The following is a 288358-nucleotide window of genomic DNA, read 5'->3' as shown; positions in this document are numbered from 1 at the left end:
CATCTCGTAAGTACTGACAACAAGGGGCAGTGGATATACACAAAGAGTTATTCAACATCCTCTTTTTGTGTTTCCTTCTTCCTGGCCTTTATCCAGGGCTTTTTTTCTCATAGAACGCTCAGAACGGAGTTCCGGCACCTTTTTTGAATGGAACCTTGTAGGGTAGGCAAGGTGGGTTGTATGACATGTGTGAGTTCCAGCACCTTTTTCTTTTACAAAAAAAGCACTGCCTTTATCCATGAGACTGTTGTTTCAGGTCACTTCCCTCTGCTTAATGTCTGTGAAGATTCTCGGTCACCCAGGTCATGATTGTCCTCAAGGTGCTTTTTTTCAAAAGGCAACTACACTTTCTTTGTTTTTTTCCTTGAAGACATTTCACTTCTCATCCAAGAAGCTTCTTCAGTTCTGACTGATCAGGAATTGAAGGATTTATATTCCTTGAGGTCATCTGGTGATTATATTTATATTCCTTGCGGACTTATATATTTATATTCCTTGCTGTCATCGGTCATTAGCTCTCTGAGAGTCTTTCAGTGACTTGACAGTTTATCTGTGCCCTCAGGGTCATCTGAATCAGAGTGCAAATGGGTGTGGAACCTCCTTGGAACTGGAGATAGGTGGTGTTGTATTTCTCGCCCTCTGTTGAGAAAGGACTTTTCAATTTCAACTCTGATGGCCTCTTTTGCCCCTTCTTTCAAACCAGTGGGGTCCTCTCTGTCCAGAATGTGGACTTTGCAGTCTTCAACAGAATTACATTTGTCTCTCAAATGTAGATGGACTGATGAATCTTGTCCCGATGGGTTTGTTCTCCTATGCTGTGCCATGTGTTTGTGAAGTGTTGTTATGTTTCTCCAAACAAAAAAGAAATCCTTGTGATCAGGCACATGCACATAACCTTTTGCTCTCCGATTGCCACCTGGTAAGATGTAATTTGCCAGGTTTTTCCAATCTGCCTATGCCAGTAGCCCTTGATTTACAATTTATTTAGTGGCAAGTTATTTAGTGACAGTTCTAAGTTATACAGCACTGAAAAAAGTTACTTACAACAAATTCTTGCCTTTACACTGACACAATATTCCCCTGGTCATGTGATCAAAACTTGGAAGCAACTGGCCTATATTTACAGCTTACAGGATCATGTGATTGTTATTTGCAGCCTTTCCCAACTGACTCCTGTCAAGCAAGTCAATGGGGGAAGCCAGATTCACTTAACAACCATGTGATTCACTTAACAACTACAGTGATTCACTTAATGACCATGGCAAAAAAAGGTTGTCAGTGTACAGTAAGGGTCCTTCGTAGTCCAAAGATGCAATTGATGATAATCTGTGGTCCTCTCTTAGAGACTCAAGATAACTTTATTACTTCATATCAGAGATGTTTTCAGAGTTTTGTTTTACACTGATTTCGCTCCAGTGACTGAAATATAGGTAGTCCTTGACTTAGAACCATTCATTTAACAAGCATTTGAAGTTACAATGGCACTGAAAAATAAGTGACTTACAAATAATAATAATAATAATAATAATAATAATAATAATAATAATAATAATAATAATAATAATAATAATAATAATAATAATAATAATAATAATAATAATAATAATAATAAGTCCCGAAGGACTCAGGGCGGTGAACAGGGCAATACATGTTAAAAAACAAGAATACAGAAATTAAAAGAGATTAAACAAGATGCCCAAAAACTATAACAATAAGTTAAAATACATTAAACAGCAATAAAAACCCAAACCCATCACCCATCAGGCCAGGCCGGCTTGTTCGAACAAGTAGGTCTTTAGATCGTGCCGGAAGGATGTTGTAGCATCCCTACAGTCATGTGATTAAAATTCAGGACAACTGGAATGTATTTACAATGGTTGCAAAGTTCTGGAGTCATGTAATCTCCATTTGTGACTTTCCCATGCAAAGTCAACGGGGCAAGCCAGATTCGCTTAACAACTGTGTGATTCGCTTAATAACTGCAGTGATTAACAACCACAGGAAAAAATGTCATAAAATTGGCCACGTCACTATTAACAACTGCCTTGCTTAACAACAGAAATTCTGGTCCCAACTGTGATTGTAAATCCAGGACTGCCTGTATGTTTGTTCTGCAAATCTCAGTTCATGGTTGATTTCAAAAAAAATTCTTAAAAACCTCAGCCAATATCAAAATTTAGTTGAGGATGAAAATTTGTCTTTGTTATCTTTTTTCTTTTTCTTTTAGCAAACAGCAAATCACTTTCCTAAGAGTAAATTTGGAATCAAGAATCTCAGGCATGACTAAAATGGATGTTGACAAGATTGTATTTGAATGAAAAACACCTGCAGCTGCCTGTATGTTTTTCAACATTCTCTCCAGTTGCCAATTGCTCACCTTCACAATGAGGATAGGGAGCAATTTGTTCTGTCCAATTTGCATCTCTCCAATTTGCATCTCCAGGTTCATTATGCATGAACCAGAATTCAACTCATACGGAACAGTGTTCACTATTGAGAAGATTATGATGAATCTGTTATTTTAAAAATGCATTGTTTTCTCATTTATTCCTGGAAACATTTCTACACTGTCTCTCTGATAAACTCACGTGTCTCTTATAAACTCACATTTCAAAGCAGTTTACAAGAACAAAATATAGATATATATATATACACAATCAATTAACAATAAATGTGCTGACAGAGGAGGCATGTTGCGGATTCCATCAGCCCAGTTATTCTGGCTGGCAGGGTCCAGGAAGAGGGTCTTGTCTGCTGTTGCAGAGAACATCTTACGACCCACCCACCCCCCGATGTGAGGTTGTCCCCCAATCCTCTCATCCTTTCGTAAGGGCCTAAAAGACCTGGCTCTGGTTGACCTGGAGCCCCAATGGGGGGAAAACCCAGTAGATTGAGTAATAACAGATCCCACCTACTCACCGTTCCACCCCTGCCCTCCCCACATGTCCTTAATTTTAATTTTTGGTTTAAATTTATCCACGTTTTAATAAAGATGTATTTTTATGTCTGTAAGCCACCAGAGTTACTTTATGATAAGATGGGCACCAAATAACAAATAGATTCTTTTCTTAAAAAAAGGAATAGAAGAATAAAATGGAACAAAACAAAGCCATTCACAAAGACAGATTTGGGTGAAGTGACAGTAACAAAATTCAAGAGGTCTCCCAAAAAACCAGGTGCCAGTACAGTAACTTACCTCCCTTTTTTCTGCCCATATGAATCATGTGAGGTTGAATGCATTATAAGAGACAACTAGCCCAAAGTCACCCAGAAAAATTCCTTAGTCACTTCTGCACAAGTGATGTGTAATATCTTCTAGAGTCATCCAACTATTACTGTACCAAAATAGTAGCAAGGCAGACAGGTTGTATATCACTTCAATGATGGCCTGATTATGCCATGAAGACACTACTTATTACTAATGTAGAATCATAGACTTGGAGGGGACATTGGAAGTCTTCTAGTATCCTAGACAGGAGTCTTTATTCCATCAAACCTGGATAAAAGATTGTCCATTTTTTCTTGCAAACCACCAGCAACGAAGCAGCCACAACTCCAAGAGGCAGGCTGTTCCATTGACTAATTAATCTACAGGATCCAATCTGGGTTGCTCACTGGGACCAGAGGTGTTGTCTTCCAAGCTTTCAGACTCATGCTGGGGCCCACTCTGCTGCAGCAGAGTGTGTGCTGTTTTGTGTGTGGTATTTATATGGTGCCTGTTGAATGTGGATTTTTAGATGCTACAAGTCGTTGGCTGTCATTTTCTTATGCTGCCCATCCCTTATATGCTGGTGGTAAATCAACACTCCTGTTGACTGATGAGGGGCCTGTTTTCCAGGTTTCCATCAGTTCCCTGGCTATTTTTGTGCCTGCTCATCCAACAATCTTAGTACCTGCAAAGTTGAATGTGTGTCCTTGTTCATTGTAATGTGAGGCTACCAATGAGTTTGAGTCTCCTCATCTGACCACTCACTTGTGTTCTTGCAATCTGGTGGTTAGCTTCCTCCCTGTCTGTCCTATAGTGTCACAGGGACAATCCATGCAAGGTATTCTGTAGATTACATAATTATTTTCACTTTCAGGAAGTTTCTCCTTATTTCCAGGCTGGATCTTTTTCTGACTAGCTTTCACCCATTCCTTCTTGTCCTGCTTTCAGGTATTTTGGAGAATAAATCAACGCCTTTGCACTTTAAATATTGGAAGAGAGGTAGCATCTCATCCGTAACCCTTCTCTTCGTTAGGCTTAGCCATTATACAGTTTAGCCTCCAGAACCCTTATCATCTTTATTGTTCTTCTGCACTCTTTCTAGAGCCTCAGCATCTTTTTTTCTATCGTGGTAACAAAACTGGATGTAGTATTCCAGGTGTGGCCTTACCAGTGCAGTATAGTGCAGTACTATCACTTCTTGTGATTTTGATTCTCTTCCTTTGTTGATGCATCTCAGGACTGCATGGGCTTTTTTGGCAGCAAATTGTTGGCTCATATCTAAGTGGTGATCCACTAGGATACTTAGATCCCTCTCACAAGTACTAATGTTGAATCAGGTACTGCCTATACTGTATCTGTACGTTTGTTTTTTTTTCCTTCCTAAGTGCGGGTCTTTCCTTTTCTCACCATGGAGAAAAGGACTCAGTGCAGAGGGCTCAGAAATATTAGAAATCAAGGCTACTTCCTGGTCCTACTCCAATATTTTATTATGGCATGCTAGTTGTCCTCAATTAATTGACGACCGGACCTATTTTAATCAAGCTTACAGAGTGACAGCCTAGAATACTGGGCTTATGGAAGAATCAATAATGAACTGAAGATTCCCTCCATCTTCTCTTTTACTCAATTCATATTTTCTTATGTCTGAAATCTTGCAAAAATAAATGTCCCACAAAAAGGATTTTGATGCGGTGAAAGTGAATGGTTGTCTAATGGACTCCAGAATTCTGTCCTTTTATGGCATCCGGCTCTATTCCAGATATTTTACTGAATATCCACCTGAGAGGAGCAGTTTATTATTTCTCTTTTTGTATAGGCTATAATCCCACAACTTGCTTAAGATGGTTACCAAATTAACAAATTTTCTGGGTGCCCACAATGCATTTAGTTATAAGATAGTCGTCATGTGTGCTGGGTTTGCTCAATAAACTAAGCCAGGAAAACAGCTAATCACTAGCCAGACATACAGTAACCTGTAGAAATGCAGTTGCCACAACTTTAACTAGTTAAGCATGCCGTATGAACATACAGAACATGTGATAATCTAAAAAGGGTAAACATGAATTTGTGTATATAAACACCATTCTTCATTTGTAGTCTTCAGGAAACTAAAGACCTATCAGGAAACTACAGACCTATTAGCCTGACCTCAATGCCTGGGAAGATTCTGGAAAAGATAATCAAACAACAAATCAGTGAACACCTTGATGCAAACAAAGTTATCTCTAAAAGCCAACATGGGTTTGTCAAAAACAGATCATGCCGGACAAACCTTATTGCATTCTTTGACCAAGTGACAAAACTAGTGGACCAGAGGAATGCTGTAGTTATAATTTACTTGGACTTCAGTAAGGCATTTGATAAAGTAGATCACAACCTACTACTTGGTAAGATAGAAAAATGTGGGTTAGCATCACCACCAGATGGATTCGTAGCTGGCTGAAAGGCCGTACTCAACATGTGGCCCTCAATGGAACTGCATCTACATGGAAGGAAGTGTGTAGTGGGGTGCCCCAGGGCTCTGTTCTGGGCCCAGTGCTCTTCAATATCTTCATCAATGATTTGGATGAGGGGATAGATGGGGAACTCATCACATTTGCAGACGACACCAAGCTGGCAGGAATATTTATTTATTTATTGAACTTATATACCGCCCTTCTCCCATAGGACTCAGGGCAGTTCAGAAGGCAATTAAAAATAACACTACAATACAAAAAAGTTAATAACAATTAAAATAATTAAATTATACTTGAGTAAAATATAAAACCCCTGTAACTCTAATTAAAACCCAATTACAATAAGTTAAAAATTAAAATTCTCAGTCCTGGCCGGAAAGATCAAAGAGCCAGGTCTTCAGGTCCCGGCAGAACGAACGAAAATCAGGGGCAGTCCTGAGCTCTACGGGTAACTGGTTCCAAAGGGCAGGCGCACCCACAGAGAAGGCCTTCCCCCTGGGTGTTGCCCACCGGCAATCTTTTGCCAGCGGCACCCTGAGAAGGCCCTTCCTGTGGGAGCGCACAGGACGAAGGGAGCTTGATGCCAGCAGCAGGTGTTCCCTCAGATATCCCGGACCCAAGCCATTTAGGGCTTTATAGGTTATCACCAACACCTTGAAGCTCACCCGGAGGGCAACTGGAAGCCAATACTCCAGAAGATAAGCTTAAGATACAGGAGGATCTGGACAGACTCGAACACTGGGCGCTATCTAACAAAATGAAATTCAATTGTGAAAAAAGTAAGGTTCTACATTTAGGCAGGAAAAATCAAATGCACAGGTATAGCATAGGTGGTACCTTGCTCAATAGTAGTAACTGTGAGAGAGATCTCAGAGTCCTAGTGGACAATCACTTAAATAAGAGCCAGCAGTGTGCTACAGCTGCCAAAAAAGCCAACACAGTGCTAGGCTGCATTAACAGAGGGAAAGAATCAAGATCACGTGAAGTACTAATACCACTTTACAATGCCTTGATAAGGCCACACCTGGAATACTGCATCCAGTTTTGGTCACCACGATGTAAAAAAGATGTCGAGATTCTTGAAAGAGTACAGAGAAGAGCAACAAAGATGATTGGGGGACTGGAGGCTAAAACATATAGGGAACGGTTGCTGGAATTGGGTATGTGTAGTTTAATGAAGAGAAGGGTGAGGGGTGACATGATAGCAGTGTTCCAATATCTCAGGGGCTGCCACAAAGAAAAGTGAGCCAAGCTATTCTCCAAAGCACCTGAAAGCAGGACAAGAAGCAACGGATGGAAACTAGTCAAGGAGAGAAGCAACCTAGAACTAAGGAGAAACTTCCTGACAGTTAGAACAATTAACCAGTGGAATAACCTGCCTCCAGAAGTGGTGAATGCTCCAACACTGGAAGTTTTTAAGAAGAGACTGGCCAGCCATTGGTCTGAAATGGTATAGGGTTTCCTGCCTGAGCAGAGGGTTGGACTAGATGACCTCCAAAGTCCCTTCCAACTTATTATTATTAGTAGTAGTAGTAGTAGTAGTAGAGGCTTGGAGAAACTAAAGCAAAAAACAAACTATTGTCAACTCATCCACTCATCTACGTATTAGATTACTGTTACTTATCATTTTAGAGTTTAGAGCACCATGACATTTACATGAAAATGTAAACACTTGTAGTATTAAAGGTCAGGCTAATTTCTGCCTGATGCATGACACATCTAAAGCCTTCAGGACAGCTTAGCTTAGACGAAATGTGCAAACTATTTTGGAAACAGCAGATGGCAGTATGTGATCAGACCTGAGACTCCAGAGTTCCACGGTGCAATTTCCTTTCTGAGCAATAATTTATTACACTATTATTTTCACATACTTTCAAAATCAATGCAGTGGATAGTTTTTTCCCCCTAAATATATTTCCTACCAATGGTGGGGGGGGCAGAGGAGGAGAAGAAAAGGGATCATGCTTTTCCAAAACTCTGTAGCATCTGCCCAACAGGAACACACACAAAGCGAAGACCAAATTGAACCAATGCAATGATCACACCACTTTATCTGTTCACCATAATAATTACATGCAATATTTAATCAATCAATGAATGAACGAATAGTACCTGAAAGCTACCTCCTCCTCTACCCACCCAATAAGTTAGTTGCAGCTTCTGATTTGTAGGAAATGTTGCCATCAAAGAACCTAAACGCAAGCTGGGGCCCTTTTCCTGGGACAACATTCCTCTAAAAATGTCCTTTGTCTCACCTCTGCTGCAATTCTGAGATTTATTAAGGCTTGACTTTTCCAGAGGGTCTTTAGCAAATGACGGGTTCTGAGCTATTTGGAGTTGATTGTGAGTTTATTGAGAGATATTGTTGTTTTCTTAATTTGATTATTTGAACCTGACATATTTTAACGCTGTTTTACTTGAATGAGAGATGGAGAGGGTGGGAGATTCATTCATTCTGGCCAAAAGACTTTTTTCACATTATAATTGCAACCCATCAGGAAGGCAGATCCAACCTATGGGAATGAAATATGTTTCCCAGATGAACTTCTATATGCATACAAATTCCATTTGAAATGTGAAGCTAATGGTCCAGTCTAGTACTTGCCTTGTGTTTGTGAAACCATTTTTTAGAACTTCGTTTGTTAGTTTCAAAGTGGCAATTATATCATACCATATATTACAAGATTGGAGACCACTGATTTATGTTCCATTCTTCTGGTGTGGAAAGATGTAGCCTTCTGTAAATCATGCACACAAAGTGATGTTGATCTCAATATAATCTTGCTGAGTTCAACTTCAGTCAGTGATGCCCTCTAATAAAGATTGATATAAATGCATACATTACATACATACATACATACATACATACATACATACATACATACATATTATACAGCATACAAACTATGGTAATCACCTGCCCAAATCAGTGGGTTTAGCAGTCATGTCTTACTATGTAGAAACAATCATCTAATACTTTTAAAATCATACAAGTACAGACTTTCAACTGATAACAATTGTTTTGACCAGAACTTATAAGAGCCGTAGTGGTGCAGTGGTTAGAATCCAGTATTGCAGGCTAACTCTGCTCACTGCCAGGAGTTCAATTCCTCCAATCCTGACCAGCTTAAGGTTGACTCTGCCTTCTGTCCTTCCAAGGTCAGTAAAATGAGAGTCCAGATTGTTCGGGGCAATATGCTGACTCTGTAAACCGCTTAGAGAGGGCTGTAAAGCACTGTGAAGTGGTAAATAAGTCTAAGTGCTATTGCTATTCCTCCTCCTCCTCCTCCTTCTTCTGTACAAAATGAAATTGATTAAAGTAAAAGTTCCAAAGCTCTCTTCAAACTTAAAGAGTCATTTCTAATTGCAACTCCCCAACATCAGTGCCTCTGATTTCTTAATTTTAATTAATCCATACCTTAAAGCAGACCAACTTATGTGGAAGCATAACATTAAAGGTGTTGCTTTAATCATGGACAACAGATGCCAAAATCACGGAGAGTCTATATAGCACTAATTTTCAAAGCATGCATAACTGTACGTCCAGTGAATAAACTTGATGGCAGTTGACAGGGTGGGAAATTTGTAAGTCAGTCTGATGATATTAAGAAGAGGGGGGAAAACAATCGAGACATTTTTTCAATTCTAACCATTTAAAACAATCTTATGACAAATTCATATTAGTTATTGAATGCTTGGGTTCTGAGTATCATTGTATGACTACATGGTTAGAATTTTGTTCCATTACTAAATAGAACAGAAAATTGTCCCGACTTTATTTTAGGTTGGTTCTTTTTTTTGGCCCAACTTTATTTTTTCAATAAATAATTTAAGATAGCAAACATATATAATACTTTTTCCTGTTTTAATTGAAAGGGCAGAAAAGTAGATGTTCCTGTGTCTTCCAGAAAGCTGCAAAACATTTCAGCAGGTGATGCTCTTTTTATCACTGGAAGTTCAAAGGGAAACACACTATGCTTTCTCATTTCTAGAGCTCCAGAGAGTAGAGTTGAGATCAAGGGGTGATTTTCAGCAAGATTTCGTAACTCAAATCTCATTTATCCGCATTGGAATTATTCCAGCAAATTCATGCAGCACATGCATACCTTTTGAGAAGGAATCATCACTCAATTGTTTTCATGGCACACATCTATTCAATGAACACTATTTTAAGCATTCTGGCAAAAATAATAGAATAACAAATTGGAAAGGACCTTGAAGGTCATCTAGTCCAATCGCCTAAACAAGCAGGAAACCCTACATCCTTTCAGACATATAATTCCCCAATTTCTTCATAAAAACCTCCAGTGGTGGAGCACCACAACTTCTGGAGGCAAACTGTTCCACTGGTTAATTGTTCTAACTGTCAGGAAATTTCTAAGACAGAGCCTTGAGGTACTGAAAAGCATAGTTCCCTCCATGTAGATGTAATCCATTAAGGATTACACATTGACTGTTGTTGGTCAGCCAGTTATAAATCCATCTGGTGGTGATAATAAACAAAATAAAACATCCTGTTTTATTCACTGTTCAATATTGGATCCTGCCTTTGCAAGGGATTATACATCCCTTCATAAAGAATGGGCTGGATGCACAGACATACCTTCATGAGGCTTTCAGATCAGAGGAATAACATTTGCATCAACTGAAATTCAACAACAATAGCTCTCTACACAATCAGAACCTAAATAAACCAGAATACTGAATCACACTGGGTCCATCACTGCATTTGTAACTCTTCTGTGGCTGAGGAATTCTGGGAATTGAAGTCCACCTATCTTAAATTTGCTGAGGTTGAGAAACACTAGTCTAGACCATACCAATCCAACTGTTTTAATGGTGGTCTGGGGGACTGGGCACAAATGGTTTTCCAAACTTCTCTCCAAAATGTTGGGGGGGGAATGGGTGCAGAAGTCAACTGTATTTCTCCAGGTGAGAATTTTTTGAACATTTTTTAAAATACAGAATACAGAAGCTCACTGTGGAGTAAACAAAGGCATGAGAAGATGAGAAACTGCAGAGCATTGGATTGGTAATTGATCAGGAAGAGATAGGACACACACATACAGAGAGAGAAAGAGAGAGAGCGAGCTTGACCAATGTCTAACAAAATAAGCACTAGACAAACCTGATCCATGAGAATTTCACTGTAATGATATTCTTTTTGGGGGGGAAATTGAAAACCATGCTGTCTTCATGAAATTAAATGAGAACTGGTAGAAGAATATAGAAGCATACTTGTGTTTGGCACTAAAAACCTTTTAGCTACTATTAACTCTCCAGCAGAACAAAGTCCACTGACTTGATGGCAGAAGCTTGTGAAAAGACCTCTTGGAGTACTTTTGAAGTGACATGAGATAAAATTATTTTACCTAAATGTGTGTAAATGAACAAATATACAGCTCTCTTTCTTGAATTATTAGAGTTGCATTATTGGAAGAACAAATATTGCAAGAACTTGAGCATATTGGGAGCAGGTGTATTTCAGTAAGTCTCTTCTCCCCCTAGGTTTGTCTGAGTGAATGAACCTTTATTGTCAAAGTACAACCATGTATACATTGAGATTGGCTGAGCCTCCCTTTGTGCCCCCCCACCACAACTCACAGTGACAACAAACCCACCATCTTGTTACACCATGTGAGCTAATTGCACACCACACCAGCCTCACAAATCAATCATACATAAAGTTATTTCCTGTTCAAGAGCCTGACAGCCCATGGATAGAAGCTGTTCTTCAGCCTGTTGGTATGGCTGGCTATACTCCTGTATCTTCTACCCGATGGTAGGAGAGTAAAGAGGTGCCGACCAGAGTGTGAGTCATCCCTGAGAATTTTTCTCACTCTTCCAAGGCAGCGAGCCTTGACAATGTCATTCACTGGTGTCAGGGAACAGCCCACAATGTCTTGTGCTGTGCTCACCACCCTCTGTAATACTTTCTGTAATAGTCCCTGGAACCAGGTGCCCCTTACAAGGCTTCAGGGACTTCCTTGACCATAACTCTCACCATTGGTTCTTCAGCAGAAGAGCTCCATGTCTCAGAAAGGTCCTGGATAATACAACCGCTCTCCATACTAATGGTTGGATTCAACCACACTAAAATGGGATTGGACCGTTTCTAGTTCAGCGCATTGCCTGCACCACTAATAGTTACCAAGACATCATATTTGTTGGTTGGTCTTACATGCCATGTGCATCCTGCAATTGTACAGTTATTTCCTTAGCCCAATGCTTATCTAAAACAAGAGCAAAGAAGTGACAAATTTGTTCCAAATGCAAGGATTCACACCAGCGTATCCCAAACCTGGCAACTGTAAGATGTATGAACTTCAGCTCCCAGAAATCCCCAGCCAGATATTAGCTGGGGGATTCTGGGAGAGAATAGAATAGAATAGAATAGAATAGAATAGAATAGAATAGAATAGAATAGAATAGAATAGAATAGAATAGAATAGAATAGAATAGAATAGAATAGAATAGAATAGAATAGAATAGAATAGAATAGAATAGAAGCTGGAAGGGACCTTGCAGGTCTTCTAGTCCAGCCCCCTGCTCAACGAGCAGGACAACCTATACCATCTCAGACAAGTGACCGCTTAGACGTTGTGTGAACCCACTCGCGCTTGACATTCGAGCTCCGCCTCGGTCTAATTCAAAACAAAGCCATTTCCCAAACTGGGCTTCTCAATCTCTTGCACGGCTTTCTGTCCGAAGAGACTCGCTCGCATTTCACTCACCGCTCTCCGGGTCTTGCAAAGAAGCCGGGCGTATTAAAGCTCCTCCTGCTCCCTCGGAGTTGGGCTCGCGTTTTCTCACGTGATCAGCCCAGCGTCTCCATTGGAACGGCGCTCTCCAAGTTGAGAGCCGGAGAAGCGGGCTGGGAAGCGGGCGCCCAGCGAAGCTCTCTGGAAGCCCACGGAAAAAGCAAGATTATTTTGGAGGGGGGAAGGCGAGCCGGGAGGAAGGGCAGCCGCTTGAGCGTAGCAGCCCAGATGTCCTGGGTCGCAAGAAGGGAAGCAGGTAAGTTGGATGTCCCGTTGCGCTTCTCAGCTTTGGACGGGAAAGTGCGCCCTTTAGCAGTTGGAGTAAAAATGAGTCACCCGTCTCTTTTTTTCCCCTCTTTACCTTCCTTCCTTCCTCCCCTCCTCCCTCTCTTTATTCTTTCTTCTTATCCTCTACGGCGCTTCGGGTATTTACTTTTTCATGTCTTGGGTTGTCTATATTCATATTAAACTGATAGTGGCAAGCTTATTCAGTAGTAAATCGTAGGATGCTCACTGACGTTCCCTTCTGGAAAGAGGAAAAATGCACCATCGGTTGCAATCACATATAACTGTGGCATTCTATAGTAGTCTCCAGCGTGACTTTTTTGAGAGTCCTTAAACATCAGTTTAAAGCAACTTCTGGCACGTATTTTTTTAACTGGAATTGATGCATCCCTGTTTCTCAGACCGAAATCCCCTTTGCACGCTTGCAAAGCGGTAAGGTCAAGAGATTGTGCTTCCAAGGTGTGTTGGACTTTGCTGTCTCTGGATCAATCTGGGCTTACGCAGCCAGAGGTGTTAGATGATTTTGCTACTACCTGACATAAAACTGGTCAGGACTCTCTGCAAACCAGTTATTAGTCCTTATTTTTACCAAAAAATATATACACAACTTTTCTTTGACTGATGATTATAATTAATGAGTATGATTAAAAGATGCATGAATGGAAATAGACATTATTGACATTATCTTCATTAAGCATTTAATAGTTTTTTTTCTAATTGGGAAAAAATTGCCTAATACAGGCAAGACACTTGAAAGCTTGGTAAAAGAATGGTTTGCAATTACAACGTGCACAAAAGGAGATGGAGAATTGAACTACTAATTAAAAATAAATGAGCCAATTTTATCGGCACTTTAATGTGAATGCAAACTCTTCCTAGAGCAATAAAGATTATTGACATGTTCCTGCTCGCATTACCGATAAGTGAATCCCTTTATGTTTCATAGGACTTACTCTCCATAAGTGAGCATAGGACTGCAGTCTAGTTAAGTTCCATGGAAAGAAAAATGTCCTTATTACAGAAGAAATGTTAATATGCTCCAAATTAGGTCAACGGTCAATGCCACTGTTTAACTATGTTCCAGTAATTTTAAAGGAAATAATAGATATATTGGGAATTGAGTAATTATTGAATGCCATCCTATGTGATTTACTTCAATAGTACTGTATGTCAAGGGTAACATGATCCAATTTGTAGATCTCCTGCCTTAAAATAATTAGCCTGATTCTTCTGTATTTCTCTCCTCCTCCCCTCGTCATTATGCCTGATAAAGAGTTCTTAAGAATTCAAAAATAATCACACACCATTTGGATTGATCTCAACTATGATTTTTGGATTCCAGACCCCTCCACTCCCTCCCCCAATCAAGGATAAGATAGCTTTTTATAATTTTAGAAAGTATCTATTATTCAGAATAATAATCAAGGTAATAATTGTCCATTTTGGTTAGGCAAGGAATAACCAATTGAAGGTATTATAAATGTTTGCAGGAAGACCGGTAATGATTGAATGGCTGGTCATTTTCCAGGGAAATCTGAGTAAAACCCTGACTGCAAATATAAAAAATATACCTTCCAGAGGTATAAAAAGTGATGTTACTTAAAAACAAGCATTTAGTGATCTCAGCATCTGTCAACAAAAGCTCCAGTGAAAGCATATCAATGCTACATGATTACAATTGATGATGAAGTGAATAGTGATTCATTGGCCTTTTTTTCTCCATCTTATGCATTCCATTCATATTTTATGTATTAGATTTAAGACATTCTTGGAGTCGGGAAAGAAAAAGGAGTTTTTCAAACCATGGCAGATGTGAACCAGATGGGTATTTCAACCATATCTCTTAAGTGAGACATCACTCCATTCATTTAGGAAGACTCCGGGAAAGAGGATCAAGCCACTCGCACAGATTCTGCTTTAATATATTCACTAATAAATGAAGGCTGAATTACACTTGTCTACAGTCCCAGAGTCTATAATGTCACTCTTTTTTCTAGACATGAATAGTGAGACTATCTGTTAATCTAACCTCCTTAGTCATATGCTGCTGTTAGGAACTTGAAGTTCCTACCAGAATATCAAGATGACATATACAGTATACTTCCTGTTTTTCAACACAACTGTTGCTTGGGATGGGTTGGCTGAGAATTAATCACTGGTCCACAGTCACCTACAGAGCTTCCAAAGTTGGATGTCTATGGAAATTCTCAATCATCCAGGTCATGGTTGTCCCAAAGATATGTTTTCCAAAAGGCAACTGGACTTCCTTGTTTTGTTGTGTTGTGTTTTGTTTTTCTTTGAAAACATTTTCCTTCTCACCCAAGAAGCTGAAAAAAACTGAAGAAACTTCTTGGATAAGAAGTGACTTTAAAAAAAAAGAAAGAGAGAAAAGAAAAGAAAGAAAGAAAGAAAGAAAGAAAGAAAGAAAGAAAGAAAGAAAGAAAGAAAGAAAGAAAGAAAGAAAGAAAGAAAGAAAAAGAAAGAAAATCTATTGCCTTTTGGAAAAAGCACCTTTGGTATTCCAGAATTGGAGGTGAACTTGAATCCAAGACTCCCCTGAGTTGAATGTCTACATAAGGTCCAACTACATGTATGATTTAGAACAGCCTTGCCTGGAACCCTCCAGATGGTTTCACCCAGTGCAGAATGTTTTTATAGATGACCTTTTCAACAGCAATGGAAATTGGGAAATGATGAGGAAAAGTGCTGAGAATGAGAAAAATCTGGGGTTTACAACCACAGATGACCTTTTCAGCATCACTGAAAATAAAAAAGAGGTACAAAAAAAATTGATAAATCTGTGGTTTAAACTGCAGATTTTTTTCCAGTGCTGTTGGAAAAGGTTCACATAAATACTTTTATATCTGGTTGTTCACAGTTCCATGACTGGTTTCAAACATCTACATCCTATGCCAAGCACACCAACATTCTGCATCCACAAAATTCATGCTGAAAAATCTGAATATTTGTGTTAGAAATTTAGTATGCTTTTCCATTTGTGTATACACACAAACACACACAGAGAGAGATTTAATATTATCACAAGCTGCTTGTATGAGGGGAACAAAGACATGGAGGTTGTAAAGATCTAGAGTTTAGTTTATTTGGTACCTCCCAGATATGTTGGGTCTTCAACACCAAATAGGCAAAGATTGGTGACAATACCCTTGTTTTTTTATTTATATGTATTTTAATTTTCATAAGCATTCTAAAGCCTCTGGGAGGAGGCTTCGTGGTATCCGAAGCAGAACATCCAGATTCCATCACACTTTTGTTCCATATAGTATTAACCTTGTGAACTCTCAAGCTTTACCTTTCCATTATGTATTCAAGATGGACAGTGATTGATATTTGTATGTGTTTATATGTTGTATCTGGGACATGGTGGCTCAGTGGGTTAGGACGCTGAGCTTGTCGATCAGAAGGTCAGCAGTTTGGTGGGTCGAATCCCGAGTGCCACGTAGCAGAGTGAGCGCCTGTTACTCGTCCCAGCTTCTGCCAACCTAGCAGTTCGAAAGCACGTAAAAATGCAAGTAGAAAAGTAGGGACCACTACGGTGGGAAGGTAACAGCGTTCTGTGCACCTTTGGCGTCTAGTCATGCCGGCCACATGACCACGGAGACGTCCTCGGACAAGCGCTGGCTCTTCGGCTTTGAAACGGAGATAAGCACCGGCCCCTAGAGTCGGAAATGACTAGCACGCATGTGCGGCAGAACCTTTACCTTTATATGCTGTATATAGCATGTTTATATGTGTGTTATGTATGTGTACACCTTTGGAAGTAGGTAACAGAATTTCATTTTTAATGTGTGCCAGTGTGCCCACAGTAAAAAATGATAATAAAGGTTATCTAAAAACAGAACAAAACTTGAAGTTTTCATAGTTTGGCATTAGTGCCAGATTCCATAATTATGTAGTGTAACAATGAATGAAAATGATGCTTGTAGTCCTGATCCTTAGGATATTCAGAGAAAAAATAATAATTTTGTTCCTTTAACTCCGGAATCAGTTTTCATCATTAACTAACACTTTTCTCCAGGAGACCAAAAGCTGCTGTTGGAGCTGAAGGATGAAGTCACCTCCTTGCTGCTTGTCCCTTTCTTCTGGGGCCTCTGGAGAGGAATTAGGTGAGAGCACATCCTTTGATTCTTTGGAATCCAGTGTCTTCTATAGTGAGGAAGGGCCAGGACCTTTGCTACAGCACATAGCTCCGTCCTTGGAATGGATGATCGTCAACGTTGGAGGTGCCCGCTTTGTGCTCTCCCAGAAGAAGCTTTGTTGCTATCCAGACACTCGGCTGGGCAAGCTAGCAGTAATGGTTTCAGCTGCCCAGGATGTTGCCTCCAGCCTCTTGGACCTCTGTGATGATGCCAACTTGGTGGAGAATGAATATTTTTTTGATCGGAACTCTCAAGCATTCAGTTATGTCCATAACTATTACCAAACTGGCAGGCTACATGTAATGGATCAGCTGTGTGCGCTTTCCTTTCTGCAGGAGATCCAATATTGGGGGCTGGATGAGCTCATGATTGATTCCTGCTGCAGGGACAGGTGAGCAATTTGGGGGCAGAAATCCATCAGAGTGGCTTAGTTAATTTGGTTATAGGAAGATGTAAAGGCAAAGTTAACACAAATTAGAGAAACATATATGAGTAGCCCAGAAATGACTCGCTGTGATTTGAAAATAGTGAGAAAGTTCTTCTGCCCACAATTCCTCTCTTGACTATCATGTTGTCTTGTCTTTAAAAATAGATTAAGAAATATACAAATAAATATTTTTAAAAACCCTGTTGATATTTCAGACTAGGAGATTAATCAAGGGTGGGTAATCTTCACCTTATTTCAGAAGTCCTTTGTGAGCAAGCAATGGAAATATTTGGCAAGAGCAATCTATCCCTTTACCTCAATTTACTACTAACATGTAATATGGCTCCCATCAGTTTTCTCTTAGAACTGGATCTTGATGAAAAAAATGATGTTCATCACTAAGTTAAATTGTGCTGATATTGAACTTGGATCTGGTAGACTAGATCCATCCTTGAGTTACCACTTCCAAAAATATTAAAGTTAATTCTTATTCCACCTGTGAATTTCATTCTCCACCTGTTTCAATTGTTTACTTGAATTAACTACTATTTGTTTAAGCAGAAACTTCACATGGCTCACTGTAATAATATATGAGTAAAATAAAAGCAAATCTATAAATACAGTAAACAACTGTTGGGAAAATTCCAACTTGAAACCAAATCAGTGTTGATATTTCCCCCCCCCCCCCCAAAAAAAAAAGCAATACATAAAGAAACCTAAGTAAAGTCACAAAAATATTATTAAAATTCAGGGAATGTCCTCTGAAATGCAAAAATGCATGAGCTGCGCGTAGGTGTTCTAAAGCAAATCAGGATGTTTGGCAGGGATATTGTCTTGATGAATGATCATCCTTTATTCCAACTCAAGTCACACAACAGTATGGTGTTAGTTTATGGCAACTCAATTTTTATTTCTCATTGAATTTATTCCACATTAATCCTTATCAGAATTAGCCTGTACTAGAGCAGCTTGTAGTAGTAAAATTAGATCTGAAATTGCATATATAATATGGGTGAAAAGGATTCTACCACATTTTCTTCCTCAATTGTTTGTTGCTTCTTCCTCACATCATTTTCAATGGTATTGTGGAGCAACCCGTCTGATTAACCATAGGGTGTCTGTATTTATTTTGATAAGTGAGTTTATGTTGAATTACTTAAAGAATTAAATTGAATTCTTCCCTTATCAAGACTTGATTACATTTTTTGATGATTCAAACGCAGCCTGCCTGCACAGGGATAGCTTGGATAATCATTCACTTTTGCACTTCAGCTTCAAAATATATATTCTTAACCTCCCACTTGCTATTCAAGTTGGGTATGCTGTCGCTTGGGAATTTTCTTTCTATTCTTTCTCCAAAACACATATTAGAAGTTACTGGTTCTCTTCAAGACCTCTGAACATTCTGTGCCTCTTTTTCAGATTGGCTTGGCTTATAATGAGAAAGGATCCTTTGAGAAAATTAATCCAATATTCATTTCCAAAAGTAATCTTTGCCCACCATTAGCAGACTCTAGTAATACTGTCTACCAGGGAAGTTCAGAAATAGCTATCTCAAAAGGTTTTCCACTTATTTTATATATTGACTTCCAGTAGTGTAATATTAATAGCTGACTGCTCTATGCAGGTACTTCAGAAGGAAAGAACTGAGTGAAACTTTGGACATCAAGAAAGATGCTGAAGAATTGGATGCCCAAGTTGAGGAAGAGGATTTCTCTGGAACTCTGTGTTCCACCACCAGACAAAAGCTATGGGAAGTCTTAGAAAAACCGGCTTCTTCTGTAGCTGCCAGGACTTTTGGCACAATCTCTATGGTTTTTGTCATCATTTCAATTGCCAACATGGCTCTGATTTCAGTGGAATTGACCTGGATGCCAGCCCAGCTACTTGACATCCTGGAGCATGTGTGTATTGCTTGGTTCACAGGAGAACTTTTGTTACGCTTTCTCTGTGCGCGGAATCGGTGGCGATTTTTAAAGAATGTAGCAAATATCATAGACCTTCTGGCCATTTTGCCCTTCTACATCACACTGTTGGTAGAGAGTTTACGGGGCGGACACAGCTCCCAGGAGCTGGAAAACATGGGACGTATTGTGCAAGTGCTGAGGCTGCTGAGAGGTCTGCGGATGTTGAAGTTGGGCAGGCATTCAACAGGTAAATCCATGTGGTGTTGGGAGCCTCTCATTCTTCTTGGGAGACTTCAGGGAACAGCAGGGGTTGGGGGGAAGGGAATGAATTAAGAAACTGAATTACCAAATAGGTAAGATTCCCCAAAGCTGCTTGTACTTGCAGTATTCCAATTCACCAACCCCAAAGGTGCTTTTACAAAAGGCAATTGTTTTTTTTCCCCCTTAAAACATTTTGCTCCTCATCTAAGAAGCTTCTTCCATTCTTAAGCACCTGTGCAACAACCACGACTTGGAGGACTGAGAATCTCCATAGATAATTCACTTGTACCACTTGTCGCCCTCCCCCCACAAACACACTTTTATCAGAAGTGCTCTGAGGCTAAACTTTTTAAACTAGTTTGGGGGTGGGAGTGGTTTGCGGGGGGTAGGTGGGGGGCAGGCCAAGTTGAGTTGGAGGTTCCTTCAAAGGAACTCACCTATTTTTAGTGGAAATAGGTTCCAAAATCAAGCCTTCAGATTATGGTGGGTACAAATTTCAGATGGCACACCTATTTCTTTGAATAGAGAAAGAATAAGTGAGGGGTCCTTGGTATTCTCTGTTTTCTTGCAGATGTTTCAGTACCCAAGCTAGGTAACATCAGCAACATTAGCACCAGCACTGATGATGTTACTTAGTTTTGGTAATACAACATCTGCAAGAAAACAACGAAGCTCCCAGAGCACCAAGCAGGCCTCATTTCTACCCTGAGCTACAAATATTTCCCTTTATTGGTACAAGGAAGTTGTCGGTAAAGATGGAGAATCACAAGCATTCTCCTGCTCAACCCCAAAAAGGCTTGAACAGTGATAGAATTTGGAAGACTTTCCGGCAAGAACCTGAGCTTTTTGCAGTCATTTAATTTGGGGGACATTTGTCAAAGCCTCAGTGCTTTGCCATCATTCCAATCAGCTCCATTTTTCCCCTTCCTCAGAATTATCTTAAGGAAGGTAAGTAGCACCAGAAGCTGAATCTCGTCCATCCAAAGTCTTGGATTACCAATAGTGAAAGGGAATTAACATACAAAATATGACATAGGCCCTTCAGAATGAAAAACAAAAGTCTTTCTAACTGGCCACCTGTTACTTCTGACTGGCTTTTCTATATGCAAAACCTGTTCCTGCTCTCTGATCCCTTCCCAAATACTTTTCACAATAGTGTCATTTTGCTTGTTTCTTTGCTTCTAAGTAAGAGAATGAATGGTAATGAGTCTGAGGTAAACGTTTTGCCAAAAAAAGAAACCTGAGCACCTTTACTACAGGAGTATTAATTAGTCAAGCTGCCTGCAGCAATTTACCAAATTAAGGAAGAAAATTAGAGGTCACTTGGAATTAAAAATTCCAAAACAAGTGCAGAGATTTGTGCTAAGGAAATGGGGATTTAAAGGGTTACAATCAGAAAATTGTGACATCATTGGCAAATACAATTAAAGTACACCCAAAAAGTAGATGCTATTAATCATGAGATGGGAACAGAAGGTGGGGGTTGTTGTTCCTAGGGAACTATGAACCAATCAGTTGGTATCTTATCTCGTTGCTAGCACAGTTGACTCTCACAACAAAAACAGACAATTTAATTTAACACCATCATTTAACTTACAATATATATTCTCTTCAGCCCATTTTCCTCTGTTAACTAGAAAATGAAATCCAAAAGCCTTATCATATGTTCTTTATCAGAAAAAAAATCCACAAAGGGTTACTATCTTAATTTTAATTGAATACGGCAACCCTGTATTTCTTCCATGTGCTTTTAATGATCCTGATCTTTAGCCTCTTCAAGTAAAGTTACAGATTTTGAATTCTTGTAATCTTTTTTTGTTCTTTCTCAAGAAATCTTTCGGAACTTTAACAGACTCTTTTGTGTATCTAGCAAGAAAATTTCTTTTTTTTTTGTTTGATCACTTCTCAAAAAATTCTTCAAGACTTTGACAGGTCTCTTTTATATATCCAGTAAAAAGAAAGTTATTCACATCTCTTTTGTGATTTAGTAATTGCATATCTTGTTTAGGCAATGAAACTTTTGCTTCCTTACCATTCCACCTATCTATACTAGTAAAAAATGTCAAAGACCAGTTTGTCATAAATATCCATCACAAGACTCACTGATAGGATAGTTTACTCTAATTTTTTTCCAATTGTAAAATTTTACTATTCTCTAGCTCCCTCTTGTGTCCACTATTGAAGTCCCATTATATCTTGTTTTTACTTCAGAAAACCCAAACAATTGTAACTTCCCATGAGAAGGATTCAGTTAATTTAAGATTATAGTCCAAGTCCATCTAGATCCTTAATCCATTATTATCTTTTGAAATCAATATTCTAAACATCATTTTGCTGTTTAATAAAAAAATTCTATTTATCCCCAATCTTTGAAATCATATTAAAGATTCTTTCTCTAAGGAGAAGGCAGCTCACCCAGTAATTGCTGTAATACTTAATGTTCCAAAGGGTCTTAATATTTCCAAAACAATTTAAAAAGAAAGAAAGAAAGAAATTCAAAATGATTAAAAGGTGGGACCCGATCAACAATTATGTCCTTTAAATAGGCTATGTTCACAACTGTGAGCAAAGATGGTTCCTACCTCAACTTCTAACTGTTGAACTCATAAGCTGGCTGCAAAACATTGATTCCTGTGGTAAACTCACAAGGAGCCACATGGGCTATCTCGAAAATCTCTGCTTGATCCAGGGGGAATTTCAGCAGCCAGGAGCTTGCATCTCACACCAGTTCCACTGCATAATACTATCCTGCTGCCATGGTTCTCAACAGGAAGTCCCCCCTCCCAAAGGAGTTATTCTCTCTTGGTTGTCAAATAACCATGAGTGATGAAAATTAATTCTATGAGAACACAGCTATCAATAGATGGGGAGGTTAGAAAGATTCCTATCTCTTCTCCTTTCCAGCATATGAGCAGACTCGTGCTGGGAAGATTTAAATAGCAAAAACAAAAATGGGAAGATTATTGGTGAAGCAGGAACTCTTATCAACTTCTGGATAATTCCAAACCAATAAGCAACTGTAAATATGAGCTAGCAGTATGATGCCATTATCAAAGGGCACATGAAAATGAAGATTATGCAAAAGTACTTGTATAGGAAGAAATTGTTTCCCCTTGAGCACTCTTTAACACCTACATATAATAAAAGCTGAATCTGTTTTTCTGCTTCAACTGTTAAAGCAGAATGTGGGAACTGACTCTAGTAATGTCAAGGAAATGGTCTCTTGGCCTTACGCAAGCCATTTGATAACCTGAGACATCTTGGGTGTTGTGGGCTTAATTTGTTATTAAACACTGGGTGAGAACAATAATGTGGATACCAGTAATATAATTGTTTTGTGTTAGGAATTTGAGGGTGACATGTATTTTTATTGTTTGAATTAAAAGAATGGTAGATTTCTTTGTCATTAACCATTGACTTTTGCCATTTTTTCTTATTTCAGTCACATAGTTTTTAAAAAAAGTGTGATGCATATTTAAGATTAGAAGTGAATGCATAAGATTTTAAAAGTTATAAAAAACTTACCATTAGTTTTTGATGTGCTTTTCCTGAGAAGATGTTAAATCTTTCATCTAAGAGCCAGGGACAAAGCACTTTTTTGACATTATCAGGCTCATGAATCTTTATGCTTCACTTAATAAGCCACCAATGACTGTAAGATAATAATTTCAATGAAGCCTTCTTATGGAGCTTCAACTCTAGACCTAGCTTAGTTATGGAGTCACATATTCAGAAGGGTTCCAGATATATCAAGTGCTTCCTTATGAAATGTGATCTGTGGACTTCCACTCCAGAATTTGCTTTGAATTCTGGGAGTTGAAATCCCCACTACTAGAGGGCATCCAAGAGCTTAGGACTGACATTGACATCAAGACAAACTTCTTTTAATAGGGTGATAAGATGGATACTTACATCAGGCATGTTAAACTGCCGGCCCACAGGCTGGATGCATCACACCAAAACCGTGTCCACCCCATTGCCAGCAATGGGGAAAAAGTCCCAACACAGTGTCACATGTTGTCACGAGTTTGACATGCCTGCTTTACATGATACTTCTCCAAGTTGACATCTGTGTCAAGTCTACAATTCAGAGAATTTCTAGCCAAGTTGGATAAGGATAATGTAAAAACCCAATATATCTGGAAGGATCCAAATCACAGTGGCAGTCTTCCATTTACTGCTTAATGGAAAAGATAATTTGATTGAATGAATGCCACTTCTTCCCACTCTGGTTCACTGATCAAGAAGAAAAGCAGTAAGAGGGTATCTTGCTAATTGAAATATTGTTTTATGTTTTAGGTCTGCGTTCCCTTGGGATGACCATTACACAGTGCTACGAAGAGGTTGGCATGCTTCTCCTTTTCCTCTCTGTGGGCATCTCCATCTTTTCCACCATAGAGTACTTCGTTGAGCAAAGTATCCATGACACAAGCTTCACAAGTGTGCCTTGTGCTTGGTGGTGGGCTACCACTTCCATGACAACAGTTGGCTATGGAGACATTAGACCAGATACAACCATTGGCAAGGTGGTGGCCTTTATGTGCATATTATCTGGAATATTGGTCCTAGCTTTACCAATTGCCATCATCAATGATCGCTTTTCTGCCTGCTATTTTACCCTGAAGATAAAAGAAGCTGCCTTTCGCCAGCGGGAAGCTCTAAAGAAGCTCACAAAGAATATGTCGAGTGACTCTAACATCAACATTAATTTGCGAGACGTGTATGCTCGAAGTGTAATGGATGTGTTGAAGTTTAAAAGCCGAGAAAGAACAAGTACCAGGAGCAGTGCTGGTGATGAGTTTTGGTTTTGAATACACATGCTTACCCACAAACACACACAAGAGTATGAGAGATGCCTAAGGTGGCAATAGCTTTAATAACAGCAACGAATGCAAAATTAATGGTTCTTTATTTTCCCCTGTGCAAATCTGCTTATCTGCTGAGCATACGAACAACTAATATAGTCCAAAGGTGTATTAAAAATCAAAACAAAACAAAAGGTAATAATCTCAGGGTACACAAATGCAAATTCTGTTTAACATTTTTCATCTTTCATTAGAAAACAATGGAAAAATGTATCCCAGTGGATTAATATTCAGTTCTTTGGCTGCAATCCTTTGTGCTCATTCCATTATGAAAAGAATAAAAGATTAGCAACGTGTATATTGCTGTATTGGTATGAATGTAAAATAAAAGAAAGGGCCTACTAAAAGAGTAGAAGTCAACCACTGACAAGCAGCATATTCTAGAAGTATTAGCAAAGAGACAGCAAAATGATACTTATGGGGATGTCAACGTTGGCAGCTTTCTACTAAGCCTGTGTATGGCAATGATTTGCTTCAACAAAATACCTTGAACAGCAGAGGTGAGGCTATTTGTGATGACATAATTCTCCATGGTACAATACACTTTGGGTTCCTGCACAAGTAGTAACCTCTCCTGGCTACTGAGCACAACCACAATTGAGCCCCAAATTTCTGCTGCTAAGCGAGGCAGAGAAGCGAATTTTGCCCTATTGTACAACCTTTCTCCCCACAGTTGTTAAGTGAATCACGGCAGTGGTTAAGTGAATCTGGCTTCTCCATAGACCTTGCTTGTCAGGAGGTCGCAAAATGTGATCACATGACCCTAGGACACTGCAACTGTCATAAATATGAGTCAGTTGCCTAGTGTCTGAATTTTGACACTAGGGGATGCTGCCATGGGTTTCAGTACCATTGTAACTTTGAACAGTCACTAAATGAGCTGTTGTAAGTCAAGGAGCACCACACATAATTGATACAGTGGATTCTACTAGCTGCAAGCTCTTGGTGTGTGAACAGGAGGATGTTGCTTTTTCTGCGTGGTTTCTGTCTCATCAAGACTCTTCCTGCCGAGTGTCCTACTGTATGACTGATGAGTGCTTTCAGCACCATTTCTGTGTTACATGAACGCTGGCTGGCACCGAGTCAATGGTATCATCTGTTGGCATTTCCATTCCAAACGCTCTGGCACAGACTGTTGCTTGGTTTCAACTCTGCATATCAGGATGGTGTCAGCACAGTTGCCTCCCTAAATTCATGCTGCCTTCTGGAGCTCCTGATGGTGAGGACACAAATAGGATTGCACCGCACACCTGAGGTAAAAGTAAAAAAGAATAATGAGCAAAATCTTTCCGTTTAAGAAGAAATGTATGGCTATCTGGGATATCTTTAATTCAGACAGCTAGGAGTTGAAACAAAACACTGCAGTATCACCTCACCCTTTAACACAGCAGTGAGCAATTGTGGGTCTGGAGTCTTTATGTCCTTTCACTTCTTTTTTAGGAGTCTGTCAGGGACAGTCTGATCATGATTATGGAAAGCTGACAGACAGCAGGTTTTACTGCCATTTTTCTGTCACATGATGACAGATTAATAATTCTCTGATTAGTAATCAGCAAGTAATAATTGAACAAATTGCAGAATTTGTAATTGTAGGAAGGAAAGAATTCATCCACGTCATGACTGACATGGAATACACTAGGGCAAATTTTAAATACACAGATCAGGGGTGTCAAACTGTCGGCCCGCAGGCCGGATGCGTCACGCCAAAACCACACCCACCCCATTGCCAGCAATGGGAAAAAAGTGTTATGTCGTGCCACGTCACGTGATGTTGTGACTTTGACACCTGTGACATAGATGCAAAGAATCGTTCCCTTTTCCTGATAAGGTTGTGACTGGCTCAGTCATCATCACAAGTGTAATTTCCTTGATTTTGGCTCAGCATCCTCTATACATTTATTTACTTATTCAATTTCCATAGCTGCCCATCTCAAACAAATGACTCCGGCTGAAGAACAATCATAAAACAATTATAAAAACAGTTACAATACAGTACAGAATGGTTCCTCAGGTAACCCAGTCCCAAGGCCTTAAAGGGGACAAGCAGCGCCTTGAACTCATACACATACAGGCAACCAATGCTGCTCATGCCGTGTGGCCTCATTTTGCATCAGTTGAAGCTTCCAAATGCTTTTCAAGAACAGCCCCATGCAGAGCACATTGCAGTAATCCAAACAAGAAGTCATGAGGGCATGAATGACTGTGAGCAGGGCCTTCTGGTCCAGGAACTGGCATATAATCCATAGATGTGCAAAGGCTCTCTCCTAGCCATAATGACACCTGCTCTTCTAGCAGGAGTCATGAGTGTAGGAGAACCTCCATATTGTACACCATGCCCATCTGGGGCAGAGCCACCCCACCAAGGATCAAAGGTGGAAGAGCCGTGTCACTTGAGAGTCCAAATATCCCAGCTAATCAGTCTTGCTTGGGTTGAGTCTAAGTTCATTGTGCCCCATCTAGGCTCCTAAGCCTCCAATCACTGGGATGGAACATCCATGGCATCACTCAGGGAGCCCATGAGAGAAGTCTGACTCCTGATTTCTCCTCATTCATGGCTGTTCCACATTTTAATCAACCTTCTTCATCAGCATCCTTTAGTCATATTGGGATTACAAGACCCAGAATTCCCAGCCCATCAGCCTTTTGGGAAAGAATGCAGGTTTCATCTAATTGTATTTTTGTTTGGTTTGGTGCTGTTTGATATTAAAATAATACCAGAAAAAAGGGACCCTGACAAAGAAATGCAAGGAAATGAAATGAAAGTTCAAAACTCACAGAGTTTTTTTATAACAAAAGTCCTCTTGACTTTAATTAGATTGTCCTTTTTTAGGCACAGTCTGTCTTTTTAAAAATATCAGTATATCTAGCATCCTATTCTTTTTTTTTTTACTCATTTTTAAGAACTTCACGTTCAGTTGCACGATACATAACATCAGCAGGATCAAAGCAACTGTCACAGAATAAGCCATCTTTCCTTCCACATGTAAAAAGAGTAATCAAATCATAGAACATTGTTTGAAGGAACTTGTTAGACCATTAAATCCAAACACTTGTTTGAGGCAGGATTAAAAGTTAAAACATTTCAGGTAGATGGCTATCCAATCTTAGCTCAGACACATCTAGGCAAAGAGAAGACCTCTACAGCTCTGTGTAACTGATTGAAATGTGCTGTATTTAGTTTTACAATATTTTTTTTCTTTTTAATTGGATTCTGCCTTCTTAAGAAGAAACTTCCTAACAGTGAAAACAATTAACCAGTGGAACACTTGCCTTCAGAAGTTATGGGTGCTTCATCACTGGAGGTTTTTAAGAAGAGACTAGACAGCCATTTATCTCAAATGGTTACAGAGTCTCCTGCTTGAGGTGGGGGTTGGGCTAGAAGACCTCCAAGGTGCCTTCCAGTTCTATTCTGATTGATTGAAATCCATTCTTCTGTACTCTGCATTCCAGGACAATGGGAAATAAATCTTGTTCACCTTCTGTATGATATTCCTTCAGCTGCCTGAAGGCAACTGTTACTCTCCACAACCCAAACCTTATTGTACCTTCTTAAGACTAAAACCTTGCAGTTCCCCAAATCTTACCATGAAACCTGTCAGAAGACTTTGGCCTTAATGACTGTTTTGGGATGATCTGTCAATTGTTTACAATGGGCTTTTATTATCTCACTTTTAAAAAATTCCCAAGCTTCTTAAGTTATTTTCTCATCCATGGAATCCTTCCTAAGCTCTCTCTAAGTTTATTGAAATTAGCTGTCTTAAAATTCAAGACTCTAGTTTGATGTGTTCTATTGCTTGTGCTTCCATAATGTTGAATTCCAATATTGCATGATCACTTCCCCCCAAGGTTCCTGTGGCTTCAACACCTTCTATCATTTCATCTCTGTTAGTGAGGATTAGATCCAATATGGCTAATCCCCTAGTTCCCTTCTCTACTTTTTGGGAGACAAAGTTGTCTGCTAGGTTTGTCAGGAATCTGTTTGATCTTCCAGGTAGTGCAGAGTTTGTCTCCCAGTTGATATCAGGGTAATTAAAGTCCCCCATTACTATTGTGATGTGCTTCCTACATACCATAGTTAGCTGACTAGCATTTATATGGCCAGCTATCTCACAAAATAATACTGTGGGCAGTAATCCCAATAATTATCCTCTTCAGAAGCCAGAACTGAAAGGGGGAAGTGGGGGCTAAGAAATTCTATAATCCCTAAAAAAATTATTGAAGAACTATACAAGGAAGTGATAAAGGCACTGTCATCAGTTGTTCCTGTGGCTTGGTATATAATTTGTCCTTTCAATTTAGCATCACAAGAATCTTATATTTATTCTGTAAATGGAATTTGAAATAGTGCTATTATTATCATCTAAAATGGTTCTTAACAAAGATGTCTGGATTTAACTGGATCATTTTTCACTAGTTATTTCAAGAGAAAGATCAAAAGGAAAAAAAGTTAATTAATTTGCTTAAAAATACACTTCACTTTTCATTATCTTGCAATTATGAAGCAAACAACTGTTTCCTGGGTCATTTTAACAAGCAAAACCCAGAAGCTATGGAAAATATGAACTCATCCAAAATCTGTAATGCAGCTTATATAAATTGTCAACAGCAGTTAAATGTAAACACAGTACCCAAGAAGATTTCCAATTACTTTGGAATAATTGTCACAACAAGAGAGTTCCAAAGGAAAGACAGAGCATTATATAACAAAAACCATACGGAATACATATAGCACCAAAACAGAAATGGCAAATGAAATAATTGAACAGAAGACAAGAATAGTGAAGATAATGTAATGGTGCAAAGAAACAAGCATTTTGATTTCTTCAGGAGCAAGAGGAGAATCAGAATCACCTGCCTATTGTTGGCCTATCCTTGGGAATGATTACTCTTATTTTCACTAGAAAGTAGGTCTCAGTCAGTATAAAGATCATTAAACCAAGTGGTGTGTGGTGGCCTAGTGGTGAAGATGCTCGCCTCCTGCTTGGAAGGTTGACAGTTCTAGGTAGCGGCAGATGTTTCTTTCCTAGGGTACAAAGAAAAAATATCTGCTGTGAACTCCATGTAGGCATCAGGAAGGGCATCCAGCCAGGAAATACTCAGCTCCATCCAGTTGGTCTGACTCTATCCCAAATTAAGGGATTACAGACTCGTCAAAAGGTAGTTTTAAAGGTCATTAAGCTGAAAACATCATGTAAAATAGGATATGAGAGTTTTGTATCCTCCTGTAAATAAGCAGGTTATCATTTTGGAGATAGAAGATTACTACTCCATTGTTCCCTTCAAGGCAGAAGACTTGGACACTTAGTGCAGGTAATCCTCTACTTACAACCATTTGTTTAATAATGGTTTGAAGTTACAACAGCACTGAAAAAATTGATTTAAGATCTGTCCTTTAAGTCACAACTGTCACACCACCCCTGCAGTGAAGTGATTGCAATTTGGGTGCTTGGCAACTGGCTTGTATTTATGAGTGTTGCGGTATCCTGCAGCCATGTGATTACAATTTCCAACATACTTTCAAGTAAATGGGGGAAGCAGGATTCACTTAACAATCATGACAATTCATTTAACAACTGAAGCAAAAATGGTCATAAAATCGGGCCTAACCACATGATGACTCACTTGATGACTACATTGCTTAGCAACTAATATGCCAGCCTCAATAGTGGTTGTAAGTTGAGATCTTTTGTTTCAGTTCTCCACCATTCCCAAAATTTCTTCTCCTCTTTTATCCCCAGACTTTATATTAGCACCTTATATTCCTACTGAAATATCAGAGGCACCTAAAACTTCCAGGTATATGGAACTTTTATCCATATAATATCCACATAAGGATCTATTATCTGCCTGCCTCTCTCTCTCTCTCTCTCTCTCTCTCTCTCTCTCTCTCTCTCTCTCTCTCTCTCTCTCTCTCTCTCTCTCTCTCTCTCTCTCTCTCTCTCTCTCTCTCTCTCTCTCTCCTTTCTGGGTTTACTGCTGTGAGCCTTATTCAATATTCTTAATGTTACAATCTTTCAAACGTGGTCATGTACTAGATGTTTTTATTGCAAGCACTGACAATCTACGTTTGCCTAGTTCTGTATACAATCCTTGATTGCCTAGAGCTGTTCATAAAATGACAGGCAGGTTTTGTTTTGAACTGTTTCATTAAAATGTTTCAAGTTGGAAGAAGACAAAAGAATCAAAACATTTTGTGTGTTCTGACAATAGAACACAATGAGAACTAAGAAGAACTTCTTTGATTCTCTGTTGTGCACTAAAGTTCTGTAAGAGTAAATGGGTGGCAAGCCTTGTTACTACTCTGCCAGCTTGAAATACAAACAGATGATTTCTAAACATTTTGGAAAGCATTAGAATAAATGGAAACACAGTTCTGATCTCTCCCACTGAAAAATCTGTTATTTTTCAATAGAATATATTATCAGATCAACCATCATTCTTCTCATTTCAATGAGAAAGTCCTTTCAATTATTTAAATAAACCCTCTGGCATTGAGCCAATAGAATACAGAAGAAAAGAGGTGATATCTTTAACATTTCTTTCAAATAACACATCTTTCAGCCTGAAAACAAAAAAAAAATCAGACACCCAGATACAGATTATACTTCCATTCCTGAGGTTTTCTTAATGTTACCAATTTTGACTTTTAAAAAAGTCATACTTTTTCTCTTGGCACTGCAATTGCAATTACTTAGCAAAATCAAAATCAAGTAATAATTTAGCATGTCTTTTTTTAGTCTGCCTATCTGCTAGGTGCAAGACAACAAAGTGAAACATTACTTTTTGCTGATATTTTTCTTTGCATGTAGGGGTGAACGGTAAAAGTATAATGAAATGAAATGATTTGCTGGTGTTCTTAATTGCATGAACTAATAATCAAACGTAAGAACATATACAAAGTGAATGCAGAATCAAAACTTAACAAATCAGTCAAACCAACAGTCTTTGCTTTTTAAAAAGGTTTTAAAATGCTTCCTGAAAATTCAGCCTCAACAAGATATGAAATCATAGCTCCGTACACAAATTAAACTACTTCATGGCATTAAATTTGTATGAGAACATGAGATGTCCTGCTCATAATTTCCTCTTAAATTATAAGAGTGCAGACTGAACATGTAGCAGTGCATGATGGATTATGGCATTTGCATCACTCTATCGATGCTTATGTGCTCAGTTCTCATCTTAAATCATGCCATATGGATCATACATCTAGGACCAGAAGCTCAGCTGGACTCCGGTAATGTAACTCAAGACAACTCTTCCTTTGACCTGAATTATCCTGGTCTGTAATAATAATACTTTTATCATCTGAAAGCTCCAGTTTGCCATTATGTTTGCATTTTTTTTCATAATGCAGGAGACTTAGGTTTCAGAATGAGTAATGCTCTTCAAGTTCTGTGTTAGTAAGGACTAAGGAATTACTTGACTCTGACTTTCTTAAGGTTTCAGTCAATATGTATAGGTGTGGTAATAATAGTTCTGATACTGAAAGGTAATCTGTTCTGTAATTTTCTGTACTGAGTATCCCAAACTTACCTTGTTGACACTGTGTGAACCTCAGTCCTTAACTGTTTCTCAAGTTCCTCAGCCTGGTAAGGACAGTATGGAGCAATCATTTCTGAATGGAATTGCTAATTCCTAATTTGGAGATGAGTAATCCCAATTCGGTCTATTGGTGAAGGTGCTGGCCTAGAAACCAAGACACTGTGAGTTCTAGTTTCACCTTAGCCATGAAAACCAGCTGGCTGACTTTGGGCCAGTCACTCTCTCTAACCCCAACACGTTTCACAGGGTTGTTGTTGTGGGAAAAAGAAGAGGTGGAAGGAATATTATGTATGGTCATCTCTTTGAGTTATATACAAAGGCAGTATAAAAATCTAAATAAACAAAAAAACAAACCTCATTATGAAGGACCTTGCTAAAATAGGCCCAGCCATAATAAAGCAAGTTGTACTATCTAATCTGTCAGAAAGTAGGATGTCTCCCAAATATTGTGATCCAATGCAACAGTCTCTGAAGCAGAGAGGATGAGCAGAGTGGTAAGTAGGCATGGTTGGGTCAACTGCATATAAGGAGTGATGACAGTGGTGGGATTCAAATATGTGAACAACCGGTTCTCTGTGTGGATGCCACTTCTGGAAACCTCTTCTGGGCCTGGGCAACAAAAAATTAGCTACCAGTTCTGCCAAAGTGGTGCAAACCAGCTGAATCCAACCACTGGGAGTGTGTCTACCCAGCTTGTGGTCCCATTTATTTACAGTAATGTGTGAAGAAAACTATTATACTATAGATAATGGAACACATAAACAATTATCCTTATCAAAGTTCAGAGAGGTGGAAGCAATAGACAAAGGTAAGGGTGGGTGACTGTTTATCTCAAAAACACAGCTCTGGATTAAAATAACGGAGAAAGTGTTTAGCACACACAACACCCCTTTTCTCTTGGGTCTTTTAAAAAGTGAAATCGCTTTCATTTATGCTCTATGTTCGGGTTGTAAGAAAATTTCAACAAAAGCCACAGAGAAAAGGCATGTTAGTTAAAAAAAAATAACATAAACATTCAGATGAAGTCACTGTTCCTGTCATGGAAAGAAAAAGTAAGTGTTAACATCATTAATCAGAGGTTGAAGGAAAACATTAGATATATGCTTGTGTTTAGTGAATTTGTTTTTAAAATAAAGAATACAACAGTTGAGATCATTCAAATTAAATCCTTCATTGTGTCCTGTGCCTTTCCTTATTAGAAATTGAGCCTCTACCATTTATTACAGTTCGTTGCACAGTCAGCCAGATGTTTAACTTGGAACTGGCATTTTTATCCACCTATCGAGGGACCTGGGATGAACAGATGTTGTTATTTAATAATATTAAAGTCACAAGATATAAGTTGTACCAAGTAAAGCTGTCTTTTGTAATTAACTGATGGTGATTTTTCTCAATGTCAATGGTGTTCAGGGGTTGTTCCAGATATTTTGGGATTATAAAATACATTTACATTTACCACAGCATTCTCTTGGTGAAAGAATAACAGAACAGGGCAACAGCATTTCCAGAGAATGCTGACAAATATGATGCTGTAACTTCCTTGTAAGGACTTAGAAGCTTCCAACCCTGACTTTACAGTTCATTTTCTTGAACAGAAAAGCTGATGAAGACTGAAACAGTTTCTCAACTTTATAAATATGTGCAATAATTTTGAAAAAAAAGAACAAAAATGTGACTTTAGCAGTGACAGAATCATCTTTGCCAACATGGCTGCACTCAAAACGTTGCTCTGAAACTAGCTTCAGCAAAAGGAACATTTAAAAACATGTTTCGTAAGTGAATTTTCCACATATTCCAAGCACTGATGTCATTTTCAATACTTGCGGACTTATAATTTATTGTTGAAGGGAAAGAGAACTTTCTATATTAGCAACAATTAAGAGACATCCCTGGGATACATAGATAAACATCACAGAATATTTCAAAAGTTTATGTGCATGGAAAGATTTGAGATTAGTAAAATGTTGATCATGGATTATTCTCCTAGCAGAAGTGTCTGCATTATGTCTATGGAAATTCTCAGTCATCCAGGTCATGATTGTCCCAAAGGTGCTTTTTCAAAAGGCAAGTAGACTTTCTTTCTTTCTTGAAGATGTTTCACTTCTCATCCAAGAAGCTTCTTCAGTTCTGATTGAAAAATTATTCTTGGATAAGAAATGAAACATCTTCAAAGGAAAAAAGTCCACTTGCCTTTTGAAAAAGCACCTTTGGGATAAAGTCCATCACACACATAAAAAAAACTGTAGGGTAAGGCTTGGAAGACAGCAGACAGCAGTAATCCTGGAGGACATCAAACAAGACTGGATGCTCCCATGTGTATGACTCAGATTCCCAAAATTTGCAGTATTGTTCTACCCACTGTGATCCTCAGGACAATTCCACCTTCTTGATTTCCTATGCTACTCCAACCCTTTTAGACATTTTTGTCTCCATTGCAGTAGACTGGCAACAGGGCAGAGCAGTTGCTCAGTCTGGACTGTAACCACAAGATCTGGTTGATCTTGCCCTCCCACATCATGGCATACTGAATGGACAAGAGTTTCTTTTTCTCCTGCTGATGAATAATTGATTTTGCCACCTGCTTCTCATCCTTCATATCCATGTAGTGGAGGCAAGGTTGCTGGCTGGCTCCTGTGGGAACTGGTCTGCCATGCCCTACATTCTAGCAATTGCTTCAGAGTCACTAGATGCCAAGCTTTTTCTTTTCCCTGATGTTTGTCTCCACTCTGCCCTCCCCCACTTTATTTCCTTTTACATTAACACAATCCAATTTTTTTTGTCTCACCCACCCAAATGGATTTCTATATATTAAATAAATAAATATGGTTGTAGGGAACTAATATGCTCATATGTACAGAATATACCTACTGATATATTCATGAGACATACCCTGAAATCCTTGAAAAAAATCAGCTTAAAACCACAACAGAGAAGTCTTTTTGAAAATGTTATTTTTAAATACAGTTACCCTGATATTTCTTAACACAGCAGCATGTCTTTAAAAGATCCCATTAATCAGGCTAATTAGAAATATATGTTTCTCTTTTGAGTGGACAAATCTATCTCAAAAAAAATCTCTTTAAACAGCCCACTGGTTTTCAGAGAAAACTTTCAAGATAAATCTACTTTCTTTAAATGGCATGATCTCCAAAATCATGATAACCTGTATTACAATACCATCCAATTACCTGTCATTTGGATTAAGCACCCCTCAAAATGTGAGTCTCAGATAAAGATCAATTCTGCATTCACAAAAAGGAAATGTGTGAGAAGACTACAAGCCACTGAAAAATACAAGAAGGGATTTCAAAAGAAAGATAGCTGGAGGAGCATCGCCCAGATTTTGTTTGCTTATTTTTGTCCAAATATTTTTTATTAGTGCAAAACCAGCCTTCCAAAAGGCTATTATGGAAGCTTATTTTACCTTCCAAAAATGGAACAGAATTAAACAAACCAAAAAGAACATCCAGACAGCTAATTTAATATGCCATCCTCCAATCTTTGAGGTGCCTCAAACTATATCAGGCAGTCTATCAGTGCAAAATTGCTCTGCCTTACCAAACATTCCTAAACCTGCCTTGTTTACAAGGCTGGTGAGCAGCACTTTCTTCACAATTTATTGTGGAGGAAGTGAAGGTATGGTTTCCCAAAGATGCTTTTTCACGAGGCAGCTGGACTTTCTTGTTTTCCTTTGAAGACATTTCGCTTCTCATCCAAGAAGCTTCTTCAGATCTGACTGGATGGTGGGGAATGGAAAGATTTATACTCATGCAGACAGCTATTCATTTGCATTCTTTTAGTGAATCGTTAAAGCTACCTGGAAGCTTATCTGTGTCTCCAGGATCACTGTACAACACAGCCATTTCAACAGTTCCAAGAAGGTTCCACACCCATTTGCACTACCCATTAAAGTAGGTAAAGGTAAAGGTTCCCCCACACATGCGTGCTAGTCGTTTCCGACTCTAGGGGCCGCTGCTCATCTCCATTTCAAAGCCGAAGAGCCAGCGCTTGTCCGAGGACATCTCCATGGTCTTGTGGTAGGCATGACTAGATGCCAAAGGCGCATGGAACACTGTTACCTTCCCACCGTAGTGGTCCCTATTTTTCTACTTGCATTTTTATGTGCTTTCAAACTGCTAGGTTGGCAGAAGCTGGGACGAGTAACAGGCGCTCACTCTGTTATGCGGCACTCGGGATTCGACCCGCCAAACTGCCGACCTTCTGATCGACAAGCTCACCCACTGAGCCACAGCATTAAACTAGACATACCCAATTCCAGCAACTGTCCTTTATATGTTTTAGCCTCGAGACCCCTAATTAATTCTGTCTTGAGTTATTATGTAAAAATAATAATATAGGTAGGATATAAACAAATATCAATCAATCAAGACATTCTGAAGAACAGTGTTTGGAGGATTGCACAGCCTTCTGTGCAATTTAACTTCCCAAAAAGTTAAATCTAACCCCCTGCAAACAAACAGATGCATGTTTTGCTTTCGAGATATACAAAATTCTCCTAAGTAACATCTCCTTGCAAAAAAAGATAGAAAAAGTATCATTGCTTTAACACTTTGGGAAATTTCATACTTTTGCATTTATATGTTGAGACACTAAGTCTCAGACAGAATTTCAGCAAACTTCCTGTTTTTTTCTCTCTGCAGAAGCAAATCTGATTACTGTCATTAGCTGAATGCCAGATTTTCATAACCTATCAACATATCAAATTCGCAGACAACACCAAGCTAGGGGGAATAGCCAACACTTCAGAAGGCAGGTTCAAGAAAGAAAGATTTCAGAAATATCTTAACAGATTTGAACACTGGATCCTCTCCAACAAAATGTAATTCAGTGGTGAGAAAAATGAGTTTTTATACTTAGGCAAGAAAAATCAAATGCACAGGTATATTATAGGTGGTATTTGGCTCAACAGAAGTAACCGTGAGAGGGATTTAGGAGTTCTAATGGACAACCTCTTAAGTATGAGCCAGTAGTGTGCTACAGCAGCCAAAAAAAAAAGGCCAATGCAATCCTAGGTACATCGACAGCCATCAAAATGCTGGTGTGATTTTTTTTATCTCAGATCTGATAGCCTGAAAATGTTCCATTTATTGGAACAGACTAGATTTGTCATACCAAATACTTATTGTACATCTGTCTAAGGTTTTGAGCCTTGGTGGAGCAGTGGGCTAATGCCTCCTTTAGTAAGACCAGCTGCCTGCAATTAGTGCAGGTTCGCATCCCACCAGGCTCAAGGTTGACTCAGCCTTCCATCCTTCCGAGGTAGGTAAAATGAGGACCCAGATTGTTGGGGGCAATTAAGCTGACTTTGTAATAATGCCGCCTGGGGGGGGCAAAAGCCCTAACAAGCAGGCATATACATAGAATGAAGGCTACTGCTAAGCTTGTAAGCCGCCCTGAGTCTTCGGAGAAGGGCGGGATATAAATGTAATAAAAATAAATAAATAAAAATAAATATACCCCAGGCTATTTTGGACAATGCCATACACATTAATATAAATTTGTGAGCAATGAAATGACTACTTGCTGTAGCCAAATCACCTATTATATGGGAAAGTCATGATTAGGGTCATTCAAAGTTTTTCCTTGATTAATTAATAGTTATATTAAGATCATTCTCTCCAATGTGGCAAGGTCCTTTTGTTTACTGTTTAAATGAGTTTGTTCTATTTTGCAAAAGTTAACTACCTAAGCAATAATTCACATGGAAAGAAAATGCTTTGGATAAAGAATGAATAATAAAGTATGTAATGAAATTAAGGCATTTGCAGTATTTTTAATTGCTTAAGAGCATTAGAGGTTTCCTTCTCCTTCCTGTTTTCCCCACAACAACCCTATGAACTAGTTGGGTGATGTGTGACTTGGCCAAAGTCACCAGCTGGCTGGGCTAGAACTCACAGACTCTTGGTTTCTAGCCTTAACTTTACAATGCCTTGGTAAGGCCACACCTGGAATACTGCATCCAGTTTTGGTCACCACGATGTAAAAAAGATGTCGAGACTCTAGAAAGAGTACAGAGAAGAGCAACAAAGATGATTGGGGGACTGGAGGCTAAAACATATAGGGAATGGTTGCTGGAATTGGGCATGTGTAGTTTAACGAAGAGAAGGGTGAGGGGTGACATGATAGCAGTGTTCCAATATCTCAGGGGCTGCCCCAAAGAAGAGGGAGTCAAGCTATTCTCCAAAGCACCTGAAAGCAGGACAAGAAGCAACGGATGGAAACTAATCAAGGAGAGAAGCAACCTAGAACTAGAAATTTCCTGATAATTAATCAGTGTAACAACTTGCCTCTGAAAGTTGTGAATGCTCCAACACTGGAAGTTTTTAAGAAGAGACTGGACAGCCATTTGTCTGAAATGGTATAGGGTTTCCTGCCTGAGCAGGGGGTTGGACTAGATGACCTCCAAGGTCCCTTCCAACTTATTATTATTATTATTATTATTATTATTATTATTATTATTATTATTATTATTATTATTATTATTATCCACAGACTAGACATGGGGTAGGCAACCTTGGCTCTTTTATGACTCATGGACTTCAACTCCCAGAATTCCTGAGCCAGCCATGCCTACCCCTGGTGTGCACATGGTCACTAGGACCAGTACTTCACTTAAGGAATCTGCATCCTTTTTTAAAAAAACTGATTTGGGATTGCATTATATAGTAGGCTATCTGTCTTTCTCAAAAACAAAACCCTAATGGAAAGAAATTGCACATAATTTATGAGAGTCCATAAAATGTCTTTCTCCTATTATTTTTCTAATGGCAATATCAGTGTTGTGCATCAGTGTGAAATGTATTTCTGAGAGGCTTGATTATCAGAGCAGCTTGTACCCCAAGCAAACCACTGAGAATAAATGCAATCCAAAATCAATTACTAGCTGAAGACAATAACATTTTAAAGTTTGTTGTTTTCCTTTATGTAATTCACTGGTGCCAGTGTGTTTTCTCTCTCTCTCTCTCTCTCTCTCTCTCTCTCTCTCTCTCTCTCTCTCTCTCTCTCTCTCTCTCTCTCTCTCTCTCTCTCTCTCTCTCTCTCTCTCTCTCTCTCTCTCTCTCCTGATAACAGATGAGAATTCTTGTGGTTGCATTTTGTCTGGTTCAAAAACAAGTTTAAATGAAATGACCCAAAATTCTTTAGTGACCTGTTCAATGAAAATTGGTGACATGTGTTTTAGCCTGTTCCTATTTATTCTTTATCTATTCTTTATTTTATGCATAGTTTGTATGCATCTTAACAAGTTATGGCACTTTTATTGTGGCTTCATTTCAAATTTAACCCCTAAGATACTATGTTTTTCTAAAACTTCAGAGCTGTTTTGCATGTTCAGCCTTTAGGGTAGAATATTCCTTATGGCATTTCCAGAATTTATTATGATATGATTTGTCTGTTCTGGCAATTGATGAAATTGTATAAACATATGCAGGGCTTTTTTTGTCATAGAACGCCCAGAATGGAGTTCCAGCACCTTTTTGGGATGGAACCTTGTAGGGTAGGCAAGGCGGGTTGTATGACATGTGTGAGTTCCGGCACCTTTTTCTTTTACAAAAAAAGCATTGAACATGTGTCAAATATTTTGTATCAGTTGTCTCTCAAATGAAAGCTTGGGGTAAATTTTATAGATTTGTTCCACAGTTTTTCCTATTATTATATTGGAGCTGTTTCTCTGAAGTTGTGTTCATACATGTTTTTATTTGTTCTGGCCCTCTTTTGTATTTAAATAAAAGTCTATATGGGCTAATAGGTGGTTTTGATTCTACACCACTACCCACATTCTATGCAGAATGTACATATTTCCAATTCTGTCTTTTTTTTGTGAATGTGCCATCTTTATTTCTGAGGTCAGATTTTACTCTTCCAGCCATTTTTATGTCAGTCATGGCAAATTACAGCCTTTACTGAGTCATTTTTGCCCCAATAATTCATGGTGTCTGGGTAGATCATATTTGCACTTTTCTTATTATACTGCAATTATCTCCAACATGAAAAACATCTGGGGACCAACTAATGGTGAAATTGTTGGAGTTGTTATTTTTCATGTCAGGTTTTTATACTTTCATCAAGCTTTGTCTTATAATGTATTCTTTAAGATGTTTATTTAGGTGGCCAGAAAGGCCCAACAGAGACTCTACTTCCTCAGGGTCTTGCGAAAGAACAGGGTAAAACAACGGCTAATGACCTTCTTTTACTGGTCTACTATATAGAGCGTCCTCTCACACTGTATTGTGGTTTGGTATGCTGGCCTGATAGCTGCAGATAGGAAAGTATTACATAGGTGGTAAGCACAGCACAAGACACTGTGGGCTGTCCCCTGACACCACTGGATGACATCGCCAGGGCTCGCTGCCTTGGAAGAGTGAGAAAAATTATCAGGGATGACTCACACCCTGGTCGGTATTTCTTTACTCTCCTACCATCAGGTAGGAGATACAGGAGTATAGCCAGCCATACCAACAGGCTGAAGAACAGCTTTTATCCATGGGCTGTCAGGCTCTTGAACAGAATAATTTTATAATTTTATGTATGATTGACTTGCAAGGTCGGTGTGTTGTGGAATTAGCTCACATGGTGCAACAAGTTGGTGGGTTTGTTGTTACTGTGAGTTGTGGTGGTGGGGGCACGAAGGGAGGCTCAGCCAATCTCAGTGTATACATGATTCTACTTTGACAATAAAGGTTCATTCATTATTATCTTTTTTGTGTAGATCAATATCTGTGGAGCCCATTTGCTACTCCTCCCAACTTGGTTTAATTTTCCTTGAATCAGTTACTGAGTGATCCTTTAGCATACCAATTTGAGGCCGAAACTTCCTTCTGAGTTGAGAGATCTTTTGAAAATCTTTTTTTTTCGTTTCCCATGTTTATTGCCATTTTCAGTGACTTTACAGATGTTGTAATACTGCTTGATACCCAAAGTCCTGGTTCAATTCTGAGGTCAAGCTGCATTATTAGCTTTGTAACTCTTATTGTCAAGAGTAAGAAGGCATTCCTATATTTGCTCCAGTTCCACCCTCCATTTGGCAGATCAATGTTTGTGTCTAAAGTAATATTGAACAGATGCTCCATACAGCCACAAAAACTTGTTAAAAAAGCCAAAAAACATTGGCAGACAAACTACTCTGTGTTTATGGACATAATTTTTGGAATTTAGAGAGCATGGTATAGGCCACAACGATGGGCACAACAAGTTAAAGTATACATTTATTAGTCTGACCTCAAAACAAAGCACAAAATTCTGCTCTATCATTTTTTTTAATCTAAGAATAATTCTGTCCTGTATTTTATTGGAAATAATGATTATACTTAAGGCATATAGTTTTGTTTGCAGCATGTTGACCTTGGATGGTTTTGAAAAAGCTCATCAGATTCAAATCTGATTTATATACTTACAGCAATCTACAGTCTAAAGACTAGATTGGAATGCGTTTGTTTTTTTAAAAAAAAATATGGAACATCATATCAAGCTACTTTTTTATTATAATCAAGAAATCACATGGGTATAGATATAGTCAATAAGGAGTTGAGCTCAACTTGAGGGATTCTTGGCTTTATTTTTTTTTTCAGTTTTCCGTTCAATTCCTTATAATGAATAGAATCTTTTTTAAAAAAAAATTGTTTCATAAAGTCTTCGTGCACTGGTGCTTGTGGGTGACTCAGGACATAATTATTACTTATCATCATTCATTTACTTTATCTGAAGATCCTATGAGAGGAAAGTGTGTTCTGTGCAAATATTTTTGTCCTCTCTACATTTCTCTTGGTTATTTTTTTTAAAGCAGGGATGCAAACATATTATTATTATTAAGAAACCATCTGAAGCAATGGCAAAAACAGTTTCATTTAAATTCGTTACTATATCAATTTTGGAGGATTGTATCTATGTAAGATCCATTTTTAAGTTGGTGAAAAGTATTCCTGAGGGTTGATATTAAATTATCCAATTCGCTTTAGCAAGTTGTGTTTAGGAAGCATATTTTACAGAAAGTTGTCTTATAAATGCTTGGGATTTTTGCCTCTTTTTTGAGTGCAAAATACTATTTATTGCAATTTAATTAGCATAGTACTGAAATGAAGCTACCCAAAGTTTCCCCAACTCCTGAGTTTATAGCTGCCCTATCAGTTAGAAAACTAATACCACTTTTCACATGTTGAAAGAAGCTTTTTTTGTTATTTTTAACTTTTGTCGCAAGCCTTAGTTCATTTTGAGCCTTAGCTTTCCTCACTTCATCCTTGCAGGCTCAGGCTATTTGCTGATATTCTGCCTTAGTTATGTGCCACTCTTTCCACTTTTTATACTTGTTCTTTTTGTCTTTCAAGATTTGAACTGGACCTACTCTTAAATAAAGGGTGCTTCCAACACAGCATTACTCTTTTTAAAAATAGGACCCAGGGCCACCCAACAATACAGAATGGTGCCTTGGAAGACATTTAATAACTGAAATGATACAAGAGTTACTGTGATTGTAGTGGTGGAGGTAGTTGTAAAGTTGGAGACTGTGGAAAAATACTTGCTAGTGCAATCCACATGTCACTGAAACATTGTTCCACAGCCTGATGGCCTACAGATATTTTGGCCCATCATTCCCAGTCACTAGTGCCTTTGACTGACTGCGGATTATGGAAGTAAAGTCCAGCCCATGTTAAATAAGGCTGTGCTAATTTCAGAAGAATTCCATGTCTAACTTCCAAATGTATACTTTGGACCGATAAGGATTTGTGTCTTACAAGCACTTCTAACTTCCTTCTTTTGCTTTCAGTCCTCTAGAATGAAAAACAGTACTTCTGAAAGTATTACATTGCTCACTGTCATAATAACTACAGACTATCCAGAACAAAATTCTGTTTAATTATAAAACATAAGTGAGATATGGAATCTTTTGATCTGTGAAGCGGGAAGAGAAGTGAGAACATCTGTTGCTATTTTCCTGCTTCTTCTATGTTTAGTGTTCATCATTTTTGTATCTTGTGGCAATCTACTAAAGTGTAGCTTTTATGTATTTGCAGGAGGCGATGGAAGGTTTGCCTTTATTCATAGTGTTATGTACTGGGCTCTTAAAGTATACCACGTGGGTTGCTGGAGCAGCTAACAGCTCTCCAGCAACCCAGACTACAAGTCTCCTGTGCTGCAATTGGCTATCTCCAGGTGGCAATAGTTGATTCAAACCTACGAGGGAAAGGCAGCGCAAGCCGGAGGGAAAAGGCATTTTCCTCCCCCTCTCTCAAGGTCGGCTAGCAAGCTACGCTAGCGACCTCGTGCTCAGTGGATTCATTCCCTGAACCTGGAAGCAGGATCCGGAAGAATGCAGGAACCAGCAAAAGAATGCCAAAGGTCAAGAAACTGAGAGAATTTGACGTGAAACACCCAAAGGAATGGCCATCATATCTATCACAAGTAGAAAACTACCTCAGAGCCAATCAGATCACAGAAGAAGGACTGAAGGCTGCAACGCTACTCTGCATGTGCGGCCCAGCAACCTTTGATTTGGCCAAGAACCTTTTTGCGCCAACACCAATCGAAGCAGTCTGCTATGCAGACCTCAAAAAGAAGCTAACCGGGCACTTCCAGCCCAAGATGTCTAAAATGGCTTGGCGGTTCAAGTTCGATCAAAGAGTGCAGCAACCGGGTGAATCAGCTTCTGAGTTCATAGCGGGCCTGAGGCAGGCTGCACGCCTTTGCAAATTTTCAAATTTAGAAAAGCGACTATGGACTGGCTTGTCTGTGGCCTACAGGACAGAATGCTTCAGCAGAGACTCTTTGCTAGGCCAAATTTAACGTTTTCTGAAGCACAAGATGTGATGGCCGACGAAGCTGCAAGGGGCACCGTTCAAACAGCAGCCTGCCAAATCGACAAAGTTTGAAGAAACGGTCCATCGTGAGGACGCCAAATGCACCGAAGAATTCTCCGAGGAGGAAGAAACTGAAATCAACTGACTCCAAAAGCAGCCCAACACGCAACACCAAAACAGCCAGCAGCGTGAGGACAATTATAAGGCAGTTCTCTTACCGAGATGTAAGGGGTGCGGCGGCAACCATCTTCGCACCAACTGCAGATTTCGATCAGCCACATGCAGAGCTTGCAGAAGGACAGGCCACATCACAGTAGTTTGCACAGACCGCCAGAGAGACCGGCCACCCAAACACCAGTCGGAAGAACCGACTAGGAGAGGTACTGGGGCCCAGGGTCCAGTTAGTGTGGGTTTTGTCAGAAGCCGTAGAAGCATATGCTGCACCGGGGCTTGATGCCCCCTCAAACCCAAACTTAAGCTCATGATAGAGCTACAAGGAGTTACATGTAAGATGGAATTGGACTCTGGCTCTGCAGTTTCAATTATTTCTCAAAACACTTTTAACTTCATGTGTAGGCGCAGTAACAATTGGGCCAAACTAAGACCCTCAGATATAATCCTAACAGATTTTCAAAATGCTCACATTAAAGTTATGGGAGAAGCCACTTTGCTGGTAAAGTTTAAAGGGTTTTGGGGGCACCTGGATGTAATAGTAGTAGGGGGCCAGAGAATGAGTCTCATTGGACTCGATTGGTATTCAGATTACTGGCATAAACTGGACACAAACTGCAGACCTCGCATCAGTATGCGAGGAATATGCAGATGTTTTTGATTCAACCCTAGGCACATACACAGGCCCGCCTATCTCATTTAAGTTAGATCCCAATGTAGTTCCAATCAGGGTTAAGCCTCATAGGGTCCCCTTTGCCTTTAAACATAAAATTGATTCCGAAATCGATAAGCTCGTAGAACAGGGCGTGTTACAGCCTGTTGATTGTGGGGAGTGGGAAACTCCTATAGTCACCCCACTTAAAGCCAATGGGGAAGTTCACATTTGTGCTGACTATAAATGCACTCTAAATAAAGCCCTCAAGCAACACGCTTACCCAGTCCCAGTGGTCATATTTTAGCCTCCTTGCAAAGGGGTACTATTTTTGCTAAACTTGATTTAGCACAGGCCTATCAGCAATTGCCAGTTGATGAGGCCACAGCCATGGCTCAAATGATTGTGATTCACAGGGGGGGGGACTTTCAAAGTTAAACGCTTACAGTTTGGAGTCAGTGTTGCACCGGGTATTTTTCAGGGAATCATGGAGCATACACTCAAGGGTATTCGGGGTGTCTGCCCTTATTTTGATGATGTTCTTATTGCAGGGGAATCCCCAGAAGTGTTGGCCAGTAGGCTCAGGGCTGTCTTGCAGAGGCTTTGTGAAGCAGGCCTCAAATTAAAAAAGAACAAGTGTAGTATTGGGGTTTCTTCAACAGAATTCCTGGGTTTCCGAATTGATGCTAACGGCATTCACCCCACTGATTCTAAAGTGAAGGCCATTAAAATGGCTCCTAGGCCCAAATCAAAAGGAGAGCTACAAGCATTCTTGGGCCTCCTAAACTTCTATCACACATTTCTACCTCATAAGGCAGCAATAGCAGAGCCCCTCCACAGGCTTCTAGATAAGAAAGCTCCATGGAAATGGACTACTTACATGAAAAAGTTTCCAGGACTTAAAAGCACTATTGTCAGAAAAGTCCACTGTAACTCACTACAAAGAGTCTAAACCTGTATGTCTTGCATGTGATGCATCTCCCTATGGGGTGGGGGCAGTTTTAAGTCACATAGAAAAAAATGGGAAACAGGTTCCTATAGCATTTTACTCAAGGACATTGTCCTCTGCTGAGTGCAACTATGCTCAGATTGACAAAGAGGGCCCTGGCCATCATTGCTGGAATAAAAAAATTCCATGACTATTTATTTGGCAGGTTTTTCACAGTATACACTGACCACAAACCTCTATTGGGACTTTTCACAACAGACAAACAAACCCCCCACATACTATCTCCAAGAATGCTGAGATGGTCTATTTTCCTATCTGCATACAATTTTAAATTAATTCACAAACCGGGCAAGGAAATGGGCCATGCTGATGGCCTCAACAGACTACCACTGCCACAAATGGATCCAGATCCGGCTCCAGCTGCTAGAATATTGTCCATACAGGACATACCTGAATTTCCCCTCCACGCAGGGGACATTGCTGCTGAAACTGCCACAGATAAAATACTTAGAAGAGTGTTGTCATGGGTATACATGGGCTGGTTGGATAAAAGTCCAGCCTCAGAATTTCAGAGCTATTTTGTCAGGAGGCATGAGTTATCTGCCCATAAAGGTGCATTTTATGGGGAAACAGAGTCATAATTCCCACTTCCCTAAGAAACAGGGTTTTACAATCATTACATGAAGGCCATCCAGGCATTGTCAGAATAAAAGCTTTAGCTAGAAGCTACTTCTGGTGGCCTGGCCTTGATAAGGCCATTGAGGCACAAGTCCATGGTTGTTATACATGCCAGAAATCTACACCTGAAATGCCACAGGCTCCAGTTCACAGGTGGGAGGAAACGCACACTCCCTGGTCTAGGGTTCACATAGACTATGCTGGGCCCTTTCAGGGACAGCTCCTCCTTATAGTAGTGGATAGCCACTCCAAATGGCTGGAAGTAATTCCAGTTCCTAACATGACTACTGCTAGGACCATCCAGGTGCTGAGAAAACTTTTTGCCACACATGGGTTGCCAGATGTCTTAGTTTCAGACAATGGGGTCCAATTCACTGCTGCTGAATTTCAGGCCTTCCTTAGAGCTAATCTCATCAGACATGCAAAGTCTGTGCCTTTTCATCCATCATCTAATGGTCAAGCTGAACGCATGGTGAGGACAACAAAGGAAGTACTCAAGCGCATTGTCACAGGTGACTGGCATCACAGATTGGCAGATTTTTTTACTCTGCCAGCATTCTGCGCCCTGCACTACTACAGGCAAAAGTCCTGCAGAACTATGTTGGGGGAGGCGTTTGATTACTAAACTGGACAGGTTGCATCCAGATAGAGTGGCAGCAGAAGCCTCTTGACCAAAACCCCCAAGGGGGCTGCACATGGGCAATTGGGTTTGGTCATGGGAATCTGTGGGTTCCTGGTCAAATTTCCAAGGCATCCAGATCCCTATCTTATGAAGTGGGGTTGGAGGGAGGGTGAGTTGTCAGACGACACATTGATCAGCTCAGGAAACGGTTTCCAGAATGGCCACTAAGTGAGGACTGCATCATAAGTCCCTCCCAAGGTCCTCAAACTTGTGGCCAAGCCAGTCCTCACATGGACTATCAGGACATTTCCTTCTTAACTGAGGCAAAACCAGAGGGAGAACTTGGGAGCCCTGGAGTGCAACATGGGTCCCCTGAAGGAGCAAGCCAACCAAACTTCAGCAACCGCTGTGCCTACTCTGCCAAACAGTCTGACTCTGGGCTGGGCCAACCTGGAGAGGCCAGCCAGAGTGCATTGAATCCCCTTGACTCAGGAGCACAAAGGGACACAAGTCTACCCAGCCCACTGGGTAAGATGGTAGACCACAAAGTGATGGGAACTCCAAGACGTTCCTCTAGGGCACACAAGCCTCCTTCATATCTTGCAGATTACACTGTAAAATAAAGAGCTATATATTGTTGTAATTCCTGTTGCCACTACACTACAGAAACTAGTGCTATGATGTAACTCTCTAAAAGTGCCATTTTTGAAGCCTATTCATTGAGACCTTGTTTAATAACATTGTAACCTACATTGTTTTTTTAACTTTTATTATTATTATCACTTTTATTTTAGTGTGTTTGGATAATGAGTCTTGACAATTGTTGAGACTAATTGGTGTTATTATGGTCTGGTCTAAGAGGGGAGGGGTGTTATTGTATGTACTGGGCTCTTAAAGTATACCACGTGGGTTGCTGGAGCAGCTAACGGCTCTCCTGCAACCCAGACTACAAGTCTCCTGTGCTGGAATTGGCTATCTCCAGGCGTCAATGGTTGATTCAGACCTATTGGCTGCTGCCTAGGGGCTAGACTATATATTGTGGCTAATTGCAGCCTTTTCCCCAGTACAGTTTCTGCACGAAATAATCTATGAGTTACCTTGTACTCAGCTTCGTGTCTTCATTCCTGCGCCAAAGAACCCGCTATTTCTTTATATAGAGCTTACTAGATTTTCAATCAGGATATGAATCATTGACTACTCTACTCTGGGACATTAAAATTTAAATTTTGGATTTCCTTTCCCTCATGCACAGATTATCCATTAGACACAGGTGCTAAATCTTACTCTCTAATGAAAAACATATTAAGTTCATGGGAAGTGATCTTATTTTCCACACATTAATACATATTAAGTTCATGCACAATTTCTAAATCCTACCTTAATTAATTTAATTTTTTTTTAATTTTAATTCCATTTATATCCCGCCCTTCTCCGAAGACTCAGGGCGGCTTACAAGCTTAGCAGTAGCCTTCATTCTATGTATATGCCTGCTTATTAGGGCTTTTGCCCGCCCCCCCAAGCGGCATTATTACAAAGTCAGCTTAATTGCCCCCAACAATCTGGGTCCTTCTTTGTGAATGTATATTTCTTTAACCTGTTCCTACAATCTCTCTTCAGAGGTTCTGCTTATGTGAATTCCCTGTATACTTCATTTTATCCTTGGTTTGTTAAATTCTGAATAAACCATGTGGCTGGGTTCACCAAGCATATTAAAACACAATTATTTAGTCCACCAGAGATAGGTTCACACATTCCACTAAGTCACAGATGACAACTCAAGGACCACACTAGGCTTTGAACAAGAGGTTTAAGGATTAACCCCAAAAATAGAGAGAGAGAGGATCAAAGAAGAGCATTTTGATGAATGACTGGATGTTATGAGCCTCTTGCTTAGCCTTCACAAGTTTTAAGGTCTGCTCCTAAGAACCCCCTGCTACTTACAACAAACTGATATTTTTAAAACTTCTTGGCAGGAGTATGGAGGATGCAAAAGGGATGCAAACTTGAAAGAAAGAAAGAAAAACATGTGAAGAGCTATTATGGAATATGTGGTTGATGTTGGAAGATGAAGAAAAAAGATGCTGCCTAGGAAAGAAGCAGACAAGAGAAGAAGGGGCCCCTGATGGGTTAACGGTCTGAGAAAGAAACTTAGAATTGACCTACTACAATTGAACAGATGGTTAAAAGTGGCAGCAGAAAGCATGTCTGCTGGTCTGACAGCCGCAGATAGGAAGGCATTGCAGAGGGTGGTGAGCACAGCACAAGACACTGTGGGCTGTCCCCTGACACCACTGGATGACATCGCCAGGGCTCGCTGCCTTGAAAGAGTGAGGAAAATTCTCAGGGACGACTCACATCCTGGTCGGTATCTCTTTACTCTCCTACCATCGGGCAGGAGATATAGGAGTATAGCCAGCCACACCAACAGGCTGAAAAACAGCTTTTATCCATGGGCTGTTAGGCTTTTGAACGGGAAATAATTTTTATAAACTTTATGCATAATTGACTTGCGAGGCCGGTGTGTGGTGTAGTTGGTTCACAAGATGGAGGGTTAGTGTCACTGTAAGCTGGGGGGTGGGGGCACAAAGGGAGGCTCAGCCAATCTCAATGTATACATGGTTGTACTTTGACAATAAAGGTTCATTCATTCATTCATTCATTCATGTACATTCAGATTTGCAAAATGCTGTTAATGTAGCCTTACATCAGACATGTCAATCTCGCAACATCATGTGACGTCGCACAATGTATCAGCACTGTTTTGCTATTGCTGGCAATGGAGTGGGTGCGGCTACCATGTGACACGTCTGGCCCAAGGGCTGGCAGTTTGACACCCCTGCCTTACATTAAATTAGGTTTAATTTATCTAGTCATTTTTCCTGCCTGATTTCCCTGGCAACACTGACAGAGAACACATGGAGAAAGTCTCCTTGTTAAGGGATCTCAAAACTCTGCTAGCACCTCTAAGAACTGATAGCCAGAACAGATAGCATTAAGTAGACTAATTAATCTAATTAAATGTGATGATTATAGCTTCATATGACCCTATAAAAGTCAAGGGGTCAGATTGCAGAGGTACCCTTCTTTGAATGGAAAAACACTTTCCATGGGCAGAAGGATCTAGAGAGAATCCTGAATGTCCAAAGAAGTGTTGCAGGAAATAAAAGAAAAACAATACTTTGATTCTTGGTGGGAAAGTTTAGGTTTGGTTTCACTTTTGACCATGCCGATACTATGAAACCAATAAACATGTTCTTTGAGGAATTTTCCTATCTCGGAGTTCTGATTTACTTGGTCTCATTAGTCAGAACCTTGACATTATGGCTCCCCATTGGGGAATAGAATCCCGATCTCCCGCGTGATGGGTGGAGATACTTACCACTATACGAACATGGCCATGCGATACCACTCACGGGATTGATCAGGAATTCTCCATAGGTCATGGTCCAAACCCATGTTTGATGGAGTTCTTGAAAATTGCCAATAGAATTTGACAGTGGCCTGAACGATCGTTGATTCACCATTTCAAAGAAGGGTTGGACTGCGACTTATTCCAGGCATGCACCTACAGGGAAATTCCTGATCAACTCTGGTCTGAGCCTGGTACAAGCCTGATGATAAATAAATGAAAGATTAGTAATTAGGATTTACACTGATGATGCGTTGCATCATATCAGCAAGTTGTCTTATGTAAATGTTCCATGTAGCCTTGAACAAAACAGTAATGTGGTTTAAATACCACATCCATACCAACTTTTTTAAAAAAGTTAATCTACAGGGATTGTAATTTACTAGCTTTCTGTTGGGAAGATAATTTATAATTGAAACCATAGTCACAATCTGATTATGATTGAGAGCTGTATTAGTGATTTAACTATTTACATGCTACAGCATATCATACTGACCAGTGGTGGGATTCAGATATGTGAACAACCAGTTCTCTGTGTGGATGCTGCTTCCGGAAGTCCCTAATGGGCCTGGGCAACAAAAAATTAGCTACCGGTTCTGCCAAACTGGTGCGAACTGGCTGAATCGCACCACTGATACTGACCTATTGGCCCTTGATGCTAATTCTGATAGTCTGTTCTTGTTTCTGTAATATAATAATGTTTTCTTTGTTTCAGAGAATGCAGTAAGTACAGTTAGTATGGGTCTAAGCCCTTAAGTAATGCTATGTCCCAGGGAAGCTTGAAAATATATATTTCAAATACAGCCTCATTAAGTGTGGATAGTTTATGGTCTCAGTCATTGAAAACAGATGCTCAGTTGAAAAGTCAAATCAAGGCAGTGTTGTTTTTTTAACTTCAAAATTGAATTAAATATTACTATTAATTTAATTACAATTGGTCAAATGAGGTTTGCTGACTTTTCCCAAATCCCTATATAATCTTCAGCAGCCTTTACTTCTGAATTACATCAGTGTATCTGGTAATTTTGCTTCCTCTCTCTGACCTTGCTTATAATACTAAACCAGAGTTTTTTGAACTTGGCAACTTAGAGATGTGTGAACTCCCAGAATCCCTATACAACAGGTTTGAATAAAGCCTGGGAAGGCTGACAAATGAGAAAAGCCTGACTCAGTCAACAGGAGTGCTATTTACCACCAGTTTATCAAGTACTTAGGAGGCAAGGGCTTGGCAGCAGAAACAAACAACAGCCAACAACTTAATAGCCAACCATCAACACCCCAGTCAACATCTAAAAAGCCACATGCAACAGGTACCATATAAATGTCTATGGAGATTCTCAGTGATCCAGGTCAAGGTTGTCCCAAAGGTGTTTTTTCAAGAGGCCTAGCCCTAACTCCCAAGTGGCCTCAATGACTCTCTAAAAGAATGCAAAGGAATATAAATATATGTCTGCAAGGAATATAAATCCTTCCATTCCCTGCCATCCAGTCAGAGTTAAAGAAGCTACTTGGATGAGAAGCAAAATGTCTTCAAAGAAAAACAAGGAAGTCCAGTTGCCTCTTGAAAAAAGCACTTTTGGGACACCATATAAATACCACACAGAGAACAGCCCAAAGCATGCACTCTGCTAGACAGAAGTTCCCTGAAGATGGGTTCCAGTATGAATCTGAAAGCTCAGAAGACAAAACCACTGGTCCTGGTGATCAACTGAGATTGGATCCTGCAACTGCACAATACTAAAGCTATATCTATTGCATTCTGCTGTTCCTGTCCATAGCATTCTCCTATGCCACGTTCAGAATTTCTTCTGCTAGGACTTCCTTCTTTTATCTCCCATTTCCACAACTTTTCTACTGGTCCACCCTTTTGAATGGCTCCTCCAGTAGTACTTCAGATGCTTTGCCCTTCTTTAGCCCAACCATTGTCAGAACCTTTACAATTAGTTCCACAACATCCTTTGAAAATAGTTTACAGATTCCATTTCAATATTAGGTGGAATAAAGAGCTCAGCTTAATAACAAAGTACAACAGATTTAAGAGTGGGTGTTTAAATAAATGATGTCCTTGGAACAAACTCCTCTCTCACTCTAACTTATTTCTCCTTCTGCTTCCTCCTTCTCTCCCTCCCCCCCACCCCCTCTCTAAATATGCAAACTATTGTGATACTAATCTTCATTTTTTTCAATTTCATTTTGGAAATCAAACTGTCTTTAGCTTAGCTTAAGCTTCCACCTATCTCTTACAAAACCTGTATCTTCCATTATATTCTAATGCAGAAAGAATTAGTAACTCTGCAAAATCAACTGCTACCAAAGAGAGAGGTAAAAATCATCTGTTTTATTCTTCAGCTTTCATCTATTTATTACAGATGGCAGTATCCATATGAGCTCTTCCCATGCCTGGCAGGATTGCTGAATAGGATTCTTATAGTACCACTTGATTTGGATGAGCTGCTGAAACCTCAACTGTGGAAAACAGAGGAATACAAAGGATAATTAATTTACTTATGCACGGGGAGGTTTAACAGGAATAAAAGCTAAATAAATAGATTTCAAAAGTTCATGTAGTCAGATAATGTTCAGCGTTGCATCCTAAGATGAAATCACATGGGATCTTCCGGAGTGAAATAGCTGAAAATTATAAAATTAGCCACATCTAAATGTTTAATATTTGATGCTATTAGGTGCAAACACAGTCTCAACCTAAAAGGATTTACCAATCCCAGGAGTACACTCTTACAACTATGATTGTTTTTTGGTGAAAAATCACTCTGAAATCCATAACATGCAATTTATTATCATTTTTTTCCTGCAGAAAGCCATTTGTGGAAGTGGGTGATGCTCCCTTTCAGTCCAAAGTTATTTCAATCGAATGTTCATTGCTCATCACGTAGAAAGAAATCAAGCTGCTGTTTTTAGCTTGTTAAGGAGATTTTATATTTCATAAACTACTTTAGGGGAGGGATTGTAAGAGTAAAATCTCTTCAATAAATAATAGCATGCATTGTTCAGACATCTAAATTGCATAAAATTAAAAAGCTAAAAGCAATCTAATGCATCTCTGTTGACCAGCAAGTTCTGATGAAGTTCTACTCTCAGTTAAAATTGTTCAAATATGGCATGAGGACTGTATCATTTCTATTATTCTGTATCCACATGCTATGTAAAGTGTGCATTAAAATTGGTCAGGTTTTTTTTCTTTAAGAAAAAAAATGCCTTAGCTAGTTCCCCCAGGTTTCAGTACAATGGTCCTTTGTGAGGGTGTCTCAGACACTACACAATGTTTCATATCTCCCAAGGGCATATAGATCCATTGTGATATGGGGAGGAGAACTGATTCCATTTCTTATAAACTTCAACTTCCAGAATCCATTGTCATATGGGGGGGAGGAGAATTGGCTCCGTTTCTTGTGGACTTCAACTCCCAGAATTCTATGCTAACTTGAGAATTCTGGGAATTGAAGTCCACAAGTATTATAGTCGCCAAGGTTTGACATCCCTAATCTAAACCATCATGGCAACTTCCATACTGTAATTTCCAAAAGTAACATTCTGACCTTGGCAAATGTGAAATGGAGGCACAGCAGATGGACTTGAATAGTATGATAAAGAGAGGTACCATATCTGCAGAATTTTCAGTCCTCCTGATTTAGAAATATCACTCTGCCAATCAGAGACTTTTCTGGAGTAGATCAGTTCATTCCCTCTTAATTTCATCAGATGGGAGGGCAGAATAGATATATCAACAAGACTTTAGATCCATCTGTAGCTTTGACTTAGGAGATAGGATTACCTCCTTTCATTATTCCATTAGCAGCAGTAAACACATTCACATGCACTAGCTTTCACGTACAGAAATATTTTTATTCTGTTCTATGCAAATTCCACATACTTTTTCCTGGTGTCCATTTTCTTCCTGACTCTAGTGTAGAAAGTCAGTATCCGCCCCCACCCCTGAGAATGAAATATTTTGGGAAATATTAAAAGAGGCAGGATAAAATATTTTCCCTGAAGGAGAAACAGAGAAAAAAATCTTAAGGGAGGCAGAAACCAGCCCGTCTCCCTGCCCCAAGCAGAAAACAGCTTTTAGAAATGCAGACTTCGTAATCCATTCAGGAAGACTGGGTGCAAGAAGGCTAGAGCTGAGGAGATTAGAAAAACAAAGACTCCTAAAATTTACATTCCCCCACCCAAATTCTAAGGGCAGGATCTGACCTTTATGACACAATAGGATTAACCCACCACCATTAGAATACCAAAAGGGCACACTCAAGCTCAGACCAAAGTACATTGTACAGGAACAGGCACCTCAAATATAAAGCCCAAAGAAGGTATAAAAACCCACCCACTCCCAACTCCATTTGGTCAAGTGACCCAGAACCCCATGCTGCTGCTGGTTCTGCTCATCAATAAACTGGAACCTTCTTTCCTAAACAGCCTCCATTTTTATTTCCAGAATCTTAGCTTCTATTTTATTTACACCCAACTTGGAATTGGACCTGATTTTTCTTTCAACGCTAGAATGCTAAGACATTAATAGCGTAGCTGGAGTGGCACCCATAAAAACTTAAAATTTAGTAAGTAAAATTAAGGGATTCAAACTCTCATCTAACTTTTTTTTAAAAAACAATCAGGGCAAATAGCAAAATTATGGGCTCTGCAGACACAAATTTCCCCCCAACATATGAAGATAAGTACAGTGCAGATGCAATGCAAATACTACTTGTATGAATAAAGGAGGAAGGTCAGAATTAATGTATTTTGTCTAATCATGCAGACAATTTCCTCTGTACTGTGTAAGACTAATTATCAAGGGTAATAGGTCTTAACTACTTCATATTTCTTTCCTGGTGTTGTTGCTGGTCTCTGAATCTTTCTTACATTTTCCTGCTAAATGCAGACAAGGAGCAAGAAAATGGAGTAATAGAATGTCCTAAACAATATTATCAACAATACTTCATGATTAATTAACAAGAAACTGAAGCAACATTTGCATAAGAAGCAAATGCCGAAAGAAAGAAATCAGTTTATCTTTGTTCAGATAGAAGCCACACTAGAAAGAGTTTTTATGTTTTTAATCAAAAGATATTCCCATTCCTATTTTGTCTTTTATAGCATAAGTAATGAGGAGCTGAAATTTGGCTGTTGAAACTCTCTACTAATTTCAAAAAGTACCTGCAGTTGGATAGAAAAGCAACTCTAAATTTCCCTCTTCCTTTTCATCCTGTTGTGCATCTACTTATTTTTAAATTATTTTTCCAGTCCTACCTATATCAAAGAAGAGAATCATACTTCCTTCCATCATTTCTTGATCATGGTAGAAGGTTGTTCACACAATAATCACAGATTTTGCAGATTTTGCCCAGTAATTAACAGAAAAGAATCAAATACTATTACCATTCTTGATATGATGAATTGTGCACCTGCAAGAGAGAGTTTGGGAGTTTGGGCAACACAGAGCTTTTCCAGAAAGAGGCCTGGATTACGTGGCTGTGCAGTCCTGAGCTAAAATGGGGAGAGGTGAGAAGTTCAGGGTAACAAACCCTAGAATCTCTCAGGATATATCTAATAAATTAGTTTGGAAAGAGTCTTCAATATCCAATAAAATATTGAATTTCACAGGACTTTGTGTCATCTCTGGATTGGGCCCCACACTTTGTAGTTATCAAGGAAAAGAATAATTTAGGAGGTACAGATTATTTGGGATGGGTGATATGAGCTACAACTTCAAAGATCTGCTCAACTGGAGCCTCCCATTGCCAGCTCTTTTCCATACCAGTTAAAAGTCATATGTGATATTGTTAATCTAAATAGGATCTCTGTTGTCTGTCTTTCTCTGTCCTTCCCCTCCCGTTCACTAATAGGCATGTCTTGTTACAATCCATATGAGGTTATGTGATAAATGTTCCTCCTACTTTTGGGATGCCCCACTTTGAGGCTCCAGATCTACATGACCCCTTCCCCCCCAAAAAAGCTTGGTTGTTGTTCTAGTAATCTTCAACTTCCCTTCACGCCAAAAATGAAACATGCCATATTGGTGACCTATCTATAAAGGTAAAGGTAAAGGTTCCCCCGCACATGCGTGCTAGTCGTTTCCGACTCTAGGGGCCGGTGCTCATCTCCGTTTCAAAGCCGAAGAGCCAGCGCTTGTCCGAGGACATCTCCGTGGTCATGTGGCCAGCATGACTAGACACCAAGGGCACATGGAACACTGTTACCTTCCCACCATAGTGGTCCCTATTTTTCTACTTGCATTTTTTACGTGCTTTCAAACTTCTAGGTTGGCAGAAGCTGGGACAAGTAACATGCGCTCACTCTGTTACGCGGCACTCGTGATTCGACCCGCCAAACTGCCGACCTTCTGATCAACAAGCTCAGCGTCCTAACCCACTGAGCCACCACGTCCCTGACCTATCTATACCTGGTGTTAAATAACTGTGTTTTACACCAATGGTTAAAACTAATGCAATTGCTTTGCGGGGGAAATTGCCCCACTGACTAAGTATACCTAGATAGTTTATTTTAGTAATTAAAATGATAGGGAAGCCACAAGTTCAAACTTGTTCAGCAAAGAAGAGAAGAAGTTTTTTTTTACAGTGGATACAATCGTTCTTCCTTATATTTACATATCACAATACAAACAAGCCCTTGCAAGAAGCACTGGTAGCTGTTATTCCTATTATAAAACTTGATCTATTTAAACTGAGTTCTGAACAACATCATTTTTTTCTTAAAATATAACTTACATATGTTCTTCTTGTTATATATTTGAAATGTCAGTTTATCCATTACTACAATCTCCCCAAAATGTATTTATTTATTGACCCTTTGCCACGTTCATTAGGTGACTGCCATTGTCTGCAATATGAATTTAAGAAAGATAATAATTTCTTTTATTCCATTTGCATCTTAGCATTTTCATATTCCACTTAATGCATTTGCATTTGTTACAGAAAGGGGTAGCCTGGCCATGAATGGTTAAGAACACAAATAATTTATGGGAGCTAAATAAAGAAATATTTCATTTCTATCTTCCTTTTATGGCCAGGAGGGAAGCAACTTCTTCTCTAATCCATTGTCCTTCAGGTGTGTTATGCTCCATATCCCATCATTTGCAGCCAGTAAGGAGAAACTTAGCACCCCTTAGCGTAGCATTGTGCCCTGAAATAAAAGTTATTAGGATTATATTACAAGGTTAATTAGAAATGTTGATGCTATGTTTGGGTCCAAGAAAAAGATAAAATAGCCAAAGAAAAAGAGTTAATTATAGCTACTGCAGAATGGTTAATGAAGAAGGACAGCCAAGATAATGAAGCCATGGGCTTTAATTAGAACAAAATTCCAAATGGAGAGTGGAAAGCAAATGTCACTAAAAAAGAGATGATTAGGGGTGATCAAACCTGATCATAATCAAAATGAGAAACACAATTATGAAGTTTAGGTCTAGTTCACATGTTCACCAATGTTATTCAACGTAACCGGCAATTAGTTTGTGAATAAAAGCTCATTACCTATAGCTCCTCACCTCTAGCCAAACTGGAATATAAGAATGGGGGTTTATGACAATTCGCCATGGCCAAATCGCCACCGCCAATTCGCCACTGCCAACTTCTCATGGCCAACTGGCTGGGGAACAAGAGTTACACTAATATCAAACAAATTGCAGAATGGAATCATTACAGAAAGGACACAGAAAGAGGGACAAAATGAAATGTGAATAACAAAAATAAAAATATTTTTTTATTTTATTAATAATAATTATTAATTATTTTTTAAATAATTACATTGAATTGTAAAATTGTCCCGTGGCAAGTTGTCCCACAGTAAGTTGTTCCATTCCATAAGAATGGTTAAAGAAAGGATTTGCACAACTGAGAAAAGAGATGCTGGCCCAAGCCACACATGGGTACCAATAGTGACCCAGCCAATTATTTGCATTTTTTTATTTTTGCAAATACAAATAGGCCTTTTCAAAGCCACACATTAATGCTTACCCCTCTACAATATTGCATATAACTTTAAAAGCTCTGCCAAACACTGGAAGTTTTTAAGAAGAGACTGGACAGCCATTTGTCCGAAACGGTATAGGATTTCCTGCCTGAGCAGGGGGTCGGACTAGATGACCTCCAAGGTCCCTTCCAACATTATTATTATTATTATTATTATTATTATTATTATTATTATTATTATTATTATTATTATTATTATTATTATTATTATTAATTATAGAATTAGGTGTCTTGCATCCTTCTAAGATACCCATGTCTGAGCAAGCTGGACACCAAAAAATAACTCTGTTTCTGACGTTTTAAATGTGGTTTACAGAATTTACCTTCATCTATTGCTGAAGGATAAAGCCCCTAATATTTTGGCACAAGCTGCAAGATTTTACTCTGAAGCCATTAAAAAGCATAAGTGCCTAATGGCTTAAAAAAAATATCAACAAGCTTAGAAAGGCAAAATTCTATTTTTTATCCACTTTAATAATATAGATTTTGTTATTGTTTTATTTTTTTCTTACTGTGATGTGCATCCTACTACAGATTGTACCATACCAAAAGTACATAGGCTTTACAGAAAATAGGTTTTATAGGTTTAATTAATGAGCTCAACAGGTTTTATAGATTAATTTTAATGCTTAAATTTACCTACTTGTCTAACATATACATTGCATAGCCATATTGGGTTTTCTTCTTTTTCCCTTTTTGCACTAGTCACTGATCAAATAAAATTTGCTCTGTTTTGTTCCGTTAGACCTGTCCCAATGTTGCTTTTTCCAAAAGGCGGTTGGATTTTCTTGGGGTTTTTTCTTTGAAAATGTTTGGTTTCTCATCCAAGACGCTTCCTCAGTTATTGGATGAGAAGCAAAATGTTTTTTTTAAAAAAATAATAATAATCAGAAAATCTAGTTGCATTTTGGAAAAAGCACCATTGGGACAACCATAACCTGGATGACTGATAATCTCCACAGACATTCTGTTCAACTGGCAATCACTCTATGATTACCCAGGTTTCAGTGTGAAAACAAAACAAATTGACACCCTCTTCAGGATGTCAATCACTGAAATTAAATAGCTGTTTTCCTCCAGAAATTATTTTTGATTGGCAGATTCTGGGCTTGGACTTGAAAGGCTTCTTACAGACAAATGTCTTCACCAGGTGCTTACAGCCCTTCCCTTAATGTCTCTCAGGACTTTCTCAGTTTTGCCAGAGATTCCTTGCTTGCTTTCATTAAAATATTATTACACTTGATGTCTTTTAGTAAAAGCTAATGTCCCCTCCTCAGAAGCCCAGTTCAGGTATTCAGATCATCCATTATTATTATGGGAAAGTTAAAGGGACATGATACAAGATTAAGGGAGATTGTCTACAGTGGTTCTAAATCACTATGGAGAGCTTTATATTTTGAAAAAGTAAAGGCAGCTGAAGACAAGTTAAGTCAAGTTCAGCTTCTGGTTATTACACTTACACATCCATGTAGTTTTCTTGACAACATGACCAGCTTCCTTATGATACTTTTCTGACTTCTCAGTCATATTACGGTCTAGGATTTCCAGATGTTCCTCATTCAAGTTTTCAACCCAGCTTTGTTGTTCTTTCTCTTCTTTTTCTTCTTCCTTCTCCTTCTCCTGTCCTCTGAGATTAGCTAGATGCTGCCACCTGATGTTCTAATATCTAGCAGAAAGGGGGTAGTGGATTAAAAGAAATAAATCTGGTGAACACAGCCATGCAACTGAAGACCCACCCATTTAGGTGTGTGCCACATGGCTATGGGTGTCATCTTCACTTTTTGGATCAACTTCCTGCACATAGCAATTGCAGATCCTTCACCAGCCAATTCATAATTGGCAACATACAGTAAGAATAACATGAAGGATAGGGAGTACACACCTTATATTTAAAATAAATATTTTTTTTAAAAAAGTATAAGGGCTGAAATTTTGATCTACCTGCCATTCCCAATTCAAGATAAAACGGAGGTTACCGGTACTTTCATTATTTCTTAGAAGTACTTAGAAGTTCTATTTCTCTTCCTTATTGAAAGCTCAATGAGTAAATTACAGATGGTTGGGTAGGGCCTTTGCACTATTCCATCTAGTATGCCACATAAGGCCTTTCTTGGAACAGAAGGTCTTTCTAATTCATGCCTTAGTTAACTCTCCTGTGGATTATTGCACAGACTCTATCTGGAGCTGCTGTTAAAGACCACCCCAAAGCTACAGAGGACAAAGGCTTGGAAAGTGACAGGTATTTTACAGTTTGTCCATGTACCTCTGCTACTTCAAGGCCTGTGCAGGTTATTACTTTGTTCCTGGGTGCAGCTAATGTGCGAATGGTGTGAACTTTAAAGCCCTTGACTCAGGACCTTGGAATCTGTGGGACCATCACCACCCAACTGTTTCTGCCTGCCAACTTTCTTCAGATCCATTTCATTCATTCAGGAAATCCCATCCTCCAGGGTGAGAGTTGGGTCTTTTCTTTTGAACCATTGATCTGATTATCCCTAACCCCGCTGTGACTTAGAGAAGCAGTTAAAAACTTGACTGTTTCACTGGCCTTGCTGGCTGATAGGGGTGTCAAACTGCCAGTCCGTGGGCTGTATGCATCATAGCAAAACCATGCCCACCCCATTGCCGGTAATGGCAAAAAAGTCATGATATGTCAGAACACATCACGTGACATTGTGAGTTTGACACCCCTGTTCTAAACTGTTTTCTTCTCATTTGGGGCTTGATTGAAATTGAATGTTTATTGCTCTTCAACACTGAACTGATGTGTCTACAATGTTGTGTAGTTACTGATCCCTGTATATTTTAACCTTATTTATTGAAAAGGGTAAGTAAGCTGTTCAGAGTCAGTATTGACTGGTGGAGTATATAAGCCCTGTGAATAAATAAACAAATATAAAATGACCTATTTCCTGGGCTCCATACACATAAGCAATGTTTATTGCTCTTTGACATTGAACTGATGTGTCTACAATGTTGTGTAGTTACTGATCTCTGTATATTTTAACCTTATTTATTGAAAAGGGTAAGTAAGCTGTTCAGAGTCAGTATTGACTGGTTGAGTATATAAGCCCTGTGAATAAATAAACAAATATAAAATAACCTATTTCCTGGGTTCCATACAGAGAAGCAATGAAAATCTGTAGCTACTCTAAATGCAAGTCTGCCAAGTGGGTCTGCTAGTATCCTGGTGGCAAACAGCAACCAATGCCATGAGTTTCATTTTTTTTTGTTCTGAGTATATTAATCACACATATTACATGTTGATCTGAGGCCCCCACTGTACTTTGATATCTAATTAGCAATTAAAAGAAGCATCTCTAAGTCACACAGCTGGACCAGATGATTGGAAAATTGACTTGCAAATCATTCTTTTTTCATTCTCAAGTGTCTTGGTACAACATTAGCCTTAATACTACTCAAATCCCAGGGGCAACCAGAGTTCTAGAAGGACAGTTCAATGACTTAGGTTGACTGCAGATGTTTCAGCTGCCAGATGAAAATCCACCACCTGGCAACATCAAATCAGACTACTCAACTTGCAATTTAATTTTCCCATGTGTTCTATAGTTACCTGGAATTTCTTTGCCAGAAACTACCAGGAATGGCTGAAAAAAACTAGATTATTGAAAGGATAATTTCAATAACCAGCTATATGATTTAACGCATCTTTAAAACATCTTCAGCAGCAGATAATAACTATCTTTAACAGTATCAGAATTACAGTAATTGTAGATTTCTAAAGAAAAAAAGTTGTTTTAACAAATGCATTACAGCCAGGAAGATCTTTATGAAACAAATATTTGGCAGAGATCGACTTCCGGTGGCGGCGCGGCGCCAGAGACAGCCGTTTCGGGCTGCCCGCTGCTCAGCTGAGTTGTTTTCACCTGAAACAGCGCCGATCAGCTGTTCGGGTGGATTTGAAGCCCCCTCCTTGGGAGAAGAGGAGGGGGTGAGGCCCCAGGTAGGGGTTGAGTTCTCCGGGGCCGCCTGAGCTCAAAGCTTGGGCGGCTGAAGGATTGAACTCCCCCGTAGCCTGGGTTGCTCCCAGCTGTTCAGCGTCTCTGCTCCGGGATTTTTGGAGCAGAGCCAGGCGTTTGCGACCACCCCTGCCAGAAGGAAAGACCTTGGAATAAAAGGAGCAGGCAGAGCGGTACAGGAGGTCAAGGTGAAGAGGACTTTTATTTTTACTCTCTAGCTTAATGGACTTTATAAACTTAAAGTGAAAGTGCGCAACAAGTGAAAGTGAAAAGATGGCGGCTAAACCTCCCTCAAAAACTCTTTGGAGTGCGGGAACTTCCCCGGTGCAACAGACATCGTTGCAAGCTTTGCTTCCTCCTGCTGCACTGACATCGAAGGATTTAGAAGATGCTTTGGAAAAACAATCCCAGGTAATATCAGAAATGCTGGGTGACAAGTTGGCAAAGGTGGAGGAGAAATTGGAGAAATTGGAGGAGAGGATAGAAGAGAAGTTTAGTGCGATGAGGGTAGACATTTTGTCTATAGTGCAAAGCGTGGCTGAATGTGTGCAAAGTTTGGACGAAAAAGTGGAGGATCTGAGTCAAAAGAATGCTATATTAGAAGTAAAGGTACTGGAGAATGAAGATTTAAGGGATAGAATGGACGGAGAATTGAGTCTTGTCCAGTATCACCAGATGCAGTATGCTATCAGAATCAGGGGCTTAAAAGAGAATCCTAAAGAAGACCTAAAGCAGCTGATTTCTGAGGCTCTGGAAGAAGTATTGGGTCAGCCAGCATCTGAAATAAAGGGATGCATGGATAAAGTCTTTCGTGTAAACTCATGGATTGCTAGACAGAGAAAGCTACCTAGAGATGTGGTGGTTTATTTTACTAAGAGAGAAACCAGAGATGAAGTTATTCAAGCCGCTTATGATACTAAAGTTGTGATTGCTGACCAAGAAGTTTTGGTTTTAAAAGAAATTCCTCCAAAGATTTTAAGGAGAAGGAAGGATTTTGCATTTCTTGTGCAAGAACTTAAGCAACGTGAAATAAAGTTTAGATGGGAGATTCCTGTCGGATTGGTGGTGATGTATGAAGGTAAAAGATACCATCTGGTTACTGTGACACAGGCACGTGACTTCTACAATAATGTTTTAAAAGCGACCCCACTATCACTTCTGGAAGCTGCAAAGGGATTTGGAGAAGGGAAATCCCAAGAGGCTGAAGGTGGACAGAAAGAGGAGAATGGTGCTGGAGGGGATCAAATTATAGCCTCGTTGGCTGTTGCTGGAGAGCAGAGGGTGACACGTGCCGCTTTAAAACGAGCAAAACAAATAAAAGAGCAAGACCAACAGAAGTTTATGGAACTTTCAAAGCGTACTTACAGTGAAGCAGTGGGAGGAGCGCGGCCCAAAGAAGATAGAGGGGCTATTAAAGATGTGCTCCAACAGCTTCGGGATGCCACGCATGGCGACTAAATTTCTAACCTGGAATGTTAATGGACTAAATTCACCACAGAAGAGAAAGAAAGTTTTTCAATATTTAAAACAATTCAAGATTGATGTTATATGTTTGCAAGAAACGCATATTAGGGCTATGGACCAAAAGTATTTATCGAACTCAAGATTGGGCACGCAATTTGTTGCATCTGCGATGAATAAGAAAAATGGAGTGGTTGTTTATGTTAAAAGCGCTTTATCAGCGGAATTAATTGAAGCAGATAAGCATGGAAGATATGTTATGATAGATTTGCTGCTTGAAGGCAAAAAAACGCTTTTAGTTGGACTGTATGCTCCTAATCAACAGCAAGCTGATTTTTTTAGCTCACTTCATACAAAGCTTACTTAATTGGATTACAAATCGTTTATTTTTATGGGGGATTGGAATGGAGTTTTGGATGTACAGATGGATAAGGCTGGTTCTTTTAAGCGCTCTCCGAGTCATGCCAGATTGCCTAAATCTTTTTTTGAAATGAAGGATGATCTGGAACTGCGAGATATTTGGCGTGACACTCACCTGCATGAAAAGGATTATACTTTTTTTCTGATAGACATCAATCTTTTTCCAGGATTGATTTTATTTTGCTGACTAATGATTTTTTTTCTAGGATTAAGAAGGTAAAGATCTGTGCAAGAGCTATTTCTGACCATAGTCCAGTTTGGTTAGAGATCAATAAGGACAATAGAGATAGGCGCTCGTGGCGCGTAAATGAGAACTTGTTTAGAAATCAGAGAAATGTGGAAGAATGTAAACAGCGGATGAAGGATTTTTTTGAAATTAATATGAATAAGGATACTTCTATGGATATGGTTTGGGATGCTAGCAAGGCCTATATGAGAGGGGTGTTGATATATATGAATAACAAACACAGACGTACTTTGGAAGCCAGAAGGAAAGAATTGGAGAATGAAATTAGGGAAAAAGAAAAGGCCTTGATCTTGAACCCATTGGATGTGAAGGCTAAGGAGGTTATTAAGCTATTAAGAGGACAATTTGACAAATTAATGGCTGACCAAGTGGCAACCAATTTGCGGTTTGCTAGGCATAATACTTTTTGCAATGCTAATAAGCCAGGTAGATGGCTAGCTTATAGACTTAGGAAAAAGCAAAGGGCTTCTAATATAGACAAAATTGAACATAAGGGAAAGGTGGTGTTTCAACAGGATCTTATTAAGGAAGCCTTTCTGGACTTTTATTCTAAGTTATATGCTAAGGAGAAGATTAATGAAAAGGATATTGATGTATATTTGGAGAATGCTAGCATCCCGGTTCTTACGCAGGCACAAAAAGAGGAGATTAACCAATTAATAACAGACGAAGAAATTCTTACAGCAATTAAGGAATTGAAGTTGGATAAAGCACCAGGTACGGATGGTTTGACTGCGGTTTATTACAGAAATTTACAAATGGAGTTGATAAAGCCATTAAAGGAACTGTTTCAGATAATTCAGAGAGGGGGAAAGGTGCCTCCGTCTTGGAGAACTGCTTTTATTTCTTTGATACCGAAGGAAGATCAAGATGCTACTCAAGTAAAAAATTACAGACCGATATCACTTTTAAATACAGATTATAAGATATTTGCTAAGGTGTTGGCTAATAGACTGATGAGGGTTCTGCAACAGGTGATTCATGGGGATCAAACTGGGTTTATCGGTGGTAGGCAAATGAAAAATAATGTGAGGCATATAGTTGATGTGTTAGAGTTTTTGGAAAGGAATAACCAGATCCCTGCGGCGCTAATTTTTTTAGATGCGGAAAAAGCTTTTGATCAATTGAATTGGCAATTTTTGATGAAAGTTTTAGATAAAATGAATTTTGGGGATAAATTTTTGCAACCAATTAGGGCATTATATCAGAAACAAACTGCCTGAATAATAGTTAACAATAGTTTGACTGAAGCTTGTAATATTGAGAAGGGCACAAGACAAGGGTGTCCGTTATCACCTTTATTATTTGTTTTAACATTGGAGATATTATTGATAAAAATTCGGAACTCGGAAAAAATTAAGGGTATTCAAATTAGAGATCAGGATTATAGATTGAGGGCGTTCGCAGACGATCTGGTTGTTACAGTGACCCAGCCAGAGAATTCTGTTGTGGACCTGATGGAGATAATAATGCAATATGGGAAGGTTTCTGGATTTAAAGTTAATGCACAAAAAACTAAAATTCTGGCCAAAAATATGACAGTATCGCAAAAGGCTCTTTTAGAAGGACTAACTGGATTTGAGATTGTTAAAAGGGTCAAATATTTGGGGGTGTTTTTGTCACCCTCTAATACAAAGTTATATAAAAATAACTATGAAAGATTGTGGGGAAAAATCCAAAAAGAAATGGAGAGCTGGGAAAAATTGCAATTGTCTTTGTTGGGGCGAATCGCAGCAGTGAAAATGAATGTCCTGCCTAAATTTTTATTCTTATTTCAAATGATACCGGTTCTTAAGAAAGATTCTAATCTGGAGGAATGGCAGCGAGGTATCAATAAATTTGTTTGGGCAGGGAAAAAGCCACGAGTTAAACTTAAGATTATGCAGGATACTCGTGAAAGAGGTGGTCTTAAAATGCCCAATCTTAAATTATATTATGAAGCTGCTGCGTTAGCAGGAATAAGTGATTGGATTAATTTGACACAAGAGAGATTATTAAATCTTGAGGGCCATGACTTGTTGTTTGGCTGGCATGCATATTTGTTGTATGATAAAAAGGTAGATAATGTGTTTAAAGCGCATATTTTAAGACAAGCATTGTTGAGAGTTTGGAAGAAGTACAGACATAAGTTAGGTTGTAAGATACCATTGTGGGCAATCCCAAAACACGTAATAGAAAATATAAATGTTGGTTTCAAACATGATGTGACTACGTATAAGGAGATTTTAAGTTTGGAAAGAAATGTTTGGTGTCTGAAACCGTACAGTCTCTTGCGAGATGAGAAGATTGTTCAAACTTGGTTCCAATATATTCAGCTACGGGCCAGGTGGAAAGAAGATCAGAAAACTGGTTTTACAATGACTGATGAAAATCTGATAAAGCAAATTAGAAAGCAGGGTCCAGCACATATCAAACGGATATATCTTGCATTGATAGAAATTGACTCAGAAACAGAACTTGTTAAAGATTGTATGATAAAATGGGCCCAAAATATTCAAGAAGTTATTACAATGGACACGTGGGAAAAGATCTGGGTGAGGAACGTAAAATTTACACAAGCTCAAAACTTAAGAGAGAACTTTTATAAAATGTTTTATAGATGGCATCTAGATCCTAAAAAGCTTGCAAGTATGTATCCGAATTATCAGCCCAAGTGCTGGAGGTGTGGCGATGAAGATGCAACATATTTTCACATATGGTGGACTTGTAAAAAGGTTAAGGCCTTTTGGATAAAAATTTGGTGGAACATGCAGAAGATTTTCAAGCAAAGGATAAAGTTTTGCCCGCAATTTTTTTTGTTAGGTATAATTACAGATGCTGCGGTTGTGGACACTAAGTTGATGTTGAATTTAACTACGGCAGCAAGACTCTTAATAGGTCAATATTGGAAGAAGGAGGAACTGCCGACTATAGAAGAATGGACTTTAAAGGTTTCTGACCTGGCAGAGATGGCAAAGATTTCGGCTTATTTGAAAGATCACTCGCAAGAACGTTACATTATGGAGTGGAGAAAATGGATTGAGTATATCCAGAACAAATATGGGACTAAAAAGTTTCATGTAGCATTTGAATAAGTCTTCCTTTCTTTTCTTTTTTCTTTTTTTATAGTTAATAGTAATAGTGTTTGTAGTTATCCTATATGAGCTAGAGAGTGATAGATTTTAGAGTTTATGGTTGTTAGCATTTGGATGTTTATGAGTGTTTTTTTTTTGTTTTTATACCCTGTACTTAGCTCTGGGAAGTCGGGGGGGGGAGGGGGGGAGGGGTAGGGAGGGATGGGTGTGGGAGGGGGAGGGGGGATTGTTAAAGATAAAATGTATGTTAAAACTTTTTAATTAAAAAAAAACAAATATTTGGCAGTGAAATCTGAACAGGAAATTGCCAGCAAGTCTTTTTCTAGTAAGAATCCCTAAATGTTGGTGCTACAGCAAAAAAACAACAACAAAAACCCCCTGAATTATGGGCTCTTAACCATTGAGGGCTTCATTGGAAGATGAAATTTCCATCTAGTTGTCTGCAGAAATATAGTAGAATAGTTGATTTATATATGAGAAGGGGAAAATAAATATTTCTCTGTTTATTTTAGAAAAATATCCTTCCTTTCTTATAGGAGCTTAAGGCAGTACAATTTGTTTTATCTTGAACAGAAATTCTGTGAGGCAGGCTAGGCTGAAACTGAGTGGCCAGCTCAGTCACCTGCAAAGTTCCATGTCTGTAAGCAGAGTTGAGCCTCTCCAAAATAGTTCAAAACACAAACCACTATCCTACAAGCCCATTCAAATTCATTTGCCCACAGAGGTGTAGTAGGGAGTGAGAACATGCATGTGGAGAATTGCAGCATTGTGATGCAAACCCCACCCCTTTACTATGTGCAAAGCAGCGGTGCATGGATTCCCAAAGGGGTGGAGCTTGCCTAGCCTTATAACTTTCTTCTTTCCTACAAATAAGAGCCTTGGTGGAGCAGTGGGCTAATGCCTCCTTAAGTAACACCAGCTGCCTGCAATTAGTGCAGGTTCGCATCCCACCAGGCTCAAGGTTGACTCAGCCTTCCATCCTTCCGAGGTAGGTAAAATGAGGACCCAGATTGTTGGGGTCAATTAAGCTGACTTTGTAATAATGCCGCTTGGGGGTGTGTGAAAGCCCTAATAAGCAGGCATATACATAGAATGAAGGCTACTGCTAAGCTTGTAAGTCACCCTGAGTCTTTGGAGAAGGGCGGGATATAAATGGAATTAAAAAAAATGCAACATGAACCTACAAATACTGGTGCTTGCCCATTATTTAAAGTATAGACAGCACAACTATTTCTAAAGGACTACATAAAAGAGTGGTATGGTTAATGAAATAATTAATCCAATTAATGTACTTGATGGAAGGCTTCAAATTATTCTCAGGCTTCCATCCTTCCGAGGTTGGTAAAATAAGAACCCAGATTGTTGGGGGCAATATGCTGACTCTGTAAACTGCTTAGAGCTGTAAAGCATTGTGAAGCGGTATGTAAGTCTAAGTGCTATTGCTATTAAGGAACAGGTATCAGTCATGACCAGAAGGGTCTTTGTACAACTGCAGGCTGTAAGTCATTATGCCCGTTTCTACTCACAATCACCTACACTCTAGTCACGTTCTATCTTGACCATTGCAATGTGCTGTACATGGATGTACCCTTGAAACGCATCTGGAAGCTCTAGTTAGCTCAAAATCTTGCACAGTTCTGTGCAAGTCAACATTTGCACACATTTCACCCCACTTGTGAGAACTGCACTGGTTGCTGATTTGTTTTCAGGTCCAAATCAAGGTGCTGGTTATTACCTTTAAAGCCCTACATGGCTTTGGGGACAGATTATTTGAATAACTGTCTTTTCCCAAATACACCTACCTAACTCACCAGATCGGGAAAGCAGGATATCTTACAGGTCCCCTTCAAGACCAAGTAAGAGCAAGAAGGGCCTTTTCTAGGGTAGCTTATGGAACTTCATTCCCATAAAGTGCTCTAACCTTGATACTCCTGAAGACATGGATTTGCCAATGGGTCTGGGGATCCCAGCTTGATATGGATCCCATCAAGTGGTTTGTTTGAATGTTGTCACCAGAGGGGTGGGGGGACATATTGGATTTTGTATTTGGAGTTTCATCCTTGTAGGTTTTCTATACTCACCATCGGTGAGTTTGGCAGCCATATAAATTTCTTTAATAAACAAACTTCTCTAAATTAAAATTTGAACTACCCTGCTCTGTTTAGGCACATATAACACATCCTTAATCATCAGGATCATGTTACTAATAGGAGAGGTGGAATGGTTCCTCCTGAATGTGTATTTAAACCCCAGTCAAGAAATCAAGTCTCATTTCAAGATGATTTTGCTGGTGTGTTTATTATTCAGGAACAAGCAGGTGGGCAATGCAATCCCAGGGTTTTAATGTTATTCACGCTCCACCTTATGGCCAATTTAGGAATATTCCTACTAAAAGATTAATATAATGAGATGATGTCATCAGTGGCATGTAAACTTTTTTTTTCTTTTTTCAGTCTTAAATGTTTTATGTTCAATGTGTGTCCCACTACAAGAATTGTGAATTCTATATTTAATCTGTATATTACATATGATCTATTTCATTAGGAATTACATAGAACATTTCAAATTCTGTACAGGTGGTCCTTGACTTATAACAGTTCATTTAGTGACCATTTTAAGTTACAATGGCACTGAAAAAAGTAACTTATGATCATTTTTCACACTTATGACCCTTGCACCATCCTCATGGTTATATGACTTACATTCAGTTGCTTGAGAACTGGCTCATACTTGTGACGGTTGCAGTGTCCCCGGGATCATGTGATCCCCTTGTGCAACCTTCTGACAAGCGAAAGTTAATGGGAAAGCGAGATTCACTTAACAACCATGTTACTAACTTAACAACTGCAAGTGGTTGACTTAATAAATGTGACAAGGAAAGTTGTAAAATTGGGCAAAACCCACTTAAGAAGTTTCTCACAGAGCAACATAAATTTTGGGCTCAATTGTGGTCGTAAGTTGAAGATTACCTGTACAGGATTCCTCCACGTTATTTAAACCTTGCAGACTTAGTATTCAATTAAAAAATGAGTAGGATTTCAGTTATGCTGCTTTGACGGCCATTTGGACATGTTGGACCCCCTTTACCACCAACCTCATGTCCACGCCTGCTTGAATCTTTTCTGTTAAAAGGAATGATACTTTGACAACAATTTAAATGATGTCCAAATTTTAGATCATTTCTATTTGCATGTCCTTTTTTTTTACAGTTGGATACAAGGATCTGTAGCTTCCACAACAGTTTTGAGGGCCATCTGTAAACCCTTATTTTAATTAAAAGCATAAGATTTGGGGTAACAAAGTGAAAATCCCGTAATATTTGGGACAAGAACAGGAAAAACACACAACAATTTGCAACTCCTAAAACCTTACATAATTATCCTGTGGTAAGATCGAAGGCCAGTAAATGTAATAAATTTAATACATAAATAATAAGTTTGTCACTCTCATAAAATTTCACCTTTCCCCCCAGAAATATATTCATGTTTAAGTGTAGGAACTGATCAGACTAGAGCATGTAAATATGTAATTCTAATTTTTATTTAATTATTCTTCTTCATGATGTTCTAATAAACAATTGTCTAAGAAAAGTTAAAAATTCAATCACAATACAAGAAGTTAAAAACACAGTTTAAATTTAACAATAAAATTAATACTAAATTGTTGTAATTCAGCGTGGTGGATCTTCATAGATCACCAAAATGCTGAGAGCTAACCAGAATCATTCAATCTCAACCTGCCTATATATGAGACCCATTCTTTAGGGTAAAATATTCTTCAAGGATTTTTTTTCAATTGGTCTCCATTATGTCCTTGCAGCCACAGTAAATGCAGTCAGATATTGTCAGAACAGGGTCAGCATGCAATTATCTTGCTAGTCTGGATTTCATTTCATTTCTAAGAGGGCATCTCAAGCACCGTCTGCTTCCGTTCATCACCAATTCAGAGCATACTGCTTTACGTCACCCAGAGCAGTGCTGTTGCTAGGAGGAATGCAATGGAAGCTGTACCAAATCTGATTTTCATGCGTTCCAGAGAGCATTTCATAGGAGGCTGGATGTAGCCAATAGGGTAGCATGGTGATGCAGCTGTATGAATGAAAGATGGCTATGCTTAGTGCTCTTTAAATGAGCCAGGTAGTTTCTTATGAATGGCAGATTATTTCTGAAGCCTTGTTCATGTTTATTGGGGTGGGATGATAACAGGTGTAAGTACTTGGCAATAAATAAAAAGGAAAGATTCTCTTAAGCTCAAACATCACTTTAGTGTCCTTTGGCAATAATACAGAATTGGTTTGCCATTGCCTTTTTCTGAAGTTCGTTTTCTATTTCCTAAGCCACTTTGGGTAGTTCTCAACTTACAACTGCTCATTTAGCAACTGCTAAAAGTTATGATGGACCTCCCCAAAGCTACTTAGGACCTTGGATTCCAAGTTCCAATGCTTCCCCCCACCCCCACCCCGGTCACATGATTGCATTTTGGGCATTATGGCTTTCTGCAGTGTCCCATCATAATTTATGATGTTCTTCTGTCGGAACCAGTTTTTACTTTGTTTCCAGCAAAAAAAACCCCACCCATTGTGGAGTATTGACTGACTAAAAAACTGCTGCAAAAAAGATCGTAAAATTGGATGTTCACCTGTTTAATGACTAGCATGACTTATGACCGTGATCCTTGGATCAACTTCAGTTCTAAATCATGGACAATGAGTACTAATCTGGAATTGCTGAATGGTTTTCCATCCCGTTACTAACCAAATCTGACCCTGTTCGGTTTTTCAGATAAGCCAAGGTGAGGCTTACAAGATTCAATTCTTTATTCTCCTAGCAACTTTTGCAGAAATCCCAATGATTCTTGCCTCCCAAAACTTCTTGCGAGTGTGGCATATTATAAGTACTGCATATAAAGAAACAGAAATGTAAGATTACAGATCTGCAGTGAGAATCTTCTACCTGAACCAGCAGGAGTGACCAACCTGGTACTCCATGCACACCTTTCGGAAATGTGAAAATTCAACAGTAGTCTTCCCCAGCAACAATGAGATACCCCTTCAATCATCGTTAAGTTCAACCCTGAAAAGAGACTTGGATAAAAAGTGATCTTCTCACCACTCAGTCTCTTAGGCTTATCTTACAGCCATTTTCATATGAGCTCAAATAGTTTCACAAAAAAGCCTGTTAGCAGCAAGTGCTGTTCACCATGGCAACGGAGCAAAGAGGATGCAAGAATAGAATCAGCATCCTCTTTGGTTTTCTCTCTTTCAGATTTACAAAGTCTTAGTCTGAGATTCCTTTATTCCATGTCTCAATCAAATCATTTACATGGTACTCAGTCAGGAAAATGGATAGATAAGCAAGTCACAATTGGGGCTGCCAGTCCAACAAACGCAACTCTTAGTTAGAGAAAAACCTGACATAAGGATGGAAAAGGAACATTTTGTATGCAGATGGCCTAAACTTTGACCCAGATGTCTTGGAAAGCAGATGATCACAAAAGTTTCCACTGTAAAAATTTTGGGAGATGCTAGAGGTCAGTGTGAACAATATTGATCTGTATGGGCCAATCATGTGAATTTTGAATGGCCATATATATTCAAAAGGTAATCCTTGCTACTGCATTTCCCATCTCATAAAGACTGTTATTTACCTTTTTCAATTGGCTTAGATTTTTTTTTGCCACTGGGATGGGGTGATGATCTGAAAATTATATCCATAAGGATTTGCACCCTGTTTATTTGCACCTTGGATGATACAAGTTTAATATCAGTCTTGTGCAGCATAGTTAAGAAGCTGTGACTCTCCATCTACTGCTGAGCTTCAAATTCCAGCAGCCCAGCATGACAAATTACAATGTCCCAGGAGTTGTAGATCTGTTTTATTTAAAGAGCTCCAGGATGCTCACTATTCTTGTTGAATTTAGTGTTAGACATTCAGTCTACACTGCCTTATATCTTTAGTGTATCGGCATGTTTTCTCCTGTTATTTTTTTTTTCCAACTCTACTATCTAAGTAATCTGCTTTTGGGACAGAGGCAGGTGACTGACAAAAGATTACTATGCCATAGAAGCAATTCATTCCTGTTCAGTTTGTGGATTAAATCAACCCACCTCCTTTTTGTAATATTTTTATCCTGTATTACAATTAGACCTTTCAGATTGTTTGTGCTACTTGAATCAGGGCTAATTACTGTTTTTAGTGTACTGCTTAGTTCTACACCAGTTTTGTGTGACATAAATCACCTTAAACGCATAGTTGAATGTTGACAAGCATTCAGATTAGACAATTTCAACAGAACTGGAGCTGTTGGAAAGAATCCCAGTAACTAACTGATTTATGTTGCTTGGGAAGCTTTCTACTCTGTCCTTGGTACTGAAATGTCAAAAGGTGAATAATTTCCACAAATCCAGGTCAGCACTGGTTGATTTAATAATTCAGTGCAAAACAGACTAAATCTGGATCCAAACTGTGTCTGTTTTCTGTGTGGCACCAATTTATCTTTTTTAAAAAAGAAAATGTACACATTTTGGACTTTGATTTTCTGTGTGGATTAAATGCACCCAACTTTTAAGAACCTCAAAATATCTGGAGATCATCAGGTCTGAGGATGACTGTTTTAACATGAACACAAGCCAGGGGTAGGCAACCTTGGCTCTTTTATGACTTGTGGACTTCAACTCCCAGAATTCCTGAGCCAGCTTGGCTGGTTCAGGAATTCTGGGAGTTGAAGTCCACAAGTCATAAAAGAGCCAAGGTTGCCTACCCCTGCCACAGGCCATCACATAGTTCTTTGTACTAATAATGCCTTTAACAGGCCTCTGTATTTTCCAGAAGAAATTTGAAAAGGCATAATTTCTTATTTTTTTTTAATTAATCATAATTAAAAATGGGCATTTGGCTTGAAGTTGTCAGATAAAATTAGCACTTGGAGAAGCAGCATAAGGATGAAAAGTGTGAACAGACAACAGGCTGCCAAAGAAAAGGGAACAGTTCTGCTTCCCCCCCCCAAAAAAAAAAAGAACAAAGGAGAAAAAAGGAAATATATTCCTATTTCAGAAAATCCAGGGGCAAAATTTTAGAAACCAGACATGTCAAATATTATTTCCATGGGTAATCCTCATTTAGTGACAACAATTGGGACTTGCAGCTTGGCCATTAAACAGAGTAGTCAATAATTGAAACCGTGACTGGGCTTATGATCTTACTTTGGCTTTCCTTTGCTTTACAGACTGAAGGATGTAAATACACGAATTGCTCACAAAATTACTTTTTCATCACTGTCCTAACTACAAATAGTCACTGTCTGAGGCAGCTGCTAAATGAGGACTACTTGTATTTACTATCAACAATTCTTTCTTCCTTAAGTGGAATCCAGTGAGCTGATCAAGGTCAGTATCATCACTGGATTCCATAGCCAAACAGAATCTGACCCTGGATCTCCTTCACCAAAGATCGAGAGGAGGATTGTAGTCCATTTTCTCTCCCTCCCTCTCCTGCCCTCCTTCAGACGTAAGGAATCCAGAGCTAAACATCCACAACAAATGGCTACTTGGGCTGTATGAAGTCTACCATTTCAAAAGGCATTTATGTCTATATTTTGGACAGCTGTCAGACAATCAGTGTGTCTTTCCCGAAGTTCAACAAACATCTAGACTGCAACACTTGAGTTCAATATAATCTGAGTTAAAACTAAAGGATGAAATAGTTTAAATCCAGGAAATCTAAATTTTAAAAAATCACACTATGACTCAGAGAAGCTAACTATCTTCCAAAAGGTAACTCCTGGACTGAGTGTTTTATCTTTTCCAAGTTACTGAACCTATGCCATTCCTCCTCCCTTTTTAAAAAAAATGATCATATTTATTAATTGGAAATATTTGGCAAATTATTCACTGTGGACATAATAATAAAAAGCCATTTGTAAATGCAAAGCAAAAACATCCTTATTATTAATAGCTTAATATTTAATATTAATATTTAATGCAGATACCACTCTAACTGCAGAAAGTGAAGAACTAAAGAGCCTTGTGTTGCGGGTGAAGAAGGAGAGTGCAAAAGTTGGCTTGAGACTTAACATTAAGAAAACCAAGATCATGGCATCCGGACCTCTCAGTTCCTGACAAATAGATGGGGAAGAAAAGGAGGTAGTGACAGATTTTATTTTCCTGGGCTCCAAGATCACTGCAGATGGGGACTGTAGCCAAGAAATTAAAAGACGCTTGCTCCTGGGGAGGAAAGCCATGGTAAATCTAGAGAGCACACTAAAAAGCAGAGACATCACCCTGTCAACAAAAGTGCGTATAGTCAAGGCTATGGTCTTCCCAGTTGCAATGTATGGCAGTGAAAGTTGGACCATAAGAAAGGCTGAGCGCAAAAGAATTGAGGCCTTTGAGCTATGGTGCTGGAGAAGACTCCTGCGAGTCCCTTGGACTGCAAGGCGATCAAACCGGTCAGTCCTAGAGGAGATCAACCCTGACTGCTCTTTAGAAGGCCAGATCCTGAAGCTAAAACTCAAATACTTTGGCCACCTAATGAGAAGGAAGGACTCACAGGAAAAGAGCCTAATGCTGGGAAAGATTGAGAGCAAGAGAAGAAGGGGACGACAGAGAATGAGGTGGCTGGATGGAGTCACTGAAGCAGTAGGCGTGAGCTTAAATGGACTCCAGAAGATGGTAGAGGACAGGAAGGCCTGGAGGAACGTTGTCCATAGGGTCGCGATGGGTCAGACACGACTTCGCAGCTAACAACAAATATTTAATAATAGTAAAAAGGAGAAGGAGGAGGAGGAAACATGTTCACATCAGCTTGCCACTGCCCCACCCCAATGCTCTTTGTGGTGATTTGGGCCACTATCATGCAGTGTGGCACCCTGGATGTCAGATCCAAGGTCCTGTTCTATCTCACTGCCCCAATGAATCGGGGAAAGAAAACAGGGATTGCTCAATCCTCATTGCTTTGCCTAATTGTCCTTCATGGATGTTATTTGGAAGGTCAAGAAGAGCCAGTTTGATCTAGTAGTTATTACATTTTCTACAGTCATCTATCACTACATTAACTATATTGTTAATTGAACATATGTATCCGGACAATAGCCTGTTTGCTAAAGAATGAAAGTGTTATTGGGGGACAACCCCAATGTTGATCCCAACCCTGTCCTAATCCCAACCCCAATCCTGATCCCAACCCCACCCTAAACCCTAATCCCTAACCCGACCCAATTTTAACCTTAACCCTATAAAATTCAATAAAATCCTTTATATTAAAAAAAGGACACCAGGCTAGAAAGCAGGAGACCATGAGTTCAAGTCCTGCCTTAGCCATGGAAGCCAGCTGGGTGACTTTGGGCCAGTTATTTTTTTTTCTTAGCACAAACCGACTCACAGGGTTGTTGTTTTGGAGAAAATAAGACAAGGATGTTGTGCTGGATATGTTCACTGTTTTCAGTTATTTGTAGAAATAATAAAGATGGAAGGTAAATAAAGAAATAAATAAATCTCTAGGTCGGTATGGCTTCCTGAATAGCTGGTACCATATGGGCATCTGGCTATTTCTTCTCCTAGAGTTCATACGTGAACCATACATAAACCTTGCAAAGTTCTCCAAGAACCTCTGAGGACTACAGAAAGAAGTGCTGATACTCTAAATAAATAAATGATACCGAGGAGAAGATCTGGAATGGCAATGTGACACACTCAGTGATGCAAGCTATTTCATTTGTCAGCACAACCTAAATGCGAAAAGATTTTTAAAATTTGACACGCACCTAAATTATTCAAGCTAGGGATATGGGTTTATTTGCTCAGGTGTCTATCTCACACTACAGTTACAAGGCACGGAGTAGGGTGAAGGTTTCCCTATGGAATTAACGATTTTGTTTTAACTGGATTTCTTCCTATATGAACCTGTGCAAAATGCCTCCCAAATATGCTGGCTGGGGAATTCTGGGAGTTGAAGTCCACGCATCTTCAAGTTCCTAAGGTTGGGAAACGCTGCACTAAAGAGAAGCCAATAAAGCCTGCTCAGCTAGGTATTGATTACCTGAAGGACTGTCATTTTTCCAACAGTTTCTACCCTTCCAGTCTGATCCAACAGATGGGACATGCTGCAAATCCAACGGGCAGGAACTAGAAGATGAACTTTTCCTGCTGTAGCCCCTGCTTTGTTAAATATTCTCCCCTTAGAATATAAAATGATCTCAACCCTGTTGGCTTTTCCCAATACTTTAAAAAGTTGGCTATGTAGCCAAGCCTGGGGTTCAGAATGTGTTAAGGGTCCATTATTTGTATTTACCAGCTGATGTTTATACATATTTATTTTGTGGATGTTTCCGTTGCTTTAATGTTTATATTTTAGAATTGCAAGCCACCCAGAGTCACTTGGCTGAGTTAGGAAGCTATAGAAATTGAATAGATAAATGGAAAATAAATAAATTGGGGCACCATAACTCAGCTGTTGCAAAAGCCTGTATTATGCCTGAAGAAAGTAAAGCCATATTTCTGGAACAGCCATTAGAGGGTACTAGAGACAAGTAATCTGCAGAAGTGATGGCCAGTTATACACACTCTTCACCTCTAAATAGTAAACAATCAAGCCAATGTTAATTATCCAATCAGATATTCATCCCAATTAGGGATAGGCAGTGTTCAAAAATGATTGGTGAGAAGTGTTTCCAACCACACATGAATGCAGTTCTTTGCTATTCATTAAAACAGTAGAGGACAGGAAGGCCTGGAGGAACATTGTCCATAGGGTCGCGATGGGTCGGACACGACTTCGCAACTAACAACAACAACAAAACAGTTCAATTCTTTTTAGCTTTTCCATGAGGCTGAAAAATATGATCAAGAATCTCATCAGTTTAGTTGAGTGGATTTTTTTTTCAGGCTTACTTGGAAAAAGAGGCTCTGTTTTAATGGAGGAGAGCTTTTGCTCAAGCAAGATCCAAGCACTTGTTCATCAGGAAAGTTGTTCCTGATGAACAATACTGTGCATTTGCAGTCACAATCTGACAGCAGCCACAAATTAAATACGTAAGTAAGCACCCTTTAATGGTTAAGATTACCATGGATACAGCCATTATCCTGCAAGACTTAGCCCATACCTCCTTCTAGGTATAGCATACATTTTCCCAGTTGGGCTCTCCTCTCTAAGGGTTAATCAAGCCTTACCGTGCTTAGATTCCCAGCCCAGACATGCAGGAGTATATTGGGTGGGGGAGGAAGGGGACTGTCAAAATGTTCCCAAAGGCAGTCAGAAGCCACCCCGCCTCTTTTTAATATGTGTTGTATACAGGTAGTCCTCACCTTGTGAATTTTGCCGCATTTCACGACCTTTTTGCCACAGCTGTTAAGTGAACCACTGCAGTGGTCAAATTAGTAACACAGTTAAGGGAAACTGGTTCCCCCATTGAATTTGCTTCTCAGAAGTGATGATTGCATGATTTCGGGCTGCCCAATCGTCATTAAATATGAACCCGCTGAATTTTGATCACTTGACCACGGGGATACTGCCACGGGCGTTAAGGGTGAAAAAGTGGTCCCTTTTTTCAGTGCCATTGTAACTTTGAACGGTCACTAAAATGAACTGTTTTGTAAGTCGAGGACAACCTGTATTAAATGATTCCTCTCACTCTCCCGGACACCCCTGCCAAGGCTCAATGGTTCTCACTGGCTGAGAAGACACGTAAAGCTAGCTACAAGTGGGGAGCTAAGAATAATTGGATTTTAAAAAATTTGGGGAGGGGGGGAAGGCCGAGGAAAATTAGGGGCAGCCGCTCTGCAAACCGGGCACCCGGGTTGTTTTTTTATCCAGGCATAGCAAAGATGGGGAAGAAATGGAGGTAGTGACAGATTTTATTTTCCTGGGCTCCAAGATTACTGCAGACGGGGACTGTAGCCAAGAAATTAAAAGACGCTTGCTCCTAGGGAGGAAAGCCATGGCAAATCTAGACAGCACACTAAAAAGCAGAGACATCACCCTGCCAACAAAAGTGCGTATAGTCAAGGCTATGGTCTTCCCAGTTGCAATGTATGGCAGTGAAAGCTGGACCATAAGAAAGGCTGAGCGCCAAAGAATTGAGGCCTTTGAACTATGGTGCTGGAGAAGACTCCTGCGAGTCCCTTGGACTGCAAGGCGATCAAACCGGTCAGTCCTAGAGGAGATCAACCCTGACTGCTCTTTAGAAGGCCAGATCCTGAAGCTAAAACTCAAATACTTTGGCCACCTAATGAGAAGGAAGGACTCACTGGAGAAGAGCCTAATGCTGGGAAAGATCGAGGGCAATAGAAGAAGGGGACGACAGAGAATGAGGTGGCTGGATGGAGTCACTGAAGCAGTAGGCGTGAGCTTAGATGGACTCCAGAAGATGGTAGAGGACAGGAAGGCCTGGAGGAACGTTGTCCATAGGGTCGCGATGGGTCGGACACGACTTCGCAGCTAACAACAACAAGCAAAGAAGAGCAGGTCGCGACCGCCTTCCCAGACCGAGGAGCCGTTGCCTTTCACTCACACACTCACACACACACACACACACCAAATCTTCCCCGTTCACTATGCCCGCGCACACCCCTTTTATCTCAGACGGCGCCGCCTCAATAGGCGGCCGGCACGATTCCCGCTTCCCTCCGCCGGCGGCAGCGATCTCAGGAGCCCCGACGAGTCAGCTCAGTCCGCCGCCCGCCAGCGACGGCGGAGCCGGCCTCTCCACGTGTCAGGGCGGGGCGAGCGGACGGCGAAGGCGGGGCTGGCCGGAGCTCAGGCTGCGGTGCGCCAGCACGGACGGCAGGCGGTGGGAGCGGCTGCGGCGTTGGCAGCTCCCCGCTTCTCCCCTCTCTGCCACTTCGCCGTCCTTCGCGCAGGAGCCCAGCTTGCTGTCTCCGCCAGGCGGGCCAGGCGGGATGGGGCCCCTCCGGGAAAGCGGCAAGGTGAGAGGGCGACGGGAGGGGGGGAGCGGAGAAGGGGAACCGGGGGCAATTGCAGGGAGGGAGGAAAACCAAGGTAGGAGCCAGATCTCCTTTCCAACCTGCCCGTCTGTCTGCATGCTCCTCAGCTACCTAAAGACTCGAGCCCAAATGCACACGCGACCCGTGCATGCCTACGTTCTGTGAAGTGGGCAAACGCGTGGATTACCCGCTTCGGTACACAAGACAGAAAAGACCGCTGCTTCATCTTACCCCACCCAAACTCCGGCCACGCAAAATGCCCTTCGAGAAGCGGTGTTTAAATGCCGGGGGCGGGGGAGGGATGCTCGTCACCCCGATCGTGATTGACAGCCCCTCGACCGTCGGTGGGAAACTGCATGGGTTGGTTGATTGGTAGGATGATGGATGGATGGATGGATGGATGGATGGATGGATGGACGGACGGAGATTGAGTATTGGGCGGGGGGGGGTAAGGATGAGGCTGCAGGACACCCTTATGGGTAGAAGCTGGACCTGATCCCTCCCCAGTTGAAGGTATGCATCCTTCACGCACCCACCCGCCCCACTTCCAAGGAGGCTGACATCATTTTCTGTGGCTCTGCCTCTGCTGCGGATCTTTCTCTATAGAATGGGTGGGTGGGATCAAGCTCAAAAATAAATAACGTCAGCCCAAAGCTCAGAAAGGTACGGGCAGGGAGGTGGGGGTGGGGGGAAGGAGTAGAGAGAATGAAGCTCAACAATACATCATCTCAAAGCTGGATCGCCTCCCACCCCTTTCCCCATGTAGCTGAGTCTTTTGGGATTCCAGGGACCAGAGTGGTGGTGAAGAGACAGGAGGACTCTGATAATTGTGTTTTGAGTCCCTCTTCCAGCTGAGGCACAGCAGAATAAATTCATTACTATTTCTCCCTGGTGATGCTGGCTGGGCCTCTGAGTCTCTCAATTAGGAAACTGTTTCTTTTGAAAGGTTAATATACCTTCATTCTTTGCATCTGACATTGGAGTTCATTTCTAAATAGAGTACCTTCCCCAAGGAAACAAAGCTAAGACCAATCTATTAACAATTAATATAATGTACCTTTTTGTGTTTCCAAGGTGAGTTGAAATATATGTGGATTTACTGCAAAAGAGCTAAGGTACAGTACGTTGACCAGATCTCTGTATAAACCCTAAGAGTTTTTGGACATTACAACAGTTCTTTGCTCAAAGACTGACCTTCAACTAGAAGCCCAGCTCTTCAATTGGAGCCCCCCTGTGAGTGGATCTCTATCAAACATTCATTACTCAGTAGACTCAAGGACTGATCATGTGCCAAAAACCCCAGTCCCAAAATTAGACCGAAATTACACTTGATTTAATGAAACGTAAATGAATGATTGATAATAATCATATTATGTAATGATACAGTGAGAATGATTGATTGATAAATTGAATGATTGCTAAAGGAATTGATGAAACAAAGACCTCAGAAATATTACCCAGTCAAGTTGCATTAACATTTGGAGATAACTACTAGAGAAGCTCTTAAACATGGTAGCCCCTGAGTTTCAGCTTGTGTATCCTTAACTAATATGATAAACATGTTCATGGGCCCCTTTTTCATGTTTATCAATTCTGTTTTGACTTATTAAGGCATCCAGTGGCCCAATGCCAAAGACATTAATGGAGTGAATGCTTAAGAACCACCTAAAATCAGTTCTAGTTGACCAAGGGGAAACACCAGCCCAGCCTTGCCCAATCTTGAAAATGTTCAACTGGATCAGGTGGGAAACAAAAAATCCTAGGTCTGGAACCTAAACTGCAAGTTGGAAAAACATCATGAAAGCCATGGTGGACTACTTCTGTACCACTATTGAGAAAACAGCTTGGATGTGTCCATGTAGTCAACAGGAATCAAACTTAGCTCAAAGATTTTCCTATGAGATTACTATGATAGACTATGAAACTATTTTGTTTCTAGATTTAGTCTCTCATGGGAACATCTAATATCTCCTTACCTGACAATATGATGCTCCTCAGGTGTATTTGAATTGTATTTGATAGGACAGTGTTTCTCTACCTTGGCAGCTTGAAGATGTGTGGACCAACTCCAGCAAACAAGCGCTGGTTGGGGAATTCTGGGAGTTGAAGTCCACACATCTTCAAGGAATCACTGAATTAAGGGATTTTCTATGGGACACCACATTGGAGAAGGCCGATTTAGCTGCATCTCCGTTATTTCACAGATGTCTGAAAATGTTTGATGATTGAAAGTACCTCCTGTAGATGGAAAACCTCATCCTATTGCTGAGCCATAGACTTTTCCTTTTGTTTTTCTTTTTGAAGCAAATAATGTTATTGCTTAAATAAAACCATTAATTCATTTAATTTTTAATTTAATTAGGATTACAATAATTAATTCACAAAAGAAGATAGGGAACACAAAGACATACACACTGTTACAAGAATAGCAGAAAGAAAAAAAGGAAATGAGAAATACGCATAGGAAATCATTCAGCTTAATTTTTAAATACTTCGCTGTTTATTGATCGTACGTTGAGTGATCATTCAGTTACATTGATAAAAAGGAAGTTGGCAAACTGAAAGCAAACACATATTGGTGATTCAAAATAGTAAATTTGGAATCACATTGGCTTTCCAACACCCAAAACTGGCTTCTTTGCTCCCCTTACGCCTGTTCTTGATAAATCTATAATTCTTCATACATTGATAAATTTCAAAAAAAAGTAGTACACTTTTTAAACCAAGATGGGATCTATTCTGGGATAAACCCAACCATATGAATAAGTATATCCATGCTTAATTTATACTTCCAACCAAATAATGTTAGCTGTCAACTTTCTTAAACATTTTCTAGGATGTCAGTAAATTAGAAGAAAAATGATAAATGAGAATCATTAAATTATCTTTAAGACCATTATCAGTGAATCTATGTTTATAGGATATTGCAAATGTTTATTCCAGAATTCTTGAAAATAACTAATACTCTTTGTGTATTAAAAATATAGATATGGCATCATCCAAAACATGGAAAATATTGATAGTAATTATAGTAATAGTAATAGCCAGTACATTTTGAAGCAACTGTAAAAATAATATTGCTTAATTGAAGATGAGAAGCCCATTCTATTTTAGGCAATTCAAACTCCAGTTAAAATAATTCATATGTTGGCAAAAAGCTGGTTTGAAGTAGCTGATCACAACTTCCAACCTATAATTTTGCAAATGGGATCATTCAAGAATAAAAGTTAGTTTTGGGAATAAGGATTAAAAATACATTTCTGTCCCAAATTCATTTATTTATATTTGGGTGCAACCCAATTTCAAATCAACTCTGGGCTGTTCACTTAAGTAAATAAGATGTGATCTAGAAGGTTGCTCTTTCTGTACAAAAAAAATGCCAAAATTTAATATCTTTTCAATTCATTTTTAAAAATTAGAAATATTTTTACATAGAAGTAATATTCATTTTTATGTTATATTTTTACTATAGGAGTTATAGCTATGTGTGATCAAAAATATATTTATATCCACAAATAAACTTTCCTTAGAATAAAAATTTACAGTTTTTTAAAAGAATTCAAGCAATAATTGAAAGCCAATTATTACAAATTGTCACAGAAATATTAGAGTCTATAGGAAGAATATGGAGCTTCAGTTAATTGTGTAATCTGACAAATTATCAAATATTGGTGTAGAAAAATAGGTAGTTATTGGTAAGACCTAATGAGACATAATATAGTACAGCATGCATGAATAATTTGTATTCAATTCGAGAATTCTTGTACTGAAAGTTTCCTGTGTTTCATAGCAGGCCAGGTGCTTCAGTGTGCTAAATCTGAAGATAAAGGAGGTCTTTTAGAAGTTATGAAGTATTATGATAAACAAAGAAATAATACCATTTGTAATAACTGTAGCAATAGGAAACCATAGTGTATTAATTCAATTAAAGTAAGAGAAATATCCACACAAGCAAGATTTATTTCAAAAATTACCACTGCACCTTATCAAAGGCTTTCTCTGCATCCAATGATGCACAACATCCTCACTGATTTCAATAGTTTTGAATGTGTGCTCAGAACGTAATATAAATGTACATATATGCATGCCAAAAGGCAATCATTGGCCTCCAAGCCAGATGGTTCATTGTTTTCAACCGGTGTGCTAATTACACAAGCTTTCATTGGATAAAATACAATGCCAGCAGCCATTTTGCTGATGTCATGTTATTAGTCAGGACATGGGTGTAAGTGGATCTAGGAAACAGTAGAGACAACTTTCAATAAAAGAGAATATCTGTAGCTCAGATAATGACCTGTGGAGTTCTTGGTGTTCCTTGAATGTGGTTTGTTTAATTGCAGAAGTTTCCTTACTCAGCTAGGGAGCGTCATCAGGGCAAGTGACACTACTATCTTTTCCCTTTAGAAAGAGCACAAGATGCAGGACAAGGAGTTTTGCCGCAGCCGGATTCCTCGTTTGGTACTTCGGCCTCATCACCCGCAGCAGCACTTCCCTTACCAGAAGGTGTCTCCAGCATCGGAATCCCCTTTTTCTGAAGAGGAAAGCAAAGAATTCAACCCTTTAAGCTCATCTGGAGGGTCTGCAAGAACAATCAGCAGCAACAGCTTTTGCTCAGGTATTACTGAAAAAAAAATGTTCTTCAGTTAGGATCAAGGGCTGTTTTTATCGTATTCTCATTGAATGATCTTAGTGGTCTTGTAATCCACCCTCCCCACCCGCCCAGAATGCAACTCTCAATTTTCCTTTATATATGAAAGTTGTCCTTTCTCCACCACTGGGGATAATCTGTAGCCATTGTGATAAGCAGTTATGAATTTATCAAACTTCCATCTAAAGATGTCCAAGTATGGATAGTTCTCAACTTACAACCATTTGCTTAGCAACTGTTCAAAGTTATGACTGCCCCCCCCCAAAAAAAAGCTAATTTCAACCTGGTTTCAAGGCTCCATTGTTCTTCCCCCTGCAGTCACACGATTGTATTTTGGACACTCAACCATCAGACTACAGCTGTTTGCAATGGTCACATAATTGCAATTTACAGTGGTTTTGTCAAAAAACAGCATTTACTTCAGGTTTCCAACAAAAGACTCCTCATAGTGAAAGCCATCACATTCACTTTACAACTGCCACATTCACTTAATGACCACCGCAATAAAAGTTGTGAAATCAGGTCTAGTCACATGGTGACCTGTTTACAAATGTCACGATATATGACAGTTTACAAGGCTCCATTATGATCATAACTTGAAAACAATCGATATGGAATTCATTAACAAAACATAAACTGATGACCACTATTGAAAACTGTGATACAAAACCATCTTCTACACTACAGGATTCCCTAGCCATTCTGGCATATTTGGAAGTGTAAGCAAGCACTATCAATGTTGCTATGTTGGGCGTGGCCTGTATAAAACACTCATTTTCCCATAGAAGGGAAAACTGGTCAAACTATTTGTCAAATCAAGTCATTTGTCTAGGAATCTGGATACATGCCGCAAGTAAAAGCAGAGCCCCGAGATGCAGACCAACAACTTTCTGGCCACATAAATCTATTTCACAGAAAGACAGATTTGTAAAGAAGTTGCCCAAAATCTTGACTGTACAATAGACATGAGATCTCAGCCTCAGAACAGTAGACCATTTCTCTGAATGCACAAGTCTTTCTCCCATTTGTGTATCCTTCCCTAAACACATATTACTGATAGCTCTCTGATACCCATACTCAAATCTACATATATAGAACATTTCTGTTTTTCCTAAACCAGATCTCTCAGCTACTTCTTCCCATTCCATTGGATCAACTTCCTCCTTTACTTCAAACTTTTATAGGATCATCTCTCGCTTTCTCTGAGATTCTTCCTTACCAAATGGCAGTGCAGTCCATTTTTCTCCTTTCCCAGATGACAAGAAATGGTCCACATATTAGTTTCCATACCTTTCCATTTAGTGATATTTTTCTTGGTGAAGTGAGGGAGGTCCATAGCTTCATACTCATCATGTTGCCTTTTCCCCAAATTAGAAAACTTTACAAAGGAGTTGGTGATAGAGAATAGGGTAGCCCTAACCAACCAATTCTAGATGTATGGAATTCTTGATAGGCAGTATCAGCTGAGAATGCTGAGGGTTGAAGGCCACACTGTCAGTTGTGAAGGATCAGAGTCACACATTAGTTTCAGTTCAGAAGATTTGTTGTTCAATCCTATCCCCAAGAATCTAGTCAACCAACATACAATATTTAATTTGCACCAGATAAGGGTCAATGGTATTCAAGAGAAGTTGGATTTAGACTGTTTGTGGGAACATAATGATTCTAGGCTGATGACTCACAAACTACCCCCTGGTTCTACCTGCTTTCCTCCTACACATACATTTGAAATGTACCAACTATAGTAGAGTCTTTCTAAATTCTGGGAGGCCTGGGCAGGGATATCCACAGATGAGTGCATATACAAAGGGTCAGGGCTTTGATTGTACTATTGCACCCACCATCTTGGCATAGACACCCCTGCATATTTCCTTCAATTCTTCGATTTCCTTTTCATTGCATTTTTGCCATTTTCTAGTTTTTTTTCTACATAGTTTTTCACCCAGTAATGTCAGTGGCCTACTTAATGGGTCTGTGAATGCGAAACACAAGAATAATTATTCAAATATTATTTTAACTGGTTTAAGTGAATATCATTGCCTTGGATAAAAAGCACTGCTTTATCCAACAATTTCAAGTATTGAATTATTAATACCATAAAAAATCAAATATTAATGGAGTCACTTGAGCCAATTGCTCTATTCTTTGCCAATTAAACTTATGTTTCAATAAAGGAGAATATTTGTAGTTCAGGGTTAAAATCAGGGATCCTTGGTGCTCTCTGAGCTTGGTTGTTTTCTAGCAGATGTTTCATTACCCAAACTAGATAACACCATCAGTGCTTGTCTGAAGATGCAGCACCACTGGTGATGTTACCTAGTTTGCTTAATGAAATGTCTGCAAGAAAACAGCCAAGCTCAAAGAGCACCAAGAATTCCCCCAATCAGTTGGTTTGATAAATGATAACAATCACTAGGTTTGTCAAAAACATGTTTTCCCAAGAGGTACAGTTGTTTATTGCTTTCTTCTTCCAGGTGCTGTTATGCTTCAGTACCTGCAGTAGAGCTAAAATCCTAGTTGATGAGATTCAATCCTAAGTATATGAAACATATTCCACTGCCTAAAATCGTACTCTGCTGTTTGAATTAGTAAACAATTATTTTAAAATCTGCCTGAAAAGATGGCGTAGCTCTTTCACTAAAGTTGCTGGGGTTTACACATTGTTGACAGCTGTTTAATGTTCCTTGGTCACGTTGTATAAAATATGCAAATTATTGAGGTTTCGCCAGCTTAATATATTCCAGATTGCCCTTCTTGGCTGAGGGATATGGGATGCTGTCCAAATAGTCACAAGGGCATCAAGATGGAAGGAATTACAAATTACGAAGTTCTGAATTTATAATCTGTTAATGCTCTTTGACTTATTTAACTCATTAATATTGATGATCCACCAGAAACAAACTCTGACCTATGTCTGAGTCAATGATCAAATCTGTCAGCATAGTTGATTCTGGCAGATGTAGTATGCAAAAGGAAGAATATCTGTGTGGATTGTTAGAAGGGTGCTGTGGATTCAGTTTCTGAATTTGCTTTAGATAAAACCTACCAGTAGCATATTTAAACATTTATCACTGTGGAAGGTATCCTTATGATCCTGCAAAAAGGACAAGTGTGTTGCAAAAAGATGCTTGTTTGCATTCCCAGGTCTTCAAAGCACTTTTTGGTGATTAGAGCTAAATTTCTGCACAGCCTTAAGCCTTAGGCAAGGATGGGGAGTGAATGTTTCTCAGGCTAGTATTGAATGTCCAACTTCCAGCAAACCTAACCAACAGGTTAGAGGCAGGGAAGGTATTCTTCAGAAAGAGCAATGGCTACTAAATAATTCCTGGTAGTGGAAATGTGTGCTAGTTTGGATCTTGCAAAGTATTGCAATTAGTACAAAGTTGCTTGAAGAAAATGCTTACCTTCTCATAAAATTCATCCTAGACCTGGGTGACTGTTTAGCCTTCTGAACTGATGCAAACCAGTTCAGATCAAATGAGTCTAAATCAATTCAAACCAATCTGGATGCTATCTGTACTTATGTTTTAAAGACCATAATTGATATGAATCAAAGCTGGTCCAATCAGAGATTAGTTCTGAACTGATTTGGACATCCAAATTCCCTAAATCAATATGAATGCTCTAACTTAATCAAATGCCATTAATATGATTCTGTTACAGCCACCTATTTTTCAGTACTCCAGTATAGAAAATATATTGCAGTATTCTATGAAATTCAAACTAGGATAGCACTATTTCCAGAATACATACCATTTGAGTCAGTATAGACTATTGCATATCACTATAAAATTATAACCGAAAAGCATACTTGATGAATATGAACAAGGTCCATGCATAAGTATAACATGGTAAATCTTGCAAAATGATTACTGTACCTTCAAACCAGAGGCATACAGAAACAAAAATTAAGATTACTTAAAACATACCAAATTATATAGACCGATGTGCTGTACGAATATGGGAAAACCATGCAATTCACTCCCAGTCTGGATAATTGTTTCAGATGGTAATGTGTCTGTGACAGAATGCAAGTTTTTTGTTTATACTTTGAAATTTGCCAGTTAATTATCACATTATGATGCTTTCAGGCAGCGAACTGAATAGTTACCTCTGGACAGCAATCAATCTAGATCCGTGGTAGTGAACCTATGGCACTCATGCCACAGGTGGCACACAGAGCCCTATCTGTGAGCAGACACGCCATTGCCCCAGTCCTAGACCTTCAGCTGGGTTTTATAAAACCTTTTCGCTTTAGGCCTCCGCCGCCATGTGCAAAAAAAAAAAAGAGGTTCAATCAGTCAGTCAATCAATTTCAACTTTTTGTGGGGCAAAAAAAGATCTCGCAAAGTTGGAATTGATTGATTGAACTTTTTAGTCCCACCCAGTCTGCCATTACCACAGCAACCATGCCCACCCAATGGGCCACGCCCACCCAATGGGCCATGCCCACCTGGCACCCGATGATACATAAGTGGGTTTTGGGTTGCAGTTTGGGCACTCGGTCTCTAAAAGGTTTGCCATCACTGATCTAGATTAACTTATCATAGCTCTAGAATAAAAGAAATATTTTCAGTTGCTGAGCAATGTTATAACATGCCTTTGTATTTTTCAAACTGTAGGCTTGCATTGCCCTAGGTATTTGTGTAATAGATGGAAGAAGAACAGGCTAAGCCAGAGGGCAGAGTTAAATGTGTCATTAGTTTGGAACATTTTTGTGCTCCCACAAGAGATCTAAGTCTAGCTCCTTCCCTCATGAATTCTGTTGACCCTTACCAAGAGCCAATTTAGCTTTGACTGTTAGTTACCAGGTTCTTGTGTATAGGTAGAAATAATAAACTCTTCTGGACTTTAAACTCAGTGAATCCTCCTGGTTATTTGTGCCTGACAATTTTAGCATCACAAGTTGTTGTCTCATCTGCATCTCATGCTATTTCAGCTCTAGCCCTGAGGATATGGCTTCAGGCAATGCTTTTTAGAGGAAGTAACATTGCTGAATTCTGTAATTGGATGTTTGCTTGACTTGCATTTCATATCTGTTCTTTGGCAAGTGACCTCATAAGTAACTGTGGCTTACATATGAAAAAAAAATGATAACAAAATAAGATTGGCTTGCAGAATTTTTCCATGAAGATGTTTAGTGATAGTATTTAGCATTTTGAATAATGTCCCCCACCTGTCCCCAACCTACTAACCACTAAATATACTGGAATGACCATCTCCAGAATGCCCAGCCATCGCTATGTTCACTGGCAGCTCTGATGCTTATAGACCAAACCATTTGATCAGAATTCAGAGAGCGTTATAGACATATTTCTTATGTTCTTAATCTTGCCAAGCTCGGTGAGACTTAACCTGATGATATGTACAAGGTTGCAATTACAATCTGGACTTTTCTGCCTAGATGAAGTCTCTGAATAGGCTTTGGCTTAAAGGATACTTCAGTACATCCAGAATTGGTGTGTGCTGCAGAAGAGTTGAAATTCTGGTTTAATCTGTTTCTAGATAGCTTCTGTTCTGCAATAATGCTCTGATCACACAACATGTCCACAGTTGAGATTTGATGTCAACTTCGAGGCAGCATCGTTGAGGCTCAGCTATGCTGCAAAAGGGGTGTTGGTAGAAGGAACCATGCTAGGACATATTTGTTTGGGTGCACGAGGATGGGGAATGGGGAGAGGGGAGAAAATTGTCATTTTGCCAATTCTCATTGCATGTGAATCCCATTAACTAGATTTCATTAAAAACAAATGAAACAGACCCTTTCCAGCTGGGTATTAACATTCTGAAAAACTGAATAAATAGGAATTAGATACTCTTCTCTACTTCCTCCACCCCTTTTTCACCCTTAGGTTTGGATTTCAGCTGCAGGATTCATATGTCAAGCTGAGAAAAAACATTCCCGCAGAAACATTTAGCTGGCTCGTTCATTTCAGATTATTTTCCAGTGTTAGCTCTGTTTTAATCATAAGTTGCACAGCCACTTTGGAACAATTGAGGCATATTGGCTACCTGAGCTTTAAATTCTACCAGGATAGTTGTTCCAAATAAATGAAATAAAAATGAAATTCTTCCCATTTTGGAACAGTTAAGCCATTTGCCTTAAGGCAGGCGTGTCAAACTGCCGGCCCGCCGGAGCGTCACGGAGAAACCGCACCCATCCCATTTTTGGCAATGGGAAAAAGTTCCGATACGTCGCAGGACGTCACGTGACGTCGTGAGTTTGACATGCCTGCCTTAAGGGATCGAGAAGGAGATAGCAAGACGCTAAAGGAAATGTACTTAAATGTCCCAGCATTATAATTTTGTTTATCAGATCACTAAGTCTATTATTAGCCTATCAAATTAGATATTTCTAATAAAATGTGCAATGTATTCTTTGTAATGCTGTGTTCACTGCTCAGGCCTGAGCTCTCTTGCAGATTAGTAATTTAATTTTAGAGAAGTAGTTGCACCTCAAAAGTGGCACACAATCAGACGCCTAGTGAGTACACAAGTTAACTTAATTAATGGTTATACAGTACATCTTGATAAGAATTGAATTTATAGCAAAATATGCACACATGCATTTGCTAGAAAGAAGTAGTCCTTGTTTAGCAACTGCTTCATACCACAATCATCCACAGTTACAACAGTGATGAAATAGTAATTTTGCAACCAGTCCTGACATTTACAACCTTTACAAATCTGTAAAGCAAATGAAAGCAGAAGATCATAAGCACAGTCACAGTTTCACTTAGCAACCATTTTGCTTAACTATCGGGTTTCCTTTTCCAGTTCTGGTCGCTAAACAAGGACTGCCTATTTATCCAGGTGGATATATGTGCCTTTATAGTTATCTTTAAATCAATTATATTAAATATATAGAAGAAAGTTTGTGCAAAGCAACTGTGTTTTTCTGGAACAAGAGAATGGAAATGGTCAAGGTGCAAATTTGGTCAGAACGTATAATGAATGCTGAAATAAAATCTGTGGAGGGATTGACTTATTCCCAAGCAATTAAATAAAAAACAAAACTTTAAGAGCAGTCCTGATTGCAGTTTTCTGGGGCAGATAGATCACAAATGGTTCCAGAAGACAACATGCAGCTGCATTATGGGAGATAGCAAACATGCTACATTCCGCCTTAACCATGAAATCCAGCTGAGTAACTTTGAGCCAGTCACTCTCTGTCAATCCAACTGTAAGAAAAGCAGCACTAGAAACTGGGCCAGAGTTAAAAGAGGGATCAGCCTAGAATGTCTACATAGTCTCAAGAAGTACTACTTGAAATAATAGAGACTAAGAGGAGACTAGACAGTCAGTTGTCTGAAATGGTATAGGTTCTCCTGCTCGAGCAGAGGGCTGGACTAGAAGACCTCAAAGGTCCCTTCCAGCTCTATTCTATTTCAGAAAACACTTTTAGTTCAACACTTGTATCCAACTCCCCTTTAATTCCATTGGCCCGTATCTAACTCCAAGCAGGCGGCAATTGTTAATTTAGAAGATTCCTGTGGATAGGCAGTTTAGCAATAAATCAGTTAAATTGGGCCTTAATGTGTGGATCTTTTGTACCTAACACCATAGGATTGTTGCTGTGGGGACAATAGGAGGAGGAAGGTGTATTGGATATGTTAGCTGCCTCTAAGTTATTTGGAAAAATAATAAAGGAGGCATACAAATAAATAGTAATATCATTACCATCTCAATAGGGCTTATTTCTGACAAGAAATGAGGAACAGGATTGCCCAACAAGAAACTTTCTCAGGGAATCATTGAATCAAAGCAGCAGCCTGTCAAATACAGGGATCTGTTTCCTACAGTGGCCAGATAGGTGCCTCTGGAGTAATATACAAAAAAAGTGTGACAGGCTGTACTGGATGCAGAGATTTAATTTAGCTGTCAGAGCTGATGGCTGCTCTTGGGTATGTCATCCTGGGCTACTATTTTCCCCCACCGTTTTCAAAATTAATTTGTCTTGTGGAGATGTGTCTTTGTCTTTCATTGATCCATTAAGAGATGGCATCCTCTATAATAAAAATATGTTGGCAATGGATGATGGGAAATATAGTCTATGCTTTCTATGCTCATAGGTAAATATCTTTTTAAAAATGTTTTATATCATTTTAATTGATATTGGGCTTTTTTTTATACCATCACTGAAGAACTCTGGGCACGGGTGCTCTGCAAATCAAATCCGTCAATTAATAACTTGTGCAGTTGCTACTCTGAAGAAAGTCATTTCAGGAATTATTTTTGTCATATCATCTTAGTATTGATTTTTTTTAAAAAAGCCAGGTTTTTAAGAGGTGAATTTATTAGATATATATCTCATTGTTTTAAACCTGTACCATAAACATATGTTTCTAGTAAAAATTCATTGATAAGAATGAGCGTTTGGGCTAAGATTTTGTGAATGCTAAACTCTTAAGCCTTGTTAATTTAGCAGGTTTCCCAGTGAATATTCTAGAGGTAGACTACATAAATTCAGCCTTTAAGCCTCTACGTGTCACCTGCATGACTGATTTTTTGTAGCACGAGCTCTTCTGATAAGTGATTATCCACATGCCCATGTTGTGTATGCCTACTTGGGAAGCCAAGCCAGTGACCTTGACTTCTGCCTTCATCTGTTTCGCTCATCAATCATCCTATCAGTTATGCATCCTTCTCCCCCCCCCCTCACCTGTTTTCTTTTAAAATGCATACACATCAAAGCAGAGTTTTGAAAACAGGATACAGCCCAAAAGCTAAAGCAGTGTGAAGCCAATTCCTTTAAGTCGAATCACTGTTTTGTAATGAGGAATTTTTATTAAGGCACACTTTCAGTTTAATTAGGAAAAACATAAGGGACTGGTGGCTTATTTCATTCCATTCTTAAAACATAAAAACTTCTTCAAGGGACTTGTTTTATCTTGTCACGAAGAAATGGGGAAGGGCAGTAATGATTTATCTTAATAATTGAATGGTGGAGAGCACTTACTCGATGTAGCTCCTGGCCATCTGACGTAAAACAAAGTTAGGGAAGGGAGACTTAACTATCCCTGCTAATATTTTTTTATCAAGCACAGTGAAAAGCCCTGGCAATTATTTATTGATTCATAAAAAAGCTTGGACCACTTTCTATCAAAAGCAATCTCTTACAGCTCAATCTACCTTAAAGGGTTGTTATGGGGAAAATAGGAGGAAGATTCATTGCTTTGAGTTACTTATAAAAACAAGATGGGTTTAAAAAATTCTAATCTAAAATCTAAAACCCTTGTTCCTAAACAGTATGTTAAGACCCATAAGGATAATTGTTGTAATGCTGATGAGAGACACTAGGGACAAAAGCTTTTGTGAAGCTGTAGCCTCAAATCAGAACTAAAGAGCCTCTTGTTGCGGGTGAAGAAGGAGAGTGCAAAACTTGGGTTGAAACTTAACATTAAGAAAACCAAGATCATGGCATCCGGCCCTCTCAATTCCTGGCAAATAGATGGGGAAGAAATGGAGGTAGTGACAGATTTTATTTTCCTTGGCTGCAAGATCACTGCAGATGGGGACTGTAGCCAAGAAATTAAAAGACGCTTGCTCCTCGGGAGGAAAGCCATGGCAAATCTAGACAGCACACTAAAAAGCACAGACATCACCCTGCCAACAAAAGTGTGTATAGTCAAGGCTATGGTCTTCCCAGTTGCAATGTATGGCAGTGAAAGCTGGACCATAAAAAAGGCTGAGCGCCAAAGAATTGAGGCCTTTGAACTATGGTGCTGGAGAAGACTCCTGCGAGTCCCTTGGACTGCAAGGCGATCAAACCGGTCAGTCCTAGAGGAGATCAACCCCGACTGCTCTTTAGAAGGCCAGATCCTGAAGCTAAAACTCAAATACTTTGGCCACCTAATGAGAAGGAAGGACTCACTGGAGAAGAGCCTAATGCTGGGAAAGATTGAGGGCAATAGAAGAAGGGGACGACAGAGAATGAGGTGGCTGGATGGAGTCACTGAAGCAGTAGGCGTGAGCTTAAATGGACTCCAGAAGATGGTAGAGGACAGGAAGGCCTGGAGGAACATTGTCCATAGGGTCGCGATGAGTCGGACACGACTTCGCAGCTAACAACAACAACAACAAGCCTCAAATCTTGGGGGCTGGGTCAGCAAAAAATAAAGAAAAAAATAGAGAAAGTCCATGCTAGGTTGCTCATCAGAGGGAGTCCATCCCAAAACCGAGTTGCCACAATACAGAAATCACTCTTTGGCATCCTCCTTTTGGAAGGAAAAATATTGTACTATCTTTTTCTGTTTCCTTCAACAATCACATGAAGAGCACAATGAAACCAAATATTGCATCCTGCTCAATCAGATCTTTTGCAATTCTGAGATACACAAAGCTTCTGTCCCTGTGCACATGAGGCTGGTTTCTTTTTTTAATTTCAACAGGCTGATTTCCCTTTAACCCACCCTGCCTTAATCTGGGATTTTACTACCTCTTTTGCCACTCTTGTACTGTAGAGTAAATCACTCCAATTATTAGGTATTTCACATGGTTGTTAAGTGAATCCATCCAGTTTCTCCCATTGACTTCACTGGTCAGAAGCTAGCTGAGAAGATTGCAGATGGCAATCACATGAGTCCTGAATGCTGCAGCTGTTGTAGATACATGCTGGTTACTAAGTGCCTGAATTTTGATCCAATGACTGTGTGGATGCCGGTGTAAATGTTGCAAGTGTGAGGACTTGTCATAAGTCACTTTTTTCAGTGCGGTGGTAACTTTGAATGGTTGCTAAACAAATGGTTGCAAGTCAAGTAGTACCTGTACGCATTTTATCACAACTTAGTTTGAGGATTAAGGATGTAGCAACTCCTGGACTGTCTCTGTTATTATCTTGAGATCTTGACATCAGAGGAATGGGAGTGGAGAAGATAATAATAGCATGTCTTTAATTCCATGAGAATTGAGGCAGTGGAAGGGCTTGTTTTGGTAAGAGGTTAATTTGAATGCTTTGTGCCACAGCCACCAACCATATTTTAGCAGATACTGGTTAGGAACTGTTTGTAACTGACAGCCTTGTGGAAAAAAGAAAGGAGGAGAGAAAACATTCTGTGCTGTCCAAAATTATGTGCTGCCAAGTTGCATGAGCTGCAAGTTGGCAGATTCCTTTCTTGTAAAAAAAAAGAAAAGAAATGTATGCTGTTAAATTCATGGCATGCTGTCATCCCCAGTCTTCTCTTTCCCTTTTGCAGTCTGATTTGCTCCAAATTTATGGTGGTAGGTTCAGCCAGCCTTACTCTGAAGGGCAAAGTTATCTCTGGTTACATTTCCTTTCGTTCCCACTTGTGACCAGGTTCTGACTTCACAATTTCGTCATTGTCATTTCAAAGCTTCCAGAGATAAGTCATGTTCCATTTACAGATAGCGTATGTTAGCAAGCTGGGGGCAGGTGGTAAGATCTGACGACAGAGTCCGCTAACTTGGAGGTGTGGGAGAGAAAGTTTTCAAGAATCACTCAAGAGTCAACCCGTGGGGGCAGCCAACTGCTCATCATGATTTATTGGGCAGTCACTGGTGAAAAATGTGAAGGCGCTGTGGCAAGAAGAATGTAAGCTGGTCACAGGAGCTTTTGAATGGAGATCTTGGCGAATAATGGTAAGCTGGCATTGGGGGGTAAAGGACATTTCCATTTGTGCCAAACGTCTCTGTGAAGCTAAAGAAAGAGATGCTGCTGTGAGCTGTAAGTTGTGATGGTGGACTTTAGATTTTATCTTGAACATAAACTCAGTAGCTTTAAGGAAAACATACTCTCTTCTGATATTGTTATTTCCCCCTTTTTTGTGCTCTGCAGCTTCCATTAATGATTGTCCTTATTACGGGGCTGTTGGAAGGCACACTGAAAATTATATTTCCAACTGCAGGAGTATTCAAAAGGGGTTGTCTAATTGCTAAGTAAAATCATGTATAATTATTAATCTATTGTTATTGCATTTTACTGCATGTCTTTTAGCAAACGTGGTTTGAATGCCTAGCAGTCTCTGTATCTACCTGTCCATCCATCAATGTATGAATGAATTTCAGTTCAGTCAATTTTCTTTCTTTTGGTTTAATGGCCAGCATAAATGTAATCTTCATGTTACAGAGGATTGAATTGAAGCTGAAGCCACATTTATTTCAGAACTTGGACTTCAAACGTCCAGTCCTTTACAAGACATCTGCTACTGCCTCAGTCTGCCAGATGTTCATTTACCCTGCACTTAAAAACCCCAAACGTCTGCTGTTTGAGCAGCCTGTGGTTGGTCAAAACCACATTGTATTGACTTAGGCTCTAGACAGTTGTGGAACGAAGGGGTTTTCTACTTCTTGGAGCAAAAACAAATTTGCTCTTACAATTCAATAGAATTTTTACATAGCAATTTTTTGTATTATGAATTGGGTGACTTCATTCTCACCCCCAACCCCAGCCCTGCTGGATAACTACAGGTAATCCTTGATTTACAACCACAGTTGGGACCAGAATGTCCATTGTCAAGCAAAGCATTTGTTAAGTGAGCTGTGCCCGTTTTTGCAACTTTTTTTGCAATAGTTGTTAAGCAAATCAGTGCAGTTGTTAAGTGAATCACACAGTTGTTAAGTAAATCCAGCTTCTCTATTGACTATGCTTGTTGGAAGCTGGCTGGGAAGGTTGCAAATGGTGATCACATGACCCCTGGACACTGTAACCATCAATAGATGCCAGTTGCCAGGCACCCAAATTTTAATCCTGTATCTATGGAGAACCTGTGATGGTTGTAAGGGTGAGGACCAGTTGTAAGTCACTTTTTTCATTGTCATTGTAACTTTGAGTGGTTGTTAACAAATGGTTGTAAGTTAAGGACTATCTATGTAGGCCTGAATCCAATGCCTTAAAAAATTGACCAGGATTCACGTTTCCACTGATGTGTTTTTACAGAAACTGATAGTATTTTAAATTCTTAACAAAAATAGCTTATCACAATATTGCATCATAAAATTTGGTTATGCAAAATAAGAACAAAAACTAAAATCCCCCTAGCTTTCAGAAAACTAGTGTCACTGTTTTCCAGGAGCAGGGGTTCCATCTATATGCACATGCATTTTAATGTATTAATTTGAGCACTTAATTTTTAAAAAAAATAATAAATAAAAATACAGATATCCTGTATACTTGACAATCAATGTGGTGCCATAAATAGAAATATCAAATCAGTAGTATATAAACTGAATTCAAACTTTACTCATTTACTCTACTCTATTATCAAGCTCATTTAATAATTTTAATCCAACTAATATTATTCAGCCTAACCTCCATGAAAAATTTGTTGGAAGTTAAATCTACAATATCACCGATATTGACAACAAAACAACAGAATAATCAGTATTTCCTAATACAGTGTAATAATACTGTATAAAAAGCACAATCTAAGTATAGAAAAAAAGGAGAAGTTTCTTCCATTTTATAAAGAGAAAAGAACTGAATTAAGGGTCTTCCTAAGTTTTAAAAGATGTGACTCCAGGTGTTTCAAGGGGGTATCAAATTTCAGAGAAAATGAACTATCTAGGATGATAACTGTACATTTTAAAAGCTGCTATTTTCTCTAAGATGTCTATTTTTAAATAGTTCTGGAGCTGACAGTCCTTCAAGCAGAAGGTATCTCCAATCAGAATCATCAGATAGTTGTTCAGTTAGACAAACTATGATGGTTTTGTTGGAACTTTTATTTTGTCCTAGAATCTGGAGGATGATTAACTGGAACTGTTGGAAATATATATATTGATTTATTCCATTGATTCCATCCAGTTCTGATCAATTTTAGAATTGTTCTTGATGATCTCCAGTTTTCTTTCATTTCAGCAATATAATTAAGAGAAGTTGGTAATCTGTTGATACTATTTCAATCTTTTGAAACCATTCAGAGATTGACAGGGAAATTCAAACTTACTTTCTGTTCAGAAAGAGAAATCATCCCGTGTAAATTTATATCCAAAAAATGACTTATCCTTCCCTGCAATTGGCATTTTTATGTACAGCAGTGTAACCTGTGTCTAAGTCACTGAATGACTTTGACTTGAGTGATCGACAGTGCTGGGAGTTGTGCAGCTGCTGTTTTGGTAATGGTGAAAATTTTGATCCTTCAGGAGACATAGTGATCAAATGCTCATCTGATACTAATGTACAGGGAGGAAAAAATGTCCTCTGGCAGAATGGAAGAGGGAACATGACTATACTGATGTATGTTTTCTCTGTGAATATTTGGAGGGGAGAAAAAAAGAAGTTTATACACCAGCCTGGTATTCATTATATAGTTTGATAAAATAACAATAAAATGATTGGTAAAAGTGATTGTATGCAACAGATCTTTGGATTGTCTGTAGTTTGAATTCAAAAGCCTGCTGAGTTATTGTATGTAAAAAGGTCACTAATAACATGAGCCAAGTGAAGAATGATTTTCTGTGCCAAGATCGCTTTGTCCCTATGATAAGCAGCTTGATGTCCATGAAAGCTGCAGAACTGAAGCAGTTTTAGTTGTAATAGAAGTCAGGGCTGGATCCAGGATTGAGAAGACCAATTAAAAGTTACTTGGAACCCCCTTTTATTCCGATGAAACCTTTCCTATATTGCTGCTGTCAGGTGTCCCTGTAGCCATTATCTACATTTTTCACAATAGCCTCAATGTGAGCTGTTAAAATAGGAAAAAGGAAGGAAGGAAGGAAGGAAGGAAGGAAGGAAGGAAGGAAGGAAGGAAGGAAGGAAGGAAGGAAGGAAGGCAGGCGAGAGAGATGGGCTGTGTTTGGGCTTATGGAGGTGTTGGAGCTAGATCTGACAAGGAGAAAGGCAAAGGGCCTGAGAGCAAACTAACCCATTAAGATAAAGTCTGCCCATAAGGTCTGTCCATTCCTTCTGCTGCAAAATGAGAAGCTATGTTTGTTATAACTGAGGTAAGAAAGTGATAAAAGAATAAACAGGATCTGCTACATATTTATGGCTTGAGTCATATTGTTGATTTTCTCCCATTCTAGCAATTTTTAGGCTTTTAGAATTCATAATAAGAGCTGCCTTATCAAGCAGTGTGATCCTTAAATCTACCATACTTCAGGTTTCAAAAATTAATCTGGGAAAAGCTGACCGGAAAGGCATCCCAAGATTCTAGTGACTTAGCCCAGACAGGGTAACATTTTAAAAGCATCTAAGAATTTCACTTCTGTAAAATTGACTTCCAGTATAGGTTCAACGAATGTGTAAATCATCTATTGATTTAAACCAAGGTTTTCAAACTAGGTGTCAGGACCCACCCCAAACCACGTCTTAGGAAGACAAAAACTCTTGGAGTCAGTTCTAGTCCAAAAGGAATCTTTACTAGGACATGTTTGGTTGTGAGAATACAAGACAGGACTTAGTATTGTTTTACAAATTGAAATTTTATAAAGGGTACCCAGTTCAACCCCCCTTCCCTCAACCCCATTTGGTCAGCCCCCATCCTTCTACTTCATGTCAACCCTTTCATGGGGGGAAAAAAGGAACTTCAAATCTTTATGGTTATTGCCTTCTTCCTCTCCCCCTCCCTTTTGATCCCCCTAGTTCAAAAGGTTTCCTTGGTCTTTGAAATAACCTAAGGCAGGCTGAATCCACATATGCTCCTCCTTTCTCGGGAGATGGCAGAATCCGTATGGGGGGGATAATGTTTTAAACATACATTTATGAATGTGATATAAATGGATTCTGACACTAGGCAACTTTTAAGGCTTGTGGAAAATTCAGAATTCTGGGAGTTGAAGTCCACAAGTTTTAAAGTTGTCAAGTTTGGAGACCACTGAGTTAAACTGTGAAGAACATAATCTAGTGTGTAATTTGAAGACTCCTGACTATAACCATTTTAAGATGTTTCTTTTCTGAAATAATAGGACTCCAAATTGGAAAACTGAAAGGCGCCTTACATTCCTTGTGTAAGGAACTTCATCTTCTGGTTTTTTTTTCCCCTTTTCAACCTGATTCCTTGATATTCCAATTTACCTAATAAAGCACAATCCCTAGTTGTGTGGAAATGTTTTCTCATATTCACCTCAATGCAAGTACTGGGTGCCACAAATATTTTAAAGAAGTAGGCAATGATAAGGGTGTGGAGGATTAGTGACTGGTGGTACAGATAACTGAATCTTAAAGAACTGAGGAAAATCAGCAAAGCGGCAAGCAGTAGAATGACTATTGTAAGCAGTTTTTTCCAGAGTGAGAAGGTGAATCTATGAGGCTTTATTGTATTGTTCCTTTAAAGAAAAGAATAGAGATTTGTTGCTAGCTACCAGCTTCAAAATGCAAAGATATGGAGTTGCTTTCGTTGGTGCAATATTTCTCAACCTCGGCAACTTTAAAATGCATGGACTTCGACTCCCAGAATTCCTTGATAAAGTATGCTGGCTAGGGAATACTGGGAGTTGGAGTTCATGGATCCTAAAGTTGCCAAAGTTGAGAAACAAGGCGGGGGGAGGGAGAAAGGGTGCTTCATGCATTCTCCTTTCCTTTCAGCATAGACTACTGGGATCGCATGTGTAGAATGTCACTGAGAATCTGATGGGCACTTTCTAAGAGGCCCAGGTTAGCCACTCTGGTACAACAAGATGAAAAACAAACTGTACATGAAAAACAAGCTGTACATCCTTAGCAATGATAGAAGACATTTATATTTGCTCAATTTACCTGTCCGGCTTCTTTGGTTTCGGATCATTTCTTGTTTCAGAATTGATGTTAGACCAATCCCTTCTCTGTTTACTTTGACCAGAATTTCAGCAGGCAAGTTGGTGCATGTGATCAAAAAGTAGCTTCCCTCTTGGTTACTTTAGATCAGGGGTGTCAAACTCAATTTCATTGAGGGCCGCATCAGCATTGCGGTTGCCCTCAGGGGGCCGGGTGGGTGTGGCCTGGGTGGGTGTGGCCTACTGGGTGGGCGTGGCTAAAGTGTGTGTGGCCTACTGGGTGGGCGTGGCCAGCTCTACATGGTTCGCATCAAGGGTGCCTATGGGGGCCTGGGCAGGAGTGGGACAGATCTGAGGGTCTCTGGCAGAAGGAGGGTCTCTGGGCCAGGGCCAAGGCAGAGGGGGCCGTTCCGTCACTCTTTCCAGGATGGCTTCGCGGGCCACATGAAACCACTTCGCGGGCCGGATCCGGCCCCCGGGCCTTGTGTTTGACATGTCTGCTTTAGATCTATTGAAAACCCTTGTGGAATAAAGGCAGACTTTTCTTCTCAACAGAAACATGGAAAATATGCTCGTAGGCTTCAGCTGTTCTTCCTTTGCTAACGTGCAGAGAGTCCTCGACTTATGATCACAAGTGAGGTCAACATTTCTGTCACTAAGCAAGACAGCGTTAAGCGGATTTTGCCCCATTTTACCCCCTTCCCTGCCACAGTTGTTAAGTGAGTCACTGCAGTTGTTAAATTAGCAACCCAGTTGTTAAGGGAGTCTGGTCTCCCCATTGGTAAGCATCAAAATTCAGATGCTTGTCAGAAGGTGATCACATGACCCCTGGACTCTGCAACCATCCTAAATACATGCCAGTTGCCAGGCGTCTGAATTTGAATCACGTGACCACGGGGATGCTGTAGCATTTGTAAGTGTGAAAAACTTTTTTTAACGCTGTTGTAACTTTGAATGGTCACCAAACAAATGGTTGTAATCTCTGTAGTACTTCATTTGTGACACCTGCTCCATTCAGTTTGACCATGCTGTCAGCAACCCTGTCAGTGGTCATTGGATCTCGCAAGGCTTTTCAATCATTCAGCCTGTCTTTGTGGCATTCCCAGTGTGTTTTCTCATGCCATTCATTGTACACAGCGCATGAAGCCAGGGACTGGTTCTTTGAGAAGTCCTTGGATGGCATGAACTCTGATACATATTTCCTTATCCCATTTTCCATCACATAATACTCCATTTTGAGTGAGTGAGGTGGGAAATAAACCCGCTTGCCTGTCATTCGGTGCTGACGGATACTTCATTTTTGTCCCTCTGTGTTGGAGAGCATAGTTCAAACGTGGGTGAACTAGAAGCTACTGCTGTGGGGAATAAAAAGATGCTTATCAAATGGTGACACAGCAATGTTCCACAGAAAAGAAAAAGGCATTCAACTCCAGCCAGGACGCCATGCTTCATTGCTTTACAGAATGCCTTTACAGAGTGGACCTGTGACAGAGGAGGAGAAGGAAGAGAGAGATACCCAACAAGTAACTTTTGCCCCTCTCTTGTTTTCAGATGACACAGGTTGCCCCAGTAGCCAATCAGTATCTCCAGTTAAGACTCCACCAGATACTGGAAACAGTCCAATTGCTTTCTGTACAGGCAGTGATGGGGGAGACTATGCCAGAAAGAAATTTAATTCAGGAACAGTGGCAGATGGAACTCATCAGCCAGCTCGATATAAAAAGGAAGCAAAGACAAACCTCATAAAGCCAGGTAAGAGATTGCCTATTTAGGTACTATCTTTAAAAAAAAAACATATTTTTTTTCCTTGCAAGATAAATTTTATTGAACTATATCCATAAAATTCATTTACAGCAAATCAAAGAGAGTCTGCATGTATACATATTTGTGATCTTCTGTATCTTTATAATTTAGAAAGAGCTTTTGGCTTTCATGGTACACTTTGGTGTTCTTAGTACTTTGTGTAAAGTATTTTTTACTTGGAAGTTACATACAGAATGGAGCATACATATTTATTATGAATATGTTTTTTAAAAGCAGAAACTGGGTAGCAAAAAGGCAATGCTTGAAATCTTACAGATCTGTTCTTAATATAAGGTAATGTTTAAATGCTGTTGTGATACCAAGAGATTTTGATTGCTGAGATGTTCATTGACAAAACCCAACCTGATCTTGGTAGGATTTAGTTAGAGCTTGTTTAATCTCATCTAGACTCTAACAACTTTCATACACCAGTTCAGGCTTTTCATGGCATTTATGGGGGTGGCAATATATAATACCTCTTGGTATCACAATAGTAAGTGGAAGTGATGGCCAGGGGATCTTTGCTCAACTTTAGCTGCTATGCCACCCTACCTGAACCTGGATTACACCCTTGGTGTCTGTTATTCATATCTCAGTCTCCAGGTATTTAGACTAATGTGCTCCATGTAAGCCTTTGGAGATTATTTGAAAACTACAATTGGTCCAGAATACAGTGGCCAGATAAACGGGTGAAATTTATTTATTTATTAATTCAATTAAATCCATATATTGGATAAAAGCAACTTTGAAGTTATTCACAAGCTTCTGGATGAAATTTGGAATGCTGATCATCAAGATCCTTAATGGAATGCCACCAGGTTACATCAGGCACTGCCTTACCAGGGTTAATTCTGGCTATCTAGTCCAAACATCTTGAGAGGTCCTACAGATTGCCTATATCCTGCACTCCTCCAAAAAGGACATGGGACATGGATGAAGTATCTGGCTGTTCTATAAGATGTCCTCCCACCTGCAATACATATAGTACTCTTTTTGCTTTTTTGCAAAGTAGTAAACACATTTTTGTCTCACTGGGTGAATGTCTGCACTCCATTGATTAATATGGATAATTTCTGATGAAGTGAGCCCTATGAAATGTCAGACTGGTCTTCACTATAAATTAACATCAGAAGATCTCTGATGACAAAACTGGTGGGGAAGATAAAATACTGTGTGATGCACATTTGTTAAGCAACTATCCTACCACTCTTATCATTTGCAGCAAAATTCTGTGCATATCTTCTCAAAAGTAATTCCCAGTGAGCTTAATTTCATAACTTTGCAGTCTTTTGACCTGATTAAAGTCATGCTTGGGTTAGATCTGTTGAAATTATTGAGATGTGGGGGTTTTATTCTAAATAAAGTGAATCCAAACAATCCAAAATACAAATACAGCTGAAGACTGGAAGTTTCAAATGAATTGAAAATGCCCCCCTGAATGTGAAAGACTATTAACTATTTTTAGACTGATTGAACAATCATGTCACCTTTTTATGTTAAAACTGTGGCCATTTATTTGCAGAAAGAGTTTACAGTCTGTAGGATGCTATGGTAGATTTGATACTGATTCAAGAGCATTCCATTCCCCTCTTTGGAAAATATTCTGCAAAACGTTTGCAGAAATTGACATTTTAAAAATAGTGTTTGAATTGCTGCTTTTTGTTCTCAGCTGCAGGGATCAGCAATCTGGTACAAATAATGTTTGTTGCTAAATACAGAATGTGCTCAATTGAATAGAGGCCTTGTCAGGGGAATAATTGACTGTTTGGGGATAATAGCTTTGCAGCACACCTACCAAAATCCTGCATTGTTCATTCTTAACTGAAGATTTCAAAGATAGCTTTCATTTCATGGTTAATCTGTTACTGAGAAATGTTCACCTGTTTTCATTCCCACTTATTTTTCAGCTAACTGTTTTGGATAATCACATGCAGAATAAAATCCAGATGTGTGATCAGACAGCTCTTATCCATATGTTTGCTATCACCGATTCCAGCTTTGTGGCGTGCATAAGCCCATGCTTAGGGTGTTAAAAGTTAGCCCCACAGAAATATGCAGCTAACTTTCACCTTGTTCCATTCAATTCATAAGTTTGTAATATAGGTGGTCCTCATTTAGTGACCACAATTGGGACCGGCAACTTGGTCATTAAGCAAAGCAATCCTTAAATGAAACTGTGAATATATAAAAGCCATGCTGGTGCAGTAGGTAGAATATACTATTGCAGGCTAACTCTGCCCACTGCCAGGAGTTTGATCCTGACTTGCTCAGAGTTGACTCACCCATCCTTCCAAGGTAGGTAAAAATAAGGACTCAGATTGTTGGGGGCAATATGCTGACTCTAAACCAATTAGAGAGGGCTGTAAAGCACTATGAAGTGGTGTTGAAGTCTAAGTGCTATGGCTATATTTATGATCTTGCTTCAACAAAGATCATAAAGGCTGATTGCAAAGTTCTTTTTACATCACTATGCATAACTAACTGCGAATGGTTACTAAACGAGCCATCACTAAGCAAAGACTGAGATACATTTGATGCATTTGAGATACAGGGAGGCAAATTCTCATGAAACATTGGAAAAAATGCTTTGTGACAGTAAAAATAATTTGACCATGGAATCCATTTTACAGAGACATAGTCAACTCTCTTTCACTGGGTATGTTCAGTAAAGCTTAGAGAGGCTCTTGCCAAGATTTATTTTACATGTAGTCCTCAACTTATCACCATTCATTCAGCAACCCTTAGACATTATATGATGGTGCTGAATGAAAGGATTTATGACCAGCGCTCAAAATTACAGCTATTACAGTCCTGCCACAGGGACATGATTGGAATCTGGGCCTTTGGCAACCCACTCGCACTTAGAATGAGTTGCCAAGCCCTCTAAAATCATTTGACTGCCATTTGCAATCTTTCCTGCTGATTCCCTCAGAAAATCCACAGAGAAGCTGGGCAGAGAGGGTCACAAACCACTTCCTTTGCACAGCACACTAGTTCATCTCCCCTGTCTGGAGACTTTTCTAGCCCAGGCAGGGAGGCGAGTTGGCATACTATGCCAGTGTTTCTCAACTTTAGCAACTTTAAGATATGTGGACTTCAGCCCCCATAATTCCCCAGCCACATAAGTCCTGTGCCAAAAAAAGGAAGGGTTGTCCATTACTTCTTTCGGGATGGTTTTTTCCCCCCCAACTTTAGCTAACAGCTTTAGGATTTCTTGATGATCTCCCTTCCAAGAACCAACCTAATTCTGATTTTTGAAGATCGAGCAACTGTAACAGAGCAATCACTGCTACCAGCTCTGATTGTATTATAAACCTCCATGGGATGATGATAATCAGTATATTAAAAATAATAATAAAATATTATCAAAAAAGCTCAACCCTGTCTCAGTAACCCTGTCAATAAAACTGGTGGATGATCCTTTTACAAGACAAATGATATTTTGTGTGCCTTGATTTCTCCATCAACAACATCTGCCAAACAGCTTTAACGCATCTAAATAGATGTTCACTTAATTGTATTTATCTTAAATCAAATCAAATAACATTACATTTAAAGGCCAAATTCAGCTTTTAGGCCAAAACAGTTGGACATTCAGCTCTAAAATATTTGTCTTTAGGCTTGTGCTATTGGGATTTTTTATGCTTCTCACTAGATTGTCATCTCTTTCCCAAACAGGCAACTGTCAAACAGAGGGAGGACAACATTGATAAAAGTCTCTATATTGGAATTAGAAGGATTATTTACCCTTTCAGTAGACATGCCCTTAAATCTAGAGAACTCAGGACCTTCAGAGCAGGGGTCCCCAACCCCCGGTTCATGGACCAATACCAGGATGTGGCATGCTAGCAACCAGTCTGCACAAAAAACAAAGCCCCATCCGCGAGATGTAGGCAGCACACAAAACGACACACCCTCGGTCTGCAGAAAAAATCTCTACATGAAACTAGTCCCTGCTGCCCAAAAGGTTGGGGACCTCTGCTTCAGAGGACCAAACATTGAGGAAAAGAGACCTCACAGCTTGATATATACGTTACAGATTTTTCTCTCTCCATATACTTTATTTTTACTTTTATTTATTCCAGGACATTGCTGCAACCACCAGTTGCACAGAGAACAAATAAAATAGATTAATTTGCTCCTAACAGGCAGTCTTTTCCTATTCTTCTTTTGGCTTATACCTTGTCTTCTCCTACACCTTTCTCAAAGGGAGTGCGGGCCCTTTGATGAAGCTAGAGCATAATAATGAGATGCAGTGTTACTCATGAGAATACTCAATTGCTGATAGGCTACCTTTTAGCCAAGTTGGTTGCTATGGTACTGGCTAGGTTTGCTTAACAGTTACTCTGATGTGAGGGGTTACTAAGTGATCTGTCTCCATGGAGACACCAGGATAAAACTATGCTCCACAGAATACATAAATTACCCATCCCTCTACAAGAGAATCTTACAGCTTTTCTTTTTGTGGAGAGTTTCCCCCCCTTCCCCATTCTGGAAACCTTGAGTAAATACACAATCCCAAATGTAAGCAAAAGAGGCCAACATTGTTTAAGTTATCTGGTGTGTAAGGTCTCATCTTTGTAGTTTAAAGAAGCTACCTCTAAAAATTGCTCAGAAATGACTAGACTAGAGATTTTGATGGTGAAAGATCCCTGGACTTTTTGGGCTCAGGGTGGTTGTTACAAATACAAAAATCAATACCTGTTCTGGTAGCACCATAAAATTGTTAGGAAATTAAAGTAAGAGGAATATTAAGACTGAGAAGAGGGCATGCAGATGAAAGGATGCAGCTATGCACATAGAAAAGAAATTAATACTCTCTCTGAAACCTCTAGACAACAGGAAAAGGAGAGATAGATGAAGCTGCAAGAGACTTGCTTGCCATTTTTTTTCTAGTTAAAATTGAAATCATTGTGATTCATGGAGAAATCATATTAGCGCGTCTTTTCCTCTTTTACAATCTATGAAGACTTTGAGCCAACATAAATATAAAACTGGGCTATAAACACTTTACAAAATCTGTTGTTTATTGTAAAATATCCAAAAGGCTGACCCAGAGCATGGCTTCAAGCCTGCTTGTTTACTTTTCTTGTTCTTCTGCATTACTGAACATTTTTCCCAAGTGAACACACTATAATATTTTTCCAAGTCATTACAGTATAAATAGTACACACATAGAAGTCTCTCTGTCTTAATTTGTACCCTTTGCTGGGATATTGTAACACTGGTTTATTCTTTTCTGGCTCACTAGTTAACCCCTACCAGTTGGTTAATTCAGTAAATCAAAATTAATATTTTCTCACAGCAGATACTGTAGGTTTCTTCATTCCAAAGAGCAATGAATAATATTATGGTTAAGTTGAATAATATTATGATAGAAGAAACTAGGTATGTCTAGTCTAACAAAGAGAAGGACGAGGGGTAACATAATAGTAGTTTTCCAGTACTTGAGAGGGTGCCATAGAGAAGAGGGGGACAATCTATTCTCCAAAGCACAAGAGGGGAGAACAAGACACAACAGATGGAAACTAATCAAGAAGAGATCCAATCTAGAACTAAGGAGAAATTTCCTGACAGTGAGAACCATTAACCAATGGAAGAGCTTGCCTTCAAAAGTTGTGAGTGCTCCATCACTGGAGGTTTTTAAAAAAGAGATTGAACAGCCCTTTGTCTGGAATGGTATAGGGCAGGCTAGGCAACCTTCGCTCTTTTATGACTCGTGGACTTCAACTCCCAGAATTCCTGAGCCAGCCATGCTCCCAATTCAGGGAGTTGAAGTCCACGAGTCATAAAAGAGCCAAGGTTGCCTACCCTTGGTCTACAGGAAGCTCATTAGAGGGAGATCCAAACCTGTTATTCTATGTTCTAGTACTATAAGGAATCTTCTTGTTTGGGGAAGTCCACTGAAGAGACTGAGATATTACCTCAGCCAGATTAACATGCCAGTGGCTCCATTCCATCTAATTTAATACAGAAGACCATTTTTAACACTATGTTGTTAAGTCAGGGTTAAGCGGTATAGGTTCACCCTTTTTAATGGACCATGGCAGTGATGCAGTGACATCAGTAGAGGAAGAACATGTGCCCTTGTCATTTGTTTGGGTTTTTTAAAAAGATTATGGGTAAATACAATGGAGATTTGATGTGCCTATGGTATCATTTCTTTAAAAAAAATCTGAAAAAAAATGGCACCATTTTAAAGTTAATGAATTTGGGGAGTACAATCTTAAATGGTTGGAAGTGGAAGGTATGCCACTGGCTGCCCTTTCTGAATCAAGTAGATATTATTTATTATAGGAATTTATATGGCTCCAACCTTTCTTAATCAGACTGAATGGGCGGCTAACAGCCATGAAACCTGGAGCATACTGTACATATACAGTAAAAACAATAGGAAAAAACAATAAAAGATATTGGGCAAAAAAATCTTAATCAACCATAGCAGAAAACACAATATAAATTTCAATTTGATTGCAGCTTTGGGCTTAGATCTAGAGTTCCTTGGGAAAATGTTGCAGAAATGAAACTGTATGGCAAATAGAGTTGGGAGCCATGCAGGAAAGAAAGTATCATCAAAAATCTGTTGCCAAGCATGATTTTTCTCCCAGCTGGAAACTCTTCAATATCTAAAAAAAAAGGCCTTTTTCGGGGTAGGAATACTTTGGATTCTTTTAAGGATTGTCTCTTTGGGAACAGCTATTGTAAAAGACTGGGTACTTTAGCATGTCAATTGATTCCTACTAAACAAAAGGAACCCAAGCAAATAAATTGCTTTCAAGTTGAATTTTTTTTTAAATTACAATAGGCTTGTCTTGGGGAAAGAAAAATTCTCAGGGCAGCTCATAACAATGAAAAAGAAACTACATTTTATTTGCTTGTTTAATAATTTAATTTGTAGAAGAGCTATTTTTATCTTTGCTCTTTATTCCTGGGGAAATGTTAGAATATCTGAAAATGGGATCTGCCCTTCCAGTTTTGCAAATGGCAGGATGGGAAAGTTTCAAGCCAGGCAGGATGATGGTGGTGATTCATAGTGAGGCTTGTATGACGTACATTAATCTTTGAGATAGAATTTCCGTCAAATTTATTCCTCCCTTTTCCTTTCCAGGAAGCGAAGCTGATTTTAGTTCATCGAGTAGTACAGGAAGCATTTCAGCTCCTGAAGTCCACATGTCTGCTGGTTCCATAAACAAAAGATCATCATTTCCCCGCAAGTATGTCACAATACTTTATTCCCTTTTCATCTGGGTTACTTATAGGGAAGTGTGGGCATTACAAGTATTCCTCGACTTATAACCACAACTGAGCCCCAAATTTCCATTACTAAGCAAGACAGTTGCTGTTAAGTGAGCTTTGCCCAATTTTATAACCTTTCTTGCAGTTGTTAAGTTAGTAACATAGTTGTTAAGTGAATCTAGCTTTGCCATTGACTTTGCTTGTCAGAAGCTTGCAAAGGGGAATCACAAGCACACTGCAACCGTCATAAATACATGCCAGTTGTCAAGCATCTGGATTTTGATCATCGTGACCATGGGGATACTGCAACAGTCATTAAGTATGAAAAATCTGGAAAAAAAACTATTAAAAATACGTGCTGGTTTAACTTTGAACAGTCATTAAATGAATGGTTATACTGTTAATCGAGGACTATCTTTATTAGAGTATAGCAGAGAAGGAAAATAATTTAAATGGTCAATTCTACCCATGCATGCATTCCAATGTTGCATCTGTGATAAGTAGTAGAAAGAGAAATCTAACACTTACATAAAAATTATTATCTTGAGACACTGTTAGGCCCAGGATTGCCTGAAATCAATTTTTGTAGTTCTGAGAAGCCCTTTAAGTACTGCTTCCAAAGATCAGTGGTGCATTTTCCTGCCCGTTATGAAGCAAAGGACACCTGAAAGCTGAAGTTTAAATAATAAAACATGCTTAATGTTGTTCTTAAAATTAAGAAAATAGCCCCATTCCTCCTCCAAAGCAGGGTAGGATTAAAAAAATGGCACCACCTATGTGACAGGGTCTCAACTACTTTTCTCTGTGTTCCATCAACTGCAACTTTAGGACCTATCAAAAAATATCAAAAGCAGCTTCAAATGATTGCCCAAAACTCTTTTAAAGGTATAAAACTTTCTTCATATTACTTTTACAACCCAACAAAGTGAAAAATAATTAGAATTCAGAGAACAAGGAAACAGTTAGCCTTGTTCTCTTCACTGTACTCTCTTAATCAGTGCTTTTTTTGTAAAAGAAAAAGGTGCCGGAACTCACACGTCATACAACCCTCCCTGCGTACCCTACAAGGTTGCATCCAAAAAAGGTGCCGGAACTCCGTTCTGAGCGTTCTATGACAAAAAAAGCCCTGCTCTTAATGCTATTAACCCTCTGCCAGTACAACTTTAATCCCTTCTAGTTTTATCAGTCTGAGTAGGTGTCTTGTTGCATGTTGAAAAGTTGTGCAAAGTTGTGATTCCTTTGGGGCTACAGAACATTGGGAGCTAAGAAAGTGGCAGGTTTTTTTAAAAAAAATATTAAATTTGTGAGCCACCATCTTGCCACAATGCAAGTCTGAAACTTCTGGAATTCTTCAAAAGTTTAACAACAATTCTAGAAACCCAGGTAGTCATCATCCAAATTCTAGCAAGAGCTTACTTTGATTGGCTTTCAGGCTCATTTCCCACTTGTTGGGGTCTTTTAACTTAATGGTTGAAAAATACATTAAGGCAAATGTTTTCATGGATAAATGGTCCATGTCATCAGCTAAATGTTATGAAGAGGATTATGGTCCAAGAAAATGTAAGAAATGAAAGAATTCTTACTTTGTATTGCAAACCAGGGTTTGGGAGATGCAGGCCAAAAGAGTGTTTGTCCAGCAAAGTTGTCTCGTCTAGCTGGTGATATCTGGCCTCAAAACTTCAAGCAGGTTGAATCTGGTAGTATGGTTTTTGATGACTGTGGAGTTGTAGGAGACGGTTGCTAGAATTGGGTATGTCTATTTACTGAAAGGAAGGACTAGGGGTGACATGATAGCAGTGTTCCAATATCTCAGGGGCTGCCACAAAGAAGAGGGAGTCAAGCTATTCTCCAAAGCACCTGAAGCCAGGACAAGAAGCAACAGATGGAAACTAATCAAGAAGAGAAGCAACCTAGAACTAAGGAGAAACTTCCTGACAATTAGAACAATTAACTAGTGGAACAATGTGCCTCCAGAAGTGGTGAATGCTACAACACTGGAAGTTTTTAAGAAGACAGCCTGGACAGCCATTTGTCTGAAATGGTATAGGGTTTCCTGCCTGAGAAGGGGGTTGGACTAGATGACCTCCAAGGTCTATTCTATTCTATTCTATTCTATTCTATTCTATTCTATTCTATTCTATTCTATTCTATTCTATTCTATTCTATTCTATTCTATTCTATTCTATTCTATTCTAGCTGAGTCCGAGAGTGGGGGTCAAACGCATCATCAGTCATGAGTCCCTTTATGCCCACAAGAGATCTAAGTCCATCCCATTGTGAATTCCTTATCTATCACTAAATTGCTTTGATCATTAGTAGTTCATATTCTTGTAGAGAGCTTAAAGCTTACAATAAATCGATACCCATTTGAACTGCCTGGATCTCCTGATTTTCCTGGTGCTTGACAGGATTTTTTAAATAACTATATGGAAGATATTTTGCTTTGCTTTCTTTTAGGATGTTTTTCAACTTCCCAGTTTAGCTTGCATTCTTGGAATCCAAGGGCCAAACCAAGAAGTTGAAAACATCCTGAAATAAATCAAAGAGAAGCAATGTCCATGTTATCAAGAAGACTTTATGAAGCTTTCCAGGTTCAGTTCAAGGGAAGTTTCTTTTCTAGCATCTTGTCCGCTAATATTGCATTCTTTTGTTGGATTTTTCAGTTTTAGAGACAAGAGTTACTTTTTTTCAACTGCTGATGGTCTGTTTTACATTTAAACACATATGTTCCTACATTCATACTATTCTCACTATGTTCTGGCCAAGTACAAATTGTGGTCATTATTTCCCCTCTTTCTAACAAAATTCTTTATAGAGAGAACTGAATTAGTTTGAATTACATGAAAAAACGTGGCAGCTTCCATTCCAATCCTTCTAGGTCTCAGAAAGAATTCTGGATGTTTGAGCAGGAGCTCTTTATCATGATGACAAATCTCAACAAATGAATTAGTTGAGCCAAGGAAGCAAAAGGGGTCCTTGGTGGTCTCTGAGCTTGCTTGTTTTCTTGCAAACATTTCATTACCCAAACTAGGTAATATTACCAGCGCTAGTAAGGAGTGCAGTTTGCTGTCAGTTTATATTCTCGTGGCTTGCCTGTCAGTGTCAGAATGCCTCCATGAAGACCAACAAGCAGTCAGAAGACATGATGAAAATCCTTTAATTTTACAGCATATAGACAAATTTAACCATAGTTTCAGTTGGGGAAATGTGACCATCCTAGTCTAGGGAATTTCTAGAAGCCTGGCACTCTGACAAATTATCCATCAATAGATACACAGACACCATCAACATATATAAATTATGCAAAAGAGACAATAAACCAGCCCAAAAGGGAACAAAAAGACCCAAGCATCTCTCCACCAGCAATCAGCACCAAGATCAACACAGATGAATTCCAAGGTTAACATCAGACCAAAAATCAAGTAAACAATACCCCAGTCAAGAAACTGGCAAAGAAACCAACAGCAAACAGCCCAACTAAAGAATCTCTAAGACCACCCCCACCAACGCTGACAGACAAGTCACTAGAATATATAAACTGACAGCAAACTGCATCCCTTACTTGCACAGATGTTACCTAGTCTGGGTAATGAAACATCTGCAAGAAAACAAGTAAGCTCAGACTGTCCTAAAGATGCTTTTTCAGGAGGCAACTGGACTTTCTTGTTTTTCTTTGAAAAAGTTTCGCTTCTCATCCAAGAAGCTTCTTCAGCTCTGACTGTATGGTGGAACACCTTTGGGACAACCATGACCTGGATGACTGAGAATCTCCGTAGACATTAAGCAAGCTCAGAGAGCATCATGTCAGTCCTGAGCTGCAAATATTTTCCTTTATTAGTACCAAGGAAGCAAAGCAAGGAAAACACAGGGTTAGGCTTTTACTTTTCCACCAATGTTCTACATCATATTCTTTCAAATGGAGCCTTTGAATCAATGAGCTAAACTCTGCCTGCCAAAAATATCTTGGCCATGCCATGTATGTGCAACAGAGACACTATTTTCCTCCTGGTTTAAAATTGTAAGTGTGGCTTTTCTTCCCCACATGTGGGCCAGAGATTCATTCATGCAATTGCACTGCTGTGTCTTCTTCTTCCCTGCCTCCCCTCTTCCTTTTCTTGAAAGAAATGTGATCCAAGCCACTAACCTCTGTCTTAAGAAGCTTCTGTGACAAACAGCCATGATACCATCTGGATGATATAAAGTGTTCCTTGCAATGGGTGGAGGAAACCAATTCAAAGAGATGCTTAATTAAGACTTCCTGCTTCTTGACTGGTGACTTCTCATCCATGCGTTCTGCCTATTATTTGTCAGCTTATTTTTATACTTCAGAAGATACAGTTTTAATTATTAGATGTGGGTGTATACACATACACATATGAACACACACACACACACACACACACAGAGAGAGAGAGAGAGAGAGAGAGAGAGAGAGAGAGAGAGAGAGAGAGAGAGAGAGAGAAAGCGCTCTTAATAAGCATGTGTAACTTGTTCAGTATTCACTTTAAAGATCTATCATAATATTAAGTTATAAAAATATATTTGATCTATACTTTTCCAGTGAATAGATTCTCTAACCAATGGTCAAAGCAAAGTGAGCATGGTTCATTACTATGTCAATGCCATGTTGTTCTTATGAAATATGGTTAGAAATCAAACATTTTTAAAAAATGGTACTTTTACTATATAAGAAAACAAGGTCTCATGACTTCAAAATTAAATTTGCAATCATTAGAAGAAAAAAAAGAGTGAAAGTATGATTACAATCTGGCATAGTGCCTGAATAGACCATGGATGTTTACAATCTTGGCTTAGTCTCTTGTGACCTCTGCACATTGTAATTTAGAGCAATTATTAAATAAAAACAGGCAAGCAACTCTAAACTAATGTTTCTCAATCTCGGTGACTTTTAGAATTTGTGGACATCAACTACCAGAATTTCCAAGCCAGCAAGCCTACTTTTTTCAACAAAAGTTTATAAAATAGCAAAAATGTACTTCTTTTTGCCAAGCTTTTGATTATTGGAATAAACCTGGTTTTAATGTTTAAATTTGATTTTACTTGCATTGAGTTTCCTGTTATGTTTTATATTTTGTATTTTTGTTAATTTTTAATCAGTTCAAACAAACAGGAAGGTAGAATATAAATTCAGTGATTAAATACATAAATAAAACTACTGTCAGAAGAGAATATTTGTAGTTCAGGGTTGAACTGTGTGGTTCTTGTTGCTCTCTGAGCTTGGTGGTTTTCTTGCAGATATTTCATTACCAAACTAGGTAACATCATCAGTTACCTACTAGTACTGGTGATGTTACCTAGTTTAGTAATGAAATGTCTGCAAGAAAGCTACCAAGCTCAGAGAGCAACAAGGACCTCATAAATACCTATTTTGGGTGTTGGTGACCCACCAAACCACTGCAAGGCATCCCAAAACAATGTAAAATATGTTAACATTTCACAAGATTTCAGCAGGGCTGAGTGAAATTACTGAGTGAAATATTTGAATTTGAATTTGAATTTTATTGAATTTATATACCGCCCTTTCCCGTAGGACTCAGGGCGGTTTACAGGGCATAAAAAACGTCAATACAAAAATTAAGAACAATTAAAAGGATTAAACTAAATCCCTGAAAAAATATAAAACATATAAAACCCCAGTTAAAACCCAATTAAAACTCAGCCTGGGCCGGAAAGCTCGAAGAGCCAGCTCTTCAGGTCTCAGCGAAATGATCGAAGGTCGGGGGCAGTCCTAAGCTCCACGGGCAGTGTTGTGTCAGTAGTTAATAAATGAGTGGTTTCTGTGAAGCGGGAAACACGGGTGCAATTATTGGTTGATGTTTAAACGGCGGGAAATTCCGGGCTGGGGATTGGCTACAGTTCAAGCGTTCCGGAGTATATAAGCCGAAGTTTAACTGACAGTTGACAGTTGACATATGTGTATTAATAAACGTTCTTACTGTGAAACCTCACTGAGTCATTCGTCTGTCCGAACTTAACAAGTGGCGACGAAGGTGGGATAGACGGCGGACTAGTGAAGGAGCGGCGATAATCAGCTGTGCGTAAGGCGGTAAAATTTAAAACACAGTCAACCGTCGGCGGCCGCGGCGGAATTCAACAAACCTCCGAATGGCGCAAGTCGGCTCTTTGAAAGAGTTCGATCCAAACTACCCTGAGGATTGGGAAGAATACGTTGGCCAGGTCGAAGGGTTTTTGCTTGTTAATGGCATAACCGATGACCGGAAGAAGGCTGCAGCTCTATTGACTATCAGCGGCACACCCGTTTACCAGGTTGCCGTCGGCCTGTGCCAACCAATGCCGGTATCAAGTGTCTCCTACGCTGACTTACTGGCCAAATTAAAAGTGCATTTTATGCCAAAGAGATCTGAACTGTTTTGGAGGCGTATATTTGAAAAGTGCAATCAGAGACCCGGCGAGTCCATCACGAAGTTCGTCGCAGCGGTCAGAGAGGCAGCTTTGCGCTGCAAATATGATAACCTCGAAATCAGAATTCGAGACAGAGTAGTGCTGGGCTTGCGTGATGAACAATTACAAAATCGAATTATTGCTAAGCCCACCGGTGATCTACAAGAAGTCCTCGACGAATTACTAACGTACGAATCTACTGGAAGTGGAAGTCAAGACCCCCCCCCCCGCAATAGCATGGGCGCTTCAGCCGAAATAAATCTGGAAAGCCATGTGGACAGTGGGGAGGTGGATCAACAATGGGAAGCCGACATAGCCGAAGTCGCCAGAAGATTCGGGAAAATGTCGGCAAGACCCTCTCGCAACGAAGCACCAGAACTGGGACGCAGATACCAGGCAACAGCACCGCAAAGACAACCGAGGGACAACCCGACCAGACCGCGCGACACAGACACCAGATGTGGAAGCTGCGGTGGCAACCATCCCAGAGCAACTTGCAGATTCCGTTCCGCAAAATGCAGGATGTGCGGAAAAACGGGCCACATCCAGGCCATTTGCCATAGCCGACCTCGCGACAATCGCCTCCATGAAATTGACGTTTGGGCCAAAGGTAAGGTAACCCCCTACTGTCGTGGCATTGAGACCCCTAGACCTTTGGCACGTAACCCCAACCGCGGGAAGGTGGCTAGAGTCAACCACATAGGGAACCCAAAAATTAATCATATTCTGAGGCCTAAACTAAAAATTGTAGTCCATTTGCAAGGAATTCCCTGCAAAATGGAAGTTGATTCTGGGGCCTCAGTATCAATAATTTCTAGTGAAACTCTTCAACATATTGAGCTTAGTAGTGGCCGTATAATTCCACTTAATCCGACTAAGATACAATTAGCGGATTTCCAAAAAACCCCAATACATATTAAGGGGAAAGTTACCATTAAGGTTAAATATAAAGGATTTAATGGCTTCTTAGACTTATTAGTCACCGAAGGCCAAAGGACTAGTTTAATTGGCCTTAACTGGTTCCCAGCCCTAGGAATTTGGGTCAGGGGAATAAATACTATTAATACTAAGACCCTCAAGTCTGTCTGCGATGAGTTCGCAGACGTATTTGATGGGTCTTTAGGTAAATATAAAGGGCCCCCTATTAATTTTAATCTAGACCCTGCAGTAAAACCCATTAGGCTTAAGGCCCGACGGGTGCCTTTTGCCCTTAAACAAAAAATCGAGGCCGAGCTCGATAAGCTTGTAGGCCAAGGCGTACTAGAACCGGTCGAGGGAGGCTTGTGGGAGACACCAATCGTCACACCCCTAAAACCTAATGGGGATGTGAGGATTTGTGCCGATTATAAAGCCACCCTGAACTTAGGAATGAAAAAGCATGCTTACCCGGTCCCGACGGTGAAGCAGGTCCTCGCGACGATCCAGGACGGCGCCATCTTTGCCAAGCTTGACTTGGCGCAGGCGTATTTGCAACTCACTGTTTCCAGGGAAGCTGCTGAAGCTCAAACAATTCTTACCCACAAGGGGGCGTTCCGAGTCCATAGATTGCAATTTGGCATTGCAGCAGCTCCAGGCATCTTCCAGGAGGTGATGGAGAGGACCTTAAAGGGCATACCTGGTGTATGCCCTTACTTTGATGATGTCCTGATTGCTGGTAAAACTGAAGAAATATTAGCTGAGCATCTGGAACAGGTACTGGGGAAATTTAGAGAGGCAGGACTAAAATTAAAAAAGGAAAAATGTTTTATTGGAGTTAAATCCACTGAATTCTTAGGGTTTAGAATTGATGAAAAAGGGATACACCCTACTGCAGAAAAAATTAGAGCAATTAAATTAGCACCTGAACCTAAAAACAAGGCTGAATTACAAGCCTTTTTAGGGTTAGTTAACTTTTATCACACATTCTTGCCACACAAAGCTGCTATTGCTGAACCATTACATAGATTGTTAGACAGAAAAAACCCTTGGCAGTGGCAAGAAAAACATAGAATTAGCTTTCAAACCTTAAAGGATCTTTTATCTAGCCAATCCATGGTTACACATTTTATAGAAAACAAACCAATCTACTTAGCGTGCGATGCTTCACCTTATGGTGTTGGCGCTGTCATAAGCCACATGGATAATCAGGGCCATCAAAAGCCAATTGCATATTATTCCAGGACGCTCACCAAAGCTGAACGGAATTATGCACAAATAGACAGAGAAGCATTAGCTATAGTGGCAGGGGTTAAAAAGTTCCATGATTACCTTTATGGTAGGAACTTTACCATATTCACTGACCACAAACCATTACTGGGACTGTTTACCACAGATAAACAGACACCCCAGATAATGTCTCCCAGGATGCTTAGGTGGTCAATTTTCCTGTCAGCATATTCTTTCTCCTTGAAACATAGACCTGGCAAGGAAATGGGCCATGCAGATGCCCTTAGCAGACTACCCTTAAATGACACTGAGGATGACCCTGCGCCAGTAGGACAAATTCTGTCTTTACAAGAAATACCTGAATGCCCTTTAACAGCTAGAGACATTGCTGATGCCACTAAAAAAGACCTAATCCTCAATAGAATTACAACATGGGTACAAGGTGGATGGCCAAATAAGAATCCTGACCCTAATTTCACTCCATATTTTAGGAGAAAAGATGAATTATCATCTCATTTGGGGTGCATCTTGTGGGGTAACCGAGTTGTCATTCCTGAACATCACAGGAATACTGTAATTGCTGAATTACATGAGGGTCACCCAGGGATTGTCCACATGAAGGCTTTAGCGAGAAGTCATTTGTGGTGGCCGGGGTTAGACAAGGCAATTGAAGAGTGCGTATCTGGGTGTTATCAGTGTCAGCGCTCTAGGCCTGAACAGGCACATGCACATACCCATAAGTGGGAGATGGCCAGGAACCCTTGGTCTCGTATACATATTGATTTTGCGGGGCCATTTCAAGGCATAACATTCTTAGTTGTGGTAGACAGTTTCTCCCGGTGGTTGGAGGTTGTGCCTGTTACCACTATGTCATCTGCTAAAACAATTCAGGTTTTGAGGGGCCTCTTTGCCACCCATGGGTTACCTGATGTGATTGTATCTGATAATGGGCCCCAATTCACCTCTGCTGAATTTCAGGATTTCCTCAAGGCCAATTGGATTAGGCACGCGACGTCGGCACCCTTTCACCCCTCCACCAATGGCTTGGCTGAACGCAACGTCAGAACCACAAAAGACGCTCTGAAGAGGATCATACGTGGCGATTGGCACCAGAGACTTGCCAAGTTCTTGCTGGCTCAGCACACGACCCCCTGCACGGCTACCGGTAAAAGCCCAGCTGAGATGAGGTGGGGCAGAAGACTAACCACTAAATTGGACAGGTTACACCCTGACAGATTGCACACAACTGCTGAACCTGACATACCAAACCGGTCTCTCAACATTGGAGACTTAGTTTGGGCCAGGAACTACGGACTTGGGGACAAATGGGTTCCAGGGGTAGTCACTGACATAACGGGGCCGTTATCTTACACCATTGAGGGGGAAGGGAATAGAGTATTCAGAAGACATATTGACCAATTAAGGAAGAGAGCAACCGAAAATGTGTTAGACAAGGCGGGTCAAAATGAACAATTGTGCGACTCTACGTTTAGGCACAACCAGTCTGATACTACAGTTGTTGAGGGGGGAGTGGGAACTCAACCCAGGTTAGCAGAAACAATTCCACAACAAGGTCAATTCGATTGGGAGTTGTTTCCAATGGAAAGACCAGCTGTGCCTGCGCAACAACAACAACAACAACAATTATCAGATAGAGCATTACCAGAGCCAGTGTCCCAAACATCTAGGCCCATAACAAGCAGCCAGTCTGCAAACACAACTGTAAGTTGCAAGGTCAATAGATATCCTTCAAGGGTTCACAAGCCACCAAAATATTTGAAAGATTACGTTAATAAATAACATCATCTGGGGGGAAAGGGGTGTTGTGTCAGTAGTTAATAAATGAGTGGTTTCTGTGAAGCGGGAAACACGGGTGCAATTATTGGTTGATGTTTAAACGGCGGGAAATTCCGGGCTGGGGATTGGCTACAGTTCAAGCGTTCCGGAGTATATAAGCCGAAGTTTAACTGACAGTTGACAGTTGACATATGTGTATTAATAAACGTTCTTACTGTGAAACCTCACTGAGTCATTCGTCTGTCCGAACTTAACAGGCAGCTGGTTCCAAAGGGCAGGAGCACCCACTGAGAAAGCCCTCCCCCTGGGTGTTATCCGCCGGCATTCTTTTACCGGCGGCACCCTGAGAAGGCCCTCCCTGTGGGAGCGCACAGGACGAAGGAAACTTGATGCCGGCAGCAGGTGTTCCCTCAGATATCCTGGACCCAAGACCCATGGCAGTCTTGCATTGATACTCACACAATTTGGAAACTTCCAGTCAAGAGACTCTGGAACTGTATTGGTTTCAATGGGCAACACCCACATTGACATTCCCTGGAGATTCTATACTGTTCCTTACTGCCTTTTTTATTCAACGGGGAGGGCAATTTAACAAGGCATGAAGTCAACTCTCATCATAAACTCCCTTCACATATGATAAAGATTTCTACACTTTGGATGGTGGTCTGTTTTCCAAAATATATTTTATGAAACCTTAGTTTGGGGCATGTAAAAACAGCCTGTAAAATATCCTGTTGTCATCTGCCAGCAAACAGAGATTTGAACTCTGATGTCTTTGTTCCCAGTCCAGGAGTCTTTCTGTTATACCATATTAACTCTAGATCAGTTAATAATTCTGTACTTACAACCATCAAGTAGGAGCTCTGTGTATCCACATTTAAAAATTTTAAAAACAAAAGTTGATTTATTGTAAAAGTCTCGTGGACTAGCTCAATAAACCAGTTAATCTAGGGATGCATAGTTGAGTTATTTGGTATAAAAGAGAAATTCTTCCTTAAATGAGAAAGAATACAGCAAAGGGCTCTGCTAACTACCCTGATTCAAAATAAATATTTTAAATATATATGCTACCTGGTTAATTTGGCCCGTGATAAAATTGACCTACAGAGATCTTGGTAATTAATGTCAAAGGCAATCAATAAAAACTGTCACAACTTCATGTCTTTTTTAAAAAGACATATTATAACCCATTGTTGATATTGTTGTCTCTTCTAGCCGGGGGCCTCATGGACGCAATCATGGTTCCTTGCCTTATAAGTCTGGGTCCAGCCCTCCAACCATAACCCGTGAGAAGGACTTTTTGTCAATGCTGTGCAAAAATCAGTTGAGTCCTGTCAATCCCCATCAGAATTATGGTGCCTCTTCAGCCAGCAGCAGCAATTCCGGTTCATACAAGGGAAATGATAATAGCCCGACTTTTAGGCAAGTGAATTTCTCCAATAATATTTATCTCCTTGCTATCCTACCACTTTCCAAATCTTTAAACTCTTTCATCTCTAGCTGCCACTAGAGTTTCTCCAGGGAACATTATTTCAAGCTCATGAAATCTCTTGATCTTTGAGTTGCTTGTTTTGAGCCTCTGAACAAGGTCTTCTATTTTTTCTCCCCTTGGAAGAAGGATTCTTTCAAAAGGTCACATTCCTAACTTAATATCTGTGTTAACTATTTTTCTTTCCTTTTGAACCCATCTCCTGTGTGATGGGATGTAATCTAACACCATTTCCCATTCCTTGGCCTGCATCTGCTTCAGAAATTCCATTGTGTGGAGCTGCTCTTAAGTTCTATTATCTTTGCCCATGTTTGACCTGTTCATTTGGTTACTTGTTTTGAAGTTTTTGCCAGAAGAAAAGAACTAATCAAGGTGATTAGTCCTGGGACTGTTAATCAATTACAAGAAACACAGTAGGTAGATTGTAGTTACTATTATACAATATGCAGTGGATTAGCCCTTGGCTTGTTGAGCTACTAGACATTTAGGATAATGTAATTTTGGTGTGCTTAAGACAAGACTTTTATTGTGTTTTTTCCAAAAATAATAAAACAAGAAGAGAAAACTTGGCTTTTCTGTTGAAATTAATTCCTTATTGGAGAAGTGTTTAAAATTGAGCTATTACCTCCCAGAGATTAATCAAGATTTCAGTCTAGAATTGTTTCAACCCAATCTGGCATTAAATGTGTGTGTGTGTACGTGTGTGTGTGTGTGTGCGTGTGTGTGTGTGTGTGTGTGAAAGAGAGAGGGAGAGAGAGAGAGAGAGAGAAATCATTTTTAAAAATGCAGCCAGTTAAGGGGTACTTATTCTGAGGTAAATGCATATAGCAGTGTTTCTCAGTTTTAGCAATTTTAAGGTTGTGGACTTCAACTCCCAGAATTCCTGACTATAGATTTCTGGGGGCTGAAGTCCACATATCTTAAAATGGCTAAAAATTGAGAATCACCGGCATATAGGAATGCAGTCAAAATCACCTATGCAGAATGCAACACAATTCTGCAAGCATAACAAATTTTTCCCTACTGCAGGCGGCCAGCACGATACAACTCTTGCGGTGAGAACCATGGGATTAAGCCACCCAGTCCAGAACAGTATCTGACCCCTCTCCAACAAAAGGAAGTTACAGTGAGGCATCTGAAAACAAAACTGAAGGAATCAGAGAGCAGACTTCAGGAAAGGTAAAAGTTCTGGCTAGAAACAAATGCAAGAAGGAGAAGCTCATTTGGAGGTTTGTGATTAGGCTATTTTCTATCATCTCTTCTAGACGGATGTCAATTATAAACCTAAATTATAGAGCTTCTAAACAATGTTTTGGGAGCTTAAGTAACTATATGGAGAAACAGACAATTTTGGAAAGGAAAATCAACATGGGACAGATAAATAGCTATATGTATTTTACTCAAAATTCTCTGGATTTGTAGCACTTCTTGATAAGAGTTGGGAAAGACAAGAGACCTCTGGTTGATCTAGTGCTGTAATCAATCTTGTGTCCTCTAACTTCAAATTCCTAAAATAAAATATTGTGGGAATTGTCTAGAATATCTGAAGGACATCAGGTTGCCTATTCACCTGTTCATACAGATTTAGACAGACTTATATTAGAGATATATTTACAGATCTGAAACTTGTATGCATTGTATCACCTACAGTTACTGTTTCCCAAGTCACAAGTCACCCCTTCTAATTCTACGTTGTGGTATAATGGGATTATTAAAACAACAGCATAAAACACAACTGCAATGAAATAGGTGGTTTTGTCAAGTGAAATGTACTCATAGGAAAAGTGTACAAGAAAATATTGGGATATATATATATATATATATATATATATATATATATATATATATATATATATATATATATATATATATATATATATATATATATATATATATATATATATATATATATATATATATATATATATATATATATATATATATATATATATATATATATATATATATATAATATGTTTTCTGAGGTTTTTGCGGGTGTTTGTATGTAGATCTTTGGTCATTCGGGTTTTTCCCCACGTAGAATTGGAGGTATCAGGGCAACGTTTCGACGAAATCTCATCCGTCATCCTCAGGATGGTGGCTTCAGCTTCGTTCTTCTGGGAGAAGTGTGTGATAGTGGCTGTTTGTTCTTCTTTTTTAAACTGCCAGAGGGGGGGTGTTCTGTGGGTGGAGGCTTGGCTGTGTTCAGTTCAGGTCTAAGGCTGGCAGCTGAGACCAGCCCATCCACTCAAAACAATCAGCCCATATATATATGTGGATCTTTGGTCATTCGGGTTTTTCCCCGCGTAGAACTAAAGGCAAATCCGAACCCACAATGATAACGAGGCACAACCACAAAACAGAAACCTAACTACAGCTGCAACATCAGCCACTTTAAACCCCTCCAAACCACACAATAAGCAAACTGACACCCACTATAAAAACATGGCACCACCACAAACACGAAGCCGAACAAAAGCAGCACAACTCACCAGCTCAGGTCTAAGGCTGGCAGCTGAGACCAGCCCATCCACTCAAAACACACCCCCACCCAATCAGAACACACCCACCATTCAAAACACACTCCCACCCAATCAGAACACACTTAATCCCCCACCCAATCAGAGCACACCTCCACCCACAAAACACACTCCCTCTGGCAGTTTAAAAAAGAGGAACAAACAGCCACATGCTTCTCCCAGAAGAAGGAAGCTGAAGCCACCAGCCTGATGATGACGGATGGGATTCCGTCGAAACGTTGCTCCTACACCTTTAGTTCTACGCGGGGAAAAACCCGAATGACCAAAGATCCACATACAAACACCCGCGAAAACCGTAGACATCTGAAGTCAGTAAAAATAAAAACGATGAACTCCGGGATATAAGAAAAAAATCTTCTTGATTGCTGAGTTTTTGTCAACAAGCTTTTGAGAGCAACAGCTTGTTGATGAAAGCTCAGCAATAAAGAAGAATTTTTTCTTATATCCCGGAGTTCATCGTTTTTATATATATGGAAAGGGACGTGGTGGCTCACTGGGTTAGGACTCTGAGCTTGTCGATCAGAAGGTCGGCAGTTTGGCGGGTCGAATCCCGAGTGCCGCATTACAGAGTGAGCGCCTGTTACTTGTCCCAGCTTCTGCCAACCTAGCAGTTCGAAAGCACGTAAAAATGCAAGTAGAAAAATAGGGACCACTATGGTGGGAAGGTAACAGTGTTCCGTGTGCCTATGGCGTCTAGTCATGCCGGCCACATGACCATGGAGACATCCTCAGACAAACGCTGGCTCTTCAGCTTTGAAACGGAGATGAGCACCGGCCCCTATATAGTGTGTGTGTGTGTGTGTGTGTGTGTGTGTGTATAATACACACACACATATATATAATACACACACACACACATATATATATACAAATACACACACATATATATATACACCTGGGGCAAGTAGCAACTTAGGAAAAAGTTCCTGTTGACTGTAAAAAACACTTGCCATGTGATCTATATTATTCTGTGCCCAAACAAAACAAAAGATATCAAAAGAAATACCTCTCCACTGTCCTACAGCTTCCTCATTAATCACCATGTCTTTACCCTCAGAGTTGGAATCTCAAAAGAGCATAACTTTTTTTTTCTCCTCCTTAGAGAAAGCGAAATCAAGGAACTTAAATCTCAACTGGCACGCATGCGCGATGACTGGATTGAAGAAGAATGTCATCGTGTGGAGGCCCAGCTTGCCTTGAAAGAAGCACGAAAAGAGATTAAACAACTCAAGCAGGTCATTGAAACAATGAAAAATAGCCTGGCTGAGAAAGACAAAGGGATTCAGAAGTATTTTGTGGACATCAACATCCAGAACAAGAAATTGGAATCTTTGCTTCAGAGCATGGAATTGGCCCAGAATGGCTCTTCTCGTGAGGATCAGAGCTTAGAATATGAATGTGAGTCACCTGACAAGTCTTTCACCACGAGTACAACTTATTCCAAGATGGCAGACAGCATGCTCACAGAGAACCATTCAGTGGAGGCAGACAGTGGTGTACTGCTCAGTGATGATGTTGCGAATGGGAATGACATTTTTGAAGAAACCATGTATGCTACCACTCCTGAATTTGGTCACTCGGTTCTTTTCACATCTTCTACTTTCAACCATCTGGATCTTGTGCAAAGCCTAGGCAACTCCCAAGTAGAGGATGACAATCACAGTGAAGCAATGGAACAAGCTGTTCAGGCTGATGTGTTGCTATACAGATCAGGCATAGAGCAGCTGATTGAGAACATGTTCAAAACCCAAGATGGTTGTCCAATCAGCCCATCTCCAGTTTTGGTGGAATCCAGTGTGTCTTGTCCTGAAAGTATCTCAAACTTGCTTGTGGATTTGACACCAACGGATCCAAATTCTGCTATCCTCTTATCTCCATTGGAACCCACGCCCACTGCCATTGATTCTCGATATTACAAAAATCGAGTCATGAAGGAACTGGATTTCATAGACTATGACACCAAGAACCTTGGGAATGTGACAAAGTTGTCTGAGGGAAACATTGTAAGAAGATATTGGAGCAGCAACTTCCTCATAGATCTGTTGGCCATTGGTGCCCCCATTGTGCCAACAATCATGTGGATGTTTAGTACTAGGAAAGGAGGAACAATTCCAATCTTCACTTTTGGAGCATTGCTTCGTGGCTGCTGCCTGCTGGCTTTAAATTCTCTTCGTCATGAACCGCTCACTCTTCAACCTTAGATAATCACTGTCTTGAATGGTGTGCCAAGAGATTGAATTCTGGTGGATATATAGTGAGGCCATTTAAAAAAAAAGTGGTGTGCATCATGGTGAAACTGCCTGTTTTGCTCCTAAATGTTTGATTTGCACTATATTTAACTGAGAACATGTTCATTGTTTGAATTTGAAGGCAAACTATTGATGGCATGGGGACTTGTTTCCATTATGTGTATACACAAGTGCATTTATAGCGCATGATCAGCACTTTCCATCCTGTGGTCGGATGTATGGATTGTGATACCAAATGTTTTCTGATGTGAAGGTCAGGTTCATTCTTTCAAAGGCACATATATAACCCCACCCAGCATGTGTTGTCTATGCTTCTTAATGGCACAATTGTGATGCAGTCATGCTCGCATTCCATTCATCATGTGTACCCAGGGATCATAACCAAATTTGCCCCCCACCCCCGTGTATTAATGTAGATGGGTGGGAATCTTGAATTGTGTTATTTTGTTTATAAATATGGCTGTGAATATATTTTACTGAGATTTGTCTGAAGTCTTAAATGAAGTCTTACTGGAAGTGTAATGTTAATCTATGAAGGAATATTTTAAATGTGTGATGTATTAATTTATTTTCCCCTTGTTTAATACAGTAATCTTTCAAGAAAGCAAAACCCTTTGAATCACATGTTGTAAATAAAGCATGCTGAAACTGAAGTGTGTTTATGGTAGTTACCTATGGTACAATACAAGAGATTTTATGCTATTGTCCATATGGAAGCTTTAGGTTATTTGAAGTAGTGGTTAATCCTCACTTTCATGTATGTGTGTGTATGTGTTGGAAGGTGTCATAAATTCTTTGTTAATTGTTAAAAATAAAGTCAATAGCAGAATGTGCAACTGCTACAAACTCTAGTTCCCTTTGAAGATTAGCCACTATTGGTAGTCCTCAATTTAGACCATTTATTAAGCTTGTCTGAAATTATGACAATGATAAAAAAGAGTGACTTAAGACCAGTCCTCACATCTCTCATTGCAACTTCTCCATGGTCTCATGATCAGAATTCAGGCACTTGGCAACCAGCATATATTTACGACAAGTTGCAGCATCTCAGGATCACACAATCGTCATTTGCAATCCTCCCAGCTGGCTTCTGACAAGCAAAGCCAATAGGGAAAGCTGGATTCGCTTAACTACCATGTGAGTCAATTAATGGCCATGGTGATTGGCTTAATGACCATGGCATAAAAGGTTTTAAGATCAGGTATGACTCATTTAATAACCACCTCACTTAGTGAGGGAAGTTTAGTCCCCATCATCATCATAAGTTGAGGAGTACATGTACATGGAGCCTGTATTTTTGCTTGGTGAATTTCATTCCTTTTGTAGCAATTACGTAGGATTTCCTCTTGATAGAAGCTTTCTGTCCTCTGTCCACTTCCCCATACCTGTCATAATTTAACCATAACCCTAACTCTTCCCAATATAATCATCTCATCTTCTTTTCCCATCTCCATCCATATCTCTTTGGAGAGATTTGTGTGCAGGAGGCTTACAGATTTCTGTGGAAGATTTATGGTTGGAGAATGAAAGTGACTGGTATGTAGTCTTTCTTAAGCATTCTTCAGTCAAGGATCACTAAAAAAAAACATTTGGAGAATGCAAGGCCACCCAGTCATCCAAATGCTCCTTGCTCATATTTTCATTTTTAAAAGCAAGGAAGTTCATATTCTGGCAAATCAAATAATGGTTACAATTGCATTTTCCTTCCCATTTTCAATGTCCTTTTCAAACTACATTTTCTACCAAGACACGTATTCCAAAATTTGATAGTCAATTATCACTTATTTTATGTGCACCAGCCTGTGAGAACAACAGTTAAGGGTGAGAAGCTCTATGACATCCCAATGTTAGATCATCATTGCTGCATTTCCTATTCAACCATTTTGGGGAGTTGGTTTTGCAAGATCACAAATGGGTACTCCATGCCTACTGTGTTCCCCCAAAAATAAGACCAGGTCTTATATAAATTTTTGCTCCAAAGGATGCATTAGGGGGTTTTTTCCAGTTAGGTCTTATTTTCGGGGAAACACGGTACTAAATATGTCCATCTGGCTGACGATCTTAACTGGAGCTTATTTGGGGGGTTGGCCTTATATTACGAGAGTCCTGAAAAATCATGCTAGGCCTAATTTTCCGGTTGGGTCTTATTTTCAGGGAAGCACATTATTTTCACCACTCAATAAACCAGTTTTGAACCATTTAGCTATTTTTTGCATCTGTCTGGCACTGTACACCCAAGGGTGGACACTGAAGCAGCCAAGTTGGAGAAGGCTAGTTTAAGGAATCAATGACCTAAATACTTGAGGAGACCAAGCCAATTACTTCCAAAATATAAGAGGACAAAAGTGCATTTATGTGGAACTGAAGCCATCTCTTCACCACATTGCCACTAAGTGGAATATGTGTAAAGATGGTGGCCGCAATTGCAATCAGAAGCCCACTGTTTTACTTGCACACCCTTTACAGCCAATGCATGTAAAAGGGCAGGGCTTTTTATCATGCAGATGGGATTCTGATTTTTGGCCCCATTTCTTGTCTTCAAAGAATATACCAAGAAAAGATTTGGTGAACCTTCAAATTCGGTATCATTGATAGAAAAACTTGGGGAAACAAAGTCTGCATTCCCTTGAGCAGTGGTAATCCATAGCATACCCACATACTGTACATTAGAGATTTTCTTTGCCCCCAAATATCCCCGATAGGCTCAAAAATAGTGCCTAACAAATTCAAAGCATATTATTAAGAAATAATCTCTCAGACCATGTTGAGATTGCTTATTCTTTGCATAAGTGCTTTGACACAGGGAAAAAAAATCACTTGAAGCAATCTGTTCAAAATAAAGGAGAATATTTGTAGCGGAGGGTTGAAATGAGGGATCCTTGGTGCTCTCTGAGCTTGAGGGTTTTCTTACAGACGTTTCACTACCCAAACTAGGTAACATCATCTCTGCTACTGCTGATATTTCCTAGTTTGAGTAATGAAACACCTGCAAGAAAACAACCAAGCTCAGAGAGTACCAAGGACCCCTGAAAAATGTATGTGTTTGGGTTTTTATATCTTTTTTTCATAGTCTATAGACTCACACCTGGATGTCCTGGACAGTATTTATTTATTTTATTGAATTTGTATACCGCCCTATTCCCGTAGGACTCAGGGCGGTTTACAGGGCAGTTAAAACTATGAAATACAAAAATTAAAATCAATTAAAACAATTAAATTAAATTCAAGCCCCAAAAGTAAATCTAAAACCCAATTAAATTAACAACCCCACAGTCTGGACCAAACAGCTCAAAGAGCCAAGTTTTCAGGTCCCGGCGAAATGAGCGAAGGTCGGGGGCAGTCCTAAGTTCCGTGGGTAGTTGGTTCCATAGGGCAGGCGCACCCACAGAGAACGCCCTTCCCCTGGGAATGGCCCGTCGGCATTCATTAACCGGCGGTACCCTGAGAAGGCCCTCCCTGTGGGGGCGCACAGGACGATGGGAAGATGATGCCGGCAGCAGGTGTTCCCTTAGATAGTCCGGACCCAAGCCATTTAGGGCTTTATAGGTCATTACCAGTAGGGGTTGTGGTGGGGAAAAGACAAAACAAAATAATTTCAACTGGAACAAGGCTGTGGACCTTGACAGTGGCCAGGGCGGCTGAGAAAAGGGTGAGGACAGAGGAAAGGAAGGTGCCAGACAGCTCAAGGGCAAACAGGCATGCATTCGGGCTGGGCAGAAGAGGGAGAAAAGGGATGACAGATGCCAACCCAACCTTAGTTGCTGCATTAAATCAGTCCAATTTCACTCTGGATTTTCTTTCAGCAGAAACTGCAGCAAAAGCATGAGTTTGGTAGAAATTCCAGAAAGAAACGGTTTGCTTCAAGTTCAAAACACCTTTTCTATTTCATTCTCTTCCCTTTCTCCCACTAACAGTAACCTTTTTTTTTTTTTACTCTCCCGAAGGAGCAGGTGGCTAGAACAACATTGCTGGAAACTTGATAAATAGCACTACCAGTTGCTAATGAGTGATATTATTACAAGTCATTGGAATATATATTTCAACTCTCTTCTGTACATAATCTTCATTTCAATTTGGATAATCAGCAGGTCTCTTTATTGATATAAAGTCTTCGAATCTGCTTTTCAAGCGGTAGTCTGAATCTATTATATTGCCAGAATTCTGTGTTCTTACTGACAGTATTCACAATTTTCCCCTTAGAAGTTGTTTTTTTTATTGGATCCCATTGAAACAAAGAAAAAGAAACCTAAATCCCATTACTTTCAATAAAATTTTGTGATATTTAGGTTTATTCTCAGAAGAATATTCATTTTTTGAGTTCTACTCAAATAACTCCAGCAATTAACTAACATAATCTTATATTCCCATATTTAGATTCTCCTAGTCTATGAAAGATTCAGATCAATATGTCTAAACTCTCATATAACTGAATACTAGAAAAAGTACAGTGACAGTGTTTGCTTATCCAACTCCTTTTGAGAAGTCCACATTAAGAATTAAAAAAACACACATTAAAAACTAGTACTACTAATCCATTTCATCAACATCAACTGAGTAACTTTTTAATGCAGGAAATTTACTTCTATTATGAGAATTTTAGACAACTCTTACTCTTGCTTTTATGACTGGTGGATCAGAGAGGATGAGACTCACCCATGAGACATTCCTGAACAAGGAGCTCTGAGAACACAGGACTCCTATAAGACTTCCAAGCTTTTGAGTTTGACAAGCACTCAAGAACTGGGTCAGCATGCTATATTAAGATACTGGAGTAATTCATTCCAGGCAAGAATAAACAAATGCTTATTTTTCTCTTTAGAGAAATCTTACTTCATATTGATTTATGATAACCTTATATTTATTTTCAGAATTATGGATGCTTGGCCTAGAAGCAATAACCCGTTACCAAGTAATAAAAGTTTATTTATAATCTTGTGCTATTCCCTATTTGCCTCCAATATTTTTATTTATTTAAAAGGTTTATATGGTCACCAGTGGTGGGATTCAAATATGTGAACAACCGGTTCTCTGTGTGGATGCCGCTTCTAGAAGTCCATTCTGGGCCTGAGTAACAAAAAATTAGCTATCGGTTCTGCCAAAGTGGTGCGAACCAGCTGAATCCCACCACTGATGGTCACCTATCTTAAGCAACTCAGGGCAGCTCACAACATAACCATAAAAAACCCACATAAAACATTGAAAAGATCAGACAAAAACAAAAGCTTTAACTATTCCCTACTGCTCCTCAGTAAGCTACAATGACCCTTGTTTCATTCCTTTCTGTCCTATCCTGAGTAAAAAGCCAGGTCTTGATGGCTTTCCCAAAAACTAAAATGGGGAGGGGGTTAAATTATTGGGGGGGAAGGGCATTCCATAGGTTAGAGACAGCCATGTAAAGGCACCCTTCTGAGGCCCTATTAAGTGGAAGGATTTCAGGGAAAGGATCTAGATTAATGTGCCTACTGTACCTTATGTAGAATTTGACAGCCAGATATTCTTAAGATAGAGGTGGTTCTGCAAATAACCAGGTCCACTGCCATGTAAGGCTTGTAAGAAAACCAGCATGTTGAATTGGACTCAGAAGGAAACTGTGAGCAGGTGCAGCTCATAGAGGTCTAGGAAAACCTATTAACACCTAATACTGTGCACACTGATGCATTCTAGACCAGGTGTAACTTCCAAGTGTCCTTCAAGGGCAGCCCTATGTAAAGTGCACTCCACTCTAAATGGGAAGTAACTAAAGCAAGAGTTATCATGAGCAAGGACTCTCAGTCCAGGAAAGGACGCAATGGGCATACAAGATGTGCAAACTGCCACTTGCTCATCAACCAAAAGCTACAAGTTCAGGATACCCAAGTTGCGCGCCAGCTTGGTCCAGGGGAGGACAACCCCATTCAAGACACCATTGTTTGAGAGGCCAAAAACCTAGAGTCATTCCATCTTGTGAGAGTTGAGCCCACACAAAATGTCACAGCCTCCAAGGACTTGGACAGCAGCATAAAAGCATTACTTGCCTAGCCCAGGGTAGAAATGAATAACTGGGTATCTTCAGCATACTGATGAGACTACACCCTATGCTTTCAGATGACCTATGCAGCAGTTTCACATAGATGTTAAAGGCGAAATACACAAGCCCTAAGGCAACCCCCCATTGCAGGGGTCTAGGGCTTGACCTCTTGTCTATCAACTGGAACCAGTAAGAGACAAAAGGAGGGTTTTGCTGGGAACCATATCACATAAAATTGTCACTTAATTTTTCCCTATTTGAAAATAAGCATCTAATTCTGAAACAGATATGCCAGAGACACAAAGCAAAAAAGTCAATGTCACCACAACTGGCATTTACTTTCTGCATAATGCTGTCAGTTCAGTCAGCTTCTTCACAAGATGCAATACAATACCAAGCACTTGTGTCAGAATCCATTTATATCACATTCATAAATGCATGTTTAAAACATTATCCCCCCCCCATGGATTCTGCCATCTCCCGAGGAAGGAGGAGCACATGTGGATCCAGCCTGCCTTAGGTTATTTCAAAGACCAAGAGAAACCTTTTGAACTGGGGGAACAAAGGGGAGGGTTAGAGAAGGAGGCATCTGGCCTGTGTCTCCATTTGAATCTGTAAAGGAAGAAGGCAATAACCGTAAAGATTCGAAGTTCCCTTTTTCCCACGAAAGGGATGACACGAAGTAAAATGATGGGGGCTGACCAAATGGGGTTGAGGGAAGGGGGGTTGAACCGGGAACTCTTTATAAAGTTTCAATTTGTAAAACAATACCAAGTCCCGTCTTGTATTTCCACAACCAAGCATGTCCTAGTAAAAATTCCTTTTGGACTAGAACTGACTCCAAGAGTTTTTGTTTTCCTAAGACGTGGATTGGGGTGGGTCCTGACAACTTGGTATTGTAGCAAAGACAAGAATTGTGGGAATGAGCAAAAAAAGCAAGACTTTGTTTAAAATCATTTAATTAGTCTTTTCAGTAATAAGCGTAATAGACAATAGAATAGATTGCCATCATTCAATTATTTACACCTTTTTTTTTACTTTAGCTTCAAAACAGGCAGCTGAAGAGTTTATGTAGCAGTATCTCTTTGCAAGGAATGCAATGCAATCCGGCTTCAGCACAAAACCCCAGCCTGTCCTAGAGGAATTGTGTGCAATGAGGCTTCTGTCATTTCAACTGTCCAGCTGAAGATACGCTAAGGAATTATGAACTGTTTTTCCTGGATGTCTTCAAAAATGAAACAGAAAACTTTAGTTCTATTAAATACTGAGATCATTAGAAAATGATGCAATGCTGTGGAAACTGAATTCTCTCCCTTTGCTGGCATTAACAAGTGGCATTAAGACAACTTCACACCGATTTTATTCTGTTCTTTCTTCATTAACCGCTGTACTTCTTTCTCCATTTTTTTCCTTTGTTGTTCAGCTGCCCGTTTTTCTCTTTCTGCCATTTTCTGCTGCCTGAAATTTCACAGAAAATACAGAATTAAATGCTCCTCGAGTAACTCAAGATCATACAGTATTATAGGCATTTCCTGAACCTCACTTGTATTCTTTGCTTATACTCAGCGTGGAAATGGACTGCCAAATACCTTGTACAAATGACCCAAATAATCCATTAGAAGGTAGAATAAGCTGAGCACCATTTAATTTTAAAAGTAGAATTGTTACTGCTTACTAAGCTACGAAATGGTAAACTGAGCTCTATCGACGTAACTTTCTGTGTTCAGTGACCACCATCCTGCAGGTTTAGATGGAACTCCTCCATTGGGCAATGTCCAGCAGATCACAATATGCCCAGTTTTCTACAGATATAATTAATAAGCTTATATTCTATCCAAAGTTTAGGGGATTGCTGTAAAAGCTATTAATTGGGGAATTTGACCATTTCTGCCATCATGTATGCCATGTGTTACCTTTTTCACCTGCAATTTAACTTTACAAAACACACCCTCAAAACTCTTTTGATAATTACATTTTTAAGTACATCACTGTTAGTTTGAAATACAATTATGTTCTACATTTTGAGCTCGGTTTTTGATGATATATTTACTTATATACTGCCCTTATTACTTGACAAATAACTTAAGGCAGGGAACATATCCACCACAACTTCGTCCTCCTTCTGTTTTCCCCACTGTTAGGTGGGTTGGGCTAAGAGAGAGTGACTGGTTCAAAGTCACCCAGCTGGCTTTCACACCTAAGGCGGGACTTGAACTCACAGTCTGATGCTTTTTAGGCTAGGGCCTTAACCTCTCTAGACCAGGGGTGTCAAACTCGCAGCGTCAGGTGTCGTGACTTTTTTTCCATTGCCGGCAATGGGGTAGGCACAGTTTCAGCATGATGCATCCGGCCCGTGGGCCGGCAGTTTGACACTCCTGCCGGCCCGCAGAAAGAAAAACATACCTTTTGTTATTCACTTCCACTAGTGATCTGTCTCCTCACTAACTCTATGGGAGTGGAGTTGGATATTGTTCCAAGAAATACTTAGGCAGCACTAGAAGATACAGATAGTCCTCAACTTACAATCATTCATTTAAAAACCATTTGAAGTAACAGTGGGGCTGAAAAAAAAGTGATTTACAACCAGTCCCTGCATTTATGACCATCAGTCGCATGATCAAAATTCAAGTTCTTGATGACTGGCATGTGTTTACAGCAATTGCAGTTTCCTGAGGTCAGGTGAGCACCATTTACAATCTTCCCAGTGGACTTCTGACAAGCAAAGGCAATGGAGGAATTCAGATTCCACTTAAAGACCATGTGATTCACTTAACAGCCATGGCAAAAAGGTCTTAAAATCAAGTGCAACTCACTTAACCACATTGCTTAGCGACAGAAGGTCCAGTTCCGATTGTAGTCATAAGTCAAGACTACCTGTAGAGAGGGCCACTCTCTCTTATGGCCCAAATTCTCAAGTCAAGCCTTTCCAAACACCTGTTGTTGTAGGACTACAATTCCCATTATCAGAGTTGTAACCCTACAATTGTAGAACCAAGAAAATACTTTTTTTGCACACTGCATACATAGGATATAGAATTCACGGACAGAATCTAATGATTATGGCAGTTATTAAAGGGGGAGCATGACAAATTCAGACAAGAAGAGGCTATTTAAGGACACTAATTGCAATGGTTGTTTACCACTTTCTGAATGACAGGCAACGTGCCAAAACTTCCCAATGAGCTGGTAACTGCAATAGTTGGGAGGACTAAACAGACATATGGAATAATACAGCAGGGCTGTTCTTATGTTTTCTCTGAAATTAGGAACAAATGCTCTCAAAGGCCAAGGACATAACGTTGTTAATAAGAGCTATGCTCAATGTGTATGTTGATAAAACACCTTCAAGAGCCTGAAAAGATGCAAGGTACTTTACAAGGGAAAGCTAGAATGGATGAGAGTAAAAATGGCCATTTGTTCATTTACAAAATTTATAAGGCCGCTCAAATGTTAGCTCATTTATGATTCAGAACAGAATACATCAGTTACAATAAAAAGCAATTAAAATCGAACAAAAGAAATATAAAAGCCATTTAATAAGCCACAATAATACACAAATTGCCTTTTTTATATAACTGCCATGACACTTTAATGAAAACTTAAATTTAAAATTTATAGAATAACAAATTAAGCAGTGGAAATCTGTAAACAATAACCTGATACTTGAAACATAAGTCAGTTATAGAATTCAATTTAATTTGGAAACCATAGAACATGTTATTTTTTTTAAAAAAAATATTATGTTTGTATTGATGTTTGTTTTGCTTATTCCTTATCTTTTCTACCATGATCTTAAATACTCAATAAATAAATAACCCCCTTTTGGGAATTTTCTGTTTGTTTTGAGGTTTGTGTCCAAAGCATACTGTCTTTGAGGAAACAATAGATTTCAGCTTTTTAGCTTGATTTTACCATGGCAAAAATTTCACACAATGTCTAGCATTAGAAGAAAGAGGGTAATCTTCAAGCAATGCCTTCTATCCAGGACTCTAAAAGGCAATGTTGGCTGTCTGCTGAGCCCTCTGCTGGCTTGCTTGTGGGTTGTTTTTAATGTGAAACAATAGTTAGTGGATATATAATTACACTCCCATCAGACTATTTTCTCTTAAGATGACCAACATAACAGAGCACAGAAGAGAGCGTATGAAATTATAAATCAAGGAAATTAAAGGCATGAGAGAAAAAACAGGAAAGGAAGTATAATTAAAACTAGTTTACACCAATCCCATTCACATTATATATCTATTTTTGTAAACTATCAAAACTATCCACCTTCTACCAACATGGCATATTTCATACACTGTCTTTTGTTCTTCAAACTACTTACTTTCCCCCCACCCGAAAGATCTCATAAACTATAAAAAGTCTTCCTCTTCCTTTAAACCTATTCATTATTCCTTGGTATATTTCTTTTACAATTTGATTCTCACTTATTCTCCTTATATGATCAAAGCACCTCAATCCACATTTGAGTTTATTCATTCTTGACTCTGTCTCTTTTTGTTTTACCACATATATTTCTTAATCACCCTACTCCTATTCTATTCAAGTCACTGTTTATATATCTCCTGTCATAGCCAAGTCTCACTTTCCTATAATGAACTGGGCAGAAGCAACCCTCTGTGCTTCTTTCAATAAACATACATTCCTTGAAATACATATACTTATTATCTTTCAGGGTGCCAGAGAGTGATAAGCATCTTATCAAATAGCCATACAGACTTTGTAAATTGTTAAATTTACTACTTTCAGCTCGGAGGTGTTTCTTCATAGCATCTACATAAAAACATCATTTAAGCATTTCAGCAAAGCAGATCCCATCACTTCCACTTCTGAATAGCTTTTTTATTGGGGCAAAAAAGGAGTCTTCAAAATAAAAATGGAAAATATGAAAAAATATAGAATATTTTTTCCCCCAAGTCCTACCTCTCATTTTTGCCATGCAACAGTTTCATGAGGAAATAGTAGCAGTCAAAATTTTGCATCCTTGATGCATGGGAATGCAGTCTTAACAAGCAGTATGTAACTTTATATTGTGGCTAAGTGTTAAATAATAACTGAGCAAAGATTTCCCACTGACTTGAGTACTCTGCATTTATCTCCTTATTTATTTTACTGAGCTTTAAGGTGCCTCCCATTATAAACAACTCCGACGGAGATACATCCCAAACTCCTTAAATTGAGTTAAAAACAATACAATAAAAATATAAGACATAGAAAACTGAGTTCAATCCTCTACATAGCCAAGATATTCTCCACCAGTGCCTTACCTACTTGCTAGACTTCATATGAGAATCTTTATGTTTTACCACCCTAAGCTCTTGGTAACAGAATTGGGACAATAATTAGAAGACTACCTAATATTTGGAAAAAATGTTAAATTATTATCCTAGCAATGACAGCACTCTTTAAGAGCAAAGGGCTGCCAAACAGAGAAGGTGTCAATTAGCATCACCAACAGCTGACATGATTTGGCAGCAGAAGGCATGACACATCTATTTCAAGGCTGGCAGAAATCCTCACCAGTAATTTTCAGATTCAGATGAAGTGATTAACTGCAGTTTCTCCAATAGAAATGGAGAGTTTGAGAAGTTTTAGAGTAGGTTTGCACTGTAAACTTCTTCACATTTTTCAGAATAAAAATGGCAATACAGTGTCTACGAGCATCAATGTCTGCTTAAGAAAATCTTTGGTGCCCATCAGGTTACCTATGATATCTGCTTCTTCTTTTTTTAAAGAGCTTTCTAAAAAACATAAATAGGTGACTTCCTACAAAGCAAAGCAGCACATCCTGGCATCCTGTTTATTTGCAGGAATGACAATGAACTCCACCGGATCTAATTGAGATGGCACAAAATACCCTGAGAAACTGATTTGCCTTCTTGTAAATGGGTACTTGGTGATATATCATGCTAACAATTGTATATTCCCTTTACTGACATACTTCTAATTGTATCCTCAGGTCAAAAAGAATGATTTATTGACAGAAGCTTAAGTTCAAACTTAAATTAAGGTTGTTAAATACAAAGGAAAGCTAAAGGCTTTATTGTGCTCTTACTTCCATGCCAGGAGAGAGGGAACAAAATTCACATTATGACTTCACTGATCGTATGATAAACTAGGGTTTGTCGTTATATCCAGATACAGTCACAGTGAACCTCCTCTGAATCATGGTGGATGGATAAGTTATAATCAGTTACAGGATTCGGTAAAGTTACCTCAGAACTTCTTCTGCTTGCCAGGAAGCATCTTCTTCTTCTTCCCAAGCATTTTTGTTTTCCTGCCATGTCTCCAAGTCTCCTAGTTCTGGCTGCAAATGGAAATTAATTAGTATCTCCAAAATACTGTTCCAATTCAAAATTTTGGAAAACATTACTTCCTTCCTTATTCCTGGAAAGCACTGAAGAGAGACTTATGGGCAGCAATTTACTTTGAACGAATTCACTGTAATACAGAAAAAAACAAACCAACACACTTTCAAATGCTAGCCAATACTTTCTTAATTAACATGTTCTCATATAACTGTTACAGGCAGTCTTTGGCTTAGGTCCATTTGTTCAGTGATTGTTGAAAGTTACAGCAGCACCGAAAAAATTGGCTTACCATTGATTCTCAAAGTTCTGGCCATCACAGCACCACTATAGTCACGTGATCACAATATGAGTTCCTAGCTCACAATCATAATATCATAGGAAGCCATGGCCACATGGCTGCCATTTGTAACCTTTTCCTACCAGTTTCCCACGAGCAGTTGGTGGGGAAGCCAGCATGGAAGGTTGCAGGTTGTTCTGGTAAGTCCCCTAGGCTTTTCTGTGCTTGCACCACACCATTCACCCCATGGTCTTCCTGCACTTATGCAACACTCCTCGCCCCACAATCTTGCATCACTACACCCTCCACATGGTCTTCTTTCATTCACACAGCACCACACACCCTATCCTACTGGGCTGGTGTAGCACCACACCCGCCATCCAATGGCCTTTTTTCACTCCCATGGCTCCCTGAATCCGACAGTCTTGCATCACTATAACAGCCGCCCTGTGGCCACCACATATCTTGGGGTTATGACTGTAAGTAAGACCGTTAGGATTGTTGTCACTAATCAATGTAGTCACATGACACCATTCTTTATGACTACATTGCTTAGTAACAGCAGTCTACACTAGTAGGTTCTTGGCCATCATCCTCCCATTTCCTAATTCTTGGTAAGATAAGCATATTTCTTTTTATTATGCTTAAAATTTAGGGGATTGTGCCTATTAACTGCATAGGTGGGACAACACAAAAAAATGCTTTTGCAAAACATTCCAAAATTCCAATTATTCAATGTCCTGTTGTTCTTTCAAGTCAACTTCCTCTCTCACCTTCACATATTTGGGTACAAGAGTAAATGTCTGAGCTTCCCAATATAAACCCATACTTGCTCATCAAGATCTATTCTATCATGTTCAATTAAACATACTTAATAAACTAATCCACCTGTAGTTTTTGCCTTTGCTTTTGCTCTCTTCACTCTATGGCAGGGGTAGGCAACCTTGGCTCTTTTATGACTCATGGACTTCAACTCCCAGAATTCCTGAGCCAGCCATGCTGAGGGGAAGGGAGAGGTTTCCAACCTGAGCCACGCTGGCTCAAGAATTCTGGGAGTTGAAGTCCATGAATCATAAAAGAGCCAAGGTTGCCTATCCCTGCTCTATGAGAACAACAAGGGCATTCCTTTAGTTGTCAGGCACATAGCAGCCACATTAAACAAATTCCAGAGCCAGTTCATAGATAAAACATTTCCATACATTAATATTTCTAAATTATACTACCTAATTCTGAAACTTTTCATTTTTTAATATTGCCACATTTATGACTTCTTTTTTATCAATTCTTTTTGGATGCTAACATATACAGAATTTTTCATTTTAGTCTTCAATATAACACTAACAGTTCCAAACAAGTCTCTAAAATACCCATTCCAGCATCCCTTCACTTAGATTTTGTTCCAAATTATTTCATCAGTTTTATTTTTAATTTTATTCAAATAGTTGGCATATTGATCTGAAAATTCATAAAAACCAAGGAAGGGGTTAATTTCAGGTTATGTACGAATGATAAAAAGCAAGTTGAAATAGATAAATACGAATACCTTGGTAGAATATTTAGTAAACGTGGGAGAATGAATGGGAAAAATTAGATATGCAGATGTTGATTGAAAGGTAATAGGTAATACATGATCTATGGTAAGGGATAAAAGTTTATTGAAAGAAGCAAAAACCTATGTATAGAAGAGCATGGTTTTTAAATAAAAGTGAGAATTTGGAATGACAGGTGAAACAGGTAAATTCATTAGAGTACCTAAGACAACAGTATGGGATTTTTTTTACACAACTTAAGGCTTTATTAGATTACGGCTATCAATTTGTCTTACCTATTCCCCCCCTCCCAACCCCCCCAACCCCCCCCCCCCAACAGCTAGTATTCCTTCTTTAAGACATTCTGGAAATTACACACAAAAAATATTTACGATAAAGAAGTTACTTACAGATTGATGAATAAAAGGAACATCTGGTGTAGCTGCTAATCTACTTGAAAATCCGGCACTACCATCTTGGTTGCCAAAATTTAAAGGTTCACGTTTTTTAACAATGATCTGAAAAGCATGAATTGAAAGTAGTGATTTGCAATATTGCTATTATTAACAAATAAAATTGGAAACTTTATTAACCCAGCTATAAAAACTGATGTCACGCAACAATGCCATGTTCGCTGTTTCACAGATGTCAACTTACATTTCCAGCCAGCGCAAGAGCAGCAGTGGGCCTAAACACCTGCAAGAATTTCCCATCACTTTTTTCAGTCAACCAAAGCATCCTTAGCTCTGTCAGCTCAACCATTTGATTCCTGGTTAGCAACTTGGAAGTGGTACTGGCTGCAAGAGCAACTCCTCTCTCTCTCTCCATGCTGCTCTTCTGACATGGCTCCTCTTAGGGCCCTATACTTGGGCTACCAGATCTAGACTATAAAATCAGACACTGTAGCAAAAACTCTTTTCACTGTTACCTTTGGGCACCTTGATTTTGCAGGCTGAATACAGAAGTCCAATGACGACTGTTAAAAGCACGAGGCCAAAAAAAAATGAGGATAAGGAGAAGACCAACAGGATTTTCTGTGCTTCCAGGCCCCAGACCCCTTGTTCCCTTGCCTTCACTACAATTAAGCCACTGCTTTCTACCCTTCTCTTTTTTGGCCACCAGGGGTCAGCCATCTTCCTGAGCTAAGTTTAACTCCCTGTTATAAGCCAATATGGAAAGCATTGCTCTTCTTACTTTTTTCATCAACCCATAAGTATAGATGAAAAGGAAAAAAAGTAATTTGTTTAAAAGGAGCAAATGCTTCTGTGCTGTTAACATCTACAAAAGAAATGGAAAGAAAGGGACATTTGCAAGCTAAAGGTATTTGCAGGCTTATTCGCTTCTCGGATGGTCCAATGTTTTTTTCAAAAGCTTAGCTGATTAGAATATATACTCCAGACTGTTCAGAATTCTATACCCTGAAATGTGTTATCTTTGCACACAAACTTAGCCCTAATTACATGCAATATAATTATTGCCTACTTATGGTAAGGGATAGGACTGAAACAAACTGAAGCAAAGCCCTTTGACTCTGCACATTTGCTTGCATGTAATAGGCTTGTCCAGCTGCTTGATGGAATGAGGTGGGGCTTTACCACAGCATCAGTCAGAAGAAAGTTGGCATGCAATCCTGCAAAACCCTCAAACAAAAATGTATAACCTCACTCGATCCACATAACTTAATTCATGTGTAGCAACCAGTTTTGCTTTCAAACTTTTTTCTTTAACCTCACCCTTGATTAAAACTATATGGCTCAGCACATAAACGTATTAAAATGGCTGGGAAATTATGTTAACATACAAGTCGTTCAATGTGATTACACTTCAAATGCAAAGCAGAAAGGCCGAAATAATGCAGATTGTTTCTTCATTACACGTATATATTCTGCTGTACTCCCAAAGAATACAAACACAAAAGTCAGTAAAGTCTGATGCAAAACTGAAAGGAGAAAATTGTTTTCTGCTTTGGCAGTTTCACTCAGATTCAAGTCTATGATGATGAATTTACATTGCTCAAAATGCTGTACCTCTATTGGATACGATTATTTTTAAAGTACATTAGTTAACTACCGTATTTTTCGGACCATAAGGCACACTTTTTTCCCCAAAAGTGGGGGGGAAAACGAGGGTGCGTCTTATGGTCCGAAGGTGATCCGTATGGCCAGCCCCAACCTCTGCAAGTGGAGCACGAATCGGCACGTGCTGAGAAACGCCGATCTCACGCTCCTGCACTCTCCCTCGCTCGGTTTCAGCTTCCCTTGCTACAAGAGAAAGCAGGCTGAAACGGAGTGAGGGAGATTGCCAGAAATGCGAATCGGCTGATCTCGCGCTGCTGCAATCTGCCTCATTTCAGCTTGCTTTCTCTTGTAGCAAGGGAAGCTGAAACCGAGCGAGGGAGTTTGCAGGAGCGCGAGATCGGCCGATTCGCATTTCTGGCAATCTCCCTCACTCTGTTTCAGCTTGCTTTCTGCAAGAGAAAGCCGGGCTGCAGGGCCGCCTCCGCGGGTACTGCTCTAATGCAGAGAGGGAAGGACAAAGAGGGAGGGAAGGAAGGAAGGAAGGAAGGAAGGAAGGAAGGAAGGAAGGAAGGAACAATGGGAGAGGGAGGGAGAGAAAGAGAGAGGGAGAGAGAGAGAAGGAGAAAGATTTTTTTTCTTGTTTTCCTGCTCTAAAAACTGGGTGCGTCTTATGGTCCGGTGCATCTTATGGTCCGAAAAATACGGTATATAAGCTATCTAACTGGGCCACAGATAAAAAAATGTCATGGTTGACTCACTACACACCCCTGCTCACAATCAGACAACAGAAACAGGGAGGGAGGATGGAAGGTACTGAAATGCAAGAAAGGCTTGAGAGGGCATTGAGGAATGCAAGTGAGCCATCACAGCATGGGACAGTCCCAACACTCCAAGGTCAAATGCTGGGAAAACTTTTTTTCCAAAACAAAATGAATGCAATTGATTGGTGGACAATGAACAGTGGGTAAGTCCAAGGGAAAATGGGGATTTTATCTATGCTGGTTTTCGTGCGAAAACTTTAGAACTGGCTTTGCTACTTCTGTGCCTGTGTGGATTTATCAGTAAAGTTATACTCTTGGTAAAATAATGTCCCAGAAGTTTCTTTTGCTGCATTTACCAAAGGGACGGCTGACAGAAAACAATTTTCACTGCTAAATAACAACCACATTGGACGGTAATATAGATTTTAGACTGTTGTCAGTGCTGAAAACCTACTTTCTGTGTTTTCCTTATTGTTGGTGTCATGTCCTTAAAGTAATCAGGCTCCATTTCTTCCAATCCATTTTGTTGATTGCTGCCATTACCACCTTCAATTTTCACACTTGTAGGGGCATCTTCATCCCATGAAGACCAATCTTCTACTTCTGGCTAAAAAGAAAAGGGAAAGAGTTCCATTCTTTATTGGCCATCCAATGTGCATAATGCATAACCTATGTTTATTGGGTCATTAGGTAGAATTAATTTTAAAAACTGATATCCAGATCATTCAATATATTACTTGTTTAGGGACAGATGAAAAATCCACAGTAGTTGGCAAAGTTATTTGGTCTCCACTAAGCTTTCGTCCTCTTCCGGTCCTGAAAAACAAAAGTTTCTTTTTAACTCTGACACATTTGATAAAAGTGAAGTTGTAAATAAGAAATAATTTCAAAGCTACGTTAAAAGTTAGAATATTTAAAAAGTTTAGCACTTTTTGTGAAATTTAAACTACAGAGAATCCTCAACCTATGACCATAATCGAGCCCAAAATTTCTGTTGCTCATTTTATGAGCTTTCTTGCCACAGTTCTTAACTGAACCACTGCAATTGTTAACGCTGTTGTTAAGTGAATCTGGCTTTCCCATTGACTTTGCTTGTCAGAAGATCACAAAGGGTGATCACAAGATCCTGGGATGCTGCAACTGTCATAAATATGGGTCAGTTGTCTACTGTCTAAATTTTGATCATGACTATGGGGCTGATACAATGGTTGTGCGAAAAATGTTGCTGCTGTAACTTCGAATAGTTACTAAATGAACTGTTGTAAATTGAGGACTACCCATACGGATTAAAATCCTAATTTAAGTATAAAACCAATAGTTCTATTTTCCAGAACTTTTTCTACCAATTTAAAATTCAAGGCACTACCAATTTAAAATTCAAGGCATTATCCATATTATTCAAGGAATTTTTCACTAAGATAACCTTCCTTTATAAAATGATGCAATAACAAGAAGTACAGTAGAATCAACATTTAAGAAATAAGCTAACTTTAAGAAAACAACTTGGTATTTCTATAAAACGGTACAGATTACATTATGGTATGTCAATTATCACATTCATGCACATTTAGATGGATTCTCCTATAATATGTAAAGAAACTCTGACATTTCCCAATTGAAGAGATTTACATGCTTGAGTGCTTCTCAGTACTAAAAGCATGTACTCCATTTTATTTCTACCAAAGCATATAAAAAAATATGCATCATTAAACTTCCAAATCCTGCAGATAGGTGGAAAAACTAGCATGCATGCTGGACATGCATATTTGAAAGGGTAAAACATTATTAAAAATAGTGTAGAAAACTGTAGCATATATTTATAAAATCAAAACCTTAAGACAGGGGTGTCAAATTGCTGGCCTGCAGGCCGGATGCGTCACACGGAAGGTGCGCCCACCCCACCTCCGGCAAGGGGAAAAGTCACGATACATCGTGACATGTCACGTGACATGGCGAGTTTGACACCCCTGCCTTAAGAGGAGAGTAACTTTATAATGACAGAGAAAACAGTATAAACAAAAAGCAGGTCTGTCAGAAAGAAAGGAAAAATATTCCTGTTCCAACCATCAGAATTTTCAAGAGAAATTGTCATTCCTTTTCCTTTACAAATCAAATCAAATATTAGATTCTTTTGCCCTAAAGATTATAATCACTACTAATGCAGCAAAAGTGCTTAGAAAATAAAAGTTAAACGTTATTACATGTCTCTGCATTGTTTCTGTTGTGATAAAAACTAAACAAAAATGAATATGTGGTTCCTTAGATCTTTAGAAATTATTTTTACAAATATTTTCTGAATATATATTTATTCCTATTCCTGTTTAACAGAAGTAGTATCTATAATTTCAGGCAACAATTCACAGCAATTCTCAAAACAGTAGAAAACTTAACCATAGCAGAATACTAGTATTACATTACTATCTGTCCTTCTTTATATTATTTGACGTTGTGGCTTTTTCCTTACTGAAAAATATATATTATTTTTCCTTTTTTCTGAATACTTGAGATATATATTAATTCAATCAATCACTCATTTTATGTATGCAAAGAAAGAAGCACACACTTACAAAACAAGTTCTTGTATAAATATTTGTATTATACATATTTATTTTTAAGTGGTAAAACTAATCACATGACACTGTAGTGTTCTGTTTTTCTAAGCATTATTATATCAGTTTCTTTAGCTACACAAAGATAATAGAAAGGACATTACTATTTTTTTTAAAAAAAATCTCAATGCAACTTCAAATTATGTCACTTCATTGTTTAATGAAGGAAGAAATTCCACTTCATGTTTGTAACCATTTTAAACCTTCATATAAAAAAAACTACTGAAGGAATACTACATTCCCCCTTCCCCAATTTGAAACACACACAAAGAAAATTCTCAAGAGTAATGAGGTAGAAATCTTAGAGGAAAAATCAGAGCAAACTCACATGCAACATTTGATATTTACCTGCAAATCAATCTTTTTAAAAACGATAGTACTGCTACCAAGCACGTACAAATTTTAAATAGACGGAACTGTGTAATTGCCATGATGAAAGACTTCACCTGAAAAAGAGGGGAAAATATACTGATAACCGTAATGCTATCTGGATGCTTTTGCAGCCATAGATGCTGAGAAGTCTGCACATACATTTCAATGTAGCTACAACTACAACGACTTAAAATGCATATTACTAACAAAGATCAAAAGGAAAGTATGGTATTCATGAACATCTAATGCAGTTCACAGTGCTAGTCTACAAGCAGGATTGCTATATCCAAATATCCCACTGATTTTTAAGAAATCAAGAATACTACTGGAGTGTGTGTGTGTGTGTGTGTGTGTGTGTATATATATATATATGATGGGCGGGCTGCAACGTGCAGTTTGCAGCCTTTTCTGGCTCGTTCAGACCGGCAGAGAGCATATACTAGCCGGCAGCTGCCGGTGGGATCTTGCGGCGGCCTCCGAATCAGCTGTTAAGCGGCCTGCTTGGATGCGTGGCATGTGGAAGCCTGCAACGGACCTACAACGACCTGATCGATCTCCCTTCAACAGACAAACGGTCCGGTCCTGCAGCCACCTGCGGAGGAACTGTAACGACCTAGGGCTGCCTAGAAAGGTAGCCCGGACGGCGAGGCTCCAGAATTGGTGGCTGCTGCCCCCCATCTGCCCATCTATAAGATCATCGAGCTTCCCCCCCGACGGAGGTCTGTGGGATGATGGCCACCGTCTGTAGGCTAGAGCGCCATTTAAAACCCTCCTGTATCTGGTCTGGAGGGCGGAATTCACCAGGGACCACCTGAAGCTTTATTTGGAGGTGGGATGTGCCGAAAGGCCCCCGAGATAGCAGTTATCCTCTCGGGATCATACTTTAAATCCAGATAATCCCTCCTTCATTTTCTCACCGGAGACTGACTACAGCCCCTCGGTCGCGATGACATCTTAGGCATGGAGATAGATGAACTACCACCGCTCATCACCGGAGCTACGAAGTTATCCACCAACAGACTATGCTAGCATTCACCGGACTCTCTCTCCTCCTGCGACCTACCCAGGGCTGGATGGTGGCCCCCTGAGATCCTGATCACTGTGAGAGGGTGACCATGTTCTCAGGAGCCACTACTTCAGCTCTGTGGTCTTGATATGCAGTTGTTCCAACCAGCTCGTCCTTTACTCCTATTTCCACCTCTGATGGCTTACACCAGAAGTGAGCTACTTGCCCTGAGAGCTTCCCCCCTCTCTCAGAGATGGCCATCAGACCTACGCCGCCGTTTCCTTAATGACGGGTCCTGGGACCCCGAGAGGTGGCATGGCGCCAAGAAGAGGCTCTTGGGTTTTCTTTTAAAATTTTTTGAAGGGTTAGGGAGGGGGGAGGGTCAGGCCCAGCAGAATGAGGGGAAGATCCTACCAGACCTGTCTCAGCCTAGGTTGGCCAATGGTCGCGGCAATATGAGGGCCGAGGAGAGTCTTGTAAACCAGGGGGATGGGACAGGGATACCGATACCCACAGTAATTGTGAATGGCAGCAGATGGAGGAGCAGAGGGCCATATCGTAATCTGAGATCACGCCCACGCTATCTTCTTGCTGTGGCGCGCTCTGACCCTCTGGCTCTCGCCTGCTGCCCTGGAGAAGAGGGAGGACTGACTCCTGAGCTCAGGCTGATCTATTTTAATGCCAGGTCTGTTGTGAATAAAGCTCCCCTCATCCATGACTTGATCGAGGAGGAAGACGCAGACCTGGCATGCATCACGGAAACCTGGCTGGGCCCAGAGGGAGGGGTCCCTCTGACTGATTTATCCCCTCCAGGTTTCCGTGTGCTGCATCAACCTCGAGCTCAGGGTAGGGGAGGTGGCGTGGCGGTCGTTATCAGAGAGACCCTCCATCCGCGGGAGGCCACTGCCCCTCAGATAGACGGATGTGAATCCCTCCTCTTAAGATGGGGTCCTGGTGGTCAGTTGGGCCTACTTCTGGTATACCTCTCTCCAAGCTGCACAGCAACGGTTCTACCCAAGCTACCTGACGCCATCTCAGGATTGGCGGTCGAATTTCCAAAACTTATGGTACTGGGAGACTTTAATCTACCTTCCCTGGGCAGTGCGTCAGAAGTGGCCCGAGAGTTCATGGCCTCCATGACGGCCATGGACCTGGCTCAAATTACTCAGGACCCAACTCACGAGGGAGGAAACATGCCTGAACTTATTTTTGTCTCTGAGCAGTGGCTAAATGGACTGGGTGGGGTTACTCCAACATCACAACCCCTTTCATGGACAGACCACTACCTCCTGCGGTTGGGCCTCCGTCACGTCACCCCCCGCTGTCAGGAGGCGGAACCGACCAGGTGGTTCCGCCCCAGGCGCCTGATGGACCCAGATAAATTCCAGATGGCGCTTGGACCGATTCCCACCTCCCTCTCCCACAACCCGGTCGAGTCCTTAGTTAATGCCTGGCAACAGGCTGCTTCGGAGGCGCTCGACCGCGTTGTCCCTTTGTGGCCTCTGACCCGGCGCAACTCCCGACTCGCTCCTTGGTTCTCCAAGGACCTGCGGGAGATGAAGCGCCAGAGAAGGGGCCTAGAGAGCATTTGGAGAACCAGTCGGTCTGAGTCTGACCGAACACAGTTAAGATCCTTTTCTAGATCCTATCTTGTGGCAATGAGGGTGGCAAAGCGCACCTACTTCACCACCCTCATTGCGTCCGCAGATAATCGCCCGGCCGCCCTATTTAGAGTGGTCCGCTCCCTTTTAAGTCAAGAAACGGGAGAGGACCCCCTACATAGACGGGCTGAGGAATTTAGTAAATATCTGGTGGACAAAATTGCTCAGATTCGGGCTGGTCTGGATTCTGACTGGGCAGTATCTAACGAGAGGAAAACGATGAAGTTGGCCGAGTACATTTGGGAAGAGTTCGATCCTGTGACTCCGGATGAAGTGGACAAAATCATGGGGAAACTAAGTGCCGCCACATGTTTGTTGGATCCGTGTCCCTCCTGGCTAGTCTATGCATCTCGGGAGGTTACACGAGGCTGGCTCCTAGCAGTTATCAATGCCTCACTGAGTGAAGGGTACTTCCCTGCTGCCTTGAAAGAGGCGGTGGTAAGGCCCCTCCTCAAGAAACCGGCACTGGACCCAGCTGTTTTAAACAACTTCCGTCCTGTCTCCAACCTTCGCTTCCTTGCGAAGGTCGTTGAGAGTGTGGTGGCACGACAGCTCCCTTTGAACCTGGAGGAAGCTGAATATCTAGATCCGTACCAATCGGGTTTCAGACCAGGGCACAGCACGGAGACGGCATTGGTCGCGCTGGTGAATGATCTCTGGCGGGCCCGAGATAGAGGTTATTCCTCTGTCCTGGTCCTATTAGATCTATCAGCGGCTTTTGATACCATCGACCATGGTATCTTACTGCGTCGTCTTGAGGGGCTGGGAGTGGGAGGCACCATTCTGCGGTGGTTCTCCTCCTACCTCTCGGACCGTTCGCAGACGGTGTTGGCAGGAGGGCAGAGGTCAAGCCCTAGGCCTCTTAATTGTGGAGTCCCTCAGGGCTCGGTGCTCTCGCCCCTCCTGTTCAACATCTATATGAAGCCGCAGGGAGAGATCATCCGTAGCTTCGGGGTGAAATATCATCAATATGCTGATGATACCCAGCTATTCATCTCCACTCCGAACCAACCCAGTGATGCCCTCGATATGATGTCCCGTTGTCTGGAAGCGGTACAGATTTGGATGGGAGAAAACAGGCTTCGACTCAACCCGGCCAAGACTGAGTGGCTGTACATACCGTCATCTCGTTTAGTCCAAGAGGTTCCATCTCTGACTATAGGAGGAGAGATGTTACCTCCCATTGATAGAGCACGCAATCTGGGCATCCTCCTAGATTCACGACTCAGTTTTGAAGATCACATTGGAGCCGTGGCTAGGGGGGCATTTGCACAGATTCGTCTTATATACCAATTGCGCCCCTTTTTGGACCGAGATGCCCTACGTACAGTCACCCACGCACTCGTTACCTCCCGTATTGATTATTGTAATGCTCTCTACATGGGGCTGCCCTTGAAGACCACCCGGAGGCTTCAGCTGGTGCAGAATGCAGCTGCACGGGTTGTGATGGGAGCTCCCCGATACTCCCATATTACACTCCTCCTGCGTGAGCTGCATTGGCTACCAGTTGCCCTCCGGGTGAGATTTAAGGTGCTGGTACTTACCTTTAAAGCCCTACATGGCTTAGGTCCGGGATACTTGCAGGACCATCTGCTGCCAGGAACAAATTCCCATCGTCCAGTACGCTCACACAGAGAAGGCCTCCTCAGGGTACCGTCAGCTAGGCAATGTCGGCTGGCGACCCCCAGGGGGAGGGCCTTCTCTGTGGGAGCGCCAACCCTATGGAATCAGCTCCCCCCTGAGCTTCGGATGGCCCAAAACCTCCAATCCTTTCGCCGCGGCCTCAAAACACACCTGTTCCACCAGGCTGACCTAGACTGACAGGCATTTTAATTAATTTATATTTAGTATTTTTAATTCATTTTTTAAATTCTCTAATTTTAATTTACTGCACTGATGTTCTCAATTTCATTTTGATTTCTGTACTTATTATATGTTTTGTTGTTAGCCGCCCTGAGTCCTTCGGGAGATAGGGCGGGATATAAATCCCATCAATAAATAAATTATATATATATATATATATATATATATATATATATATATATATATATATATATATATATATATATATATATATATATATATATATATATATATATATATATATATATATATATATATATACTCGTACTGTGCTAGACCTCAACAAAAACTGTCAAAATCTATAGACATCTAAAGCACTTCAACAATGGAAAATGTTTTCTTTTCCTGACAAGGTAGGCCAGCAAGTTAGTTGGTTAGCTAGTTTCAGACCTGGGCATAGCACAGAGACAGCATTGGTCGCACTGGTGAATGATCTCTGTCCTAGTCCTATTAGACCTTTCAGCGGCTTTTGATACCATCGACCATGGTATCCTACTGCGGCGTCTCAGGGGGCTGGAAGTGGGAGGCACCGTTTTACAGTGGTTCTCCTACCTCCTGGGCCGCTCGCAGTCGGTGTTGACGGGAGGACAGAGGCCCACCCCGAGATCTCTCGTTTGTGGAGTCCCTCAGGGGTCGGTCCTCTCTCCCCTCCTGTTCAACATCTACATGAAGCCGCTGGGTGAGCTCATTCGTGGTTTTGGGGTGGAGTATCACCAGTACGCTGATGATACCCAACTTTTTCTTTCCACCCCGACCTAACCCAGTGATGCCCTCACTGTGATGTCCCGTTGCCTGGAGGCGGTCCGGGTTTGGATGGGGAGAAACAGGCTTTGTCTCAATCCTGACAAGACTGAGTGGCTGTTCATACCAGCATCTCGGGCTGACCAGCCTTCTCCATCATTAACAATAGGGGATGAGGTATTACCCCCCCCCCCCCGTTGATAGGGCTTGCAACTTGGGAGTCCTCCTGGATTCACGGCTCAGTTTGGAAGATCATATAGGAGCCGTGACCAGGGGGGCTTTTGCCCAGATTCGCCTGGTGCGCCAGTTGCGTCCCTATCTGGACCGAGATGCTCTACGTACAGTCACTCATGCGCTCGTGACCTCCTGGTTAGACTACTGCAATGCCCTCAACATGGGGCTGCCCTTGAGGACCACCCGAAGGCTTCAACTGGTGCAGAATTCAGCCGCACGAGTTTTGATGGGAGCTTCCCAATACTCCCATGTAACACCTCTTCTCCGTGAGCTGCATTGGCTTCCGGTTGCCCTCCGGGTGAGATTCAAGGTGCTGGTGATGACCTATAAAGCCCTAAATGGCTTGGGTCCGGACTATCTAAGGGAACACCTGCTGCCGGCATCATCTTCCCATCGTCCTGTGCGCCCCCACAGGGAGGGCCTTCTCAGGGTACCGCCGGTTAATGAATGCCGGCGGGTTATTCCCAGGGGAAGAGCGTTCTCTGTGGGTGCGCCTGCCCTATGGAACCAACTACCCACAGAACGTAGGACTGCCCCTGACCTTCGCTCATTTCGCCTTGACCTGAAAACTTGGCTCTTCGATCTGTTTGGTCCAGAATGTGGGGTTGTTAATTTAACTGGGTTTTAGATTTACTCTTGGGGCTTGAATTTAATTTAATTGTTTTAATTGTTTTTAATTTTTTGTATTCATGGTTTTAACTGCCCTGTAAACCGCCCTGAGTCCTATGGGAATAGGGCGGTATACAAATCCAATAAAATAAATAAAAAAACCTAAACTTGGATGGTTTGGGCATGATGCGCAAGCCATTATGCTGCACTCTTTTTGCTTCCTTTTCCAAATCATATTGTGATCTATTCCATTTTGACATTCTCATTAGCTTTCTTTGATATCCCAACTAGGTGCATTACAGTTAATACTAATGAGAATGTGTCTCTGAACTAACAAGGAAAAATCATTAAAAAAAAACCTAATTTGGATGAAAACTGTTTGCAGAAATATTTGTCCATCAGAGGAAAGAAAAGCTCCAGGAAAGTAGATGATGGATGAATAGGATCAAACTATAAAATATAAAATAGTTTGAGCCTATTCAAATAGAAAATTTTCAAAGCTAAACTATATTTTGGTTACAATATCTGAACTTTTGGCTACAATGTCTGAACTGGTTCAATATAATGAAGATTGAATTCAAATGTTAGGCTTCTTTCAATGTTAATTGAAAAGGTTGCTTTAAAGCAGTTCAGCAACAGAGTGGCAAAAACTGTGTTATTTCTAAAACACCTTGGCAAAGTCTCAAAAAAATATTAGATTGCTTGGGCTCATATGTATCTGTGTGACACTATTAGTCAAAGAAACAACTAGTTCACAATAAAAAGCTGCTTTTATGGAAGTCTATTTTTAAAAATATGCTCCAAACTATCAAACAAGTTAAATGACACACAAAAGATGCTGTTGCCTAACGTTTGTTTCCTTAGAATCAACTACCCAGGGAAATCCCTGCATTTTCTGAAGTAGTTTATCACTGCCTCTTTCCTAGGGCTGAGAACAAATGACTGGCCTAGGTCATGGAGCCACCTTTGTGCCTAAGGCAGGACTAGAATTCAGTGTCTCCAGATTTTTAGCTTGGTGCTTTAATCACTACACCAAACTTGCTGTTCTTCCTAAAGCTACAAGAGCAGTAAATCTTAAAATTTTGAGTAAATGTTTTTTATAAAAACCATGTATGAACTGTATGCATTATATCTTTTTCAGTGTTTTACATGCATAGATGGGCAAGTACTAGATATAATACATTACTAAATTATAAAGTTCCATTTAAATTCCTGCTTGCAAGACATCTAAACTATAGTATTTATGTGGAGAAGTTCTTTCTATTCGCTCAGTTCCAAAATGTTTTTTCAAGTTTGATTAAAACACGAATCTCTGAAATGTATTTTACTAACTACAGTGCATTCTGTGTAGCTTTCTTTCACAAGTCTTTCATCAGTTTATTGCAGCTATCACTTTCTCATATGCATTCTGTATTTCTGCCATTATTTTATTTCACTCTTTTCATTTCTTTCCTTTTTCTGATCTACTTTTCAAAAATCAACTTACTTTTCTTCCCCCTTCAACTAACCTATAAATACCTACTTTCTAATTACCTATATAACAGCAAATATCTTCCAATACATATTTTTGAGCTTTTCATATATAATTAAATCTGCAGATTCACTTCCTTGGAGTACTCAATTCCACACACAGAGAGAACGTATATAAATTCATATGCCATGGTCATCACCAGAGGGATGGCTCTGTTCAGCTCAGGCTTTTATATACAATTATTTTAATAAAACAGAGGAGTAGGTTACTAGCTTTAGTCATACACATGCCAGTCCTTCCTAAAGACAGCACCAGTCAGTTTTGATACATTTAGTCTAGTGTGCTACACAAGCAACCAAGTTTTATCTCGAGTAGACTCACATTTCTATATGCAAACTATATATATATAGAGAGAGAGAGACTACCTAGCAAGTTAATATACTGTTACTCACATCCCATCAACTAGCTGGTAAATGCAATACAGTAGATAGGAAATATAGCCGAGAGACTTTTAAAATCCCTTTCTAAAGCCTTATTCTCAGGATACCGCAATTTCAAATATTTGTCTCAGAATTTGTGAGAATGAAACCAAGCTTGTCAAACACAGGCTTCCCCTTCATAAGTTGTACGTATAGTTTGAACACCAGAAGAATTAAAAGCTGAACTCTTCAGAGGAGCCAATGTTATTCTCAAAGGCCACTGGGAATATCAGAAAAAGTAAAGTTTTGCTCCTGGGGGCAAAAAGTGCTGGTGAAATGAAGGAGGGGGGGGGCAGGGAGGGAAACCCAGCATGGCCACGGATATTACGTTAAAATCAGCTTGCATGAGAGAAAGAAACGGAGAAACTTTGTTCTAATATTTACCCTTCTCTTTCCCACAGAGGAAAACAAATCCAACCAACCAACCAACCACAGAAAGCCTACCAGCTAATTTTAAAAAAAAAAGAAATAAAAAAACAAATGCCTAAGTTTGTTTGGAAGATACGTGTCCTACACTGTCTTCTTTTATGTGGTTTTAGTTTTTGTAACGGTAAAGCAGCGTTTCCCAACCTTAGGAACTTGAAGATGCGTGGACTTCAACTCCCAGAATTCCCCAGCCAGCTATGCTGGCTGGGGAATTCTGGGAGTTGAAGTCCACGCATCTTCAAGCTCCTAAGGTTGGGAAACGCTGCGGTAGAGCTTTTGCACTGGAATATAACGCCCCCACCTCAAAAGGTCCGGGGACAGAAAAGCTACGTTGGGGCCTCCCGGAGGCTCGCTTGGAGGGCAAGGCCGCCCACGGCCGGGAAAAGCCTGGACAACCAACCAGCCGTCGCCTCATCAGGACTCCGACGGGAGGGAGGAGCGAGGAAGAAAGACCCGCCCGTGCGCTTTCTTCCCCGGGAGGGGACGGAGAGGAAGCGGCTCGAGGAAGGCGACTCCCGGGCAGGCGCGCTCCTCTCTCGCTCACCTTGTCCAGCGCGGAGGCGAGCGGACGTGGAGGCGACGCGGCTCAAGCCGAGGGACAGCCGCTTCCCTCGGCGACCGCGACTTCCCTTCATTCAATAGAGGATGCGGTGGCCTCCGTCCCAGCCGCCGCTCTTGGCTCCTCCATAGCCTCCCTCACCGGCCACTACCGGCTCCACCTTCCTGTCACCCTAGAGACACCCCCCCCCGTGCACCTTGCGCCTGCAGTCGCCTCTTTCCGGTCCCGCCCCAATACTTTAAGCCAACCGGGCTCGGCATCGAGGGAAGGGGTGGGAGAAAGAACCGGAAGGACGGGGGTTCCTGCGCAAGCGCAGAAAGCTTAAGCCCTCTGTGCCGACGGGGAGGGGAAAAGAGGAAAGGAGAGGAGGTGGAGCTTACGAGGTAGGATCTCTTGGTCACGTGATCTGGGCGTTCCGCCTGCCTTTCGCGGTTCAGTTAGGAAAGGTTGAGCGACCGACCGGTTTTCGCTGGGCGCGTCTGAAAGGGCTTTTTCCGTGCTGGGAGTTTAGCGCATTTTCTCCGACTAGAACAGGGGTCTTCAAACTTGGTCCTTTTGTGACTTGTGGACTTCAACTCCCAGAATTCCTCAGCCAGCCATGCTGGCTGAGGAATTCTGGGAGTTGAAGTCCACAAGTCACAAAAGGACCAAGTTTGAAGAACCCTGGACTAGAATATATGCATAATGTTTTTTTTTTATTTAGGAGAGGAGAAAACGGAATGGTTTAAGCCGGTGTTTTGCAGTGTTCTACAGATCTGCGAAGTTTGGGAAAGTTTCTTTTTCATTGTTAGCATTCATTGTAATTACAAAGAGTAGCTACATAGAACAAGTCATAAATAGGGCTGGAAGGGACCTTGGAGGTCTTCTAGTCCAATCCCCTGATGAAGCAGAGGACCCTATACCATTCTGGACAAATGGCTGTCCAATCTGAGGCAATCGTTAAAGAAGGGCTACCTGTAACTTATCTCCAAATCTTCAAAACATCGATTTTTTTTCCCCTGTACACTATCCAACAGCTATAGATCACCACTTGATTTTTGTTTCACTGAAATTTCCTTATCTTTATTATTGTCTCTCTAAGCTTACCTTTGCCGTCCTCCCTAATATTAATATTCAGCATATTATTCACGCTGGTCTACACTTGAGCCTTCCAAAATAAAACTGGCAACTTCTTTACCATCAAACGTATAATACACACAGACATAGTAGGCTGGGAATTGGTATTTTTTTAACTATGTTCAAAACCATTTTTAAAGAGAAGGCGGTTGGCAAAGTGGATTTTCAAAAGAGTGCTACATCCTTGAGGTTAAATTTCTAGTAAAAAAAGGTGTCAATCAAGAAATAATATATATTTTATGGCATAAATAATGAATCTAGAAAATTAAACCCCTTTTGCTGGCAAGTGATGCTATCTAAATGAAACAGAGCTTCTCCAAATAAATCTTTAAAACAGTGCAGTTTCTAAAAATAAAAATTAAAAACATTAATTTTAGAGTATTTCTGTTACTTTTAATTGGGGCCCATCTTCCTGTTCCAAAAAATATATTTTCTCTTACCCTGAATGGTTCATCTTTAAAAAATACAAATTGAAGGTATTGAGGAATACATTTTAAATAATTGTTATGAAGCATTTCATTTTTTACAGAATTAAGACCTAACATCTATATATTTGCTTAATAATATTCAAAGAACTGAACTGTCATTCAGAAAAGGTTACCTCCACTTAATCTGTATGCGTTACTAGATCTACCATAATTAGGCTGCAAACATCAGGGCAATCGCAAGTTGGCAGCAGAGACATGCAATCTGCTACCACCTGTCTGGATATTTGCAGTGTAAATAATGCTAGCTTTGTAAAGCACATGCACACACTCATTTTTAGAATCTTCTATTTTCAAGATAGTTTTAGTTGTAACAAATATGCCCACCACACATTATGCTAAGCAAGACAAGTTGTTTTGCTCGATTCTACCACCTTTCTTGCCACAGTTGTCAAGCCAATCACTGCAGTTATTAAGGTAGTAACGTGGTTATTAAGTGAGTCTGGCTTTGCCATTGACTTTGCTTGTCAGAAGGTCGCAAAAGATGATCACATGACATTGGGACACTGCAGCCATCATAAATACATGCCAGTTGCCAAGCATCCTAATTCTGATCACCGCCCATGGGGAGGCTGCAAGTTGTGTGTCACTTTTGAATGGTCGATCACTAAGCGAATAATTATAGGGCCGAGGACTACGTATAACTAGACATGAAATGCAATCCTACCATAATTAGGCTCAATATAGACCAGGGGTCTTCAAACCTGGCCCTTTTATGACTTGTGGACTTCAACTCCCAGAATTCCTCAGCCAGTATGCCTGGCCGAGGAATTCTGGGAGTTGAAGTCCTCAAGTCATAAAAGGGCCAAGTTTGAAGACCCCTGATATAGACTCACATCTATTTGAGCCATTCACGTTTAACTTTCTATATTATAGCAATCAAACCCATATGTTATACAAATAAGTTTGATTTCTCAGTGTCTTGTATTTTTGACATTCCGACAGTCTTGTAGCAAGAGGAGTATTAATATATTTGGCCCAAATTGTGTTGCAGATTACAGAATATGGCTTAGTTGGTTATGGAACACATTACATTACTTTCCTTTTAAAAAAAGAATACTGAATTAATCTTGTTACTTACTCATTATGGATTGTGAGGGGCTAAAAGTAGGTGGAATCTAAATTTTACTATTCTATTTTACCTTCCATTATTTCAAAGGAATAATTATTTTTCTGGTCATCCAAGGGATGGAGGTAAAGCAGGCAGATGACAATATGTGTAAGATGCTGTCACACAAATGTTGGCATTTTCATCAGAGGTCAGCTGGCAAGCATGCAATGGCTGGATTTTCATGGTGACACTGGTCATGCACCACTATTTGGAGCCATGGTAATTTATTTTACAGTTTGCTTTCCCTCTGCTGCAGTGCTGTTTTGCAATTGACATCAAACATTTAGAATTCTTATCCTTTCTGCTGGATTCATCTAGCAGGATGGCAAAGAAGCCATTTAATATTAAAGTATATTGACACAGGTCAGACCCGTTAAGACACACAACACTGTTTTAATGGCAAAACATTTTTGATTTTAACATTGAACCACAGGTTGTTGGCATTTTTTAAAATTAAAACATTAAGAAGTTGGTGTATGGAAGTAGACTTGGAATAAGTAAATGAAATATTTTAAAAAAAATAGTGAACTTTAATCCTGAAGCACGAAAAATGGTCATCCAGTTTTTCATGTGATTCACTGAGCACAACATGTTAAAGCATGGTAAGGTTCAAAAGGAAGGATCAAAGACTGGCATGTTGAGCCAGAAATGTTCTTATTCTTTGTAGAAGTTCTTTCTTTACACTATCAGGGACCAAAGCTGAAAAAGAATAATAAAGAGCAAGATGAAATCATCGCCACATTGCAAATAATTTCAAATATAGATAGTCCCCACTTACGACTGGTCGCTCAGTGACCAAAGTTACAACAGACCTACCCAGAGCTACTTACGACCAGGTTATTCAGTTCTGTCCATGGTCACTTGACCGCATTGTGGGTGTGTGACAACCTGCCCACATTGACAGCTTTTTGATTACAGTATATGTTTTCTGCTGGACACTGATGTTTACTTCTGGTTTCCGGCAAAAAAAATATGTCCATTGGGGTCTCCTAACAACTGTATCAGTCACTTATTCACAGCAAAAAAGGTGTAAAATTGGGCACAGTGACACGGTGATCTGCTTAACAACTGACATGACTTACTGCTGTAATTCCAAGCTCAGAGACATAAGTCAAGTACTGTTTATATAATCCTCTGTGCCTTTCTATGTGTATGAGCTGCAGATATATTTGTCATGTGGCACCATCTGAGCAATGTTGGCAATCTCTAGAAAGCTAAGTATGATGGACTATGGGTAGGACTTCAATGGGAAATCGTACGGAATGTCAACATTTGAAAATCATGCCAAGATAACAACATGAATGTGTCTGTGTGAATCACCAAATCAAGCTGAACCCCAAAATAGTATTAGCTGCCTGAAACAAACTGTGGAACAATCTTGATAGAGTGGCGGATTGAAAATAAATGATTTATGTGTAGTAGAGGCAGGTGAAAATTTCATTTGGAAAAATAAATCAAAAGGCAAAAGGTACAGGATATGGGATGCCTTGCTTGGGAATAGCGCCTGGGGGACTGAAATCAATCAAAAGGTGCATCAGCAGTATAATACGGCTGCTCAAAAAGCAAATTCAGTGCACCTGAAAAGAAGACCAGTTTGTATCATGCAAATGAACAGCTAAACTCTATTCTGCACTGTGTTGCAATCCAGACTTGAAAGGAGAAAGTCAGTCAAAGCAATTGGGGCACATATGTCCCACAGATGCATGACGTCTGATTTGCAGACGGTCCTGAAGTGCTTTAAGAAGGTGCCAAAGAGTGCTCCCAACTCCTTGGATTCACTTTGTCATTTTTCAACTTTGCTACATATCCTAGTGTCCAGTTCTTGGCAACATATTTGAGGATGCAGAAAAGAATAGAGACAGTCCTCGACTTACAACTATTCATTTAGATAAAAACAGCACTGAAAACACAAATGGTCTTCACACCTACAACTGTTGCAGTACCTCCACGGTCACAAGATCACAATTTTAGCCCTTGGCAACCGGCGTGTATTTACAACAGTTGTAGCATTCTGGGGTCATATGATTGCCATCGCAACTCTGGATCTCGTGACTGTGGGGGTATTGCAACAGTCATTAAGCATAAGGACCAGTCATAAATTGCTTTTTTCAGCTAGCTTCCCACAAACAATGTCAATGGGGTAAGCCTGATTTCACTTGACAGTGTGATTCACTGTGATTCACTTAACAACTATGACAAAAAATGGGTATAATTCAGTTAACAACCGCATCACTTAGCAATCAAATTTCTGGTCCCAATTATGGCTAAAAGTCAAGGACTAACCTTAACTGACTTATGTTATTGGAAGGCACAGTAAGGCTGATAGTAAAAACTTCCTAACAATAAGATAGATGATGGGCTTGTCTTTGTTGAATATATTCCTACAGAGGCTGGCATTTCTCTCTGCTTTCATTTGGATTCTTGCATTGATCAGTTCAATGCAGCTGTTGTCAACTCTATAATTCTGTGATGATTATTTACAGCAAGATCTCAGGGCCCCCACAAATATCACCCCAGACAGTAAACAGCATCTTGGAATATGAAAAAGCAGAGCAGATGAACATTACCAAGCATTACCATTAGAATAGTCATTATTAAAAACAGATTGAAGATCCCAGCAAGTTCAGCCCTTTCAATTAATATTAATATCTCTTCAAGTAGGACTGCACTGGTCCCCTTGAAATTGTTGAAAGTTCTAATCTTAGTTTTTGTTGTTACCCTCAGTGGCTAATCACATTCAAAAGAGTAAGGCATTTTCAAAGCAAATCAACATGAGAATATTTTAATGGAGAGATCAAATAAACAAGGGTCAGTCTTGTTAAAACAGTATTTTTCAACCTCAGCATCTTAAAGATGTGTAGACTTCAGTTCCCAGGATGTGTTGCATGCTGGTTGAAGAATTCTGGGAGTTGAAGTCCATACATCTCAAAGTTGCTGAGGTTGAAAAACACTGGGATAAACATTGAAATAAAATGCAAATGTAAATCCCAGGACTTCATTGGAGGGTACATGAATCAGCCACATTCTTAAAGCTATACAAATAAAGTCTGTTCAGTGTCTAGAAACAATTTATTCCAAGAACTCAGTGTATACTTTATGCTTGAGTACCAAAGCAATAGAACCTTATTACCTCTGCCTTTTGGAGTAATTTCAGCCACCAAATCATCAACAGTAACATGTTCTAGCCCTTTTTCTTTGATGACATCTAAACAAGATAAAGACAAGCAGACAGGTTAAAGTCATATAAAAGCACAGAAATTAGTTTTAATTACAGAAATTGACATAATACATATTGTTTGTACATTAAATTTAATAGCACAGACCGTGTGTGTGTGTGTGTGTGTGTGCGTGTGTATACACTATATTTGTATCCTCCCTTTATTATTTTACAAACTATGCAAAACAGCAAACATATCCAACACATCTTCCATTTTTTCCGTAACAACAACCCTATGAGGTAGGTTGGGTTGAGAGACTGACCTGTCCAAGGTCATCCAGCTGGCTTTCATGGCTATGGTGGAACCTGAACTCACAGTCTCCTGTTTTCTAGCCTGATGCCTTAACCACTAGAACAAACTTTTAAAAATAAATAAGCATACTTTGGACTGTGGCCTGAATCACACACTTACATATTCTAGAATCCAACCATATCCACTCACTCTTCTACTCCATCATTTAGCCCCAAGCAATCCAAACTATTTTGAGTAGTTTTTGAATAGCAATGTATTCAACCCATGTCAAAAAAAATCTTGAAATCCAGATGAGAGCGCTCTTGTGCAACTGTTGAGTTGCACAACTCAGTTAAAGCAGTGCTACATTATTTAATAGTAATGTAGCAACCTTTACCTAAGATCAACCAGTTGTGTCCTTGTTTGGCAGAATCTATCTTGGTCCATAACTAGACACCATTGCGACCTAGTTGACATTGCTATTTTATTTAATTTTTCTGTTTCAAAATAATTGGAATAAAGAAAACTAATACAAAATATTGAGAGCCAGTTTGGTGCAGTAGTTAAGCATCAGACTTGAAGATTATCAGTAATACTCCTGTCTTAGGCAGAAAGCCAGTTGTGGGACCTTGGGCCAGACACTCCTTCCCAGCTCTAGAAAGGAGGTAATGGCAAATCACTTCTGAAAAATCTTGCTTACAGGGACTTGTCCATGCAGTGTATACGTCTATATTTGTGAATGTGTATGTATACGTGTATACACACCTATGTTTGAATATGTGTATATGAACAAACACAATTTATAGGGCCCACAATATTTGTGAATGTATATGGTATACATGTATATACATGTATGTTTGAATATGTATATATGCACAAAACACAATTTATAGGGCCCAGATGAGGTTCATAATGTTTGTAGATAGAAACCATTTTGATTGCAATTTCCATTCATCCTTTTGCGTACCTTTTGTCAGGAAAGAAAATAAAATTAGGCAGAAGACAGCGTAGATAAAATAGCTTATTTTGCAGGCAAACAGGAAGGGGAACTTAGTTTCAGAACAAGCCAGTCGTATTCCATGCTAGCTTTACAGTTAACTTAGCATATTCTACAAATATGCCTTATATTTTGCATTCATCTCAGAATGTCTGTTAAAAATACAATGATAGAGAGCCAATTTGGTCTAATGGTTAAGGCACAAGGCTAGATAGCAGGAGATCATGAGTTCACGCCAACTGGGTGACCTTAGGCCAGTCATTCTCTCTCAACTCAACCCACCTCACAGGGTTGTTGTTGTGGGGAAAATAGGAGGAGGAAGATGTGTTTGATATGTTCACTGCCTTGAGTTATTTGTAAAAATAATAAAGGTGGGATACAAATATTGAAGAAAGACAAAGTAAAGGAGAGAGGGATACTAACAAATTCCATAGGCAGGCCAGATGTTAGGAATCATGTATTAGTATGACATTGCAATGTGTGCTTCCTTTTTAAAAATATTGTCTATATATCAGGCATCTGCAATTTAAAATGCAACATGAGAACATACATATCACATGAATATCAGATTTGTGACTTCCTGGTACCAATTAATGAAGTGAGAGTTACAATCTATTCCAACGTGACAATTACCTTTGCAGTGTGCCTTTAGCTGATCTTTCCAACCACATTCAATTAATTTGGCTCTCAATAATTCTTTAAGGCTGTAAAAACAACAGCATTAGAAATATATCCATCCTGGGTACTAGAAAAACATTAAACAAGCGAGCAATGCAGTTCTATAACTAGGGTAAAAAATAAAACCCACGTACCGTTCTCGTTCTCCTGTTTCAATTAACTTTTGATTAATAGTTGCCCTCATTTGTGCATCTTTGTTCATTTTTCACACCTGAGTGCAAGTAGATCAGATCTACTGAAAAGCAGAGAGAGAAGCAGATGGACTTAACTGTCATATATAATACATTCATTTTCATTCATTTTTCAGGAGGGTGCAGTCTAATTCCTGAAACTGACAATACTGCCAATTTCATGCCAGAGGATAAAGGTAAAGGTTCCCCCGCACATGCGTGCTAGTCGTTTCCAACTCTAGGGGCCGGTGCTCATCTCTGTTTCAAAGCCGAAGAGCCAGCGCTTGTCCGAGGACGTCTCCGTGGTCATGTGGCCGGCACGACTAGACGCCAACGCACGGAACACTGTTACCTTCCCACCGTAGTGGTCCCTATTTTTCTACTTGCATTTTTACGTGCTTTCGAACTGCTAGGTTGGCAGAAGCTGGGACAAGTAACAGGCGCTCACTCTGTTATGTGGCACTCGGGATTCAACCCGCCAAACTGCCGACCTTCTGATCCAGAAGCTCAGCGTCCTAACCCACTGAGCCACCGCGTCCCTATGCCAGAGGATACACAAACCTAATTTTGGTTCCCACTTAAATCTGAAACTGGTATCAATGTAATGGAAAGATTGATGAGTATTACTCTGTATGATTAAGATTTACTGCTGTGATTAAAGGACCCCACACGAAGTTTGATGTGTCATGTGAACTTAGATTCTTCTCCCCTCCCCCCCCCAACTTCTATCCCTGTTTTTTCCTAGTGTATGCATCTTTGAACAGTTCAAAGAAGCAGCAAAGGGCAAGATGGAAAACCTTTATTTTATCAAAAGGGTAAAAAAGAGTATATGTGACTTAGTGGTTGGATTAAATCCTGACTTGAATCGGGCATTCAGGTGTACTTGCAGCCATAAAATCTCACTATCTTACAGTTACTGGAAAAATGGAGACCTGGTCTCCTGAATAAAAGAAGCAGAATATATGTCACACAAATAAATACATAATTAGTGAATGATCATCATTACTTCATTTCAATGATGTAAACTATTTCAAGGATAATCTCTGGCTTCCATAAATTCTTGGTACAGCTCCACAACCTGCAGACTCACAACTGAAATAAGGGTATCAATATTGTGACTTGGTGTAAGTTACCTTGCCATGTTGCCAATTTTGATTTTGAGCTTGCCAGGAACCTGCATAGTATTTCGGCTGCATTCACACAACATGCATCACCTACTCAACTAAAAAGCCAGTCCATATATTTCCCCATTAAGAGGGGTTTAATTCAGCAACCCACGTAACCCTGTTCTACAAATGCATTTTCCAAGTGTAGAGTGGATCAAGCACCCAAACAATTGAGGTTACTGAATAACGTGGGGATCCCCTCTCTGAAAACCACCCAGTTAGAGTCCTCCATGCTTTGAGTTGCACGCCCATCAGTTTCATAATATAATAATATAAAATGATGACGATGATACTTAAACTATACTACTGAAAAATGCCCCGCAATCACTGAAAAGTCAGATTTGGAGTCGGTTTTTGTTTTAACGAAGGGAAACTGGAAAGGATGGGAAAAGGGGACGGGAATATCAAGCAAATTCGAAGAAGAATCGACATCCACACGAGTACAAAAGCGTCCATTAGATTCACTGCCCGCCCCAAACAAACGGGTTACCTCCCGGGCGAGCCACTTGCTTCTTCCGCGAGCTGAACCTCCGAGGAGACCCGGTTCAAAGGAGCCTCGAACTCGCAACACAACCAACCCTCCCGGATGCCCAAGACTTTACCCAACTAAAGAGAAGAAGCCTTGCAACAGCCTGCCTCAACCCTCGCAGAAACATTTGGGAAGCGTAGTTCTCAGCAGCATGGCTCTAACGGCTTGAAGCCCAATGAAAACTACAACTCCCAGAAGGCCGTTGCCTCTTAGCCGTTCCCATGACGCCTTCACGCTGCCTTAACATAAAAACTACTTTTCCCACAATGCTCTTCTGTACTGTACTTTTTTGTCGCTAGGTTGGTTTACGTTGATGCTGCAATCGTTCTTTCTGACTTTAAACTGGCTGTTTAGCGCAATGGAGGTGGGGGCGTATTCCCATTATCTGTTTTATTTGGGATTTACTTTTTAAAAAAGAATCTTGGTTTGGTTATATTGAAAAGTAAAAAGAATTCACGGCGGGATCGGGTTAGGAAATCCTGCGTCTATGGATCACATTATGAACATAGGAAAAACATCCCGAAAAAGAACAATTTATCCACACTTTCCAAGAAAACACAGGAATTGACCTTTATTTTATTTAAAATGAATGGAAAGTAAAGTTTAGTCTCTGATGTTTCCAGGTAGTTTGCTCGGAAAGCATAAAAGTGAATGGTACACGGGGAAGTAGGCAGTGACTTCAAAATATATGTGTCTCTTTGAGAGAGAAAAAACCTTCAGTATGTAAAATTCAGAAATAGGACCCTTTCTGTTCAATGAATTTTATTGCCAGTAAATTTGCAATCCAACTTATATTTTATTGGAAGTGAAATCATTTTATAAAATGGGTAACCAGATTCAAAATAAGACACATATATATCACTGCATTGGAAACAGCATATATCTGGAAATTCCAACTATTACTCTAACTAAACCTAAAAATAAACCCTAAAAGTTAGGTTGACAGAGAAGGCAAGTTGACCCGCTGCACCAAGCCATAATGTGGTTTGCTTGATCTTGGCTTAGCATGGTGTGTAGATGCAGACTGTTTTGTTCAAAGACCATAGTTTGAGTGCAAAATGTTATGTATCCTCATCCAGACAACACATTAAGTCATAACCAAGACATCAAAATTTCATTAACCCTAATGATTGAGCTCACTTAATATGCTAAACCAAAGTGAAGAAACCCTCTGTCTGTCTGTCATATTATTATTCTACCTTTATTACTTTAGATGGCTTAGAGCAGCATTTCTCAAACTTTGCAACTTTAAGAAGTGTGGACTTCAAATCCCAGAATTCCCTAGTCAACATGGTTGCCTGGGGAATTCCGGAAATTGAAATCTAGAATTCTCAGAGTTGTCATGATCGAGAAACACTGGTTCAGACCAAGGAGTAACCCAAATATCCATCTTAGGAACTTTTGTATAGTTCTGCCCACTACATCCAATCAAATGTAGAAAAGGAGCAACCTTCCTGAACGGAACAGCATTGCTTTGTACTGAATTGATTAGGGCAGGGGCGTCTTCAAACTTGGCCCTTTTATGACTTGTGGACTTCAACTCCCAGAATTCCTCAGCCAGGCACGCTAGCTGAGGAATTCTGGGAGTTGAAGTCCACAAGTCATAAAAGGGCCAAGTTTGAAGACCCCTGGATTAGGGTGATGGAGACCCTTAGCACTGACCCCCATCCTGCAAAGGACCAGGCACCAAACTGCAAAGCCTCGGCACGAAGCGCCCAGGAGTTCTAGAAAGGCTCGTCTCCTGCGACAGGCGCTCCAAAACTACGATTCCCATCAGGCTCTGCACTCCTTTCCTACCCAAAATCCTTCGCGGGAGGGGTGGGGGGGTGTCTCTGCTGCCACGGCCTCAGCCCTCCGTCGACCGGGACTCGAAAGGCTTGGAGCAGCGGCGGTTGAGGCCGAGGCCTGCGGCATGGAGGCGGCGGCGGCGAACTGTTCATTGCGCGTCAAGCGGCTGCTGTTGGACCCCAGGTTCGAGGGCTACAAGCTTTCGTTGGAGCCGCTGGCCTGCTACCAAGTGGAGCTGGACTCGCGTGAGTGTCGGCGTGGCGCCCCTTTGGCGGCCGGGTTTGGGGTACGGGGAAGCGCAGGCTGCGTTGGGGGACCCCCTGGCTCGGCTTCCCGGCTTTGGAGCCCTGGCTGGACGGGGAGAGCGCTTCCAGGCAAAAAACCGGGAGGATGGGTAAAATGGAGCAGGAAAAGCCGAGAATAGTCCCAGGCTTAAGAAAATAAAATTTTAAAAAAATGTTTTTCTGCTCTGAGTTTTTATATACAGGCAGTCCTCGACTTACAGCAGTTCATTTAGTGATCGTTCCAAATTATAACGGCACTGAAAAAGTGACTTGTGACCATTTTTCACACTTAACGACTATTGTAGCATCCCCATGGTCACATGATCAGAATTCAGATGCTTGGTTCACATTTATGACCAGGTCATGTGATCACCTTTTGTGATCGGTTCTATTTATGTTCTCCATTTAGTTAATTATTTTATTTTCTTGTGTCTTATTTATTAAATTTATATGCCTGCCATCTCACTGTCAAGCAACGTTTGACTATTAATTTCCCATTCCTTTGAACCAAATTTGACTTCTGGTGGTTTTATGGAGTTGCATTTATTTATTTCCCATGTATTTATTTAGTTATTTATTTTACAAATACCTCAAGGTGGTGAACATATCCAACACACCTTCTTCATCCTAATTTCCACACACAGCAACCCTGTAAGGTGAACTGAGCTGAGAGAGTGACCAGTCCAAGAGCACCAGCTGGCTTTCATGGTTTCTCAGTTGCTAGCCTGATGCCTTAACCACAGAACGACCACTGGCTCTGTAAATTTCTTCCTTAAAAAGTGACTTGCCCTTTTCTGGGGTGTTTTTTCACTCCCCAAACTCCTGCAGCTCTCAAATTTCCTATTGGTTTCCCATCCAAGTTCTAAAAACATCAGTTTGGAGTCTGCTTAACTCAGGATTCCCCAGAGAAATAAATAGGGGACTATCCAAAAGAGCAAAATTCTTCTTTGTAGTACTATTAAGTATAAAGTTGTATTTATTAAATTAATTTCAGATAATAAATATTCCAGGTAGAATATAATAAAAGTAGAATAGTTGGAAGGGACCTTGGAGGTCTTCTAGTCCAACCTCCTGCTCAGGCAGGAAACCCTATACCACTTCAGACAAATGGTTGTCCAATCTCTTCTTAAAAACTTCCAGTGTTCAGAACTTCTGAAAGCAGGTTGTTCCACTGATTAATTGTTCTAACTGCCAGGAAATTTCTCCTTAGTTCTAGGTTGCTTCTCTCCTTGATTAGTTTCCATCCATTACTTCTTGTCCTGCCTTCAGATGCTTTGGAGAATAGCTTGCCTCCCTCTTCTTTGTGGCAGCCCCTGAGATATTGGAACAATGCTATTATGTCACCCCTCATCCTTCATTAAACTAGACATACCCAATTCCAGCTACGGTTCTATCCAGCAACCATCTGAAAATTCATGAAGGGATTGATGAGCTGAAATGTTTGGGGTCCCCAGCTTAGATTTTCAAGATTAGGCAAAATCATTTCAGTACCTTACATAAAAATGCATATTCATTTTTAACTTAGCAGTAGGTATAGACATTTAAAATACAGTTAAAACACAACATAAATACAGTATAGAATAAAAGCATCTAAAATACATTATAGAATAAAACAGCATGAAAATATAGGCATACACATACATGAATTTCTTTACTTAATTATTTAATACGTATACAGATACTTTGGTTTCAAATATATAGAGTTTGTATATTTCTTCTGAATAGTTTCAAACTAATATTTTTTTCAAAAAACCTGACTTGCTTGTAAATTTAATTCAGGCTAGATCATTAAAGGTAGACTTTAATGTACATTCTTTTTCTGCTTAAAAGAAATATCTTAAGTAAGTCAAAGGAAATCAATAAAAAGTCAACTGAATTATATTAGGAACTTGATTGTACTCTGATTCTTTATTGTCATAATAACTGTATTTATAAACTAAGGTTTGATGGTAGTGATTTAAGGTGATTTAAGTAAAGGTAAAACTTACTGTGTAGTAACACTTGTAAGAATTAAGAATGAGAGAAGCTTGTATACTATTGGTTTGTAACTGCTGTGATATCTACCAAGACTCTTACCTTGGCAGATGTTCAAATCTTGGAGGAAACCTCATTCCAGAGGGCAGGCACTGCAAAGATCCAGAAAGATGGTGTTATTTAATTGGAAAGTCTTGGAGTCTGTCAACCTTGCCAGATAGGATCAGCTGGAAAAATACTATGGGAGATCCCTAAGATGTAATAGCAAACTAGTTGAATGTGGGAGAATAATAATGTTTTCAATATACTTGTGAATAGGTTATAAAATTGTGATGAGTAGACAACTTTTCAGTATTCTGTTACTTATAATAACTCTTTATTGATTAGCCCTTGGGCCATATCAAAGTGCAAAGTTTCAGCAACAAATTGTTACTAAAATTTGATAAAGGCAATTTAAAATGGAATTTGATAAAATACAATTTAAAATGGAATTAAAATAAAATACAATTTAAGATGAAATAGTAATAAAATGCAATCTAAAGGAAATTGTAATAATGTACAATAATTTAAGATATAGATAAAATATGATAACATTATATTTCGGAGTCGCCCTTGCAATCTACCCCAATCAGTCCCACTATGCAGATCTCAACCAGATCATTTTGTTTAAGTACTGTGCTACGTTAAATGTTATTTTCAAGTTCTGGCCGGACATAAGATAAGTTATTTTGATATGGGGATCCCAATGGGTCATTCGTTTGGTATATAGACCAAGATACCTGTCTCTCACCCTCTTATACAGGCAACAGTCAAATAGGATGTGGGCCTGGTCTTCTACCTCTGCCGCTCTGCAAATGCAGAGACGCTCATTGTAGGGTATAGAATGAAATCTCCGAATCTTGCTCTTGTAAATATCTCCTTAAGATGTTTTGGGAGTTGTAACTTCAAATAACTGTCTACTTGAAAAGTATGTTTGTATTTACTCAGCCATTCCAAGTTACCCACCTTACTAAGGATAGCTATATCAGTTTGTGCTTCTATATCCTTAATTCTTTGGGCAACTCTTTTTTTGGATGGTTCTCCTGTTACACAAGAGACAGGAAGGCCACAGCTTCCTACAAAATTTGTTAATTTGGTGATCCAGGAGATTTGTGATTGTTATTCTGTTACTTGATAATCCAGAGTCCTACTAATGAAATTTGAGTTATTTCTAATTATTTAGCTTGCTGTGTATACCCAGGGGGAGAGCATTCTCGGTGGGCGCACCAATTCTTCGGAACCGCTTACCGGCTGAACTACGAATGGCCCCCGACCTTCGCTCCTTCCGGCGTGATCTAAAAACTTATCTATTCTAACAAGCCGGCCTGGTCTGATGGGTTTGGGGTTTTAACATTATTTTTAACTAACTTACTACATTGGGCACAATCATTTAACTTTAAATCTTGTATCCTGTATTCTTATTTTTATTGCCCTGTACACCGCCCTGAGTCCTTCGGGAGAAGGGCGGTATATAAATCAAATAAATAAATAATGTTAGCATGTTTTGTTTCTGAAGACATTTATGGTCCTTGTGCAAGAAAATAGGTATGGTAGATTTGTAGATTAAAGTTGCTGTCATAATTTAATTTTTCTTCATGTTTTTGAATGCCAAGGAAATAAATAGAAGCTATGAAAGCTGTTAAGCACGTTTTAGAAGGCATTTTTAAAGAAAAGTCACAGACAGCAGATGGCACTCTAATACTAGTTTTACTTATCAGCCTGGTTTCTGTGTATTTACTTTTGAGGTATCTTGGGCAAAACCTATAATACCCTTGTTTTAAATAATGTAATTAGGAAACTATATTTTGAACAAGACCCATGAGTTAAATATTGTAAATTCATTTCCTAAGTGGTTATGCAATGTCACATTTTTCCTGTTTCTGTTTCCCCCTTCAGCGGTAGCAGAAGTCAGACTGAGAGATGATCAGTACACCTTGGATCACATGCGTGCATTTGGCATGTATAATTACCTACATCTTGATTCCTGGTACCAAGATAATGTTTATTATGTTGATCAACTTGGAAGAGTCATGAATTTAAGTGTTACTTTGGTAAGTTCATTATAAAATAAATGTGTCCATGGCTGTAGCAGCAAACGGGGCAAATTTTCTTGCAAGTATGTGTCCAAGAGCTACATGTGTAATTTTCAGCAAAAATATTGTTTTCACATTCTTGCCGCACAAATTTCAGTATTCAGATATGGGGAAGTTTAAACTTCCAACCCTGAGCATTGGAGACTATATGTCTAATCACACCTGGCCAAATAAAGTATTCTAGCTAACTAAAGCAAAAAAAAAAAAATTAACAGTCTTCTCTCTGTTAATAGATAATTGTGGATGATCTGGATATTTGTCAAAAAGGCTGCAGTTTGTAATGTGTACTATCTCTTCAGTTAAAGCAATGCACTTGTTTTTAATTTAAATATGAAAAGAGGTAAGTGTGTGCAGGTGAACATTAAGAATTACGTGTATTAGTATTCTGTACATCTCATTCCAGAAGTGGTTCTAATTGATGTAATAGGAAGTGGGTACTAACCAAAATACTAGCCATGTATTAATGTACTAGGAAACATAAGTAAAAAAAATACTCCCAGATTTTGATTTTTATGCCACTTGCCAATTCTTTCAGGGGAATACCACCCCTTATCAGAGTGTTAATTGAATTCCCTTAATCAGAATTTCTGGCTCAAATAGCCACACATTCTTGTTCAGTATATATTGGTTTTCTAATAAGGAGATTATGTTTTCTTCTGACTTCTTATCATTTCTGACTTTGTTTCTGCTTATTTTTGGGATGTATAGACTAAAGACCATCAGCAGAGTCCATGAAAAGCTTAGCTACACTATTATGATTGTTTATTCTTTGTTGTTTGAGCTTAAACATATTCTTGTTTTCTTGCTTTGCAGGACACTGCCTTAAAAAAACCAAGAGAAGTATTCAGGCTTCCTGCAGACTTAATAGCTTGTGATAATCGTCTTTGTGCATCATTACATTTCACATCTTCCACCTGGGTTACCCTTTCAGATGGAACAGGAAGACTATATCTTATTCAAACTGGCAGGCGGGATGATGGTTCTTGTGAAAAGTGGGAAGTAAGTCCTGAGAATTTGTCTTCTGCTGAGAAGCATTAAGTATATTTTAAATGCTGTTTCCTTTCTCAAATGGTTGAATATGCTTGGCTAAGGTCACCCTCTTTCTACTGCTTAGTTGCTTCGGTATAAACAAATTGGCTTTCATATATGTTTTGAATTGTAAGATAAATGATTTCCTCCTTGTTTTTTCATTAAAGACTGCTAACCTCGGGAAACCTAATTATTATTGTCATTTATTATAATTTTGCAAATGTCTGATGCACACACAAAACTGTTCTAGACAATGTATGTAAAACACAGTCTCTAAACCAACACTCCTGAAGTTTGAAGATCAATCTAGCCAACTCAAGTGTCAAAATTAAACACCTATTATTTGCTTAATCATCTCTGGAGCATGTGGAGATGCCTGCTTAAAAGGAGTGACTTAATTGCTTTTGAGAATACTGAAATTAATGGGGGAGGTAAAACTCTGGGATTCATATGCATTGTTGTACGTCCTTGTTTAATGACCAGCTACTAACTGACTGAAGTTACAACAGACCCCCAAAAGCTATTTACAACTTGAAGTTCTGATGGCTGCACATCCCGCAATCACATGACCATATTTTTGGATGCTTGACAACCTGTTCACTGTTACAGTTGGTTACAGTGTTCCACACTCATGTCACTACACTTTAATGGCAGAGGAATAGATTATTCACTGAATATGGTATTCACTTAAAACTACAATATTTGCTTAACAACTATTAGAAAAAAGTCATAAAGTCAGGTCCGGTCACGTGAATGCCTTGACTTATGACCATCATGATTGATAATGGAAATTATTGTTGTAAGTCAAATGCTGTAAAATATTAAATGCATCATACAATTAAATATAAAACAAAAATATTTATAAAAATTACTTCTAGTCATAAGAAGATCTAACCATTAACATTCAGAAATATGTAAAATATGAAAATAAAGATTCAGCTATAAAGGCTTATAGTTCCTAGAAACAAATAAATACATTTTCTCTAAAGTATCTGTGAAATATGCCTTTCTACATAGATCTGTTGATTTCTGGAAGGATAATTTTTTTTTGTCCAAATGGTAGTTATGCAAATGAATTCATATAGAAAGTTAATTAATTGAACAACATGTTGATCTTAATTGCATCTTGTTGGAGCTAGCTTCAAAAGTACTATTATCAAGCCTTGAAAATTGCCCTATTTCCTAACATTCTCTGAGTAAAGAAATTCTAAATTACACTTAAGCCATTTTTGGAAAAAAAATGATACAGCATAGAAATTAACTATTTCTTCTACGTATTTTATATAGCAAAAGAACTAATTTTCAGAACAGTATCTAGCTTTTTGCTAGTTTAGAATCTTTAGTGGGGCTTTTTTAATATTAATTCTTTTGTTATTCCTAAAATCAGCCAGTAGTTAAGGCAAGCAGGTTAGACACTAGGAGACTATAAGTTCTAGTCCCACCATAGGCATGAAAGCCAACCTGGCTGACTTTGGGCCAGTGACTGTCTCAGTCCAACCCACCAAACAGGATTGTTCTTGGGAAAATAGGAGGAGGAAAGAATATTAAGTATGTTCATTGCAGAATAAATATCACTATTATCTTTTTCCTAGAAATTGTGCCAAGAGTTGAATGCAATAACTAAATTCAGAATTTGGGTTATCCTGCTACTATTACAGGGAGTGCAGAATTATTAGGCAAGTTGTATTTTTGAGGATTAATTTTATTATTGAACAACAACCATGTTCTCAATGAACCCAAAAAACTCATTAATATCAAAGCTGAATATTTTTGGAAGTAGTTTTTAGTTTGTTTTTAGTTATAGCTATTTTAGGGGGATATCTGTGTGTGCAGGTGACTATTACTGTGCATAATTATTAGGCAACTTAACAAAAAACAAATATATACCCATTTCAATTATTTATTTTTACCAGTGAAACCAATATAACATCTCAACATTCACAAATATACATTTCTGACATTCAAAAACATAACAAAAACAAATCAGTGACCAATATAGCCACCTTTCTTTGCAAGGACACTCAAAAGCCTGCCATCCATGGATTCTGTCAGTGTTTTGATCTGTTCACCATCAACATTGCGTGCAGCAGCAACCACAGCCTCCCAGACACTGTTCAGAGAGGTGTACTGTTTTCCCTCCTTGTAAATCTCACATTTGATGATGGACCACAGGTTCTCAATGGGGTTCAGATCAGGTGAACAAGGAGGCCATGTCATTAGATTTCCTTCTTTTATACCCTTTCTTGCCAGCCACGCTGTGGAGTACTTGGACGCGTGTGATAGAGCATTGTCCTGCATGAAAATCATGTTTTTCTTGAAGGATGCAGACTTCTTCCTGTACCACTGCTTGAAGAAGGTGTCTTCCAGAAACTGGCAGTAGGACTGGGAGTTGAGCTTGACTCCATCCTCAACCAGAAAAGGCCCCACAAGCTCATCTTTGATGATACCAGCCCAAACCAGTACTCCACCTCCACCTTGCTGGCGTCTGAGTCGGACTGGAGCTCTCTGCCCTTTACCAATCCAGCCACGGGCCCATCCATCTGGCCCATCAAGACTCACTCTCATTTCATCAGTCCATAAAACCTTAGAAAAATCAGTCTTGAGATATTTCTTGGCCCAGTCTTGACGTTTCAGCTTGTGTGTCTTGTTCAGTGGTGGTCGTCTTTCAGCCTTTCTTACCTTGGCCATGTCTCTGAGTATTGCACACCTTGTGCTTTTGGGCACTCCAGTGATGTTGCAGCTCTGAAATATGGCCAAACTGGTGGCAAGTGGCATCTTGGCAGCTGCACGCTTGACTTTTCTCAGTTCATGGGCAGTTATTTTGCGCCTTGGTTTCTCCACACGCTTCTTGCGACCCTGTTGACTATTTTGAATGAAACGCTTGATTGTTCGATGATCACGCTTCAGAAGCTTTGCAATTTTAAGAGTGCTGCATCCCTCTGCAAGATATCTCACTATTTTTGACTTTTCTGAGCCTGTCAAGTCCTTCTTTTGACCCATTTTGCCAAAGGAAAGGAAGTTGCCTAATAATTATGCACACCTGATACAGGGTGTTGATGTCATTAGACCACACCCCTTCTCATTACAGAGATGCACATCACCTAATATGCTTAATTGGTAGTAGGCTTTCGAGCCTATACAGCTTGGAGTAAGACAACATGCATAAAGAGGATGATGTGGTCAAAATACTCATTTGCCTAATAATTCTGCACTCCCTGTATTTATTTATTTGTATCCTGCTTTTATTATTTTGACAACTCAAACTGGCAAACATATCCACTATACCTTCCTTCTCCTGTTTTCCTCACAGCAACTTTGTGAGGTGAGTTAAGCTGAGAGAGTTAGGCTGCCCCAGAGTCACCCAGTTGCCTTTCATGGCCAAAGTGGGACTTGAACTCACGATCTCCTTCCTTCTGGCCCAGTGCCTTAAATACTAGACCAAATTGGCTCTCCATCCTATCTTATTATGCATTCTATCTTGAGAGCCACATTGATATCTTGTAAACATTTGTAAGCTTCCAGAGCTTTTTTTTAGTATTCCAGAGTGTTTTTAGTATCTTGTTTTCTCATTCATGTGTTCATAATCAATCTTAGAATTTGATTCATAAAATATAAACTGGTTTTTGATTCATAAAATATAAACTGGTTTTTGAAGAGGTAAACAAACTTCCAACTTGCCCATAAAGCTTTCTATGATGGATTGAGGAATATCTGTGGTGACCTAGTTGTTTTCCTGGATGATGAGGAAGTTTATGCAAGGCATATTAGTGTTCATGGTTTGTGGAATAAAGCTACAGTTAAGGGGATTCATCCATCATGATAAGCCAGTCCCTAGAAATAAGGCTTGAATGAGCACTGTATTTGGCCTTGAGAAGATCTTTTTCCCCTTTGCAAAAGATTTTTAGTATTGAAAGATGTAGAGGCAGAATAAATTTTATTGTCTAGACTCCAGATTTACGTGTAGTTTGCTCTGGATACATGATTCAGTTATAAAGATGGAACATCTTGGACCAATAACAAAGTTTATTTGTGGGGGGGGGGAATTTAAAATTGGAATAATATAATCATAAACCATCAGCAACATCTAAAGCACTTCAAATAAATATTATCTTCTCCTGTGTTTATTGGAAATAGTATATACTGAGTTACCATCACAAAAACACAGGTTGATAGTCTTTTCTATTAGATCTGAAGAGTGGATTGTGCACTCAGAAAATATTACTCAGTTGCTTACTAAAATTCCTTCTTTCTCCAGATATTATTCAGCGAAGAGTTTGAGACTCCCTTTATTATAGTCCACAGCATATCGTTTTTACAGTCAGACTCACATTCAGTTGGTGTGTTGCTCTTACGAATAGAAAAGGATGAATTGGATGCACAAGGCAGCGGCTTTCATGTTTCATTGGAGTGGGTTAGAATTGTGAATACTTCTAAGGAGGGTGAGTGTTTCACTTGGTTTTATTTTGCTGGTCTATGAAAGAAAGTTCATGGGCTATCTATACGCATTTATTACATTCTTACCATAGGAATTCTGCAAACTGTTAACTTAGGGAATGGAGAAAAGATACGAATACAAATTTGCAAATGCCTAATAGCCAAAATGTTTGGAAGAGCTGTTAGAAAATGTTTCTTAAAACAAAATATGGTAAGGTAGGATGACATTAAAAATAGTAGTAAATCGCAGTGAAATTCAAGAAGTTCCTTTTCAATAAATGTTTCATTATCCTTCCTGTTTCCCAAAAACGTATAGAAATAATCTCAGATGGCTGAAACAGACTCGGTGCTACAAGCAGTCATCTTTCTGAATTGCTTTTCTCTAAGGCAGAGCCTGGCCATAGAAGTCAATCATGAAAATGTGAATTTGAGCTAGTCACTTTCTCTCAGCCCAGCCTACTTCATATTATATGGAAAAATGAGGGGAGTGTGCCCTGGTACCCTGCCTTGAGCTCTGGACATAAGGCAGGGTAGAAAATGGAAAACTAGATGGGTGAATTTGGGCTGATCACTCTCTATGAATCCAACAAGCTTCACAAGACCATTTACATTTTTATTTATTTATTTCTATCACACCTTTATAATTTTTTACAAATAATTTAAGACAGTGAATATATTCTATACACCATCGTGCAAATGAGGATTTTGAGATATTCCAGAAGAATTACTAGTGGTGTAATTAACCTTGGAGTTATAAGGAGAGTATATATGCTCTGTGCTCCTATATCTACATAACATTCTTTCAAGGACTGCATGTTGGTTCCTTTCATGAAGGCTGCATTAAAGCATTCCAAAGAGACATTGTCAAATTATGCCCCAAATTTTGGTATGATCAAGGTATTGTTGAATGCTTATCCTTTAAAAATTGGAGGAATTAAGAAATTCAAAGTTTTTTTTTTTAAATCAGGTGAAGAAGTGTATGAAGTCTCCAAACGCCGAGTTCTTCAAGGAAAATCTGTTCCTCATTATGCAGCTCTAGAACCAAATGGCAATGGCCTGATGGTTATCTCCTACAAGCCCTATACTCTTTTGCAGAATGGTGAGACACAACAAGATGAAAATGAAAAGGAGAAAACAGAAGTAAACAGGAAAGGTAACTCCCTACCACTCATGTTATCCTAAGTCTTTATAGTGGAAACATAATTAAAATCATGCAGGTTTGAAAATTCTTCAGCATTTGATAGTCAATGATCTAATCCCAGAATCTCAAAAGCAACTTCTATGTTTACATACCTTGATTTATTAACTTGTCATACAGTTTTTACAGTTAAAAGAAGTAATTGTAGAAGTTTGAGTTACAATATATTTACCTGTATGCAATGAGCTTTCCATCTGTTTAAATATTTAACCTGCCAAAGTCTTCAATCCTTATGATTGTAAGATTATAAGAAGCTATGCTGATGTAGAAATATGACATTATCCAATTTATGTTCATTTATGTGACATAAGTAAACTTCTCAGTAGATAAGTAGACCTCAGAAGTACTATCATAGCCTAGTTCAGACATTATAAATGGTGGGTAGTGCTGTTTATTCAAAAGCTTCTGTCTTTTTAGCTAGCGAAGTTGCTAGAAAAAAAATCCATGCTGATAGGCTCATTTATCCTGTGTAGCCAAATAAGGGAAAATGATACTTTGATTTTTAAAAAGCTAGTATGTTTTATATTATATTCATGTCTTAGTAAATTACAGTACATTTGTGGTAGTGTTATCTTATTATACTGTTCAATTAGTGTCTAAGATGACAGTAATAATGTTTTCTAATGATTCATAGGATATAATTGTTGAAGTGATTTTATCAATCGGAACAGTCAAGGAAAAATGACAACTCTTATGACTAACAGACCTGTCATTTAATTCATTAGAAGATGATTAAATACAATTCAACCTGCATTGGGCTATATAAATATAAATATAATTTCAAAATTGGTAGAAGTAACTATTCTGCTCTTTTCCTTTTTTGGTCATTCTTTAGATTATTGCATCTAGTTCTGGGCTCCATGATTTATGGATCCTGAAAAATTGGAACAATTTCAAAGTAGGGCAGTGAAGATGATCAGGGACTACAAATTTAAGTGATGAAAAATGGAAAACAATATGTTTAACCCTGACTTCCTAATATTAATAGCAGTTTGACCATGTAACCCCTCATTTGGATGTGTTTTAGTAGTAATTAGGTGGCCATTTTTCTGGGCTGCTTTAATTTGCATTTCTTCACTGAGCAGTAGATTGAATTAATAACCTAAATGCCCCTTTTGCAACTGTTATGATTCTATTTATCTATGCATTGTATTTTTTATTCTCTTCATATTTAATGATAATTTGTACCTTCCTAGTAGATTTTAAATAATGACAGATAATGTACTTTGGAGCTGCTGTTACTTTTGTTTTTCTAGTTTCAGGTAGCTAGGCAATGCAACATTTTATTCTACTAATAACTGGTTTTTTGACAGCTATTCCACAAATCTTCAGTGTTTTAGCCTTTAGCTAATTATGTACTCCCCTTATGTGCTTCTGTTTATAGAACCTCTATATTACTGGCAACAGACTGAAGATGATTTGACAATCATTTTCCGACTCCATGAAAACTTTACCAAAGAAGATATACATGTCAGCTTTTCTCCAAATCAACTCAGTGTAGCATTGAAAGATCCACAGTTTCCTATACTGAAAGGTGACCTTTTTTCATTGATTGACCATGAAAGCTCCACATGGATAATTAAAGAAAATAGGTATTTATTTTAGTGTTGCGTACTTGATATGTTGAATTTGTTACATATTTCCATCTGTAGCCTATTGCCATTATTCATTTTCTATTTAATGCGGAAAGGGGTAACTAGGTGGTGGCAATACTAGAATACCTTTAGTGTAGATTGCCACAATGAAATGAATGTTGGTAGTATGTAGCATTCAGCAAAGCAGTCCCTGTATCGTTTTAACATGTGAGTTTGTAAATAGTTGGTCACCCATGTCTGATTCATAAAATATAATAATGTTGAGTCAATTACTTATCTATAACTGAAGATTTTCCTGTGGTCATCTATAAACCGATATGATCTACTCACCTTCCTATTGCAAATGGTTTGTATTTCCTTGTACTTTTGGAATTGCTGTCAGTCATTAAAATTGAGGAGAAGACGCTATATAAAGCCTGTGGGCAGAGATTCTTAAGGAATGATTTAATTCTAGACTGTTCCAGTGAAAGGGCACCATCTACAGTATAGGTGTGAATTCATAGTTGGGTTTCCTTGAAGCACCTCAGTTACTACTATCAAAGTATTGCGAATAGATTAATATAGTTCATTTAATATTAAGACCTGAATTCTACTTTTGCTCATGGCTTATCAATGTTTATCTATTTTATCCCTTCCTAGATTAGAGATAGTTTTAATTAAGAAGGAAGAAGAGAAGCGTTTATGGCCAGAACTGATAATTGGTGACTGTCGGGGGGAATTTATTATGGACCCAGCTCAAAGTGCCACAATAGCTGAGCAGCTGATGTATCTTACTTCTGATGAAATGGTAAACTGTTGATATAAAATTTGTGGTTTTAATATATAAATATCTATGTATAGCAAAATATATTGCAATCTAGTGATTAAATTGTATGTTGCATGATTTTTGAAATCGTACTTCGTTGAATATCCTACAGTGATCGGCTTTATATATTATGTTTAGTTATCTTTAGGTAGACTGAAAGTGATGGGCATATTTCAGACTATAGATATGAAATTAAATGATTACACCCTTTTGAAGAAAAGCTCAGTATGCATAAACATAAAAAGAAGGGGACTAAAACCCAGCACAACTGTCCTCCCAAAATTCCAAGTTTCCAGGTTTTTTATGAGAAACAATCATTGTTTCCCAACCTGAAATCTGAATTGTTTCAATTTAGGATGCAGTTATCTCATGCTCCTATGAATTGACTGGAATTCTGGAATTAGACCTTTTTTTAACTATTATGTATTGTTTTATAGAGAATAAACCACAAAACAGTAAACAAAATGAAACAAAACAAAAGCATACATTCATAGAATGATACCTTTTTAAAGGTATCAATGAAATACTGGATGCAATACATGTATTATAGATTTATTATATCACATGCTTCTTTTTTACTGCTGTTTTATTAATGTTGGCTCACAGAATGCATAGAAAGCTAAATTTAATTCCTGACTTCAGAATCCAGATCCTAACAAAGAAAATCCTCCATGTAATGCTCAAGAGCTGGAAGAATGCGACATTTTCCTTGAAGACAGTACAAGTTTATGTAGATTTGATGGTGATACCATGAAGATCACTCATGTGGTAAGCATTAAATTATATTCTTAAATTCCATAATGATTGACAACTTACAGAGTTCATTTCTTTTTTCTGTTGATTTTTCAAGGCCTTCCAATTGTTTTCAACTATAACAATGTCCTTTCAGTCAGAAATGGATAGAGTTTTTGTGACTTTAGTCTTTTTTAAAAAAAAATGGCAGGTGTTTTCTTCTCTTCCTGAGCGACTTCCCTCAACCATTGCCAACATCCCTGTTCCAGTAGAGCTGTCCCCTCAGCCCACCTGGTTCCCTGGTCTTCCCAGCATTTCCCTTTTTCTACTCCTCCTTAGTAACCACTGCAAACATCCAACATGCTATCACCAAGGAAGCCCTGCACCCTTAGAAATTTCCTGCTCTCTTCCCTGCCCCCTCTTCCCAAAAACAAGTTATACCTAGGACAGGAGTAGACAACCTCGGCTCTTTTATGACTCATGGACTTCAACTCCCATAATTCCTGAGTCAGCTATGCTGGGAGTTGAAGTCCATGAGTCATAAAAGAGCCGAGGTTGCCTACCCCTGACCTAGGACAACCAGGGTGAATCAGACACTCTGTAACACTGAGGATAAAGAAAATGTTACAATGTCACTTCAAGCCTTCCATCTCCAGTAAGAATAAAGGTAATTTAAAATAAAAAAATACATTTTATATTTCTTCTCTAATACATGGTTATTGTGGTCATAGATCTATATAAGCAGGTGTCTGGTTGCTTTCAGCACGTTCTTGGAGGAAGTAAGGAAGACTTTGCTTTTTTACTTTCATTGAGGGTTTTTTTTAAAAAAGTCATCCTGTTTCTTCATGTATAGGCAAACCACTCCAAGACTGAGTAGTATCATCTATCATTTGGTGTAATCACATAGTAATTGTATTTGAGAAATTTAGGCAAGAAAAACCAAATGCACAGGTATAGGTGGTATCTTGCTCAATAGTAGCAACTGTGAGGGATCTTGGAGTCCTAGTGGACAGTCACTTAAATATAAGCCAGCTGTGGGTTGCAGCTGCCAAAAAAGCCAACACAGTGCTAGGCTGCATTAACAGAGGGATAGAATCAAGATCATGTGAAGTATTAATACCACTTTACAATGCCTTGATAAGGCCACACTTGGAATACTGCATCCAGTTTTGGTCACTACGATGTAAAAAAGATGTTGAGACTCTAGAAACAGTACAGAGAAGAGCAACAAAGATGATCAGGGGACTGGAAGCTAAAACATAAGGAACAGTTGTTGGAATTGGGTATGTCTAATTTAATGAAGATAAGGACGAGGGGTGACATGATAGCAGTGTTCCAATATCTCGGGCTGCCACAAAGCAGAGGGAATCAAGCTATTCTCCAAAGCATCTGAGGGCGGGACAAGAAGCAACAGATGGAAACTAACCAAAGAGAGAAGCAACCTAGAACTAAGGAAAAACTTCCTGACAGTTAAAACAATTATTCAGTGGAACAACCTGCCTCCAGAAGCTGTGAATGCTCCAACACTGGAAGTTTTTAAGAAGAGACAGCCATTTACCTCAAATAGTATAGGGTTTCCTGCCTGAGCAGGGGGTTGGATTAGATGGCCTCCAACGTCCCTTCTAACTACTACTACTACTACTACTACTAATTATTATTATTATTATTATTATTATTATTATTATTATTATTATTATTATTATTATTATTATTATTATTATTATTAATGTTTGCTACTGTACCCTCCATCACCTGATAAAACTCACTGAATTTTGTAGAGAGTAACTCCTGTATTTTACACCTTTACATCAAGCAAATTTATAAGGCCTTTTCTGTCTGCTTGCTTTGAGAGTTTTCTACCTAAATTGGATTTATTTTGAAAGAAAGCCCTGTTGCATATAACTTAAAACAGCACAATTCTTAGAATGTTTCTCAGTGCATTTTTCTTTTTTATGTTAAAAGAGTATATACCAGGGGTGTCAAACTCAATTTCACTGAGGGCTTCATCAGCATTGCGGTTGCCCTCAGGGGGCCGGGTGGGTATGGCCAGGGTGGGCGTGGCCTACTGGGTGGGCGTGGCTAGAGTGTGTATGGCCTACTGGGTGGGCATGGCCAGCTATACATCGTTCGCATCAAGGGTGCCTATGGGAGCCTGGGCAGGAGTGGGACAGATCTGAGGGTCTCTGGCAGAAGGAGGGTCTCTGGGCTAGGGCCAAGGCAGTGGGGGCCGTTCCCTCACTGTTTCCAGGATGGCTTCGCGGGCCACATGAAACCACTTCGCGGGCCGCATCCGGCCCCCGGGCCTTGTGTTTGACATGTCTGGTATATACGATAACAGCTCTTCTCAGCCAAAAAAATGGTGCTATTTATTATTGGGCAGATTACATAGAAAGATAATTCATTATGACAGAAAAAGAAAGCATAAGTAATAAGCAGTGGAAATATAATAAGCTTATCTTTATGGACAAGAAATAAATAATTGCTAGTTAACCATGAAATGTCGTTATAGCATTGTTCATAGTGTCCTTTCATTACTTTTTTAAAGGATATAAATATGGTTCCTTTCAAGTAGGATGCTGACAATTTTTAGCTGCATCTATTTCTTTGAAATTAGATGAGCAAGATTATAGTTTGGTATTTATATTGTATATAAGCATATTCATTCTTTACATTCATACCTATAAAGGAAAATATTTCTAATTCGGGGTTGAAATGAGGGATCTTTGGTGCTCTCTGAGCTTGGTTGTTTTCTTGCAGACATTTTCCATACTTGGGATTCTTAAAGGATCCGGTGCACTTGTTATGGTCTTACTTTTAAAGAGCATCTATGAAGTGATTCAAATTATTTTAGTCATGCCCAAAGTTTGAGTAATTCCATCATTGTTGAAAAAGAAATTACATATTTAGTATTCTAATAAGAAACCAATCAAGAAATATCTGCAGGCTATCAACCAGTAGAGTAGCAAGGAAAGCCTTGGAAAGATAATCAGATGATATGCTTTTATTTGCAAAGATCAGCATTGGTTCTATGGAACTGACAGTTGGATTTTGAAGAAGCCAGATAGAAAGAGTATTGACAGATTTTTGAACTCTGATGTTGGAAAAGATTCCTGAGAACATCACGGGTAGCAAAACCAAACAAATGGATCGTTGAACAAATTGATTCAGAGTTATCACCTGAGGCACAAATGACCAGGTTGAAATATTTTGAACATATTATATGAAGACCTGTGTCTCTTTAGAAGTCGTTAATACTGGTGAAAGTAGATAGAAAAAGAAGAGGGTGATTAGTAGCAAGGTTGATGGACTCAAGTATGGTGGTGATGGGTGCAGCCTTGGGTGGCATGAAGAGCCATGGTCATCATACTGGGGAAAATCTGTGTGGTTGCTAAAAGGCAACGCTGACTTGACATAATCGGTCAAGAAAAAAGCCTGAGGTCTATTTTAGCTGTCAAGGAATACACATCAAATGGATAGACCTGTTTATCCCAATAGTCATTTATTAAAAGAATTCTGTATAAAAACATAGCTTCCAAGTGCTATCCCTCAAATCACATAGAACAGTAATCTCCATTAATTTGTATTACCACTTAATTTGTATTACCACTTGCTTTCTTCATGATACTTTTCAGGGTTGTTGGTTTTTTTCCCTGCAACAATCAATAGTTGAATTTCCTCATGTTACTGTGCCATCATCTGTGCCTCAGGGTGCCACCGATCAGAGAATGTCGATTGGTGGCCCCCAGGGGGAGGTCCTTCTCTGTGGGCGCCCCGGAGCTATGGAATCGGTTGCCGGTTGAGCTCCGGATGGCGCCCGACCTTCGCTCCTTCCATCGCGATCTGAAGACGCTCTTATTTGAACAAGCCGGCCTGGCCTGATGGGGGATGGGTTGGGTTTTTATTGTCATTTTAATATATGTATTTACTGTTTTTAGTTGGGCATATGTTTAATTCTTTTTAACTGTTGTATTTTTGTATTTTTTATATATCTGCCCTGTTCACCGCCCTGAGTCCTTCGGGACAAGGGCGGTATATAAATAAAATTATTATTATTATTATCATATCTTGTGTGGCCACCAAGAATTGGTCACTTAAACACCTTATCACTAGTGTCAGCTTAAACCCTTAAAGCTAAAAGGACTGTCATGCCATAACATTTCATTAGCCATGAACCACCCAGTGCTTAATATAGCTCAGTGTAATGGGTCACGTCGACCTAACTTAAAATCTGCTCTTCAGCAATATACTCTTACTATCATCAAAAATAAACTTCACCTTTTCAGATTCCCAATGCTTACACAAATTGACATTTAGAAGGGAGCAGCAGAATAAATATTAACTTCTAGCTGAGTGCAATCAAGATGAATGTATCCATAGGCTTATTGAAGCTTAGATCTTCAGTCTATATTAGCCTTTCTCAACCTGGTGCTTTCCAAATATATTAGACTACAACTCCCAGGATTCGCAATCTTTTTTTATTTTTATTTTATTTTAATTCCATTTATATCCCGCCATTCTCCGAAGACTCAGGGCGGCTTACAAGCTTAGCAGTAGCCTTCATTCTATGTATATGCCTGCTTATTAGGGCTTTCACACACACCCCAAGCGGCATTATTACAAAGTCAGCTTATTGCCCCCAACAATCTGGGTCCTCATTTTACCTACCTCGGAAGGATGGAAGGCTGAGTCAACCTTGAGCCTGGTGGGATGCGAATCTGCACTAATTGCAGGCAGCTTGAGAGTTACATAACACAGTTGGCCAGTCCAGAGTAAACAGGGCACAATTTTCAGCTCCTTTTTTTTCTTTATGCCAGGTTGTGCTATTCTGAAGATTAAAATGTATTAAAATTTCTTTAGAAGCTGACTGCTCTTTTGGGGGAAGGTGGAGATTTAAGACACTGGTGGTACGGTGGTCAGAAAGCAGTATTTCAGGCTAACTCTGCACACAGCCTGGAAATTCCCTGCAAATTCCCATGCAAAAGGAATTGAATTTGAAAACTTTATCCACTCCATTGATGCCAGTAATCATTCCCTGTGTCCACCAAGCAAGGCAGGAACAGGAAGTGCTGTCCCGCAGAAGAAAAAGGTTGTCCATGCCTAATATAATGGAACCATAGGGCATCAGGTAGAGAAGTTCCATCCATATTGTCATTTTTCTTCGAATGCAAAACTGCATGGGATGCTGATCTTTGTACATGATAGTATAACTTGGGAGTTCCTAACCAAAGTGACTTGACCATTGCTATGATGATACTACTTGATTTTTAATTCACTACAATTCAGAATGATACCATGGCTAATTTTGAACGTTTGTGGATAGGTCTTACTATTAAAATTAAAGGGTTGATTTCTTTACTGAGTTTCTAACTCAATATTGCATTCTAATATTGCATTCTAACCACTGGTGGTGCAGTGGTTAGAATGCAGTATTGCAGGCTAACTCTGCCCATAGATAGTCTGGAGTTCAAGCCTGACAGTGGCACAGATTGACTCAGCCTTCCATCCTTCCGAGATCAATAAAATAAGGACGCAGATTGTTGGGGGCAATATGTTTACACTGTAAAATGTTCAGAGTGCTGTAAAGCATTATGGAGCGGTATATAATAAGTGCTATAAATATTGCTATTGAGTTTACATAAAAATGCAGGATTAGGGCAACAGCATGTTGGGCACTAAGGAACAGAGAAACAAGTTCAGAAGCATTGAAGCAAAAGAAAAATGTCTCGCTTAGATTTATTTTTGTTTCTGTTTTTTGGCTGAGGAGAGAAAGAATACAGAACTTCCCCCCAAAATTGTAATCTAGCCATATTTTATTTTTATTGCTTTTTTCACAGCTATAAAATCACTTTGTTATTTTTTAACAAAATAATTATATGTAAAATTTAAAAAATATAGTTCTGTGTATAGATTCATTTTCTTGTATCTTAAGCCCATTATATATCATTACAAATAAAATGTTATGGATGCAAATGAAAACCATTTTTCTAGGTTTCTAAATTGTCACAGCCATAAATTTCTCATAAAATTATGAAAACAAATGTTTGTTTTAAATCCCTGGGCCTTTACAACTGTATGGGAAGAACCCATTACAATGGTCTCAGATCCAGAAATTGCATTGTTTTTATTCCAATTTGATAAAAATGAGCCTCAAAAGATAATTCTGTACTTCTTCTGGTCTTTTTAAATATATAAGTTTAGGTAAGTATGCAAGTATTGTCTTCCAGCATAGGAAATCTTAGGATGAAACTAACTCCACCAAAAAGCTTCAGAAAATTAGTAAAAGCTTCCCATTTCAGCTTGTATTGGAAGAATACGTTATATTTACAGGGAATCCGCACAATGACCATTGTTTTAGCGACTATTTGAAGTTACAGCAGCACTGAAAAAAGTAAGCTATGATCAGTTCTTGCACTTAAGACCTTAGCAGCATTTCAGTAATGTGAGATTTTTTAAAAAAAAATCAAGACAAATGAAATTTATAAACTAGTAAGCAACATTAGAGGTTGTCAGAACCATTCCAAACAGCCCCAATATGTGTTCAGCAAAACATAACACTTCTAGCATCTTGCTTTTCATAAAAAAATATACCTGCTCACTTACAATATATTGCATCCTCAAATGATTCGTGAAAATATTGCAGTACTGAAAATCTCATTTTCACAACAGCTGTTGAAATAATATAAGCTGCTTGTTTTTTTTCTGAATCCTGAAGTTGAATTGAGTTCTTTTTTGACAATGAGTACACTAGAAGCACTTCATTATAATTATCAGATATTTAAGCTGCTGTAAATATTTGTTGGAATAAAAACATAGTGCAATTATGTATTTGTTGGTAAAATTGAAACCACATTGTTTCATTGTTGGTTTTTCTTTAATATCCCAAAGGAATGAATTTGTAAGCCATCATCTATAGTCTCGTTAGGAACAAGAAAATTTTGTGCAAGAGACTTGGTCACAAGAATACTGTGTAAACACAGCAAGCCTAATGTAGCATCATGTTTCATATTGTCTTTTTTTCTTCCGTTCAGTTGTGTTGACTAGGGCTCAACATAATAGCAGTGTTCCAATATCTAAGGGCCTGCCAGAAAGAATAAGAGGGGTGTGTGTGTGTCAACCTATTCTCCAAAGTGTCTGAAGGCAGGACAAGAAGCAATGGATGGAAATAAAACGAGAACTAACTTAGAACTAAGGAGAAATTTCCTGACAGTTAGAGCAACTAATTGCTTGCCTCCAGATGTTGTGGGTGCTCCATCAGTGCAGGTTTTTAAGAAGAGATTGGTCTGAAATGGTATAGGGTTTCTTGCTTGAGCAGGGGATTAGACTAGAAGACCTTCAAGATCCCTCCCAACTCTCTTACTCTGTGTCTGGCATCAATGATTGCCTGGGCAAGCTCTGCAGTTTTCTTGGCAAGGTTCTTCAGAAGTGGCTTGCCATTGCCTCTTTCTTGTAGCTGAGAGAGTGTGACTAGCCCAAGATCATCCATATGGCTTTGTGCCTTAGGCAGGGCAAGAACATCTCCCAGTTTCTATCTAGCCAGATACCTTAATCACTATACTAAACTGACTCTCAAGCCAGTTTGCCTTTCTACGGGTAGTTCCAGTTGCGGTAGTTAGGCAAATCTCACACAGTTGTTGGGAGCGTCGCCACATGATTGCCCTATGCAACCTTTTTTTTTTTTGCTTTAATGCAAATTTTATTCAATTGCTTTTGTTACTAGGGTAGGGGAAAAAAGTATATTTAAAATTATACCTTGGTGTAATGAACTATATTAAATTGCAGTGATACTTTTTGTTTATCACTTAATTATTCAGCAATGTAAGTTGACCTTTTGCATATTGTCATGTGGATTTTATTTGTCAGAACAAAATGGGATTTGTAATATATATATATAATTACTACCTTATCTGTTCTTTTAAAAAAAAGTTAAAAGAATTTACAGATGGAAAAGACATTTTATATTTGCATTAAATTTTTCATTCCGATAACATGGAAATTCTCTTCTGTCTGGAGATTCTTTGTTGTTGATTTACTTCATGTGGATAAGACTATAACTACAAACTGTACAGCATTTTAAAAAGGACACAGGAGATACTTAAGAAATTATAGACCAATCAGCTTAACATATTCCTGACAAATTGATAGAAATGAGGAACAAGGAAATAGTATTTAAGCATATAGGACAGGGGTGTCAAACTCAATTCATTGAGGGCCGCATCAGCATTGCGGTTGCCCTCAGGGGGCCGGGTGGGTGTGGCCTGGGTGGGCGTGGCTAAAGTGCGTATGGCCTACTGGGTGGGCGTGGCCAGCTCTACATCGTTCGTATCAAGGGTGCCTATGGGGGCCTGGGCAGGAGTGGGACAGATCTGAGGGTCTCTGGCAGGAGGAGGGTCTCTGGGCCAGGGCCAAGGCAGTGGGGGCCGTTCCCTCACTGTTTCCAGGATGGCTTCACGGGCCGCATGAAACCACTTCGCGGGCCGGATCTGACCCCCGGGCCTTGTGTTTGACATGTCTGATATAGGAGAACAAACCTTATCAAGAGGAAGGCAGCGTAAGTACCACTCAGTTAAATTCTGGCACACCAAACTTTTAGAGCACTTTGAGAGTGTTGAGAGCCACATAAATGTTGACACTATATCTGAATTTTGAAAAAGTCATTGATAAAGTTTCTCATCAAAGGTTTTTGAATAGATTTGTTGGTCATGGGATAAGAGGACCTGTTCTTTTGGGAATTGATAATTGGGTCAACAAAACAAAGGAATAAATGGGCATTTTTTTCTCAGTGGAAGATAGTTAGAGGTAGAATTTTGCAAAACTATGAGTTCTAACTCCACCATGGGCATGAAAGCCAGCTGAGTGACTTTGGGCCAATTACTGTCTTTCAGCCCAGGAAAAATAGGAAGAACGAGTGCTACATATGTTCTCTGCCTTGACTTATTGATAAAGTAATGAAGGCAGTAAAAAAAATGATCTATGTTAGGTCCATTGCTTTTGAACTTATTCATTAATGATCTGAATTTAGGATTAGCTAATAAGAAGTCCAGGTATGTACTGTAGATAATGCTTTAAAAACTATTTAGGAAAGTATTACCAAAAAAAACCTGATTGTGAACAGAGCTAAATGACTCAGTGCAAACTAGATGAATGTTTAGAAATGACAGATGCACTTATTTAAATAGATGTAAAGTGATACACATTGAGACAATCCTCTATCCTCCACACACACATCTGACGAGACTGATGGGGTCTGGGGCATTCTGTAATTAACCGGGAAGTGATCTGGAAGTCATGGTGAACACCTCACTGAAGATAGGTATTATAGGGATGACTAGAAAGGGGATTAAATTAAAAGCCACCAACATTTAATGCGTCTATATAGTTCTGTGATGTGTCCACATTTGGAATACTGCCTACAGTATTTGTTGCATTTGTAAAAGTATATAGTAAAAGATGGAACAATGCAGAAGAAAACAATCAGAATTATAAAAGGGTTTCATAAACCTTTCCTACAGGCAAAGAATAGAAGGGGAACAAGCAAAGTATGAAAAGTCAAGCATTCCTTGAAGAAAATGGCCTCAGGACCAGAATTTATGTAGTGAGCCTAATGAATGAGAATAGACAAAAGGGTCAAATCTGTTCTCCAAGGAGAGAGAATGCATTATCACCTACATAGTAGCTTGGATGGTCTTAAAATCAGATTGTATAAACGCATAGAGGACAGATCTATCAAGAGTTACTACCTTGGAAAGCTTAATGTTACCTCTATAATGGGGGTTCAGGATTCCAGATTGTAGCAGGAAATAATAGCAAGGATTGGGAGGGGACGAGAGATGTCTGCACTGCCTGCTTGTCAGAACCCATAAACATTTGGCCACTGTGAGAATCAAAATGTTGAAGAAATATTGGTTTTGATCTAATCCAGTAAGGCTTTATTACAGTCTTAACGTAAATATAAATATTGCCAGTTTTGATTGCCTATAAATAATTTAGCAGTTCAGAAGATGTAGAATATTATCTGTAAGCAGCTGTTACTTATTTTGTAAGGGCTAAAAACTATAAATTAAGAATTTCTAATTAAAGTTTCTATTTTTTAAAAAAAATGGTTTATCCTCTGCTAAAATATGTACCTTTTGATTTCGATTTATTTAAAACATTGGTATGAAACTATTGAACTCAGCAAAGCTAAATACGTACTTAGGGGGTAATATGCTGTCCTCATAATGTGACAAACCATGTTTCAAAATTCCAATTTGTGTGAAATGGCCATAGGGTAACTATGAAAAAGATCCCCTTTCAATCCCTTGAGAGTTTAAAAACCAAAGTTGCATCCTTCTATGGTACGAAGAACTTTCCTGGGGTTCGTATAGAACAAGTGCTTCAGCTGCAAGGACAAAAATGCCATGGAGTGTTTGTAATTGGCGTCTTGCTACTCAGAGCATATTTATTGAGACCTAGGCATCTGTAGTAATGCACAAAATTCAGTGTAAAATGAAGTATTTCAGGAAAGATGATACTGGATTAAGAAGTTGGTTAACTGTTCTTTACAAATCCTGAACCTTGGTTTTCAGCAATGAGGCAGCTGTTTTTCTTACAAGATACAATGAATGATGTTGAATATGTAGCCTCTGGAGCTTTTTTGACCAGCTTATAACCTTTTCCATATGCAAAACAGAGTGATTTATTTATTTGGATTCCATTCAAAGTCTGAAAAAATAGGTACGTGTTTAAATTGGCATAAAGATAGTTTGTTTGTTTGTTTTTTGCTTCTGTTGGAAACAGCAGCTTTAATGGTTTGGCGTATCAACCATCCTAATTGTTATTGCTGTTTAAATGTATGTAGCAGACTTCTTTTTTTACAATGTGCTAATGTCATTTATAGGTCTGGGGGAAGACAGCTAAAAGCTGCCTTTCTAAAGGAACATATAGCCATTTCCACGTTCATAGATTTTAAATAGCAATGTTTATTCCACTTAAGTACAACCCACAGAATTCCACAACCTATATAGACATCCCGCGTAAAGTTCTCTGATGCCTCCAAAAAGTTTTTCTTGGTACAAGTCTTTTGAAATATAATACTGCACAGCAAGTAATAGTAAAAGAATTACTTTTGTTTAACTTTTACTGCTTTTTTAAAAAACACTTGTTAATCATCCTGAATATTACCTCTATTGGAAAAGGTTATAAAATTAATAAATCACTCTGTGTTTACCCAATAAGATTCATCACCAAATAAAAGATCAGAATCTGTAGAGCCAGTATTAAAAACAGTATGCCAGGGAGCACAACTGAATAATATCAGTTTCGTACAGCGTGTGCTGATCCTCCAATCCCCAAATCCTAATCCTTTAGAGCAGATCAGAACTGGACTGTCAAATGCAATAGACAAGAGATTTGGACCGCTCAACTATTTTATTTTATTTTATTTTATACTGATATTGTTGTGTTCTGTGCAGACAGTTAATACTTTCTGGAATCTTTGGAAATAAATAAGATTGCTTTTCCTAATCCTGCAGGTAAACCTTGGAAGCAATCAGTATCTTTTCTCAACAGTGGTAGATCCTAAGGAAATGCCGTGCTTCTGCTTACGCCATGATGTTGATGCTCTTCTCTGGCAGCCCCGTCCAGATCAGCAAGACAAGTGGGAGCACATTTCTACTTTCAATGCATTAGGTAAGGGAAGACTCTGATTGAATAATACTCTGAAGCGCTCTTCCACTTAGTTCAGTCATCTGTGTTCATATTGCAAAGTTTCCCATTAAAATTTGTTTGAGCTGAGTCTTGGGAATCCTTATCTCAGAAAACAGCAATCTTGTGATAAAAGAGATCAGTATAGCAATTGAAGTGTTGTCTCGTCAAATCTATATTTTTCAGAATTAGAAACTAGCTTTAGAGAAGAAAACCTCTGAAATATTAGGGAGAATATAAAGAGAATACATTTGTTCATTGCTACAAGTGCGGACCATCTCCATATCCAGTTGAGGGTAAAAGCCCAAATTAAATGAAATGTTCCTGAAGAAACGTACCTGGCATTTCCAACATCTTTATGCTGAGTTAACTTGAACAGATTCTAGTCAGCAAAAGTTATTTTTGATAGTCATAGCATCCTGGCAGTCTTAAGGTTGGACAGCCATTTATACCAGAGAATCTGACATCCTCTAAAAGACAGCTTAAATTTTAGATGTTAATTCCACCTTCTCTCTGGTATGAAATTTTTATTATGTTTTTATTGTTGCCTCTGTGTACAGTTTCATTGACGCCCACATCTTTCAGTAATTTTAAATTGTGCTTTGCTTCTGCTGTAAAATTCCTTGCATTATGTGTATGCATTGCAAAGAGAAGTGGAAGCATTTGTACCAATAAACAAACAAGTCTGGTCTGTAAAAGAAGAAAATTAATGTCTTGTTGATATTGCCTGGAAAAGTGAAAATAGGAATCTGTCAGTGTACAGTTTCAAAGCTTAAAGATTCTATTTGGCAAAAAACTAAAATGTCCAGGATTTGTGTTAAGTTGCAAAAAGATAGAAAAAAATCTGCTCTTTTTGTTTTGGCTTTATCTTAAGAGTTTGATTAAAAACTAGCAACATTTTCCTCTTAGTTTATTAGCTTGTTGCAATATGGCATACAATACAACACTTTGGTGATAATCTGTTCCAGTAATAGGTTCCAAGGAAAATATTGCTTCACTCTCCCCACGTATAAAGAAAGATTAGAAATATCTTGCCAACTGCACAATTAAAGGGCTTAAACAGATGTGTCAGTCCATGTAATTCTTTAAGCTTTAGAAACTCAGTTTCATTTGATGTTTACTTTGAATTAGAATGAAAGCAACATTTCATAGAGTTCAAATGCTGCACTGAAAAGCTCTAGAGCAGATATGTCAAACTCGCGACGTCACGTCACGTTGCGCAACGTATCAGGACGGTTTTGCCATTGCTGGCAATGGGATGGGCGCAGCTTCCAGGATGACGTGTCCAGCCCGCGGGCCGGCAGTTTGACACCCCTGCTCTAGAGAACCAATCCAGACATTGGGTTCCCTTAAAGTATTTTTCATGTGCTGTCCTCTTAGCATGTTTGCCATAGCTGTGTGTCTTTGTAGTTTCCCCAAACACCCCAAATCTATTCTATTAACAGTAGTCTAGCCCTGAGGATACAAAGCTGTGCACATTTATCCAGTTGAATCCCAGAGAAAAAGTTGTGCCCCCTACACATCGTACACTGCATAAAACGAGAGCATAAGCTCACACAATAACAACTGGTCTGTGAGATAAAAAAATAATAATTACTTGCTTTTGCTGGCTATGTGTGTTTCAGGTTATGTGCAGGCATCCAAGCAGGACAAGAAATTCATGGCTTGTGCACCAGACCACTCATATTCTGCCCTTTGTGAGTGCATGCGAAGAGTGTTCATCTATCGCCAGCCAAGTCCTCTAACAACTGTTCTTTACAATCGAAAGGAAGGCAGACAAGTTAATCAGCTTGCTAAGCAGTTGGTAGCAACTCTGGAAACACATGATCCTTTTTTGGGTTTTCAAGCAACAAACGAGAGATTGTATGTTCTCACAACAAAAGCTCTATTTGTAATAAAAGTAAGCAATGAAAATTAATCATGGTCTCATAATGACAACATATATCATTGGTCTCTCTGCATTCATATGGAGTTCCAGGTATGACCATAATGTAGCACAAAAGTACAGAATACCAGTATCAACTATATTGCAAATATGTACTGCAATATAATGTGTACTGTCTCCTAAAAGATGACCAACATTGTTGTATATTTAGGAGGAAAGCGGTTGGAGATTTATTTTTTAATAAATGTATTATTATTTTCAAATTGCCTTAAAGCTTTTTATTGTAACTATTTCTATTTGGCCTCCTGAATCAATTAAGACACTCTGAAAATGTAATTTGCAGCTAAGTAGATATATTTTTAGTTTTGTTTTGTTTGGATTGGATTTTTTAAATTTACTTTAAATGTTTTCCCTAAATGCTTGCATTGGCTCATTGAACTAATTATACTGAATATGTACATCCACTTTTCTTAAGCATATTTTTAATTGAAGCTCAGCATTCTCATTATGTGCAAATGTGGTAATTGCAGTTGGATTGTATCTGGTTTCTGGAAGCAAATCCTCATCCACTTGAGAAATAAAGTAAATTTTTTAAAAAGTGAAAAGGTTTCAATGTTCTTTATCTTGACATTAAAAATAGATTTGAGAAAATTTAAAGATTTGTTAGAAATTGCTTTCTCTGAGCTGGTACCATTTGAAAATACTGTGAGTTAAAATGGCTGTATGTAAGGTTTTACTAGGAGGAACAAACTTACTAAAGACACATTAAAGATAATATGACTGGGAAAGTAGATTTTACCATGAGATCAACAGTCCTGGATAAAAGAACACATCATATTTTGTACAAGACTTACAGTTACTACAACATAACTGTGAAGCCAATAATTTTCAAAAAATGATGTTTATGTGCCAGTTTAAAACAAAGCTTGCAGCAAAAATTATTACTCATTTTTCCAGACTGCCTTTTTATTATACACTAATAAGAGGAAAGCATAGCTAAGATATTTTAACTTTAAAAGGAGTTACAACATCAGCAAACCACATCTAGCCAGATTAACTGCTTTTTCTATTACTTCTTTCCATATTTAAAATGGAATGGTGTGCTCAGTTAACCATAGTTTTATAGTATGTCTGAAGGAAATTAGTTATGACCATATATCTACAATGGTTTAATTTTACATCATGTACTGAACTGCATGTAGCACTAGCAATCAGAGGGCTTTGGCTCTCTGAGTTTCAGTATTGCTTTTATTTTTCCTCCATTTTTTTAACTGCATGTCCTCTACAGCATTGCCAAGCTCACTCATTTAGATTTCTGATCAGCTGGCAATATTCTTAATATACAGTTCAGCTTCTCCTCTTTTGTTACTTCCATTCCTTCCATTCGATTCCAGTTTGAACAAATTGTATCTTCTGAATTCATCATAGAATTCGTTTCATTAGGTCCCAGTTTATTACTATTAAGTCATACTTAACTTCTTTGTGTAAAAATTTAAGCTCTCCTGGCTTATGGTCCATACTCTAATCATTACTACAGAGGCCACAAAGGCTATGAACTTTATGACCCAGTCCCAAAGGTGCTTTTTCAAAAGACAACTGGACTTCGTTTTTCCTTGAAGCACCTTTTGGGGGTAACTATTACCTGGATGGCTGAGAATCTCCACAGACATTTATGTCCCAGTTTCTTAATTTTTAATTAATAAATTCAACAGACTACTACAGCTACCTACAACTTAAGAATGAATAGCTTTGGTCCACTCATCTATCCCTGATTCTATTTAAAGCAGGGGTGTCAAACTCGCAGTGTCACGTGACGTGGTGTGATGTATCACAACTTTTTTTTCCATTGCCGGCCGTGGGGTGGACATGGTTTCGGCATGATGCATCCGGCCTGTGGGTCGGCAGTTTGACACCCCTGATTTAAAGTATTCCCGATTAAGCTCAGTATATTTCAGCCAAGCACATTTTGCCTGGTCCTAGTGAAATGGAACGTATCTTATGCCAGAATTCCATTTATCCAGAAGCCATTTCCAAAATCCGTCAATCCTTGTTGGTATTCTTCCTTTTCAGATGGGTCAAAGGATAAATAAATGAGGCCATCTAAAACCATAAAACAACAATGTTTCCAGGACCATATTCATTTTTATTCTATGATTATCTAACATGGAATGGAGTGCCTGATTCAGTTAATGTGCTATGCCAGCATTCAATAGTTCTCCGGCCAAAGCCTTCCCTTTCTCCAACGGCCTTACACTTTTCCATGATGTGTAAAATCTCCTTCAAGCCAAGTTTGACTCCCGAGTACTTCCTGGACAATTCCCTGTAGTTTCTTGGCAACAACACAGAAGTGGTTTGTCATTATTTCCTTTTCAGGATGTGTGAAAAGATTTAATTTCACTGAAAAAATACTCCTTTTAGATCTTCTGTTAAAGCAATAATTAGGGTCAACATTGTTTAACAGCTGGGCCCCAGGTCAGCCAGATGCTATTGGTTGTTCTCCAAGCTGAGACAAAGCAGCATTTTAAAGACTGTCCAGTGAATTATTAATGCTTTATAGCTATTACCACAAACTCTCTAGAGAAGAGGGGGAACTCAGAGTGCAAAGGAGACTAAATTTTAAAGCACAATTGGCTTCAGTTAAGCAGATTCTTTGCCCCTTTGCCTCATGTTTATTCAGTCTTATCACCCTTCATGTAATTTTGCTACTTGCGATCCAAACAATATTCCATTCAAATCAGAGGTATATTCTTGCCAAAGAAAATTTCCGAATACTAAAGAAATTATATGATGGTTGTCTGAAATATTTCTACAGGGGTAGTGCCTGGAGAAACAAGAATAATCTCTGCCAATCTAAGCAGTATAAAAAGGGAATATAAATGATATATGTGATTTATATAAAATTAAGAGATGATACCATGTTTCATTACTTGGAAATACAATTTTGGATATTTCTAAAAGTGGGCTGCTTTTTGGCAGCTAAAAAATGGCAGGGTGTTTTTTGCCCATAGGCTCACAAACTCTGTGAATGAAAACAACTAATCTCCAAATGGCAAAACAACAAGAACAATCTGACTTCTTAATACACCTAAATTCTGTTTAATTTAATTGGGATGACAAAAAAGGCAATATCCATTCAAATGTCTTTTTTGAAAGAGAATCAGTACCAATTACCATAAACTATCTGTCATTCTTTTTGTTCAGTTTCTTAACTAAGTTTTATAACATTTGCAGGAAGCAGTGCTTTTCAAAGTGAGTACCATTAGCTGTTCCTGCCACAACATATATCAAGATTATATGTATATGCATTAAGATGCTTCATCTGTCTTGTAGCTTTCTAGATGTTCTTTCTTTTTCATGTCTAGTTTCAGGATATGGTGGAGGAGGCCCCAAAGACAATGCAGCTTCATCGCAGTTTTGCTTTGTTTTGAAGAAATGGGAGAAAATGTTTCATGAGTCACCTCTGAAGGGAAAGTATCTTTGCTAAAAGCATCCTTCAAGCACAGTATATATTTTTTATTTTATTTTATTTTAATTCCATTTATATCCCGCCCTTCTCCGAAGACTCAGGGCGGCTTACAAGCTTAGCAGTAGCCTTCATTCTATGTATATGCCTGCTTATTAGGGCTTTCACACACCCCCAAGCGGCATTATTACAAAGTCAGCTTAATTGCCCCCAACAATCTGGGTCCTCATTTTACCTACCTCGGAAGTATGGAAGGCTGAGTCAACCTTGAGCCTGGTGGGATGCGAACCTGCACTAATTGCAGGCTGCTGGTGTTACTTAAGGAGGCATTAGCCCACTGCTCCACCAAGGCTCTCAGAGTCTTATTGTGGCTCTAATTTACATGCATTCTGCTTATACTTTTTACAGTCCTTGGCAAAATATTTATCAGTCTTGAACAAGGATGTTTCAGCAGTTCACATTTAATGGACAAACTTTATCCAGAAGTCGGCTGTCTTTTAGATTCATTGTGAAAGGTGTCACACTCAATTTATACAAAATCTGCTTGTTTGGACTCTGCTCTTGGCAAGGTATAAACTCAGCCTCAGTGCTACGTCATACAGGCTGCATGTCTATAGTTAAGGAGGGGGAGTAAAGCCCCCAAAATGAGTTAAGTCATATCCTGTGGCTAAAACTTTAGTCACAGATACAGAAGCTAAGACCAAAAGCACATCAAAATAGTCAAGAACATTTCATCAAATGAAATAAGAAGGCTGAAATAAAATGCAGTGTTTGATTTCTGCTTTTTTTCTGACATTTTTATGCATTTGCTTTTCTTATAAACTTGCAGCTCAGCATTTTGAAAAATTGCAGACAGAAATTTCTAGAAGTAGGCTTGCAGGAGATATATGAAGGTGAAAGTCATGACAGAAAAACAAAATCATTGCAAAAATCTGGCAATTGAAGAATAACGTTTAACTGAAGTTTCAGTTGCAATATGCTTCCTAACTACTAATGAATGTTATTGTTTACCGGAGAAAGTGAAGTGATTTTTTAAAGGTAAAGAAATGTTGCCATTCTTCAGACAGTTTTATTGAGCAACTGAGAATGAAATGACAACACATTCTGTATATCATCACCACTAAGTTGTTTTTCCTTTTTTCCTTTGGTTGTTTTCTTCCAGATGTTTCATTACCCAAACTACGTAACATCACGACCAGGTATCCTTCATTTCAACCCTGAGCTACAAATATTTTCCTTTATTAGTAATAAAGGCAGATAAAAATTTAATAAATACATGAAAAATATTGATGTGTATTCTATATTTCTTAAGACCTGAACCCATTAATTTTCCTAGATAGGTTATCCCAATTCATCATCTCACAATTAATAACACATGTTGTTTATTATTTAGGAGAAATCAATTACTGATCTTGGGCAGAGTCTTTTCAGATCTTAGATATCCTTGTTGTATAGTGAAGATTCTAAAATTTACTAATGGGAGGCAGTAGTAGTAAAACAGGATGAGGAGAACGCATTTCCCTAGATGTTGCTGAGATTCCATCATCGCTCATTACTGATTATGCTAATGAAAGGTGGGCTGTCAAAACCCATAATTCATATCTTGAGGACCAGTTTCTCCATTCTACTGAGTAAACATTTTTCATTTTACATCTGCTTTTAAAGTTAAGCCAAGATTCACTGGTCCTTGAAAATGTGATGTAATAAGTAATACTGTAGATCACTACTACTTTCTCTCTCTCTCTCTCTCTCTCTCTCTCTCTCTCTCTCTCTCTCTCTCTCTCTCTCTCTATCTCTCTATCTCTATCTCTATCTATCTATCTCTATCTATCTATCTTTGATTGATTTATATGACCACCCACCTCACCTAAATAACTCAGGGCAGCTAATACAATACAAACATCAATAAAATAGCAGAACACAATGAATAAAACACATAAATCATATAAAAAACAACTAAGTATAAAACATCCATAGTTTTTCAGGTTATCTGGAACTAATGAGAATGCATCATCCATTACTAATATGGAAAAGCACACAAGGTCAGTAAATAAATATAATGAATTTGAAAGCAGGAGCACCGTGACTTCCATACTGTCAAGTAGAGAAACAAAGTGAATCACTATGGTGACAAGTGACTTTCAGAGTTTAAAGGAAAACACTGTGGCAACTTCTAAAGGATGCACATCATCAGATTCTGTTTCTGGCTTAGGATATCAGCATACACAATACAAAATTACCACCAATGTCCAGCACGGAAACTCGAAAAACAAAGTCTTAACCGTGAGACTCATTCCCAAGATCAATTCAAAAGAAAGTCGTGTCACAAGTGTGTGAGAAAGAGGGAGGCAGTTATCAAGCAATCATCAGGAACATATAACTTTAGTCTGATGGCCATTTCTTCCTCCTTAACAGTCTCATTCCCTACTATCCATGTACTTAAATCTATATACACTAACTGGGGTAGGTGGTGAAAAAAATACATGGCTTTGTATTCTATATACTGTACCATATATACTTGTGGATAAATTCATTGGGTTTTTTAACCCAATTACCATGAAAAATGTGCCCCCCACAAATTAACCAAGCCATACTTTTATGGTATCTTGGTTAAAAATCCAAGGGTTGAATTATCCATGAATGAACTTTTACATGAACATATATGGGAAATATGGGCACCTTTTAAAAATGTTGCTATGGATAATTGCAGATAAGCCCATTTGCAGATAAACTGAACCAGGTTTTTGAAATGATTTTGGCATCTAAAATTTTCAGCTTATCCTCAAGTATGTACAGTATGCAGTTATTTGCATGTGTCTTTTTATAACTTAGAACTAAGCAGATTAGAGGGTAGAAATCTCAAGGCTGTACGGCATTTTAATTTGGGATGGTCATTTTTGCTGTTTCTTTTCAGAAGGAAAGCATTAACGAAATCCTGGGTATTCTTCATTTTTCCGAAATGAATAGAGGATAGGCTGGTGACTAACGAGAACCATCAAAATTAGAGGCTTCTTTTTGTTTATGTATTTAATATAAGAGAGAGGAGGGGAAGGAGAGAAAGGGAGGGGGAGAGACAGAAGTGTGGTGGCCTAGTAGTAGAGATACAAGGTTGAGAGTTCAATCCTGGGTAGTAGATATTTCTCTCCTAGGGCACAAAAATAAAAATATCTGCTGTGAACTCCGTGTGGCATCAGGAAGGGCATCTGGCCAGTAAATGCTCAGCTCCATCCATTTGCCCCAACTCTATCCCGAATTAAGGGATTACAGGATCCTAAAAAGGTAGTTTTATTTACTACATGAGAGAGACAAAAAGAGAGAGACTGACTAAGAGCAATAAAAGCACGTGCATTTTAAAAAGGACTAACCACAATAGCAATTCAAGAATGTAATTATGAGATCAACAATGTAGGGAATTTGGATTCTTTTTTGTTTGTTTATTTGTTTGTTTTTTGCAATCCTAAATTGATCTAAAACATAAATGCTTCTACTTGTCATGACGATCAAAACAGGGATTGTCATCTGCTGTAAATTCATCATAGGAATAAGCATCAAAATTATAGTTTCATCTCAGCAAATGAGCCTTGTGGCTTTTAATGTGGGAAACATAGCAGATCTGTTGATAAAATAGGGCCAGGTCCCAGATGTCAAAGAGATAGTTATACAGTAATAACTTTTTAAAACTGCCATGGTTTAATCACTTGAATCCCATAAATAGAAGTCACTAGCATTCCCAGTGATAAAGTGAGACGCCGGAAAATTTACAAAACAAGATACAATAGCTGTCATTTAAATAAAGTAAATCTAGGCAATCATTTTTCCCACTGAAATTTTAGTTATTGGTTTACCTGATATATAGGGCCACCCCATGTTCTTATGCATGATAAAACAGTGATGCTTTTATATCCTGAAAGGTAGAAGGACACACAAATACCTGCAATGGAAGAATGGATAGTGAAGCTGTGGGAATTGGCACAGTGAAACTGACTGCCTTGAGGAAAGAAAAGACTTTGACAAATTTTATTTCTGCTTGCAAACCACTTCTGAACTTTTTTGAGAAACAAAGAGAAGAAAAGCTGATTTTGGGATTTGATGATTAGAATTATATGGGACTATGGAAATAATGCAGACAGATGCTAATCTTAGAGTAAGAGTTTCATGTACTTGTTTATACTTATATGTGTACCAAAGAAAGTCACAAGTCATTCTTTTTTCTATTTGTCCTTTTTTTTCTTTGCATCTTTACTTCTTTTCTGCTCTGACATTTTTCTTCTTTCAAATCTTTTTTTTTTTCCTGTTTATTTATCGTTTCACTTGTAGTTTTCTGAAAATCAATAGAGTTGTAGATTTATAAGGCCGGCCCTGGCCAGGCAATCCTAGGTAGCTAACAAGAGTTTTAAAAAATTAAACACAAAGGAAAATGATAAAATAATAAAACTTAATAAATAAAATATACCACACCAGAGGTCGAATAGACAACTCATAGCATTACAACAGCTGACAATTCATTGGAGCTTGAATTAAGTCTTCAGGGCAAGTTCAAACTTTAAAATCATCATAATCTGCTTGAAATAAGTTGTCAACATAGGAACACTTATTAAAATTGATTAATGCAAATGAATATTGCTTTATATAAATCTAAAGCAATATTCATTCATACAACGTTTATCTTTTCCCATTAGTTCTATGTAAAACTTTTTAACAGGTGTGAACCATCCAGATTTAATGTTGGGCAGAATACAAATGTAATAAATAATAATAAATATTAATATTATGTGATTTTAATATCTATTTGTATTGATTTTTCATGAGAGAAAAAAATATTAAGATACTGGCTTGACAGCTGGAAAGCCATCAGCCCAGGTTTGAGAACTGAGCATCATGAGACAGGGTGAGCTCCCATCCTTGTCCCAGCTCCTGCCAACCTAGTAGTTCAAAAGCATACAAATGCGAGTAGATAAATAGGTACCACTTCAATGGGAAGGTAACAGCACTCCGTAATGTCATGCTGGCCACTGCAGAAATGCCTTCGGACAGCGCAGGCTCAATGGCCTTGAAACGGGGATGAGCATTGCCCCCTGCAGTCAGCAACAACTAGCGGAGTAAAATCTGCAGGGATTCCTTTACCTTTTCTTATTTGAAGATGCAACTTGTTATGTTCCATAAAGCTAATAGAGCAGTCATGAGCTGTCATACTGGACTAGAATCTCTGCCTCCCCCTGATCTATTGGTGAAAAAAGTGAAATAAAAGAAAAAGCAGGTAAAAGCCAAAAACAGGATCATAAAGCAAAAAGAACAAGAAACTAGGACCATCCCATTTCTACCATTCCCGACCGGCTACAATAGTCTGTTGCTTTTTAAAAGTGAAAAAAATAAATCAAAAAGACTGATATTTTTCTAATTCAGGGGATCCTATGACAAAAATGCCTTAGCAGCACCTAAGTCATAAAACCTCTCCATACCAGCATCACAGGATAAACGAGGCCTTTCTGGAGAAACTAAAAGTGCTTGATTCCTTTTTGTTTAGTGGCCAGATAAGAAAAGTTAACCATGACCATTCCAGAGTTATAGGAAAAAAGGTTCTGCAAATAAATGATGGAGATCATTGCTAATGATTTGGAGCAATCAATGTACTATAGACTTTGGTACAGATATTCAATTTGTGTATTTCTTTTTACTTGAAAACCATAGTTTGCCATATTTGTTCAATTATTTGTCCTTGATACTCTTATTTTTAATAGCCCAAGCTGGCTCATTAAAGCTGACCTAAAGTATGCACTTCTCATTATTAGATAAAATAGCACTGAGTTACAAAAAGCTATTATACTGCAGGGAAATGCCAGGGAAAAAACTGGATGAAAATAATTATCTACATCCTATGTGCTTTACATAAAAAGCGTACGACATGCCATAGCTGAAATTATCATGTAACTTTCAGCCTTACTGTTAGCATTTTCTGAAAAATCAGCTATGATCAGGACAAATAAAGTAGTATTCATGCTACAATGTCTTTAGGATTCTCTATCAACTGTACACAAAAGGTAGAAGTTGAAAAGTTCTAATGACAGAAATTTTTTTTATGTGCCAATCTCCTGTGCCAATATTAGGCATAAATGTATCCCAGTTCTATATGTTTTTCAAGAATTGAATACCAATAGACATATAGATAGGCATATAGAATTGAATACCAATAGACATATAGATAGGATACAACCAAAGGAGAAAAAAACAATCAAACAGAATAAATAGAGGGAGAGAAGGTAGTGTTCTGTTTGACTGGAAGTGGAGTTGTGAGTACCCAACAGCTACAAATTTCTGGTTTTATCTTTTGACTCTGGTTTTTATATTCTTGTTCCTTATACTAAGTAAATAAATTAATAACATAACTCTTAAATCAGAGGTCCCCAACCTTTTGGGCACCAGGGACCAGTTCCATGGAGAGAGGTTTTTCTGCGGACCAGAGGGGGTGTGGTTTTGTGTGCTGCCTGCATCTCATGGATAGGGCTTTGCTTGTTTGTGCAGGTCGGTTGCTGGCATGCCACAGCCCAGTACTGGTTCACAGACTGGAGGTTGGGGACCCCTGTTTTAAATGACATAAATTAAGACTCCAAAAGTCAGATGCCCACTTTTTCACTTGTCCCCAAAATGTAACTATGTTTGGTGCAAGTTCTGAGAAGAACAATTGGTTATATACCAGGAAACGATATTCTGTTAGAATCAGGGAAATGATGTATTGGAAAGGACTACATAGTCCAGGGTTCCTCAACTTCAGCAACTTTAGATGTATGGACTCCCATGCTGGCTGGGAAATTCTGGGAGTTGAAGTCTATACATCTTAAAGTTGCTGAGGTTGAGAAACAATGATGCTTGCTCAGTGCTTAACTGTTCCCAACAGACAGCCACTTGAAAGCCTCCAGCAGAAGAGAATTTATTGCCAGAGTTTCAAGTAGACAGTTGCCTGATAAATAGTGCTTACCAACTTGCATCATCACATAAAATTTTGTTTAGATAGACATGAGGCTGAGCATCAGATTTTATTCTTGGGCAAGTGTATAATATTTCTGAAGTTCATTTAGAACTTGGTCAACATTAACTTCACATGTATTATAATTTAGGCATGTACAACTTCCAGGTTAAAGTCTCCTGTAGGATCTTGAATTGTAATCCAGGGTCGTATTCCAAAATGTAGGCAGAGTTAGACCAATTAAAAAGGAATTTACATTTTAAAAAAAAAATAAATTTAAAACAGAACAAAATTAATTGTTTTCTGCATCATCCATTTAATAATTCTCTCCTTTGGATGCATTCAAACTTTCTATATGAGGGCAAATTTTGGAGGTTTCTAATGGATTCATGCAAGAGTTTTGGATGACTCTATTGTACTCTTGTACCCCACTAATGTTGGTGAGAAATTTTTAGTCTCATTTATTCTTTTCTTCTTTTTCATATATGATTTATACCAAAAGTAAAAGGTGGGAAGTCTACTTTCCTTTCTTGAATACATGTACTCTTCCTTCCCTCTAATGTCTCAATTTCTAAATTTAAGTTAGAAATAATTGCAGATGTTACATCTTTGCTGCCACCTGAAACATATTTTTCTTTAACCAGATTTATGATTCTAATGGGCTTAACTTTCATGCAGGCATGTTTAGAGCACCACCTTAATTTCCAGTTTATGATTCAGTTATCAGTTTGGGAACCAGCCAAGTGTGTTTTTATGATTTGAACAATTCCAATAAAAGAGGATATTTGTAGCTCAGTGTTGAACTGTGGAGTCCTTGGTGTTCTCTGAGCTTGTTTGCTTGCAAATGTTTCATTACCCTAACAAACAACCAAGCTCAGAGAGTACTATCAACTCCACATTTTGAATAGTAATGAAAAGAACTATTTCATTTGTTCTGCAACAATGAGAAAATCCAGGAGGAGTAGGGTACAAGGGACAGATTTAAACAGATTTATAAAGCTTTAATAAACCTTGAAGGTTATTTAGTCAATCAAAGATCCTAGAAAATATGTGATATCTAGAGAACGTTTCACTAAAGGTTACAATGCCTAAACATTAAAATTTGCAACAAAGTTGTCTACCTTCCAAGATAATTTCCTCATACCATAAATGCTGATTTTAATAATATCAGGGTACAATTTTTCTCCTAAGAGTTTCAGTTGTCTAGCTCCGGTAAGGATTTTTGCCTATGGAAATGCTTGTTCTTCACATCCTCTCTATGCAACCATCAACACCCTTGTATATTATGATTTTGAATACTGCTATACAGTGCAGTATTTCTGAAAATTGGCCTCTATGAGATAGTTGATAGCCACCATTAAGTGGTCCACATTTAGAGATATGCACCATAACTTGGCAACTCTTTGGTAAAAGCTGGAAATTTTACTTTGGTTTTGGATGGATTTTTGACATTCTGGATTTTGCTTCAAAAACTATTATGAGAGATTGATTTTGGGAGAAGGAACACACTATGTCTTTACCGATGTATCAGGGATAAATATATCAAGGGTGTCACTATCATGATTGAAGAAGCTAAATTTGCTAGATGTCAGTGAGAATATATTATTACTATTTTGTTGCACAGTCAGCCAGATGTTTAGACTGGATTTGGTATTTTTGTCTGACTATTGAGAAGTTCCCAAGGTGGATATTTGAAGGTGGTATTATTATTATTATTATTATTATTATTATTATTATTATTATTATTATTATTATTATTATTATTATTATTATTATTATTATTATTATTATTATTATTATTATTCACACAGTCAGCCAGATGTTCAGACTGACTTTGACATTTTTGTCTACCTATCGAGTCCTTACCAAGGACCTGGGATTGGCAGATGTGGATGATGATGATGATCATCATCATCAAATTTATCTGTCACCCAAGCAACTCTGAGCATCTTTCTACATCCTCTTCAAGCAAACTCTGTGTGCCTGGATCCTGACTTGCAGTTTACAAGAACCAAGATTCAAGGTGCTGGTGATGACCTATAAGCCCTTAAATGGCTTGGGTCCGGGATATCTGAGGGAACACCTGCTGCCGGCATCAAGTTCCCTTCGTCCTGTGCGCTCCCACAGGGAGGGTTTTCTCAGGGTACCGCCAGTAAAAGATTGCCGGCGGACAATACCCAGGGGGAAGGCCTTCTCTGTGGGTGCGCCAGCCCTTTGGAACTAGCTGCCTGTAGAGCTTAGGACTGCCCCTGACCTTCGCTCATTCCGCCGGGACCTGAAGACTTGGCTCTTTGAGCTTTCTGGCCTAGACTGAGAGTATTAATTGGGGTTTTAATTGTATTTTAATTGTAATTGGGGTTTTATTTCAAGGTTAATGTAATCATTTTAATTGTTTTTAATTTTTGTAATTTGTTGTATTGTTTTTAAAAAAACTTGTGAACTGCCCTGAGTCATACGGGAGAAGGGCGGTATATAAGTCTAATAAAATAAATAAAAAATAAAATAAATAAATATTCTGTATTTTTGAAATGCAAGATTTTGGGAGGGAAGCTTTCCATTGCTTCCCTTCCAAGGACTGAGAGAGAGTAACTGGCCCAAGGTCACAGCTTGCTCTGTGCCTAAGCAGGACTAGATCTCACAGTTTCTTGGTTTCTGGCTTGATATCTTAACTACTCTACCAGCTCTGCCTTAAATCATACAAAAAGTGGAAATTGCAGTGTCATGATTACGGCTCATGGTCTAAGAAAGAAGATATTTTATTTATTTATTAAACCAATTTATATGGCTACTCAACTCACACTGGGTGACTCACAACATTAAAATTTCACAGTGTAAGAACTGATAAACCCACCAACCACCACAACAGGAGCAACCACACAATCACACCAGCCTTCATATCAAGTTTGAGCGTACAAGCCTGCTTATAGAGTCACTTCTCCAGGGCGTTCTGGAAAAGTATCAAGGTGGGGACCACTTTTATATCTGAGGGGATGGTATTCCAAAGGGAAGGAACCACCACAGAGAAGGTCCTTTTTCCTTCAAGAAAGACTTCCCACTAGAAAGAGTTCCATAGGTGGGCCCTCCCAACATACCTTGTCTAAGTACCATTTTATTCATGTTCTTTCCAGTCTGCCTATTTTAGAGGGCTGTTGTGAGGAAAAATAACAAGAAAAAACACTATGAATAAAAGATTAACAAATTAATAAACTGTTCCACTTAAAATTAAGATCACAGATGAATGATTTTTTTCTTAGTCTAGAAAAATTCTTTCTACATTTTACAAATTCTAAAATAGCCTTTTTTTGAGGGGTTTTTTGTTTTGTTTTGTACTTTTGAGAATATTTGTTAATTTTACTTCATGTTGTTTGTGCTTTTGATATTTTTTTTCTAACCACAGGCTTCCCTAAACATTTTTAGTAAGTGAAGCTTTTCATTCATTTTGAATACACATCTTTACCTGATCACAGTTAGTCTTACTTCCATGATTTAGGAGGGCACCTGTGCCTTGTAAAGCAAGGAAACAAGAATGTTGATGCACTTTCAGGTGTACAAAGAATTTTTCTTCCTCTCTCTGTTTTCTGTAATGCTCTAGGATGAAGCTGAGATTGTCTAACTGTGCTGTGCCATGGCACGGGTCCAGTCGTATTTATAATCCTTTATTTCTGCTGAAGACAAATTGGAAATGCACTTACAGGCATGACCAAATTGGATGGACGTTTAAATAATTTTAAAAAGAATATGTGCTTGTTTTCTGCAGGAGCCCAAAAAACTAAAAGAATAATCACCAATATCTCAGAAAAGCTTTCCTATGACCTTCCTCCCAAATGACATCCCAGATCAGTAGATATATTTCTTCCCATGTGAGTTTCCTGTTTTTGAAAACCAAAGGCAGACAGGAGAAACCTTCAAATTAAATTGGGCTCTTAATCCAGAAGAAAGAAAGTTAACCCTTTCCTTTCACAATCTTTTTCTGCTGTAAAATGCTTCTTTTCCCCAGAAACCTGTGTGATCTCAGAAAAAGATGCAGTTGCTTTAAACTGCTGGAGACAAGTGCTCCATTCTTGTCGCCCAGTCGCTCCAAAGTATCTTCCCGCCCCCCCCCTTTAGATCTGCACAGATTCCACCTTACTTCCTTATTCTGGAAAATTTACTTCCAAAAAACCTGCAAGGCTGGATTGTTTCATTGAGGAATAAAGCAAGAAGATGAATTGGATGCTCCAAAAAAATCTTTTACCTATGGTGGGAACATAAAGGAAGGTCTTAATAGAGGTATACAGGATTATGTACTTAAGCAATATTAGTATAAGATGGACGATAAGATTGAAGAAAATTATTGGCATAAATGTATAAATATGTTTAATGTGCACAATTGTATATAAATGATATGTTTATGTGTATATAAAATGTAAATAATGTAATACAAAAAATAATGTAATACAAAAAGTAATGTAATACAAAAAATAATGTAAGACAAGAAGGTATGTTAGACCGATAACACCATGTCCAAAGTTTCTAAATATTTTAAATAATAAAATTTGTTGGGGAAAAAATCTTCTACCCCAAAACAAGTTATACAAGCATAAAGGAGGAAAAATTAGATTTTTTTTTCTTTACTTCTTAGAATCCTAAAGTTGGGAGGGGCCGTTGAATGATCTCTGCTTAGTGCAGAAATCCAAATTAAAGTATGTCTGTTTTGGTTGTCTGTTCTTTGACTGCATTCATCCACTAAACTGCAGAAAGTCCACGACTTACAACTATTAGCTTAATGCCATTTGAAGTTACAATAGTTCTGAAAAAAGTAACTTGCAACAGGTTCTTGCACTTACAATCATAGCAGCAGCCCCGTGATCATGTGATCAGGATTTGGGCACTTGGCAACCAGCATGTATTTACAATGGTTGTATCCTCTGTGCCTCATATGATCATCATTTACGACCTTCCTAGCCAGTTTCCAAAAAGAAAGTCAATGGGTTAACCTGGAATTTCTCATTAAACGCAATGATTCACTAAACAACAATGACAAAAAGGGTTATAAAACTGAGTGTAACTCACTTAGAACAATTAATCAGTGGAACAACTTGCCTCCAGAAGTTTTGTATGCTCCAACACTGGAAGTTTTCAATTGTCTGAAATGCACGGGTAGGCAACCTTGGCTCTTTTATGACTTGTGAACTTCAACTCCCAGAATTTCTAAGTCAGCATGGCTGGTTCAGGAATTCTGGGCATTGAAGTCCACAAGTCATAAAAGAGCCAAGGTTCCCTACCCTGGTACAGAGTTTCCTATTGAGCAAGGATCCTTTCCCACTCTGTATATTCTATTATTCACTTAACACATGCCTTGCATAGCAATGGAAATTCTGGTCCCAATTGTGCTCCTAAGTTGAAGTCTACAGTATCTGTATCTGGTTAACTGGTTCCATAATCAAATTGCTCTCACTAGTTCACTCTCTCTCTCTCTTAGAAAATTCCATAATTGATGCATGTTTATAGAAGTCATGATTTGTTAACCACTGTTTGTTCAATTAGTTACAATTAGCTGAATTCATGTTTACACCTAGCCATAAAGGCTGGGTCCACACAGTACACTTAACCCAAATGAACCAGTTCACATTATGAGTTAGTGTATAGTGTGAATCTCTGTAATAAATTTCAGTTTCTTGCTGGAAGCCACAGCGTAAAGCAGAATTGACAAATATTGTCTTTGGAATTACTTTTTCTCCAGAGACTGTAAACTCTTGCCCTTTGAAACAGTGTCACACTGGGAAGTAACCAGAGGTAGAAAAATAAAATGTCAACTGCAAAAATAATTGATTATGACTCAAAAGCGGCATCAGAACTTGACTGGCAAAAGGCAGACAGCACAAGCTGTGATCTCATCAATTTGCAGGCACGATTGCTTAAAGAATGTGACTTTAAGAGAGATCTAGTGATATAGAAATATATTTCCAAGAATTATGCTGACTCAAACACATCCAAACACCACTAAAGAAGACTTAGATTTGGGGGCTAAGATCCAGAGCCTTACTTCTCAAGGACTGCCTTTTCGTAAATTGACAAGTGGTGAGAACCATGCCAAAAAAGGCTGATTTCAGTTTTTGGAATTGCCATCCTGAAACTCTTCCCCCTTCCTGCCCCCATTTGTAGATGGGCATCTTCCAAAGAGTCCAAAATACCAAGAACAAAGTTCTACCCCGCATTTCCATGCACATGGTTCAGACACAGGCAGCTTTGATTGCATAGTTACAGCCACCATCTTGACTCTTTTGAGTTCCCCAGAAAACACCCTTGTACTTAAAAAAAATCATTATCAATAGTGGGCATTATAATGGTCTTCCTTCCTTCCTTCCTTCCTTCCTTCCTTCCTTCCTTCCTTCCTTCCTTCCTTCCTTCCTTCTCCTCTCCTCCCCCTCCCCCCAGCCTCCAAGCTTCAAAGGTTGGAGACTGCTGCTGTAGAACTTAAATATCAAACCATAACAGAACTGGGTTTTTATATTAAGTATAAATAGAAAACCACATGAAAAGCAATTTCAATGTCCAGCTTGTATTTTAGCTGCAGTAAAAGTAACACCATAACTCATTTTTCATTTCTTCATAAAGATTGCTATAAACTGGTCCTACCAGCATTGTAAATAATGTTTAAAAATTGTAAATTAATTTTGTGAAATAAATCCTACAAATGAGTCAGTTTGATCTTGAAGTATTTATTTATTTTCAGCACTATTTCACCATCTGTGGTACATAGTATGTCAGAGTTTTCAAGCTGGGTGGTTTTCTTTTATGTGAGATTGATTAAAGTTTTTATATCTACTGTTTTCTAGATTAAAGAAATCATATTTTATTTCATTTCCAAAATGTTCTCTTTCATCCCGTCCACCCCTATTTTTATGTGCATAAGTTCATTGTGAGGGCTGTAATAGCCAGTATGCTGCACAGGCAGGCAGAAGACCCAGGAGAGCATATCCACAAATAAACAACTAGCTGTCAGAAAACACCATGAAAAATTGAAAATCTCACAACACATGTACAGACTCAACAGTTTCAACTGGGAAACTACTGACATCTTAAACCAAGCCAAATCCTGGAAGTCTGTCATTTAGAGAAACCAGTCATCAATAGACACATAGAGATAAATCCCATACGCACCATTCAAAGAAGACAATAAAGGAAGAAAATAAAGACAGTACATCACAGCCCTTCCAGCAGCCAACATTCAGGTAAGCAGACAAAAAATTAGGCTGAGTACTCTTATCAAGAACTACCAAGGAGGAAACTATATCCCTGACATAATTGTCAGGGCAAGCTATCACATATAAAGAGGCATCAACTCCCACACTCACATACTGATGATATTGCTTAGTTGGATAATGAAATGTCTGCAAGCAAACAACCAAGCATGGAGACCACTGAGAGCACCACATGAATTCACACACTAGTTCAATTTTTCTGTAAATTGATCTTCAGAAAAGGTCACTAGGTTTATGAGTGAAGTTCTGAGCCCTTTTTACACACACCTAATGGGTGTAGCACATATTAAAAAAGCAGCAGAGCTTTGATTACTTAGGTGGTGCCAACCACTGTGAAATCAGCATCTCTCCTTACTGTAAAGTATAGAATGAGCTATTAAAGACATAATTCACACCACATAATTTCCTTTCTATTTTACTTTCTCTGCTACTTTCTTTTGTGGGAAACAGATAGATTCAGCTCTTGGCTGATCATCAGCTCCAAGAAGCTGCTTCTCCACAGATTAAAAAAGATGATTCTTTTTTTTCTCTGTCTGCTCATTTTCAGACACATATCTTTGCACTACAGAACAGTCATTTAAATAAAGAAATGCATTTTCTATTGACTCATAAAGGAATAATGCCAATAAAAGGCTGTGGAGGCAGCTTTTAATTTGGGAGGTTTATTGCAAGTCCAAGGTTGCTCAAAGACATTCCATTTGTTGGACAAATGAAGCTGCAAATGGTTTGTTTAAGGTTACCTAATGAAATCCAGGATAAACAGAGATTTGAATAAAAAGCCCAGAGCTCAGTGTTACTTTAACAAGAAAAAGAGGAAAGAAAGCTGGCTGCAGTGCACATAAAATGTATATAAACTCAACTCTTGGCCTAAATAGCTTTTAAAGCTCAATCCACATTTTCATTGTGAGCAGAATTCTAAGTGAGCACATGTAAAATTGTGAACATAGATGCACCAGACTTACCAGAGAGATAGAAAGATGACAGATAATATCCTAGAACTCCATCAGGTACTGATATGGGAACTACTGGCCAAAAAAATCAACCTAACATCAACTGTCAGAGTCTAAGATGATCAGTACATCAAAGCAATGAACACCATAAAACTAGGCATGTAAGACGTACAATTGTTTGCTTCTCCCACTTATCAGGCTGATGTAATATGAGTATCACATCAGCCTGATAAATGGGAGAAGCAAGCAACAGTACACATACTCTATTATGAATGGAAGAAGACAGAAAAAGGGAGAATTCAACTGGTATAGGCTAGACTGAAAATCATTTTAACATTGTGACTGATGCTTTATGATAGGACTTTCCCTACTTGAGTGGACAGAGGCCAGTTCGTTGATGCTGGATACGTTCACCTAAGATAAAAAAAAAGCCCTGCACATACATTGGTGATTAAACTAGATTTTCTCAAACCCCCAACTGTTGCTGTGGTTCTGCCATCTATTACAATATGAGCAGGTGCAGCTGATCTCCTGGCTTTGTTTTTAATCATGCCTGGATCAAACAGATGGGCATTTTGTGGAGCATAGCAAATGTTTAAGAGATGTGTCCCACTTCTCTCAGCTTTGCTTGCATTTAAAGATTAAACCTATTTTGCCCAGAGCCTTTGTAAAATGAAGATCTTTCTTGTAATTTATTTATTTTATTTTATTTTATTTCCATTTATATCCTGCCCTTCTCCGAAGACTCAGGGCGGCTTACAAGCTTAGCAGTAGCCTTCATCCTATGTATATGCCTGCTTATTAGGGCTTTCACACACACCCCCAAGCGGCATTATTACAAAGTCAGCTTATTGCCCCCAACAATCTGGGTTGCTGGAACTTCAACTTCAACTTCAACATCAACAGTTCTGCCTTCCTTCTTTGCCTTGACAGAGATTCTAAGGGTCTTAATTGTTTTCCCAATGAGATCCTGATGGCTTATGATTCATAAAAACGGAGAAAATAAAGAATTCTAATCAGGAATGAAGGCAAATATATGTGTCCCAGGATAATGTTGAAGGATCCAATCTGGATTGGTCACTGGGACCACAGGTTCAGTCTTTGAGCTAGTGAGAGAGAAGTTCCCCGAGGATGGGCTCCAGTGCAAGTCTGAAAGCTTTGAAGACTAAATCCCTGGTCCTGGTGGCCATCCCAAATTGGATCGTTCAAGAATTCTAATTCTTGAACTGGACACAAAAGTACATGCGATTTCATGAAATCCAATCACAGAAGTTCTGATAAGCAGATTACAGAATAACAGAAGAGATTCAGAGGCCAATATAAAAAGTCCTGCCTCTTCTAGTGGATTACTAGTCCCTAAGATTTCCTGTGAATCTATTTTCCAAGTACTTAATAAAATCCAGGATAAAGAGAGATTTGAATAAATAGTCCAGACCATAACAAGCAAAACAGGAATGGAAGCTGGCTGGAGTGCACATAAAATGCATATAAACTCAACTCTTGGCCTAAATAGGTCTTAAAGCTCAATCTACATTTTCACTGTGAGCAGAATTCTAAGTGAACACATAGATGCACCAGACTTAGAGAGATAGACCTGTTAACTTTCTATCATCTCACAACACCATTTAAAGAAATGCTAAAACACATTAGAATGGTAGTGTTGTGATTCAGGGCCAGCCTGTGGGTTCGGCAGTTGGGTCGGATGACTCAGAGGAGGAGGGGGGTGTTGAAGAGCTTGCTGATGATGGCCTTGAGGCTCCGCAGAGCCCTCAGCCAGGCCCCTCCCACCTGGTCACGACGGAGACCCAGCTGTGTGAGCCTGACAGCGTGGATGAAGATGACCCACAGCTGGCCCTGTTCACGGACGCCCGATGCAGGAGGCAGTCAATCAGGAGTAAACAGAGGAAGGCAATGGGGCACCTCGGAAGGAGGCAGAGAGAAGCCACGCCCTGAACTGTTTAAAAGGGGAATGCGTGGGAGGGCTGGTTTGCTGAAGGCAACCGCTTGAAAAGCTCCTGTTTCTTGGTTCGTGTCTTGTTCTGTTTGTTTTTGTATTCATAAATTTGGCAGGCTTAATTCCAGCCTCTTGCCTTCTTGTAAAAGGGGTTGTCCCTGCCTTTTCTGCAGGGCCGGTAGCAGGCTGGTACAGAACAGGTAGGGGAAAAAATGATAAAGAAGAAAAATCTTCAGAGAATGGGAGGAAAGTTTTTGATATTGTAATGTTTTGTTTAGTTGTAAAGGGACAACAACAAAAAACTACAACTTCTGATTAAAGTACATTTTGTAAGGGACTATGGATTTCCAGATGTTGTTGAACGACAGCTTCAGCATTCATAATCATTGTGTTGCTGGATATGGCATCTGGATGCTGTGACCAAAAACATTTGGATAGCCAAACATATACTGTATAGCCTTTGCTATATACTTTCATGGTAAATACGTGCTTAGTGAGAGTTTTCCAATCATTCACTTATGGATCCACAAGTATATTTGCTTCTGCTATAAAAAAACACTCTCCTAAGCAGAAATGTAGGCTCATTCTGCAAGGCAATATATAAAAGTGAAGTTTATGACTGAGAAGGTTAGTCTAATTCCCAAACAGTGACACAGTGAATGATTCATGTGACATTTGTCCTCTTATTGCAATCCTTGTTAGACAAATTAAGTTTTGAATCCATTTAGTCAAAAAAATGGTGCTTCAGTGCACTTCATTGACCTTTGCAATATTTTAAAAATGAATATAACGCCTGTACTTATATATCATGCCATTTTCCTCTTCTGAATATCAAGTTGACTTGAGAAGGAAGAGCACTATTATGTAATGACCAACTTTCTATGCTGTAATTTATTCTCTCTCCCTCCCTCTTTCTCTCTCTCTCCCCTCTCTCCCCTCTCCCCTCTCTCCTTCTCCTCTCTGTTTTCTCTCTCTCTCCAAATGTGTATATAATTAAATCCAGTTAGACATGGCCTTGTGGGATTATGGGATTAACTTCTGGAGTGAGTTTGAGTCTGTGATACCAGATGAGGTGGATACAGTCCTTCAGACAGTGAGCTCAGTCACTTGTTCATTAGATTCATGTTCTTCCCTTGCCTCACAAATTGTGGGGTTACTTGGGAGGTGACCTTGGGAAGTTAAATACATATGGTGGCATCTGCTTCTTTGACAGAGTTTCAGCCTTGAAAATGGCACTGATGCAACCCCTGCTCAAGAAACCATTACTTGATCCAACGATTCTGCACAATTTATGTTCCATGTTCAACTTAATTTTGGGGATAGGTTTTTGACAATGTGATCAAACAACAGTTCTTGAAAATCCTAGAGAAAATAGATCATATGAACTCAATTCAGTCAGCTCACTCTGGGGTACAAAATAGGAGAATAACAGAGTTGGTAGAGACAGTGGAGGTCTTCTAGCTCAACCCCCTGCTCAAACAGGAAACCCTATACCATTTCAGACAAATGGCTATCCAAGTTCTTAAAAACCTCTGGTGTTGGAGAACCCATAACTTCTGAAAGCAAGTCGTTCCACTGATTAATTATTTTAATTGTCAGGAAATTTCTCCTTAGTTCTAGGTTGCTTCTCTCCTTGATTAGTTTCCATCCATTGGTTCTTGTTTTACCTTCAGGTGCTAGAAAAATAGGGGTTGACCCGCTCTTCTTTGTGGCAGCCAGAGATCGCATAGGTTATGCTCGTCGATAACGTTTAGCAGAGATGGGATAAGGGCCACCATTCCAATGCTCTTTGATCTATAGGTAGTTTTTGATACCATTGATGGTATCCATCTGGACCAGCTATAATGTTTGAGAATGGGGGATATTTTACTGTGGTGATTCTCTTTTTTCTCTGGTCAATTCCAGTCAATGGTAATAGGTAGAGAAGATTGAGCTCGTGGTATATCATTGTAAAGGGCTGCAAGGCTCAACATTTATCCTTTTCTAGAGCTGCATGAAACTTCAAAAAATTCCAGTTTGTGTGGGTTTCTGACAGCAAAATATTTGGATCTAGTGAAGCACTTTGTGGTTGGAGTGCTTCCTGTAGAACATAGGATACCCTCCCACCACATTAGCATTAGCATCAGCACTTAGACTTATATACCACTTCACAGTGCTTTACAGTCCTCCCTAAGCAGTTTACAGTGTCAACATAGTGCCCCCAATAGTTTGGGTCCTCATTTTACTGACCTCAGAAGGATGGAAGGCTGAGTCAACCTTGAGCGGGTCAGAATCAAACTTCTGACAGTCAGCAGAATTAGCCTGCAATACTGCATTATAACCACTGAGCCACCATGGCCATTACACACTTTCTATTCATAAAACCAATCACTCCCGTTAACTCAATTTCAGTGTAACTATTATATACAAACAGATGGGACACATTCGATTTCTCATCAGTTGTGTACAGGTTTCCAGACCTGTGTTTCATAACCATGTGTTCTGTAGGCAAGAATATGGATGATTATCTAAAAGAACCCTGACCTGGGATCTTGGAAGAGACATTAAAGTAAATAAGTATTTATTTAATTACAGGATTTATATAGTCATTTAGCTCAAGCAATGACTCTAAAAAGCTCTCTACAAACAATTATATATGGATGACATCCAGAAACTACATTTGATTAAAAACCAGAAACTTTTACTGCTGTGATTTACAATGTAATTAAATTGAAATATTGTTGGATGGCTCCAGATATAGTTGTGTTTAACCAACTTAGGTTTTACTGATTTCAATGTACGATTAAGCTTAATTAAGATATGCCCAACCCAGGTATTTAATTTAACTCTCTTATAAAAGCAGTGGAAAAGACTACAATACATTTCCAAGGAAAATGGATGAAATAAAAAACAGAAACATCAAAAGAGGTATGCTTGATAATCACCAACCAATTTGCAAAAACAAAAAGGCCCATGAAAATATGAGGTTAAATTACTTTAATGGGAATTTGGATTACTGTGTGATTTTTGCAAGAATATATCTTGAACTTCATACAAATCCCACAACTAAGTTAAGAAAACAAGCCACAAAAATATCCCCACCAATAGTCTAAACTATTTGCAGAAAACCATCAAGAAAAGGACTCAAATGTTGCCAGTTCCTTTTAGCAGACTCAGGCAAAGAACATCAAATCTAGACTTTCTTCATTTCTTCTTCTTTTCTGAAAACCCAGCATGAAATAATCAATGAAAACCAGTTCACAGAAAGGACAGCTTGTTATTAGCTTTGGAACAAAATGGAGGCAGGAAATAGCTCATTACAGAATATTTCTCCACCACTAGCTGACAATTTCTCAGGTGTCATTTTGAAACACTGTGGGCAAGGCAAGGTTTAGATGACAACTGATTTTGTTCTTTATAAATAAGAAGTAGAGTGAAAAAAATATTGCTTATATCTTTATATCGACCACATTAAAAAGCTTCATTGGAATGACGTCATACAATTATACTTATTGCCTATAACCTCTTTGAGGCAGCAGAACATTTGGCTGTAAATAAACTCACTATGCAGGTAGTCCTTGACTTATGACCATAGTTGAGCCCAACATTTCTGTTGCTAAGCGAGACAGTTCTTCAGGGAGGTTTTTTAATGACTTTTCTTGTTCATAAGTGAATCACTGCAGTTGTTAAATTAGTTAAATTAGTAATACAGCTGTTAAGTGAATCTGGCTTTCCAAATTACTTTGCTTGTCAGAAGGTCATAAAAGGGAATCACATGACCCTGGGACACTTCAACCGTCATAAATATGAGCCAGTTGCCAAATATCCAAATTTTGAACATGTGACTACGGGGATATTGTAATAATCATAAGTGTGAAAAGTGATCATAATTTGCTTTTTTTCAGTGCTGTTGTAACTTTGAACGGTCAGTAAATGAACTGTTGTAAGTCAAGGACAACTTGTCTGTCTTAAAATTATCCAGGCTTCAAAATGATTCTATTATTTTGAAATAGAATGTTGGATTTTCTTTGTCATTCATGAAATCTAGAATGTCTGTGCCCTGAGCCTTTTGGCACATTTCTGTTAATGAAAGAAATTGTGCAGCTCTTAGGGCTGTTGGTTGATATTTTCAGACGGAATTGTACATATATGAATCACTGAATCAGTTCAGCAACTTCCAAATTAAAGCTATAGAATTTATTTTGCTTTTTCCAATTTGCATGGAAAGTTGCATGGGTCACCTTCAAATTGAATTTCCAAAGTGAATTCACAAAACTTTATTAGATGGTTTAAAACAAAGTTATTTGTCGTTTTAAATATTTTATTGTGTATATTTTCATATGGAATTTTCATTCTGTTTAAAAACAATACCTACGCATGTGTTTGAAAAAGGGAATAGGTTTGAGGCAAGAAGAATATGAATATTTGCATCGTTTCAGTGAAAGGGTGAATGAATGAATTCAATGAAGCTTAAATTCTTTTACATATTTGCATACACGGTAGTTTAGTTTTATCACAGGAAAAAGAGCAATTATTTGACTGTAAAGATTTCTGGGCAGTCAAATGGTTATAAGTGTCTGTCTATTTGATGAAAGAATTGCTAGATTTAAAATAATAATATATATTAAGCCCTTAACTGCAGAACTGAATCCTGCAAGAAAGATTCATGATAAGCACCATTAAGGGGTTAATATACATAATCTCAGAAATGGAATAAATCCATATTGTAGCATCCATTCATCAAAGGATTGACTTAGGAGGGTTTCTCAGAGCTGTTTAAATCTCTTCTTCTTAGAATAGGAAGGATGGTAGGTCAAATCTGGGTTTCTGACAATCTCTTGGGATAAGAAACAGTCCTTACTATCTGGAACAGCTGCCAGCAACAATCTACAGGAGCAGGTGACATTTTGATGGAAAAACATTGGAAAAAGGCTAAAATGTGCAGGAGACAAGATGATAATACCAAGTGGGCCATAACACGTTATGTGTCTGGAATAAGGACCATGGGCTTTTTCCTGGTTTTGAGATTAAGAAGGAGCAACAATGGGTAAAACAGATTAAGAAGGTTGCAGGAATTGGGTATGTCTATTTTAATGAAAAGAAGGACTAGGGATGATATGCTAGCAGTCTTCCAATATCCAAGAGGCTGCCACAAAAAAAACCTATTTTGCAAGCACCAGAGGGCAGGACAAGAAACAATGGATGGAAACTAATCAAGGAGAGAACCAACCTAGAATTAAGGGAAAATGTCCTGACAGTTAGAAAAATTAATCAGTGGAATGACTTGCCTACAGAAGTTTTTAAGAGTTTTTTAAGAAGAACTTGGACAGCCATTTGGACACCTGCTGCCGGCATCAACTTCCCATCGTCCTGTGCGCTCCCACAGGGAGGGCCTTCTCAGGGTGCCGATGGTTAAGGAGTGCCGGCGGGTGATCCCCAGGGGGAGGGCATTCTCTGTGGGCGCGCCTGCCCTTTGGAATGATTTACCGGTGGAACTTCAGACCGCCCCCGATCTGCGTACATTTCTCCGGGATCTGAAAACCTGGTTTTTTGATCTATCAGGCCTGGACTGAAGGGGTTTTAGCTTTTAATATTGTTTTAATTGTTGGGCTTATGTAATTTAATCTATTTTAATTTATACTATTTTTATATTATATTTTATGCTGCCCTGTAAACCGCCCTGAGTCCTTCGGGAATAGGGCGGTATAAAAATTTAATTAAATAAATAAATAAATTTGTCTGAAATGGTATAGGGCAGGGGTGTCAAACTCAATTTCATTGAGGGCCGCATCAGCATTGCGGTTGCCCTCAGGGGGCCGAGTGGATATGGCCAGGGTGGGCGTGGCCTACTGGGTGGGCGTGGCCAGCTCTACATCGTTCGCATCAAGGGTGCCTATGGGGGCCTGGGCAGGAGTGGGACAGATCTGAGGGCCTCTGGCAGAAGGAGGGTTTCTGGGCCAGGGCCAAGGCAGTGGGGGCCGTTCCCTCACTGTTTCCAGGATGGCTTCGCGGGCCGCATGAAATCTGGCCCCCGGGCCTTGTGTTTGACATGTCTGGTATAGGGTTTCCTGCTTGAGCAGGGGGTTGGACTAGAAGACCTTCCAACTTTGTTATTCTGTTAACTTTTTTCAGGTTTCCATTACAATTTTTTTAAAATTATGATTTCAAACAGGACAGGAAACTATTCTTTTGATTTTTAATTAGAGCGATATAAGTACTGAAAAAAAATGGGATTTTGGGGAGCTGCTGGGATGTTTTTTTGGGGGGAACCAAAACATCAAAAGGAGTTAATCGTGGATAATATTTCAGTCACTTAGCCTAAGTAATTTTCCATAGCCATATAAACTATGCAAATGAAAAGTCATGAATTTAATGAGAGAACAGAACAAGTAGACATTGAATTATTAACAGCTGGTGGCTGCTTGAGAAACAGGGTAGACAATAGAAAAAAATGGTGCCAGGGCTGCTACTTCAGTTTCTTGATCTAAGCTATACAGGGTAGAAAACCAGGAAAAGAGGTTTCATGGTAAAGAAAAAGACGATTATTTCCAATCTTTATTCATGTACTGTTTAAACACTGGAGAAGTGAAACTTCAAGATTGTAAGGCAGTCACTCAGTTGGAAGTACTTAATGTAGTATATTTTAAGTATCACACTTTAAAAAGGATTTATTTTTTTATTTTTTATTTTTTATTATTTTAATCCCATTTATATCCCGCCCTTCTCCGAAGACTCAGGGCGGCTTACAATCTAAGCACAAATCAAATATGCTTAGCAATAGCCTTCATTCTATGTATATGCCTGCTTATTAGGGCTTTCGCCCCCCCCCCCCAAGCGGCATTTTTACAAAGTCAGCTTATTGCCCCCAACAATCTGGGTCCTCATTTTACCTACCTCGGAAGGATGGAAGTCTGAGTCAACCTTGAGCCTGGTGGGATGCGAACCTGCAATAATTGCAGGCAGCTGGTGTTACTTAAGGAGGCATTAGCCCACTGCTCCACCAAGGCTCTTTAGATAATCTGGAACATTCATAGAAGAGCAAAGAAGATGATCTGGAGACTACAAAATCTTATGAGGAGAGATGAAAGCAGTGCTTTTTTTGTAAAAGAAAAAGGTGCCGGAACTCACACATGTCATACAACCTGCCTTGCCTACCCTACAAGGTTCCATCCAAAAAAGGTGCCGGAAATCCGTTCTGAGCGTTCTATGAGAAAAAAAGCCCTGGATGAAAGAAACTTGGAATGTGAACTAGGAATATACTATCCCTCCTTGAAATACTGAAAAGACATCATACTTGAGGTTTGTGCTTTACTGTTGGCAGACACACACCAAAAAAAGAGGAACAGACAGAGCAGTGCAACAGTAGGTCCATTAGCCAAAAATGTAACGATTCTGCCTTGGTGAGTAACCTTTATCAGAGACACTTTAATTTGGACTATATATGAAGCAGATGGCCAGATTTCATAACCTAAGTAGCCCTTCTAATGCTAAGATTCTATGTGACAGAAAGATACAATCATATTAATAACTTTTAAGTAACCATATTAATATTAATGATAATGAAATGTTAATATAAACAAAATATAGTTTATTTTTATCCTGCTTCAGTCTATCATGCTGTTTAGAGACCAAATTGTATATCTCAATTTAATATGAGAAGTGCAAGAAAGTGGGGGGGGGGGGAACTAAAAGAAAAATAAAAAAATAAAAATAGTTTCTGATCTTCTTTACAGCAATTATAAATACAATTATAAATTTATCTCTTACTGCATGGGTACAATACTCTTCTTTCTATTATCTAGTCTGTCTCAGGTGTAGGATCTCCTGCTTGGGTGTAGGGGGAGGTTGGACTAGATGACCTACAAGGTGCCTTCCAACTCTATAATTTTAATTCTAATTCTAATCATCAATACCATAAGTTTATTCTTTGGTGCTTCACATGAAAATTCCATAAGGAATTTCCAGTCAGCAATAAACATAGATATCATGTTTTCTCAGTTTAGCTATATCTGCAAGTTCCATTACTCTTCACTAATCCTTCATCTATTGTGATAATGCCAGAAACTCTTATGCATAAACATAATACATAAGTAAACTGACATCCAATGAGCTGAATCAAACTGAGTTTTCGGGAAACCCTCAAGTAGTTTGGATTGAGTTAAGAAAATTCTTTTTCCCTGTTTAGGGAAGATGTTGCTTGTAAGTGTAGACAATGCTGAACTAAATGGAGCTGACATGAACTTCTCATTTGCAGGTATCCCTAAAGTGGTACTCATAAAGAAGCTAAAGGATCCAGGTGCTCAATTTATCCTGAGGGTTTCCAAAAGAGATTTAGGAAGTTTCCTAAGGATATGGTGGTTGTCTATTGTAGTAGAAATGTGAATTGCACCAGAGTGGAATCTGCCTTATCACAATTTAAAGCAGCTCCTTGACTCTCTGAAGGACTTAGAAAGATGCCTTTCTGAGATGGAGGAGACACTTAAAGTTGCAGGTGGAGAAAAACCCATTTCAAATCCAACTGGTCACTGGTAAGAGCTCATATTAGAGCCTATGCAGTGGTGATGAGGAAATGAGAATGAAGTATTTGTCACACTTGTCGTATTTTTTGAGTGCCAACCAACAGCTAATTTTAACACTATTCCTTCCTGGGGAAGGAGGTTTGCTAAGAACAACCTCAATGGCCACTATAAGAATTCTCATGAAATTTAGCATATAAAATGTCCTGATCCAAGCCATTGTGAATTCTAATTGGTGAATGCCAATGGAGTTGATTAGAGTTTCATCTCATGAAGTTAACTGGGAAATCCAGTAAAAGGAGATGGGGCTCCTTTGTGGCTGATTAAGACTTCTATGAGGTGATGGGAAATTGAATCTGAGCAGTTATCAACACTTGTTTGGATGAGGATATGGACGTCTCTTAAGAAGCCAACACTTGATCCAACTACAATCAGTCCTCATTTAAGGACTGCCTTTTTGTTGACTTTTCACAGTTATAATAGTGATGAAAAAGTAACTTTGCAATCAGTCCTCACATTCATGACTTTTGCAAGTCTGTAAAACTAAGGAAAGTTGAAGTAAGATTGTAAAATCATGATGTTTCACTTAATGCCACTTCACTTAAAACTAAGTTGATGGTCCCACTTGTGATCACTAAATGAAAACTACCTGCATTTTGGCAAACTTTAGGCTTGTTTCTAGACATCCCTTTTAGCGGAATATGGTAGTGAAAGTAGTAGCACCTCAACTTCAAAGGCCCCTTAGACGAAGTAGATTATCAGTATCACATGAAGTTTAGCATGGAAACTTCACGGCTAAGCTTTGAGATGACTTTTGGTGAAATCAGGACCAGGGAATGTAACTTTCCTCAATAAAGAAAATTAAACATCTACCTAAGTGAAGAAGAATGTCATTTATCAGCAGAATAATTTGAGGTTATGAAGTTTTCCTTTTTCTGACACTGATCATTTAAACTTTGAAGGATTTCCACACTGAAAGTTTATTTTAATTACTATTCCTAGTGCCATAGAAAATTAATTCACATTATACACCTTCAGCCTATTACTGAGTATACTGGTAAACAATTTCATCAAAAAGTTTTGTCTTGAACTATTTTTATATTATCTACTTAAGCCTTTTCCAGACATGTAACATTCAGTTGTGTATTCAACCAGAATTCTGATAATAGGTCTATAAAGGTAAAGGTAAAGGTTCCCCTGTACATGTGTGCCAGTCGTTTCCGACTCTAGGGGCCGGTGCTCATCTCCGTTTCAAAGCCGAAGAGCCAGCGCTTGTCCGAGGAGCTGTCCGTGATCATGTGGCCGGCATGACTAGACGCCAAAGGCGCACGGAACACTGTTACCTTCCCACCGTAGTGGTCCCTATTTTTCTACTTGCATTTTTACGTGCTTTCGAACTGCTAGGTTGGCAGAAGCTGGGATGAGTAACAGGCGCTCACTCTGTTATGCAGCACTCGGGATTTGACCCGCCAAGGTCTATACATATGTTGTATATAGTATGTTTCAAAGTGTGTTATGTATGTTTACACTTTGAGAGCAAGCAACTAAATTTCATTTTTAATGTGTGCCATTGTGGCCACAGTAAAAAATGAGAATAAAGGTTGTGTCTGTCTGTCTGTCTGTCTGTCTGTCTGCCTGCCTGCCTGCCTGCCTGCCTGCCTGCCTACCTACCTACCTACCTACCTACCTACCTACCTACCTACCTACCTATCTATCTATCTATCTATCTATCTATCTATCTATCTATCTATCTATCTATCTATCTATCTATCTATCTATCTATCTATAATCCCTAGTCAGAATATGGAAGATATATTCAATACATCTGAGCATACTATATTCAATTAATTCTTTAGACACTACTTCACAATATTTTCCTGCCACAGCAAGCAACCAATTCAAATATTTTGAGATAGCATTTTCTTTTACACAACTGCAATATATAATTGTATAAATACAAGCAAAAAGCAAACAGATAAATTCACTCCAACCTTATTAAAAACCTGTGCACTATAAAAAGGTTAATTTTACAAATATTCAAACAAAAGAGAATATTTAAAACAAATAGGGACAATTTTGCTACAGATACTATCACATGCTTGCTGATAATAAAATAAACTGAGAACAGATATAAGAACATTTCTTTGAACAAAACTAAGAAGCTATTTTTTTCATACCAAAATACTACCATTTTGCACGCTTGGTATGTGTAGTTGTGTATACATAATAAATTGCACTTCCAATTGTTCGCAAAGCACATTCAAACAATACTAAGTCAAGCTGACACAATAAAATCATGTTATAGAACAGCCATAGCAAATTTACCACTTTCAAAATGGTCCAGTTTAGGGTATCATTTTCGTTAATTAATATCCTGATTTTGTACACATATGTTCCAAAAACGGTAAGATGAATAGCAATCCATCATGGTCACTGTATATGGGAAACATTCTTCCTCCCACTTCATTTGGTAGATGTTGTACACAATTTTCTCTGACAATGGATTCCTTAGGCCTCAGAAGCAGGAAATTAGATTCAGGTCTCACCATATAAAGAGAGGTAACACTCTTTTGCCATAGGTGATGGGTCCAAATCTAATGGGCTTAATTGACAAGAGATTTTGTTTGTATATTGAGACAAATTTCTTGTTGATTCAAGAGAAGAATCAATTACAGATCATTGGAGATCTTCCAGCAGAGATTAGTCGTTCACCAGTTAGGGCTGATGGAAAATTGAATTTCCTGTTTCAAATAGGAAGTTGGACCAGATAACCTGTAAGGCCTCTTCCAACTTTATGATTCCATCCATGACACTGATCACTTCATATACTGAAGTAATATAAGACATCTGTTAAACTGTCATGAATTCAATAATATGTCTGCATTTCAGATATCAAATACAAAGAAAGTGGTAATCTCAGCTGTAAATTAAGTGTAGACGTATCAGTTTTGAAAAGTCTTCTACATAGAACCTTAAAATATCATGAAAAAGATTCTAATTCAGCTCATAATCCATGCTGTGTTAATTTTTCTTTTTGTTGGAAACTTAAAATTGCTTTGATTTTAACATACAGGGAAACATCTAAAGCATAGTGCATATTGAGTTGGAAACATGATATTAAATAGGAATTATTCCCCAGTCAGTGTCTGTCTTCATATTCTGCTTGCTTCTTCATGTCCTGCACAATTTTGAAATGTGTATCTTCCTGATGTTACCTGTGTCTAACTTGCTGCCTAGGAAGCCTTCAGTTTTAATTGACTGTGGAAGTAGTGTTTTTCTTCTTCTTTTGTCCTAAAACATGCCAATCAGGCATGAGTTCAGGGTGGTCAGGACTGCCCATATTCTTCTCAATGTGTAAATCAACTAAAGAAGAACATTTTCTCTGCCTGGGCATGAGACATAGTCCTACATGATCATTTCGCCTTTAGTAACAGGAGTGATGGACATCTAGCTTCTGCAGCTCATTTCTTATGGGAGCGGGTTGACATCATGCTGGAGAGAATCCATGTCCTGATCTACATTCAGAAGAACAACTGATGGTCAATTTTCCAACTGATTGGTAATGCTCGGTAGGAAGAGAAAGTAAGATAAGAAATTCACTAATCACTCTGACAATAGTCTGTGTAGGTTCTTCCAGAGCAAGAACACTTTACAGTTGAGGAATTCTAAAGTTGGGCTGGAGGAAATAACACACTTGATGTTGACATATTTTCTTTACTTCCATTCAAGAAGTTGAGGAAAGAATGTTACAGTGGCATTTAATTTTACTGACTGACCCAGAATTGTAACAATGTGAAAAGGAGAAAAAATCTTTCATCTACAGCCATATTTTCCACATCAGTTCTATTTAGTTCTCTAAATTGGAACAAAATGAGAAGTAGGGTTTATGCAACTTGCAACAAGATAAGAACTGTTGTGATGTAGATGCTACATTATTATTTGTTAATGTTGAAGGTCTTATGGATTTGGCCTGGATTGGAATTTCTTTCCTGAAATTGCTGTCTTTCATAGAGAGACGGTTCCAGTTTTGCCAATGTGATTTGTATGCTTCAGCCTCAACTGGCAGTTGTGTGGCAAATAGCTATACCACACTGTTTTTCTTCAATTGCAGATAATTACATGTACCTATGGGACATGTGAGAGAATGATGTGGCTTAAGAGCCTAAAACAGGGCCATTCAAGCAAGTCACTCCCATATTTACACACTGCTTGTCTTAATGTGCAGTATTGCAGCAATGTACTTAATCACTGAGCTATAATCACAAAAATATTACATCTAAAGTAATATTTCTCTCTCTAGAAAATATGGATAGGAACTGAATATTAAGGATACATGCATACATATCTGCAGTTTACCTCTAAGTTTCCATAAAACAAGCATTAATAATATACAGTAAGGTAGCTTCAATAAGTATGAGCATGTTGACCTTTACCATTTTGAATATTTTTAGATTAATAGGCAGGGTGACTCAGAAGTGGATCACTCTACGACAGCCTTGTCTAACCCAGCACTCTCCCAGCTAAAAATTCTGGGAATTGATTTCTCAATACATCCGGAGGACATCAGGTTGGAGAAGGTGTTCTGAGATCAAATACCACAAAAAACAGAATGGAGTAAGTCAGGCAGCTTCTTCCAATTTCACATAACCTGAAATGAGAAATTGAAGGATGAGTCACTTTAGATGGCAACCATGCAATTAATCCAGATCAAAGTCATCTTTTGATATTAGCTTTCACAATCTTGAAACAATTCTATTCACTGGATGCTATAGCTTGCAAGTGGCTAATCTATTACTAGGCAGACATTTCTTTAAACAAAAAACCTGTCAGGAAAATTAAGGTAAAAGTCCCTTCTATCTATCCAAACATAGGTAAAATCCCCCAAAGTTGTAGTAATTAAGACAAATCTATCTGACATTCTCAGACAGATTTTCCTTGCAAAAAAAAATGTTGTTCATTTGCCTTATTCACAGTGACCTTGATAATTTCTTTGGAACTGAGATGCTGTTTAGAAGTATCTTGGTAAAAAGTGTTCTGTTGGTGATGTTTTTTGTTGCATCTCTTGTTTCATATCTAATCGTATTTCTAGATCCTACACTTTCCAACCTGAGAAAGCCCAATGAGGGGGAAATCCTTTGTCATGTTTTTCCTTAGGCTTTAAAGTGACCTGTGAGAAACTAGACAGCTTCCTTGACCCTGGAGAAAAGATTCTGCATTGAGAACTCAACCCCTTTGCCATCTCTGGTGCAACACTACATTTCACTTTGGATAATTTCACCCAAATATATCTTCACTTTTATGAAATTAGGATTGGGAGCAAAAATGCAAATGAATAGTTTTGTGTGGGAGTAGTATAGACATCTTTTCACAACTTGATATACCAAACAGTGAAGGACATACACTTTATAAGATTATTTATGTCCAAAGTTGTCCAGCCATGCCAGTGATTTTTTGTATGGATATTGATTAAGATGGCACTAATTCAAGCTTTTATTCTGGTTCTTACCTCAGAGGTCACACAGTTCTCATCAAAGGATACTTTTGTGGATGACAAGTAAGCCTCTGTAACCGTGATGTCCTCTAGTTCAGTGTTGAAATGTTCAGTTTCTTTAATGATGCTGTAGTTGAGAGCTACGCTGTAGTTGGTAGGTTTCTCCAGCTGTTTCTGTTGGCACTTACAGAGTTTTTTGAAGGCTGCTCGGAATTTTTGGGACATGAGGTTATAAATAACAGGGTTGATGGCACTATTAAGGTAAATGCATATCCTACAGAACAGCAGGAACCAATGTTCTTGGAAAGGTTGAGACAGGAAGGAGTTAATGACCACCAAGGTCCTGTAGGGCATCCACAAGAAGGCAAATAGGATTACAACCACGGCCAGCATCTTTGTAACCTGTGGGAAGTAAATGGACATATCTGATGAGAAAAAATAGAATGACATGAACCTTTTCAATGATCTAATGCAGAAACAGAGATCTTTTACTATAGTTTACTGTACACAACTCCATGAATATGACCATCATTACACAAGGGGAACAGATGGGAGTAAAGTCCTTAAAAAGAACAGAATAACAGTTAGAAGGGATCCTGGGGATCTTCTAGTCCAACCCCCTGCTCAAGCAGGAGACACTATACCATTTGAGACAAATGGTTTTCCAATCTCTTCTTAAAAATCTCTAGTAATGGAGCACCCACAACTACTGAAGACAAGTCAATCCACTGATTAATTGTTCTAACATTTCTCCTTAATTCTAGGTTGATTCTCTCTTTGATTACTTTCCATCCATTTCTTCTTGTTCTTCCTTCAGGTGCTTTGAAGAATAGACTGATCACCTATTGTCTGTGACAGTCCTTAAATATTGGGACATTGCTATCATGTTGTTTAGGCACCCAGGAACCCATACAGATCTTTCAGTGTAGGTGTCAGGTGATCTCTATTCTTTTCACATCTTAAGAGCCATGATGGCATATTTTATTTAAGGGCTATTTCTGGATGCTTTTTAAGAAAGTGTCATCTAAATTTGTTAAAATAATCACCTGCTCAGGAAAAAATTGGTGCAATACCAATGGATGTTCAAATGAGATCTTTACCACAGCTACCATCAGCAAATCCAATGATGCCTAGTGATTCTAAACTGTAATATAGGGGTTTTGAGGGGAATGCAGGCCCATCTAGAGCCTAATCACCTCAGTTCCTGAGTTTACTTGCTCCTTAGCAACAACTCACTCTTATCTGGTTTTAATTTCAGTGTTTTATCTCTCATCCAGTCCATAATAGAGAATTATTTTCAGAGCCACTGAGTGCATACTGATGTCTTCCCATGCCAAAGTAATAAATGAATACCAGCAGTGGGATTTTGCTTTTGTTGGTGTTTAACAGAATATGGGACAAGATAGAACCTTGTGGCAAATCATGGGTCAACAGGAGCTGAGGTGGACTTGAGAGATTCTTTAAGTTTTTATCTTTTCACAATGAAGTCAAGGAACTTGAGATAAGCGTTAAACAATTCTCCCCTTTTCAAGAATGTAGTCCTCCAACCCATTTTGAAATGTGGATTTTTAATGATTTTAATGAATATTAATATTTCATCAGGTAAACAATAGTATTGTCTCCATTGTTATTACCATTCTAGAACAAGTAATGCAAACCTTTTTCCAAAAGCACAGAGTCTTCCTGATTTTGATTCACAGGGGTGTTTTATTAACCCAGCCCTGGTCATCTCTGATGACTCAGACTTTTTTTTTAAAAGCCAATAGCTATAATTGCACATGAAATCTCAGGTTTCACCAGTCAGGGGGCACCAACCAATTTTAAGCAATTTAACCATCTTGGTGTTGACAGTAAATCCTCTGCTGAAGGATTGAGAGAATAAGTGAAAATTGTTTAATTTGATAGAGAACTCAGAGATCCTTGATCCTTTTGCATTTAATTAAGAGTGCTCCATTTCATTAGGAAATAAGGATTAACCATTAATGTAAGAGTAATGTGAGGTTCTGTTAGTGCTATTACTATGAAATAATGACAGAGAAGATAAAAAACGGGTTGAAGGAATCTATCTTGGGCAGAGAATTGCTCTCTGGTCTATAAAAATAAATGCCCCAAGTACTTAACATAAATGAAGGGTACACAATTTGGGGGTGTGTGTGCAGGGGACACTCAAGATGAAGGCAAATTGAAGACTGAAACAAAATTGATTTATATAATTCCAATTTCAAATAATGCAATATCATTAATATGATGACTTATAGAGTAATTTTATCTTTCTGTTGCTGTAAGGAGATGGTAGGGGACGACATGCATGCTGATGAGGCTGGCTGGAGTAGAGAGGAAGTGAGGACTAGTTTAAATCCAGATGGACTTGCCTTCATTGTTTGATATGAATTAGTAAACCAGCTGGATGAAGAGAAAGCTGGGCCAATTCCAAAAGTGAGAGATATAAAAGAGTCACTTCCATAGTGAGATTGGCAGCATATAAGTTTAATAAATAAATAAAGATACATGCTTGGCATTACAAGACAGGATAGGAAGTCCCGCACAAGTATTAGAGAACAAACTAAAGTGTACAATATCATCAAAAAAGTAGAAGAACTGAAATGGAAATGGGCTGATCACATAGCAAGAAGAACTGATGGCAGATGGGCCAAGGCAGTCATAGAATGGATCCCATTTGATAAAAAGCATCCACGAAAGAGACCTAAAACAAGACGGATTGACAACATCGGCAAATATTGTTGGCCCAGTTGGCAAAAGAAAGCTCAGGACTGTATTGGTTGGAAACATGAGGAACAGGCCTTCATCCCGCAATGGATAGACAATGACTAAAATGAAATAATAGGATAAAAGGCTGGTGAGAAAACGGGACTAGGAGAAAATTTGGGATTGCTGTGCAGCTTGTAGCTGAAGGACATCTGGCGGGAAGAATCTGTTCTTTCTTCCAGTTTGAGAAGTAAACCAGCCTACCATGAGGAAGAAAATGGAATGGCGGAAGCATCATATGACAGCCTTGCAAGTGAAATGGGGGAAAGGGTATAGCTCAGTGGTTAAAGACACACTGAGCTTGTCAACTGCCAACCCAGGTTTGTGCTGCACAACACGAGGTGAACTCTCATTCCTAGCCCTAGCTCCTGCCCACCTAGCAGTTCAAAAGCATGCAAATGTGAGTAGATAAATAAGCATCATTTCAATGAGAAGGTAAGAGCATTCCATGTGCCTCAGCATATAGTCATGCTGGCCACACGACCATGGAAATGTCTTCAGACAATACTGGCTCCCTCGGCTAAGAAACAGAGATGAGCATGGCCCCTAGAGTCTGGGGCAGGGGAACTCTTTACTTTTATCTTTGGTCAAATAGAAAAGAGATTAGAAAGGAGTTGGGCTATAAAGGGATAGAGATAGACAACGGTTACTGTAATCCCACCAATTTATTATTTGAACATCCTGGGGTTACATAAATGCAAAGCTATTCAAAGAGGCAAAGCCAGTAGTCATGTTCCATGAATAAATGTGGACATCCCTCCCTGTAAAACAGGACCAACATCTCTTAAGCATATGTTCTTTGAATAGCTAGTTGTTCTCCTTATAATTTAAGCCAGATAAAAGCATTTTCACAGTTCCTCTGCTCTTTGAGGAAGCTGGCAAAATCAAAACCATATTCAAAATTACAATTAGGAAGCACTTTAGGAATGGAATGCCAAAAGGCAGCAGAAAGTCACAGGTTGACAATCTCTGACTTGATGTACAGGAAGCCAAGGCACCAGCAAAGCTTAGAGAGCAGTTTGCATCCCTATTAATTCCTAAAGGAAATAATTTGGGTTTAGAATCTTGGGGCTCAAGGCAAGAGTGCAACATAATACATATCATTCTGCTTCTAACTGTATCCATTTAGTTGCTAGTCCATGGCAATATGATCTGGATTGGGACAACCATGGAGAGAGAGAGAGAGAGAGAGAGAGAGAGAATGAGAATGCTTGCCAACCAACTCAAACAACAGTCTTTGTTTCATTTAAAAAGTTGAATATTCTCCAATATTCACATATGCCTGAGCAACATGCAAGGGAGAGAAAGGAAAGGAAAGAAGAAAGAAAAAAAATCCCTAAGAATGGGCTCCAGCATGAGTCCAAAAGCTTAGAAGAATAGACCTCCGGTCTGGTCCTGGTGACCAACTCAGATTGGATCCTGCAACATTATCCTGGAACATGTATATTTGTCTTTGTGCGCTAATATTCTTTGTTTTAGGCCTTTCCATTAGGGAACACCATTATTCTCATTGGTTTTAATACGTTTTAATATGTCTCATTTCTTCCTTCTCTTCCTTTCCATGGCAGAGTACAAATTACTCTTAATTAGTGCAGGTTCGCATCCCACCAGGCTCAAGGTTGACTCAGCCTTCCATCCTTCCGAGGTAGGTAAAATGAGGACCCAGATTGTTGGGGGCAATAAGCTGACTTTGTAATAATGCCACTTGGGGGGGGGCGAAACCCTAATAAGCAGGCATATACATAGAATGAAGGCTATTGCTAAGCATATTTGATTTGTGCTTAGATTGTAAGCCGCCCTGAGTCTTCGGAGAAGGGCGGGATATAAATGGGATTAAAATAATAAAAAAATAAAAAATAAAAAAATAAATCCTTTTTAAAGTGTGATACTTAAAATATACTACATTAAGTACTTCCAACTGAGTGACTGCCTTACAATCTTGAAGTTTCACTTCTCCAGTGTTTAAACAGTACATGAATAAAGATTGGAAATAATCGTCTTTTTCTTTACCATGAAACCTCTTTTCCTGGTTTTCTACCCTGTATAGCTTAGATCAAGAAACTGAAGTAGCAGCCCTGGCACCATTTTTTTCTATTGTCTACCCTGTTTCTCAAGCAGCCACCAGCTGTTAATAATTCAATGTCTACTTGTTCTGTTCTCTCATTAAATTCATGACTTTTCATTTGCATAGTTTATATGGCTATGGAAAATTACTTAGGCTAAGTGACTGAAATATTATCCACGATTAACTCCTTTTGATGTTTTGGTTCCCCCCAAAAAAACATCCCAGCAGCTCCCCAAAATCCCATTTTTTTTCAGTACTTATATCGCTCTAATTAAAAATCAAAAGAATAGTTTCCTGTCCTGTTTGAAATCATAATTTTAAAAAAATTGTAATGGAAACCTGAGTCTTCGGAGAAGGGCGGGATATAAATGGGATTCAAATAAAAATAATAAAGGAAATTGAAAACAAAATGAAGAGTTTTGAACTCATCTGTTTTAACCGCCATTCTAAATAATGATACCATCTATACAGGTTTGCAGCTTCATTAAAACCTCTCTGATATTCAATTATCAAGAGAGCTTTTTGACAAGAAAACATTTTGTTAGGGTCCTTGTTAAGAAAGCTCTTAATTGTTTAATTTAGGTCTGATACTTGAAAAGAGGGCTCTTTTTATAATTATATTTTTGTATTGTTAAGGGACCATCTTTATATTATAGCCATCTTTAATCTTTAAAAATATTCCAATGAGCATAATATTTCTAATTAGCTAAGTGCTACAATTGCTACTCTGAATTATGATTTCTAAGAAAAAAGGCTTAATCCTCTTTACTAATGAAACAAGTCAGCAGAAGACAAAAGGCTCTGCTGATTGAACAATATTCTTGTTTGGATTGGCCACTTCTAAGGACTTTACATTATAAACTATGCACAGTTGGGATTTAAAAGAATTCTGGGTAAGTATCTCAATTCATCAGGAAGATACTTGATTTTTTTTTATTTTTAACTTTTGCTGAAAGAATTTAGACCAATGGTGCTACTGGTAGGCAGCTTTTGGTCTGATGGTTCCCATATTCAGCTAGGATAAAGGAATGCCCATCCCAACCAGATGCTTTACTGCTGGAAAAGGCACAACTTTCTCCAGTGTTGTCTGCAGAATGTAGATAAAACAGTCAAGACTGCATCTATAATAGTGTGATGATAGATTCATAGGGTTGGAAAGCACCTCAGAGGTCTTCTAGTTAAACCCCTGCTCAAGATAGGAGCCTTATACCATCCCAGTCAAATGGTTGTCCAGACTATTCTTGAAAATCTCCAGTAATGGTATACCCACAACCCTAGGAGGCAAGGTATTCCATTGATTAATTGCTCTCACTGTCAGAAAATTTCTCCTTACTTCTAGGTTGGCTCTCTCTTTGGCAAGCTTTTACCCATTCTTCTTGTCCTTCCCTTTCATGCCCTAGAGCAGGGGTTTTCAACCTTTTCACCAATTGTACCACTTTTAGGATATGGCAGTATTCGAGTATACCACCTAGCAAGGTGTCAAAAACTTGATGACAAAAAAAAACCCTGTTCAAAGTTGCAATTGCACTGAAATGACTTATGATGATTTTTCACACTTAATGACCATTGCAGCATGCCCAGGGTCATGTGATTTATATTTGGATGCTTGGCAACTGATTCATATTTATGATGGTCACAGTGTCCCAGGGTCATGTGATCCCCTTTTGTAACCTTTTGACAAGGAAAGTCAATGGCAGGGCTGCTGGTGGCCAAGTGGTAAGGTGGGACTTGCTTCCCTCCCTCCCTCCTTCTTTGCCTCCCTCTTTCTCATTCCCATCTCCCTCTGAAGAAAAATTTGAAATAGCCCCCCCCCCCAGTTTCCCTCTTCCATATATTCATCAAACAAGGAAAAGCCTCCAGAGACAGAAAAGACAAGCCGCTGAGGGAACTACCTTAAAAAGGCACATTACCCTTTAAGAATTAGCTACTGGCTAGAAAGGAAAGTTAAGGAGCTGGCAGATGGCACTTAAGGAAGAAAAAAAAATGTAGTAAGTACTGGCTGCCGGCTAAGGCAGCCTCCCCAAATGGCTCCATTCATAAGTAAAGGAATGCTACAGGGAAAATCCATTCAGGAGAAAAATACTTCAAAATCCCTTGCATCAAAACTTACAGCTAACAATAGCGGAGCAATAGAAGCTAACACCAGACATCAGACATCAGCCAAATAGAAATCATCAAAAACTCCTTAAGAACACAAAGCCCACATTGCACAAATCCCAGAACCTGAAAGTCACAAAAGCGCATAAGAATCCTTCCACTCTCCATCTCCCTCCCTCTCTCCATGCCTCACCTCCAGCTGATGCTGCCTTTCTTCATTGCTGCCTTTCTTCATTCCTCGTGGAGGGCAATCCCTCCCCCATTGCATTTTTTCCTGTTTGTTGCTCCCAGCATGGATGGCCGCCACAGAAGTTGTAGATCGGCTTATGTCTGGCCGGCTTGCTTGATCTCCTCTCCTTTCCCCCCCACTCTCCTCCTCCTTTCCCTTTGGTGCAGCTAGAGGTGACTCTACCTCTTTTTTTCTCTCTCCTTCTCCCGCCCAAACTGCCTCCTTTTATAGCCTCTCCTGTCTCTGCTCCCCTCCTCCTCCAGTGAGCTGGAAGTGAGCCTGGGCCCTTTGCCTCTCCCCAGCCACTCTGCAGCTCTGGAGGACTCTCTCACAGTAAATCCTACACTGTGCTGGTTCGTTGCCTCCCCCACTACACTTGGCTGGGCAGGGCCACATACCAGCTGCCACATGCTAATGTACCACAGGTGGTACATGTACCACTGGTTGAAAAGCCCTGCCCTAGAGAATAAGTCAGTCTCCTTTCTGTTGTGATAGCCTCTCAAGTACTGGAAGTAACCTATCATGTGCTACCTATTCTATACCTATGCATTTAGTGTTTCCTGCCTAAGTGCAGGACCTTACTTTTCTCATGACTGAACTGCATCTTGTTGGATAGGGCCCAGTACTCAAGTCTGTCAAGATCTTTCTGGAGCAGAGTTTATCTTCTAAAATATTGGCTATTCTTGCCAGCTTTGGATTGTCTACAAATATTTCACTCCTAAATGTGTGTACTTCAGCTCTTAGAATGCTTAGCCAGGAATGGGCTGTAATGAAGTTTACTGGGACTTGAAGCCCACATAACAGAAGAGTACCTTGCTTGAAGAATTCTGACTTTCAGCAATATAAGGCATCTTTTTGATAACAAACTCAGCTACTCCTCTGTTGAACAAAGAGGGCCCAGCAGCAGGAGAGATCCAAAAACAGAAATGCAAAATGTTTTTACAGATAAATATTTTTTTTAATGGGGGCAACCGTGCCAGAAATGATCCTCTTTCTATTTGCATTCTGTATCTACTCTTTTTTCACAGAATAGACGTGGAATGAAATGAATCTAGAAGAAGGGAAGACTGAGTGAGGCAAAGAACTGGAACAGGGAATCACAAAAGAGAACAGGACTGCCTTACTGAAGATTTGAACGGGATTATTCCATGCTGTGACAAGTTATTCCTTGATTATTAAGAATCACTTTTCAGGACAGCAACATAAAGCATGATATTTTATTGGCCTGCAGTCTGCTAAAGGAGTTCTCTCATATTATTATTATTATTATTATTATTATTATTATTATTATTATTATTATTATTATTATTATTATTATTATTATTATTATTATTATTATTATTATTTCTGAAAAGAGGGCTTGAAGGTTTTACAGGAAATTGATTGCGGCCACTTCAGGTGAACATAAGGCTTCTTGTGTTCTCTCTACACCTGACATGCAGCACAACACACGTACCCAGGATATGTGATATGCAATTACATGGATCCTGATACTGGGGGGAAAAACCCAGGCATTTCAGGTGCTTCTGGGGGACTTAAATGCCCTTTTGTTTTAATAACACTTTTCCAATTCCAAACCAATTGTTTGTTATACCCAAGTCAAGAGGATGTATTTTGTCCACATTTCAAACTAGTGTAAAGCCATTAGATCTCCACCTTATTTTTCTTCCTTTCCCTCTCTGCCTTTTGAATTCTGGAGTAGCAAATCCACACTGTGTATCTCATGAGAACTGCTGATTATCCATTAGTCCATTAGACTTGGAGATACTACCATTTTTGTTGGCCTACTTTGTATCTTATCATTTTGCTTCCCCAGCTGCTGAAAGAGTGAATTAACAAAGATTTTGAGACACCAAGACAATAGCAGATACTTTGGTCCCCTGATAAAGATATTATGCGTATATGTCTGTATGCATGTATTTATTTAATTTGTGTCCCACTGGCATCAAATGACTCTTGGCATATACCGTATTAGGTTGCAGGACTTCTTTACAGAAGACTTTCTTCTCTCTTGGATCCAGGTACTTGGCAACCAACATGTGTTTACAATGTGCTTGCAACATCCTGAGATCATGTGATCATCATTTGCAACCTTCCCAGCCAACTTCCAACAAGCAAAATCAACGAAGGAAGCTGGATTCACAACAATTGCATGATCATGGCAAAAAAGAGGATAAAATTGGGCACAGTCACACGATCTTTCAATTAATGACCACATCCCAATTGCGACTGTAAGTCGAGGCCTACTTGTGTTGCAATGACACTACATCTATGATGGACAGTTCTATGGTCCATCCAATTTCGGTCTATTTTAAAACCTTTTAATTTGAACCTGGCATAATTAAAACTTTAAAAACAAACCCTCAGGTAAAGCAACCAGATATCTGAGCCTTTCTACTTCACTTTAAAAGGTGCAGAGTTGAGACCATGCATGATTTACAAAGCAGGAAAAAAATCCATAATTTAGTAGGCCCTACCACTGAAAGAGTTCTCTTTTATATAAGATAAATTCTGAGCGTCAGGGATATGATTTACAACAGTTTGTTTAGTTACCATTCAAAAGTACAATAGCACTGAAAAAAAGTGACTTATGACTGTTTTTCACACTTATGACCATTGCAGCATCCCCTTGGTCATGTGATCAAAATTTGGATGCTTGGAAACTGGCTCATATATTTGACCTTTGCAGTGTCCTGGGGTCACGTGATCACCTTGTATGACCTACCGACAAGCAAAGCCAATGGGGAAGCCAGCTTCACTTAACCATGTTACAAACTTAACAGCTGCAGTGATTCACTTAACAACCATGGCAAGAAAGATCGTAAAGCGGGGCAAAGCTCACTTAACAACTGTCTCAATTAGCGACAGAAATTTTGGACTCAATTGTGGCCGTAGGTTGAGGACTACCTGTACAATTCTAAAAATCAGCTGATTCAAACAGCCAAATCTATTAACTTAGATGTATTAAAAATCTTGTTTCAAGGTGAGGTAACTAAGCTTCTCTTTCTTCCTTGGATACTCTCCCCAATCAATATTTTTAAAAAGCATAACTAGATTATCAAACATTTCAAATTCAGAAGAAGAAGAGAATGAAAGAAAGCTTGAACGTCACATCCATAATGTGTTCTAGTCAGAAGTGATATGTAGTAGTGAGATAATAGACAGTTTTAGGAGGTTTTTTGTTGTTTTGTTTTGGTTTTGTGAAAAACCTGGAGCAGAATTTTGGGAAATTAAATATAAACATTATTAATGTTTATAGCAGAACCTACTGGCAGTATCAATTGGAACAGATTGGACACATTTGGCTCTCTGGAGTTATGCCGAAGGACCCAAGACTAATGTAATCTTAATTATATGATGCAAGGAGTTTGGCACAGACTTCCAGAAACACAGGACAATACATCTGGGGGTGGGTGGAAACCTAAGGGGAAAAAGGAATAGTTTTATAGGAATGCCATTATGAGATTTCAGTTAAGACTCCTTTCACTCAACACAAAACTATATATTTTGAAAAGGATATAATTGATTTCAAAAGCTGTAATGAGATTACGTTCTCTGCTAAGAGCTTTCTTTTCTGGCAGGGGAGATGCTTGAACTCATCTAGGTTCAAGTTGGGTAATGAAGAGAGACACCTGAAAGGAATAGCTCTTAGTTCTATCTGAGAGGAATGAAGTAGTGAATCGCCAAACAACAGCAAACACAGCTTGTGTCATGGATCTGCTCCCAGACCTCTCTCCGGATGTGAGTTCAGAGGAGGAAGGTGAGTTTGAGTTGGCAGAGGAAAGTGTGGAGCTGAATGTTGGTCAGGATTGGGGTTTGGAGAGTGTTAGTCTACCGGAGCAGCCTTAGCTGGGTCATTGGATGAGTGACAGGCTGAGCAAGGTGAGCCACAGCTGCAGTAAGTTGGCCAGGAAGCTCCAGGTGAGGACCAGGAGCAGCTGCCACCTGTTAGTAATGAGGAGAAGGTGGAATCCACACCTCAACCTGATCCAAGGACACGTAGAGCAGAGAGGAGACAGGCACAACACTGGTCAGCTAGATTACTCACAAGGAGGCAACCTCTGCCTCTCATGAAGGGTTGCACTGTCATCGCCTACTTAATGAGAATTTTAGTGATGCTGGAGCAATGTGCCCAGTTCTGTGCCTTGTGCCTTGTATCCTGACCCTTTCAACTCATGGATTGCTTTCCTGGACTGTGTGTGTGTGTGTGCCCATTGGATTTGGTTACCCAGTGACTCGTGCTGTGCTGATCTTGGAATCAGGACCCAAGCAACGGGAGTGCTTTCTGAGGACCTGTTTGGGGGGATTTGAATGAACACCTGTAGAACACTTGCCATATGTGTGTGTGTGTATCTGTGTGTCTGTGTGTCTGTCTATGTGTGTAGGGGGTGGAGCAGGGCAGTACAGTTTGGACTGAGACCAAACATCCCTAACCTGGTGCTCTCCAAATATTGGCAACTAGAACTTCTGGGAGTAGTCGTAGAGCTAGCAGTACAGCTAGCAGTAAACTTACCATGTCTTTCATCTGAGAAACATATGTGGGGTTATCTCAGTTATCTAAACAATAACTCTGTAAGATTAAATTATGCGATTTGCATAAATTGGTGAAGGAGGGGCTACTCATGCCTTATCAACTAGATGTAGTCCTATTTTAGAACCATTGGAGTCCTCCCCTATTTTACAATTAACATTCGGTGGCTTCCTGTCAGGTTTAAGGAGGAATCAGAATAAGATGCCACTGCAATGTTTCATAAAGTTGAACATCCTTACTTACCAATGTTGTGGAAAAGGATCACCTTGACTTTCCATAACACAACTCCATCTTCTTGTACTATCTATCCATGGCCACTCCCTCACCTAATCCATTACAACCCTCAGCACCAAACAGAAAGAACTGCAGCCTCCAGCCTGTTGCAAATTGCCTACTAACGGCATATATATCATATTAAAATCACAGGGTTGAAAGATACAGGTGGTCCTCGGCTTATTTTTATTTTATTTATTTTATTTTAATCCCATTTATATCCCGCCCTTCTCCGAAGACTCAGGGCGGCTTACAATTTAAGCACAAACCGATGTGCTTAGCAATAGCCTTCATTCTATGTATATGCCTGCTTATTAGGGCTTTCACACACACCCCAAGCGGCATTATTACAAAGTCAGTTTATTGCCCCCAACAATCTGGGTCCTCATTTTCCCTACCTCTGAAGGATGGAAGGCTGAGTCAACCTTGAGCCTGGTGGGACTCGAACCTGCACTAATTGCAGGCAGCTGGTGTTACTTAAGGAGGCATTAGCCCACTGCGCCACCAAGGCGCAGTGACCACAACTGAGCCCAAAATTCCTGTTGCTAAGCAGGACAGTTGTTAAGTGAGTTTTGCCCCACTTTATGACTTTTCTTGCCACTATTGTTAACTGAATCATTGCAAGTAGTAACATGGTTGTTAAGTGAATCTGGATTTCCCATTGACTTTGCTTGTCAGAAGTTTGCAAAACATGATCACATGACCCGGGACACTGCAACTGTCATAAATATGAGTCAGTTATCAAACATCTGAATTTTGATCACGTGACCAGGGGATGCTGCAACGGTCATAAGTGTGAAAAACAGTTGTAAGTCTTTTTTCAGTGGTGGGATTCAGCCAGTTCGCAGTAGTTTGGCAGAACCAGTAGCTAAGGGTTTTTTGCCCAGGCCCAGAATGGACTTCCAGAAGTAGCATCGACACAGAGAACCAGTTTTTCACATATTTGAATCCCACCACTCCTTCAAACAATCATTAAATGAATCATTGTAAGTTGTGGACTACTGTACTTGTACCGAGGAGAACCAGAAAGAACAACCAAACTCTCATATTAGTAGAATTTTGAAGCAAGACTGGGTTCTTTGAGTGTCACTCCTCGGCAGTTAACAATCAATTGTAGAGTGCCACAAGGCATGAAGGTTCCATGTAGACATCGTCGAAAGAATTGTATTCCAATTCCTAAGTTTGTGAATTCCATAAATTAATCATGCATCCACTTAACAAATATCTTCTGTAGTGGTTCAAAAACACACAGCCTGGCAGGGAGGATGCATCAAGCACAGAGCTAGCCCAGAGACACTGCACCACACAGAAGAGTTAGGAAACCCCCCCGCACACACACACACACATGTTTTTTTGAGATTTATTTAATTTTTCCCAGGAATAGGCTGCCTGGCTATATTATAGGCAGTGTATAATAAATTAGTTTATAAAGTGAACTCTGGATGTGTGTGTCTAGTTGTTTGCAGCTAACAGTTACCTAAATATGATGCTAATCAATCCCATTTGGTCTGAGCAATGTTTTTTGGAAAAAAAAGAGGAAAAACATGCCTGGATAAGTACAATAAGCTGTATTAATAATAAGCTGCATATACAACAAGCGGTATACCTTGTTTTGTCATTTTGGTTTCTCTGATGCCTGTGTGTCTATATAGATTTATCCAGGATTTATTGGTATAAAGATACATTGGGAAAATAATAATCCATGTTTATTGGGCATGCATTTTTCTTTAATAAAAACTTTGTAGCATATTTCTTTTGCCATTGGGATTCCATGAAACCTACCTATTTCGAAATGGAACCAGCCTTTGACAGAAGCTCAGTTCTGCCAGTTTTTTCTCTATCTGAATGTAGATGTGGAAGGCGGACATTCCAAAGGCTAAGACAAAACCCTTCAGTGTTATCCCAAGTCTAGATGTCATTTGACACAACAAAGCGTGAGGCACCAAGTACGCCAAAGAAGGTCAGAAGTAACAGCACCCAAACACTCAGAATGAACCACACATTCAACTCTGCAAACACAGAAATAATTGACCATGAAAGGGCAGAAGAGCCAAAGAATTCCTGTAAACTTGCTACTCAAATAAAAATACATCAATCGATCGATAGAAATAGATATGATCCACCGCTTAGTCAAAATGCCTGATTCAAACCATACGCAGCAGACTGACAAGACAAAATATCTACTTTGGTTTTGATCTCCTTATGTTAAAAGTTGATTTAATTTTAATGAATTTAATTTTATCTCAGGGAGTTAAAAATGAAAGTATGTACATTGTGTCCAGTTTTTATTTATTTATTTATCTTTAAATTCCATTTATATCCCGCCCTTCTCCGAAGACTCAGGGCGGCTTACAAGCTTAGCAGTAGCCTTCATTCTATGTATATGCCTGCTTATTAGGGCTCTCACACACACCCCAAGCGGCATTATTACAAAGTCAGCTTAATTGCCCCCAACAATCTGGGTCCTCATTTTACCTACCTCGGAAGGATGGAAGGCTGAGTCAACCTTGAGCCTGGTGGGACGCGAACCTGCACTAATTGCAGGCAGCTGGTGTTACTTAAGGAGGCATTAGCCCACTGCTCCACCAAGGCTCTGTTGAATGTAATGGTATAAGGTCTTCTGCTTGAGCAAGGGTTAGACTAGAAGACCTCTGAGGTCCCTTCCAGCTCTGATATTCTGTTAATTCTGCACTGAATGTAAAACAGGGTTTTTTATTGCACATCATCTCTAGCTGACAAAGAACATATACAATATTTCTCCATGTATTTTTGTTAACACTCAGTTTTTAGCAGAACTATTTCTTTTCTCTTCCAGTTTTTTCCTTTATCCAAGAATTATATAAAACTATAATGATATTGACAAAGATACATTGAATTTATGATTTGTGCTGGATCCCTATACCACTCTTAAATTACCATCATGAAGCTTAGATAAGCCCATTCTAAAGTTGTAACAGATCTAAAATTCTCAGACATTATAAACTGAAATTCTAAATACCTCACTCAACCTTCCTTCTTTCCAAACTCTCCAGCACCCAAAACTAAATCTTTCCCTTTCTTTCCCCTCCCCTCCCCCAGCACCACACACTCTTCAGAGGGACCAGACATAAGCACTGGAATCCCCCCACTCTAGCCCCCCCGGTCTAATTATCATATCATGCAATTATCATGATCCATGCAATACCATAGGTCTGAAGGCTAGCAGCTTCAGTCCCATGTCATCCTAGACTGGCAAGCAAATCCACCAAAATGGCTGTTTTACCATACGGCCACTTGAACGGCAGTTTACAAGACACAAGGCAGCTCCCCGTGGATTCACTGCCTTCCTCCTGTTCCCATTGCCACAAATTGGCTGACCACCTGGTCCCTCAGCTATACTGGGAAGTCCAAGGAATCACCTTGTAGGGGAGAGGGGCGGCAGAGAAATTTAAATAACAACAACAGTAATAATAATAATAATAATAATAATAATAATAATAATAATAATAATAATAATAATAATAATAACAACAACAACAACAACAACAACAACAACAACAACGTCAGGATCCAACAGCCATTGCCATTTCCTCATCCTCTACCAGCAATGTGTCATTCTCTATGCTAGCAATCCTATGAAGGGTGAGGGGCCAAGTCCTCCAGAGTCCATTCCACATTACTTGTCAGTTGAAGCAAGGACAACAGATCCGTAGCTTCTGAGCCTCTCAAACCACAGTCCACTCAACACAGATCTGCAATTACAAGATCATTTACCCAATGCAATTTCACTCAGGAAAGCATTCATGCCTGCCTCCAGTTTTTGATCCACTACCACCATGCCAGTTGTTTTCACCTCTGTTGCTGTTGCTGCTACCACTGCTCATTCCATTCCTCCTGCTAGCTTAGGCAACTGGCATCAACACCACTGGCATCAACATCAAACCAACAAGGACGACCAAATACCTCCACACATCATCCACAGCATCCTCGAATGTCTGACCAAAACAAGCCTATCAAGCAGACATCTACCTTGGTGCTCTGGTGGAGAAAAAAATAGTAGGCTTCCTGCACTATTTTCTCAATCTACCCAGACAACTTCAGTATTAAGAATTTAAGGAGAGCCCTGCTGGATCAGGTTAAAAGCATCCTCTCACATAGCATTCTCACAGAGCGACCAACGGGCTGCATTTAGAACCGTGCAACATATCATTTCCACTGTTATTCCCTAATAGCTGGTCTTGAAGTCCTATTGCCTTAAATTCCATCATCCAATTTTACAGACATTGATTACATTGTCTTCCATGAATTTGTCAAGACCCTCTTTCCAATTTTCTACACTGGGGATCAACACCATCATTATAGCTGGCAGGGACTTATCCATAGTTTACTTTTGTATTGTGTCAAACAAGTCCCTCCCTTTATCATCTCTAGAACTTCCCTGAATTTAATGACAGTGGAAGTCTTCTCCTTTTCTAAAATTGTGAGAGAGGGAGAAAGACATCTCTTTATCTGCATTTCCCATATTTTAATGTTTTATTTTTTAAAATTTATTTAAAATGTGTATTATATACTTGCTGTCCAGAGTTCTTTTGGTGGGTTATAAGCCATACAGTAAGTATGGCTTAAATTAAAAAAATAAAAGCAAGTCAAGCAGATATGTTAGAACTTAGAATAATAATTATAATAGCATTGATATTGTCTTGATTATGAATATTAAATCTGTGATGCCAGAGTGAAAAATCTGTGACTTTTCACGTGGTATTAAGAGCCTATATCCTATTCAGTCTGTTCTTCACTTCCAAATTCTATCCAGAGTCTGAAGGAGGGGTGTACACCAAGTACCAATTGGAAGGCTTTCTTCACCACTTGAATGTACAGATGGTACCTCCATACAGTCATTAAAGATGACTATGTATTCATAGTGGAGAAGGACAATGATCTACAGTTGATGCTAAACAAATTCCCATATGCTTCTCTTCAGTCTGACTATCAGCCTGAACAAGACTGAAGTGCTTTACCAGTCCATGCAAAACATCAAGCCCACATGAATAAATGCTGCTGACAAATGAAAATAGCTTCAAATATTTGGGAAACATCATTATCTCAAGAGATGAGACTTTGGCAAAGAAATCAGCGAGGCCAGCCAGGTACTGAGGCAGTTGCATACTAGAGTGCTCAATCAACCTGACGTCTGCATGTCCACAAAGCTGATAGTCTACAGAACTGTGGCTGTCCCTTACCTCCTCTAAAGATCTGAGTCCTGGACTCTGTACCAAAGGGATATCCAACAATTGGAGAAATGTCACATGTGCAGTCTCTGCTCCATCCTCGGCATTGGTTGACGAAACTGTATCTCCAACCTGGAAGTCTTGCATCAGTTCATCAGCACTGAATCCCAGATGAAGAGCCCAGATGAAATGGGTTGGACTTGTCATCAGAATGGATGACTACTGTAAGCCTCACCAGCTGCTCTATAGTGTAAGGGAATCTGAGAACAGACCTTGAAGTTGACCACACAACTGTGAAAGATGCTGTGAAGGAAACCTATGCCACTGTGACATCCAGTCAAGGGAACTAGATGCTGCAGCTGCTGACACAACCTGTTGGCAAGCCCTGTGCTATGAAGCCTCCACTGGCTTTGAAGATAGAAACTGCCAAAAATGATAGACAACCATGAATGTAATCACAGAATAATACCTATAGTTGCTACAATAATGGACGTTCAGTGCCCCATTCAGTCCCCACTTCCAGTTTGGGATTGCAGAGCCACCTCTGTCCCCATAGATGAACTGCACAATGACATGTCTTCTTCAAACTCAAAAGATTACCAAATGTACCGAATTGGGCTCAAGCCCTAAGACTGCACCCATAAAGGTTTACTGTATTTTTGCTTGTCATAGAGATATTTGACGTTGTAGCAATTCTTTTTTACCTTCTTAGAGAGCTAAAAAGCTCTAGGCATTGCAATGCCTCAATCCCACAGGGCAGCTCTCGTCATTTTTTCATTTAACAGCTATTTAAATAATTATGATATGATAATCTTACTAGTTATAACTTAAAGGTGCTGCATGCTGAGATATCACTAAGCTTATTACTGAATACAGTTGCAGACCCAAAGGACTCAAAGGGAATGCATGTTACATTTGGAACTCATTAGAAAAAGAACATCACCATTCTTCAAACATACTAACAGGGCTGAAATTACTCCAGAAATCTTTTTTTAAAAAAACATAAACTGCATAAATTCTGCAATTCCCCCTCACTCCATCGTTCATCCTCAACTTCTGTCACTCAAATAAAATGGCCTGGTTCACACATTGCATAAAACAACTGATATTTTTTTAATGTAGTTTATAAAATAAACAATGATTGTCTGGGTTCACACAACATACAAAACCAGAAACCCATAGTTACAGATGGTATTTCATGCTATATTGTAAGTTAAAAACCATGAATCACATCAAAATGGCGGTAAATGCATTGGTAATTATTTCAATGGACTCTGTAGAGGACTATTTTGGGATATAGTCCAGATATTTCACTTCCTGCAAATATTCAACAGCCAGGTTAATTTATGGAAAGTGTCAAAGGGACTTTATTACACTTATGCAAGTAGCATTATGTCAGCTGCCCATTTGTTCCCAGACAAAATGCAAAAGTCTTAAAGCCTTAAATATCTTGGGTGTAGATTACTGAAGAAAAATTCTTCCCTCTTAACTGAAATCATTCAGGGAAAGTCAACTGCAAATGCTTCAGGCTCTGAATTGGGATCAACCACTGTTAGCAGCTTCTGATCTCTAGAATGTATTCCCAGTTGAAATTATGGTGCTGATATTAACTTTTAACAAACCTTTAGTCACCATACTTTGGGCAGTCTTAATGTGTTAATAGTTTTTTTTTCTAATATCAAATCTGGCTTTATATTTTTAGAACATAAATGTTTTGATTGTTAGTGACATATTTAAAAAGGTAAAGGTAAAGGTTCCCCTGCACATGCATGCTAGTCATTTCCGATTCTAGGGGCCAGTGCTCATCTCCGTTTCAAAGCCGAAGAGCCAGCGCTTGTCCAAGGATGTCTCCGTGGTCATGTGGCCGACATGACTAGATGCCAAAGGCGCACAGAATGCTGTTACCTTCCCACCGTAGTGGTCCCTATTTTTCTACCTGCATTTTTACGTGCTTTCAAACTGCTAGGTTGGGCAGAAGCTGGGACGAGTAACAGGCACTCACTCTGTTACACGGCACTCGGGATTCGACCCGCCAAACTGCTGACCTTCTGATCGACATATTTATTGTTCTATAAATAACCAAATAAATTAAGGAAGCTTTGTATGATGTACGAATGCAGATATAGCATTGTTGAACATGGAGGCCTCATTTTGTCTGAACTTTCCATCCGGAAGACTCTTGCTACAGATGGAACGTATAATTCTCCCAAACCATTTGGAGGGCAGTTTTCTTACCTGTCTTCTTGAAGCCACAGCACTGTTGATGCTCTTGTTGATTGCTTTGGTTTTGCTTGAGGGAGCCAAATCATTTTTCCATGCTGCTGAGCTTTCCTTAGAGTCAGATGAAATGGGATTCAGAAACAAAATCCTAGCAATCAACCCATAGAGGACAGTTGCTAAGACCATGGGCATGACATAGAATATCCCAAAGTCCATCATATAGATTGGAGAGTAGTAACTCCGAGACACTTTATACCCACAAGACACTACTGTAGCTTCTTTGTAGACTTCCCTGTTTAGATCCAGTAAGAAAAACCAGAGCATGCAATAGATAGAGGTGAACACCCAGACAAAAATAATGATTTTTTTGGCTCTGGAGAAAGTGCATAGAAACTGAGCTTTGATGGGATGGCAAATGGCAATGTACCTCTCAATAGTGAAGGCAGTAATTGAGCAGGAAGAAGCATTAATACCAAGATATTGGAGGTAAGTAATGCAGAGACATCCAATGTAGCCATAAACCCAGAAGCCATAAATGCTGTCAGTAATGTTGGGTAGTCCAGCAGCCACAAGGACCATGAGATCTGCTACTGCAAGGCTGACCAGATAACAATTAGTTGGGGTCCTCATGTGCTTTGTCCTAAGTACCACCAGTACCACCATGATGTTGCCCACAATGCCTAGCCCACAAATAAGGAGAACCAAAAAGATAGTGACCACTTGGTATTCAGTAGTGATCACTTCTAGATTTGGCAGAAGTTCTGTCTCATTCTGTCCATTGCCTGTATTGTTCTCCATTGTCGCCTGGCTGCTTCTGTCCGTACTGGTCAGCACATTTTCTCATTGCCTCCCTAGGGGGAAAAAATAATCACAAGGAGTCTAATGTGAGGTGAAATTCCTGTCTGGAGACTTTACATTCCACATATATTAAACCCTTAGCTTCCAACAGTGCATTGACCAATTTCTGAAAACATATGCACAGATCTGACTACCTTACAGGAAGGTCCCTCTCTCCATCTCATTAATCAGCTAGATTTGGGGGTTCTTTTTGGTAAACAATGATGTTAGAATGCAACTCAAATGATGGTGTTTTTTTCCCCTCCTCTGCCAAGTGGGTTGTGAAAGAGAGGAAAGCTATCAGAATTTGTTCTTCTCACCATTCACAAACATTCCCAGGCAGAGATGAATGACAAAAGGTCTGGAGGCAGGTCATCCACACTCATGCCCCACTGCCAGTCTTGAAAGGAGGAGAACAGATTTCGAAATTGTGTCTGGGGAAAATTCCCCACTTCAATGGGGAAAGCAGAAATGCATGCCTTACCATTTTCAGTTTTATTTATGGCTGAACACAAGGTTTTAACAACCTAGTTTAAGAACCCTTTGGCATAGCTTTGGGGACCAACAAGTTGATGAAAAGGAGATTTACATCAAGACAATTAGAGTTGCATGCCTTGATTATCCCAGCTTAGTTGTTGCATTGATCAGTTCTGGCTGATAGGCAGAGGAGATTATTCCCTTAGAGACACATCACATTTATTAACCTACATAGGAATCTATACTGCAGGGGGAAAAATATTAAAGCAGTTCCATTTCCCTCTCCTGTTCTTGGATGTAATATGCCAGGCAAAACTTACCTTCAGCTTCATTCGAGTTCTTTGAAATGAGCATGTTCTGCCTGAATAGAGGGCACAAGCGCCGTCTCAACTTTGAGCAGCCAGAGAAAGCCTTCTTCCCTCAGCAAATGGGCTGGAGTAGATCAATCTGTGACGGCGGGTTCAAGCTTCACGGCATCGGCGTCCTCCAAGCCCTCCCGAAACGGAGCCTCTCCAAGCAGCAAAGCTGTCAAATCACAAAATTGCCTATTAATGAGGGCAGCCACAAACAGTGCTCCTTGTACACACAGCTTTATTTGCCTCGTGGAAGGAAAACAAGCCATCCCGTTTTAACTCAAGATGACTGTTTAAAATAAAGCAATAAACCTACATAGATACAGCCAGTCTTCTAGGCTAGTTCTTCGAGAAGTGCTAATGGGGAAATCCAGGCAGCCGTGTACATGTCAGGTTTGCTCTCATATGAATTTATATCTGAATGGTATACCTCTAGCTCTTTTTCTCCCTTTTGCTGTTCTGTGTTCCTGCACTGAATTTCCATATTTTGACATAAATGAGAAAAAGGATGAGGCTAGCTTCCAAATTGGTGCATCTCTGTATATATGTGGGTGTGTTTCTGCATCTAATACGTATATGTGTGTATGAAAAGCCCTTTTGTACCCTTATACATTATATTGAAATTAAATTGTAGCGTGGTGCTCTCTATTTGGGGTATTGAATTTGAAAGATAAAAATCATTTTTGAAATTCAGTTGTCTTTTTGATGTTTTTCTGTCTCTTGCCTCAATTGCAGTGATTTGGGAAATAATAACTGGTAAGGTAGCATTGATTTCTGAACAAAGCAGGAGCACATTTTTGTTCAAAAGAACAATCTTTTAAACAATTGTTTTTACAAAAATGTACTTTATTTCGGTTTTAACTTTCTATCATCAGGTAAGTATGTAAGAAACAGACTTGCTAACAATATTGATTGCACACACATACATAAATGCCCCAGGAAAATAATCACATTCAATCAAACTACACATGTGTAATGAAATATCCAACCCACAATCTGAATCTAGCATTGGATTCAGACTGGATTCAGACAATCTACTGTCTATCTATCTGTCTGCCTGCCTGTGTCTCTCTGTCTTTCTGTCTGTGTCTATCTACTGTATGTATGTATGTATGTATGTATGTATCTATATCTATCTATCTATCTATCTATCTATCTATCTATCTATCTATCTATCTATCTATCTATCTATCTATCTATCTATCTATCTATCCACCTATCTCTTCTGCCTGTCAGTCTGTCGGTCTATTTGTCTCTCACTGGAATGGGTATAAAAGCATGACTTAATCCCATTGATGTTGATAGCTAAATCTATTATGGTGTGCTGAAAAAGAAGTATATGCAGTTGACATAAGTCAGAGACTCTCAAATATGGTCCATAGATTACTGCAGCTTCCCTACCTGCATAGATCAGAACAACTATATCAACCTGTTTCCTCCATGCACCAACAATATGTTGTTAAACTGGGTGAGTTAAAGGGGAAAGGGAAAGGTAGGATACATGCAGGATACATGTGAGACCAATTGCAAATATCTTTTCAATTAACAGTTTTAATGTGTGGGAAATCCATTATGTTTGTTGAATTCCTCTGAGATTGTCTGAAACCTTTTGATGTATATGAATGCCACAGTTTTTCTCTGAATGTTGCTGTTAAAGACTAGTTTTCTAAAACAGTCATTTTGAGGTCTGTTATGGAGCCCCATACATTTGTAAAAGGAACTCAAAGGAAAAAAAGGCTAAAAGGAATAGAATAGAATAGAATAGAATAGAATAGAATAGAATAGAATAGAATAGAATAGAATAGAATAGAATAGAATAGAATAGAATAGAATAGAACTGGAAGGGACCTGGGAGGTCTTCTAGTCCAGCCCCCTGCTTAAGCAGGAGAACCTATACCATCTCAGACAAGTGACTGTCTAATCTCTTCTTAAAAACCTCCAGTGATGGAGTGCCCACGATTTCTGGAGGCAAGCTGTTCCACTGGTTAATTGTCCTCACTGTCAGGAAGTTTCTCCTTAATTCCAGGTAGCTTCTCTCTTTGATCAGTTTCCAACCATTGTTTCTTGTCCTGCCCTCTGGTGCTTTGGTGAATAATGTGACTATTATTGGTGGCAGCTGCTCAAATACTGGAATACTGTTATCATGTCCCCGCTATTTCTTCTTTTCTTTAGACTAGCCAAACCCAGGTCCTGCAGCTGTTCTTCATATGTTTTAGTCTCCAGGCCTTTGATCATCTTGCTCTTCTCTCAACATCTTTTTTGTAGTATGGTGACCAAAATTGGTTGCAGTGTTCCAGGTGTGGTCTCACTAGGGTTTTATAAAGCGGTACTAATACTTCGTGTGTATGCCTTTGTTTATACAACCCTGGATTGTATTAGCTTTTTTGGCTGCTGCTGCACACTGCTGGCTCATAGTCAAGTGATTGTCCACTATAGGACTCCAAGGTCCCTCTCAGAGTTGCTGTTTTTGAGCCAGTACTGGCCCAATCTGTACTTGTACCTTTGATTTCTCCTGCCTTATGTATATGAACATAAACATCTAAAAATGGGTGTTTGGCTAGAGATCTACTTTCCTTAAGCTTTTCTTACTTGAATGGAAGAAAATTCTTGATTAGCAAATTTGTTTTCAGAATGCTCTTATGTAATGGGAAATTTAAAACCACCCATGTGGTAAACACTGAATTTTGAATTATCATTTTGTTGAATTCCTTTGGAATATAGATTCGCAAAGGTTGGATTTTTTTCTCACATGTATATCAGTTGCAGGATAGATCTCATGAAAGTGCGTCTCTACAATAACATAGGATAGTCGACATTTTCATCTCATGCTTTTCTGAAGCTCTTTAAATTTGATAAGCATACAGTATGCCCCCCCCCCCCGGACATCATGCAGAAAGATACTCACTGGGAAATGTCATGGCAATGTAAACTCCCAAGGCTGAAGTTTGTTGGTAATACTGTATGTCCCAGATGAGAATAGTCTAGTCCAGGGGTAGGCAACCTTGGCTCTTTTATGACTCGTGGACTTCAACTCCCAGAATTCCTGAGCCAGCTGGTTGCCTCCCCCTGGTCTAGTCAGTCACACAAGGTACATGTTAATAATGCTCCCAAAGTGAAAGACACCCTTCCCATTGCAGATACAAAATACAGGCTGTATCTACTTTACAGGAATGCAGAGACTCAAATTACAAATAGATTATTGGCTACAAGTTAGGTATCAAGCAACTCTCTACTTCAATACAGATGAAGTTATGGTAAGATAGATAGATAGATAGATAGATAGATAGATAGATAGATAGATAGATAGATAGATAGATAGATAGATAGATAACCTTTACTGTCATTTTTTTACTGTGGGCACAATGGCACACATTAAAAATGAAATTTAGTTGCTTGCTCTCAAAGTGTACACATACATAACACACATTTAAACATACTATATACAACATATGTATAGAGCCTTACATATAAGTAACATATAAATATTAATCACTGTCCATCTTGAAAACATAATGGAAGGAGGAAGCTTTAGAGTTCACAAGGTTAATACTGTATGGAACAAAACAGACTAAATCTGGATGTTCTGCTTACGTTTACATGTTAGAAAAATATGGATCAAACAATTTATTTTTACTATGCTACATTGTACCCAGTGCAGAAAGTTCTCTATTTTCCTACAATCTCTCCACTTTGGACCATAAACGTTTTTATTTCGCAGACTATCAGCTCTGGCATTGGTATCCATCCTGTGTTTAATGGAATGGTTGTAGTGGTTCACACTGCAATTTCATCTCTCTGCTGTGCTATGTGCTAAGGTGAATCAAGTGCACAAATTTCTTATATTCCTATAGCTGACGGGCTGTGCAGTGGCTCAGTAGTTAAGACACTGGGCTTGTTGGCTGGAAAGCTGACAACCCAGGTTTGAGACCCAAGTGCCACATGACAGATGAGCTCCTGTCCTTGCCTCAGCTCCTGCCAACCTAGCAGTTCGAAAGGGGGTTGGACTAGATGACCTCCAAGGTCCCTTCCAACTTATTATTATTATTATTATTATTATTATTATTATTATTATTATTACTATTACTATTATTAAGATAAATAGGTACCACTTCAGTGGGAAGGTAACGGTGCACCATGATGTCATGCTGGTCACATGACTGTAGAAATGTCTTTGGACAGTGCTGGCTCAATGGCCTTGATACAGAGATAAGCACCTGCCCCTATAATTGGCAACTAGCAGAGTAAAATCCTCTCCCTGGGATTTGGCATGAGTAGTTGAGAAATGGGATGCAAGGAAGCTGAGTACCTAGAGTTTGCCTTAAGCAGGATGCAGGAAAGATGCTTACAATGTGAAAATAAGCAGAAGTGAAATAATGTGATTAGATCATGGATTGAGATGAGGAACTTCTTAGTGGAAAAGGGGGAACATAGAACTGGGGCCAGGCAAACACTGTATCTTGCAAAGAGGTGGGAAGGGAATGGAATTTAACAGTTTGGAAAAGATGTAAAAACAATATGATGTTGTGGATGCAAAACCACAAACTAATGGACAAGGAGCAAATTTAAATAGTCTGCTTGATGCAAAGAGATTAAAACCTTGAATAGGAAAAGGAAAATGAGAGGAATTGGTTATGAGTAGGTTATTATTTGAAACAATAAGTTCTAACTCCCCTTATTCATAAATGAATTTTTCTCAAGATTTGTATTAAAAAGTTTTAGAGGGGGAAAACTTGTCAGACAGAAAAAAATAATTGTTGTTTTAATTCTTCCACGCATTCCTAATCCATCCTATTTGTGAAAATGAGACAGCCCCAAAGTAGAGAATTAAAACATATGCACATCACGTTTCTCCAAGTCTTCTTAAAGCAGCTGAGGTTAAATCAAAATTCTGCAAAGGAGAATCCCCATACGAACAGACAAATTGCTGATTGATAATTTGTTAAGAAGTTCAGTTCAATCACCTGGGCCCAAGAGCAAATGACATGTTTTTATTCCATGGCATTTTCTAAGTAGATTAGAAATGCCAAGCTTTTGTATTATAATCAATAATGCTTTGTGACTGGTCACTGTAATATTTTTTAAAGGCTTTAAGCCTGAATGGTATGGTTAGAGATGTGCAATGCCTTGGATTTGATTTTCAAAAGGTGCTTCAGAATAGCATTGGTCTGCAGTTCTTTATAACAGTTGGATTTTTTAACTTTTATTTGTTCTACCTTTATTATTTTTTTATGAGCAACTCGAGGAGGTGAACACATCTAATTCACCTTCTTCCTCCTATTTTCCACACAACAACAATCCTATGAGTTGACTTGGGCTAAGACAGGGGTAGGCAACCTTGGCTCTTTTATGACTGGTGGACTTCAACTCCCAGAATTCCTGAACCAGCATGGCTGGCTCAGGAATTCTGGGAGTTGAAGTCCACCAGCATGAACCAGCATGGCTGGCTCAGGAATTCTGGGAGTTGAAGTCCACCAGTCATAAAAGAGCCAAGGTTGCCTACCCCTGGGCTAAGAGATAGACTGACTGATCCAAAGTCATTCAGCCGCCTTTCATGGCTAAGGTGTGACTGGAGCTCACAATCTCCCGATTTCTAACCTGGTACCTTAAGCTCTGGACCAAACGTATCCCTAAGTATGAGACAGTTCCAGAGGGCAGCATTAAGATTCCAGGAAGAAATGTGGTTTTTTTTAAATAAAAGTTTCAGACAGGTGCTACATTAACACTTCTGTATGCTCTGAAGTGGAGGTCCCAAATTCCCAGGCTGGGGCCCACTACTGGGCTGCAGACGGTTCAGAACAAGGCCGTGGAACTAGTGTGTGAGTGCTCGTGTGCGCAGCTTTATTTCCATGCACAGCGGACGGACAAGCCCACATGCACACATGCCTACTGCATACGCAAATGGAGCTGCGTGTGCACTCGCTTTTGTCTCCTGCTCACACAGAAGTATCCCCTCTTTCCCCGCATCCCACTGATCCGCAAAGCTGAAAAGATTGTAGACTACTGCTCTGCTCTGAAGGATATTTTCCCAATTATTTTTGGAGCCCTAGTAATCAACATAGTTTGGTTTTATTTGATCCACTTTAGAGCTTGCATTAATTTACCATCAACACTCATATGATGGACATGCATGCCAATTTAGGAGAACAGTCATAAATCTGATAAACTGGATTATAGTATAAAGGAGCTTTTGCCATAATAGAACTGCCATTTTAAAAAGTGTTATTAAATTTCTCTTTTCTTTCTTCTTTTACTCAGGATGATTGGGAAATAAATACACTATGTAATCCGATTCCCCGAACAGTGACTCTATGTGGAAGGAATTAATGACTGCATCCAAGTTCTGTATAATAATGGATATGATAATTTGTATATTTATTTATTTTATTTCTGTGCCAGCCATTTCACTCTAAAAAGCAACTCCACGGCTCTTTTGATATCCCAGAAACATCATTTTGAGTCCATAAGCACAATGTTTTGTAGAGTTGGGGTAAGAACAGCAAAATTGGAAAGAAAGGCATGCAAAGAATCGTATCTGAATGCACTGCACTCTAATTGGTATTATTTTCTGACCTATCCTGATCTCTTCTGCTTAAAAGCTGTTTCTGTTACTATGGTTATATTAAACCTGTTTTACTTCTTAACCCAGCACCCTTTTCCAAATTCTGAACTTATTGAATTCAGCTATTTATTTAGAAGCTTTGCCAATAGTACAGATCTATTCACCACAATCTCTCTTCTATCTTTTTGGAAATCATTTTTAAGACCCTATAATCTCTTAATTCCTAGAGTTGGAACAGCTGAATGGAACTTGTCTTCACTGACCACCTTAAAGTCTTTTTTGCTTGCATGGAACTTTATCTGGAGATGTTGATGGTCCTCCTAGGGCAGTGATGGCGAACCTTTTAGACGCTGAGTGCCCAAACTGCAACCCAAAACCCACTTATTTATTGCTGGGTGCCATGTGGGCATGGCCCACTGGGTGGGCATGCTGTGGTGGTCATGGCAGACTCGGTGGGTGTGGCCAAGGTGGGTGGGGTCACCTCAATGTTGCTCGTGGGGAGGGACACCTGTGGGGGCCGGGCAAGTTTGGGGGAGATCCAGGGGGTCTTTGGCAGGTGGGCCAGTAGGCAGGAGGCTCGTCCTGCGGGGTGAGGCAAGGCAGGCAGGGGTGCCATTGCCATGGGGCAAGGTGAGGCAGGGGCAGCTGCTGCCTGACACCATCGGCCCCCGCACACAGAGGCCAGTGAGCGTATGGGGGCCAATGGTGTCTGTTAGCAGCCACAGCCTGCCAGTTCCTCGACTGGCGCACTCTGGGGCTCCGTAGCCCACCGCCAGCAGTTCAGACAAGCCACCTCTGAGCTGGCCGACAGCTGAGGAGGCGATGCAGTGGGTCATGCCTGGGAAAAGGAGAGCATGTGAGGCCAGGAGGGATGGGATGGGGGGGAGGGAGGGAAACCAGCCATGGCGGGATGCATCTGGCCACATGGAACCTCGGACAGCTGGTTGAAGAGGGACAGCTGCCATCTCTGGGGCATGGCACACGTGCCCACAAAGAGGGCTGTGAGTGCCACCTCTGGCACGCATGTCATAGGTTCGCCACTACTGTCCTAGGGTGACCAAAGAAGAGAAGAAACATGATAGTGGTGTAAATACAACACAGAACATATGCTTTCAACACGAAAAGCTCAGATTCAATTTACAACATCTGATGTTTGGGATAACAAAATGGTGTCACGACCTGCTGTTAGACAGATCAGAAGGACAATGTTAGATCAGTGACCTGACTCTATTAGCAGTTACATAGATATTGATTTAAAAATGCTGTGAAAACATACACAAAACCTCTTGCATTAGGTACAGAATAGAGAAATTTTCTTTCCATTTTGACTCAAGAAGCAACAGAACTGGCTGCTTAATTTCAGTCTTTATCCAAATTGGGCAGACACTGCCAGTTCTCAGTTTATAGAACTGAGCACAAGCTAAACAAAGAATCTTGCAGAGAAACTTGGCAAGGAAAAACCAGGTGTAATCAAAAGGTCATTGCAGGATGGAGGGGTGGAGCTAGTCCATGGCAATCTAAAATCAGAATGAGCCTGATTAAGTTGAAATGAGGGTGAAGGTTGGTTGTGCAGATATACAGGTTACAAAGGTTTCCACATATATAATAGGTTTTTAAGATGTTGCAATTGTTAATTGTTGATATATTTGTAATCTATTTCACATGTAAGCTGCACCTGTAAGCTCCAACCTTCTTTCTCAACGCTGGTTAAATCCTACATCATTTACCCAACCTATATATTTGACAGTGAGCTACGGCTCACAAAAGCTTATTCCTTTTATTAAAATGTATCATTTGGGAAAGGGGCTACCAGGTTTCTACCAATTTGGCTGCCTGAAAGGACAAAGTGTACTCTTGTAGAACTAAATTGATTCATGAAGCATCTATTTTAAAAAGAGATCCATGTAGCAGCTTATTAAATACCAAATTAAAACCCTATTTCTGCCTGCTGATGTTTGTTTGGAGGATATATTTTCCTGCTATAAAATGTTCATTTCCAAAATTTAAGAAACATCAGCTCCACTCTAAACCAATCGTCAAACTGATCCCACATAGAAAAATAGAGAAAGAAAGAAAGAAAGAAAGAAAGAAAGAAAGAAAGAAAGAAAGAAAGGAAGGAAGGAAGGAAGGAAGGAAGGAAGGAAATATTGTAAATAATATTATTTCCATAAAGGTAAAGGTAAAGGTTCCCCCGCACATATGTGCTAGTCATTTCCAACTCTAGGGGCCAGTGCTCATCTCCGTTTCAAAGCCGAAGAGCCAGAGCTTGTCCGAGGATGTCTCCATGGTCATGTGGCCGGCATGACTAGACGCCAAAGGCGCACAGAACGCTGTTACCTTCCCACCGTAGTGGTCCCTATTTTTCTACTTGCATTTTTACGTGCTTTCGAACTGCTAGGTTGGCAGAAGCTGGGACGAGTAACTGGCGCTCACTCTGTTACGCAGCACTCGGGCTTCAACCCGCCAAACTGCCGACCTTCTGATCGACAAGCTCAGCATCCTAACCCACTGAGCCACCGTGTCCCAATTATTTCCATACAAGCACACAAATGTATACCAGGCAAGAACAGATCACAAGCAGGCTTTTTGGTAGGGGACAAAAATCCGTTATTTTTCTGCAAGATGGAGGTAGATATTAAAAATCCAATCCAGACAGACCCCAAATTTACAAATGTGTGTTTCCCATTTAATTCCCCTGTTCTGAATATCCAAATGTAGGAGTGGAGTGATAGTCTACTGGATTCATCTGTTCCACTTATTGGTTTCAGAGTAGAACTCTTTATTATCAGTTTATGAAAGGGTTTATTGACTAATCCATGACTCCTCTTCTATAATAATGCAACAGAAGACTTTTTATGTGGAAGAAAAAAGTATTTTCTCTTAAAAAAAGAAAAATAACTTGAATTTTATGTTTATAGATTTGCTTCTTTCTTCCCCTGATAAGTGTACATAACTCATTTTTAGCACAAAGTAGGTGGTTTCCACCTTATAATTGCTGCAATCAAGCAGCACATATGTGTTATTTCTCAAAAACAGATTATTTCATGCAGCAGCATTAATGTATTTTAGATTTTAAGTGTATAAATATTAATAGTGTAAGAATTAAAAACACTGAGACAATTATTATAGGACTTAGTCATTCTGTTAGTGTATTGGAAATCTGAATCTCCAAAATTCAAAGTTAGTTCCACTTTCATAAACATCCCAGTTAGGTAGGATTGATATACTAGCTCAGACTCCATTATGCCTTATACTAATTCTCTATAACTAGCAATTGAACATAGAATTGATTAAGCAATTCTTAACAGTATATAATTCTTATATCCTGTTTCATAGTGCTTTACAGCCCTCTCCAAGTGGTTTACGAGTCAGCGTATTGCCCCCCAAAATCTGGGTCCTCATTTTACTGACCTTGGAAGGATGGAAGGCTGAGTCAACCTTGAGCTGATCAGGATCAAACTCCTGGCAGTGGGCAGAGTTAGTCTGCAATACTGCCTTCCAACTACCTGTGCCACCACAGCTCTTCATTTACCCAGTACAAGAATACAAGAGGGTTGATGACCAGTTCACAAATAGAAAACATCATAAATAGTTACCCATTTATCATCTTTGGACTAGCTTAGCGGGCTGTTAACTAAAATTGTAAATAAGATAAGTCCAAAAAAATATTAACTTGAATGCAGAGTTACATTTGGCAATCTTGTATTGATGCTGGAATACAAGAGGCAAAGATCACTGCCTATACTTCTTTCCCTTTGCAGTCCACACCCAAAGTTTGTTGTAAAGGGTCTTTGTAGAAAATCTTGGTTGAGCTGCTGGGCAATTCAGTCATCACTTGGGGACAGATTCAAGTTGTCTCCAGAAGCTTTTTTTTTTTTTGCATTTTAGTCAAATCTAATTTATTGGCATTGATTGCACACTACATTAAAATACATTTTGGTGTATTCTAATAACCCAAATTAACCTGATACGCTGCCTGAATCAGACTATCACATTAAAGGATAATACAGTTTAATCACTTTGGGAATTAAAGCATAATCTGGTAAATTTGTTTAGGCCTACTGTGTTGTGCAAATATGGCCATTGTATCTGAGGTGTCATTCACCGACATGGTGGTTCTACCGTGTGCTGCCAGCCTGCTCTGATTTTGTGTTGTTCAGAATGTAATTGTGATAAATTTATTTCACCAAAATGATGGGTCTGTTGTGCACAAATCAATCTTTAGGAAGTAGCATAATTCCATAGGGAGGAGCAGCTGCAAAGTAGGAAGACTGGCAGAGAGGATGGGAGGAGGTACTATGGCCACTGGTATACTTCCCAGTGTTGCAAAACAATAACAACAACAACAGACAAATAGGTAAGCTATGTGGCACATTCAGTGAATGTGAGAACATCTATATTTCTTCTCTTCTATCCTACTTAGAGGGCAGAAATCTTAAACCACAGAAAAGTATATCTGCTTAGCTTTTTTTCTTCTGAAGTATAGATGAAAGAATTTTGGGAACTCGAAAGATTTTCTTCATATCTTTGGTTGTCTGTGTCCAGGGTAGCTCTCTATGAATATCAAGATCAGAATAAGATCAACATATTTGAAAAAGAGCTGCAGATGCTGCCCGAGGCACATCTTTTACTACTTCTAAATAGCATAGAAAATGTAAAATAGTTTTTTTGCTATTACTAGGGCTGTCACACATAGCCAAAAATATTATATTTTAACAAGAATATCATGTTTAACTTTATTAAAGTTGCCAGCAGCAGAAATAGTCTTGGTGTTAAAAGAAGCTATAGTTTTGGGGGGTTATTAATACCCAGGTGACAAAACAGGGATAATTATTACCAACTATAATGCCTTCTTTTTTAAATACTGCTAACATAAAACTAATTGTTAAACTATTCTGCTAAGCTTGTAGTTAGGCATTTGTGCAAATGTAAACATATACTAAAAGCAATTGTTTGGAAGTGTTTTAAAACGCATTGTCAAACATGGTATTCTTTCTATGAATTTTTAAAGGTTTTGCATGTAATCACACACTTTGTAGTGGGAGGGGAGGAACAAGTTCTGAATTTGTGGCCCATCCTGAAATATCATCACTGGATTAATTGGGTTAGTGATTAAGATGCTTGCCTAGAAACCAGGAGACCATAAGTTCTAGTCCTGCCAAAATCATTAAAGTGATGCTGGGCCAGTCACTCTCTCTCAGCCCAACTCACTTCACAGTGTTGTTGTTGTGAGGAAAATAGGAGAAGGAAGGAGTATTTTACATATTTGCCACCTTGAGTTATTTATAAAGTAATAAAGGTGGGATAAATATCTAATAAATAACAAATAAAATAATAGACAAATAAGGGGAGAAGGGAAAATGCCTAAGGGAGGAAACTGCAGTTCATTTGGAATTACGAACATCTTTAGAAATTTGGGGACCTACTATGGACATCCTCACAAAATGACCACCAGTTACAAAATGGCCGTTTATGAAATGACAGACTGTTGCACATTGGGCCAGGCAATTACCAACAGCCAAGTAGGCATTTCTTTACCAAATTAGATAATATCATCAGTGCTAGTAACAAAACATATTAGCTCTTAATTTATATACTAGTGGCTTGCCCTGGCCAGTGGGGATGGGAGTGGTCTTGGTGGCTCCTTGTTTAGGCTATTGTTTATTATTAGCTTGTTTGTCTGAGTTGGTAGCTCCTAAACTGGGTTATTGTTTGCTTTTTGATTGTTGATCTAATGGTATTTTCTGCTTTTCTGGGTGTTGATTGCTGGTGTGGAAGTGTTTTGGTCTTTTTGGGAGGAGGAGGAGGAGGAGGAGGAGGAGGAGGAGGAGGAGGAGGAGGAGGAGGAGGAGGAGGAGGAGAAGACGACAATATATTCCCCATTATTTACTTTATACATTTTCACTGTATTAATATGTAGGTGAACCATGAAAATCATGAACCTAAGTTGGCAGATAAAGTCATCCATCTCTAATGATTTCTTCTGGGGAAATTCAAATATGGTACCCCACTTAGGAAAGGCATAAATATTACTTTGTTGATTCAATACAATGCATCCCCTTCAAGTGAGTACTAAATTACACAGACATTATACAGTACACAGAATTGTTATTTCTTAAATGGATATTTAATCAAATTTTTATGTACCGTCACCAACTCTGATATGCAAGCCCGGTATGTTACTATTTTAGTAAAGGCATCTATTATTTGCATCGAATTGGAGTAGCAAGTGAAGTTTTGAAATAAACAGAAGAATGTTATCTGCAAATAAAACCGGTTTTTGATCAACTGAACTATACACTATTTCATAAATTTCTCTATGTTCTCTAATTCTCTAATCGCACAAGCCAAGAGTCCCACACAAATGTCAAAAAGCAAGGATGAAAATAGCAGTATGCTCGTCTAGTTCCTCTAAATAATGGGAAAGTAGCAGAAAACATACCGTTAAACTTTACTTTAGACATGGGCAATTCATATAATATCTTGATCCACTTTATGAATTTCGAAGGAAATTCAAACCTGTTTCATACAGCAAACATGTACTCTAAATATATTTTGTTAAGGAGTTTTACACTGTCTAATGATAAGATTACAAACTGGTCTTCATTTTTATTCAAATCTATTAAATATACAACTGTCAGATACAAAGAATCAGGCCCATTCGTTAAGATTTATTGCTCAAGCCTATACACAACAATCTAGTCAACTAGTGGTCAACACTAAATTGGCACTAGATAAAAGTCAAGAAAATTCAAGGGGAGGTTGGTTTTAGAGTATTTGTGGACACGTAATGATTCTAGGCTGAGTCCTCTCTTAACGCTGTCCCCTACCTCTGCCTCTTTTTTTTCTACAACAGCTAACTTAATGTTGTCTGTTGCTTGACTAGTTTTTATAAAATCTGCCTGATCATTTTTAATAACAAATGATGTCACTTACTGTAATTAATCTTGTTAAAATCTTTGTATCAATATTAATCAATGAGATTGGATGATAATTAGTATATTAGTTGTGGGTTTTACCTGATTTTCATAAATACCTTAAATATCTTTGTTAGAGATTAAACTTGATTTGGGTGACAATATTATATAATGGAGTAAAAGCACCTTTAAGGAGTTAAACGGCCTAAGGGTGTGGCTGTAATTATTCCACATAAAAGAGAGTTAGATGTTACACGTAGTTGCTCTTGTATATGTGTTTGATGTTAGTGTTTGGATACCTCTTGTTCTCTTGTTTGCTAACTTGATATTTATTCTCTCAAGAATCAACTGCTTGCTACAGTGTATATTGTTTTTGATATTGGTAAGCAGCTTTTGTATTTTGATACTATGTTTTTTTATGGACTGACTTTTATGTGCATGATACTGGATTGATACTTGGACTATTTCTTACTGTGTTTCTTTTTGTTGTCTGAGTAAAAATAAGTTATAAAACTCGTGTTAGTGCATTACTGTTTGCCTAAAAGTCCCAGTACAACTTCCACTGTGTATTAATAATACTCTGTTAAACAAACCATTTTTTCAACAACATATTCTAACAATGGTTATGGGCCCAGATCCAGTGTGGTGCTGAGGACAGGCACAGTATTGTATTTATATTTCCTAACTGAGTTTTCGAATTCAGACAATGGCACAAGGACTATTCAATCCATTCTGCATTACCCGGCTTAATGGGTCAAACTACGTATCCTAGTCTACACAATGTAGTTTGCTATTACAAAATCAAGGTCTTTGGAAAATAGTCCATAATCCTCCTGATGTAACTGCCTGGGATCCAACTAATGAAGAAGATAACAAGAAGATTGTAGACTTCAATAAAGACAATGATAAGGCTTTATCTATCATTGGGCTAACATTAGGAGACCAACAGCTAGTCCATGTGCGTGGAGAAGAATCTGCTGCTAAATGTTGGGCTAAGTTGAAAAAGATTTTTGTTCAGGACAGTGTTGGTGCTCATATAAATCTTACCAGAAAGCTATTTAGAGCTAGACTGGAAAAGAATGGCGATATGTTAGCTCACCTTAACTTTATAAAAGCAACTTTGTTGGAACTGCAAGAAAAAGAACTTATTTTCTCAGAGCTTCACCAGGTTTACATCATTTTATCATCATTGGATGAGAGCTACGATGCATTTGTATCGTCCTTGGAGGTTTTGTCCAAAGAAGACCTAACTGTTTCTTCAATAACTGGAAGGTTGTTGGAAGAATCAAGATGTCGTATGGAGAGAAAACAGTTTAGAGAGCCATTGCAACAAGAAATAAAGAAGACTGAATCTGCTTATATTTTAAGGAAATGCTTTAATTGTGGGTTAAAGGGACATATTGCTAAGTTTTGTCAGAATAGTAATTGTCAGAGAAAGGAAAGCCATAGAAAGAATAAAAAGCTGATTAATGTAGCTGTAGCTAATAGAACTACTAATAACCACAATTGGTGGGTGGTAGATAGTGGAGCTACACACTGTATTTCAAAAATAAAAAGGGATTTTGAGAATATAAGGTCTAGTAAAAAATATATTTCTATGGCTAATGGCTGGAGAGTCAAGGTCTCTGGAGAGGGTAAGGTTTACTGTTCATTTTTAAAACAAAATTTGGAAATGCTATATGTTCCCAGATGTGATTATAATCTATTATCAGTTAAGGCATTATTGGAAGCAGGTTTTAAAGTTACTTTCCAAGGGGAGGAATGTCTTATTCAAAAGAATGAAGTGAATTTAATAGCTAATATGAAAGACGGTTTGTTTGTAATTAGCAATGATTCTATTATAATGGCTACTACTTGTACAAATCAAAAACCACATGATGAATGTATTCATTTATTACATAGAAGATTGGGTCATGTGAATTTTAATACACTAAAAAGAACTGTAGCTTTGTCTAATGGGTTTAAGTTAAAGGCTTGTAAGAAATATCTGCAGTGTAACGTATGTGGTAGAGAAAAGAGCAGGGCAGCACCAGCTAATAGGTTAGATGGATTTAAAACCACAACTCCATTAGAACTGGTATTTATGGATTTGATAGGTCCTATGAAACCCAGTTTAGGGGGTGCTTGCTACATATTAAATATTCTAGACCATTATAGCAGATATGGGTTCTGTTATCTCCTTACGTCAAAAACTGAAACTATACAAACAATATCTAATTGGCTCAAGTTTGTACAAAGGAAAACTCAGTTAAATGTAAAAACCATAATAACAGACAATGGAACTGAGTTTGTTAATAAACAGTTCAATGAGCTGTTAGTTTCAGAGGGAATAGAGCATAGACGTACAGCTCCTTATAGACCTCAGCATAATGCATTTGTTGAACGGAGGGGCCAAACATTGCAAGCTATGATTAGATCTATGATTGAAGATTCTGGTTTACCTGATAGCTTATGGGGAGAAGCAGCAAAATGTGCTAATCATATTTTAAACAATGTGGTTAGTTCAGCTACAGGTAAAATTCCTTATACCTTATGGTATAAGAAAAAACCAAATCTTAGTTATATTCACACATTTGGGACACCTGCTTGGGTACATATTCCAAGTTCAATAAGAAATAAAGGAGAACATAGAGCTAAACAATTATTTTTTGTTGGCTATGAGTTAAACCATAAGTCTTATCGGTTCTGGGAGAAAGGTACTAAAAACATTTATTGTAGTTCTAGCGCTGTTTTTCAAGAACAGTCAGGCTGGGAAAGGGTAGAAGATATTGTATATATTCCTCAACAAGATTTAACTAACTCCTCAAATGAAAGTGATAAAGAAGAGGAGGAACCTGCTAGAGAGATCAAACAAGAACCACTGATAGTGGAGACAGGAGAGGAAGAAGATAATAATGTAAATGTACCTATAAGTCCAATAATTCTCAGAAGGTCTAACAGGGAAAGACGACAGCCTGATCGTTTCGAGGCAGGTTTAATTTGTCAAATAGACATTGAACCTTCTAATGTTGAAGAAATAAAAATGTATCCTGAGAATGAAAGAAAGAATTGGAAAGTAGCTATGGATAAAGAAATAAAGTCTTTGCAAGATCTTAATGTTTATCAAGAGGTTAAAATACCTAAAACAGAAAAGTTAATTGGATGTAAATGGGTTTTTAAACTGAAAGAAAGTGTTACAGGAGAGGTAATACATAAAGCAAGATTAGTTGCTCAAGGATTTGCACAGAATAATAGTGATTATGATGAAGTATTTTCCCCAACGTTAAGAGCTTCCACTCTTAGGGCTGCTTTAGTTTGGGCAGCAAATAAGAATTATAGTATAAAACATGTAGATATTGAAACTGCTTATTTGCATGCAACATTAAACCATGATATATATATGAAAGTTCCATCAGGAATAGAAAGTAAGGTAGGGTACTGTTGGAAACTGAATAAGAGTTTGTATGGTTTAAAACAGTCAGGTTATGAGTGGAATAGATGTTTAGTAAAAGAGTTAAATAGTTTGGGATTTAAAGCTAGTATTGCAGATCCTTGTTTATTTATAAAACAGCAAAATAGTGAATTATCATTGTTATTATTATTCACTGATGATATTGCTATTATAGCAAAAGATGAAACAGAAACTGAAAGAATAATTTCAGGTTTAAAAAGAAAATTTAGAGTAAAAGATCTAGGAGCTATTAGTCATTATCTAGGGCTGGATATTGTCAGGACTAGTAAAGGATTTAAACTGTCTCAAGCTAAGAAAATTAATGGTTTGCTGAAACGTTATAATATGGAAAACTGTAAACCAGTAAAAACACCTATGGTTCAAGGTTTTGAGAGTTCAGCAGATAACAGCAATGTCTTTGATAAAAAGATATATCAATCATTAATAGGCAGCTTGATGTATTTATGTAACTGGTCAAGACCTGACATAGCATTTACAGTTAATCATTTAGCTAGATATTGTGAGAATCCTACAACCAGATGTTGGCAAGGTGCGAAAAGAGTTTTAAGATATTTGAAGCACACCATACATTATTCTCTATATCTAGAGCCAACAAAGGAATTGGAACTAAAAGCATTTGCAGATGCTAGTTTTGCATCTGATACTGTAACCAGGAAATCCACTTCAGGATTGGTTGTATTATTGGGAAACGCTTTAGTAGGATGGAGGTCTAACAGACAGAAGCATATAAGCTTATCAACAACTGAATCCGAATTTTCTTGTTTATCTTTATTATGTACTGAGCTATTGGTATGGAAACAATTATTGTTTGATATGGGTTTAAATTGTAATGAACCAATAAAAGTGTATGAAGACAATCAAGCAGCTATAAAATTAGCAACTAATGCTGCAGTGAAAACTAGATCAAAACATACGGATCTACGGTATCTAAATGTCAGACAATGTGTTAAAGATAATTTGATTAAACTGGAATATTGTGCAACTGAAGATAATATTGCTGACCAGTTTACTAAAGCTCAGGGTGCTATAAAGCATAAATCTGTTTGTGATATGTGTAATTTGAGATTGTAAAAATATATGTATAATATGCCACCCAAAAGGGGAGATTGTTAGAGATTAAACTTGATTTGGGTGACAATATTATATAATGGAGTAAAAGCACCTTTAAGGAGTTAAACGGCCTAAGGGTGTGGCTGTAATTATTCCACATAAAAGAGAGTTAGATGTTACACGTAGTTGCTCTTGTATATGTGTTTGATGTTAGTGTTTGGATACCTCTTGTTCTCTTGTTTGCTAACTTGATATTTATTCTCTCAAGAATCAACTGCTTGCTACAGTGTATATTGTTTTTGATATTGGTAAGCAGCTTTTGTATTTTGATACTATGTTTTTTATGGACTGACTTTTATGTGCATGATACTGGATTGATACTTGGACTATTTCTTACTGTGTTTCTTTTTGTTGTCTGAGTAAAAATAAGTTATAAAACTCGTGTTAGTGCATTACTGTTTGCCTAAAAGTCCCAGTACAACTTCCACTGTGTATTAATAATACTCTGTTAAACAAACCATTTTTTCAACAACATATTCTAACATATTTCTTTAACAAGTATCTCATCATACAATTGACAAAATTTTGGCACCAAAATATCTATAAATGATTTATATCACTCTATAAAAACATCTATCCAATCCTGGTGTTTTACCACTTGCCATTTAGAAAGTTTATTTATTTAGAAAGGCTTCTATTAACCCATTCAATATATTTTCTGTTTTGCTATCTACATGGAATTTTAAAAATGGATACTTTGCATACTTTGAAGTTTTAAATATTTGATCGCTTTCACCTCTAATAATTGATATTTTTTTATTTATTTTATTTATTTTAATTCCATTTATATCCCACCCTTCTCCGAAGACTCAGGGCGGCTTACAAGCTTAGCAGTAGCCTTCATTCTATGTATATGCCTGCTTATTAGGGCTTTCACACACACCCCAAGCGGCATTATTACAAAGTCAGCTTATTGCCCCCAACAATCTGGGTCCTCATTTTACCTACCTCGGAAGGATGGAAGGCTGAGTCAACCTTGAGCCTGGTGGGATGCGAACCTGCACTAATTGCAGGCAGCTGGTGTTACTTAAGGAGGCATTAGCCCACTGCTCCACCAAGGCTATTAATATTGTACATCATGAAGTATCAAGGAAAGATAATTTAATTTTTCCTAGGGTAAATATTTGGATCAGCTATTAGCTATAGCAGGTCTACAGACATATCCAATGATTTCTTTTTACTTGGGAACATATCTCAATGAATTTCACAGGGCTTTCTGAGTATAATTGTACTGATAATGAAATGTGGAAAAGATCTGATATTTAAATAGAAGAACAAGCAACATATGCTCTTTTCAGGCTGTCCTTGAAAAGGAGTGGCCACTATTTTAAGAAATCTATCCAGTGAAATTAATGTGACTCTAAAGAGGAAATCATTTATGAGGGTAGCAAGACCCATTTGATTTGGGAGCCAGGCATTCTCTCTTCTTGCAGTGTTGATGTAAAATAAATAAATAAATAAAGGAACAGTGAACAGGCGTCGCCAGCAAAATTCTTAAATTGGTTCTTTCAAGTTAAAAGTGTAAAACACTGTTCCCTGGAGTTCTAAAATGAAAATAAAATATGGAAGGGGGACATACAGCCCTAGATTTTAGATCTTGGTCTTGTTGACTCAAATGTTGAGCCAGAACCCCAGTTTACCATTCTCATGATTACATTGACACTTACCTGGGAGAGAGAAACAGAGGAGTGCACAGCTAGACAAAGAAGCATCTGGACTAGGTGGAATGGATTCATTGAAAGTAGTTTGAATTAAGAATCAGGACTAACTGGTGTTATGTGTATTCATCCAGAGGTTGATTGTCCTTAAGTACCTATGAGAGTACAGTAGACCACTTTGGTGCATCCAGTCATGTATAGTATGCATCTGGATCCTAGCTATGATGTTTGTTTGTTTTTAAAATGGGGTAATTGCATGAAGCTTGGCTATCATAGGAGTGATCTACCTTCTTTCAACCTTTGAACAAATCATTGTTCAATGAACAATGGGAAAGCCTTGCAATTGTTATTATAAATCCATCCTTTCCTTCACCACCAGCCCTTGAACTGTATGATAGTAGCTGAACTAAATCTCTACCTATAAAGAAGGTGTCTTCAGCACTTGGATGTGGATGTTGAGATGGGAAGATTGTTGTCCTATGTGCAGGAGCCCCCAATTCTCAGGCCACAGACTGGTACAGTTGGAGGTGAATGGCAAGTGACCAAGCAAAGCATGAACCCTACTCTAAACTGTGCGTGCAAGGGACCTAGGTTAGTGTGAAGCCATTCTCCCTCTCCAGTCCATGGAAAAATTGTCTTCCACAAAACTGGTCCCTGGTGCCAAAAAGGTCAGAGACCGCTGCTATCGTGTGATTTTCTGACTGAAAACATCCAACCACAGTCCCATATCAATTTACTTATTTGTAAGATGTGAGTTTGCAGTAGTTTCATTTCATCTTTCATTGTGATGATCTCTCCTGAGTAGCATGTTGAGTTTCATGCTACTCATGTTCCACGTTCCTACTGTAATTCTATCTTTGAAGTAGGGCTTTCATTTCCCATATGGCAACATCAATAACTAGACATCCTGAAGGCTTTCATCTAGCCACATCATAAACACTTGTTGGTACTCTGAAAGAGCTTCACTGCTTCCTCAGTAGCATGTTGAGTGTTATCCAGCCTGACAGGCCTATAATCTAGCACTATATCATCAATCATTTTGCATTTTCTACCTATGTGATTCTCATGGTGAAATTACATGAGTGGTTTCAAGATCAAGATCATGTGAAGTATTAATACCACTTTACAATGCCTTGGTAAGGCCACACTTGGAATACTGCATCCAGTTTTGGTCACCACGATGTAAAAAAGATGTTGAGACTCTGGAAAGAGTACAGAGAAGAGCAACAAATATGATTAGAGGTCTGGAGGCTAAAACATATAAGGAATGGCTGCTGGAATTGGGTATGTCTAGTTTAATGAAGAGAAGGATGAGGGGTGACATGATAGCATTGTTCCAATATCTCAGGGGCTGCCACAAAGAAGAGGGAGGCAAGCTATTCTCCAAAGCAGCTGAAGGCAGGACAAGAAGCAACGGATGGAAACTAATCAAGGAGAGAAGCAACCTAGAACTAAGGAGAAATTTCCTGACAGTTAGAACAATTAATCAGTGGAACAACCTGCCTCCAGAAGCTGTGAATGCTCCAACACTGGAAGTTTTTAAGAAGAGACTGGACAGCCATTTGTCTGAAATGGTATAGGGTTTCCTGCCTGAGCAGGAGGTTGGACTAGATGACCTCAAGGTCCCTTCCAACTTTACTATTATGATTATGATTATTGCCTTCTCCAGCACAGTGTAAAATGATGTCCTTGCCATTGTCACTAAAGTGATCATCTGCCTCTACCATCTTTCTATATTGCTGTTCCCCAAAATAGGTGCTTGCTTGCTGTAGGTGGGCAGCTGAGATGACCTTGCTGGGAATATATATCCCTGGCATATATTGCCAACATTCTTCGCTCTTCCCTCTCAGCAACACCTCCTCATCACAAGAGGCAGCACAGCAGAACTTGCAGGTGGGTGTGGGTGGGGAGGATGGGATTGCAAGTGAGAGAGAAGGAAGTGACAAAGTTGGTTTGGTGCAATGTGCAGCAGATTAATGCTTGTGTAAAAAAAAAACAAAAAACAGGAGTGTGGAGTTGGATACTAGCCATGCTAATTCCTCCAGAAACGCTGGCAACCAGCAGTCAGCTGCTAGCTGGAATGAATTTCTTTCTTCCCAGTCAGAGAGTGAAAAAGTGTAAGATGCTAAAAAAATCCCTCCAGCAGTTTGGAAGGGCATCTGTAATAATTAGCTGAAAAATACTAAAATTCTAGCCAGGAATGAAGTCTGCTAAACCTAAGGTGGCTAAAGCTTTGCTAAGAGATGCTATAACTCAGCTAAGAGTCTTCCCCACAAGTCTCAAATGAGAGATTAGCTGAAGAGAGAGATAACTCTCTTCCCCTTGGTAAAGAGCCATGGTGGCACAGTAGTTAGAATGAAGTATTGCAGGCTAATTCTGCTGACTGCCAACTGCCAGCAGTTTAGCAGTTCGATTCCAGTTTGGCAGCTCAATGTTGACTCAGCCTTCCATCCTTCCAAGGTTAGTAAAATAAGGACCAAAATTGTTGGGGGCAAAATGCTGACTCTGTGAATCGCTTAGAGAGGGCTGAAAAGCACTGTGAAGCAGTATACAAATCTAAGTGCTATTACTATTGCTATAACTAAGCCTATTACTTTACATAAGTGTGGGCAATTTGAACTTGCCTGTAGGGGAAAAGAGGAAAAGATGTATGCAAATGCATAGTAATGATAAATAAGAAACCATTAGAAATTGATATAGAGCATAGAGGTAGTCTTCAGCTTAAACCATTCATTTAGTGACCGGTCAAATTACAAAAAAAAGAATAAGAAAAGAAAGCAATTTACAACCAGTCTTTGCTCTTATAACTGTTGCAGCATGGCTACAGTCACAAGGTCAAAATACAGTTGCTTGGCAACCAGCATGTACTCATGACAGAATTTCAGGATCAAGTGATTGTTATTTGCAACCTTTCCCGCTTGCTTCCAACAAGCAAAGTCAATGGAGGAAGCTGGATTCACTTAATGACCGTGTGGCTCATTTCACAACTGTAGTGATTCACTTAACCATAACAAAAAAAAAAGTTGTACAATTGGGAGCAACTCACATAAAAACTGCTTTGCTTAGCAACGGAAATTGCTGTGGTCCCAGCTGTGGTTGTAAGTCAAAGATTTTGTTGTTAGTTGCGAAGTCATGTCCGAACCCCATGGACAACGTTCCTCCAGGCCTTCCTGTCCTCTACCATCTTCTGGAGTCCATTTAAGCTCACGCCTACTGCTTCAGTGACTCCGTCCAGCCACCTCATTCTCTGTCATCCCCTTCTTCTCTTGCCCTCAATCTTTCCCAGCATTAGGCTCTTCTCCGGTGAGTCCTTCCTTCTCATTACCAAAGTATTACCTGTATGAAAATAGGCATGTGGCTAGTTACAGTGTAAGTATAGTAAGCCAATAATGATTAGAAACAAGTAGGAATCATAAATTTTAAGAATCACAATTTTGTTCATTAAAGCTTTCCAATGCAATAAAAGGAAGGAACAAGGGACAGTTTGATCTAGTACAGGGCTAGGCAACCTTGGCTCTTTTATGACTCATGGACTTCAACTCTCAGAAATTCTGGGAGTTGAAGTCCATGAGTCATAAAAGAGCCAAGGTTGCCTACCCCCGGATCTAGTGATTAAGGCACCAGGCTAGAAAGTGGGAAACCATGAGTTCAAATCCCACCTTAGCCATGAAACCTGGCTGGGTGACCTCAGGCCAGTCTCTCTCACTCTCAGTCCAACCTACTCACAAGGTGGTTGTTGTAGGGAAAGTAGGAGATGAAAGGTGGGTTGGATATGTTTATTGCCTTAAGTTATTTATAAATATAATAAAGGCAGGATACAAATAAATAACAATGAAATTAAAAAACCCTACACTTATTGCCTGTGGTTTGGACCCCACAGAGTAATACAATCCTGATTTCCCATCTTAGTCTTATAAGGTTGCCTTTATTCTCAGCAAAAGAATGTAGTCTTAATCATCACTAGCTTTACCCATAGAAAGGCAGCATTTTCCCTGTTATTCAGATACCATCCAAAGACCACCTCAAAATATGGAATTATGCTTTGCTACCAATTTATTTGAAGAAATTTTGTCACCTACTAACTCAGGTGACTGGTAGGTATGATCCGAGTTGAGTCTCAAGAGTTGTTGAAAAATGGAAACTGGAGAAGGTAGAAGGAACTAAGCAGAAGGCAGAAGATTTCCTTTTACATTCTTCAAACTTGAAAGGTGGCTAAATGAAGCCACCTTCATGGGTGAGGCAGTCAAATCAGGCTAGAGCAATCACACACTGATGATATTACATACTGTAGTTGGGCAATGAAACACCTGCAAGAAAACAACCAAGCTCAGAGAGCACCAAGGACTCCAAAATCCTGAAGTCAGTGCCACCTCATTTCTACTACAATGTCCTGATAGATAGATTCAATCTATCTTGTTGTGTATGTAAATAGTTATTAACAAGGCACTTAACAGATTGCAAACAGATTGCAGCATAGCAGGGTTTAGAGCGGGAAATTAAGGTGCATTCATTGGTTGCAATAACCTAGGAGCGGGAAAATGGACTCCAGTGATTGGTTACAGTTCACACTCTTCTCATATAAAAGGTTGCAACATTTGACAGTTAGTCAGTTGACTTTGTGTATTCAATAAACTCGTTCATTGTTAAATCACTCTGAGTCCTCGTCTATCAGAACCAAACAATTGGCGACGAAGGTGGGATAGACAGAAGACCAGAGAATCGGCGAATTGTTGCGCAAAGGCGGCAAATTCGAAAACGAGTCACAGTCAACCGGCGGCTGCGGTGAAATAAAAAAATTCTCCGAATGGCGCAGATAGGGTCCTTGAAGGAATTCGACCCAAACTTCCCCGAGGATTGGGAAGAATACATCGGTCAAGTGGAAGGGTTCCTGTTAGTGAACGGAATCACAGACGACCGTAAAAAAGCGGCAGCCTTACTAACGATTTGTGGCACACCGGTTTACCGAATCGCTGTCGGACTGTGTCAACCGCAACCGGTCTCAAGCGTGCCCTATGCTGACCTCCTAGCCAAACTTAAGGTCCACTTTACTCCCAGGAGATCCGAGCTCTTCTGGCGGCGCATCTTTGAGAAGAGGAACCAGAGACCGGGAGAGTCCATACAAAAGTTTGTCGCTGCCGTCAGGGAAGCCGCAGTACGATGTAAATACGATAATTTAGAAATTAGAATTCGGGACCGAGTAGTACTGGGCTTACGAGATGAGCAGCTACAAAACAGAATAATCGCCAAACCCACCGGCGATTTACAGGAGGTGATTGACGAACTTTTAACTTACGAGTCAACCGGGTATCGCAACCCCCCCCGCAGCAGCATGGCTGCAACGTCCGAGATCAATCAAGAGGGCTATGTGGACTGCGGGGAGGTGGACCAGCAGTGGGAGGAAGAGATCGCTGAAGTCTCCAGGCGATTCGGAAAAATGGCGCCAAGACAACCCAGAAGTGAAGGGCCTGAACCTGCCCACCGTCAACAAACCGCAATTCCGCAAAGACAAGCGACGGGGACACAACGACCACGGAGGGACACCGCAACCAAACCGCGAGACATCGACATCCAGAACCGGTGCGGCAGCTGCGGAGGCAACCATCCCCGCGCCACTTGCCGATTCCGAACCGCAAAGTGCAGGGCATGTGGCAAGACCGGCCACATCCAGGCCATCTGTAGGAGCCGTGCTTGCGACAACCGCCTTCACGAAGTCGATGTGTGGCCCGAGGGTAAGGTAACCCCTAATTTCAGTGGCAAGGAGACCCCTAAACCCCGGGTTAAAGTTCAAAATCTAGGGGAGGTGGCGCGAGTCAACCGGAGGAGACAGGGGAAAGGCCACAATTTTCCAATAGGAAAATTAAAAATTACAGTCCAGCTGCAAGGGGTCCCTTGCAGAATGGAAATCGACTCAGGGGCTTCAGTGTCAATAATTTCCACTGAAACCCTTGAGAGGATTGAACAAATAAGTGGAAGAAGAATTCCACTTAGTTCAACAAATATTCAATTAACTGACTTCCAAAAAAGCCCCATAAAAATAAAAGGGAAGACCAGCCTTAACGTTAAATTTAAGGGATTTAAGGGGGTCTTAGAATTAATTGTTACGGAGGGACATAGGACTAGTTTAATTGGACTTAATTGGTTCCCTGCCCTGGGCATTTGGATTGGGGGGATAAATTCAGTCATTAGGAAGAAGACCCTCGAATCAGTCTGCAATGAATTTGCAGACGTATTCGATGGATCTTTGGGGAAGTACAAAGGGCCCCCAATTAAATTTAACCTAGACCCCTCAGTAAAACCAATCAGGCTTAAGGCCCGAAGGGTACCTTTCGCCTTAAAGGGAAAAATCGAGGCCGAGCTCGACCGGCTTGTAGGCCAAGGGGTATTAGAACCTGTTGAGGGTGGTTTGTGGGAAACGCCGATTGTCACACCCCTAAAACCCAATGGGGATGTGAGAATCTGCGCTGACTACAAAGCCACCCTGAACATTGGAATGAAAAAGCATGCTTACCCGGTCCCGACGGTGAAGCAGGTCCTCGCGACGATCCAGGACGGCGCCATGTTTGCCAAGTTAGACTTGGCGCATGCGTACTTACAGTTGACTGTTTCTGAAGAAGCTGCAGAAGCACAGACGATAGTTACCCACAAGGGGGCGTTCCGGGTCCACAGACTGCAATTTGGTATTGCAGCTGCTCCAGGCATCTTCCAAGAGGTGATGCAGAGGACCTTAAAGGGCATACCTGGTGTATGCCCTTACTTTGATGATGTCCTGATAGCTGGAAAAGATGAAGAAATGTTAGTAGAGCGGCTGGAACAGGTACTGGGCAGATTTAGGAGGGCTGGATTGAAACTAAAAAAGGAAAAATGTAGTATAGGGGTTAAATCCACTGATTTTTTGGGGTTCAGGATTGACAAAAATGGAATCCACCCTACCCCTGACAAAATTAAAGCAATAAAATGGGCCCCTGAACCAAGGAACAAGGCGGAACTACAGGCCTTCCTTGGCTTGGTAAATTTTTACCACACGTTTGTGCCACACAAGGCTGCCATTGCAGAACCCCTCCACAGACTCTTAGATAAGAAGACTCCCTGGCAATGGCTGGACAAACACAAAGTGAGTTTCCAAACGTTAAAAGACATCCTTTCCAGTAAATCAACTGTAACCCACTTTATAGAAAACAAACCAATTTATCTGGCGTGCGATGCTTCGCCTTATGGTGTAGGGGCTGTGATCAGCCACTTAGACAACCAAGGAATACAAAGACCCATTGCATATTATTCCCGGACACTAACCAAGGCAGAGCGGAATTATGCTCAGATAGACAGGGAGGCATTAGCAATAGTGGCAGGAGTAAAAAAGTTCCATGACTACCTTTATGGTAGGAACTTTACCATACTGACTGACCACAAACCCCTGTTGGGACTGTTTACCACGGATAAACAGACTCCCCAAATTATGTCGCCCAGAATGCTGAGGTGGTCCATTTTCCTCTCAGCATACTCATTTTCCCTCCAATACAGACCGGGCAAAGACATGGGACACGCTGACGCCCTCAGCAGATTGCCCCTTAGCATAACAGAGGAGGACCCTGCACCTGTGGGACAAATAATGTCCCTACAGGATATTCCTGATTTACCCCTAACTGCTAAAGACATAGCGGAGGCAACAAATAAGGACCACACCTTAAAGAGAGTATTGGCCTGGGTCATGAGCGGGTGGCCAAATGCCAACCCGGACGAAAAATACAGGCCCTATTTTAGAAGGAAGGATGAATTATCAGTTCATTTGGGATGCTTACTCTGGGGAAATCGTGTGGTTATTCCAGGAATTCACAAATCAGCTATTTTACTAGAATTACATGAAGGACACCCTGGAATAGTACGGATGAAGGCGTTGGCTAGGAGTCACTTGTGGTGGCCAGGACTGGACAACGACATCGAGGAATGTGTTGCCAATTGCCATCTGTGCCAACGTTCTAGGCCTGAACAACAGCACATCCGTACGCATAAGTGGGAGTTAGCTAGGAATCCTTGGTCCAGGATTCATATTGATTTTGCTGGACCTTTCCAAGGGTTAACATTTCTAGTAGTGGTTGACAGCTTCTCTAGATGGCTAGAGGTAGTACCAGTCAGTTCAGTAACTTCAGCAAGAACAATACAGGCATTAAGGGGCCTCTTTGCCACTCATGGGTTGCCGGATTTAATTGTGTCTGATAATGGGCCACAATTCACATCTATTGAATTTCAGGATTTCCTCAAGGCCAACTCGATTAAGCATAAGACATCAGCACCCTTCCACCCATCCACCAACGGCTTGGCTGAACGGAACGTGCGGACCACGAAGGACGCTTTAAAAAGAATCATTCGGGGCGACTGGCATCAGAGACTGGCCGAGTTCTTGTTGGCCCAACACACGACCCCATGTTCTGCTACAGGGAAAAGTCCAGCTGAAATGAGGTGGGGCAGGAAACTGACTACCAAATTGGACAGATTACACCCTGACAGACTTCAATCAAACACTGAATTGGACATTCCTAACAGAACATTTAAAGTGGGGGATTTGATCTGGGCCAGGAATTACGGCCAAGGGGATAAATGGATTCCCGGGGTGGTGACTGAAATTTTAGGTCCCCTTTCGTACACTATTGAGGGGGAAGGGAATAGGATCTGTAAAAGACACATAGATCAGCTGAGGAAGAGATCCAGTGGATGCTTGCCAGTAGAGGGGGACCAAAGTATATTGGGGGAAAACAGTACATCCAGATTCAGGGATAACAACATGCTAGAAAGTGTGGTAGAGGAACGGCAAAACATCTCATCCCCTGGTTCCCAACAACAACAACATCAATTTAGTCAAATTGACTGGGAGGTACCCCTGCGAAGTAGGCCAGTGACCACTGATTTTCAAACACAAACTAATACACAAAACAGCAGCAGAGAAACATCAGAGCCTAGCAACCCAGAGCCCAGGTCCAATAGTAACATGCAGCCAAGCAATCAATCAGGAAGAGAGGTCCCTAGCAGCCAGAATAATAGATACCCTTCTAGAATACATAGGCCACCAAAATATTTAAAGGATTTTGTAAAGTAATAACATCAACTGGGGGGTAAGGGGTGTTGTGTATGTAAATAGTTATTAACAAGGCACTTAACAGATTGCAAACAGATTGCAGCATAGCAGGGTTTAGAGCGGGAAATTAAGGTGCATTCATTGGTTGCAATAACCTGGGAGCGGGAAAATGGACTCCAGTGATTGGTTACAGTTCACACTCTTCTCATATAAAAGGTTGCAACATTTGACAGTTAGTCAGTTGACTTTGTGTATTCAATAAACTCGTTCATTGTTAAATCACTCTGAGTCCTCGTCTATCAGAACCAAACATATCTAGTGGTAGATGATACGCTGAAGAGCAATGATCAACAGCAAAGAAGCAACCAGCTCATAAATCAAGGCAACACCATCAGGCAGTGACTCAGAAGAGATGCAATAGAGCAGGGGTCTCCAACCTTGGCAAAGCTGGCTGAGGAATTCTGGGAGTTGAAATCCACAAGTCTTGAAGTTGCCAAGGTTGAGAGCCCCTGCAATAGAGCACGGGTGTCAAACTTGATCGTGTCACATGACATATCATGATATATCATGACTTTTTTTTTTGCCTTTCCTGAGCTGGGTTGGACATGGCCTGCCCATGATGCATCCAGCCCGCGGGCCACCAGTTTGACACCCTTGCAATAGAGGCAGAATAGGAACTGGCGATAGGTAAAGAAAGCAGCATGCCAGTATTTACGTACATATGTGTTTGCCAGCTAAAAGATGAGTAGATATTATTTTACATCTGTAGCTGAGAAAGCCCAGAGCTTCCTTAATCAGAGCAGAACAGAGAAAACATTACAAACATTACCTGGAATCAGATATTTCACTTCACCACTAACCTTACGCCCGTTTTGAAATTGGAAAGGCAAGGAGAGGAAGAGAGGAAGCGTGTATTATGTCAGGTCACAAAAATATAATGCACCCTCTTGCATCACAAATTGTACACATGTAAGGCTGGAGTTGCATAGCCCATCATTCTGACATCATTTCAGTTTAGTTGTGATTGCCTAGGTCAGGGATAGGCAACCTTGGCTCTTTTATGACTTGTGGACTTCAACTCCCAGAATTCCTAAGCCAGCATGGCTCAGCTTGGAAACCTCTCCCTTTCCCCTCAGCATGGCTGGCTCAGGAATTCTGGGAGTTGAAGTCCATGAGTCATAAAAGAGTCAAGGTTGCCTACCCCTGGCCTAGGTCCAAAAAAGCTAAAATATATCTGAGCAGCATCTCATAAAAACTGTGATTGACTTTGTTTTTTTGTTTTTTTTAATATTATATTTCTAAAACGATTTCACGCTGCCTTGCCAGGCATTTTCCCTAGAACAAAGCAATGGAAGAGAATCACTGTGGTTCAGCTGAACTACGAAACCGGAGGTACTTTCGAAATGCTCTTGAGGTCAAGTTCTCAATACACATGTCATGATGTTTTTTTTTCCAATTCCACCACATAAGAGAATGCTTCACTTTAAAAAGTCACAGTAATGGAATGAAGGGAGAACATTACTTTCCTTCTTTCTTCCTCTTAAAAACAGAAAACCTTCGCTCTAAGACATTTTATTTAGTTACTTATTTAAACAGAATTATTATTTCCATTATGGAAATTCTAGAAACAAGCATAAAATGGATAGTTTACATTAACATCAAAGGGGGGGAAGCATTCATGATTTAAATGTATTTTTCACCTTTCTTTTTCTTCCTAAATGAAGAAAATATAGTTAGTTAGGGTTAGAATAGAATGGAGTGGAACGGAACAGAACAGAACAGAACAGAACAGAATAGAATACAATAGCAGAGTTGGAAGGGACCTTGGAGGTCTTCTAGTACAACCCCCTGCTCAGGCAGGAAGCCCTATACCATTTCAGACAAATGGCTGTCCAGTCTCTTCTTAAAAACTTCCAGTGTTGGAGCATTCACAACTTTCAGGGGCAAGTTGTTCCACTGATTAATTATCAGGAAATTTCTAGTTCTAGGTTGCTTCTCTCCTTGATTAGTTTCCATCCATTGCTTCTTGTCCTGCCTTCAGGTGCTTTGGAGAATAGCTTGACTCCCTCTTCTTTGTGGCAACCACTAAGATATTGGAACACTGCTATCATGTCATCCCTCATCCTTCTCTTTATTAAACTAGACATACCCAATTCCAGCAACCGTTCCTTATATGTTTTAGTCTCCAGTCCCCTAATCATCTTTGTTGCTCTTCTCTTCACTCTTTCTAGAGTCCCAACATCATAATGTTCTTGATGTTCCCTAGACTTGCTTGTACTCATGATGTTACCTAGCTTGGTAATGAAATGTCTGCAGGAAAACAACCAAGCTCAGAGAATTCCAAGAATCCTGAATCACTAAGAGGTCTAACAGTCTGCCCATGACAGGAAACCCTATGCCATATCTGGACAAATGGCTGTCCAATCTATTCTTAAAATCTCCAGTGATGAAGCACCCATAACTTCTGGAGGCAAGTTGTTCCACTGGTTAATTTTTGCCACTCTCAGGAAATTTCTCCTTAGTTCTAGGTTGCTTCTCTCTTCGTAAACTTCCATCCATTATTTCTTGTCCTGCTCTCAAGGGCTTTGGAGAATAGGAGAAGCTCCTCTTCTCTGTGAAAAAGGTATCTAAAAGGGTCAAAAGTATGTCAGGTTAGGACTTAACAATATCTTGCAACTACTGAAATGATATTGTATCCTAAATTACAAAGGAAGTGTTTTAATTTTATGTAGAGCATGCATGCTGTATCTTCTGTTTACAATATCTCAACTCCAAATATCAGGAGAAAATTCTGTTCTGCCTAAGATCCAGGAGACTGTGAATCAAGCAGATATTACTTAATTAGATGCACTGATGACCTAACACAGTATAATGCAGCTTCTGATGATTTTCACCACATGGGAGGCCGACAGATTGTTATGAGTTGTTCCAACACAAGTAGTCCACATTCTCTTCTGTGCAGCTCTGTAACTGAGTGGCCAGATAATATGATAATGTAATTACATTGCTGGGTTTCTGTATTCCAAAGACTCATCTACGTTCAACATTCTGGGTCACACAATGGCCAGTTAAGACATTTTATAGGGTCATGGGAATGAACAAGGGGCAAGTATTAACCCAATTCCCCTTTTACTTCCCAATAACTGTGGATTCAAATTATGCTGCTTGTGATTCTATATGTACCCATCAGATTCATAGCCATAACAATCCAAGCTTCCATCATGTATTTAGTCTTCTTTTCAAATCAGCAAAATTGGTAGTCATCCTTACTTTTAATAATATTGGTGCCTGTGATCCAAAAATATACTGTATAAAGAAAATTAGCATTTTCACAATTGAAATTATATTCTACAATATATCAGTACTCCATACAGAACAGAATAGAATAACATAGTTGGAAGGGACCTTGGAGAATGTCTAGTCCAACCCCCTGCTCATGCAGGAAACCCCATACCAATTCAGACAAATAGTTGTCCAATCTCTTCTTTAAAACTGCCAGTTTGGAGCATTCACAACTTCTGGAGGCTACTCATTTCAATGATTATTTTTTCTAACTGACAGGAAATTTCTCCTTAGTTCTAGGTTGCTTCTTAGTTTCCAGCCATTGCTTCTTCTCCTGCCTTCAGGTGCTTTGGAAAATAGGTTGACCCCCTCCTCTTTGTGGCAATCCCTTAGATATTGGAACACTGCTATCATGTCAGCCCCCTACTCCTTTTTTCATTAAACTAGACATACCCAATTCCTGCAACCATTCTTTATATCAGACATGTCAAACACAAGGCCCGGGGGCCGGATCCAGCCCGTGAAGTGGTTTCATGTGGCCCGCGAAACCATCCTGGAAACAGTGAGGGAACGGCCCCCACTGCCTTGGCCCTGGCCCAGAGACCCTCCTTCTGCCAGAGACCCTCAGATCTGTCCCACTCCTGCCCAGGCTCCCATAGGCATCCTTGATGCGAACGATGTATAGCTGGCCATGCCCACCCAGTAGGCCATACACACTCTAGCCACGCCCACCCAGTAGGCCACGCCCACCCTGGCCATACCCACCCGGCCCCCTGAGGGCAACCGCAATGCTGATGCGGCCCTCAGTGAAATTGAGTTTGACACCCCTGCTTTATATGTTTTAGCCTCCAGTTCCCTAATATCAACTAACCTCATTGAAGAACTATTGCAATGACTTTAGACCGTGGCTCAGTTCATGCTAAAAAGAAAAGTGATGTTAAACTTCCAGAAACTCATTGTCCCTCTCAGAAGCTTCATTAGGAGGCTGTGTAAAAATGCTTCCTGACAATGATTTTGGATTGCAGGGAAAATATGAAATAGATAAAATTATAAAAGGCATTTCACATGAAACCATTATTGGGCATTTAAAGGTATTAAAATGTATTGGCAGACTGGTGATATTGGGAACAATAACACAGATAGTGCAGGTAAAAGCAATGTAGCAATCAGGCGTTATAGAAACCCTAAAGAGTGTAAAAGTATGATGCACAGTACAGCAATCAGAGCAGATGACAAAGTAATTGCTAGTCAGGACACTCGAGTAGGTTTCTTATTGCCTTGAAAGGCAAAAAAGATGAGTCCATGTTTAACAGGCTTTGCATTCTGAATATACAAATGAGCAGTAATGAAGTAACTACTGAATGTGATAATCACAAACAATCACAGAATCAGCAATGATTACCGGTAGTTTTAGAAGAGCCACTACTTGGTAGAGGAAATCTAGAGGGATGAATGTCCAACCATTGCTTGAAGGCATCTAGTGAGAGAGAGAAAAAGCTCAACATCTAAGCTAATTATATTATTATTATTATTATTATTATTATTATTATTATTATTATTATTATTATTATTATTATTATTATTATTATTATTATTATTATTATTAAAAAATCATTCCTATAATCAGAAAGTTATTCAACCAAAAGGTACTGTCCGGTAATTTAATGCCATTAAAAACAATTTGTTCTCAGACAGCAGAGTATATTTTCTACTTTTTATGAAACTTCAGGTGGAAGTTATGGATCTTGAAGCTGCAAAAAGAATGATATACAGATAGTCCTCGACTTATAACAGTTCACTGAGTGACCGTTCAAAGTCACGGCACTGAAAAAAGTGACATATGACCATTTTTCATGGCTATGACCATTGCAGCATCCTCACACTCATCTGAACAAAATTCAGAGGCAACTGCTTCATACTTACGACAATTGCAGTTTCCTGGGGTCATATGATCACTTTTTCTGTCCTTCTGACAAGCAAAGTCAATATGGAAGCCAGATCCACTTAACAACCAGGGTTATGAACTTATCGACTCTGGTTGCTCTGAGTTCAAAGGTCAAAAGGGACTTAAAGCTTGCAGGCTTGTGAATGTAGTATTACTTGTGACTCCTTAAATCAAATCCATCTTTTCCTAGGGTTGCACTAAAAAGGTGGCCATGTGGTCCTGGGAAAAGAGCTGGCTGCAGACAGATGTTTTCTTCATGTTTGCAGGTATCCTGAAGCAGTTTTTTGTTTTCAAATCCAGAGTGCTAGGTTAAGGTAAAGGTTCCCCCACACATGCGTGCTAGTCGTTTCCAACTCTAGGGGCCGGTGCTCATCTCTGTTTCAAAGCCGAAGAGCCAGAGCTTGTCCGAGGACGTCTTCATGGTTATGTGGCCGGCATGACTAGACACCAAAGGCACATGGAACGCTGTTACCTTTCCATTGTAGTAGTCCCTATTTTTCTACTTGCATTTTTTACGTGCTTTTGAACTGCTAGGTTGGCAGAAGCTGGGACGAGTAACAGGCGCTCACTCTGTTACGCGGCACTCAGGATTCGACCCGCCAAACTGCCGACCTTCTGATTGACAAGCTCAGCGTCCTAACCCAGTGAGCCACCGCGTCCCTTCAGAGTGCTACATAACCCAATTTCTCAGTTCTGCCCTGTGCCCAGGTAAGAAGAAATACTGTCCAAGGCTGGAGGGGGGTGTTTGGGTGGCCTCATACAAGAAATCTTCCATTTACGACTGCAATTGAGCCCAAAATTTCCACTGCTAAGCCAGACAGTTGTTAAGTGAGCTTTGTCTCATTTTACAACATTTCTTGCCTCAGTTGTTAAGCTAGGAACACAATTGTTAAGTGAATCTGGCTCCCCTATTGACTTTGCTTGTCGGAGGCTTACATAAGGTGATCACATGACCCCTGGGCACTGCAACCGTCATAAACACATGCTAGTTGCCAAGCATCTGAATTTTGATCACGTGACCAAGGAGATGCTGCAATGTTTGTAAGTGTGAAAAACAGTCATAAGTCATTGTTTTCAGAGCAATTGTAACTTCAAACAGTCATTAAAAGAATGGTTATAAGACAAGGACTACCAGTATGTGCACCCATTCAAGAAGAAGGAAGAAAAATGGCCTTTTTTTGAAAGGATATAACTAACACCAGAGTGGAAGAAGAAATACCTGGCATTATCCAAAAGAACACAGGTTAACACAGGTTAAATTCCTGGCAGCTTTATTCATACATACATACATACATACATACATACATACATACATACATACATACATACTATCTAATAAAATGAAATTCAATGGTGAAAAAAGTAAGGTTCTACATTTAGGCAGGAAAAACCAAATGCACAGGTATAGTATAGGTGGCACCTTGCTCAATAGTAGCAACTGTGAGAGGGATCTTGGAGTCCTAGTGGACAATCACTTCAATATGAGCCAGCAGTGTGCTGCAGCTGCCAAAAAAGCCAACACAGTGCTAGGCTGCATTAACAGAGGGATAGAATCAAGATCACGTGAAGTGTTAATACCAATTTACAATGCCTTGGTAAGGCCACACTTGGAATACTGCATCCAGTTTTGGTCACCACAATGTAAAAAAGAGAAGAGCAACTAAGATGATCAGGGGACTGGAGGCTAAAACATATAAGGAACGGTTGCTGGAATTGGGTATGTCTAGTTTAATGAAGAGAAGGGTGAGGGGTGACATGATAGCAGTGTTCCAATATCTCAGGGGTTGCCACAAAGAAGAGGGAGTCAAGCTATTCTCCAAAGCACCTGAAGGCAGGACAAGAAGCAATGGATGAAAACTAACCAAAGAGAGAAGCAACCTAGAACTAAGGAGAAATTTTCTGACAGTGAGAACAATTAATCAGTGGAACAACCTGCCTTCAGAAGCAGTGAATGCTCCAACACTGGAAGTTTTTAAGAAGAGACTGGACAGCCATTTGTCTGAAATGTACTCTATCACTTCTCTTTGTGTCTCAGACTTATAAGCCAATCAGCCATACTTCACCTTCCCCCCCCCTCCCCCGGGCAAATCCCTCTATATGAAAAAAAGAAAAAATCTGTTGGAGACAAGTAACACACTAAACATGTATAGTATAGATAACATCTTAATTTACTTCACAGTAAGTGGAAATTGGCCTGCTCTGAATTCGAAGTACTCTATATCTGGGGAGGATTTGAAGGCCTAAGCTTATCTTTCTCCAAAAAATTCACATCACTTGCATGCATACTAATTCTTTTTGTGCAAATGTTTTATTCTTTAACTGTGTGTGCTTTATATATACAATCTGGGAGCTATTTCTGCCAGGTATAGCATGGTGGGGCCTTCATATCATTCTTTGCAGTCTGCCTCCAGCAATCATCTACTCTTTTTGTTCCTCCAAAACCATCTCAACAGTGAACATTGTAGGGCTAGCATTCTGAATGCAAGCCAAAGGAGGCCCCCACCTGCCACAAAGGAATTTTATTATTATTTATTATATGATTTGATGACTTATTTTTATAACATTTTTAAAAAGGAAACTGAAGTTTAAAAATAAATGGACAATTGTACTTGATGGTTACATTTGCTTTCTTCCTCAGAGCTATGCCAAATAATTAAGCAGCTTTCCAATTTTCCAGCAGACCACATTTCCCAGAACAGCATTCTGTGGTAAGAATTGTCTAGCAAAATCATCTGTGCTAAACAAATGTTTTCCAAAAGTTATTGCTTAGTTTTAAAAGTTATTGCTTGGAATTTCTCAGTTATGTGACACAGGTCAATAGTGGAGCCTAAAATAGTCCATGTAATTTCAGTTTCATTTAAAAATAATGGTGTTGTGTTAGTTTACTTGATTTCTTTCCTTCTAATGCAAGTTGCCTTATACTATGCTGTCATATTTGTCTGAAGAAAGAAGATATCTTATTGGCTACTTATTATAGTATGTATGTATGTAACAGCAGCAGCAGCAGCAGCAGCAGCAACAACAACAACAACAACAACAACAACAACAACAATAATAAAGTTGGAAGGGATCCTGGAGGTCATCTAGTCCAACCCCCTGCTCAGGCAGGAAATCTAAACTGTTTCTGTTGAAAATAATTGCTGCAAAGTATTGTCACAACTGATGAAGCTCTTTGGATAAGAAGTGATTTCTTCTTCTTCTTCTTCTTCTTCTTCTTCTTCTTCTTCTTCTTCTTCTTCTTCTTCTTCTTCTTCTTCTTCTTCTTCTTCTTCTTCTTCTTCTTCTTCTTCTCCTGCTGCTGCTTCCT

At 39.3% G+C, this 288358-nt stretch overlaps 6 protein-coding genes across 16 annotated transcripts; 3 read left to right on the top strand and 3 right to left on the bottom strand.

Annotated features, from left to right (window-relative positions):
* Positions 1-16779: 16779 nt before the first annotated feature.
* KCNV1 (potassium voltage-gated channel modifier subfamily V member 1) lies at positions 16780-24276 on the top strand (the record flags this gene model as incomplete). Its single annotated transcript, XM_081322427.1, has 3 exons — positions 16780-17261; positions 18925-19451; positions 23765-24276. 3 exons carry the CDS (start codon positions 16780-16782, stop codon positions 24274-24276), a joined length of 1521 nt encoding a protein of 506 aa, XP_081178553.1.
* A 55973-nt stretch (positions 24277-80249) lies between these two features.
* SYBU (syntabulin) lies at positions 80250-127226 on the top strand (the record flags this gene model as incomplete). Its single annotated transcript, XM_081325622.1, has 7 exons — positions 80250-80276; positions 84699-84909; positions 103144-103344; positions 110504-110609; positions 122212-122418; positions 123515-123664; positions 126128-127226. 7 exons carry the CDS (start codon positions 80250-80252, stop codon positions 127224-127226), a joined length of 2001 nt encoding a protein of 666 aa, XP_081181748.1.
* A 6997-nt stretch (positions 127227-134223) lies between these two features.
* EBAG9 (estrogen receptor binding site associated antigen 9) lies at positions 134224-156400 on the bottom strand. The gene is made up of 7 exons (XM_081323011.1): positions 156196-156400; positions 147138-147235; positions 144918-144996; positions 144635-144787; positions 141812-141919; positions 139500-139591; positions 134224-134739 (listed from the first exon to the last, which is right to left on the bottom strand). Exons 2-7 carry the CDS (start codon positions 147218-147220, stop codon positions 134619-134621), a joined length of 636 nt encoding a protein of 211 aa, XP_081179137.1. The 5' UTR covers positions 147221-147235; positions 156196-156400; the 3' UTR covers positions 134224-134618.
* Positions 156401-159295: 2895 nt separating this feature from the next.
* On the bottom strand, positions 159296-166094 carry ENY2 (ENY2 transcription and export complex 2 subunit). Of its 2 annotated transcripts, none has more exons than XM_081323289.1 (5): positions 165873-166094; positions 164181-164281; positions 164002-164072; positions 162053-162127; positions 159296-159621 (listed from the first exon to the last, which is right to left on the bottom strand). In XM_081323289.1, the coding sequence occupies exons 2-5, from the start codon at positions 164246-164248 to the stop codon at positions 159545-159547; spliced, it is 291 nt and encodes a 96-aa protein (XP_081179415.1). In that variant the 5' UTR covers positions 164249-164281; positions 165873-166094; the 3' UTR covers positions 159296-159544. The 2 variants fall into 2 exon arrangements, with proteins under 2 accessions (XP_081179415.1, XP_081179416.1); XM_081323290.1 differs by having other exon boundaries at positions 164181-164278; positions 165873-166060.
* A 1646-nt stretch (positions 166095-167740) lies between these two features.
* Positions 167741-208322, top strand: NUDCD1 (NudC domain containing 1). Of its 10 annotated transcripts, XR_014025882.1 has the most exons (13): positions 167741-167944; positions 171893-172047; positions 172903-173088; positions 177374-177557; positions 178520-178705; positions 180135-180342; positions 180985-181132; positions 181793-181918; positions 193393-193549; positions 195190-195464; positions 198812-199950; positions 200075-200111; positions 202824-203640. XR_014025882.1 is itself a non-coding variant. In XM_081323287.1 (11 exons), exons 1-11 carry the CDS (start codon positions 167824-167826, stop codon positions 198875-198877), a joined length of 1812 nt encoding a protein of 603 aa, XP_081179413.1. In that variant the 5' UTR covers positions 167741-167823; the 3' UTR covers positions 198878-200198. The 10 variants fall into 10 exon arrangements, 2 of the variants coding, with proteins under 2 accessions (XP_081179413.1, XP_081179414.1); XR_014025881.1 differs by lacking the exon at positions 202824-203640 and adding an exon at positions 207685-208322 and having other exon boundaries at positions 198812-200111; XR_014025883.1 differs by having other exon boundaries at positions 198812-200111; positions 202828-203640.
* Positions 208323-229155: 20833 nt separating this feature from the next.
* TRHR (thyrotropin releasing hormone receptor) lies at positions 229156-250193 on the bottom strand (the record flags this gene model as incomplete). The annotated part of the gene is made up of 3 exons (XM_081325621.1): positions 229156-229164; positions 230023-230409; positions 249411-250193. The coding sequence occupies 3 exons, from the start codon at positions 250191-250193 to the stop codon at positions 229156-229158; spliced, it is 1179 nt and encodes a 392-aa protein (XP_081181747.1).
* Positions 250194-288358: the final 38165 nt, after the last annotated feature.

Source organism: Vipera berus, assembly GCF_964194415.1.
Source record: "Vipera berus genome assembly, chromosome: 3".
Classification (NCBI taxonomy): domain Eukaryota; kingdom Metazoa; phylum Chordata; class Lepidosauria; order Squamata; family Viperidae; genus Vipera; species Vipera berus.
This window is presented reverse-complemented; position numbering and strand designations above follow the sequence as displayed.

Coding starts and splice junctions, on each gene's coding strand:
- ENY2 (XM_081323289.1), bottom strand. CDS start 164,248: ATGAACAAAGATGCACAAATGAGGGCAACTATTAATCAAAAGTTAATT. Junction 164,073..164,180: donor GAAACAGGAGAACGAGAACG/GTACGTGGGTTT, acceptor TTGTTTTTACAG/CCTTAAAGAATTATTGAGAG. Junction 159,622..162,052: donor AATTACTCCAAAAGGCAGAG/GTAATAAGGTTC, acceptor ATTCTTTTTCAG/CTTTGGTCCCTGATAGTGTA.
- NUDCD1 (XM_081323287.1), top strand. CDS start 167,824: ATGGAGGCGGCGGCGGCGAACTGTTCATTGCGCGTCAAGCGGCTGCTG. Junction 167,945..171,892: donor CCAAGTGGAGCTGGACTCGC/GTGAGTGTCGGC, acceptor TTCCCCCTTCAG/CGGTAGCAGAAGTCAGACTG. Junction 180,343..180,984: donor TGGATAATTAAAGAAAATAG/GTATTTATTTTA, acceptor ATCCCTTCCTAG/ATTAGAGATAGTTTTAATTA.
- EBAG9 (XM_081323011.1), bottom strand. CDS start 147,220: ATGGCAATTACACAGTTCCGTCTATTTAAAATTTGTACGTGCTTGGTA. Junction 144,997..147,137: donor TTAAAAAGATTGATTTGCAG/GTAAATATCAAA, acceptor TTTGTTTTTCAG/GACCGGAAGAGGACGAAAGC. Junction 134,740..139,499: donor CAAGCAGAAGAAGTTCTGAG/GTAACTTTACCG, acceptor GTGAAATTTCAG/GCAGCAGAAAATGGCAGAAA.